The 243,137-nt window shown below is 41.6% G+C and overlaps 1 protein-coding gene across 14 annotated transcripts; it reads right to left on the reverse strand.

The window, feature by feature from the left end:
* Positions 1 to 32,224: 32,224 nt before the first annotated feature.
* ADD3 (adducin 3) lies at positions 32,225 to 201,538 on the reverse strand. Of its 14 annotated transcripts, none has more exons than XM_054033705.1 (18): positions 201,408 to 201,538; positions 156,799 to 156,857; positions 134,172 to 134,217; positions 102,293 to 102,394; positions 79,710 to 79,933; positions 67,961 to 68,099; positions 64,510 to 64,661; positions 64,278 to 64,358; positions 62,556 to 62,705; positions 61,122 to 61,265; positions 60,934 to 61,032; positions 59,260 to 59,442; positions 52,786 to 53,043; positions 51,397 to 51,516; positions 49,995 to 50,084; positions 43,026 to 43,149; positions 35,455 to 35,550; positions 32,225 to 34,570 (listed from the first exon to the last, which is right to left on the reverse strand). In XM_054033705.1, exons 5-18 carry the CDS (start codon positions 79,902 to 79,904, stop codon positions 34,272 to 34,274), a joined length of 2,130 nt encoding a protein of 709 aa, XP_053889680.1. In that variant the 5' UTR covers positions 79,905 to 79,933; positions 102,293 to 102,394; positions 134,172 to 134,217; positions 156,799 to 156,857; positions 201,408 to 201,538; the 3' UTR covers positions 32,225 to 34,271. The 14 variants fall into 14 exon arrangements, with proteins under 14 accessions (XP_053889680.1, XP_053889692.1, XP_053889679.1 ...); XM_054033717.1 differs by lacking the exons at positions 102,293 to 102,394; positions 201,408 to 201,538 and adding exons at positions 111,837 to 111,929; positions 197,017 to 197,209; XM_054033704.1 differs by lacking the exon at positions 201,408 to 201,538 and adding an exon at positions 197,017 to 197,208.
* Between the last annotated feature and the right edge of the window lie 41,599 nt (positions 201,539 to 243,137).

The following is a 243,137-nucleotide window of genomic DNA, read 5'->3' on the forward strand; positions in this document are numbered from 1 at the left end:
TACAAAAATCCTCATTTCTGATCTTGACCTGCCATTTAATATGAAGCAGCTGAGGAAGATGACAAAAACAATCTGGTGTCTTCACCTTCCTCCATGCCCACGTTTCATTGCTGTATGATAGCATTGATGCAACTGTGGTTCTATAGAGCCAGACCTTCGTAGCAGACTTGAGGTCTCCACTGAGGCCACCAAAGGGCCTGAAACATGGTGGTGGCTCATATTATGTTATTAGTAAAGAGCTCACGTTATTATTGAAATATAAATAAAAGATGTTTCAGTGACTTATAGCAACTTTTCTTCCAACGATCTCAAAACACTTTATAGTGCACTGAGTCTCACAGCATCCAGTGGAGTAGGCAAATATCATCCTCACATGACAGATGGAAGTACAGCATCCAGTGGTGCGCCACTTTGCATCAGCTTCGCTGGCATAAAGTGACCGCAGACTGGGAGTCAGACGTCTCGTGGGATATACCCTGGGTGTAGGGGCCTCTCCAGAAGATGCAGAGTTGGTTCTGTGGGAGATGTTCTGAAGTGGGATGTGGGTTTTGTATGAGAACTTGGTAGCAGAACTGGACAAGTACCTGAAAAATGTTTTCCATGCATATTGGAAATAAAAAAGCAGAATTCACTCTGGATACATTTGTGCCCCTTTTTTGTGTTCACTTTCTGTAATTCTCTTAGTGAATGAGTTTGCAGGCATGAAATGTACATGGAGGTGGTGAATTTTAAGTAACTATCCACAGAAAGTGAATTTTGAATATGTGAATTGGAGTCAGCACTAAGGAGCACATAGGTCAGGCTCAACCACCATGGCTTATAATTCAAACATTGGACTTTAACAACAATTTGCTCATGAACACTCTCTGGGCCAGGGACTAGTCACTCCCATTAACTAGCAATAACACATCAATTTGAAACAATCAGCAGCTGGTTATGGACAATTTGTAAACAGACAGAATTGGAATACGTTATTTGCTAAGAATTATTCACTATTTGATAGCGCATGTAACTTTCTATGCATATCTTGGGCACTTCCATTCAAGACTTGCGAAGTACTTCATAAACACTAATGCATTAAACCTCCCAAGACCTATGGTAGAGATGGATCCAAATGGTTCCCCGTTTTACAGATTGGTGAACTGAGATGCAGAGAAGTGACTTAGCCAAGGCCAGACAGAAAAATCAGTGGCAGAGAATAAGACTTAAGAATTCTGTTACCTCGTCCTTGCTTCAGCCACTAGAACACACTTTCTAGCCAAGCTCATTGTGATAGGGGGCTTAGAAGGCCGGGTAGCCTCGTGGTTAGCACACCCGACTTCTGGCCATGCACCCCTCTCTCAGGATGGTAGTGGTGCCTGTTCCTGACCTTAAGCCAGGAATCTTCAGTTTTCCACCAACATCTGGGCCTCGGCTCTTAAGTGGTGTGGTAGGGAGACCCAGGCCCTCCCTCTACACCCAGTTTCAGCCTAGGGACCTGTGGGAAGCAATACTGGCTGGCAGGGCCGGCTCCAGGGTTTTGGCCACCCCAAGCAGCCAAACAAACAAAACAAACAAAAAAGCCGCAATCACGATCGCGATCTGCAGCAGCAATTCGGTGGGAGGTCCTTTGCTCTGAGCGGGAGTGAGGGACCATCCGCCGAATAGCTGGACGTGCCGCCCCTCTCCGAAGTGGCCGCCCCAAGCACCTGCTTGGTAAGTTGGTGCCTGGAGCAGGCCCTGCTGGCTGGGTCTTCCATGCAGCAAGTCCAAGTTCACTTCTCTAGGTTACTTCCTACAATTAGGTCCCTTCAGTTTGGGGCATGGCCAAACAAGCAGTCTCTCAACAACCCACAAAAAAGCCTAAAGGAGCAGGGCTTCAAAAGGGGTGGTGGTGAGAGACGGAACTGCCTGTAGGCCTTATCTGCTCTGTAGTCCCCTCTCAGGCTCAATCTTCTGTCTGGCTTCCTGGAGGACTCCTCTTTCCTGCACCCTGTCCACTACCCTTTGCCTGGGCTTCTGAGATCCCTTTTAACCTGCTCTTCCAGTCAGAGCAGGCTTGGCAGGCCCGGAGAGCTGGGCCAATGGACCCAGCATTGCTTTTTATGCCCTCAGGCTCAGTGTGGGGTTTATATAACCCATCATGCTTGTCTATTTGTAAACATCACTTATACAGGTAACATGCCTAAATCAGCCTGGCTCATCAGCGCCCAGTCAAAACTACTTCGTTCAGAAGAGCTCCAATTCACCCTGTGCACAAGCCAGCCTCCAAGAGTACATGACTCCAATCCTTCGACATTTGTCAAGCACCAGTAAAATATTCAGCACTGTAGAGGACCCAGAGTGAGACAGTCCCTGCTCCAAAGAGTTCACAGTCTAAAAGATATGGAGAAGATGGGATTTACTGGGAAACTGAGAAGAAGAAAGAACTCACAGGAGGGTTTTGATGTCTTAAAATATTTGGCACAGTTCTCTTCTTATGGGTATTGTGGGAGACATGAAGTGAATCTTAAGGAGGGACTTGAATGTGACATAGGTTGGGGCTTGGTGAATAGGAGACTGCATTGCACGCATATGGAAATTATACTTGTGGAAATACTGGACACGCCTGCCTTCACATCCCTTTCTTGTGTGAAAGTTCAGCCTAATGATAAACCCTGGCTCCAATAGGAGGCGAACGATCACGGATGGTTTCAATTCATGATTAGTTTACAAGGCAACTAAATTCCTGATGCCCACAGAGTATTTGGGTCTGGAACCATAGAACTAATAATGTAGAGAACTCTCATGCAGGAAATGACTTTAGGTGTAGGATTTTCCAAAGGGCCTAAGTGAGTTTGGCACCCCGCTCCCAATGAAAATCAACTAAGGCTTAAGGGCCAGCATCTGTTGAAGTCAATGGAAACCTGTCAGGACCCTGGTCTCAAATCCAGGCCCACTGGATTTTTGGGAAGCAACAGTGGCCATTGGGACACCCGACACATCGGATTACCAGCAAACTCCTTGGTTAGGTCAGCATCCAGGGCTCTGCAACTCACTTCCTGATTGGCCACATAGTCTTGACGCTGATTGGCTAGTGGCTATATATAAACTTCCTTCTTCCTTTCTGGACTTGTCTGAGCAACAAGCAAATTCCCGCTAGTTGCTACTCAGACCCACCTGACCCTGCCTTGTCACCACTCCTGACCCTATGTTGCTGCCGCACCTAACCCTACCAGCCGCCTCGCCGCCCCATCCCCTTGGATTGGACCTCCTGGCAATCAAACCTCGTGTGTGGACTCTGATCACTGATAGGACGTGCCTTACAGAACCTTCCCATTGACTTCAGTAGGAGTGCAACTCTGCTTGTGCTCTTGCTCTGATCCAATGTCGCTGAAAACAGTCCCACTAACTTCAGTGGACACTGGATCAGGCCCTTTAGTCCTAGTTTGATCATTCCTTGGCACTCAGACTTCCTTAGTGGGATGGGATGAGGAGCCCAGTGGGGTTTTCATGCTAGAAATCAATCAAAGCCAGAGGACTTGTCTTGACTGTAAAATTAAGCGGCCACTAAATGTGATGTCATCCTTTGGTTTACATAAAATGGTCCTGAGTGCAGTCAGGCTTTGAGTGGGGATGAGGAAGGACCATGCTTAGAATTTGGGCTTCAGCACAATAGCCGAACACACAGTTTCTCTTTGTCTCTACCTGCGTCTTTAGCATGCTCAGTAGCAATTCAGCCAAATCAATTACCGACAGTTGTGCTTGGTAGGGGTTTAAGTTTTGCCATGCAGACAATGCTGGCAAGACAGGACAGACAGACAGAGATAAAATGGAGTTGAGAGACAAGGCATAAGTAAGAAGTTAATATTTTCTGCCTGTCTCTCCCAGCTGCCACGTGGATTATGGCTGTTTCTCCTCAGCCCTGTTGGCTGGGATACCAGTTTCATTGGTATTTAATTGTCTGCGCCTAACTATACATTACACAGAGTGTAATTTAACATTGCTGGCCAGATCGTAGAGATAAGCAAGGTTTACACAAACAGCTACCAGAGCAAAGAATCGTTTCTGTCCAATTCTAGAGTCCTTTGTAGTTAGTGGCTCCAGACAAGGGTGGGACACCACTGTATTGACATCACATCTTCAGATGTTTCTGAGAGTTGTAGGAAAATCTTGTAACACCGGAAGAAAAATGTTTAAACAAAAATTATGGTAAAGATCCTCAGCTGCTGTAAATTGGTGTAGCTCCATTTCAGTTGCCATAGTGATACTGGGGGGAGGGATAGCTCAGTGGTTTGAGCATTGGCCTACTAAACCTAGGGTTGTGAGTTCAATCTTTGAGGGGGCCATTTGGGGATTTAGCGAGGGATTGGACTAGATGACCTCCTGAGGTCCCTTCCAACCCTGAGATTCTATGATTCTATGATTTACACCAACTCAATATCTGGCCATACATTCGTATGATTCAGTTTATCCGCTTTAGCAATGATCCGCAAAAGGGAAGAAAAAAGGGGGTTGTGCCCCCTGTTTTATTTACATTATTTATGTATTGTTACTTTATCACATATGAAGGACTGAAAGACATCTGTAAAGGTCCCCCCCATACTTTTCACCTTAGCAATATAAGGAATGTCAAGCCTATTGTTCCCTGCTTTTGTTGTAGGACTTGGGAGGGAGTAGGGGTGGTCTCAAAGATGTGGATTAAAAGCTCCATTGGCTGAAGGGACCAAAGTGTTGATTCTTTAGCAAAAATATTTGTTTCAAGAGTTGTTTGGGCAACTGCGTTAAACAGGAGTGTACAAGCAGCAATCAAACCCCAAGAATTCTAAAGATCCTGACTAAAAATTACCTCCTCTCTCAATTAATCTGATTTCACACTTTAGTTCTGCGCTGTCATAATCCTAACAGTTCTCCGGTGGTCCACATAATATTTCAGGGTAAGCAAGCTCTGAATTTCTAATAAAAGAATCAAGAATGCTGGGAATCATTAAGAAAGGGATAGATAATAAGACAGACAATATCATATTGCCACTATATAAATCCACGGTACATCCACATCTTGAATACTGTGTGCAGATGTGGTCACCCCTTCTCAAAAAAAATATATTGGAATTGGAAAAGGTTCAGAAAAGGGCAACAAAAATGATTAGGGGCCTGGAACAGCTTCCATATGAGGAGAGATTAATAAGATTGGGACTTTTCAGCTTGGAAAAGAGACTACTAAGGGAGGATATGATAGAGATCTATAAAATCATGACTGGTGTGGAGAAGTAAATAACACTTCCTTATTTACTTCCTTCTCATAACACAAGAACTAGGGGGTCACCAAATGAAATTAATAGGTAGCAGGTTTAAAACAAACAAAAGGCTGTCAAACGATTAAAAAAAATTAATCACATGCTCTTAAACAATAATAGAATACCATTTATTTAAATATTTTTGGACGTTTTCTACATTTTCAAATATATTGATTTCAATTACAACACAGAATACAAAGTGTACAGTGCTCACTATATTTTTGATTACAAATATTTTCACAGTAAAAAAAAGAAATAGTATTTTTCAATTCATTTAATACAAGTACTGTCGTGGAATCTCTATCATGAAAGTTGAAATTACAAATGTAGATGTACAAAAAAATAACAGCATTCAAAAATAAAACAATGTAAAACTTTAGAGCCTACAAGTCCACTCAGTCCTACTTCAGCCAATCGCTCAGACAAACAAGTTTGGTTACAATTTGCAGGAGATAATGTTGCCTGCTTCTTGTTTATAACGTCACCTGAATGTGAGAACAGGCATTTGCATGGCACTGTTGTAGCCGGCATCACAAGATATTTACGTGCTAGATGCGCTAAAGATTCACATGTCCCTTCATGCTTCAACCACCATTCCAGAGGACATGAGTCTATGCTGATGACGGGTTTTGCTCGATAACAATCCAAAGCAGAGTGGACCGACGTATGTTCATTTTCATCATCTGAGTCAGATGCCACCAGCACAAGGTTGATTTTCTTTTTTTTTTTTTTTTTTTTTGGTGGTGGTTCAGGGTCTATAGTTTCCACAGCAGAGTGTTGCTCTTAAGACTTTTGAAAGCATGCTCCACACCCCGTCCCGATCAGATTTTGGAAGGCACTCCAGATTCTTAAACCTTGGATCGAATGTTGTAGCTATTTTTAGAAATCTCACATTGGTACCTTCTTTGCGTTTTGTCAGATCTGCTGTGAAAGTGTTCTTAAACAAACATGTGCTGAGTCATCATCCGAGACTGCTATAACATGAAATATATGGCAGAATGTGGGTAAACAAGAACAGGAGACATACAATTCTCCCCCAAGGAGTTCAGTCACAAATTTAATTAACACACTATTTATTTTAACAAGCATCAACAGCATGGAAGCATGTCCTCTGGAATGGTGGCTGAAGCATGAAGGGGTATACGAATGTTTAGCATATCTAGCACGCAAATACCTTGCAATGCCAGCTACAAAAGTGCCATGCGAACACCTGTTCTCACTTTCAGGTGACATTGTAAATAAGAAGCAGGCAGCAGTATCTCCCATAATATAAACAAACTTGTTTGTCTTAGAGATTGGCTGAACAAGAAGTAGGACTGAGTGGACTTGTAGGCTCTAAGGTTTTACATTGTTTTGTTTTTGAGTGCAGTTATGTAACAAAAAATTACATTTGTAAGTTACATTTTCACAATAAAGAGATTGCACTACACTACTTGTATGAGGTGAATTGAAAAATACTATTTCTTTTGTTTTTCATTTTTACAGTGCAAATATTTGTAATAAAAAAGAATATAAAGTGAGCACTGTACACTTTGTATCCTGTGTTGTAATAGAAATCAATATATTTGAAAATGTAGAAAAATATCCAAAATATTTAATAAATTTCAATTAGTATTCTATTGTTTAACAATGTGATTAATCATGATTCATTTTTTAAAGTTAATCACATGAGTTAACTGCAACTAATCGACAGCCCTAGAAATATTTCTTCACACAACGCACAGTTAACCTGTGGAACTCTTTGCCAGAGGATATTGTGAAGGTCAAGACTATAACATGATTCAAAAAAGAACTAGATAAATTCATGGAGGATAGGTCCATCAATGGCTGTTAGCCAGGATGGGCAAGGATGGTGTCCCTTTTCTCTCAGTTTGCCAGAAGCTGGGAATGGGCAACAGGGGATGGATCACTTGATGGTTACCTGCTCTGTTCATTCCCTCTGGGGCCCCTGGCACTGGCCACTGTTGAAAGACAGGATACTGGGCTACACGGACCTTTGGTCTGACCCAGAATGGCCGTTCTTATGTTCTAAGCAGGAAAAAAACCTCAAAACAATCCGGGTTAAAAATAGAACATACAAACAAAAATCTTCCCTGGTCCTTCTTTATGGACCATAAAGAGGCACATAAAAGAGACCCAGCCCAATCTTTGTTTGATTTTGCAGGTGACCTTTCAGTCAGGTTGAGTGTGATTAATTAACTTGGCTTGTCAAAATGCAACTAAGTGCCAGTATGATAAGCATATCAGGACCAAGACTCTGTAATTCAACCAATTCCATGCATCTAATCCAGACAGGTAAATTCCAATGTGTAAAGTATATTTTTCACCCTCACTAAAATGTATTTGCTTTTTATAAAGATTAATCGTTAAGCTAATATCCTGGAGAAAAGGAAAGCCATGTCACTTGCAGAGAGCATGAAGGACACGTGCCGTGGCTTCTATTAGTCACATACAGAACATTCACTGGGTGTTCCATATGTATCAATCATTTTATTAATCATTTCGTTTGCGAGACACTCAGCTCTTTAAAAGGCAAAGAAGGGCTGCTTAACAAGTGGGGTAAGGGCTCAGCTGGCCAGCTAGCTAAACTCAAACTAAATTCATAAAAGCAAAATTGCAAGAAGGTAGTGGGAATAATCAGGTCGTTAGAAACCCAGTGGTTGATTAGTGGACTGGGCAGCAGCACAAGGTGGCTTATGGAAGCTAAGGCAAGGGCGGTTTCGTTATATATGGAGATTACAACACAGTCAAAGTAAGTTGGGTTCCTCTGTCTAATCACTGGCCTTGCTGGAGGGTTGGCTGGCTTTGCATCACTTGCCCTGAAGTTTGCCATCATGCACAAACACCTGCTGCTCCCTCTGGTTTTAAGTCTTTACACTCCCTCTTTGATTCTTATGCATAAGGGGCATACTCTGTCTTCAGCAAATCCTTCCACTTCTTCTGAATTACAGACACGCAGCAAAGCAGACTGAGCTAAACAGCATTCATGATTCTTTGCTTTGTGGGTCAGTTCTCCAGAGGGAAGGGTCCTGAAGGTCACTAGGCGCTAAAGTGTTGGAGTCCGTCCTGGCAGAATGGAAGGGGAGAAGAGTGTGTTAAACTGAATAAGGTCACATGAGAGGCAGGCAATCCCTTGTGAACAGTTGAACTGGTGTACAACTTCAGGGGAACCTTGGGAAGGTTTCCTGGGATGCAGAGTAGCTAGAGATAATCACGGGAGGTCCTCTTCCCGCTTATAACCCATGTTTGACCTCTCCAGAGATGGGGACAGAGGAGTAACTGTGCCTGTGTCTCGGGGTGTGTGTATGTGTGTGGGGGGGGGGAACTCTACCTTCTGGGATCTTTGGGGCAGGTTCTGGGATGGTGACATTGGGGTGGGTGGATATGGAATCCAGTGGCTCTAACATCACATGCAACTGGCTCAGGCTGGAGAGGATGGGGGGCTCTGTGAGGAGGGGCTGTGACCATAGGATAAAATAGCACTCACTCCCTGTCGCCCCACTCCCTGTCATAGGCTGTAGGGCGAATTTCACCTTCCCAGACTTGGCTCCCAGCACACGATTAGCTGGGCTGTAGGCAGGTGAAGTCAGTTTCACCCAAGATGTTATAAATAAGGGCCAAGTAGTTAAAAATTAATCCCTCCTTGCAACGTGAAATGCCCTACAGTATAAAAAGCTGCATGTGCCTATGCCCTTCCCTTTTCAGTGAACATGTTTTTACATCCTAACTTTATATAATGCCACCATGAGTAACAAGGTAAAAGCCACACATCCAGTACTGATATAGAGTTAAACGTGGTTGCACAGATTACTGTATGGATTTTAATATTCCTTAAATATTGACACATTCTAAGCGGTTAGTCAGTGTCACTTTAAATAACTTTAGATATCAACATCAAAATAAGCCTTAAAACAAATCAGACGCAAGGGGTTTTGCTGCTGAAATTCATTGACAAGTCATCTGGTTTAAAACAACTGTCTGTGTATATTTTAAGGTTCATTTAGAAAGGGACATAATTCAATCTACAGAATAATTGCAAAGATTTAGTTCTTACATAGATCACTGGGATGGAAAGTGCTAAGTGGTTTATAAATGAAGCGCAAGTATAGTTTATCCCCATTGTACAGAGAGGGAAACAGATGCATAAAGAGGGGAGCTGACTTGCCCAAGGTCTCACAGCTGGTCAGTGGCAGAGCCAGGAATAGAACTCAGATCTCTTAGGATACAGCTCTACAGCTGTAAAAGACCCACAACACTGATCCTCAAGGGATGTCTATGCTGGAATAAAAGATCTGTGGCAGGGCCGTGGCTGGCCCAGGTCAGCTGACTGGGGCTCCCGAGGCTCGGCCTGAGGGGCTAAAAATTGCAGTGAAGGTTCATTTATGTAGGCCCCTAATGAAATGAAAATAATGTTATGCTCTTGTGTGCCCTCTGCTAGTGCTTATTAAACCCTGTTCCCATAGGTGAGGTGATGTTACCAAATGATGTTTGAACACAGGGAGGAAGTAAATAAAGAAAAAGGGTCGCTTTAGTCTCAGGCTGTTCTAGGAGGGCAGGATATCAAGGCTTGCCAAAATGGAAAAGAACAAAGCCAGTGGGGAAATAGCGTTTATTTTTAAGCCTCCCTGAGTCATTGCAAACAATGGGGAGTAGGAAAAAAAATTCTAACAAACCATAAACGATGAAAAATGTGATAAGAATCTCTGTCCTGGGCTCTGGCTTCCGTTCATGGGTTTGCTTAAAAGAGTTCTTACAATGCATGGCTTACATTAAAAAACAGTCTAGTCTTGTACTTGAGTTCCCTGCACTTAGGGTCTCGTCCTATCTGTCTAGGTACCCACATGTCCTCCTTTACTATGGTATTGAAGCCTCATCTAATTATTAGTAGATTTTGTCTTCAGACTCCCTGTGAGGTAGGGCAGGGCCATTATCTTCACTGTACACACGCAGAACTGAGGCACAGAGAGACTAAATGACTTGCTCAAGGTCACAAGAAGTCTGTGACTGTGCAGGAAACTGAACTCAGGTCTCCTGAGTGCCAGTCCAGTGCCTTAGCCACAAAACCATCCTCCCTACCCTAACACAAACTGATAAAGACTCCTATGCACTTAGTGGTGCCGGATTTTCACCCACACACAACACAATCGAGCATCTGAAAGGCAAGTGTCTTAGAGGAACAGGCAGCAGGTAACTCAGAGAAAGGAAAATTCTCTCTTCAACAGACTGACATGAGATATTCCAGCTGTAACAAAAGTGGTGAGGACACAGAAAAAGTTACTTGACTGAAACATAAAAAGGTGCTAACAGACAAGTACAGATTGCCCAAGACCAGAACCAAGCCGAGCTGGAATAATTAGATCTGAAATATATTATGATGAACTGGATGAAACCATGTTATGGGTTGAGTTAAAATTGAGATTGATGGGTGTTTACTCACCCTTCAGTTAACATAACTGTAAGCATAAACCCCAACCTCAGCCAAAAGGTGTGTGTGAACCCACCCAGGAGCTTTTGGCTGGGTATTGTTATGGGTAGGCAGGTGTGGGAAGAGAGATCACACACCACGGGGGGGGGAGGGGGGGAAATTAATTAAGAAATGGTCTCTAAATCAAAGGGACTTAAGCACATGCTTAATTTTAAGTAGTTTTTTAAGTATTCTGCTGAATAGCAATGGACTTATGTATTTGGTTAAATGCTTTTTGAATCAGGACTCGAGGCCTCAGTCTAGCAAAGTACTTAAGTACATATTTAACGTTAAACATGCGAGTAGTGCCATTGACTTCAGTCAGGTCAACAAGCAGTTTAAAGTTGAGCACATGCTTAAACGTGTTGCTAATTGGAGCATAAGTGAGGAAAGGTTGTAATACCAGGCCCTAATCACCCAGGGCATTAATTTTATTTTCTTAAATGCAGCATGGAAAATAGAGGTTTTTTTTTTTTAATCTTGTGCAAAAAACTAATTTTTTTTAAACAATAGTAACAGCTGATGGAGATGAGAAACCTGATGGAAATAATATGAAGTGGGAGCTGCAAGGATGCTCTTAACCAAGAATTCTAGAAGCTGAATTTTTTTTCCTAATTTTACTATTCTTTTTAAATAATTGCTCCAGCAATTGTAACCAAGTGAATGCAAATAGTTCACAGAATTAACTAGGCTATCAAGGTAATTCATAGACAGAAAATAGATACAACACAACGGAGGAGTAATGGGATAAAAGGAGATGTCAAGAAACTGACATTATCTCTGTCTGCCCAGAAAATGTGTGGGATTGTTATATCCAAACTCCTAAATCTATGCAGCTGGCTGGCCAGTAGAAATGTCCTTTTACGTTGCTGAAGACAGATAGCAGGAATAAAGGGCTAAACTAGCTACAACTTTGACAGCCTTTTGGTTAACAAAGAGAGTTAAGGAGTATTGTAATTCCCTTTAGGCCAGAAAAGTAACGATGGCTAATCCTAAAATCAATCCCTTAATCACATCTATCAAATTAGAGGCAGCTGTCAAAAAATAACACACTCAAATGCCTCAGTGAGAGCATGGCTGAGTCCACACAACACAAGGGTCTTTAATCAGATACTGGACACAGACTAACATGGAAGAATGCTCCCTGCATACCAGAATTTCTTCTCTCTTCTTATGGGATGCTGCCACGTTTAATTTAAATTTTCCGGATATTAAGCCATTTGTGTGTTTCAGAAATTTGTGAGTTAAGGCAGGGAGAATCGCCTTTGTGGGCCCGGCTGTCAAATGAAAAGCTGGTCAGACTCAAACCAGGGATCTGATGAATTTGCCCTTTTAAAATCCAGCCTAAAAATTAGTTTGGTGGCTGCATTCTGAGGCCACCGAAAAAATTGTTGTGAGAACCCCTGATCTAGACATTTTCCAAGTGTAGAGAGGCACAGTGGTCTCCCTCCAATCTTGATGGGGAGGAACCACCCCCCGGTGGGTGGAGCCAAGGTAGTCCCGCCCACTGCAACAGAAGCAAAGGGGCAGGACAGGAAGTATAAGAGGCAGGCCCTCCAGCTCAGTTGGGCTGGAGCCAGGGAAGGAGGCAGACATCTCTGCCTCGCTGCGGAACTCTGGACCAGGGACCGAGCTGTGCAGCACCCTGCCCCAGGAGGAGACCTAGTGTGGAATGGAGTTGCTGGGACTTCCGTCTACCGTTTACTCCAAGAAGTCTGAGGACCCAAAAATTATGGAGCCACGCCAAGAAAGGGGGGTAGGAAGTGGCCCAGTCATTAGTCCAGAGGTATTGCTGGGAAGCGAGTCAACGTGTTTCAATGACTTCCCCGCTGACCCAGTGGTGGGAGCACCCACCACTGTAAGGGGCCCTGGACTGGGACCGGTAGACTAGGGTGGGCTCGGGTCCCCCTACCGCTAACCCCATCCCTGAGTTGGCGGTCTGGTCACCCTAGGCTGGAAGGCCTGTGCCTTTTTTGTGGCTTGTTGCTCTGTCCCACCCAGAGGGTCAAAGCCCCAGACTGTGTTTGTTGTCTGATCCAGCACGAAGTCTGCAGCTAAAGATTGCTCATTGCTTTGCCCCACCCAGAGGGCCACTGCCCCTAGACTGTCAATTGCTGTTTACCCAAGCCAGAGGCTGGACAATAGACTGTGTGCTACTCCGCCTGTCCTGCGGGCCAGCGCCCAGGCCTGCTAATTGACTGCTTGCTATTTAACGTAGTGAGGCGGAGTGGCCTCCCTGTGAGCCCGACGGAGAGGGATGACCACTGAACCACTACACCAAACAGAAGTCGAACGATTTTCAAAAATAATTCCCCACCCATTAACCCCATGTGAATGTGACTGCAGGACCAGGATATAAAGTATTATTCACCATCTCCAGGTAGCAAAATGCGCACACAGATTCCAAGCCCAGTCCCGGTCCTAGTGGAGGCAATGCCATGAGGGACTTGCCCAAATCCTCATACAGTTAATGGCACAGGAAAGTTAGAACCGGAGTCCCAGCTCTGTGTTCAAGTCACTAGACCATGCTATTATTCCTACTTATTACTTGTACTGCAGTAGGGCCTAGGGCCTCAGCCATGGACCAGGACCCTGTACAAACACAACAAAAAGATGGTCCCTCTCCCAGACAGCTACACTGAGAGCTCTTTACAATCTATGAAGATGAATCCTAGTTGTTTTAGGACACAGACATTTAGGATGGACTTTGGACAACGTCAGAAAAAGTGGCATTAATATGGTTAGCTATGAAGATTATACAAGCCTGTTCTAAGACTAAGCTTTGAGCAGAGAGTGAATTGACCAAGAGGATTTACCATAACAGAAAGATGGCCCAAAACTATACAGAAGTGACAGACCTTTTCCATGTTGTACGCAGTGCTTTTGTAGCCGAGGCAGTCCCTGGATACTAGAGACCAGGTGGGTGAGGTAATATCTTTTATTGGACCAACTTCTGCTGATGAGAGGCGCAAGCTTTGGAGCGTACTCTGACCTGCAGAAGAGTTCTGTGTAAGCTCGAAAGCTTGTCTTTCTCACCAAGAGAAGTAGGTACAATAAAAAGATATTCCCTCTCCCACTTTGTCTCTCTAGACATTTTCAAAACTAATTGCCCACTCATTAACCCCAAAACAGCATCTCCATGTCTCTTGTTAAACAAAAAAAATTCTGATCCTCCACTGTGATTTATCTTACTGTTTCTTGCCCATTCCTAAACAGGTTCCATCTAAAAGCGATATATTTCTGTCGGGCTGTCAGCTCGATTCACCAGCTGTAAAGAAAATTTCATTTTAAAAAGGTGCTCATTCAAAAGGGCCATTTGTACTGTCGTCCTCTGAAAAGCCAACACATGTGATTTAGCACAAAGTGGGAACTCGTTAGCTTAGCCATGCATGCGCGGTGAGGTCGCAGAGCAGACAATGAGTGCAGATGGTAGGGGGCTGCAGATGTATTGGGATCCACAGCTGAAATGCACTGCCCTGTGTCCGCAAGTGCTTGGGATACTCTCACAAACGCAGCAGGGTCAAGGGAGAGCTCAGACAAGATTATTGTCATGCAGATTAAAGGTGCTGATCCCCTTTGTAAAACAGACTGGTTCCTCGGGCCAAAATTTTATATCTTTTATTAGCCTGATTTGCTTGCTGTCTCTTGCCAACATCCAATTTCCCATTTAGCAAGAAGTTATCATACACACACACACACACGCACACAAACATGTGCACAACCCCTGTGCTCCATCCATATACATGTTTGTGGGTGGAGGGCATATAATATGTGGTATGTAATGTAATTATTATGGCATGGGAAACATTTTAAAAATTATATATAATAGAGTATTCATTTACACACTATTTATAATATAAATAATCAAATTAACATTTCCACTTCACCACTCTGAGACAATAACTAGGATTTTGGCAGAATTTAAGAGCCACTGTCTCTCCAGTTTAAGTTATATGGTGGGGGGAAAGACGGAAAGGAAAGGACAAGAACAATCAGACTTTGTTACTAGCTGTGAATTGAATTTAAATCTAAAAAAGGCTGATGTAGGACAACTGACAGGTACATTTCCCTCCTTCCCACACACTGTTTCTTTTCTGTTATGTTTTTAAAAAAGAAACTGCATTGTGGTAGTTGTTGAAATTTTCAATAAAGATTCAGTGAAAACAAACATATAGCTGCTCTTTCAGTACTAAATGATGTGCATGGTGCTGTGTTGTCCTGATGGCACAGAAATAGTCAGCATGCAAAGCTCTTCATGGTTTCCATCCTCATACTGGACAGACAGTCAGGATCTCTCAATCAAAGGAACCTGCAACCTCGGAATTAATGCACATTCAGTACAGCTTAAGTAAGCCCCAAGTAGCATCTGGCTATCAGAAGCCACTTGAGTAAACATAGGTTAGCGTCTCAAATTACCCGAACGCATGCAGAACAAAGTCTCCCAAGTTGCTCCTTTCAGGTAATGTCAGGATGTAACCAGATTCATCAAATCCAGGAAGGATCAACTAGTCTAGATGAAGGAGAAAGAAATTATTTTGAGAATATACCAGAAGAGAGAAGATTAGAGGGCTAGAAATGAATGGTTATTACTCTTACATATTCAGTAGCTTTACAATTTCAGATAGTGATTCATACTTCTGCTGAAGATTCAAAATCAGACTGGAAATAAGGCCTACATTTTTAGCAGTGAGAGTAATTAACCATTGGAACAATTTACCAAGGGTCATGGTGGATTCTTCATCACTGTCAATTTTTAAATCAAGACTGGAGGTTTTTGGGGAAGTTCTATGGCCTGTGTTATACAGGAGGTCAGACCAGATGATCACAATGGTCCCTTCTGGCCTTGGAATCTATGAATCTATTTATCTATGAATTTCATCCGTAAGTATTTGCACAATATCATCCTACAGTGCTTGAACAAAAAAAATGATTTGTGTGCCCCGACTCTAATTTTATTTTACAGCTGAAAAATAAAAAGCAGTCATGGGAAAGAAGGCTTTCAGTGTCAGTGGCTTACAATTAAATGTGTAAGACAATTGTCTATGTGAGAAATTGTTGTATACCCACATACAGAAGAGTAGTTAAGATTTAACATACAAAATATTTTATCGTACAACAGAAAAGCAGCGTAATTTACTGGCGTTAGAGCTCGGAATTGGGATTTAAAGTTTCTGGGGTTTTTATTCCGAACTTCCCTGTCTTGTTGCTTGAATTTGGGCAAGTCACTTCATTTCTCCATCGCTCAGTTTTCTCCATCCATAAAATGGAGATAATACATGTATCAACTTTTACAAAAGTATTGAGATCCTTGGACAAAAGGCTATTGCACATACTGCCAACATTTACATATATACACCATGTTATGTGAAAGGATTCTCACATGAGAAAGAGCAGAGCCATGTGATAAGGGACATCTATTATTTTCCTGGGGTGTCACTTGTACTCTATGCATGCCCCTGCCCTTGCATGGATTGCTTCCAACAATCCAAACAGCTACCACTACTGAAGAAAAGTCAACCTGCCACAAACACGTATCTTTATTTTCATCCAAATTACACTACTTGGTGGTACTGGGTGGGCAACAGTCCCTGATGATTAAGTGCCACACTAAAAACTCTGTGATCCATTTTAGCTACAAACAGATATCACGGACAAGGAAGTAGGAATCTTTCTGTATTCCTAGCCCTGGCAGATCATGAGATACTGAACATTAAAATCCCAATAATGTGGTTGACACAAAAGCTGGTTTAGATCCTTTCTAGAGTTTTTTAAAATGTATTAGCTGTAATTTCTCCCCCTCTAAGGTCCATATGGTTGGGTTCGTGGTACTAAGGATGCCTAATTTTACAGGTGGAGGAAATACTCATGTAAGGCACCCAAACACCTTTAAATCTACCCTGCAGTGACATCAGGAGGGAAATAAGGAAAAAACCCACCCTGATCTATCTTCAAAAGTCAGTTTAATCTAATATGGGCTTGCAGACAATAAAATGCTTAATCATAATAATATGACTATTGCATAGTATCACTACAGGGCAGAGTTAAGGTTGTTTAGGTGCCTTAATTTTTTTCCTCATTGACAATTTAATTAATTTTTAATACATAATTAAATGGAAGCAGGGGAACAAAGGGGAGATACCTGCAGGGGTGGGTGTGGGTGTCTCATATCCCCCAACTGATGCTCCCCCCTTACTCCTGAGGGAGGTATTCACCTTGCTCAGTTGGAGTCCTGCTCCAATGAACCTGATCTGGCCCTGTGGAATGGAACTCCCTTCTGAGCTTTGTCACAAGGAAAAGCTGCAACCGTAGCACGTGGCAGTGGAACTTTTAAAGAGCAGTGACAGTTAGGCGCCAGGTCATCTTGACACACATACAGTACTGTCACCCTCTTGATACTTAGTCACTTCAGCCAATAGAACAAGTAATATGAAAATTGGCTGGAGAGGAAGGGCAGTGGTTGGTTGAGTGACCTCTCCTGTCACAATGGCCCCACATTAGAGTGACCTCAGCTATTGTCCCAGCCCTTCTAAAGAACTATATAAGAAATTTGGTATTTATTATTATTATAGTTTAGGGGTGGGATTTTTAAAAATACTTAAGGAAATTAGGAGGACAAGTCCTGTTCATTGTCAATGGGGTCTGTGGTCCTAAATCCCTTAGAGCTTTTTGAAATCTCTCCTAGACTAGTAACAGATTCAGCAGCCATGGGAGTTGGCATGGGAATTAAAAGCCCCCTGGCTCTCCTCGACACCTCATTGTGCTAAACATGAACATGCATGATGTTCACGAGCTAGGCCTGGTACTGTCATTAGAGCTTTAGCCTTTCTTAGGGGGACAGCAGGGAGAAAATAAAGAGCACTATAAACGTAGGCCTGAAAAAAATCCAGTAGCCCTCATGAGAAAAGAAGAGCAGAGATGAGATGCCAGATTCATATCCGAGCCAAAGTATGCTCCCCCAAGAGACAGACCCAGCATGCAACCTGCAGGATTTTCTTTTGGGCCAGAATGAGTTTAAAAAAGGAATTTTTGCTCATTGCTTGCTAATGACCACCACGTACATGTGCCTTCGCCTGCATCTGGCTGCCACAAAGCTCCTCCCACCTCTCTCCCCTTCATATGCAGTCTTTGTTTGAACGTAAAGGCTGCAAGGTTAATGTAGACAGCTAGACGACAAGCCACAGAGCCACTCATACAGAACATGGCAGAGTGCCATCTGCTTCTTTAGCGATACCCCCCACATCCACACACGGGGCCCAAGGTTCTTTGGACATGGTTACTAACTGTCAATTAGCTGGTCTTAATACATTGGAAATAGAAAATCAGTCATCCACAATGATCACCCTTTCCCTATCCCCAAGTGGAGCTCAATCACCAGAACTTTAGCTGTGAAACCTGATCCTCATGAGACCTTCAAACCGTAAATGCAACCCAAACGGTTTGTGTTTTGCTTAGTCTCTTTCAAGGACTTCCTATATTTTGTGAAAGGGCCCATTGTGAGCCTCTTATGCAGCAAAGGGGTTGTGATCTCTTATGCTAGAAGGACTGGGTGAAAGGCAGTGATCTGCTGTTACAATGATCTCATTTGTTTGGGAGGCTTAAGGAGCCTATCCTGAGCGTGTGGGATATTGCGAAGTGCAGGGATGCAACAGCAGTGGGCTGGCGAGTGCTGGGAGCATCTGCTTTCGTTTGGCCCTTATTACGGCAACCATTTCAGTGCATTCTGCATTTTCCACTTTTGAGAGACTCCAGAGGGATATGCAAAAATCAGGCATTTAAAGGGAGGTTGTATTCAGCAAGGTGACTATGTAGAAAAGGCACTTTCTTGGCTCACCTTGGGTCAGGTGACACAAACTAGTTCTTATTCCTCTTGCCCTGCAGCTACAGAAGAGTGAAATAGGCTTACCCCACTCACTAGCCTGTCTATTTTAGATTGTCATCAACTCTTTGTGGCAGAGACGGTCTCTTACAGAGCGTTCATACAGCTCCTAGAAAAATAGGGAAATCTTGGTAGGGCCTCTAGATGTGATTATAACACAAATATTAATTATTATTCCCATTTTACAGATCGGGAGTTCGGGCACAGAGATTAAGTTACACTGGTAGCCTACGGCAGACCTGAGAATTACACCTCAGAGCAGTTGATCCATCTCCCTTGCATCCCTTTGCTACCTAGATCCCTTTGACATATAACATGCACTTAAAAACTAGGAAGACAATGAAACAATAAAGAGGGTGGGGGTAAATCTCTTCTCACACCCAATCAGTGCCAGCTGTGCTCCAATACACAGCAATAGTTCAAGAGCGGAATATCACGTGCCTCACACGCACACAGTTTAGGCCAACCAATCCACTTAAGGCCCTTAAGACTTTCAAACAAGAACTCCTGCTGGAGTTTAGCAAAATACTAGCTCAGCAGAGTCCAAGGGCATTTTCACGCAATAATGTTGGTACAGCAGGAGTTTGAGATCTAGGTTAGAGTCTGAGGCTTCAAACATGAGTCCAAAGTGAAAGAACTAATCAAGAAAGAGCCAATGAACCGGGAGCTCAATGCCGCTCTCAGTTCCATTGGTGTACAGACAGAGTAACTCCACTGGCTTTAGCAGGGTTACTCTGGATTTACACCAGACTGGAGTAAATGAGGGTCAGAATCCAGCCTTAACTATTTAGCCATTGAGTGCACCCAGTATTGGAATCACAAAAACCTGCTCAGAAACTCTGGCAGCATTTTAACGATGAAAAAAAATGTAGAGTTGGTTTGAAGAGACACTCACACGTCAACTGTGAAAACTGTCGGGCCTAGAAGCCACTGGAGTGAAAAGCTTTTGTTTGCCTGCCTGCAGCTAACTCAGCCCCTAATTTCTCTCTCTTTGTTTGTTTGTATTGACACACACAGTTCTCACACAATTAAACAGAAAAATGTATTTTTCTCTTCACTTTTTCAGTCTGAGGAGAAGCAAAAGAATAAAAATAAAGAACGAGAAGTCCCGAGGCAGCAGCTTTTGCAAAGCCAGCTTCCTGAAGTGCCTTGGCAGACACTGCGTGTGCCTGGTTTGCACAGGGAAGGAATATCTGACACACAATGACACTGAATTACAGTGATGTCATCAGCGCTGACAACACATTTTCTAGAGTGTAGGCAGGCCTGTGTAGTCTGCCTGCCCTGGTGTAACGATATGGGAGGTGGGGATGAGATACAGAGGGCGTGTATCCAGACAGCTTCACCTGTACTGGATCCAACCTGCTAAAGTGTTTATCCTCCTCCTCCTCTTGCAACTATCCTGAAAAAACACAAAAAAATTAAACTTTAGCTCAAATGGTTGAGGTTCTGACATTCTGGGGTGCAATCCAGACCAGTGAGGGGCTGTGTCACCACTTGCCCTGCAACCTGGGGTGCCTCCCAATGCTTTGCTGCGGTAGCTCCCAACCCAGCCTCCTCACAAGCAGCCAAACAGCATGCAGGTCCCACCCTGAGTGTCTGTACAGCCACAGTCCTGGTCCAGCAGCTCTGACCCCAGCAGCCTGGTCAAACACCAGCCACCCTCTGGCTTCCGGCAGCCGTGGTTACTACTTGCAGGGTGACCCCAACACATTCCCAGTCCCAGATTTCCCCCACAAAACACATTTTCGGCACTGTTCAGCTCTCTCCTGGGCAGTCCAAATTTATTAGGTCCATTGCCCCTCTCAGGGGCTCAACATACAACAGTATGCTGCCCTAAAGGGAGTTACCCAACTAAGCCACAACACTCAATTAGTTTTATTAAAGAATAAAAACAAATTTATTAAGCTAAAAAGAGAGAGATTTTAAGTGAGTACTAGTAATGAGGCTTTAAAGTCAGAAATAGTTACAAGAGAAATCATAGAATCATAGGACCAGAAGGGACCTCAAGAGGTCTTCTAGTCCAGTGGTTTTCAAACCGTGGGTTGCAACCCAGAATTGGGTCACCTGCACCCCTCATCCCCGGCCCCACCCCAGAACCTGCACCCCCAACCCAGAGCCCCCTTCCACACTCTGAACCCCTCATTCCTGGCCCCACCGCGCAGCTCTCACTACTACACCCCAACCCTCTGCCCCAGCCCTGAGCCCCTCCCACACCCCAAACCCCTCATCCCCAGTTCCGTTGCATCACGGGCATCAACAATTTTCTTCAACTGGGTCGCCAGAAAAAAAAAAAAAAGTTTGAAAAACCACTGATCTAGTCCAGTCCCCTGCTGCCACAGCAGGACTAAGTATTATCTAGACCACCCTTAACAGCATTGTCTAACCTGCTCTTAAAAATCCCCAATGATGGAGATTCCCCAACGTCCCTAGGCAAATTTATTCCAGTGCTCAACTACCCTGACAGGAAGTTTTTCCTAAAGTCCAACCTAAACATCCCTTGGTGCAATTTAAGCCCATTGCTTCTGTCCTATCCTCTGATGTTAAGGAGAATACTTTTTCTCCCTCCTCCTTGTAACCTTGGTCCCCCTCAGTCTTCTTTTCTCCAGACTAAACAAACCAATTTTTTCAATCTTCCCTCCTAGGTCATGTTTTCTAGATCTTTAATCATTTTTGTTGCTCTTCTCTGGACGTTCTCCAATTTATCCACATCTTTCCTGAAACGTGACTCCCAGAACTGGACACAATACTCCAGTTGAGGCCTAATCAGCGCAGAGTAGGGCGGAAGAATTACTTCTCGTGTCTTGCTTACAACACTCCTGCTAATACATCCCAGACGGATGTTCCATTTTTTCTGCAACACTGTGACACTGATGACTCATATTTAGCTTGTGATCCACTATAACCCCCAGATCCCTTTCCGCAGTACTACTTCCTAGGCAGTCATTGCCCATTTTGTACGTGTGCAACTGATTGTTCTTTCCCAAGTGGAGTACTTTGCATTTGTCCTTATTGAATTTCATCCTATTTACTTCAAATCATTTCTCCTGTTTGTCCAGATCAGTTTGAATTTTACTCCTATCCTCCAAATCACTCCCATCTTGGTATTGTCCGCAAACTTTAGAAGTGTACTCTGTATGCCATTATCTATAAATAAAGATAAAACGTTTCCTAAACTTAACCTAGATTTGGTTCAAGATGAAACCCCTTACCACATGTTTTCAGTACACTGCTGACCAAACTCTGAGGCCAGGATCTGCTTCCAAAGTCCAACAGCTGTTTCTTTTTTCTTCTTAGGTGAAAAGAGAGAGAGATGGGTAGGGAAAGATAACTTGGCATGTTTTTGCCCCTCACTTTTATAGTTCAGTCACCCTTTGAAATGCATTTTCCTGAGAGTGACCCCTAGATAAAGTTCTTTCCAGATGAGCAAGGAGACAGGGAGTCTGGTGGGGCAGAGGTTTATGCTGTTGTTTTCTAAGATGCAGATCTGTTTGTTCCTGCCCCGCTTCCTTGCCAAATAATGGCCACTTTATAGGTGATGGCCCATCAGCTTTGGTAACACCTGGCTGGGGCATCAACTTTTTTTTTTTTTTGAGCAACAGATTTACTCATTCCCCAAACTTATCTGGTAAACACATGTGACGTTGCAGTCTATATAATTTTATAAAAATATGCTAATGAGTGAATATAATGTAACTGGAATATGCTTGATGTAAAAGGTCTCTTGTAAGGTATCATTACAAAGCTTATAATCTACTGAGTGTGATCATCCTATTTGTATAAATGTACCACTCTTGTATCTAAAACTAGAAATATGAAATATATCTCTGAGGGCCTACTGTAATTATGCGAAGTGTGGGCCCTTAATGGTGGTTTGGAATCTTGATGACTCCCATTAATCAGGACAATTGTCTGCAGATGGGTGTGTTTTACTTGTAAGTCTTCCTGTATAGGTGTGTGCTGGCAAGTGGGCAATGAAGTCTTGCAGTGACATGTGATCATGTCACCTGAACTGGAATCCATCTTTAACCTGGTGTCTTTCCATTGAGAGGGAGGGGGTGGGAACCCAGAGAGGGACAGGGGTTCCCACTTTATGCAAGAGATGTATAAAGGGGTGGAACAGAACAAAGGGGAAAGAAGCCATCATGAAGAATCCCCTAGCTACCACCTGAGCTGGAACAAGAGCTGAACCAGGGGAAAGAATTGTGCCCAGGCCTGGAAGGGGTCCAGTCTGAGGAAAAAACTTACTGAAGCAACTCTGAGGGTGAGATTATCTGTATTCAGTTTGATTAGACAGATTTGCCCGTTTTATTTTATTTTGCTTGGTGACTTACTTTGTTCTGTCTGTTACTACTTGGAACCACTTAAATCCTACTTTCTGTAGTTAATAAAATCACTTTTTACTTATTAATTAACTCAGAGTATGTATTAATACCCGGGGGAAGCAAACAACTGTGCATCTCTATCAGTGTTATAGAGGGCGAACAATTTATGAGTTTACCCTGTATAAGCTTTATACAGGGTAAAACGGATTTATTTGGGTTTAGACCCCATTGGGAGTAGGGCATCTGAGTGTTAAAGACAGGAACACTTCTGCGAGCTGCTTTCAGGTAAACCTGCAGCGTTGGGGCAAGTAATTCAGACCCTGGATCTTTGTTGGAACAGACGGGAGTGTCTGGCTCAGCAAGACAGGGTGCTGGGGTCCTGAGCTGGCCGGGAAAGCAGGGGTAGAAGTAGTCTGGGCACATCGGGTGGCAGCTCCCAAGAGGGTTTCTGTGATCCAACCGGTCAACACACTTCAGTCACGATTTCAGCTTATGTTCAATAATAAACATTATATGTAAAGTTATGACCAGCAAGTTATAAGTTTTCCAATTATACCTTACAAGGCATATTTTGTACAAAGATTATTACAATAGCAGTACTTGTGGCACCTTAGAGACTAACAAATTTATTAGAGCATAAGCTTTCGTGGACTACAGCCCACTTCTTCGGATGCATGCATCCGAAGAAGTGGGCTGTAGTCCACGAAAGCTTATGCTCTAATAAATTTGTTAGTCTCTAAGGTGCCACAAGTACTCCTGTTCTTCTTTTTGCGGATACAGACTAACACGGCTGTTACTCTGAAACTTATTACAATAGCGTGTAGGGTATGAATACAGGGGTGTATTCTGCCACAGAGGCACAAAGGAGTGTTTACTCCATCAGGCTGAAACTCATGAGTTCTCTTCCTCAAGCAGCAAGCGTGCAGTTGAGCCAATGACTGTGGTGTCTGCATGCAATCATGAATTAGATGCATGAATGCGCACTGGCTTTTCTCCAGCTGATGCTTCCGCTACCACTGACAGCAGGTATTGTGTCCAGCTGGGCAGATTCAGTACTGGGCAACTGATGGCTCACTGCATGAAACGGCAACAAATAACGGAGATGTGGCAGGGTGAGGGGAGGAAATCTAGGGTCTCAAAATCTCTTATAAGCTATCTCCTCCAGGACATGATTTCACCTTTCTACTGAGGTGAACCACTGGCTAAAATGGGGACTGTGTAATGCCCTTGTCCTTGGGGCTAGAGCATTAAGGTAAAGCTCTGAAGAACAGCCACATCGGAAATCTGAGCTCTCTCACCAGAAGTTTAAGCAGTGTCACTTCTCCCCTCCATTTGAGAAGTTGCGAAGTCAACAGCACTACAGCTTTGAGGCTTTAATCTAGTCACAATACAGCTACGGGAGTGGGTAGCTTCTCCATACTGCCCCAATGCTTCTCTATGCCACATTGCTGACCTGGAATCCTTGGTCCATTCATTCCTCGGCATTTCTGCTGAAACTGGCAACCAAGTAGCCATCAAAGACAAAGGAGCTGGTTTTTTGATGTGGGTAGATTATCCACTAGGAACTGAAGCCGTCAGCTCATTTAACGTAGTTCACAGTGCCACATATTTCAATCACTACTAAACTGAGCTGGATTCAAAACTGGCAATGGGGAAACGAAAGACTCCATATTGTGTTATCTACCCTTTGGGTCCATCTAGTCCCCTAACAGGAACCAAGTAGTTCAGAAGGGAAGATCAGAGAGCCTCAGTGGTCTGGGTGTTTACATGGATTAAAATACATTTTTGCTTTTGTTAGAGTAAATATTTGGTCAGCTTGGTTAAAATCAACCCATCCACTTTGTTGCTATTTTCGCCCATTGGCTTGTGGAAGTCTCTCTCCTTGAGTAATGTTCGACAAGGACGAGGACTCAGAAAGCTTTGCTCTGAGAAGTTTATTGTCTCTCATACGGTCAGTCGTCTCTGACCTTTGCTTTCACTTCACGAGCAAATAACGTTTGGAGAAACTGTTGGTTTTGACAACAGATCAGGTGGTATCTGGCAGGTAGGGGGAGAAAAATCTATATTTGGAGCAGTGAGGAAGAATGGATGCATTTTTCCATGGTGTTATCTTGCTGGGACAGACTACTTGCGATTACGACTGACAGTTGAGCACCAGGGTAAACAGCACCTTATCTCTATGGTGCCTGCCTCTGCTGATTTCAGCAACTGTACACTCACTCCTGAGTCATATAGCTTTGCAAGCTGTTACAGTGACCTCATTTATTTAACATGTTGTACTATCAAACCTATATTAAATAAAACCTAGGATTGTGCCAAGGAAATGTACTGTAGCCTGAAAGGAAAAACTGTAAGCAAAAGCTTGCGTGCACCAATAGATTTGGGCATCACGTGGTTCGATTTAAAAAAGCACTTGCATACTACAGAAAGTGATGTAGTTCATGTATAAGCATAAAATCCAAAAGCCAAAAAAAAAAAGAACGTCTCTCTCTCTCGCTCTCTCGTGGTTTTGATTTTTCTTCTCCAGTTTTGATACAGGTTTGAAGCCTACTGGGGAAAAGAAGAACAAGAAAATTCAGAGTAAGACTGGCCAAGAAGAAAGTTCTGCTAAACATCTGTTCGGACACTTCCAGCCATTGTTCTCCTCTAAAACTAGAAATATGAAAGATTTCATTTTTAATTAAATCCCAAGTGAAAAAGGTCTCTGACTGATCCACTTTGACTTGCTTTGAAAGGTTATTGACAGGTTGTCAAAATGTACAATTTCCCCACTTCTTGAGGATATCTGGAGCAGCCATTGCCTTGTCCATCATCTTTCTCCCATAAGGACTTTCACCAGCTAGACACACAGACATGGGAATCATATTTATTATTTGCTTGAGACAATGCCCGCAACATGCTTGGTACTTTCCAGATCCCAAGGAATACCCCTCACCCTAAGGAGCTCAAAAATCTTAGGACAGAGACAAGCAAGCAGAAGTCAGGGCAGGGGAACAATAAAAGGTATTTTATATACAGATCAACAAGATTCAGTATAGGCACCACAGCAGAAGTGAGTCTAAGTGGGACTTAAACGTGGAGAGGGCGGATGCCTTGTGATTAATTCAGGAAAGTCACTTGCATACTATGGTGATAGGTTCTTTAGAAATATTAATACAAGTGATTAAGGTCATTCCCCTCACTTTGACTAGTAGAGTGACTGGATTTCTCCAGTCATACCTGCACTATAACTACTACCATACTGAGGCCCCTGGTTACAACAGAATAGCGGCTTGACATGTTTAAACTGTGATTTGATCTTTGGGCTGTGAGAAGGGGGACCTTCTCACTGAATTATGCTACAGCCTTGCTAAAATTCAAGGTGCAGCACCTGATTCAGAAACATGGGTAGGTCCCATCCCAGAAAAGAAAGACAAATCTGAACCCTGTGGTGGCACTACTGTGACGTAGCAGGATTGCCCAGCACATTAGCTCTTGTAGTGTAGACATAATCTGAAGTAGAACAAGGTAGCATGAAAATGAGACATGTAGGAGGAAATACATAAATTAATGAATGGCCTCTGAAGGCTAGTTGTGAATTTCCATTTATACTGTCCCAGGAAATAAGCATAAAGGCATACTTGGAATTCAAAAGCAACCAGTTAAAAAAAAAAAGAGATGGAAGGAATATTTTTTTTACACAAACAAACAAACCTTGAAGGTACACCATACACCTTCCAACTAACACCCAATAGGGTTCTTGTCATGCTAAAAATCTTAGTAATCGTATGTGGAGACATTTTGTGCCTGTGCTCAGACCTCATGGTCATTTTGCCGCGCTGGTTTAACATCACATCTGAAGGATGGAGTCTGTACCAGCATTGGTAGTGCACTGCAGTGCACGTATTAGGATTTGGAGCTCATAAACCAGTGAGCCAAGACACTCTGACACACTGGATTGCAATCCAAGAGGATCATCAGAATCATAAAAGCTCACAAGTCATTGCAAAACAGAAGCATTTCATGTACTGGTTTGGTTTTGGTGATATGGACATGTTTTGGTTTTTTGATGGGAGGAAAGTTCATGGAAGGCAGGAAGTTGAATATGAGACTTGTATAATCCTCTGTTCCAGAGGGTACAATTTTAAGAATATTCATACCTACATTTTTGCACCTGTTGCTGGTTGGAAAAGTTAGGAAATGGTCTGAAAAACTTTGAATAAAATGGATGGAGCTCACTTCCCAGAGTCCAAATTCCATTTCAGGGTTTTTAACTGAACTGATAATGAAATCAGTTCTGTAGCCAGATGTCTGCTTTCATCTCTCTGCCACACAGCTGGAATCATGCCCACACAATCTCCACCAAAATACTTTCTTTGAAGGCTGTTTGCTAATGGCTTTGAAATAATGTAGAACAAATGTCTCAAAAGTGAAAGTCGACAGATGCCACCTAATGGCCATTTGCATGTTCAGCTACAGAACACTGTGCTATAGTTTGGTCTCTTGGTAGAAGTTCCGAAGAAACATGCCTGAATTTTATTTGAAAAGGGGCCATCTTTCCATAGGAAGAGACTTCGATTACAAGTGCTTAGTTTAGAGAGACTTCTAAGGAAGGACATGACAGAAGTATATGAAATAATTATAGTTACAGAAAAGTAAATTGGACAGTCTCATTAATCTTTTTTCATAACGTAAGGAAAAAGGAACAGTCAAACTATAGGCAACACATTTAAAACTGAAAAGAAAACATTTTACACAACATAATTGACCTGTGGAACTCACTGACAAGATATTATTGAGGTCAAGAGTATAGAAGGATTTTTTTTTAAAAGGATTAGACATTCTATGGATAAGAACAAACCACCAAAGTTACCTTAGACAGGATAATTACAGGCACTGCCTATACAGGTTGCCTATACATCATGATAGTCTTTAATTACATGATCCCATACAATTTTTTCCACAGGATCCATGCCTCATTCAGTGCAGAGGATGGATGGTGCTGACTTAATGAGCAACTATTCAATATTTTTTATCCTCTTTGTTCAATGGGTTGCCCCAGACCTTATTTACAACACACTTTTCAAACCCTGCTCTGAAAACAGAATTATATTAAGTTTCCTTAGGGGCTTTTCTGTCATGCTCATTGTTTACAGTACATGAGTGCTTCACAAATATGAACTTATCTTTCCAACATCCCTGGAAAATTAGGTGATGTTGTTATCCCCTTTTTACAGAAGGGAAGAAGAGAGACAGCAAGAGTAAGGTCAAAAGTTTCCACTAATTTTGGGTGCCCAATTTGAAACACCATGGGCCTGATTTTTCAGAGTACTTAACATTACATAGCACTTAGTCTATTCAAAGCACAGCTCCCGTTGACTTCAGTTGCAGCAGAAGTGTAGAGCGCACACAGCAAACCTGACCCCTGCATATAGATTCAGGCATCCAGTGACTTGCCCAACATCAAGTGCCCAGGGACTGAATGCTGGCAACGGCAGGGACAGAACAGTTTTCCAAGGCAGCATTCAACTACCTTAACTATGAGATCACCTTCTCTCTTCCTGCAGTCCCCTGTCTCAATCACTACACACCTTCCAGCTTCTGCAGCAAACAAGGCAGGGGACAGAAAACAACCTTTTTCACCACATAACCCTAATTCATCCCCAGTGCAGGTCCCTCCTGTGTACTGAATGAAGCAGGGGTCCTGTGAAAAAAATTAATGTCATCATGTAATTAAAGACTGTCATAATGTGCATGCACAAGGGTGTGTGTGTGTGTGAGTGAGAATGAAGCTTGCAAAGGCATTCCTAACTTTTGAGTACTTGATTTTGCAATCTTATTAGTGTTCTTATAAGTGTGTGTGTGTGTGTGTGTAAGTAAGTAAGTAAAATAGTCTACATAGGTTCTTATACCAACTCTTATGATAGTATCAGAGTGCTTTCCAGTAGTACATTAAGTAGTATGACTAACATCAATCACACCTGGTTTGTACTGCTCAAGAAATTGAGGGGCTGAGAAGAGTTTTCTAGGGAGGCTGGCACAGGGCAGACTTCTCTGCACAACCCTTAGGCAGAGACGGTCCATTCTGCCAAAGCCTGTGGTAGATATGAAATATGGAGACAAAGATGAGACCTTTCACTTACAATTTAAGACAGGATTTAAAGTCTCCAGTGGTGAAAGGCTCTAATCTACTGCAACAGCAGCCACACTGATGCACACTCATCTAAAGTAACTTCTCTGTCTGGGCTTGATTTCACTGCCACTGAAATCAATGGGAAAATTTTGGTATTGCAAATCATTGGATATGCAGTACTCTATTTAAATTCTTAATTGCACATAAGTTAATATATTTTGAACATCATGAGACAGAACGCACAAAACTCTTGTACATGTGACAAGTTGAGTAAGACCCATAACATTTTAAATGGAAATGATTTAAGGAATTATGGAATGAAACTTAAACTGAATTACATACCTTATCAAGGTGAAAGAGCAAACAAAGCCACTTCAGAGACCAATTACTATAGGCTTTATTCATTCAAGTTTCCTGGTTCAAAGGGCACAGGCCACAGATCCTTCATGACTGGTCTTCTGACTTTGATTTCTGGCTCCATACAATTTGTGGAAGACCATTCACGAGCTTCAGCCTTTTCCCTTCTGTACAGGCCAAAATCCCATCTGATGAACACACATGAAACATGATTATGGTTTACAATTTTATAGCTGCAGTGATGCCTGCTGAGTGATACTTACACAGTCAAACCGCTGAAGTCCTCATGAGGAAGGGGGTATTTCCAGGTTGATTGACATTGACCATTCCAGGTTGATCATTCCAATTTTTTTTTAATATCTCCTCAAAATGAGCACCCACATTTTAAGAAAAAATACAAATGTAAGGTCAAAGACGCATACTAGTTTAAGATAAAGTATAAACCAAACATCTGGGGTAAGAAATGGATGGAAATGAAGTTTGATTGCGCAGGCCTGGGAATCTGCAGCAGTGCAAAAAGGCATCTAGCTGCACTTACATTCTGAGAGAGTAGCAGGTGATGGGAAGCCAGCCTTAAAGAGGGCAGGGAAGGGGAAGATTCTACTAATGCAATCCTGCCACGGTATCAAAAAGAATTTAATAGGAGGATATAAAACAGTTCAATATAGTTTGAGCACTTTACATGTAAGGTTACAAAATAGATTTTCAGTATTAACAATATTCATTTAATAGTACTCGATACGTTAAAAACATGTTCCATTGCACATATTAGGCCCTACAGTGATGCTGCACTGTCTGTGTGATCCTCTGTAGGGTTCCTGCATATGGTGATTTGAACAGCTGGCAAGGTTACTTTTTTCTCTTATTGCTTTGGTTCCATCACAATTACTGTGTGCTGAGCCAACAAACAGCTTTCCTATCAGTCTGTCCAACCTGGGTTTTTCAGCATTCCTAGCTTCCTACCAACACTGTTGTGGACTGCACATCCTCTGTGCCTGACTTACACATGCCTTATTTTTTATGTTCAGGGTCACAGAATTGCACCCTTTTGTAACTCCGTGGAAAAATTTGGCTCTAGATAACAAGATAGATAGGGACCATAGTTCATGGACACCCTGAAACAAAGGGAGATTCCTAGTAACCAACAAAAGCATTTAGAGAATAAGCTATTTGGGGCAGATTTCATGCCTTCTTTTGTCTTTATACATGACCGAGAACAAGAGATAAATAGTAAGATGAAAGGTATGGATACCCACTCTAAGATCTGTGACTCTGAAGCAATTTATCTGCTAGACCGAGATTGATATAGTTCATGGAACGATCACTGGAACTATGAAGGGCTTGCAGGGCCGGCTCTAGGAATTTGGCCACCGCAAGCAGCCAAACAAAACAAACAAACGAACAAAAAAAAGCCGCGATCACGATCTGCGGCGACAATTCGGCGGAAGGTCCTTCGCTCCGAGCAGGAGTGAAGTACCGTCTGCCGAATTACCGCCGAACAGCTGGACGTGCCGCCCCTCTCTGGAGTGGCCCCCCCAAGCACCTGCTTGGTAAGCTGGTGCCTGGGGCCGGCCCTGAGAGCTTGTATTTGGCCTTTATGGAAAGAAACTGTCAAAGGCAGATTTGTGGAAGACCGTCTGCTACAGGAAGTTTCAACACCATTCATCAGCTCTCTGCAGTGGCCCAGGCCATAAAAAACGCAACACTTGAACTCTGGCAACTTGGCAGAGATTTTGAGGTAAGCTGTAGGTTGCTGGAACATGACACAGATCACTTTGTATGAAGGACTTTAGGCAATGGCCTTCTTTGTTACTTTTCATAAAAAAAGGGAAGCTAATTTATCTAAGATATTTCTATATAACCTAATAAACAGGAATATTGTACACTTATAGATCACTTTCCATTCAAGGACTTCACACCACAGTTGTGAAGTCAGTATTATTAAGCTCGTTTTGTAGAGAAGGAAATGAGGACACAGGGATGGAGTGACTTGCCCGAGAAAGAAAGGAAGTTTGTGGCCCAGCTGGAAAGACAGAACTCTGTCGACCAGTCCTGTGTCTTGGTGGCAAAACTGTACTTTTTTCCCCAATGTGGCCTACAAATCAATGACAGAAACATTAACCAAATCTCTAAAGTCCAAGTTATTTCCTTGCAGGTTTCAGAGGCAGGCTGGGAGAAGAGCTGAAGTCATAATAAGGCAGTTTTTCCTTATAATTATGTCAGTGGTTTTCAAACTTTTTTCTGGCGACCCAGTTGAAGAAAATTGTTGATGCCCAACCGAGTTGGGGATGAGGGGTTTGGGGTATGGGAGGGGCTCAGCACTGGGGCAGAGGGTTGGGGTGCAGAGGTGAGGGCTGCAGGGTGGGACTGGAATAAAGGATTCAGGGTGTGGGAGGGGGCTCTGGGCTGGGGCAGAGGGTTGGGGTGCGGCAGGGGATCAGGGCTCTAGGGTGGGGCCAGAGATGAGCAATTTGGGGTATAGGAAGGGGCTCTGGGTTTGGGGGAGGCTCAGGGCTAGGGTAGGGGCACATAGCCCCCAGGCCTAGGAGCTGTACCTGCTGCTGGTTGCTTCCAGGGCGCAGCGCGGTGTCAGAACAGGTAGGGACTAGCCTGCCTTAGTCGGGCAGCACCGCCGATGGGACTTTTAATGGCCGGGTCGGCAGTGCTGACCAGAGCCACTATGACCCAGTGCCTTACATTCTGTGATCCAGTACTGGGTCACGACCCGCAGTTTGAAAACCACTGCCTTATGTAATCTTTATAGTAACATACAAAAATAAAATGACATTTGACAGGCAAATGAACACATAATGAAAGACTGCAGTGCAAAATCCATCTATTTAAAATACTGTTTATTTGTGATTTAACATTAATTAGCATTACATCTATGAGCAATTTCAGATAACATTTATATATTTTCCACAGGACACAGAGTTGGCTGGCTCATTCTTTATGCCAAAGCAAGTAAATAGAGGCATTAGCAAAAGGTGCAAATAGTTCACGGTTGCATTTTAAAAAATATTTATGCACATTGCATTCATTTAGATATATTTTTTAAAAAAAAGTTATGAAAAGCATAGTTCACAGGTTACTGTTTCTACATATGTTGTAATACAACACAAATAATGTAGAACGTAAAAAAACAAAACAAAAAAACCCCCAAGTTAAGCAACTGGAAGTTTCCACTAAGATTAAAAACACTGTTTCCAGTATTTAGTGATAACTAGAATATCATTTCCAGGATCCATTCCAACATTGCATTGTCACACTTACACAGTCAAAGCTAACCAGCCCCAGAACATGCTATAATCAACATTTTTGCATGCCAAACCACTCTCCAGCCATATTTAATCTATATATTGTATATATTTCAACTGGCAATCTGGGAATCACACTGATCTTTTAAATTTATTTGCTATTGCAATAACTGATGTACTATGACAATTTTGAGAAGAAAAAACCTTATGTTAATGTCTATGTTTAGTTTGTTTTTACAATACAGTAAAAAGCAAAAATGAAAATATCAGCAAAAACGAGTAAGCGGCACTATTGCCACTACCCATGGCACTAAGATCTACTTTGTTCTGGGTTTGTCTAAAGGACACAACACAGAGTAAGAAAACCCTTTTAAAATTCAAATGAAAATGAGAAAAAAGTGTAGATCTCCATGTGAAACCATGTAAGTTATTTTAACTTCTAATATGGAAATGTGATTTTGCTGATTTAATAAAAATACCTCACAATCCACATCATATATTTAATAAAAAATAATCACCAAACTTATACTTTCTTTGCATCATTCTATTTTCTTACTATTTCACTTTCCCTTTTAACAGTTTTGTTTCCTTCATTTGGTTTTGTTAAGAGATTATTTTTCTTCATTCATTAGCAATGCCATGAGGGAAAAAACACAGTAAGATTTAAACATGAATCCAGTTTAATTTTATATGCTTTAATCCTTTGATAGCTGAGTCCCTGGATTCCTGAATTATATTTAAGTATACTCTAAACCAAGCATTCTTAAGTACACTCTACGGTTAGACGCTTGGTTTACATGCGTATAATACTTTTATACTAAATGGTATACAAACATTTCAACATATAAAATCTTATTTTGTTTTGCCATAGTTTAACTAAGTTATCAATGTTAAGTGTATAAAATCCCCTTTATTGAAAAATAAGGGTTTTTCTTCCAAATGATAGAATAAAAAAGAAGTATTCAAAAATTATATTTCACTAAAATGAAATATTTGGCAAAAAAGTTTTGATGAATGGACTTTACACATTTTGTATAATTCCAAATAAAATTTCTCTTACAGTTTTTCTTCTAATATGTGCCAGTGTATAGTATTCTATATAATCTAACCTTAAAAGATTTAAAGGTGTGGTGTTAATATGCACCCACTGAAGCAGGGTACAGAAACAAAATATATGGTCTGAATCACAATACAAAAAAGTATTATATGATTACCAAGTGAGGCAGCAGTTTAAAAATGAAAATTCATATAATCACTCAACAGTAACTCTATTAGAGACTTCAACTGTGCTGAAGATTTTAAGGTCTGCAAAATACTCCAAGTGTAACTTGCCACAACAATGTACTACAATGGTATCTGATCTCACTATGATAGTATTAAATCACCTGCCAGTGTAGCTCTATGTGAAACTATTGAATGTTTCAAACCCTCAGTAATTTTGGACACTAAGTGAGAGATGAATTAATTTCTTATTTAACAGAAGATTGTTTTTAGTAAAACCTTTTCCAGTTCTGTTCATAGGTTACGGTCCAGTTTACTGCACACCCCTAACACTACTTTGTTAATGTTAGACTTAAATGTGGTTTTAAAATGTGCAATGCCGTCTCTTAGCAACAGAGCTGCACTTATGCTTCCACCTTTTCCTTCTTTTTGTTCTTTTTCAGAAAAGATGGAGTGCGGAATTTCTTCTTCTTCTTCGATGGAGATTTGGAAGGGGAGCCCTCAGGGGACAGGGTCTCTTCAATCTTTTCAGAGGTTTTAATTGTAATCTCTACGCTCTCCACAGTACTAGTGGTTAACTGACTGACCCGCTGGGTGAGATCTTCTTCCACATCATGCATATCTTCCTTGCCATTCACCACCACAACAGGTACCTCTGTGGAGATGAGGTTAGCATTCTGGGCATACATATCTTCATGATTTTCTATGAAAATGGAGAGTTCCACTATTATTATTATTATTATTAGTGAGCAATGTCTACGCAAAAAATCAGAAATGGGCCTGGAATACGAAGTTTGGATTCGGATTCAGATATGAAACTGCTGCAAAATTTAAGGTCCTCAGATGTGGGTTTTCCCCATCTTTTGTGATCTTTATTTTGTTTTTGTCAAATGATACAAAAGTAATAGTGTGCAAATTTCATTAAAGGATACAGGGTCAATTTCTCACCCCATTCGTATCCAAGGGTAAGTCAAGTACTTAGAAGACCAAACAGCCTAATGTGCAGTTAGAATTATTTGTGCCTGCACTAGGCCAACATATGAAGATGTACCCACTATGCAGGGTAACTTTCAGAATACAAACCTTTAAAAATATGCTGTATTGGTTCTGTTGGTTATATATTAACAGAGGTTCTCTTCTGGAAGATTATTATACAAAAAATAGAATAGCTACATTACAGGGAGCAACAGACAACATACATGCCTCCCATTTTATTAACGTGTGATTTTATTGTGTGGATTTCACAACAGGAAAAATGTTAATTGGGAAAAATAATTCAGTGATAGACTAAGACCGACTCACACATGACACTATAGTTAACAAGGTCAGTTTTTGACCAGCTGACTTTAAGAATGTGTCTTATCAATTCCAGTTTTTCATTTAAAATGGAGTAAAATCTGGAAAGATGCAGGCTTCATAAACTCACTGGTTGTAAGAAGCAAGAATCTCGTACTGAAATACTTAAATTCCAGTTTCTAAAATACTGAAAGCAGACTATATTGCACCTTACTTAAAGGATAGAATGAAACAATCAGTGACCCAGGTTATTAGAGCTCCTTGCGTTTTATAGGAAGTTATATTTAATACCTTCTAATTTTTCAGGGACATTTTGCGGGGACTGTGTTTGTGACTGAATTTGTGACACAGATGAACCATCATCTGAGACTAATTCCTGTTCAGCATCTGCAGGACAAGATTTGAATTAGTAGCCATGCAAAAATAAAAATGAGCAAGATTATCAGTGTTAGTACATACAATATTTACAGCTCTACTAGCATTGAACTGTTCATGCTAATGTCGTTAAGAAGTTAACACAATAGCTTAAACACATTATTAGGAAGTTATTACAGTCATCATCCATTAACAGTTATCAGATGTTAGTTCTTCTATATAAATAATTAAAAACAAGGCTGAACACAAGGGAGCAGGCAGCCCATGCATATGTGGCTTCATCTCACCATTAACTATGTGACATACAAGAAATCATGATAGTATTCATACCCTTAAAAAGTCTAAACTATGAAAGTCAATCACACAGTATTAGTGCAGGAGAATGCATTAAAAATGCTATTGTTAAGCAATACTGAATTAGTAATTCTGATAAGGAGTAGCAATATAAAAAAAGTTATAAAATGCTTCTAACTGAAGTGGATGAAAATCTTGGGGATATAGGAAAGATTACTGAAAATGTTTTTACCTTTGAATCTTTAAGCTTTTGAAAATAAGAAATTACAAAGGTGTGCTTTAAAATACTGGCATTTCAGAGTGAAGACATTGCCAATGATATTGCCAAGTTTATAGTAAACAGAAAGCTATACCATTTAAGAACATTATTTTTGAAAAATGAGGGTTCAAAGGCTTTCACTTTCTATTCCTATCATCTGTATTGATGGGAAAAATCTACCTGTAAATGTTTAAAATTTTATTTCTTGGTACGTGTTTCCCAATTTATGGTGACATACCTCCCCTTTCAATGGATCAACTATTCCTATCTGCAATACACAGTATCAGAAGACAGTACAAAATGAACATGTTAATGTATTTATTCGACTTCCATTGTTGTGTAAGTCTTCTGGTGTTTAGTTCCTATACAAAGTAAAATCAACTAAGATAAAATTCTACAGTTCTCAAAGAGCAATCATTTTTAAGTTTTCCCAGGATGGTTGCAACTTGCTGTTATCATGTGAGAGTAAGAACTATAGCATAGCAAGGTTTCAAGATGTGCTATCCTGCCCCAACATAACAATGGCAGTATGACCATAATGCAATAAATCAAAGTTCAATAAGGTCATCCGCTCACTGTTTTCCAGGTTGTCAACCCAATTAACTCCACATTGGTTTTTTATTATTATTATTATTTACATTGCAGTAGTGCCTTGGGGCCCCAATTGTGGGTGAAGGTTCCATTGTGCTAGGAGCTGTACAAACACATTACAAAAGACAGTTCCTGCCCCACAGAACTTATTAAAGGTTTGTAGTGTGGTGAATACCAACCGTCCATATAGATCCTGCTACCGTGCACTAAAGGTTCCCTAGTGCACACTGACCTAGTCACGTTTCAAAGCAGAGTAGATCAAAGCACACTAGAGAAGTTTTAGTGTGTGGTGATAGGGTCCATCCAGATGGACTGTTAGTGACTGGCACACTAACATGTGGTAGATTTACACCCCATCCTACCTTGAACTTAATGTTCATCTAGATAAGCCCTCAGTATAAGCAGAGACGAGAGACTGGGAGAGCGCAAGGAAACACTGGTTAGCATGAAAAACAGAGGTCTCATTACACTAGCTAACCAACAGAGTCAGGATTGGATTGTTTTTTTTGGTAGGGATCATGGCAAAAGAGTTTTAAGGAGGGATTTAAAAGTGGGCAATGAGGATATTTACAAGGACCTCCCATGCATGAGGGTACCAAGGGAGAAAACACAAAGGTGCTTGTTTGAAAGTTTAACAAAATGGGTGCTGAAGGCTGTGATGTCTTCAGCTCAACCATCTCTCTGGATCAACACCTAGGTTATAGGCCTGTGTGACAGAGATAAGGAGGTTTTCCACAGTGACAGAGAGGAGGGGAGACAATGGGAGGAAGATTAAGAGCTCTGTTTTGGTCACCTGTAGCTTAAGATGATATCTGGACTTCCACAAGGAGACATCTGAAAGACTGACAATGATTTTAGTGTATACAGAAAAGACTGGACAGGACTGGAGAGGTATACATGAGTTGTCAGCTGAGAGTTGATAGTTAATATCCTTTACAAATGAGATTGCCCAGAGACAAGTTGCAGAGGAAGGGGCCAAGAATAGAGCCCTGTGGAACAACCACGGAAGGTTGGTAGGGAATGAAGACAATCCTCCTAATGAAATGCAGAAGAAGCAATTAAAGGTAGGAGAACCAGGAGAGGACAGTCATGAAAGCTGAGGGAGGATACAATTTAAAGAATGGTTAACTTGGTTGAAGGCAGTGGACAGACTGAGTAGAGTGAAGATAAGAGTATTGTGTCTGCTTTGGCCAGGAAAAGGTCATTAGAGGCTTAGTGAGAGCCACTGAATTGGAGTGCAAGATAGAAGCTGGATTGGCGAAGAACTTCAGATAGTGATTGTACATGACATGGTCAGTTTAGAGATAAAAGGGAGAAGCCAGATGGGGTGGTAGTTGTATAGTATAGGCAAGTGGAGATAAGGATGGAAGAGACTAAGGCATGCTTGCATTGCAATGGGATGGATGCTGAGGAGAAGGGTAAAGGAGAGAATGGGAGCGGAGGTAAGATTCGGAGATGGGATGAGATCACTGAGGCCCATGGAAGGGTTAGAAGAGGAGAACAGATGAGAAACTTGTGTGTCACTGAAAGAGGAGGTGGAAGAGAACGTGTTATAGGATGGAATGGAAGGGTGGTAAGCGGGGATGCAGGAGGTAATGCTGGAACCTGTCAATTTCCTCTTTGAAGAAGTTAACAAGGTATTTTGCAGAGAAAAAGTGCAGGGTGGGAAGTGGGGAGATGGAGTCAAAGGTGGAGAACAGGTGGCTAGGACTGTGGCCATGGGAGTCAATCAGGGCGGAGAAGTAGAAATGATTAGCTAGGGAAATAGCAAAATTTGAGGAGAGAACAAGTTTTTAATTTTAATTCCTCTTCACTGTTAAAACTCTCCTTTAATGTTAAATCTAGCAACAGCTGCCACTACTCTACCACTGCCACACTGTACTGAAATGTGCTCTACCAGAGGTGACTTTTCCTGTTGTAGAAAGGTCCTCCCCAAGGGCAAATTCAGTAGGGCTGAACTAGTGGAGCTCTAGTACAGACTGATGACAATGGTTTTACAATCAACCAGCTACTTCAACTAAGGGAGGTTGTCCCATATTTAAAACAAAAGCAAAAATTCATACTGTACAGGTACTTATTTTTTAAGTGAAAAACATTTCCACTATTTTAGATTAAAGGGAAAATGTGCAAAAATACAAAAGCCTCATAATGAAAGATTTAAAATGCTTGGAAAAGGTACCAAAAATGATGCAAGCAATTAATGGTTCTCTTGAGCATCTAGTACTGAACCACACAATTGTCTTGAAATAATTTACTGGCCGGACAGTATCTGAACCGAAGAACTGCAGTTCAAAATTGAAATCTGGTTTTGTGGTAAATTTATAACAGCGTTGTCATTCATTTCAATGGGCTTTTATAAAGCTACACTTAACTATATGCAGTACACAGCAAAATAAATGGAGATGGATAATTATGTTATTAAACCAGGGTTTCTGCGTGTACCACAAACTGTAAGAGGAAGTAGAATGAGTTGCAATGACAATGGAATATTAGATTAAGTAGTAACTAGGCAGCCTCTCTGTCTGCAAGAATAATTATAATCTAGAAAAACGTATATACTTTCTCAACTGTCAATAGATTTAGATGTTGATGGTCCTTCTACACCAGTATAGGCACCTTATAAATAGCATAAATATAGCCTATGTAACTTGGGTATCAAAGCACCAAACAAAGATAGGGGTGTGTGTGTGTGTGGAGGGGAGATCACAATAGTCCTGGGCAACTGGTGTACCATTGCTATTAACAAGGGTTAATTTCTTCTTATGTCAAGCAGCCAAAGGTGGCCAGTGAATCAGCCATTTCTATAAAAGACACAAGGTGAGTGAGATAATATCTTTTACTGGACCAACTTCTGTTGGTGAGAGAGACAAGCTTGTCTCTCTCACCAACAGAAGTTGGTCCAGTAAAAGATATTACCTCACCCACCTTGCCTCTCTAACATTCTGGAACCCACAAGGCTACAACACTGCATACAGTCATTCCTTTGTAATGCCTTATGACCTCCCACGGGCCTCTCTCCATAGGACTTCAATGTTTGATCAGGATCTTAATCTCTGAAACTGAATTCCACAATTTAGCTAATTAATAAGAACTACTTACTCTTCTCAAACTACTTTGAAGAGAACAGTTAAACAATAATGATCATGAATACTGGACATGCACTAAGAATCTGACTAGAGAAAGGAACTCTGCTACTTTGAATTGCATCTGTCCTGTTGCAGTCAGATAACAATGAATAATTAGCACATAGTTTGTTGCTCTAAGATTTGGCTGCCATCAGTACAGACCAGGGGTCGGCAACCGTTCAGAAGTGGTGTGCTGAGTTTTCATTTATTCAATCTAATTTAAGGTTTTGCGTGCCATTAATACATTTTAACATTTTTAGAAGGTCTCTTTCTAGAAGTCTATATTTTTGATGCAGCAGTGTCTATTATTGGTCTTTTAGGTCATTTGAATTTGATTTTTCAGATGAATTTTTATGCATTACAGAAAGAATGTCTAAGCACATGCAAAGAGCTTGCATTTGCAGGGAGACAGAATCTAGTTGGCCTTTTCCATCTTTTATTTTGATGACTACAGTTAAAGTGGACAAAAACCCACAACTTTATATTTCAAAAGTCACTAGGAGTTAGTCAATCCCAACGTCATAGCCGGTAACAAATGAAATAAATAGGTACAGCCAAACTCCACACATAGAATGTTCTATTTATACCAGACCACATCATATTTGCTTTTAAATTGTGTTTTAGTTTAATTGTCCTTTTATTGTCAGATTAATACAAGAGAATTGTTCAGATAAAAATTAGCAATTAACTGACCTGCTATATTAAATTATTATCAGTTTTTCCTTTCTAAACTTAACTTCAAATTTCAAGTCTCAATATTACAATTTTAGGGGCTGCTCCTGCTCCCACTGAAGCTGAGAGTTTTGACACTGACTTCAGTGGAAGCAGAACTGGGTCCGTGTTCACAAGAATTAATACACCTGCTTTGACCCACCACACCCCACCATCAGCTGTCAGTTTGAGTCTAGCACAGAGGCTTTGAGAGGCCATGTTAAAGCTTCTTTGCTAATGGCAGGGACTGACCTTTTGGAAACCTACAATAATCCAAATGAACTTGATTGCTGAGCTTTTAAAATAAAAGTACGATTTTAAATTTTCTATTGTTGAGACGTATCAATTAACAACAATATTGATAAATTAGTTTCCAGAGTGAAATGAAGCTTTCAAGTATATTATAGAATTTTTTTTTCTTATTATGTTGAGTGTCTAACATACCACTGGAAAGCCTTAGCTATCCCCCTTGGAAATTCATTCAGACAGACACGCCTTATTCGCCTTATGATGCACAAAGCTTTCAATGCAGACTGTAAGATCTGAGATTTTTCATATTTTTTCCTGATACAAGATGTATGTATGTTTGTTCCTCTCCTCCAATTCCTCCCTAGACCTTCTCCAATCTGTCCACCATCCCTTGCACTCCACTGAAACTGTTCTCACCAAGTCTCTAATGACCACTCCCTAGCCAAATCTTCACAACCAGTACTCCATCCTCATTGACCTGTCAAGCTGCCATTGACACTAATCTTGTCTTCCCCTGGGCTTCTGTGACTCTCTCCTCTCTTGGTTCTCCTCCTACCTCCCTAATTTCTCATCCCCACTCCCACTTTCCATGGGGGTTTCACAGGGCTCTGTCCTTGGTCCCTGTAAACGATTGAGGCCTATTTTATAGTGCTCCCCTCTTACCAGATAAAGGTTTGTTCTTGCTGAGCCAGCTCACTCCCTGGGGTAATTCTGTCTGAGCTCTCACAGAATCCAGGGAAGCAGTTTCCAGCAGGGTTACTTGACAAAACCACCACCATTCATATCCATTCAGACTGGTGCTGCAGAGATCATTTCCCTAGCTTGTGGCTTTAAACATATCATTGCCTCTCTTTGCATTCCTCCTCTGGGTCCCCCTTCTCTACTCAGTCAAACATAAGCTACTTGTACTCACCTTCAAGGCTCTTTCGACACTATGCCACCCGACTGATCGCCTCTCATTCACTAATTGAGGGGGTCAACTCCTGCCTCCAGTCAGTCTCCATTGCCCATGCGTTAAAATTTCAAACAAGCACCTCTGTGCTTTCTGCCATGCAGCCCCTCACAAATGGGAGAAGCTCTCCATAAATACCCACTAACCCGCAGTAACCTCAAATCCCTCCTCTGCTGTGATGTCTTCCAAAAAAACCAAAAAACCAAACCCCCCAAACTTGATAATGATTAGGCTGGTGGTGTACTGAAACAGTGGCCTATCACGCTGACCAATAAGGACTCATCGTTTACTTGTACTCCCAGTTTGTCTGTATCCATCGGTTGTCTCTTGTCTTAGATTGTAAGCTCTTTGCAACAGGACTGTCTTTTTTGTTCTGTGTTTGTACAGCACCTAGCACAATGGGGTTCTGGTCCATGATTAGAGCTCCTTGGTGAGACCACAATACAAATAATAAACCAATAGTAATAATAATACTCAGAATATTTAAATATGAGTGTTGTTTAGATTAATTCCGGTCGATGTAGTGCCCTTTCATTATCGTTTGTAATAGCACTTCAGTTAATGACAGCCATATTTAGTTTACCTTGTGGTTTGTTTGGCTGGGGAATCTTTAAACATACTCTGACTGTTAGCTGCCCTAATTAAATAGGACAGAATGACTATTACAAATAAATCTGTCAAAGAAATAGGACACCAATAGAGTGTAATATTTCAGCTGCTTTGGAATTATTCTATGAAATGTTTCTTCTCTTTTGGATAAGTTTACTACACTATAATTCCCTAGCAACTCTCTTCTTTAGAATAGTAAAGAATATCACATTTTAATATCACCAGCTTCCTCAGTTCAATAAAGAAAATGCTTCCAATACAACACATCCAAGAGACCCGACATTAGAAAGGGAGTAATGGGATCCAGTACATATGCAATAAGATGAATATGCTTCTCATTTCTGATTCTGTATATGATATGATAGGGTTAATCTACTGATTATAGTAGATTTTTTTAAACAAACAACCATGATTTAATTTTGCCAGAAGCTGGGAATGGGCGACAGGGCATGGATTAATTGATGATTACCTGTTCTGTTCATTCCCTCTGGGACACCTGGCATTGACCACTGTCGGAAGACTGGATACTGGGCAAGATGGACCTTTGGTTTGACCCAGTATGGCTGTTCTTATGTTCTCATGTTCTAATTACAATTAAAAATCTCAACCACCTCACATGTAGTTAATTATTTCAAAATAAGTTCAAAGAAGCATCCACCTCAAACTTAACCCCCGTTTGGCAGTTTAGACCACTGACCTTCTACTCCTTGTTGCTTGCGCTCAATTGTCTTCTTGTACTCGTCCAGTTCCTTTTCTGTAAGATCGCTGAATGGATTGGGAGGGGCTGGTGGTGCATGCTCATCTTCCTCAAACTGCATGGGCTGGAAAAAGAGAAAATCCGACACAATAAGTAACAGAAAATATTTACAATATCAGTTCCTTCCTTTCCCCAAGGTTTGGGGACAACGGACCTACAAGAAAGAGAGCTTTATGGATGGAAGGAATACAAAAACAAATAATCAAATTGGAATTGCCTCAATTAATAAGCATTTGCTTCCAAGCATATTATAAACATTTGCTTATTTAAATACTGTGGGTTTGGGTATTAAATTCAAATAATCAGAAAGTTTACTTGTGGTGACTTACTTCAAGAAACTACTAGGTGAGACTTCCAGTGACTGATCTATTGTTGTTGATATAAAGTGGCAACAGGCATTAATTGATTGCTTATTGCAGAGGTTCTCAAACTGGGGTTCGGGACCCCTCAAGGGATCGCGAGCTGTCAGCCTCCACCGCAAACCCCACTTTGCCTCCAGCATTTATAATGGTGTTATATTAAAAAGTGTTTTTAATTTATAAGGGGGAGGGTTGCACTCAGAGACTTGCTATGTGAAAGGGGTCACCAGTACAAAAGTTTGAGCACCAGTGGCTTATTGTATAAGATCTCAGATTAGCCACCGAGGTGCCAATTTATTAAAGCACTTAAGCACATACATAAATGCTTTGGTGAACTGTGGTCCAAATACCTAATCTCTTTTGAAAATGCCATTTTGTCCATTTCAATCAATGGATTTACCTCATAATTCATTTTTACAAAAGTGAATTTTAATGCTTGAGAAAAATGTCTGATTGGTAGCCACTGGATGCTAAGGGTGGGATTTTCAAAAATGCTAAGTGACTCAAGACTATAAGTTGCACCGACTTTCAGGAACTTGTACTCCTCAATCATGTATGCACGTTTGAAAATCTCACGCAAAATTCTAATCTACAGAACACCTATAGATCAGGGGTAGGCAACCTATGGCACATGTGCTGAAGGCGGCACACGAGCTGATTTTCAGTGGCACTCACATTGCCCAGGTCCTGGCCAGCGGTCCGGGGGCTCTACATTTTAAATTTAATTTTAAACGAAGCTTCTTAAACATTTTAAAAACCTTATTTACTTTACATACAACAATACTTTAGTTATATATTATAGACTTATAGAAAGAGATCTCCTAAAAACATTAAAATGGTCCTGCTAGTGAAGGCACAGGGCTGGACTCTATGACCTTTCGAGGTCCCTTCCAGTTCTATGAGATATACCTATCTCCATATATTATATATTATATTATATTAAAATGTATGACTGGCACGCGAAACCTTAAATTACTGTGAATAAATGAAGACTTGGCACACCACTTCTGAAAGGTTGCCGACTCCTGTCTATAGACAATGAAGCTTTGGGAGCTTTCTTCCTTTCTCACCACGGTGCCCAAACTCTCTTCTGTAGGGTCCACCTCTAAGAGCGATAACTCTTTATTTAGATAATATTTGCTCATTCTGCTGAGAATTCTAACAAAAGCACCACTGAAATGGGGACCTCTCTCTACACAGAGAGTTTAATCAAGACTAACTTATTTTACACTGGCCACTTGACAGCGATCAAAATAGCAGGACTTCACTATCAACCCAGGCTAGATTTACATCAGTAATTTACAGTAATAGGGAGTCTGAGTTATTCAGTCCTCGCTTATTACAATTCCTACAATAAGAAGTGTATAATTCCTCCATCTACACTTCAATATAATTTTATTCTTTCAGTTTATGATTGTTCTACAGCAAGCAAACTGCTCTCAAGTTCCATTTTATGAAATAAGAGATGGAGAAATTGAGTGGTTGTTTTGTTCTGAAAACAGTGTTCAAGTCAATAAGAGGACATTCACTTAACTACATAACAAAAGAAAAAAAATGGAGTACCATTTCAAGAGTATAGGGAACAAAAGTGAGGAAATAGGCATAACCCCAAACATTGTGGGACAGCTGCACTCTCAAAAAATAATGGACACGAGATCATTGTCAGAATAAGAGGATTTTCTAGGTTTATCTACCAAGGCATGGAAAATTATGCATAATTAGGGCCATCTGTATAATTCAGAAATAAATACAATTGTGCTAAAGAAAAATTAGAGGTATGCGTGCAAGGAGGTAACAAATTATCACCACAGAACTGGAAGTCCTTCTTGCTCCTAAACATGGTCAATCGATGCATGGTTCTAAGTTAATTATCTAATGCATTACTAGAGATAGTGGACAAAAGTAGTACTTGATTTTATTGACAAAGTTCACCTAATTGGTGAAAGAACTGGTTAAGGACTATTTAGAAAAGCTGGAAATGCACAAGTCCATAGGTCTGGATCTAATGCATCTGAGGGTGTTGGCTGATGTGATTGCAGAGCCATTGGCCATTATCTTTGAAAACTCGTGGTGATCGGGGGAGGTTCCGGACGATTGAAAAAAGGCAAATATAGTGCCCATCTTTAAAAAAAAGGGAAGAAGGAGAATCTGGGAAACTACAGACCGGTCAGCTTCACCTCAGTCCCTGGAAAAATCATGGAGCAGGTCCTCAAGGAATCCATTTTGAAGCACTTGGAGGAGAGAAAGGTGATCAGAACAGTCAACATGGATTCACCAAGGGAAAATCATGCCTGACCAACCTGATTGCCTTCTATGATGAGATAACTGGGTCTGTGGATATGGGGAAAGCGGTGGATGTGATATATCTTGACTTTAGCAAAGCTTTTGATATGGTCTCCCACAGTATTCTTGCTAGCAAGTTAAAAAAGTACGGATTGGATGAATGGACTACAAGATGGATAGAAAGCTGGCTAGATCATCGGGCTCAACAGGTAGTGATCAATGGCTCAATGTCTAGTTGGCAGCCGGTATCAAGTGGAGTGCCCCCAGGGGTCAGTCCAGGGACCGGTTTTGTTCAACATCTTCATTAATGACCTGGATGATGGGATGGATTGCACCCTCAGCAAGTTCGCGGATGACACTAAGCTGGGGGGAGAGGTAGATACGCTGGAGGGTAGGGATAGGTCCAGAGTGACCTAGACAAATTGGAGGATTGGGCCAAAAGAAATCTGATGAGGTTCAACAAGGACAAGTGCAGAGTCCTGCAGTTAGGAAGGAAGAATCCCAGGCAGTGCTACAGGCTGGGGACTGACTGGCTAAGCAGCAGTTCTGCAGAAAAGGAACTGAGGATTACAGTGAATGAGAAGCTGGATATGAGTCAACAGTGTGCCCTTGTTGTCAAGAAGGCTAATAGCATATTGGGCTGCATTAATAGGAGCATTGCCAGCAGACCAAGGGAAATGATTATTCCCCTCTATTCGACACTGGTGAGGCCACATCTGGAGTATTGAGTCCAGTTTTGGGCCCCACACTACAGAAAGGATGTGGACAAATTGGAGAGAGTCCAGCGTAGGGCAATGAAAATGATTAGGGGGCTGGGGCACATGACTTACGGGGAGAGGCTGAGGGAACTAGGCTTATTTAGTCTGCAGAAGAGAAGAGTGAGGGGGGGGGGATTTGACAGTAGCCTTCAACTACCTGAAGGGGGGTTCCAAAGAGGATGGAGCTAGGCTGTTCTCAGTGGTGGCAGATGACAGAACAAGAAGCAATGGTCTCAAGTTGCAGTGTGGGAGGTCTAGGTTGGATATTAGGAAAAACTATTTCATTAGGAGGGTGGTGAAGATCTGAAATGGGTTACCTAAGGAGGTGGTGGAATCTCCAACCTTAAAGGTTTTTAAGGCCTGGCTTCACAAAGCCCTGGCTGGGATAATTTAGTGAGGGTTGGTTCTGCTTTGAGCAGGGGATTGGACTAGATGACCTCCTGAGGTCTCTTCCAACCCTAATCTTCTACGATTCATGACATTTCTTTACTACAGTTGTATACGATTATGTGAGTCTTACTCATTTTAATCTCACGCTCTTTTTGCTATCACAGAAGTTACAGGTGGAAAACAATGATTAAGACCATCTTGTCCACCCTCATGGCAATACAGCACTATTCCCTACAGTATTTGTAAACATTTGGTCCTTTTTTGCAATTAATTTTTATTAACAATTTTCAGAGAGAATAAAATATAAATATACAATACATATACATATACAAAAATAAGTAGCAGCAAGAGCTAGACATCACACATTTACAAATCCTTAATCATATACATTGTTGCAAATAGAATCATAGAACAGAATCACAGAACTAGAAGGGACCTCGAGAGGTCATCTAGTCCAGTCCACTGCACTCATGGCAGGACTAAGTATTATCTAGACCATCCCTGACAGGTGTTTGTCCAACCTGCTCTTAAAAATCCCTAATGATGGAGATTCCATAAATAGTTTGTATTGTAACCGTATTTATTATATATATTTTGGGAACAACTGAAACAAAATTGTGAGATGACTTCTAGTGTGGCTAATTTTATATGAATTAGGCCAATGTTGTAATTTATCACATTGCTAATAGCTACAGATATGGTTACCAGGATACTAAATTACTAATATGTACTACAGCTTTCTATTTCTGGGTCTGATTGGTTTATAAATTTAGTTATAAAAAGTGAAAAGAAAACTACCACCCACGAAACAAAATCATCACACCCAGACTAATGAAGAGAGCTACGCATCTCTGCTGTTTTGATTAAGTGAAAAGTGACCATGCAAAAAAATAAATAAATAAATAGCTGCTCACACTACCTATGCACTTGGTTATAGTACAAGTGTATCTAATGTTAGTTGTCCATCTCACTGTTTATGTAGATCATGAGAGCTCTTACAAGTAGCATCAGTAAAAATTATTCACTCACTGAGGAGGAGATTTGGACCTATTTCTGCAAAGGAGTCCTCCAGTCTGGATCCTGGCCTGCTGCACTTCACTGCCACATTGCTGTCAGGTAGCCCCTCCATCTAGACTGGTTACTAGTGTTGAGCTTCTGACAGGTATGTATGAGTAGAAAGAATATGAGGGGGTCACCATGTCCAAAGAGAAGGCAGTAAGAAGTTGAACACCAAATGGATACTGCTGCAGAAGGGGCATGTGTTCCCCACAGATTTCTTTGCTTCCCCATTTTTCTGCAGGCAGCCAAGCAATCTGTGGAAGAATTCCCCCAGGAGTAAAGGGGGTTATTCTTTGTCATCATGAGTAAACTGATTAGCCCTGTGAAGTAAATGAATTGAGAGAGGAAAAAGAACAAGATGGCGAAGCTTTCTGTCATTCAGAACCTCCCCGTGAAATTAGTTTGAGTTCATAAGGACATAGGAATTGCCATACATTCCATATGGTCCAATATTCTCTCTCTGACAGGGTCCAACACCAGATGCTTCAGAGGAAGGTTGAAGAAACCCTAAAGTAGGCCAACGTGAGGCAATATGTCTATGATGGGGTGCCCAGAGTGAAACTTGGACTGTGGGACCGCTGAGCTCTCTGTCCCCACAACCTGGAGTATCCCTCTCATTCTGTGATGTTGTTGCCAAGCTACAAACCTCTGACAGGCTCTGCATTTACACCGACATCCACAGGCAGTGACACGCCCAACTGAGTTACATGAACACTTTGCCAACCACTCATGAACCAACAATAGAGGCTCCAGCCAATTCCCCCACAGATCTCCAGCCTTGCACTGGTCAGAAGCCTGGCCAGTGTAAGTTCATTACCCAGTCCGCCCCTCCCTCCATGTGGAGAGGACACACATTAGCCTTTGTAAACTGACCTGAGATTTCCCAAGCACTTCAACCAAAACACACTGTTTTAGGTAAAATATAGAACAGATTTATTAACTACAGAAAGACAGATTTTAAGTGATTATAAGTAGCAAGCACAGAGATCAAAGTTGGTTACCTAAGAAATAAAATAAATTCGCAGTCTGAGTTCTATAAACTAAGCAGGATTTGAATCAAGCAGTGCTGCTCCCTGACAAATGGTACCAATGGGTCACAGATCTTCAATACACAGGCTGGAACTGCCTTCCAGCCTGGGACCACTCTCCCCAATTCAAAGTCTTTATTCTCCAGATGTGTTTCCAGGTGGTGAGTTGTGGGGGGGGAGTGAGGCTGGGGAGAATTGGCTTGAGCCTCTCTATTGGTTGGTTCATGAGTGGCTGGGAGAAGCATTCATGTAACTCAGTTGGATGGGTCCCTGCCTGTGGATATCAGTGAGTGCAGTGCCTGCCAGAGGTTTGTAGCTTACCAACATCACAGGGTGAGAGGGATACCCCAGGTTGGTGGGACAGAGGGCTCAACAGTCCCACAGTCCCAGTTGTATGCTGGGGACCCCCACACTGTCCCCCCATGAAGGATTCATCCTAATCACTAGTAGTTAGGGACAGTCTTAAATCCTGAATCATCAGTTTTTAATCTCTTCCAAAACTCTCCTTGTTAGCATTAGCTAGAACGACATTGCATACTCTTTTTAGCTATACAAGTGTGCAATCCCTATCTGAATCTTGCTAAATTCTTGGCCTGAATGATGTCTTATGGCAGTGACTTTCATAGTCCTATTAGGAGCTATGAGTAGTTCTCCATTGACTTAGCTACCACCTCTCGGGGAAGAGGATTAACCTCTCCTGTTGCTGTGGAGAGAGTCTACACTGAAGCACCTCAGCGGCATAGCTGCAGTGCTGCTGCTGTGTTGCTGTAGTGTTTTAGGTGTAGACAAACCCTGAGTAACTAGAAGCCTCACAGATGGTTTTTTTTTTTTGTTTTTTTTTTTTTAAACATTGTAGATAAAAACTTGTATTGTGAATGACTAAAATATCTCCCAGGTTAGATATAGTATTTTCAGGTCACATTTAACAAAAAAACATTTAAAAAGAAAAGACCAAACCTCCAAGTCTGAAAGAAAGATTGATAGAACCCATTTAAGGCAGTGAATTAAACCCAAGTCATGATGTACACTTACTGGACTAGGTTTTTTATCCACAACAATCCCAGCAAGTAATTGAGATTGTGGTCCTGCTGTCTTTAAGTCATATCGGTTTTGCTCACGAATCTATATGGAAAAAGACAAATGTTATTTGAAGCATCTATTGTCCCTATATAGCAAACCCTTTCCCACCATCAACTTTGTATGGCCAACATATTGGGCAACGGAGCACAACTGTAGCACTGGACTTTGTACTGCTCTACTCTGGGATAAGGTGCCCCCTGCCTCTGACTGCACAGTACCTGCTGATCCTATGACCCCACTTCAGCACCGCTAAAGATTCACCCTGGTCCTAACCCCAGCCACCTGCACCCGTTGTGAGCCACCATGTATGGGACCCCAGTGGAGGTGAGCTCTGTAGAGTGACTGCACACTATCTGAATCTGCCTTCCTCCCTTGTGAGGTAGAATCACACAGGCTCAGATCTCAATGGGTCAATAACATGTGTGGTCACAGAAGTATTGGTAGAATTTGCCCCACTTGAATAATTTGCTACTTTCCTCAACCAGCAGCCCCATCTACATGGCAATGATGCACACTGTCAATATTTAATGAAAAAAACAAACAAAAAACCACCCCAGGACTCTAGCCCCCCTCTCTCTTTGAGACAGTAAGGCTTGTGACTCTGCCTGGGAAGAGAAAGCTTAGTGTCTGGGACCGATAACAGTAGTCCAAATCAATGTCTGGGTGATTACAGGGCATTGTTCTATTTATCCTTTTTGAGGAAGGGAGTTGCTCCTTCTCAATCATATTCAGTCCTCAGGGATGGTAATATGGCCATTTAACCCCTAAAAGACTCCAAGTAAGTAAATCCCACAATTTCACAGAAACAGCATTACATGTCTAGCAAAATAATCATGCCTGGGGTGGAGTTTGGGTCAGCTTTCTGAAAATGGCTGCTTTTCACATTCATGATATTTATTAGTTATGTACATTTAAAATAAATATTAATTCCCAGAAACTACCTATGCAACATTTTAATGAGTATTTCTGCAGTTTTTTGAGAAAGGGCACCTACAACATAAGAGAAATGGCTCAGAGCTGTTCAGTTCAGATCTAGATTCAAACTTCCACTAAGTTTTGTGCTTAGCCAAGTGTTACAGTTTGGGGCCATCTCTGATCTGTCATTCCCAGAGTAACTGCTGATCATCTAGCTAAGTATTATAATCAAGGTGCTACCAGTTTTATTATTCAATTCCAATAGCATGTGGAACTTAAAAAAAACCCCAAAAAACATTTTGGTAAAGCGAGGATATTTTCAGTAAACCATTTTATTACTGTTTCTAATGACCACTTGACTGCCGACTTAGAATATATATCTGGTACCTGTAAATAATTCAAGGTATTGTTACAGATTTTTTCATTAATCATTTCCTACCTTATTCCTCTTTTCTAACACGTCACTTGGGTTTGTATTTAGAGGCACAAATTGGTTAGGATCTTCAATTTTGATTGGAGTTCCTCCACTAATCTTGGAGGAGTCTTCAGCTTTCATCCACTTAAAGAAAAATGTTTAGATGTTAGGCGAAAAAAGGGGAAGAATGTGGCCATTGGAAAGAGCATGGTTTAGTGGTTAGGAGGAGGAACAAGGACTCCTAGGTTCTATTTGCAGCTCTGCTAGTCACTCACTAAGAGATCATTGCCAATTTATTAAACCGTTCTGTGTCCCAGCTTACAAACTTGTAAGTGGATGTAATACTTACCTCACGATATTCACACAAAAGGCAAGTTTAACTAAATGACTGTAAAAAATTGAAAAGCTCACTTGAAAAATGATACAGAATTACAAAATGATATTAACATGATTACGTTTAGAAAGGATCGCTTTTACCAAAAATCCTGTATAAAAGGGATAAAGACCACTGAACTTTTTATTCCATTAATGCAGCATCTAAGGGCTCCAGAATTGGTTCTCTCTCCCTCTTACTCTATTTGTACTGTAATCTCCTACCTCTGCTAATTGCAGGTTTCACATTGGGATTTTTTCTTTTTAAGCAAAGTTTAACATAAGCCTGCCATTGATGGTATATCTACCAAACTAAAGGAACAGAGAAATTGGTTAACTACCACCAGGTGGTGCTGCTGCTTTTAATGTATGTTTTATGCAACTGGGATACCTCTACTAGGCACTGCTTTGCAAGAGGCCTGAGCTCTCCACTAGCTGGTTGGGAATGTGGTGGAGGCAACATACTTAGTCCTGGGAGAAGGAAGTCTTGCACATCATTCAGAGACATATGTTAACAGGTGGTGTTAATGGGCTCTAAAGAAAGTCCTGATCAGTTGTCTTTGACCAGAGATAGTGACAGTGACTTAGACACAACAAACATGGAAGGATTGATTTAGCTTGGAAAAAGATAGCGCTCCTGTTGGGATGGAGAGGCCCCAACATAGAGGGGGGAAAATGAGAGACACTACAGTGGATACATGGGTAATTCTTAGCATGCTATATGCAGTACAACAACAACAAAAAAGCTCCTATTACAAGAACCAATACGGAAGAGGAAATCAATCAAAGACTGAATAATAAAGCTATCCTTTTTTCTATCACCAAAATTCCCCCAAACAGAAAGGGCATATCAGTGCAGCAGCTATTCTCACGTTCAATCTCAGACAAGCCTATTTTCTTGTTTGCTAGCTTTTAACTAATTAGATAATCCAGCTAAAAAGGATTTTGGAAGTGGGCCAGATTTAGTGATATAAACTCGGTATAATTCACTTTCTCTCAGGTACAGGAAGAACAAGACAACTACCAAAAATAGCTTCCTACCGTTATCTTAGTTCTGGGACTGGTCTCTCCATTCCAAGACTCTTCAGGCACATTCACTTTCAAGTATGTATTTGGAGAGTTCAGCCATCTTGTCTTTTCTCGCTGTTGTCTTTGTGCTAGGAATTTGAGGGGGGAAAGTGGAACTGTATCATCTTCGAAAGAAAAGGCAGTCACAGTGGCTGGGATCTCAACGTCACTCTTGTGCCTGGGTTTTTCTCTGACTAGAGGTTGCCTATAAGCATAGCCAGTTCTGTATCCCTGAGGAGTTAAGGAGGGAAAAAAAAAAAAAAAAGATCAACCAAAAATCCCCAAACAATAAAAAATTATGGCAAGTTTTTACCACTGCGTATGTATTAAATGAACTATCTGCACTCATCCAAGTAAGAGGTTTGGGGTATCTGTCTTCAAAATATTTTTATGGATTTATAAAAAACCCTTTACAGTCAGCATCATAGCAGACAATCAAAATTTCACATAACTGTAGTTTTTCACATATTTGACAGTCTTTCCACTTCCCTTATGAACAGTGCAATCCGGAAGGATTAAGAATAATCTGTGGAAGTTTATAATGGTCAATTCCCTCCTCCATTCAAGAGCCAACAAAGGTAACTTTTCCCTTCTGATGGAAAAAAAGTTACCTTTTCCTAACTGGCGTTCTTCGAGATGTGTTGCTCATGTCTATTCCACAATAGGTGTGGGTGCTCACCACGTGCACCGGTGCCGGAAGTTTTTCCCCTAGCAGTACCCGTAGGGGGGAGCGCCTGGAGTGGCACCTGCCTGGTGCGATACAAGGGGAGCTGCGCGCTCCCCCCACCCTCAGTTCCTTCTTGCCAGACAACTCCAACAGAGGGGAAGGAGGGTGGGACGTGGAATAGACATGAGCAACACATCTCGAAGAACACCAGTTACGGAAAAGGTAACTGTTTTTTCTTCTTCGAGTGATTGCTCATGTGTCTTCCACAATAGGTGATTCCAAGCTATATCTGTTGGAGGTGGGTAGGAGTTCAAAAGTTCCCAGGATGGAGGACAGCCCTGCCAAACCTGGTGTCATCCCTGGTTTGGGAGACAATCGCATAGTGCGAGGTGAACGTGTGAACTGACGACCACATGGTGGCCCTACAAATGTCCTGGATGGGGACGTGGGCCACAAAGGCAGCTGATGAGGCCTGTGCCCAGGTCGAGTGTGCCCTCACAATGGGTAGCTGGGGAACGCCCGCCAGCTCATAACAGGAACGAATGCACAAAGTGATCCAATTGGAAAGCTGCTGAGTGGAAATCGGCTGGTCCCTCGTGCGCTCAGCCCAGGCCATAAACAGTTGCGAGGACTTTCTGAACGGCTTAGTCCGCTCGAGGTAGAAAGCCAGAGCCTGCTGCATGTGAAGCATGTGGAGGCGGCGTTCCTCACTGGATGTGTGAGGCTTGGGGCAGAGGACCAGTAGAAAAATGTCCTGACCCAGGTGGTAGGTGGAGACCACCTTTGGGAGGAATGCGGGGTGTGGGCGGACCTGGACCGTGTCCTTATGAAAGACAGCGTGTGGTGGTTCGGAGGTCAGGGCCCTGAGCTCTGAGACTCGCCTGGCCGACGTGATAGCAACCAGGAAGGCTACCTTCCACGAGAGGTGACACCAGGAACAAGTGGCCAGTGGTTCAAACGGGGGCCCCTTGAAACAAGCCAACACCAGGTTCAGGTCCCACTGTGAAACCGGGGGTCTAGAATATGGGAAAAGATGGTCTAGACCCTTAAGGAACCAGCCAGTCATAGCATGGGAAAACACCGTGTGTCCTTGCACCGGCGAATAGAAGGCCGATATGGTCGCCAGGTGCACCTTGACAGACGAGGGCGCCAGGCCCTGGGCCCTCAGGTGGAGGAGGTAATCAAGGATAAGCTGGATCGGGGTGGTCACCGGGGAGACACCTTGGTCCGCCACCCACCTAGAAAATCGGGACCACTTCACCAAATAAGTGCGGCGAGTGGAGGGCTGTCTACTTTTGAGGAGGACGACGTGCTGAACTTCCTCTGAGCATGTCCTTTCCTCCCCACCTAACCATTGAGCAACCACGCCGTGAGGTGAAGAGCCGCTAGGTTGGGATAGAAGAGGCGGTCCTGGTCTTGTGAAAGCAGGTCCGGGCAGAGTGGCAGGCCCATGAGGGTCCCGTACCAATACTGCCTGGGCCACACCGGGGCAATCAGGAGGACCCGGGCCTTGTCCGACTTTATCTTCTCCAGAACCCTGCAGATTAGAGGGGATGGGGGGAAGGCATAGAGAAGCTGACCCGACTAGGACAAGAGAAAGGCAACAGGAGATAACGCCCCTCCCTAGGCCCCCTCTGGAGCAGAACCGGGGGCATCGCTGGTTCTGCCAAGTCGTGAATAGGTCCACCTGGGAGTTCCCCACCTTTGGAAGAGCTGGTGGGCCACTTCCAGGTGGAGGGACCACTCATGTTGTGAGGAGAAGTCCCTGCTCAGGCAATCCGCCCTCTCATTTCGGGCGCCCGGTAAGTGGAAGGCCTTCAGGTGGATGTCATGGGCTATACAGAAGTCCCACAGCCTGAGGGCTTCGAGGCAGAAAGCGGAGGAGCGGGCCCCGCCTTGCCTGTTGATATAGAACATCAAGGCCATGTTCTCCGTGAGGACCCTGCCTACCTTGCCCTCCAACTGCGAGCGGAAGGCCATACACGCCAGTCGCACCGCTCTGAGCTCCTTGACGTTTATGTGTAGGGTCAGGTCCTGAGTCAAACACAGGCCTTGGGTCTGAAAGCTCCCCACATGGGCCCCCCAACCCAGGTCCGACGCATCGGACACCAGCTCCAGCGACAGGGCCCTGTCCCTGAATGGGACCCGTTGGAGCATGTTGTCTGGGGTGGACCACCATTGCAGGGAGGTAACCACAGCGTCCAGCACAGTGAGGACCTTGTCCATCCTGTCCATGTCCTGGGAGAAATTCAAGGCCAACCAGAGCTGGAGGGGCCTCATCCTGAGTCTGGCGTGACAGACCACGTACATGCACGCCAACATATGACTCAAGAGCTGCAGGCAAACCCTGGCTGTTCCACCGGGAACCTTGTGACCGAGTCGATGAGACCTTTCAGGGTCTCGAACCTATCTGGCGGGAGAGAGGCCTGGCCGATACTGCGTCCAGGAGCGCCCCGATATACGTTACGTGTTAGACCGGGACTAACGTGGACTTGGTGTTGTTTACCAGTAGGCACGAGGTGGTGCACGTGGACAGGAGGAGCGCCACGTGACCCCTCACCTGCGACCGGGAGGTGTCCTTGACAAGCCAATTGTCCAGATAGGGAAATATCTGTACCCCTCGCCGTCTGGGGTAGGCCGCTACCACCAACATGCATTTTGTAAACACCCTGGGGGCAGCAGACAGCCCGAACGGGAGGACCATAAATTGGTAATGATTCTGTCCCACCACAAAACAGAGGAAGCACCTGTGCCCCTCGAATATGTGGATGTGGAAGTACGCGTCCTGTAGATCGAGGGCAGCGTACCAGTCCCCAAGATCCAGGGAGGGGGATGATGGAGGCCAGGGAGACCATGCGGAACTTGAGCTTCACCATGGGCTTGTTCAGACTCCATAGGTCCAGTATGGGCCTGAGACCCCCTTTGGCCTTTGGGATAAGGAAATACGGGAGTAGTACCCCTTGCCCATGAACTCCTCGGGCACCGTCTCTATCGCTCCTAGTCCTAGGAGTCGCTCCATCTTCTGCTTGAGCCGAGCTTCGTGCGAGGGGTCCCCCAGGAGGGATGGGGGCGGTTGGGTGGGGAGGAGGTAAACTGGAGGGTGTAACCCTGGGAGATGGCGTTGAGGACCCATCAGTCTGAAGTGAGTTGAGACCATTCCGGAAGAAAAGCACACAACCGGTTGGAGAAGGGAAGCTTTACTGAGGTTGACTCCCTAATGAGGGCTGGTGGGTTGCCTCCAAGCGTCCCGTCAAAATTGTCTTTTCCCTGCCTGCTTGCCCTTGGAGGGTACAGGCTGGGGGGCAGGCCGAGGCTGCCTGTGAGGGTGTCTCTTATAGTCCCGTTGCTTCTTATAGGCGGCCTCGTACTTCGGGAGGGTGGCCCGGGTCGGTAGGAGTCTGCTGTGGCTTGAACTTAGGTTTTGCCAGAGCCGGGACATAGAGACCCAGGGTCTGGAGGGTCATGCGGGAGTCCTTCATGCTATGCAGCCTTGTTTTATCTTTTTCTGCAGAGATCCCAGTGGAGGCTTGCCTCTGGAGCATGGGGCCGACATTGGCGGCGCTCCAGGCACCAGCATGGACAAGATGTCCCGGGCCACCTAGAGGGCTTTGGGCGTGGAAGGCATCCGGACATCTGGAGAGGCCTGTTCCGAAGGGGCCGGGCTACTCTGCTCTACGTGAGTCAGAGGCCTAGGGCCCGGTGGGGATCGAGGACTGCCCGACATGGGCCTAGCCTCTGTCCCAGACTTCCCTCGGTGCCACTGTGAGGAGGGAGTCTTCTTGGCCCTCTTGGTGTGCCCCATGGACGGGGAGCGATGCCGATGGTCAATGGCACCGGCGGATCGCCGTGTACCGACACCACGGTGCCCAGTACCGGCTTGGAGTGGCGTGCTGGGGTTGGGGTCAGCGCCGACACCATCAGAATGGCTCGGAGCCTAATGTCCCTTTTTCTTTTGGTCCAAGGCTTAAGCGATTTGCAAATCTTGCACCTGTCGCTGATATGGATTTCTCCCAAGCAGCGCAAACAGTCTGTGTGCGGGTCGCTTCTTGGCATAGAACGCCGACAAGAAACGCACGACTTAAATCCCGGGACTCGGGGCATGCCCCGGCCCGGGCTCACTAACTAACTACGCTAACTAACTACAGGTACTAAACAAACAGTTCTGGGGCAGCAGAGCAGTTCCGCGCACCTTCACTGGTGGCAAGAAGGAACTGAGGGTGGGGGGAAGCGTGCAGCTCCCCTTATACTGCGCCAGGCAGGCGCCACTTTAGAGGTCACAGGGGATGCTCCCCGCTACGGGTACTGCTAGGGGAAAAAATCATGGCGAGCACGCACACCTATTGTGGAATACACATGAGCAATCACTCAAAGAAGTAGTAAGGATATAGTTTGAGCTAAATTGGCCTGTGGAATTCAGCCCTGAGTAAGGGGCAGCACAGAAGCAGAGCAGGGACTAAATGGTGACCTACAGTCATATTTGATTTTTGCTTAGCCCTTGCTCCATTGAGGGGGTGGGGATGGGGAAAGAGGGGGAGGAGAGGAGCATGGAGAGAAAGAAGTAAGTTCTACCAGTCCTTTTTCTGCCCCATAGGGTGACCAGACGTCCCGATAAAATCGGGACTGTCCTGATTTTGAGGTGTTTGTCCCGCATCCCGACCAAAGTATGGTCGGGACGCCATTTGTCCTGATATTTTGTTTCGGGCATTTGTTTCCCCCCCTCCCGCCCCCCACTCACCCGTCCTGGCCTTCAGCGTCATTTTGGCGGCGGGTGCTTCTGTCTTTGGCATCACGGTTTATTACCTGCTGCTGAAATGCCGCCAAAGACCGTCAGCGACTGAAGGATACTCCGCCGAATTGCCACCAAAGACCCGGACGGGTGAGTGTAACAATTAAAAAGGCGCCCCCCCCCCCGCGGCGGTCCCAATATTTTCCACTTAGCATCTGGTCACCTTACTGCCCCTCCATGCCAGCTGAGCTGTGTTGGCCAGCACGTCCAGTGGAGCTCCAGCTCCACCCACATCCCACTCCCTGCCCACCCATGCGAAAGGGGGAGCAGTTGCCTGCGGGGGAGATACCCTGGTTGCTGTGTTGTGACCTGTAATATAGGTAGTCCACACAGGAAAGCAAAGGGTCATCTATCCTCCCTGCTTGACCACATAGCGTAATTCATGTCTGAGTCCTATACATTGCACTAATATGCAAGTGGTACCCTCTTTTGCTTTGCTTTTACTTTATCAGTAAATCACTTACTTTTAAATTAATATTTCGTTACATTTTGAACAACAATTAGTATTGAACTTCTTTTTTCAAGTCCATAAAAATTAAAGAGATAAAACCTGATAGAAGTTAGAAACACACACTACAATTCATAACAAAATAAAAATGAAAGTTTCCAAGTATATTTACTAAGGTGATGATTGGAAAATGTATGTTGTAGAAATACAGCTTTATACAGAGAAATGATTAACCTTTGTGACAGTCTCCTGACAGAAATTTTAGCTTAACCAGCTCTCACTATTCTGCTGTGTTAGGCTTCAGATATGGAAAGATTTAAAAAAATATATATATATATATTCTGTACTAGGTCAAATGTTCAGATACAGGAGATATTAAATATTCAATAAAAACTACTTTTCATTTACACATTTCATTTTCAAGTTTATAAAGAAAATCAAACAGACAATTCCTTTACTTAGGGCCTAATCCCACAAAGAGTTGAGGAGTAAAAGGCACTCAAACTGTCCAGGGTTGCATTTGTATTGTTATAATTGTGTACCTACCAGGTTGTCTAGCATTCTCATGAGAGCTTCAAACTCTAGCTCCCCAACTTTCCATTTTTGTTGGGAGCCCATATTAACTCCAACTCCTCCAGCTGCTACCACAGCGTGTGTGAAAGGCTTGTACTTCTGCAGGTCTAGTATAAGAAGATTGTCTATTCCACCTGCACCAGCTAATGCATGAACCTGCAACAATATACACACAGTAATCGGTTTCTTTATAGATAATTTTTTGGGTGTGGAATTCTCAGCTTGTCTGAATTTAAGGGAAAAACTATAAACATAAAATTGGCTGCAATTATGTTTCCAGGTTCCTTTTCTTCTTACTACAATGATGACAACTACATTAAGACATGCAGAGATTGATTCCTATTGTATGAATATCAGTTAATAATTATGGCTCTAAAAGGAGTAATTGCAATAAACTTCAATTATTTATTACATGCGCAACAATGTACTTTTAGCCTTAGAAGACAGAGAAATATCTTTAATCTTGATACAGATGTACCCTACCATTGGAGAGAAAGGCAACTGTATGTCTGATTAATTACTTAATAAGAACTAACAAGTGATTTCTGAATTCTGCTTAATTTATTGTGTAATACACCATTCTCCTCCACTTTGTGCTCCTAGTGGAAAATCCTTTTTTTCCTCATCTCAACACTGAGCTTGAATAATTGAGTTGGGCGCTTTGAATCTCCACAAGGACAGAGGGTGGAGGGGGGAATGAATTCTTCAATCAGACCACAGACTGTGTGTCCCATTTCTATGCAGAGTAAGGAGCGATGGATCGGTTTCCTTCCTGCTCCTCTAACAGTCACGGTGTTCAGCCCTGCAGGGAACTTTCATGGAGCTATGCTTTGTGGGGTGCTGAAGTATGCACCCCTGGACACAGGCTCCTGAAGTTTACTCTGTCCACCGTGTAAAGCACTGTTACAGTTTCACATGGATGATCTGCATTTAGAGAAGAGGGACTCCAGATTTGCCCTGTAATATTACAGATCCATCTACATTTCCCCCCAGATTGCCTGGCTTTCAACAGATTAGTTGGCAAAACATTAATGGCTCCCAAAATAACTTTCATTAAATAGTATCATGTTGCAATGCTGCACTGCAATAGGACGGCTTTCTAATAAATGATACTATCCCATGGGACAAACTCATTCAAGCGAACACAATGTGCTCTACAGCAAAGCCAACACATGATGCCTAAACTAATGCTCATAGCAATATCAAAACCACTCTGGGTAACTGCGCAGATACAAAGAAGTAAACAGAAACATGCTTTTAATTTCATTCTATAATAGAAACAAGTCTCCTCTTTAGCCCACAGAACTTCTACACCAGGGTAGTCTATTTTTTGTCAAGGTCCAAATTTCTTGGTCAAGGTATTGCAAAGCCAAGATTCCAAACAAGAAAATTAAAAAAAAAAAAAGATAAGTAAATAAAAAGATTTTGGGGTCCATTTAAAAGCATCTGGCGGTACAGATTTGGCCGATGATCCACCTATTGACTACTCCTGTTCCACACAAATATTGCGTCTAATAGCAGAGATTCTGTTGAATACTTTGCAATAATGGAGCTTCCTCCCTATGGAGTCAGGTCTATCCATTGCAATAACTTGTTATAGCATAAGTCTTTCCTTCAGAAATTAAATAATGACAAAGCATCTCTCACCTGTGTTTCACAGGCAAGCTGCACATTGAAAATATAGTGAAAGGCCTCCTCTAATGTCTCTCCTAAGGCTACCACACCATGATTTCTCAAGACCAGAACCTAGTGAATGAAAACACTAATGTTAAATGGTAGAAACTGGTACAGTACATGCAAATGATTAATGAAAAACATGAATAAAGGTGGACTACCTTGCAACTGGGCCCAAGAACCTTCTGAAGCTGAATTCTCTCTTCCTGTTCATCAAGAGATCCTTGGTAATTGTAATAAGCAATATCTCCCAGAATCAGAGCCTCCTGAGAGATTGGAAGGATACCACACTTCATAGATGAAACCTGTTTCAAGAAAATTGATCACTTTAAGATTCTGAAAACAAACATTTAAACCAGAGTTTTGTACAAAAGTGCCCTGTTCCATAAGTTTCCTGGTTAATCTTCCAAAGTTATAACTGAACTATTAGGTCATCCAGAAATTCACCATATTAGTGGTAGATTATTCCCTATAGTATTTTTCCAGTACATGGGATCTCTACCTGTGGATCACGACCACTCTGTCCCACCTATCTTCTTAAATGAAAGTGAAATCTTGGCTATATGCTGGCTAGATAAGAGGAGTCTCAATATGGAGTAGACACTGTTCTAGTGCTTTATCCAGTCTAGTTTAAAATATGGTGAGAGCACTGCTACCACTTCACTTGGGGGACTATGCCATATAATAGATGGCACCATAAGCAAGTTTTCCCTGGTAGTTGATATTAATGCATCTTTTCCTCACTTCATTCCCATCACTCTAAATCAACCCTCAACAATTTTTCATCCTTCCTGATGTTTACACTCTTCAAATATTGGTACACAGTCACGTCTTCCTTTTCTCATCTCTAGCCATGCTATACATATGTATCTCCTTGTTTCTCTTAGTCAGTTCAGTCCAGCCTCTTATTCATTTTTGCCCTTTTTTGAACTTCTAGTTTAGCTATAACTTTTTGAGAGATGCCCAGAACAGTGTTATAATATAACCTCTTAAAAATGCAATTAGTATCATCTACATCATGACTTAGAACACATTATGTAGTACTGAGGTGATTTAAAATAAGCGTTGGCCTAAATTGTACATACAGGTCTGTCGCATCTTACGCGTATTTAACAGGCGCAATTTCAACTTTACGCGGTCGGCAAAAACAAAACAAAAAAGAGAAAAACAACAGTTTTAATACTATACCTGTAATGTGGGCGATTTCGCCCGCCACTGAACTCAATGGAGTTTTGGCTATACGCGGTTTTCGCTTTATGCGCTAACCGCGGAATGGAACCCCCGCGTAAGATGAGGCAGACCTGTATTCCTCCTTCACTAGGACTGAGGTGGTCCAATCCTCATTTTATGCATGACTCATTCCAGCAAAGTGCTCAGCACCCTCGGATCACTCAGGATCTTGAAGAATAAGCCCCTTACACTGGTGGAAGTCAAGAGTAACTGAACTGAAGTCAATGGAGTTACACAAGTATAAAACTGGAGAGGCGAGTTTGAACCATACACACTAGATCTACATTCATAATATACATCTTAATATATTTCATATTTTGAAACGGTTTCTTCTTTAGGCCACGTTAGGAGCTGTACAGACTTACAGCTGCAGTTGCAGGGGTGTGTATGTGTATCACACATCTGACATCAGGGCGCGTGGAGTAGATGGCAGCATGTGGACTGAATCCTGCATTGTCGATGCTCAGATTGGTACTCCCCTGGTCAACTACATCTCCTAAGATATTTAATTTAACCTGGAAAATCAAACAAAGGAAACTTGTGGAACTACTGTAAGTTGGCCATGACTAATTGGCCATGAACCAACTGGAAAAAAAAACAAACAAAAAAAACCCCCAACAAAAAAACCCCAAAACCAAACCAAAAAATGTATAGCTCAGTAGGTACCATCATGGGAGGGAAGGGAAGAGGAAACAGAATCAATTTAGCAGCTATCATATTTGATCTTAAACTTGTGCTTGTTTGATCTTTCCTAAACAAGCTAAGATTTTCTTTTTACCACATTCATCGGTAAAATAACGGTTAGAAGTATTAGGGCGGCCAGGACTAAGTATATAAATCCTCCTGCTGCTAAAGATCTTGCCAGATGGTGGAAATAGCCATGAAAAAGGCCAGATCCTGATAAACAAAGAAATTCCTCTTTGATCTGGCTGCCCCTTAGCTAAAGGAAGAGATGGTAGTATAGCACATCAAGCAGACTCAACTGGAGTAGAAAGCCTGCGTGAGAGCCTTAAAGAACAAGCTTCTGTTCAAAGCACAACCTGTATAGATATATTTAGCATTCAGATACCTATAAATAAATTCTCAAACTAAAATGGTTAAGAGCAATAGATGCTAAAACTGAACATTTCAGATAAACGTTTCAGACGAACTACATATTTTTACAAACTATTAAATGTACTGTGTGTTATATTATAAATTATATCTCCTAATTTCTCAAATTTGAACTTGAAAATTTAATACAATTTAATGTGAAAACAAAGATTCAATCTCAGAACAACTGCCATTAAAGCATTTTAAATAAAAGTCGTGGAAATAAAAAAAAAACAAAAAAAAAAAACAAAAAACCCCAAACTGTTGGGGGAGAGGGGAAAGAGAAAAGAGTAACAGAGGCAATAAAAGAAGCATACAAGATCCAGTTCTTATGGGTATAATTTTTCGTTCTGCTTTTGGAAGTTGACCATATTATGCCACCTACCTTCTGTTCCCTTCCAATAATTGTCAGCAAGACTCACCAGTAGATATGACGATTTGAGTAACAAACTTTTCAGTTCTTTCATACCATGAGATGCCTAATTTGGTAGTCTAGTCACTGAATTAAGAGCCCTTATACCAATTAACTTTGCTGTTTCCCCATTTTCCAATTGTGAAATAGGGATAATATATGCCTCACTCCTGACAAGGGTGTCACGTGGATTGATGCATGCAAAGTGCTTTGAAGATTAAAGCACTATTTATTACTCATACGAGGTTGCTGTTATACTAATAAAGTAGCTGACAAATTCTATTTGACTTGCTTTTGTGGATCAGGTGGGAGCCCAGCTAAAATACAAAAAGCTTGCCGGACAACATTAAAGCTGTAGTGGAACCAAAGCAGTGAAAGTGGATCGGAAATCTGGACAGAAGTGTTCAGGAGCAGAGGATTGTGTAATCCCAAAAATTAATCTGCTGCTCACTAGATGATTTTATATGAATTTCAGAACGGGTAAACAAAAACCTGATGCCACTATCCTACTTCATTAGCTGCAAAACTGTAAGAAAACAATCTAAACCTCAGTGATTATTATTAATGTAAGTGAAGCACATACCAAATTGGAGGCTGAAGCTTCAGAAAAAGACAGACCTCTTGGAATGATCAGAATGTGGTCCTGTTCTTTGCTTACTCTTACCTGCAAAGGAGGAAAAATGATTTCAGATTTATTATTGAATTTACTTGAATAACATTTGGAAAATTAGTTTTAATTTTGTATGGTTTAATTTTAAACATACAGGTGAAAACACAAAGATGCAAGTAATCATTTTACTCTTAAAAATACTCACTGTGATGTAGGAATTTGCTAAGTGTGCCCATCCAAACAAGTCAGCCAACCTGTACAGGCTGGCTAACTTACAACGAGTAAGTTTTTCTCCCTTAACAAATGAGGTGGTGTCTATTCCAGGTAGGTCATTGATGGGTGTAACCATTCCAACGCCTGAAAGAAAAAAAAAATAGGTGGCAAATAGGACAATTAAATTCTCTGTGATTCTCCAAAAGCAGTATACTAAATTAGTAGTATAGCATCTCAGTTCTGGGCAAAAGATAATAGCATTAGACTAGGCTTGCAGCAGAGGTGTAATGCTTTCTAGGACTGCCTTAGCAACCTTTATAATATAAAGCCCTAGATGCCGTACCCTAAAATAATATGAAAGTCTCCAAATTTTGAGAGAAGAAAGGAAGGATGAATTAGTGACAGAGGACTACTTTAAAGCACCACTCGGATGTGAACTATCCCTGTGTGTCAAGATAATGTGCTTCTGGACAGATTCCAATGTTTTAAGACCTTCTGTACTGGTGAGCTAAGCTACATTTACAAGCTGTTTGAAAACACTCCTACTGGGCTTTGCAGACTTGAATAGCCATTTGAACAGATTTCTTATTCTGAGTCACTGTAGTTAGTTCTAGGGATGTCATGAGGGAGGATATAAGAACCACTGCAAAAGTTCTCAAACTGTTTAATAGCACAGAACACATTTTAATAGAGAAATTGTATCATGGAGAACCTCCTAGCTCATTTATGACTGTGAAGACCACTCCTTCTCCCCTTCACAAATACATAATATGCCTATGGCAACTACAACATCTGAATACATAGAAAGTTACTATTAGGAAAGTTAAAAATACATTAAATACTATGTTTTAATAGGATTTAACAGATAGAAACAAGAAGAGTTAGTACCTTATGACCAGCCACCTTTCCAGAATCCACTAACAAATGGTTCAAGGACAACAGTTTGAGAACATCTAGTTTAGTGGATAGTTCACAGGACTGGGAGTCAGGAGATTTAGGTTCTATTTTCCTTTCTGCCACTCACTTTGTAAATTGGACCTTAAGTGACTTGTCCAAAGTCACACAATAGAAGTGTTGATTATTATCAGCTCCCATTGGATTTCAGTGGGAGATGCAACTGCTCACAATGCTGAAAATCAGGCCCCTAAGAACACAACACATAAGAACGGCCACACATGGTCAGGCTGATGGTCCATTTAGTCCAGTATCCGGTCTCTGACAGCGGCCAGTACCAAAGCTTCAGGGGGAGTGTACAGAACATGGCAATTGGAGTGATCCACCCGTCTTCTACTCCCTGCTTCTGGAAGTCAGATATTTAGGGTCACCTGAGCATAGGGTTCCATCTCTGATCATCTTGGCTAAGAGCCACCGATGGACCTATCCTCCATGAACTTATCCAGTTATTTTTTTTAACTCAACCATATTTTTGGCCATCACAAAGTTTCATGGCAATGAGTTTTCACAGGTTAATTGTGCACTGTGTGAAAAAGTACTTCCTCTTCTTTGTATTAAACCTGCTGCCTATTAATGTCATAGGGTAACCCCTGCTTTTCGTATTGTGGGAGAGGGTAAAAAACACTTCTGTATTCACTTATTCCATACCATTCCTGGTTTTATAGACCTCAATTATATTCCCCCCCCCCCATCATCTCTTTTCGAAGTTGAACAACCCTAGTCTTTTTAGTTTCTTCTCATATGGAAGCTGTTCCATACTGGTGGTCATCTTTGTTGACTCTCTGAACCTTTCCCAGTTCCACTATATCCTTTTTGAGATGGGGGACTGGAACGAGACAGTATTCAAGGTGTGGGTGCACCCTGGATTTATGTAGTGGCATTATACTTTCTATCCCTTTTCTTATAATTCCTAAAATACTGTTAACCTTTTTAACCACTGCTGCGCATTGAGCAGAAATTTTCAGAGAACTATCCATGATGACTCCAAGATCTTTCTTGAGTGGTGGCAGCTAATGTAGAACCCATTATATACATGTAGTTGGAATTATTTTTGCCTATGTGCATTACTTCGCATTTATCAATGTGCTATTCTGTTGCCCCCAGTCACCCAGTTTTGTGAGATCCCCCTGTAACTCTTGCCCATATGCCCAGGGTCTAAATGGTCACCATATTTGGGGTTGGCAAGGAATTTCCCCCTGCGTCAGATTGGCAGAGGCCCTGGAGGTTTTTTTGCAATTGTCTGCAGCTTCTCTACTGACACTTCAATGTGAGACAATACTTCAGATTTGTCACCCAAAAAGGATAGGTCTGATTAAGTATCTCCCCCACATCCTCTGCAGTGAAGACACAAAATTCATTTAGTTTTTCTGCAATGGTCTTGTCTTCCTTCAATGAACCTTTAACATTTTAGTTGTCTAGTGCTCCCACTGCCTGTTTGGCAGGCTTCCTGCTTCTAATGTACTTTAAAATATTCTTACTAATAGTTATTGTGTCTTTAGCAAGTTGCTTCTCAAATTCTTTTTCACTTAACATCCCAGAGTTTGTGGACCTTCTTGTTATACTTACTAGGCTCTGACTTTAAGTTTTAAAGGATCCCTTTTTGCCTGTAACAGCCTCCATTCTGTTTAGCCATAGTGGCATTCTTTTGGCCATCTTACTGTCTCTTTGGATTTGGGGTACACATTTAGTCCGAGCCTCTATTAAGGTGTTTTTAAGTAGTCCTCATGCTGCTTGCAGGCATTTATCTCCTTTTAATTTCTGTCTAACAAGCATCCTCATTCTTATGTTCTCGACCAAACATCTTAAATCACTTCATGAAGGTGGCTATCCCATTTACACCTTTAAGTCTGCAGGCAATGCAGAGAACAGTCTAGAAAGACAGAATTGTCTATTAAACATTCATAAGCGTGTCTGAGTGTAACACTAACATGACTTTTTAATAAGGTTTCAATGATTAAAGTCCTTGGAAATTAGCCATAGGACTTTTTCTGTGAAGGCTGTAATTGGACTGCATGATCTTTTAAAAAAATTTTTTTTTTAATATATCTACACTTTGCTATTTACTAAACACACAGCTGCCAGGAGCATGAAAGTAACATCTAATCATGCATTTGAACAGATTCCTCCTTCCTATCAAAATTTAAAGGCAAGTGTACTACAGTAAATTGCTGCCAAGTTATTAGGTTACTTGTCATGCTACTATTTATGTGAATCATAGTAAAATGATAATGAGGTTGGATATTCGTTTTGCTGCAATAAGTTGCAAATTTATTGAGTGTTAGCAATTTCCAGAAATTATAATTTTTCTGATACCAAATATTAGAGGGAGAAAATTTAAGAGTAAAATTATTTAAGACCACAATCTGCATTGCTTTACAGATTAAAAAAACATGGCAAAAATTCTGTTGAAAGGATGAGGTCCCAGCACCTGGTAAAACAGAGAGAGAATTTTAGAAAAATATTGGCAATTACACACATTGTTCACTTACTCAGTGGAGATGAAGAGAAACCTGCAAAAGAGCTTGCCATGATGTAATCGGCAATCTGTTGCAACGCAAGCAGTCCAGTTGGGTTACGGCCCTTCTTCATCTGTTCTTGAATAAGACATTCCAGGTCTTCTCGGAAGGCCTGCAGAAACATTTGAGAATCACTCTGATAAACTTTCCTCGATAGTAGTGAGATCATTATTATAGGCAGGGTATAGGTATCACTACCTATGAAGGTTAACCAACACTTCCCAGTATAAGACCCTATTTTAGTTGCTCATCACTTTGAAAAACTTAAACAGTCACAGAGGTAGAGCTGAAAAAGGAACCTAGATCTCTTATCTTCCAGTTCTTTGCTTTCTCCACAAGATCATCCCTATGCAGGAATATGCTATTCACCAGAGAGACGGCTTAAAAGTTCAGAACTATGAGCCTATTCAGAAGTTCATGAACTCAAGAATGGCAATCTATTAAAATATAGTTACTTTAGGGACAGGAGGCAATTTTAATATAACTGATTTATTTGAAAAGCTTAAAAAACAATGGAAGAAAACCAACCAAAACCTACCAATACTAACTTGACTAGAGCAATCATAATAATTTCAGTACAGTAGGGACTATTAAGTAGATATCTTAAAATATGTAATATTCTGGTAAACCCATAGCACTTATATTGAAATTCATTTTAAAAACCATCAGCGATGTTCCAACCCCTCTTCCACGCTTAAATTTACTGTATCTTCATTTTGTTCCTCATTAAACTGCTGCAGATATAGAATGGTCAGATTAATGGCTTGTCTACACATAAAGCATTGCAAAGGCACAGCTGCAGTGATGCAGCTGAGCTGCTGTAGTACTTAGTGAAGATGCTACCTATGCGGATGGGAGAGCTTCTCCTGTCAGCATAGATACGCCACCTCCCTGAGAGGTGGCAGCTATGTCTACACCAGGAATTCGGTCAGTATAACTGCTTTGCTCTGGAGTTTGGAGTTTCCACGCTCCTGGGAAACACAGTTATACTGACATAAGTCTGTTTTATATCTCATCAGTGAAGTTTCCATTCTATTTTGAAGTACAGAGGGGTTATTTTCACTTTGGTGTTGTCTGTCTAAAATTTGCTGTCTGGTGCTGGAGACAGATAGTATATTTCACACTTACTACTGCTTATCCTTGTGGCAACTGATTTTAGTGATAATTTAATTCATTTCTTGTTTTATTATTCAATGGAAGTGTCCTTGAAAAACTATCACTGTTAATTTCAAGAAATCTCAGAATAGGTAAAAGCCAGAGTGGGCAACTGAAGAAAGTACATCTTCATTACAACTTGTGAAATAGAGGTGATTGTGTGCATGTGATTTTCACAGTCAAGTACATAATGCACAATATCAAAGCACGTCTTTTTTAGTAAACTAGAAGTTGCTGTGTGTCATGCACATTCAAGCTCGTAATGATTCATTCAATTAAGTTTTTCCATACATATTTATGGATATCTTCATTACCTTCAGACTCCTACAAAAAGTGGGGACTCATACATGATTCTCATATGATCCCACCACTGTTGTGAATTTACAGTATTTTTTAATTGGTGGTGGTGTGCCATATATTTTAAGATAAAGATTCTATAAATTCAAAAAAACTGTTTTTGTGCTATTTCTGATCATTCTTGACTCTGTCTAAAATGAAAGTCATAATTTTATCTCAGAGAACACAAAAACGGTTACCTACCTTTCATAACTGTTGTTCTTCGAGATGTGTTGCTCATGTCCATTTCATTCTAGGTGTGTGCACACACATGCACAGTTGTCGGAAACTTTTGCCGTAGCGGTATCTGTAGGGCTGGCTGTGGCACCCTCATGCCGTGGTAGATCAGGTGCTGCCGGCCCTATGCTCTCTCAGTTCCTTCTTGCCGACAACTCCAACAGAAGGGCAGGAAATGGAATGGACGTGAGCAACACATCTCAAAGAACAACAGTTACGATAGGTAGGTAACTGTTTTTTTCTTCTTCGAGTGCATGCTTCTTATGAGACCCTGATAACATTTTTGTCTTTTTATTGGACAAATTCCCATAAGACCTAGCCCAATATTATTGACTGGGGCATCTTGCAATTGGATCCCTGCAGGTGCAAATGTTCACCTATGCAGGACTGGAGCCCAAGTGGCTTTTTTTTTGCCTGTTTCAGTTACCTATTATAATGTTTTAATTCATGAGTACATTATAGACCATTCCTGATCTATTTTGAAATATCATGTTCAAAGTTTACATTTTAAAAGAGATATAAACACTCCGCATACAGCACAAAGCAGACATTTTTCAAGTGGAAAGGGCACGAGTCATTTCAGATCCAGTACTTGACAATAGAATACTTAATCAGGAAAACAAACAGTAGCAATGGTCAGAGGAATGAAAAATGATGTTATTCAAGTTGTGTGCACCCAACACTCTGTCTTATGAAGAAAATGTTTTAAGTGTGGGATTTAAAAGTTGTTTCGGCCTACATGAAAATTCTTTATTAGGATTCCCTACAGCAGAGGTTCTCAAACTGGGGTTCGGGACCCCTCAGGGTCATTATATGGGGGGGTCGTGAGCTGTCAACCTCCACCCCAAACCCCACTTGCCTCCAGCATTTATAATGGTGTTAAATATATTAAACAGTGTGTTTAATTTATTAGGGGGTCACACTCAGAAGCTTGCAATCTGAAAGGGGTCACCAGTAAAAAAGTTTGAGACCCACTGCCCTGCAGGCTTCAAAATTTATAAAAGTACTTCAGGCTGAAACAGATATATTGGACTAATGTTTCAGAGGATCTTTTAACTAGTCTATTTGTATATACACCTCTTTTAAAAAAAAGGTGTGATCACCAGTGCAGTCAAATTATAGATTTAATCACTGTACATGGAATAGTGTTAAAAATGTGCAGGCAAGTATTTCCATATAAAATGGGAGCCATGATTTGAAAATGTGGCCCGCCCATAACAGCTACTCGAGGAGGAGGAGGAGGTAAAACAAGCTTAAGAGACTTGCACAAAAGCAGGATGAACAAACCTCTGAAAACCATCCCATCACAGCAGAGGCGAAGACCGACTCTGCAGCTTTCATTCAAAAACCCACAAAATACCCACCTGTTATGCGATGAGTTCTGAACTCAACTTCTATTAATGCTCACCAGATTTGTACCTGGAAATCTCCAGACAGGAGAATATATTGGTACATTGGTTACAATAATGAATCTGATTTTCATGGGAGCAAAATGAAATCTAGCAGGATGAAATGCTTTGGAGCTATTGGGTCAGATCAGCTGGAGTATGTCAGCATAACTCCACTGAAGTAAAAGGAGCTACATTAATTTACACCAGATGAGAATTTGAGCCCTTAACCTTAGCACTAATGCAAAATGTAACATATATCATAAAATCTTGGAACCAAAGGGTTAACACATTTTATAGAGTGACCGTTTCTGTATGTCTTTTTCTTCATCACAGTTCTTTTTGAAAGAAATATAAAATTCCTACCTTTAAAAATAGATAATCTAATACTTACTGGTTATACATCTTCACTGCAGAGTTAATTCAAGTTATCTACACTCAAGTTACTTCTGTTAAGTTAGCCTAGCTTGAGTGAGAGTGGCCATGCTACGAAATAACACTCAAGCCGCCGCTTCCACACTGGTGCTGTGGCACTACGACCTCCGGGAGATATCCTATGGCTCTTTGTGCTGCAGGAAGCTCAGCTGCTCTATTAACTCTTTCCCAGTGAATTATGAGAGAACTTGGTCTGTACTTTCAGGGCACAATAGTGGAATTATGGGAAGGAATTGGAGGACTAGTGGCACTGAGTGCAGCTAACCTGCATCCACACTGTACAGTGGTCATGTTAACAGCTGATGAGTTTTGCCACCCTGAACTTTAGCCTATACCTCCTGACAGGCCAGCCAACTTGAATTAAAAGCACCACAACACTCAAATTAAGGGTTTTAGCATATGGCTGGGACTCAAGCTAAGAGCAACATTCAAGGAATAACTCCAGTTTACTTTGCATTGAAGACAAACCTACAAAATTATAGAAAAGTGAGACATGGGACAAGGAAAAGACCATATAATATACAATAAGAGGAGAATTTGTTAATGAAATTGATAGATTATACTACATTTGGAGGAGGAGTTGCAGACACCTGTGAGGACAGAGAAATACAGAAGTATGTAGAGACGTCAGAAATGTGGATGGGTAGACTCAGCACAGAAAAAAACATCAAGCTAGTATAGCTGGTGAAAAATAAATGTAAAACTACAATTCACTATTGAAAGAGGCATAAGAGCTAATGGTGGACAACAAATTCAATATGTTTGTAACATAACATGGCAGCAAAAAAAGGCCAGTGCAATTTTGGGTTGCATGTGCATGTGCAGAGGCATTACGTGGCAGGACAGGAATATGAGCATTTCCCTCTTTACCACCTTGGTGTAAATGCCGCTAGAAAAGGTAGCTGGGTACCTGTAGTTCTTGTTTCTGCAAGACATACATGTCTGTGTATTACTACCCTTAGGTTCATGCAGCACCAGTCCAGGTGATTACTTCCTTAGATTTAAATTTTGAGCTTCTGAGGCATCCGTAGGAGTGTCTCTGCAGTCCTCAACAGCGGACTATCACATAGTAAGTCACCCCTTGCAAGGGGACTGGGGCCCAACATTACCTGTGCCAAATTTAGTCTGCCTCCCCAGGTGAAAGGAATGACACCGAGAGCTATGTGATGGGAGCATGTGACTAAAAGCCAGGTCATCTGCCCGGTCTTCTTTTCAGCAGACAATTCTTCAGAGCTCCCAGGCAAAAGGTTTGGGAGAGAGACCTAAGAATGGGAGCCTGTTGTGGGTCCCAGCTGAGGGACCTACAGAAAGCAGGAGCCTCCTGGACGAGAAGCCCCAGCTAGAAGAGTTATGAAGGACTGTGAGCCCAATGGGAGGGCTGTAAGCATAGGGAACCCCTGATAAAGGACTTGAAAGACCTTTGAGCCTAGAAGTAGGGCTGTTTGGATGCTGAAGCCCATTATCAACTGAGAGGTCTAACTGAGCCCAGGGAAGAGGGCTGGAAGGCTTTGACTACTAAACCAAATCCGCAAGGTGAATAATATTGTGAAAAACACCAGGTGTGGTGGTTTGATTCAAGACAGAAAGTAAACTGAGGCAGCGGCAGGACCCAAAGGCAGACTGGGTAATCCTTGCTACAGGATTACCAAGGCTTTCCTGATCAGTTACTTTAAAAAGCTAGACATTGTTCTTTATGAAATAAAATCGCTTGTCCTGCATTTTGGGACTGACTGGCTGGTGGATGGGACTGCCGTTTCTGCCTCCATTCCTTGGCCACAATGCTGGCAAGGAGGGGAGAGGGATAAAAGCACACAACAACAGAGAAAAAACAGGTTTTTCACTTTTACACATCTGAGAAAGAAAGGCCGTTGCAGAACAGATGGGCTAAAATTGGATTAGTTATATAACAGTAGCACAGGACCAGAATCAGGCTGCAAGCCCTTCAGATCTGGAAAGTTTTGATAACTGCTCTTTGTATCCAATATAAAATTATAGCAAAATCCCACAAACAAACTTCTTGTGCTGGTTTAAAACAGCAACAACAAAAAAATCCCGTGTCTAAGAGAAAAGCAAACAGATCAGCAAAATCTTCACTGACTACAAGAATAGTTTTTGGCTACTCCTAAACACAAAACCCCTTAACTTATTAAATTGCATACAGTCCTACAATGTTATGCTTACATACAATACTACTACTAGACTCATCACCTCACCTGGAAATCCACTCATTTCATTTATTCCTCACAACCTTTGTATAATACTAATTTTAAAATATCCTCTAGTTCTGGACTCTGCAATGATCTCAACTAGATCATCGGGGTAACATTTTATAATAAGCCTTAAGTATTTTAAATACTTCATGTATCAGAGGGGTAGCCGTGTTAGTCTGAATTTGTAAAAAGCAACAGAGGGTCCTGTGGCACCTTTAAGACTAACAGAGTCTTAAAGGTGCCACAGGACCCTCTGTTGCTAAATACTTCATGTCATCTCAACACAAGACCAAATCTCTCCAAATACAAACACATACATTCCACCTGTCTTAGCTCCCGTAGACAGTACTTTCTTCAAATTTTCAGCTTTTCTTCAAACACAGTGATGTAAAATACACAGTATACTCCATTATACAACAAAGATGTTATATATGCTGAAAACCCTAGGTGTTTCAAGTTGGGGTCCCAAAATTTTAGCCTTACTCTGTGTCTCACTTTCTCAATTGTAAAATGCAGACATTAATACCGCCTACTCTTACAGGTGTGTTGTGAAGATGAATTCATTATTGTTTGTGAAGCACTCAAAATATTATGAGAGCGCCACAGAAACGCCCAAAAGAAAATGAATACATTTTGTATTCAGTGCAGAAACTGGATGGTGTGCATTAAATAAAGCTTGAGGCAACAGACTGAATGAAAAAAAATTGAATGAAGCAGGTGTGTTATGGGAAAAATAGTACGCAATCCTGTAATTATAATGCATGTGCACAAGGGGATCAAATTAATCTTCTACAGGCAACCTTGATTCTGGATTTCCCTAATTTATGAGTACTTGACTCTTCAGCTTCAAAAGATTTTTTTCCCCAACTTTTTTTCTTTTTTTAATGTAATATAGAAGAGAGCGTTTGCACATACAACACAAAGAAATAAAATCTGTTTAGGTATAAAGATGCAGTTTCAAACAAGCACAGTGTCCTGGCAGTTTTATAATTAATGACACATATTTTTTGAACCTTCCAATGGTAAATTTGTAGGTACTGTTGGAATACGTTCAAACAGTTTTAGAATAAGAGTTTGTCAGCAGTACAGTGAGGTGCTAGTAGGGTACGGAGACCTAGCTGATCGTAACTTTCTTATGCCTTTCAAATAGGTAGCAGTGGATAACATTCAAGGCCTTAAATATTCTTGTGGAGTGCAGATGGCTTATACTGTCACCACTTGTACCCCAAAACCTCCGAGTTGTAGACCATAATTAAACAGTTACCAAGTAGTTTGAAATGTCTCCTAAGGATACTATGATCCTATTTCCTGGTCTACAACTTTGCAGATGTTCTCTATTTTAAAGCAATGTAAAGTAGTAGAAGCTTGTTGAGGAGCTTCCATTTTTTCTGGGGGTTCTAGATGACCACCTAGCTTAAAGTTCTTCCTTCCAATTTCAACCTTCCAACTTTCCAAACATTCTTCCATGTAGCATCAATAAGTGTCAATCTTTAGCAAATATGGATTAATAATTTTGATCTGAGAATGCCAACTGCAGCATGCTAGCCTTCTTACATAGTTGCGTATATGTTTATTTCATGATTGTCACAAAATAATCTTAGAATTTTACAAAACTCCACAAAGCTACAATTTTCTGAACTCCCCTACTTTAAGAATGGGAAGAAAATTTTAAACTGTTTATTAGTGGAAAAGCTGGGGCAAAGAACTGTGTTTTGCATTTTTTTCTGAAGGTGGCCACTTTTCTGATCGTTTCTAATTCTTGTGGCAGGGAGGTCCACAGCTGTGTGTTAGAAGACTCTGAATTCAGCTCTCACTAGTATCAACCTGGCCATTGAGAATTCTATTGTTTCTCAGGATTGCAGCTACCCTGGAGGGAGAAGTGGTTTCTGAGATATCCTGGGTCCAGTCTATTTGAGAGTTCTCAAAATCAAATACCAAGACTTTACACCCAATCCAATATGTAACGGCTAGCCAAGGCAGTAGTTGGAACAACATACTTACAGCACCCTTGTGAGTCAGTATGTTCTACACCACTTAGTTTCTTTAGTCTGTGGGGAACAGTGTTGACATCTGACACTTTGCTGTGTGTCAACTGCATATTTAAGCCATTGGTGTCCCAGTCTCCGTTAGAGGTTTGACATATCTGTTGACTAGAATGGGGGAAGAGAATGGAAGAGAGCTATAGACGCTGAGGTGCAGAAGAACTCTCTCAGCAAACTGCTGTTCACTCCTGCCAGTCCAGAAATAAAACAGCATCACCTGCTGCGAAGATCCTGCAGAATAAGGAAGGATGTTTCTTCATTGTCTATGGCCAAGTAGAGATCATTCAGAAGCCTAATCAGTTTCTGTGCTATCTCCTGATCTAAAACTGGATCAGGATGGGTGCAGGACATTGAGAAAAGGCAGGTGTAATAAAGATGGCTTTTCAGTAGCTTCTCAGTTGTTTTACTTAGGAACTGGAAATTGAATATCAGATTGCAGCTAGTGAGGCTGGCTGCATCCAATGTTAGTGTTGTTAATACGACTCAGGCAATAATGCATCAAGAACACAGACACAGTGCTTTAAAGGAAATGCTGAATATCTGGTGTGTCTTTCACCAGGCAGGAATGGCATAGGTTAACATGTCAAGTAATGTCATAACAGACCTCTTCGACCACCCATCAGCTCGCCTGACTACTAGAAGTCCTTGGTGGCATAAATGACCATAACAGGACATGACCCTGGAATCTACTTGGCGCAATGAATGGTCAATGACAGTCATTAATCACTCTCTCATCACTGGCCCAACTATCTGTCCACCAGGTTTTGATCGGCCAAGGCACCTGTAGTCATCTCTGAACCGGTTTTGAACAGGACAGGGCAACTGTGTGGCCAGTCTCTTTAAATGGGGTTTTTCTAATGACCCACGATGCAGCTGTGGTCAACTTCAGACTACATTGCATATCACTGTCGAGTGCCCACTGACTTATTTTCAATGGTGGGCTACCGGTTCTCCACCTGGCTGATGACGACACCATTAAATGGTTGGGCACATTGCACCTACGCCAATGAATGTCATGAGTTACTCTTTTCTACAGGTTTCTAGCCTCTGTCAAACACTGGCATAAACCTGTAGTTTTAAATGATTATCTTTGTCTGAGAATTAATGGTATGCAAGAAGAAAGCCTCAGAGACGATGTCAACTGGATAGGCCCCTTTTATTAATACTTCCACTGCAATGGCATCCAAAGACTCCTATTAAAATTTGAGTCCCTATATATCAGGTATTGTACAAAACATTGTGGCGGTGACTACATCATTCCCAAAAAACTTACATCCTTGGCAGATTCGGAAATATTTTCTAAATTTGTTTTCTTACTAAATTAATTGGATTCTCCAATTAGAAGCAATAAGACATTTCTTGGTTCTGAAGATAAAATCTGAATAACTGAGCTCCCTAGTACTTTGTAGTGTTTTGCATAGAAGATTCTACCAGCACAACCTAGATTATCATCTTGTCACCTTTAGTTAGTGTTTCAATCCAAAATTACTCCCTCACAAAGAGCGGGGATATCGGGACAACCCAATCCTACGCACGTAAGCTTTATATTTTAAAGAAAAGGAAGATTTTCTCACTACATGCACGTCATAGTTAAAGACTATATTTCTCTAACCTGAATATATTTTAATTGCTTGACATGCTAGAATTGGCGTAAAACGTTACCAGCAAAGAAGCCTTTTTAAAAAAAAAATATTTTTCTCATTTTTCTAACTTCCTAAAAAGAATTTAGTACTCACAAAAAGGAATAACCAGAGACACCAGACAGACAAAATACAGGCATACTCTTGCAAGCTTCTTGCATAAGGTAACTTCCTTATCTCAAAAACATCACCTGCAATACCCAGGTCATTCCAACTTTGGACCTATACTGAGCAGACTGGCAATAGGACCGAAACTTTCTGGTATTTTTGTGACTATGCATTCAGAAGGGGCCAAGTCGTTTTCATTTCTGACCCAAAAGAAACAGAAGCTAAATCTCAAGTAATCCACTTGATATAGCCATGGAGAAACTTAATTCCGTCACTGTCCCTAAATCTGTGAAGAGATTTGCTTTAAGGATATTCTCTCATCTGGACACTATATTAAAAACTGTTTATTCCATCAGAGAAGGAATTGTAGCAGAGATATCTAAATATTCCCCATTTCAACAATGAAACAGGGAAAGGGGATTCAGGTCTGACAGATTATCTGTACATCAAGCAGAGCTTCTCATTTTTGACTAGATTGTCAGACACTGATCACACACAGCTATAGTTTTCTTCTTCAGCATCTCAAGGCCTAGCAGCCTCCAGTGCCTAGCTTATTTGGCCAACTTTTAAAATACTGGCATCTATAAATGGTTCCTGGCTCCAGCTATGAGTTCAGTTTCTCCCACAGCAGGAGGCAGATAGTAAGCTCTAGGTTCTTGTGTCTTCCAATTTTCTATTAAACAAGTCAGCTAAACTTGGGAGTACTATCTCCCGAACCCTCCCTAAATCCTCAGGCTGACCTTGCATATCAAAAGTAGTGTGATCACAACAAACAGGAGTTGATTACATTTGGAAAATTGGGCAAACAATCTTTCATCCAATAAGGCTAAGGTTAGTGCCTGAGATTCAGCACTTTTTCTGCATTTAAATTAATACAAGAACACTGTAAGAAACCATATTGTCCCAGTGTAATTTACTGTATCTCATTTTATCCCTCTCAACCAGCTGAAAATTTGGTGAGTTTGTTCTGATTGTTTAAGAATTTGGGATATCTACTTCTCCTTGTTTGTGAATAGTTTAGTAGTATAGGTCAGAGTCCAATCATTATCTTCGAGAACTGAATTATTTTTCTAACAACTTAGTATGATTATGCATTACTCCCTTAGTAATAGTGAATAGCGAATAGTTTGGTTGCAAAACCCAAGTTGCACAAAGTTTACTTGAACATAATAAATTCTTGAGTCATGGGGTTTGCACACGTAGATTCAAATCTATATGCAGAATCTGAAAGGCACTCCAAGGTAACATTTTAGTGAACAATCCTATTATTCATGAGTGTCTATAATATGGTGATTACTAACAGCTCTTTGCAATCTCATTATGCATGGAAAAGTGTCTAGAAATTAAATCCTCCCCCCTCCCCCAAATTATAGAAAAACAGATGAGAAAAGAAAACAATTTGAAAACAAAACTGATTCAAAAGAGAAAAATTGCTTCAGAATATTTTTGGCACCTCTGCTAATTTCAGACATGCCATGGATTTTCAAGAGTACTCAACAGGTTAATGCCAAATAGTACATAAATTAAGACCAACTCCATCAAGAGGTTATGGAGACATTTGTTTTCACTAGGACTTCTGATGGAATTAACAGACCTATATGCCCAGTTGTACAAGTACTGAATTTACATGAGGTGCACATGAATGCAGGTGTTGTAAAGTATGCACATTACTCCTTCCAAGTACCCAAAGAACAATTTAGCTTTTAAACACACCTCAAAAGCACAATTAAAAAAAATGTTATTTATTTAAGGTAAGAGTGTTGCTGATGCAACTGGTAAGTCAAATATTCAAAATAAAATTGTAATGCAGATGTGCGTGTAAATGTCTTAGTTTGTTCACATTTGGCTAGTGACTGTCACTCTCTTCCCTGCTTCTAAGTTTTAATCAAGTGTCTTGTCGCCAGCTAGCTACTTTTGTACTTCTTTAATGAAGCATTACACCATGAAAACATCATTTGAAAACCAATAATGGGCAGTTTGTTCATACACTAAAACTATGCAAACAAAAAGTGTTTATTGATTGTTCTTAAGAAAAATTTCATGGCCTGAGATATTTCCTCAGACTGCATCACAGCTAGAAGTTTTGTTTTGTGCTGTTTTGTTTTTTTGTTTGTTTTTGAGTTAATCTCTGGAAAGGGGGGAGGAAATCTTGTTTCCTTAATCCTACTCACAGGGCTCTGCAGTATCTGAGTGACCCTCTTCCTTTGCTCCATCATGTTGAAGTCTTGTCTCAGATCAGGAGACATGTTTCTCTCACGGATGTACTCTGGGTCATTTTCATTGATGCGGTCAAAATACCTCTCTTTGTGAGGCATGCTGGGAGGGGGAGGGGTGGTGATCACCCCCTGACTGGCATCAGCACTCATGCTTCAATACTGCAGATTATGCTTGTCACCTGGAACAATAAGAGGGCAGGAGAGAATTAATGCCATTTAAAAACAAGACATCAAATAGTCCTTACAAAACTGGACAAATACAATCCTCTCTCCTCCCCAGCAGGAAGACAAATGACAATTGCTTAAAATGCAGCAACTTCAAAATCAGCAATTCGGGAGCCAGGGGTGGGAGGAGCTGTGTACCAAAAAAATTAACACAAAACAGAAGTTACATAACACAACCATTTATTTAAAAGCCCTTTAAAGTCGTCAGTTATGACTTTATAATCAATCATTCCGATTCAAATTTTTAAAAAGCACCAGTCATTTCAACAAAACAAGTGTTAATGTTGGGAATGTACATAATGCACTTTATGACAGATCTCCCCCTCAACATTTTATAAAAATTCATTTCAATCTCTGGCCCCCAGTCCACCAGCCTGTGTAATTCCACTTTGACATACTGAACCTCTGCTAACTCTTATTACAATATCGGACCCTTTGTATGCAACATAACTACACGCTCATAACTCACTGCCTTAACTTTAACTAAGGAAGTAAGGGCATTTCTCAATTACAACGTTTCCAAGCCATCCTGTAACTTTAAGCTCTGGTTGCATTAAAGATTCCCAGCAGATGTCTACAGCCCTCCAGATGGTGCCTGAACCCTGAGAAGACTATAATCAAAAACTGTTAAGAAACTGGGGGGGAGGGGAGGGGGGGTGTAGATCATGTGATCAATTCCCCAGGACTGCAGCTTTAATATTCACTAAAAATAAATACAGTGCTAATTTTCTTCCGCTTGCGTGTGTTTTTATAAGATCCTTTCTTGCCCAAGCTAAAATTTGATAAATTGTATTGGGAAAAAACCTCATGTAAGCTCGATTTTAAAATATGATTTTAAAAGCCTCAAAGAGTATCTGTGAAAATGTTGTAGAACTGGTTTTAAGCAGAAATCTGAATCACCCGCTCATGGAGATCCAGATTCAGACACAAACTCAGGAATCTTATTCTTCAAGCTGGAGAGGACTCAGTGATGTTTTTTCAGTTCTGTGTTATTTCTGAAGAAATAATCTCAACCATGAAATCTGGAGTTATTGAAATAGAGGGATGTTGGGACTTGTGACAAGTGTAAGGGCACAAATTGGCTTACAATGAACTAGGTATTCATCCCATTTCAGCTTCCCTGTCCTCTTGTTCAGGAAAAGAAACTAATATTTCTAAAAATCCTTATGTATTATATTTGTGCTAGATAAATAGAGGATTAAAAAAACCACACAGTAGGATCCTTCTCAAAATATGAGTTTAATCCCTTCCACAACACAAAGTTAACTACACCAGATTTACATCAGACTCTCTATACACACACTGGGGCAGATCCTCAGCTGAGGATCTGCTCCCTTGTATTTTTTCTTTTTACTACAGATCCAAAATTGCTGAACTCATCCTTTGGCCAACCAACTAGCCTCAGAGATCACCTCCAAAGCTCTTCTGTAAACTGGCTCGCAACAGCCCATCTTGAAAGAGTGGCAAACTATAAATCTCACTCTGTCCTTGCTTTTTTCTTCCCATGCTATGCAGCCCAAGTTGGGTGGGTAAATGGGATACATCAGCTTACCTAGATATTTGCCTCGTTTTACAACAGGCTACATAAAAAGCCTAGTGAAGTCAGCCCAAACTAAAATTTCATACAGACAATGATTTGTTTATCCTGCTCTCTATATACTATACACTGAAATGTAAGAACAATGAGGAGTACTTGTGGCACCTTAGAGACTAACAAAGGTATTTGGGCATAAGCTTTCGTGGGCTAAAACCCACTTAATCAGATGCATGGAGTGGAAAATACACAGTAGGAAGATTATTCACACACACACACACACACACACACACACACACACACACACACTACATGAAAAGATGGGGGTTGCCATACAAATTCTAACAAGACAATTCAATTCAATTAAAGTGGGCTATTATCAGCAGAAGGGGGAAAAATTGTGGTGATAATCAAGGTGGCCCACTTCAAACAGTTGACAAGAAGGTGTGAGTAACAGTAGGGGGGGGGAAATAAGTTTTTAGTTTTTTAAAATGATCCATCCACTCCCAGTCTTTATTCAGGTCTAATTTGATGGTGTCTAGTTTGCAAATTAATTCCAGTTCTGCAGTTTTTTGCTGGAGTCTGTTTTTGAAGTTTTTTTGTTGAAGAATTGCCACTTTTAGGTCTGTAATTGAGTGTCCAGCGAGGTTGAAGTGTTCTCCCACTGGTTTTTGAAGGTTATAATTCTTGACGTCTGATTTGTGTCCATTTATTCTTTTGCGTAGAGACTGTCCGGTTTGGCCAATGTACATGGCAGAGGGGCATTGCTGGCACATGATGGCATATATCACATTGGTAGCAGTGCAGGTGAACGAGCCCCTGACCACTATACTTACCTATATGCCTCCAGCTTTCATCCAGACCACATCACACAATCCATTGTCTACAGTCAAGTTCTAAGATACAACTGCATTTGCTCCAATCCCTCAGACAAAGACCAACACCTACAGGATCTCTGTCAAGATTTCTTAAAAGTACAAAACCCACCTGCTGAAGTGAAGAAACAAAGAGATTGACAGAGCCAGAAGAGTACCCAGAAGTCACCTACTACAGGACAGGCCCAACAAAGAAAATGAGAGAACGCTACTAGCCATCACCTTCAGCCCCCAACTAAAACCTCTCCAGCGCATCATCAAGGATCTACAATTTATCCTGAAGGACAATCCCTCACTCTCAGACTTTGGGAGACAGGCCAGTCCTTGCTTACAGACAGCCCCCCAACCTGAAGCCAATACTCACCAGCAACTACACACCACACAACAAAAACACTAACCCAGGAACCTATCCTTGCAACAAACTCCATTGCCAACTCTGTCCACATATCTATTCAAGGGACACCATCATAGGACCTAATCGCATCAGCCACACCATCAGGGCTCGTTCATCTGCACATCTACTAATAGCCCACTTTAATTGAACAGTCTTGTTAGAATTGGTAATGCAACCCCCATCTTTTCATGTAGTGTGTGTGTGTATATATATATATATATATATATATATATATAAAAATATAAAAAGTAATCCTCCTCCTGTATTTTCCACTCCATTCATCTGATGAAGTGGATTTAAGCCCACAAAAGCTTATGCCCAAATAAATTTGTTAGTCTCTAAGGTGCCACAAGGACTCCTCGTTGTTTTTGCTGATACAGACTAACACTGCTACCACTCTGAAACCTGTTTTCCTTTTAAGACACTTCTAGAACAAATTCCTGAATCAAACTGTTCATTACCATTAGGCACCTTCACTTCCTCGATGCAGCACAAACCCTCTCTGAAATTTTTCAGTACCCCAAATTAACCACTATTACTGAAACTTTTGGATTTCTTTTGAAAGTGTTTTGAGATTAACATCCAATCTTACTGATTAACCATAATGATGATTTATGCCTTATAATTAGCTTTGTTCCAGAGCATAACAAAAATCTAATTAAGCAAAGGTACAGAATTCAGTAAGTCTTTGATTTCCTGACTAAGAGAAAAAAAATTAACTGAGAACTAAATCTCTCTCCAACAGTCAGGTGATGTGATTTCTCTCATGTTACAGCAGGTCTGTTCTGCCATCACCAAATCTCTTGTAGTTTATTCATCTTGTTGATGTACATGTCCAAGCATCATCTCTTTACCAAATCATTTGTGGAATTGGAAAGATCTATGAAATATTAGAGGGAGGTTATCATTTGTTCAAAAGTAGATCATCTGGTTTAGCCAATATATAGTCAATACAGACTAACATAATTCCACAAATATTTTGCAGAAAATGTATGCCTAAATCTGGTTTTATAAAGGTAAATAGAAGCAAACTAATGCCTGAGGCTTACCAACAGAATAGCTTAATATAGCGCTACACATTTAATCCATCTCCTATAGTTCTTTTCCACTTAGAATAACTGAGCTGATGGAATAATTTTCTTCGCCTTTGAGACTCCACTTTAAAACAGACCAGACACTATATGACAGTTTACACGTTTGTTTTTTTTTTAAAGTAATGAGAGCATTAATAAAAATTGGGCCTGGAGAACTATATTTTTCTGTTAAGTATTTGTTCTTTACTGTAAAGTAACAATGGTTCAATCAAATTATCTGTCTTCATTATAACTAGCAGGACAACCTACCCTGAAAACAAGAACAGTAACTTAAGTAAATTTACTTTAGAGGCTAGACTGAATGACTTACTCAGTGTCTGGCTGAAACTGAGGCACAGACAAAGACTAGCTAGTTATGGTTCAAGCCAGATAACATTGAACTGACTTTAGGGGATATGAGGAGGATATCTGCCCCTTTAATTGAGGGTGTGAAATTCTTAGTCTTCTGAGGGAGACACTCTATGGTGGATCCAGTGCCTGTCACTTTACCTCAGCAATAGCAACAATCGATTGCAGATGCAGCTATTGCTACGCCACATTTTCAGAGCAGAACATGGGGATGTAGCAGCACAACGCCCACTGAACTGAAAAACAGCTAACATACTGGCTTGTACAATATGCTCAGCAAGCTAGCCATAAATGACAGGAACATTTCAAATTAAAAGAGGGGAGGTGACCACGCACAGTAGACTACATATGCCCAGACTATTACATGGAAGTTGTGGTCATCCTTTCATGTGACAAAGAATAAAATTGCAGTGCTGTATGAAAGCGTATACCAATCGTGACAACTCTTATTGAATGGGTTCTTAAGAGGAAGACTAAGGTAAAAAACAAAAATAAATAGTCTTCTGTGAAGGCAAAATCCATGACATAGTTCATGAAACAATGTTTTCTTGTTTTTTCTAGCACATTGCTAAGGTTCTGTAGATGACCATAACTTTCTGATTTGAAAATATTATCTATTTTGATTATTAACTCAAAAAAATTAACTGTGATTAATCGCACTGTTAATAGAATACCAATTGAAATGTATTACATATTTTTGGACGTTCTTCTACATTTTCAAATATGTTGATTTCTATTACAACGTAGAATACAAAGTGTACAGTGCTCACTTTATATTATTTTTTATTACAAATATTTGCACTGTAAAAATAACAAAAGAAATAGTATTTTTCAAGTCACCTCATACAAGTAGAGTAGTGCAATCTCTTTATTGTGAAAAAGTAACTTACAAATGTTTTTTTGTGTTACATAACTGCACTCAAAAACAAAACAATGTAAAACTTTAGAGCCTACAAGTCCACTCAGTCCTACTTCTTGTTCAGCCAATCTCTAAGACAAACAAGTTTGTTTACATTAACGGGAGATACTGCTGCCTGCTTCTTATTTACAATGTTACCTGAAAGTGAGAACAGGCGTTCACATGGCACTTTTGTAGCTGGCGTTACAAGCTATTTATGTGCCAGATATGCTAAACATTCGTATGCTCCTTCATGCTTCGGCCACCATTCCAGAGTACGTGCTTCCATGCTGATGATGCTCGTTAAAAAAAAAGTGCATTAATTAAATTTGTGACTGAACTCCTTGGGGAAGAATTATATGTCTCCTCTTCTGTTTTACCCGCATTCTGCCATATATTTCATGTTACAGCAGTCTCGGATGATGTCCCAGCACATGTTCATTTTAAGAACACTTTCACAGCAGATTTGAGAAAACGCAAAGAAGGTACCAATGTGAGATTTCTTAAAATAGCTACAGCACTCGACCCAAGGTTTAAGAATCTGAAGTGCCTTCCAAAATCTGATTGGGACGGGATGTGAAGCATACTTTCAGAAGTCTTAAAAGAGTAACACTCCGATGCAGAAACTATAGAACCTGAACACCAAAAAAGAAAATCAACCTGCTGGTGGCATCTGACCCAGATGATGAAAATGACCACACATCGGTCTGCTCTGCTTTGGATCCTTATCAAGCAAAACCCGTCATCAGCATGAACACATGTCCTCTGGAATGGTGGTCGAAGCATGAAGGGACATATGACTTGTTAGCACATTTGACACGTAAGTATCTTGTGACGCCGGCTACAACAGTGCCATGCAAACTCCTGCATATATTTCTAATAAAAATAATATAAAGTGAGTATTGTACATTTTGTATTGTGTTATAATTGAAATCAATATATTTGAAAATGTAGAAAAACATCCAAAATGTTTAATAAATTTCAATTTGTATTCTACTGCTTAACAATGCAATTAAAACTGCAATTGCAATTAATTCTTTTGAGATAATCGCATGAGTTAACTGCAATTAATCGACAGCCCTAATCATAATGCCATTATATAAATTGGTGATGCGCCCACACCTTGAGTATTGCATGCAGTTTTGGGGAATTCATCTAAAAAAATACAAACTAGAATTGGAAAAGGTACTGTACAGAGAAGGGCAACAAAAATGATTAGAGGTATATAAACTGGGACTGGTCAGCTTGGAAAAGAAACTACTAAGGGGGGAATATGATAAGAGGTCTACAATATCATGAATAGTGTGGAGAAAGTGTTATTTACTCCTTCACATAACATAAGAACCCGGGTCACCCAATGAAATTAATAGGCAACAGATTTAAAACAAAGGGAAGTACTTCACACAATACACAGTCAATCTGTGGAACTCGAGAATACTGTGGAAGCCAAAAGTATAACTGGGTTCAAAAAGAATTAGGTAAGTTCATGGAGGATAGCTCCAACAAATGGCATTACCCAAGATGATCAGGGATGCAGGTCCATGCTCTGGATATCCTAAACCTGCAACTGCCAGAAGCTGGAGTGGATGACAGGGAATGGATCACTTGATAATTGCCCTGTTCTGTTCATTCCCTCTCAAACACCTGGTATTGGTCACTGTCAGAAGACAGGATACTGGGCTAGATGTATGATTGATCTGACCCAGCATGGCCATTCTTATGTTCTTATATAAAACACTTAGGAGATTAGAACAGTCAGTCATATAGGCAAAATTACTGCAGAGATGAAGAAGAGTAAGAGGAAGGAAAGCGGAAATGCATAAGCATACTGAAGTAAAACAGGTATTCGTTCAGTGAAAAGACAAGCGGAAAAATGTAGACTTGTGGTGAGAAATGGGTGAGCGTGGATAATATCAGAGGAGGGGAAGGGGAAGGGGAAGTTCAAAGATTCAAGCCACAACAGATCATCTGACCACTCCAACAAACATCTCTATGCCTTCTTTGTTACTACTGAACACCTCCCTCTATCACAATGACCCTTTCACCATGCTATTGTAATTCAAGGATGACCTATTAAACACAAAAGAAATTGGGTTGTTAAAACTGTATGTTAACAGGAAGTGGCCAGTCACCACATGGCTACTCACTAGTTTGTTGTTTCCCAATTTTCTCTTAAAAAAAGTAAAATAAAAAAAATTCTCTTTTTGGCAGGGACCCTGCCTTCTTTTATTTTTGGAAAGCACCCGGCACCCAGTGGATACTACAAGAAAAAAAAAAAAAAAACCAACAATTTGAAGATAATTTGCATATGGCGACTGCACTCTAAGCTGCATGTCTGATTATTAATGTCAGTGCTTAGATGCTAAGGTGATTGTTGCTATGTAATATCTTTATATACCACAGTGTTGTTTTGAATGCACATTTTCAAATGCATCTCTCTAAAAGCTTAAAAGCATCTGAAAAGGTAAACAGATTAATTTTTCTAAATTACAAACTTTATTTAGAACTGTAATTCGCAATAATGCATACAACATTGCTACTATTCTATTGTACCGTTTTCTGCTGCTGTTCTTGCTGCCCACTTTCAAGTTCACAGTATAACAGTTTTTAGTACACTTTTATTGAGTGCCAATTTCTCTTTTTTGTGACTGTTACATAATTTTTAAACATTTTTCTCTTACTAAACTCGTCTTTTCTTCCCTACTGTAGGTAATTGTGCAGTGAAATCCTAATACTAGATTTCTATCATTCATTTCTATAGAACAACACTGATGTCAGCACAAGATCATTATTTTAATTGCAGAATAAAGCATGGAGATGACTTTGGTCTAGCTTGGGAAAAGAAGTGGTCACACTATGGCGGCGTGAAGAGAAATCTGCTCAGGCACAAATACTGAACAGCTAAACTCCCAAGTTTGCTCTGCTAAGCAAACAAAAGCATTCAAAAGAATCTGACATTAACACTGTGGCATGAATTGTTACAAAATGTCCATTAATCAAATGGTAAGTCTTCTGATACTAGTTTCCAGCACCATTTTTAGGAGTGCTGCAGTCTACTCCCTCTGCTTTATAAAACTGTTGACAGGTTAAGCAAAGAAGTGATGTGTCAGCAGTGCCATTTGTTTTCATGCAGGATTCTCTTGCACCATTTCCAGCCGGCATTTAGATAACCTAACTACTTGATTTTGTACAGAATGGAATCAAAATCTCACTATTTATAAATAGTTTCTATCATTAAAACCCAATAAATACTAAAGAAGATCATTTTACTAACACTATGTTAAGTCCTAGGTTTTATATTTTACAGAATAAAAATAAATCCAATATGATTGAAGAAATATTTTATTACAATAAGCGAATGTATGGTACATTACCATTTTAAGGCAGCATGGAAGAGCAGACAGGCTCTGCGCAAGGAAGATACTTAAGCATGGGAATAACTTCAAGCACGTGAGTAATCCCATTTGTTTCAATAGGATTATTCACATGCTTAAAATTACACATGATTAAGTACCTTCCTGAATAGGGGCCTGATTCACAAGAGCCGGGATCTACTCTGGTTGTGGTGGATTTTCTGGATGACAATCTATTTAGCCTCCCAATGCCGGGGGGGGGGGGGGGGGGGTCTCATCTGTAAATGGGGATAATAATACTTACCCATCCCTGTAAATGCACTGAGATCCCTACAACGGAAGTACTATGATTCAATATTTCACATACAGAATTTGTCAATGATCTAGGTAAATATTTACTGAATATTAACAATGTCCAAGTTTCCTTAATTTTTTTCCCCAAAATGGCTTATTGCTATTTTGATGGATTGTCACTGGTTTAATAATAGATATATTTAAATCTGCAAAGGAGGAATTGGGTTTCTTATGTACCCTCTTTATTATAGCCCATGCAACTTTTGTGATTTTTATTTTATGTAAGTCAAAGCTGAAGAAGTCTCAGAACGTCAGGTAGTTCTAGCCCCAAATGTACATTTTAGAAAAACTTTTTAAAACAAACCAATAGAAAAATCTTCTCAAACATTTTTAAAAACTCACGTTTTAATAAAAAGCTGTTTTTCTTTGTTTGGATTTAAGGACTCTGATGCAGTCTTGGCAACACAAACATTGCAGCATTGTAAAAGTTTCCATTTTTGGTTCTCATGACCTAACTTACTTTCATTGTCCAAACTGAGTGAAATAGGAAAGCGAGCATCAGAAAAAAGGGAAAGCGGGAGAGAGAGGCCTACATAAGATCCAGACCAAGATTTTGAACTTGATTTAGTTTGAGAGGGTTCTTGGACCCAACTCTAGTAAAAGAATAAGTTAACTCAATTTCATTCTGCACTTATAAAATATTTAAAAGATAAGTCTTTAAAAAAAGTACTATTTTTAACCCGACAATGCTGCATTATATAATTGAATGTAGCTAAAATTACCTTGATAGACAACAGTTATGTACTTTAATTCAACCTTTAACAGAACATAATTCATTGTTATCTGTCTTTGCAGTTCTATCTGTAAACGGTCACAGAACAGTTTCCCTTACTCTTATGGGCAGTGAAATGTATCTAAGATTGCACCGAGATATAACTATGACAAGCGCAAGAAACAAGTTTTACCATACATTTGGTTTTAATTATGAAGATCATTCTTAGAAGCCAAGAATTCTGTTTTACAAATATATCCTCTCTAGTACCTTCTGGCCTCTTAACATCCTCTTGCAATATCTAGTTTTTCAGGCTCACCCCAAAGTCTACTCTGTAGCAGAAGAGAGGGTTTTAATATTCATGTGAATGTGCACAGTTGGTATGCTGAAAAGATTGCATTTATTATAGTAGTTAATCAAATATCCTACAGATTTTCATATGTCCCCTAAAAAGGCACCATTTTGAACTGGGAAGGATACAACAGACAATCTATAAAAGTTTTTCTATTTCATTACTTGGATGTATTCCTTCCAGTTTTAGGGAAGCTTCTATTTGATTCCACATCACATCAGAAGTCTTTTTGATTTTATGGTGGTCTTGATTATCATTAGAAATATGGCAGAAACAGCTGCTCCTTTGGTTTAATGAAGGGTCAAAAGTTGTGACGGGTGGGCAATCCAAATGACAGACATGAAACAACTGGTACATTTTACAAATGTTTACATGAACAACTGATCTTGCACACTGCAATATGCGCCCAATTCTTTTTATAGCCCAAACCTCTGGAACGTCTCCGCTTCATAACATAGTAGCAATACTGACCTTTAACAGTTACCAGTTTAGCAACCTCATGCCCCAACTAAAGGTAACACGAATGCTTTTTTAAACACTGCCACCTATTGAAAGTTTAGAGATAGAACTCAACTGTTTAAATGTTCCCGAAGAAGGGATTTGGAAACCCAACCAGCAGTGTATTCTACAAGGGTCATTTGTAACTGGAGATCTGTGGCAAAGATAAACTGCAACAAGTCATAGATAATAAATTCTTCAGGAAAGGGATTGTGTCTTCATGTGTATTTATACAGCACTCCACACAATGGGTCCCCAGTCTTGAGGGGGACCTCTGAATACTGCTGTATTATAAATTTTAAATAAGATGAATAAAATTCATGAAAAAAATCTAAATTTAAGCTGGTAAAATGTCACACTTTTGCAAACAGGTATTGGAGCATGTTTCTGCAAATATAAATATATTTTTGAGAATCTTGTGAAGCTGAATTACATATGAAATACAAAATAATTGTATATTTAAACAACATTAAATTTGTGACAGAACTAGCTAAAAGCTAAGACATTTTAAGGTAAAATGATTAATTATATGCCCTTAACTCATACTAATAAGAAAAGGAAAGGTGACAACAAGAGTGTTAAGGATGACTTAAGGTTTGTAATTGTAGTTTAAAACATTACTTTTGGGCTATTGGATCCAAACCCTATAGCTTCCCTTATGGGCACAACTATTTCATGGTGATTGAATGCTACTTCCAGTGCTGGCACCACCACCTATCCCCATACACAAGCCAATGGTTAGTTTGGAGTGGTGCAGGTGAAGTTGAACTTGTCCTCTATCTTGGAGTGAAGCATTTTATTCTACATATTTTTTAACATTACCGACTACTGTATTTGTAAATACATATTTTAACACAAATACTAATTTAAAATACCAACTGAAAGACCATAATCATGTTAATACATAAATATTTTGTAAAAATGGATATTTGCCCTAATGAAACTTACATCTATTTATGGAGTGTTTCAAGAATTTAGCAGACGAGGTGGTGAAGAATTTTCCAGGAGGGCAATGAACAACCCTCACTGAACCCAAAGAGATTTGGTGATGTGTTGTAGAACCTTTCTAATCAATATGCTCTCCATTGCTTCCATAGAGATGCAGTTTACTCCTCCAAGCACAAAGTCAGAAAAAAAAGGTTTTGGAGGAAGGAACACAGTGAGGGTTGAGTGGGACTGAATCCATGCCCCACCTGAGTGCAGGATGTAGAGATGAAGTGTTGAGTCCTTTTGTGCTCCTACATGTAGGTTCCCTGAAAGCAGATTTTTACAAAGCAGATCCAGTGACCTTTGCCCACGCCCACACATCCCTTAAGGGTAGATCATTTGGAACTCTCTGCCTCATAGCATTTACATTAGCCTTCTGCTGGGCTGAGGAATGTTCCTTCCAGAGACAGCAGAAAGGAGGAAACAAAAACTTAAAAACCAGTTTTTTTGCATATATACTTTTTATATTGACCAATGTGCCAAAAGAAAGCATAGGCTCTGTACTTAGTGGGGAAGGACAACATCAGGAAAGTAAGGGGCTTAACCTGCATCAAGGGATATTAGGAAAATCTTTCTAACTATAAGGGTAGTTAAGATCTGGTATAGGCTTCCAAGAGAGGTTGTAAACTGGAGGTTTTTAAAAAATGGTTCGACAAACACTGGTAAGGGATGGTCTAGGTTTTATCTGGTCCTACGTCAGAGCAGGATGCTGAACTTGATGACTTCTCAAGGTTCCTTCCAGACCTACATTTCTATGATCTTTAGAAGATGCTTTTGAAACTGAGATGCATTTTTAGACACAGAATGGGATTTTGATAGGCAAGTTGCAAACTGTAGTAGACAAGGTTTACAGTGGACATGCTGACATTTAATAACTGCTCAAAAACCACTGACATAACTTCATAGTTCAAAGGATCTTGCTTCACTACGTAAACAGAGGCATCCTGTTTAAAAGACAAAAAGTCAAACACATACGACATTAAAATATAAAATTCCTAAGCCTGTGCCAGCTGAATTCGGTGAACAACATTGTGCTACCTTCTCAATAAAACAGAACAAAAACGTTGGATAAGTAGGAGTAACAACATTCTGGTGCGCAATGTATTTCTCTTGACTCAGCAAGTGGTTGGCTTGCTTCTCCCAGGGCAACATGGGTTCTAGCCCATGAAAGCTTATGCCCAAATAAATTTGTTAGTCTTTAAGGTACCACAAGGACTCCTCGTTGTTTTTGCTGATACATACTAACATGGCTACCACTCTGAAACCTGCCACTCAGAGGGTTTTGTAGTTGCTCAAAGTACTTACAAGTGCTCTTCTGCACTGCTGTACAGGGAAGAGCTATCTTTCACCAGTCAGACTCCTAGCCTTCTATTGCAAATTAAATTTGTCTTCCTTAATGGAATCCCTGAAGGTTGATGGTAGTGCACACACTACCTCTTCTGTGGTCGATTTACACCTCGTAAGATTTCCTCGAATCATTTAAAAGCAAAAAAACAAAACAAAAAATCCTTTAACTAGTAAGTTCAGAAGCAACACAGGATGCCTTAAAGTCCCAACCTTTCTTGTTCTGGATCAAGTTCTAATTACATAAATGTGCATACGAATCCCAAAGTTTTGAGCTACTGATTCATTGTACTAGAGGGCCTGACCTGGTTTCTTCCCTTGCGCAACACCTTCCACTGAAGTGATTACAAATGTAAATACTACTAGGAGTTGAATGGGGGTTCTGGAATCTCATAAGCCTCAATAATAGAAGATCATTTAACCTAGTTCTTAAGGAAGGCAATTTAAAGTCAAATGATCAGTTTAGAGGCAGCCAGTGTAGTGAATGGAGAATACAGAATGATCAGTAGCCCAAACCAATGAGCACACGTACCTCTGAATTCTGAACAAGTGCTAAAGGCTTACTGTCAGAAGCCTTGCTAGAACACAAACAATGAGTGATACAGTCAATCAGCTATAAGGAGGAAAAGTAATAATATTGTCCTCCCCACACATTTTAAACACTACAGGTTAAAGTTACTATTGCTTTCCAGCGAGATTCATTAATTATCTCGTTTTCTCTTGTCATTCTCCCTCGTGTCTGGGCAAAACAAAAGATGCTCTGAAATGAGCCACACAAATAGCATGCCACGTGAGCTACATGCCTGACACGCTGAGCAACACACTCTGGACACTGCAGGGATTTCAAACATTTTTCAGGACGCAAAACTAGCTTGACTTCACAAACCTTTTTCCTGTGATTTAAACTGTCTTCTCTCTCACCTGGACTTACTCAATTTAAAGGAAAAACAAAACAAAACAACCAGAAGCATGTCTACACAGCTGAAGGGAAGCCTGTACCATGTGTTAGGGATATAATCCTCCTCCTAAAAGCCAGGATGGCACAAATGGGTAGCCTTTACTACATGCAGTGTACAAACTGCATTTATATTCCACTAGGGGGCCAAGATGGGAGGAGAGAAAGGATCTCTTTCACAGTCTCTCCTCAAGGAAACGCAAATCAAGCACATTAAAAGTTTGAGTTAAACTGTAAACCATTGATGTTGGATTGGTTTTGAACAAATTCATTATTTCTAACCAAATACAACCGATGGCCCGTGCTCATTTTCAAACCCACAGAGAGTCACAGTCACTGTGGCTGAAGAGTTCTTCCCTAAACAATTCTTCCAGGTTATTTAGTTTTCTAATTTCCAACAGAACAGAAAAATATGTAGAAATGTTTCCATATTTATTCTATTATGTGAAAAAGTCACTGCTACTCTTACTTTTATTTTGATTATAAACAACATATGCTCATGCTAAGCCTGGAAACGAGTCACTTCAGCCTCCTTGTTAGCCTATCAGCACTAACCATTACTGGTGCATTTTAAATTGAAAGTAGTCATAAGAGATGGGAAATATTGGTTTGAGGAGTTCAGGGTCGGTCTACTTAGACATGGGGACAAATGATGCCTTCAATAACACCATTATAAATTCAAAGTAACTCCACTGACAAACTGATTTACAATCGCTGTAGGATGTAAATACTTTATGTCCAGTATAAGGGGACAACAAAATCTTGTCTTTGATGATTGATGTTGCTGAGTATCAGAGTAACCCAAGTAGCCGATCCCAGATAAACATGACATTTCTAGCTACAGCAGAGGTGGGCAAACTACAGTGGCCCGCGGGACCGTCCTGCCCGGCCCTGAGCTCCTGGCCAGGGAGGCTAGCCCACAGCCCCTCCCCTACTGTCCTCCCCTCCCCCACTGCCGCGTGGGCAGCACTCTGGGCCACGGGGCTGTGCGTTCATGCAGGGCAGCACGGTAGCATGTCTGGCTCCAGCTGGGAGGTGCAGCTCCAGACATGCTGCACTGAGCGGCATGGTAAGGGGGTTGGATATGGGGCAGGGGATCCTGGGGGGCAGTCAGGGGACAGGGAACGGTTGGATGGGGCAGAGGTTTGTGGGGGGGAACAGGGGGATTGGATGCGGGTGGGGTCCCGGGGGGCCTGTCAGGGGGCGGGGGTGTGGATAGGGGTCGGGGCAGTCAGGGGACAGGGAGCAGGGGGTGTTGAATAGAGGGTGGGGACCCTGGGTGTGTGGTTAGGGAACAAGGAGCGGGGGCGGGAGGTTGGGTCAGATAGGGGCGGGGGCCAAGCTGTTTGGGGGGGCACAGCCTTCCCTACCCAGCCCTCCATACAGTTTTGCACCCCAATATGGCCCTCGGGCCAAAAAGTTTGCCCACCCCTGAGCTATAGCATAAAGGAGGAAAACATTGCTCTGTCATCAGAGCTCGAGGGCACATACCACTGTCTGCTTTATAGAAGAAGAAAGCATGCTTGATCTTTTATATGTTACTCTATTATTCTATTCATGCATCTGTTTTTTGTACTTCTGGAAAAATCTAACATTGCTTTTGCTTTTTTCACAGAATTAGAGATGTCCACCTTAGCCTAAGAACACGCAAAAAAATATTAGACCATTTACAGTATGTAGAATAGATGGTGACAGATGCCTGCCAAAGATATTAGTTGTCTTTTTATTAGGGGGAAAAACACCCCAAATTAGAAGCCACATTTATAACAGGCCCCAAAAGCATTTGGGGAGACTGTGTAGTCACATAAAATCAAGGAAGCCGTAGGCTTTTCTTTCATAATAATGAGGGTGCATTGTATGCTTTTAGAAAGTACTGTCTACTCCAAAGAACAACCTGTAAAGAGAATCTGATTTACGGGTTAAGCTAAAGACTGTTGGAAGGAGTATGGTTGTTGGTCCATTGGTGGTCTTAGTATATTTGAAACTGTATGTCCCTAGCTTGGCAGTTCATTGTGTTTGTATTTTTGGAAGGGATGGGAATGGGAGTTTACAATTGTTGGTTTTGATCATTGGGCGGTACTTTGAGTTTGGATACAAATGAATGTAGATTAGAAAGAAATAGCTAACATGTTATCAGGTTTTTGTTTTTTTTAAATTGTAGTAGTTGCACCATCCAGATTTCTACCTGTCTCATCAGTTTTATTCTCCTTCTTTGCTAGAAGTTACTTAAAACTGATCAGGATTGGGATTACAAAGGAGCCACACAGAGATGAGGAGAAGCTTGTTAAATTCCACTCTACGTGGATTGATCGATATTTTCCCATGCATTTTCGATTTAACCTCAAAAGCCAGAAATTACAAATATAAAACACTCCAAACATGGTACACAAAACACTTCCCGCGCAAGTGTAGGCATACCATTAAGTTACATGGCACTTGCTGATAAGTTTGCAGTGTATTTGAGTCATTCATTTTTGTATTAATTCAAATTAATAGACTCAGAATAGATCTTTATCCCCCAAAAGCCTGATGAAACATAAGGTATTTGGAATGTGAAAAAGGCTTTTATTGCTTCGCAGGTTCATGAAGTGACTTATATTCGTTACACTGGTGAGGATAATGTATATAACCTCAAAATATTTGTACATAGAGAGCATTCAAAACAATTTTCAGTCTAGCCTATTTTCATGAGGAAGAGGTAGAATTACAGGGTATATACACATTATATTCTCGAGCTCCAACTTTTTGCTCATTAATATATAAAAAGAAACAGTTTTATGTGCAGCTAGACTTAATTTTGTTGGCAGGAGAGAAGGGTTGCTCTGGGATACACATAACATTGTGTCTGGTCTAGACTGTTTGTGCAAACTGCATACATACGGTCTGCAAATTGTCATAACCTTCCACGAGGCAGACAATTGGTCATAGAGAACACATTCAGGTGTGATTCCTGAAGCCACTATGTAGAGCTGCTGACCAATACTAGAGCCATATGAAAGTTTATTAGGCTAAGGTGCAGCATCCCTCATCTTAAACAATCATCCAAAGGACTGGAAGAAGAGACAGAAAGGGAATGCATTAAAAATAACTAGAGATGAGGGCAAAGACACCCTTTCTCCCTAACTCCATCAGAGAGAATACCAAGGGCTATTGGGTAGTCTTTTGGCCTTCTGATGGCCCAACAGAATATCAGCTAATAGCTATGTTAAGTTAGAAGTTCTTAATAAAAGGGTGAGACATATTTTCTGATATCAGCTATAGATAATATATTTCAGGTATTTCTAAGGCATCTGTCACTGTGGTATTTCTATTTATGTAACCGATTACACAAAATCTTGGTGGACCTTTTGTAAAACATAATAGCACAACTGCAAATATGTTGCAAGCTTTAAGGAAGTTATTTATCTATAGATCACAAAGAACCTTCTTCATATACAGAAGAGGTTTGAGACAACCAGGAAAAATAGCCTCAAAACACTAACATTTCCAAATTGAAATGCAGTCATAGAATCACAGAATATCAGGGTTGGAAGGAACTTCAGGAGGTCATCTTGTCCAGCCCCCGGCTCAAAGCAGGACCAATCCCCAGACAGATTTTTGCCTCAAATTGCCCCCTCAAGGATTGAACTCACAACCCTGGGTTTAGCAGGCCTATGCTCAAACCACTGAGCTATCTCTTCCAGTTAATTTAAATCCATTTAAAAACTAGAAATAGTTTAAGTTGTCCATGTCTTGGAGATTGATTAAAAAATTGGATACATACCTGGGCAATTTACAACAAAAAAGCAATTTTGCAAGTCTGATCAAGAAATTTAATGAGTAAAGCAATGGAATTTCTCTTCAGAGTTCAGCCCAAGTTTCCAAAATCGATCCATCCAAAAGGCATTGAGAATACTACTTTCCACAATATTTTTCTACTATTGTGGGAGGAGAAAAAAAAACAACAACAAAAAACCCTGCCTAAGACAACTAGTTTCTTATTGAGCCCCTATGCAATACATTAAATTTTAACATATGATCCAACAAGCCAGGCACAGCTCTCTAGTAAAAATGGATAATAAGCTTCTTTTATTCCTGAATCTCTAATATTCCTTTTCAACAATCTGTACCACAGAGTACTTGCTGGATACTTTTTGTTTAAAATAAGGACCATTTGTGAAATAATTTTTTTATAGACTGATCCTAAACAAAAAAAAAAATATTTTTCAGTGGAAATAAAGTAGTACATGTTTTTACAAGGCTCTTCAAGAAACTGTATTAAAGTCTGACATACGACAAAGGATGCTGGGCTAAATTTTCAAACATGGACAGCTGCCAAACATGTCTCAGATACCAAAATATCTCATTAAAATGGCTAAGAGGTTGTATCATTGTTATGACAAAGATTATCTAATAGATTTTGTGCTTGTGCAGGGAAAGTTTCATAAATTTAATGAAAGAAGGTGTTTTATAGGAATATATGAAGGAATTAAAATCTGTAAAACAAATTTAAGGCTGGTAGGGACAATCTTAGAGAATGAAAAGTAGTTGTACGACTGATATTTGTAGTAAACAGCATAGCTGCTCAATTTTCTAAGGGCCTAAGACGGAAGGATGACAAGCATCCAAAACTCCCAACAATTGCCATTGGGCATTGATCTAGAAGAGTTAATCCTACCTGGACTGACTGTAGCGTTAAACAAAATAGGGAGTATACAACAAGTGGGAGTGTAACAGGCAATTACTAGAAATGGTTACTTACCTGTAACTGGAGGTTCTTCAAGATGTGTGGTCCCTATCTGTATTCCACATATGGGTACACATGCACTCCATGCACCCGAGTGAGATTTGTAGCAAGCACATCTGCAGTTGCTTCTCTTATGCTCCAAACCAAGGAAATAAAGGGAGGCATGGACTAATGTCTCTCCAGTTCCTTCTTTTACAGCAAATCAGATAACATCCAAAGCAGAGGGGAAGAAAGGTGGATAGCAAGACACAGATAGGGACGACACATCTTGAAAAACCTCCAATTGCAGGTAAGTAACCTCCATTTCTTCTTTGAGTGGTGGCCCCTATGTGTAATTCCCCATGTTGGTGATTGGTAAGTAGTATTCAAATAGGAGGAGGGTGCGAGAATGTAGTTGGTATGAATGTCTAACACTGCTGTTCCCACAGCAGTATCTGCCGAGGAAGCCTGGTCCAGAGAGTAATTCTTCATAAAGATGTGGATGGAACTCCAGGTAACCACCTTACAAAGGTCCAGTATTGGAACTTCTCAAACAGCTACCGGTGAAGTTGCTTGTGCTCTCGTAGAGTGGGCCCTCATACTGTCCAGGGGATGAATATGTTCGGATCATAGAATAGAATCATAGGACTGGAAAGGACCTCAAGAGTTATCTAGACCATCCCAACAGATGTTCGTCTAACCTTCCCTTAAAAATCTCCAGCACCCAGTGATCCGAGGTGACCCGCAACCAGGCCAAACGGTAGGGACGAAGAAAGTTGAGGAAAGAACAGGGTGGATCCTGGGAGATGACTGGGGCGTCACTCTCGATCACACCCTCAAAATGAGAGCTTCTGGCCCCCGGGTGCATTGCTGGGCTGCACAATTGAGCGGGAGGAGGAAGGGCAGCAGCAGCTGCAACTAACATTCCTGACCCTTCTCCTTGCAGACCCTGGACAAGACTGCCAAGGCCTAGGCGGCAGCCGGAACTGCTTTCTTACAGACTGTGGCGTATACATGCCCAACATGCGAAGGGTGGCCCTAATGTCTTTTTTCAGAGCAGATGGATGCAAGGGTTAAAAGACCCATCCCATTGAATGGGAGGTCTTGGATTGAGGTCTGCATATCTTGGGAGAGGACGGTGGTCTGAAGTCAGGAGCTGCACCTCATAACCAGTGCCGACACAACCACCCTAGCCACTGAGTCAGCTGTGTCCCAGGCCATTTGGAGGGAACACCGAGCCTCCGTGATGCCCTCTTCCACCAGCACGCTGAATTCCTGGGGCAATCCCTGTGGGAGGGACTCTTGAACTTATGGAGGGAGTATCATACGTCGAAATTTATCTCCCTAGGAGATGAAAAGAAACAGATCCAATTTTTTGGCCTTTATTTTTGGGAGTTGAGTTGGTATGCCCTTGTTTATCTTTTTCATTGGCTGCAGAGACCACTGGTGAGCCCAGGGGAGGGTGGGTGTAAAGGTACTCAAACCCTTTGGTTGGGTCAAACTATTTCTTTCTGGCCCTTTTAAAGGTGGGAGGGATGGATGAAGGAGTTTGCCAGAGGGCCTTGGCAATTTTGAGGATACTGTCATGCACTGGTAATGCGACACAGGCCAGGGTAGAAGCTGACAGGACATTAAACAAGGTGTCCACCTGCTCAGCCATTTCCTCCAACTGTGTTTAAACTGAAGTGTCTGGGAAACTCCATTTGGGGTGGCAAGTTGTGTGCATATTATTTCTATTAAGGAAATAAATGGACCTAATATAGCTTCTATTGTCCAGGAGAGGGCTAGGTGGTATAAGACATACATTTCTGGGGGGGAAAACTTAAGACTGGGAGTGTGTTGAGGGTCCAACCCAGGCTGGTAAGAGCCAGAGTGTACCTCAGGTGTGGCTGGCAGGCTGCAGTTACACACAGGATATGGCTTGCATGCTGAACAGCACAGGTGGAAGCTCCTTCAGCAAGGCATTGTAAAGAACCCCAGGTTTCAGGGCAGAGGTGACACAGCTGCTCTTTAGTCTGGATTGTACGCTGTGTGGCAAATGGCCGACACTACTGTGGGGGGGTCCCGTGCTTTTCGTTAGTGTGGTGGGTTGGGGTGCCACCCCTTGCCCCAGGTGGGGGGAGGGAGAGGAGTGGGGAAGGGCCCAGGGTCCACTCTCTACTCTGGGTCCCAGCCCCTTCAGCATTACGGACTGCGTATCCTCTTTCTGCTTGGGGAAGGTTTCCCTTCTCCTGGTACTCCAGTTAACAACAGTACTCCTCCAACTCTAGTCAACTCTCCTTCCCCTCCCCATCTGACTGAAACGGGGGTTTTATTAGGTCTCAGGAGGGGCCTTAAGTGACTCTAGGTGCTCCAATTACCCTGTAGTAATCTCTCATTAGTCCACAGGGAATAAGGCTCTGATCATGCTAGGGCTTATATACCTCCCATCTATCACTCTCCTGCTGCCCTCTGGCCCTGCTGTATCACACCTGGTATGTTATAGAGGAACAGCAAATGCAATATGAACCTCCTCAAGGCAATAAAGGCAGCACTGGTGTTAGTTACTGACAGAGAAAGAGCAGGGGCAGGAGACAGTTCTTAAACCCCAGGAATCTTGGCATAGTCCTCCTTCATTGGGAGGAACTTCCTGAGGCAAGACGAAGAAGCTATGTTAACTATAACGACACTAAAACACAAAGTCTACACTTACTAAAAACTACTTACAATATGTATTTACAAGTATAGAAGTAGAGGACGATCATAGTGGATGCAGCAAATTCCAGCTCAGGCCATGCGGTGGTAAGAAGGAACTGGAGAGGCATTGGTCCGTGCAACCCTTTATGCTCTTGTTTTGAAGCATGAGGAGAGCAACTGCTTATGAATGGGCCAACAGACACTACTTGCTAGAAATCTCCAGTGTCAGGTGCATGGAGCACATACATATCCATTTGTGGAATGTATATAGGGACCAGTCCTCAAACAAGATCAGATACCTACTGAACTAAAAATATTTCTAAGGTTTCTGACCATACCTTGCTAAATTATCGCTTCTAAACATGAAGGTAACCCATTCAAAGCTTGAGATTCTATGATACTTTATGTATTATACCCAAGAGAGGTCTTAAGCAAGAAACTAAAAGTTAGTCCTTATTTTGCAATAATGACAATAAATCCCATCATCCATGCATTCAAAAAGCATGTTAGTGCCCTTTCTCTAAAGAAAATAATAAAAAAAAGTCTTAGGATTATGCAGAATCAGAATAGCACAACAGAAAATTACTATGAAAGATGTACAGAAAATATAGAAGGGCTCCCACAATAGTAAAGCCTTTGCTTCTGTCTGTTAACATCAGTTTACAAAGTTTCCATGGGAACCTGCTGCTAACATATGAATGTACTTGTTACATTATATTTTGAACAGAAATTCCTTTGTGAAAAAGGCCTGTAACCAGTGCCAACCACCTAATGAAATAAGAATGACCATCACGATGCCCAATAGAGCAGAGGCATGACACATTGTATCTCATAGTACAGCTACCGCTATAGATTTGTTTTATATGCCCATACTGAATTGAAGATGATGAAAACAGTGACTTTCAAATACTTTTTCCTGCATCAAGAGCCTGATTTTGCTCCCCATGAAGTCAATCGGGAAAGTCCACCGGGAAAGTCCCAGGATTTCAGAACTGATCTCTAACAGCCTGATCCAGTGCCCATAGAAGTCAGTGAAACACCTCCCACTTATTTCAATGGACTTTGGATTAGGGCCTAAATGAGCAACCTAGTATTAGTGTGTGGATAGTAACCCAAATTACATCTAGCGATCCCACAATATTAAATATTTGCAAAAAAAATTAAACAGACATTTTCTTTTTATGATGTGTATGCCAAACAAACACAATGTAAGACAGAAAACTAGTCTCCTTACCTTAATTTTTATTTCTCATAATGGAAGGCATCCACTGGTCTGGACATTACTCATGGATTAGATCTGTTCATTCCACCACAATGCAGGCAGAAAAATTCTACCCTGGAAGGAGATGTGGTATGAAATTTCAGGAGGATTGGTTTTGTTTTTGTTAGTTAAGGGTATGTGTCTCTGTGCAAACTGAGATTGTAATGTGAAACAAGCTTCAACTTTCTTTAAAGAGCAGTTCTACCCTGAAGAAAGCATCTATATAAAAATGACACCTTTTTATTCAAGAGATCCATTTCACATGGGTATAAAGTGGAGTCCCTGTCTCTTTATTGTATTGACTAAAATGTGCTTTCACTACATTTTACTCCTTGTGAGGCTGCACGGGCAGAGCAAACTGAATTCTTCCCTTTTGGTGCATCATCAGCGTTGTTTACTAAATTCCACTCATTTGTGTCTGTGCAAAGTCATTAAAGATTATGTGACTTCTTCAGGGTAAAAAGTGTAAGAGTAATTAGCCTTCTAGACTTCATTGCTAGTAATGGTGCATGAGACGGAAAGAATTCAGTTTGACTTTCTGATCCCAGGTGGAATTTGAGGGGCTGGTAATTAGAAGAGATTCTGATTTCTGTATCAAATGTGCTCAATTACACATCGATACATACACCAAAAATGAAATCTCATTACACCATTTATGTAGTCAGAGTCATTCTTCAAAATGCAATGAGAATTCCATAAAATAGTTATTGTGTTTTATTTTCAAAAATAATGAATTTAGATGGTCAAAAAGGAAAAAATATAACTTTTCTTTGCCAATACTCTTGAATTACTAAGTTTATTTTTATCATTTTTACTACAGGAAACTATGACAGGAAGCTCTCAAAGTTCAACATAAAACTAAGTTTTTGCTTAATATTTGAAAAACAATAGTTAAGGCTGTTACACACTATTGCTACTGATTACTGAATTAATTCTGAAGACTAGCCAATACTTTCTTTTGGGATAATACTCAGAACAAAGTACATATTGGGTTAGTTATGACACTTGTTGTTCTAATACTTTAATAGCCTATTGTTCACTCTTGGTTGCCTCAGCAAGATAAAACATTGAAAAAAAGAGCATTTCCTGGCAGGAAGTGAATTCCCACTGTGTATCACAGGACTCCAGCCAAGATCTCTGCTTCACAGAAGGAGTGGCAGCCCTCTTCTGTGATTGCAGAATGACAAAGAAATCATGTTTTTTGTTTATTAAACAAAATATGTAGTCGGTGGATACTGCAGTTCAAGATGCAAATTGCATTGTATTCTGCATGACTTACCATTCAACTACAGTTATGCTACCAATCCTGTCGATTAATCACAGTTAACTCCCACGATTAACTCAAAAAATTAATAGTGATTAAAAATTAATTGCAATTAATCGCAGTTGTAATCGCACTGTTAAACAATAGAATACCAACTGAAATTTATTAAAATATTTTTGGATGTTTTCCTACATTTTCAAATATATTAATTTCAATTACAAAGTGTACAGTGCTCACTTTATATTTTTATTACAAATATTTACACTGTAAAAATGATAAAAGAAATAGTATTTTTCAATTGACCTCATACAAGTACTGTAATGCAATCTCTATTGTGAAAGTGCAACTTACAAATGTAGATATTTTTTTGTTACATAACTGCACTCAAAAAACAAAATAATGTAAAACTTTAGAGCTTACAAGTTCACTCAGTCCTACTTCTTGTTCAGTCAATCACTAAGACAATCAAGTTTGTTTACATTTTACAAGAGATTACACTGCCAGCGTCTTATTTACAATGTCACCTGAAAGTGAGAACAGGAGTTCACATGGCACTTTTGTAGCAGGCATTCCAAGTTATTTACATGCCAGATTGCATACGAATGTTCAGCATCTTTCATGATTCAGCCACCATTCCAGAGGACATGCTTCCATGCTGATGACGCTTGTTAAAAAAAAAAAAAAGTGTTAAATTCTGACTGAACTTCTTGAGGGAGAATTGTATGTTTCATGCTCTGTGTTTTACCCACATTCTGCCATATATTTCATATTACAGCAGTCTCAGATGATGACCGGGCACATGTTGTTCATTTTAAGAACATTTTCATTGCAAATTTGACAAAATGCAAAGAAAAGACGAATGTGAAATTGCTAAAGATAGCTACAGCGCTTAATCCAAGGTTTAAGAATCTGAAGTGCCTTCCAAAATCTGAGAGGGACGAGGGAGCATGCTTTTGGAAGTCTTAGCAACACTCCGATGCGGAAACTACAGAACCCAAAAGAAAAAAAAATGAATATCAACCTTCTGCTGATGGCAATGTGACTCAGATGATAAAAGTGAACATGTGTCAGTCTGCACTGCTTTGGATCGTTATCGAGCAGAACCCGTCATCAGCATGGACGCATGTCCCCTGGAATGGTGATCGAAGCATGAAGGGACATATACATCTTTAGCGCATCAGGCACGTAAATATCTTGCCATGCCGGTTACAACAGTGCCATGCGAACGCCTGTTCTCACTTTCAGGTGACAATGTAAACAAGAAGCGGGCAGCATTATATCGCCGGCAAATGTAAACAAACTTGTCTGTTTGAGTGACTGGCTGAACAAGAAGTAGGAATAAGTGAACTTGTAGGCTCTAAAGTTTTACGTTGTTTTGTTTTTGAGTGCAGTTATTTTTTGTACATGATTCTACATTTATAAGTTCAACTTTCATGATAAGGAGATTGCATTACAGTACCTGTACGAGGTGAATTGAAAAATATTATTTTGTTTTTTTCAGCACAAATATTTGTAATCAGAAATAAATATAAAGCGAGCACTGTACTCTTTGTTCTGTGTTGAAACGGAAATCAATATATTTGAAAATGTAGAAAACATCCAAAAATACTTAAATAAATGCTATTCTATTGTTTAACAGTGTGATTAATTGTGATCAATTTTTTTAGTCGCTTGACAGCCCTAATTAATATATCAAAATGCATCCCCAATTATAGTTATCCTCTGTACATTACATTTCAGGATTAAGCTCAGACCTGACTATTTCTAGAATTTACTGACAATCATTCTCAGACTAAAATTATTTCTATACGATAGTCTGCAATTCTTTCTAGAATGCTAAAATATTAGATGGTATCAAAGTTACAGTGAAATTATTGGTACTAAATAGCATTTATTTATTCATTCATGGTGTGCCTTTTTAGTAGGTAACATTGCTTCTGTAATAAATTATAATTTAACCTATGCTGTACATAAGTGCTCAGACATGACGCAGGGCATGGAATAAATACCTAAACAGACAAATTAATCCAACAGTATAGTAACTATGATAAGATCAAAAAAGTTGCTTTTTACAAATTTTCATCATACACTCTCTTCCAATTAACAAGAACTTTAAAGATAATTAACATCCTGCTAACAAGACATCTGACTCTCTGCCATAATATAGTAATAATGAAAATGTGCTCTGTCTCCATCAAATTTACCAGAAAATTTTTTAAGGGTTTGTCCTCCAATTGATATGCACACATGACTCATTAGTTTTAATGAGTACGAGGCAAATGCAATTAATGGCAGAATAAACTCCAGGAGATTGCGTAACTAAATTGCACCATGCCTGAGATGTAGCATGGACTTCTAAAGAAAGCAAACTTTCTGCAAGATAATACTCTTGCTGGAATTCTGCACCACTGCACAGTGCAGAATTTGCACAGAATTAGTGTTCCCTACAGATTCCTTCGCCCCTTCCCTCCCCCCAAGAATTTATTATTTCCACCAAAATTCTTCCTTTTTCTGTTTTTTCCACCCGGGGTTGACAGCAGGAGCCCCAACCACACATGATTATATTGTGTTTTTTGACAAAACAAAATATGCAGCATTTTAAAATGTCGTGAGGAGAATTTGTAATCTTTTGGCACAGAATTTCCCCAGGAGTAAAGGTAACTATAACAGAGAAAATTCTTTCACAGAAGATTCCCAATCAGTGTCCTCTACCTACACTGCAGTTTAGAACCTCCGACCTTTGTGTAACGAAGACACTCCTATGCAGCTTTTGTTTCATGATGAAATTATGGCCAGTCAAACCAAATGGTGAAACTCTGGGCTTTCAGGCAATCCTACAAGTTACAATTACAAATGCACACACACTGTATATTTTAAAAAATTGATTCATCCCACTGCAAACATCATGACATGTAAATTCCTGCTTCTGTAACCATGTAAATGTATTGGCAGGATGGTAGGGTAAAGTTCACCTCTCAGGCAGCTTCCTCAGCACCAATCAGCAAAGTCTAGTTATGTCAATTTATGTCACTTTCGGTGCTCAATGAGGCAAGGAAATGGATTAGAGTGCTAGACTGTGGAAACAATGCTAAACAACTATGCCGAAACTGAGTATCAAACTCCCAGGCTCAGCTTTATATGCCAGATTTCATAAAAGTTAATGGAATAAATGAAGTTTAAAAAACGCAATATAAAAAGTAAAACCTATTTCCAGATGGTGAAACAAGATTTGCCTGTAGGAAATACTTTTTAAATAGAATATATTTTTGCAAAGAGAAATATGTAATTTTAAATGCAGTTTTACTAGAAAAATCTAGTTTAAAAGACATTTAAAAAAGTTTTTAGAATCTGCTCACGACACAAGAACTAAGGAAATATAAATACATGATATTACTTACAACACTCAAGGCTATTAAAAAACCCTCCTTACATACAACTTTCTCTTATGGTTTTAAATCAAAACATACTCCCCTGATAAGTCCCTATTTATAGTGCCATATATTATATAATTTTGATTTAGTTCATGATATATTCTGGTTTTACTCAGTTTTAAACACATCCATTGATTTATAAGCAATCGTTCAACTGTAAATCTTAAAGGTAGCTTCAATAACTCATCACTGTATCATATCACAACTAAACCCTTTTCTGAACATATAGTGTGGAAATACACATCTTAATACACCCCAAAACAAGAGCCCCATCTAGCTCCTACTGAAGTAAAAGCTTCCATTGATTGAAATGGAAGCACAAGCAGGCGCCATGTTCCCAACCCCCCCCCCCCCCACAATGAACAGTAACAATAGAGAAAAAAAATCTTAGCAGAAGAGATCAACATAGATTAACTGAATACTGATTGCATGGGGAAAATAATTCAGATACAAAAATTCAACTCACCATTCACCTAACTACATCGGAGGATGAAAACAAAAAGGTTTGAAATAGAAGAGAATCAAAATATGCTTCAAACAACTTTCTGCTGCATCCCTCCCCAACTGCTCTGTGAAATACACAGCAGCAACAGCACAAAAGCATCTTTATGGAAGGAATAAAAGGGTCTTAAATGCTCCTTTTATTTTTTATTGAATGAACCCACTCTTACACAAAGTTCATGACACAATGTCTCAAGCTTCAGTATTGCCAGATCATGGAGTTATCAGTCTGCTAATTCTGGTAAATTACAAACAGAGCAATCTGAAGTATGTACAAAATTTCTATATTGGATCAAGTAATTAAATTGTAATCAAGTGGTTGATTGAAAAGATACCAACATTTTATGATACTTAGCAGTCAGTAAAATGTTTACAATGTTCTTCTGATTTCCCCCCCCCCCAAACAACAAGATCTTCACCGCTACTAACTGAAAACACTTCTCTCTTTCAGAGCCACTTTCTTGCATGGAGAAACTAAGGAGTTTACTGAGATACAAAGCCACAGACTCCTCCCAACTACCGTATTAATCATTTGTGTGGTTTTACAGTTGCCATAGAATTAACAAATGTATACTACCTATGTTTGTTTATACAGAAGCACATTGCAACAGACATCCCATTGCTTAAAAAAAAAAATACAAAAAAAATAAGAGCTGCAGTTTAAACTGATACCATGTAGTGTGGCAATTCTGAAGAAACCTTGCCCTAAAGATGACCTTTATGATGATTTTTCAAGCTATCAAAAGTATATGCAAAAAAGCAAGGGTGGAGCACTTTCAGGAGAAGAACCCACTACTACAAGACTCTCAGAATGCAAATTCATTTGCAAGCTTGGCGGGCAAACAACACTACCAAGTATTGATGCGATCTACAAGAACGTCCAGCCGCAAGCACACCAGGACACTGGAAAATTTCCCATCTAAAAATGGGGGCTTTTGCTCATAACCTCCATCAATTCTTAGGAGAAGTGCATTTTCCCACCCTTAAACCTTTAAGTTAGGCAGATAGGGCATTAGAAGAAAACTGTCTGGGAAAGGATTGACAAGAAGGTTGCACAGAAATTGGTCCATTTCTAAGTTAAGCCTTTCCAGGTTTCACATGCCCTTCGCTGCAATGAAAATTTCATCTTGTCTGCAAAATTTTGTAGTGCCTTCAAGTCAACAGGAACACAAACATGTTACCAGCAACTAAAATAAATACAGTAGTTCTTTTATATGTTAATACTTACCAGTAAAGCAATATACAGTATTTGTATTTATCAGACAAAATATACATAATAAATCAAACTATTCTTTATTTTCAGGATTCTCTGATAGGAGTTTATAAAAACAGAACACATAAAACGAGACAAAAAAAGGCAAAGCTTAATGGTGAAAACTCCCCAGATACGTATCATTCCAAAGCAAACAATTTTTGTTTTAAAGCAAAGAACTGTTCTTTATTTCCCAAACACCACCCACTCTTCCAAATAAACAAGTGATCCAATGTTGCGTAAGAATTTTAATTGTTTCCATAACTCTTATTACCTGCCAAAAAAGTACTTAACATGAGATATCCACTACAGCGGGCTCAAAAATATAGGCATGTTTAAAATAAAATAATTCTGTATCTGTACATAAGCTTGTTTTACATAAGGACTTTAACTCTGCACAGATATTCACTTTGTTGTGACTTTTAAAAAAAGCTTTATTCTATCTATTTACTGTTACTAACCTGGACATTCTTAATCCTACTGTGGTTTTCCACAATCTTAAAAACATTTTGGTCCAAATTCTGCCACCCCTACTCACAGTAAGCAGCACCTCACACTGCAAGCAGTCCCACTGGGACCTCCTGTGGTACAAGGCGCTACTCAACACAAGCAGATGGGGACATATTCTAACGTGAAATGCTTATAAAGTTTAAAGTTATTCAGATTCATAAGACCAGGTCTACACTAGAAACTATTTTCTGAACAGAAATGTCAGTTGGGGGAGGGGGTGATTTAAAAAAAAAAAATTACATTTCATACCAGCACTACATTGCATCTACACTAGATATTCTATTTTCTAGCAATTTTACCAGGAAAAATGTTTTTGCCAGTATAGCTTATTTCATTTGGGAAACAAGAATAAGCCATACTGGCAAGCCTTTTGTAATGTAGACTAAGCCTAAAAATCCCTCTGTTGCAAGATTAATTTAAACAATTTTATAGACAGTGGGGAAAATGACTTTGGGAGCTACAGGGTAGAAACTAGCAAAATATTGTCTTTACAATACATATCAGATTTTTCCACTGAATTTTAACACTAAATCAGCACGTCACAGATTCTCACACCTTCAGTGTTTGGAAGCTGCTCTTGAATCCACTTTTTGATTTGTGATCTGTTGAGAGAGGGTTGACAAGCCTTTGGTTTGGCATGCAATGTTGTTGATAATGTGCGGCTTTCCGATCCCATGATAATATTAAAATCCCCTGACTACTCTGAGTACAGAGCATTCCTGACTTTAAACAATTAAACCTGTGTGACTATCATATCTAAATGTAGTAGGGTCATCCCGTTGCTATTACTGCTTCAAAGCTACAAATGTAAGGGCATGATTTTCAAAACTAACTACTAATTTTGGATGCCCAACTCAAGACACCCTAAAGCTGTCTTATTTTAATAAAGCGTTGAGTGCTCACCCTCCGCAAGTCAAACCTCTAAGGTTTTTCAAGATGGGCACCCAAAAGTCACTAGGTACCTTTGTAATATAAATCTCTAGCCAAGATTTTCAGTTTTTATTTAATAGCACGGGTTCTTAGAGTTCAGAAGAGATGTTTGTATGTTGTATTTCTAGCCAAATAAATATATAAATTTCAGTAATCTTGAATTATTACTGCTGAAAAAGTCTATGCTGTTTTCAAAGTCTAAAAAACTTGCCTTTCACAGCTGCAAAGGAAATGACAAGAGAAGAAGGAAAAAACCACACAGTCGGTATATATCAGCAATTAATTCCATCCACAACCGCCCAGCTGTTTGCACATAGAACCATCAGCCTATTTCCTTTAGGGACTTTTGCCACTGAAAACTGATATTGCACTTTCAGAGACACAAGCTGTTTGTAACATGTTAGGAATGTGCACTAGATCACACAAAGTTGAAGTAGAAATGAAATCCAGATCTGGTTTTCTTTACAGCTTGCCAACATATTGCATATCTACATTAAGATAAAGTTATCCCATCCCTTTCCTTCCATTCCCCCAGATAAGAATGGAAAATTGCCAGCAAAGTCAGATTAAGTGTCTAGAATGGACACTATTGTGATTTACTGGCAAAGACAAGGTGCAACATTCTCAGGAATCCACATGTCCATGGCATGTTAAATTCAGCCAAGACATTAGTATTTTATAGCTCATTGCCAAAGTGGTCGATTCCAGGACATTTCATTACAGTACAGAAGTTTATGTGGAACCAGTACTTTTACCATAAAAATGCAGGTTCTCTCTGGTTAGCATACACAGCCATGTTATACACAGTAAACAATGCTTTGTCCCATTGGAACAAATTCACTATGCTCTAAATGTAGTGTACCTTTTTATTTAATAACATAGAATCATAGACTTTAAGGTGAGAAGGGACCATTATGATCATCTAATCTGACCTCCTGCACAACGCAGGCTACAGAATTTCACCCACCCACTCCTGTATCAAACCTGTATTTGAGCCACTGAAGTCCTCAAATCATAGTTTAAAGACTTCAAGGTGCAGAGAATCTTCCAGCAAGTGACCCGTGCCCCACGTTGCAGAGGAAGGCGAAAAACCCCCAGGGCCTCTGCCAATCTGCCCTGGAGAAAAATTCCTTCCCGACCCCAAATATGGCGATCAGCTAAACCCTGAACATGTGGGCAAGACTCACCAGCCAGACACCCAGGAAAGAATTCTCTGTAGTACTCAGATCCCACCCCATCTAAAATCCCATCAAAAGCCATAGGGCATGGATTTTATCTCCACAAGCATGGGTTCTTAGAGTTCAGGAGAGGTACACACTGCGCTATTACTCATGAGAAGGCGGCCTAGAACAAACTGTTGGCAGTAAGGAAACATTTCATTTTCACAATTTCAAGGGGCAATGCCAAGCAGTAAGAAGTAATTGTCAAAATGCGCTCTCTCAATTTGAGAGAAGTGTCTTTTAATTTTAAAATATCAATAGGTACTAGCTTCTATGTTTTACTGGATTCATAGTTAGGTGAACTACATCTGTGTGTGCCAATGGGTTTGAGAATATGTTTTGCAGAAATGGGACAGGGAATAACCTAAAAATAAGGTTACAAGCAGTTTCAAGTGACCTTAGGACTCACCTTGAGGAAAGTACTTTACATGATATCAGTCCAGCCAAATACAAATGACAAAGATGTCCATTGTTAGAAATTGTATAGCCTGTATCATTGTGTCTGTGCCAGAGGAAACAAAGAATGTAACATAAAAATACACTTTCACTTTAATTAATATAAAATTTATTCTATGTTAAAATAGTACATTTTTATATGGAGTTTTTGTACAATTCAGACATGTGCTTCCAGAAGACTGACACTGTCTCACTCAATAGTGGAGGGCTACCTTAGCTTGGGAAACTTCAAAATCATTTAAACTTTCAATTGTTTACAGTCTCTCATGGGATCTAATCAGTCTCCATAACTGACTTGGGATGGGGTGGGGCACAGAAAAAAGGATGAATTGTTTATATCACCTTCCCTTCTCATCCCCTTAAAGCCAAATCAGTAAAAAAGTACTAAGATGAAATGCTGCTCTCATTCACCATCTTTAAATTATTCAATATGTGTAATCACAAATGATCTCACTATATTACAGCATGAGTGGCCCCACAGTTAATGGGTAGTAACATCCATTGCATGCCACTGGTCCCATCTCCACTGTTTTAATTTGCTCATAATCTTCTTAAATAAATTCCTTTGGAGAGGATTTTTTTCCATGCTTCGTGTCAGTCCCGCCAGAGAATTTGTTGGAAAGGTTAAAAAGCATGGCCATTTTTGAGTTTTGTGTATGTAAAAATAAATTTTAAGACCCTTGTTTCCCATATGTTCCATGTGCCTAACTTAACAACAGTGGTACTAATTGCGTTCAGACTGGTTTGACAGATCACAATGAAATCTAAAGCACAAACTGGGTCTGAAAGAAACTGGGTTACTAGTTCTGTGCACTGGAAGTTTTGTAATGCAAACAAATGCTGATCAGAAATACCAAAATATGAAGTCAAAAGTAGCTATGCAAACACTGAGGGAACTCTGAAGTCGTCGTCATCATCATGTTACTATTACATCTCTGGTGTTTAGGGCAGAAACGAAGCTCCTCCACTCCTGTCTGTTTCTGGCAAGTCTTTCAATGGTTCCCCAACTGTGCCCAGGTTAAGCATTATCAAAAGTTAAGATTTCCAAAAAGGCTTAACCAAAGTTTTAAATTCCTGTAGAGTAACTCCTCGCTTTACATTGTAGTTTGGTTCCTGAAAAATACTACTTTAAGCAAAACAATGTTAAGCGAATCCAATTTCCCCATAAGAATTAATGTAAATTGGGGGGGGGAGGGGGAGGAGGCGGAGGGCTTGGTTCCAGGGAAATTGTTTTTTGCCAGACAAAAGATATTATATACATATACTGTATAAAGTTTTAAATAATTTTAAACAACAATTTAATACTGGACTCCCCAACCAGAATTGTGAAGCTTGATTGAGGCAGGGGTGTAGTGGGGTCGGGGTGCGGGGGCTTGCCCCGCTCTGCCCACCTGACGCTCCTGCCAGGGAGTGGGGTCATGACACAGGGGCTTGCCCTGCTCCACTGGCCTGGCGTTCCAGCCGGGGAGCAGGGTTGGGGCATGGGAGCTTGCCCCGTTCCACCCGCCCGGTGCTCCTGCCGGGGAGCGGGGTCGGGAACTTGCCCACTCCCTGGCTGGAATGCCGGGTGGGTGAAGTTGGGTAAGCCCCTGCACCTCAACCCCGCTCCCCAGCAGAAGTGCCGGGTGGGCGGAATGGGGTAAGCCAAACAACCTTGTAACGGAACATTGCACGACTTTAAACGAGTATGTTCTCTAATGGATCAGCAACCTAATAATGAAACAGTGTGACTGGGACGACTTTAAGTGAGGAATTACTGTAATTACTTACAAGGTGGTGGCGTTGCCTTAGGTGTGAGTTCTTTATTTCTCAACCTCAATCTTGCACTAATGCTTTTTTTTTTTTTTGAAAATAGCATGCAGTATAATATGAAAACATAGTTATATTATGTATTTCACTGCAAGAGTTAAAACCTGCAAAGAAGTGGCAAAAATTCAGTGGCACCATCAAGATGTGTGTGTCTTACTGAGTAATCATGTAATATCATCACTAGGGCCCTACCAAATTCACAGCAATGACAAACGCATCATGAACCGTGAAATCTGGTCTCCCTTCATGAAATCTGTTCTTTTTGTGCGCTTTTACCCTATAACATACAGATTTGACAGGGGAGACCAGCATTTCTCAAATTGGGGGTCCTGATGCAAAAGGGAGTTGCAGGGGTAACAAGATTACTTTAGGGGGGTGGTGACTCATAGTATTGCCACACTCACTTCTGCGCTGCCTTCAGAGCTGGGCGGCCGGCAGCTGTTAGCTGGGCACCTAGTTCTAAAGGCAGCACCCCGCCAGCAGCAGTGCAGAAGTAAGGGTGACAATACCATACCATGCCATCTTTGCTTCTGTGCTGTTGCTGGCAGCAAATGAAGTTTAGACATTGACTGAAACTATGTTTAAGAACAGCTCCTTTTAACGGATTACATCATAGTTAGTCATGAGGTCACAGAAGTCACGGATTCCGGGACCTTCATGACTTCTGCAGCGGCTGGCCTGGGGGCCACCTGAGCAGCTCAGGCAGCCCCTGGGCCAGCCACACCAGCTGCTGCTGGGGCAGTCTCAGGCCACTCTGCTCCCCTCCCCCAGTTGCAGCAGGAGTTTGGGTGTGGGTTGGGGGCTCTGGGTGGCACTTATACGGGGGGGCTTCCTGGAAGCAGTGACATGTCTCTCCCTCTACTCCTAGCAGATGGCTCCACGTGCAGGCACCACCCCTGCAGCTCCCATTGGCTGCGGTTTCTGGCCAATGGGGGCTGTGGACCTGGTGCTCAGAGCACAGACAGCGTGCGGAGCCATCTGGCCATGCCTCTGCCGGGGGTGGGGGGCACGAGGAGCACCTGCGGCACCCCCCAAGCCACCCCCACCCCGAGCACCTGCAGCACCTCCACGCCCCCCACCCAAGATTTAGTCAGGGGTATATAGTACAAGGCATGGACTTGTCATGGGCCATGAATTTTTGTTTACTGCCCGTGACCTGTCCCTGACTTTTACTAAAAATACCTATGACTAAAACGTAGCCTTAATCATAGCTAGATCTTTTTGGTTCTAGCTCCAGGATTCATGAAAAATACTCAATCAGCCCCCATATTTATGCATACATACATTACAGAATGCCTTGCGCATTCAATGAATTATTTAGAAAGTATGCCAATCTATAATATCCATCTACAAATATCTCCTTGCTTCAAAGTAGCAAATTCTGTAGTTACAAGTGTGCATATCTTGTATTGTATACAGTAAGAGAATGGGCTAAGTTGATCCAGAGTAACTTCACTGAAGCCTAGTGGATGATTTTGGTCAAACATGTCTTGTCAATGAAAAACCTGACACCTTAAAACAGTCCTCCTCTTCTATGTAGTCTTTCCTCACTGTTATGTCTTTGTATGCTATTGGTATATCATGCTTTACATACATTAACGAAATACAATTTCCAGCGGCTTAGTAAGATAACTTTAAAAAAAAAAAAACTCCTAGCAAATAGCCTTATTGATCTTTTGAGGAAAGATGCTATTTAAATAAAGTACATGGGATTGGATATAGGGCTAGCTCTTACTTTCATCAGCTGTTCTTTTCTTCATTGCTGATATCTTGTATTTCACATAAACACACATCTTCTTTCATTCCATAATTATAATCTCTCAAGTAGAGAAACAAATTACAACATCCTAATCCAAATGTTTTATTTAACCTAGACACAGTCTTGAAGTAGTATGTTGAATTTATTAGGAAGCCACCTTGCAAAGACCCTTTAAACTATGACCACATTGGATAAAGTTAGGCTCAGTTTACTTTTGGATCATCTTTGTTCTGAGAATTTTTACAGTGGGAAGAGAGATTCATGCTTTATTCATTTTATTTGGAATACTATTGGTCTAAAACTGCTGTTGAACATTTATCTGGCAGCCTCACTCAGAGCCCAAAAGAAGTCATACTCCAGGGTGAAGCACCTAGAAAGTTCAAACTTGGCAGAAAGGTTAATTATTTGTGTCTATGTACTAACCATGTCACACGCTTCACTAATACTGACCAAGTGTGATATGGTGAATTACTAGCTAAAATCTCCTGCATCAAAGCTGTAGCAATACTGAAGGAGCCTTCACCCATGTCAGTTTGGAGCTTATGGAAGAATTGATCCATTACCCAAATAGAGTAATACAATTCATTTCAGGCAACTATTTCTTATAGTCTATTTTAATTACGGACATTCCATCTTAATAAAATACAAAATTGTTTATGGACCATAGCCTGGCTAATTAGTGAATAACTACATTCAACATTAAGGGTAGGTCTACACTACCCGGTAGTTCGGCGGCAAGCAAATCGAACTTCTGGGTTCGACTTATCGCGTCTTGTCTGGACGAGATAAGTCGAACCCGGAAGTGCTCGCCGTCGACTGTGGTACTCCAGCTTGGCGAGAGGAGTACGCGAAGCCGACGGGGGAGCCTGCCTGCTGCGTCTGGACCGAGGTAGGTTCGAACTAAGGTACTTCGAACTTCAGCTACGTTATTCATGTAGCTGAAGTTGCGTACCTTAGTTCGAATTGCGGGGTTAGTGTAGATCTGCCCTAAGTATATCCCCTAAGTTTAAGAGAATAAACCTGAAATGTCAGATACACCTTGTCATATGAATTTTAGAATATAATTTTAAATAAGACAAAGACTCCCAGCTAACTACAGGACATTATTATAATACATAGTCTCTGAATATATGACAGCACAATGGCACACTAACTGCTCCAAAGTAACCATTATGGTCTTGCATATCTATGTGATGAAACTCCCCATGTAGTAAATGATTAGAGCTGTTGTGCCCAGGCAACCATTATCGTCTACAATAGGAAGTATCAAACATTTTCATAGGATGGACTATATCTTGGAGAGAAGGTCTAGAAGACTTCTTTTTACTTTCTAAAACTATTTTTCTGCCATAAGCAACTGAACACCCAGCCTCCAGTAACTACATCAACCACTTATATAGAAAATACATCATCATGTAACCATCAAGCTGTCTACTAACAAGTGTTTTGTGGACCACATTTGGGGAACTGCTGATCTACAGCGTTAAACAATCCCCTTTTAGAAAAAATATCTTTTTAAAAAAAACCCAAAAGACTGATGGCTTCTTCAGCGCAATTATCAGCTACCTGCCAAATGTGGTGCACTCCTGAAGACTGTAAATACACACTTTAATGACAGTTTGTATTTGCTTCTAAATAAGCACTTTACATTACATTGCTTCTAGGGCACATAGACGCCGAGAAGCAATTGCTACTTATCCAATTTGACCCTAAGTTACAAATAATCAAGTCAAATGGAAACTCTGCGCACATGGAAAGATGAAACGGGGAGGGGAACAAAAATAGAAGTTTGCTTTGTAGTTTGTTTTAAAGCCTATGAAAGAGTAGTTCAGTTTCTGTTCACATTATAAACCCCCAAAAGATATTCGAAGAACTATAATAAAATAATACTAAGGGGCTGAAAAACTGGAAAAAAAACTAGAGAATTCAGGGTTAAGCATGCAATTACAATTGCCTCAGTGAGAGCAGATATTGTAACTGATCTTTTCCCACATCAGGGGACCTGAGAACAGGTCAGATTGTTCAGCATCTTAACGACAATATTGGCTGTGAACAAAACAACAAAAGCAGAGAAACAGCTTCAGCGCTTATTCTGAATTTCTATCAGTTTAAGACAAATGCAATATTATTTTAACAGTTATTGTACATGTACTTAAGAAATGATCAAAGAGACCCTAATATAGAACATAATTTTAAACCATTAAAAGCTACTGGAAAATATACTCTGGGTTTTAAGTGTCAATCCACAACTCTGTTGCAGAGAATTTTTAAACCATCACCACGAATTTATAGCCTCCATTTATGTACAGCCTTATAGAGCTCTTCTCCTGCGGAGTCAGCAAGACTAAAAGTTAAAAGGCAGTGATGAACTATAACATTTGCATATGTATCATACATAACTTTCTCAAACTTTCTCAAAGTGTTTGCAGCTGCGGTTTTCATCTACAGAACAGAGATATGAAACACTTAACATTTTATAAATTGTGCAAGAGCCAAGATCAATGAGACACACAAAGCCTTAAATGCATAAACATTTACAACCAAGTATTTGAAAATCAGTTCCATCTACTTGGCCAAACCTGAAGGGATTCAGGGATTCATGCTCCCTCTGAAAGAGCTGATAGTGTCATTAACACCTGAAGCATAATACAGAATGCTAATCCCGGCTTTAATGTAGTGAGGTCATTAGTAGCTGCAGGAAAAACAAATTTTGTTTGGGATGGTAAAAGGCCTTTAAATTCCTTTAAAATTATTTTTGTAATTTTAAAGCTTGTACATATGTAAATGGATTTGGGACCTCAAACAGTCTATTTTATTTATTTTGTAAACATCACCATAGCAGTGAGGCACTTGTTTACAGAGTCAAAGAAAGAACATTAAATTCAATAAAACAAGGACAACCAAACAAAACACTAAAATGTTATAAGAAATAAATTTGTCTTGCACTGCACCCTGAAGACTGTTAGACCTCAGATCCAGTGAGCCAAAGGGAACATGAGATAATTGGACCATGAGAGGAGAAATTAATCTGTTAACGAACTGGGAATGCGGTCTGCCCTGGAGCTAAACATCTTGCATTTGTTGTTCAGGTTGGTAGCAAAGTCTATTTCTGATTGCTCCGCTGATAGAAGATCTGGAGGAGGAAGTCCTGATTGACCACTCATGGTGGTCTATAAAATTCCTGCTGAGGGAATCTGCAATGGTGTCCCCCTCACTTCTGGAAAATGGAAAGTTCTCAGAGCAACTTTGTTTCTTATGCATAGGTTCCACAGAGGGATAGCCTCCCGATACAGCTGAGTTGATCTTGCATTCCCCTGGTTGTGGAGATAAAACTTGGCAATGGTATTGTCTGTAAGGACTTGCACAACCTGGTTCTTGATGGGAGACAAACAGCTCACAGGCCTGATGAATTGCATGGAACTCAAACATGTTTATGCGCAGTGAGACATCCTGGGGTGACCACAGAGCTTGCGCAGGAAGTCAGCCGAGGTGGACTATCCAGACTTTGGTAGACACATCTGTAACCAGAGTCATAGTTTGGCTCTGGAGATAGAAAAGGGACACTATGCACATGTTGTGAGGGTTCAGCCACCAGTTCAGAGGCTGAAGCACTCATGCAGGTACACAAACCAGCATACCCAGAGGATGCCTGGTCAGACACTAGACCAAACAAAGTCAGCCCTATAAACACCGAAGGTGAAGATTGGCATGTGGAATTATGTACCCACACGAGGCCATGTGGCCCGACAGCTATGTACAGGAACACACTGTTGTCACTGGGTTGGACCTCAGGCCTTCGGATAGAGTGACTACGAACTGAAACCTGTCCATCAGAAAATAAGCCATTGTGGTTATGGTGTCGAGGTTTGCTCCTATGAATGTTATATGCTGCATCTGCTGTAACTTTGTTTTGTCTAAATTCAGTTTCAGGCCTAGATGAGAGAACAGCCGTCTGATAATGAAGATACTGCTGTAAACTTCATAGATTCCATAAGGCCAGAAGAGACTATAATGATCATCTAGTCTGATCGCTGATATAGCAGAAGCCATAGAACTTCCCCAAAATAATTCCTAGAGCAGATCTTTTAGAAAAACATCCAACCTCCATTTAAAAGTTGTCAGTGATGGAGAATTCACCAAAGCCTTTGCTAAGGCTAAGTTGTTTCAATAGTTTCTCTCTGACGGTTACACATTTACCCCTTATTTCCAGTGTAAATTTGTCTAGCCTGAACTTCCAGCCACTGGACATTGCTATACCTTTCTCTGCTAGACCAAAGAGCCTATCATTAAATATTTGTTCTTCATGTAGGTACTTATAGACTGTAATTGATTCACCCCTTAGTCGTCTCTTTGTCAAGCAAAATAGATTGAGCTCCTTGAGTCTATCATTGTAAAGCATGTTTTGTAATCCTTTAATTATTCTTGTGGCTCTTCACTTTATCAACATCCTTCTTAAATTGTTGATACCAGAACTGGCCACAGTATTTCAGCAGCATCACACCAGTGCCAAATACAGAGAAAAATAACCTCTACACTCCTGCTTAAGATTCCCCTGCTTATGCATCCAAGAATTTCATTTGCCCTTTTGGCCACAGCATCGGCCTGGGAGCTCATTTTCAGTGATTATCCACCACAACCCCCAAATCTATTTCAGAGTCACTGCTTCCCAAGATTGAGTCCATCACAAGTATGGCCTATATTCTTTGTTCCTAGAAGTATACATTTATGAGTTTTAATATGGCTACTGTTTACTTGAACTCCACTCACCAAGTTTGCTATGAATCAGTGACCTGTCCTCTTCATTACTTAAACACTCCTCCAGTTTGTGTGTCTGCAAACTTTCAGTGATGATTTTATGTTTTCTTCCAAGTTATTAATAAGCATGTTAAATAGGAGAGGGCCAAGAACCAATCCCTGCAGGACCACACTAGAAACACCCACCACCCAATGATGATTCCCTATTTACAGTTACATCATGAGCCCTGTCAGATAGCCAACTATTAATCCATTTAACGAGTGTCACGTTAATTTAATAATTGTTCTACTTTTTAAATCAAAATGCCATGTGGTAGTAAGTCAAACGCCTTACAGAAGTTTAAGTATATTACATCAACACTATCACCTTTATCAACCAAACATATAAACTCATCAAAAAAAGATTGGGTTCCCACATTAGCCAATCATCCAGGCAAGGAAAAATTTGGACACGTGGGCAGCGCAGGTAGGCCACTACTACCGCCAAGCATTTTGTAAAGACCTTTGGGGCTGACAACAGGCCAAAGGGGAGCACGGTGTATGGTTAGTAGATATCTCCTGCCACAAAGCAACAGTACTTCTTGTGGCAAGGATGTATTGTCATGTGGAAACATGCATCTTGCAAATCAAGGGCAGCATACCAATCTTTGCTCTTCAGGGAAGGGATAATGGAAACGAGGGTAACCATCTTGAACTGCTAGATCAAGTTCAACTTCCTGAGGTCTAAAAATTGGACACAGGCCACCAGACTTTTTGGAAATTTGGAAGTAACAGAAGTAGAATCCTTTCCCTCTGTGATGCCAGGAACCTCTTCTATCACTCCCAATTCCAGAAAATATTGTACTTCTATAAGCAACATGGTCTCGTGAGGTGGGTCCCCAAAGAGGGACAGGTAAGGTGGGTTGGAGAAGGAAGAGAGGTGTATTAGATAACATGACCCCTCCTTTATAGTGCTGAGCACCCACTTGTCTGATATTATTTCATTCCAAAACACTGTAAAAGAGCAATAGGGGGTCTTCCAAAAGCTGAGATAAGGAGTGAGATTAGTATGCTGATCTCAAGGAGGCATTCAAAATGACTACTCAGAGGCTGTCAATGTTTGGTGAGAAGGGCCTGATTTAAGATTAAGCTATCTTGCAATGTCAAGAAGGCCTATATTGTCTTAGTAGAGTCCTGGAATTTCTGATGAACATGTGATCTGTAGGATGGCTGAGGTCTAAAAGGTGATAGTGTTGATGTAATATACTTAAACTTCTGTAAGGCGTTTGACTTACTACCACATGGCATTTTGATTTAAAAAGTAGAACAATTATTAAATTAATGTGACACTCGTTAAATGGATTAATAGTTGGCTGAGGTCTAAAATGCTTCCCCTCTTTGAGCTTAGGATGTAAACCCCAAGAGCTCTCAAAGTTGCCCAGGAGTCTTTCAGGGCTTAGACTCCTCAAGCGGCAAGTCCTTGATTGTATTTTGCGAATGCCTGCAGCCAAGAAGAATGTCTCATGGCAATGACAGTGGCCATGGACCATGAAGCCAAATCAGTTGTGTTTGACAAAAGGTGCCTTTTGAAGACAAGAGTAATAAGCTGTTCCTTATTCGCCTCTGACAGTTTGTCTGCAAACTTTGCTGTAAAATTAGCAACCCTGTATATGGAAAGGAAAGCTTGATAGTTAGCCACATTCATTTGCAGAGTATCTATGAGGTAAGCTTTCCTGCCATACATATCCAGTCTCTTCAGCTCTGTCTCTTTAGGAGTCGCTCTGGGATGCGATAGGTGGGAGCGGTCATTGGCAGCCATGGCCACCAATGAGTTGAGGACATGTGAAAAAATAACCTAAGTTCTACTGAGCAACTTGGTAGCATCTATGTGATCTCTTAGCTGTATATGGTATAGAGGATGGAGTCTGCCAACAGGGTTCTTGCCAGCTCCAGCAGGGCATTATTAATAGGAAGGGCAACCCTTCCTAGCATGGAGGTTTGTAAAATATTGAGGCAGTTGTGCAGATTTTCTTATATGAGCTCCACCTGTATTCCTAAAGAAGTGGCAACTCCTCTCACTATATCTTCCGCAGGTGGACTCAGACAACAGCCTCATGTGGAGAGGAAGAATTATGTGGACAGACATCCAGGGGTTCCTCCAGTATCTCACCATCCTCAATAGGATCCAAACCCATGGGAAAGAAAACATTCAGCGGAGCTTGATAAGAGGTTTCTTGGCCGGGAGATTGGGGACCTTCCTTCTGATATGAGATTCTGATGGAGGTCTCAACTCTTTTGGAATGGGACAAGACCAGTATGGCAAGAGGGATACTCTCCAGTTGAGTCCCCCACAATGTAGAGTACCATCTTGTGGCTTCTTTGTAGGAAGATCATTCAAAGTCCTTACAACCGGTATCCCTGTCATGTCTATAAGTCGATCTGAAAAATCAGGATGGTGACATGTTCCCCTCAAGTTCCAAGTCTGAAGAGGAAAGTTAGAATGCCTCAGGAAACAGAGGGGCTGTTCCTGTATGTGAGGGTTTTGATGGGGACCCACCCTCGGGTATGTATATAGTATAGGACAAGGAGATCTGAAGGCCAGTGAGGTAATCACTACTCTCAGCGTTGAAGCCAACTGCACTGACAACACTGAAGACTTCAGTGGTGCTGATCACACTAGCAGAGCGGACCATGCCTGATGAGTCAGGTATGGGGAAAACACTGGCAGTGCCAGAAGTGTCTGCATCGAGGGTGTTGGGTGCGTCAACTGTACTGACAACACCAGCGTCAACTGTACTGACTACATCGAGGATGTTGATGGTGCCAGAGACTTTCTACCAGTCAATATTGGAGCTGGTTGCAGCTGTAATGGAGAACCTGGTAAATGGAGACACAAGATCCCTTGCGGACAAGAAGGCTCAAGGAGATGAAGGCACTGAGACATGCACGTGCTGTACTATCAGTGCATGCAGCTCCAGCGGAGCTAGTGGTGCTGACAATGCCAAGATGATCTGGATTGGCTGTACAGATGAAGAAGAGCCTGGTAAAGATAAAGGCACCAGACTCAACAGCCTCCAAGGAGCCAGAGTCAACAGTGCTGCCTCTGACACAGCCAGTACATGTTTGTGTTTACAATGCTTTGAACTGGTACCAGAGGAATTACTGGAAGGCTGGCTTGGTGGAAACAGAGATTTTGAATGTTTATCAGCATTGGAAAGCTTTAAGGTGTTTTAAGGAGGTCAACTGTGAGGAGGAAGAGCAATGCTTTTCTTCTGGCTTGCACTTCGAGTTGTAGGCAGCTGGAGGGGTATTTTTTGTTGGTTTGGAATCAGTCACCTTCTGTCACCTCATGTTCAGGATCCAGTTCTGATGCGGGATACAAGGTTTCCTTTATTAGGTGAACTTTTAGGTGGCAGGCCCTCTGCTTTTTTGTTCTAGTAGGAAAGGATGTACAAATTGTATATTTGTCCCTCTCGTGTCCCTAGGTAGTTTAAGTAGCTGTTTTGTCCATGACAACGGTAACCACCCTGAACATAGCACATTGCTTGAAACTTTTTTTTTTTTATTTTTTAAATAGTAAATCCCTAGATATTTACACAGATCACTAAACTAATTAACACTAAACAACTATCTAAACTAGATATAAAGTTTTTCAGAAAACATTGGCTAACTGAAGCAAATAGCTATGGGAAGTTCTGACTCTCACCGCAGGTGGTGAGAAGGAAGAGAGGGAGGTGGTGGAGATGCCCACTTTATGACACTGGCTCAATGCACTAAGAGAGCAGAGGCACACGTGCCACCTGGTAACACTGCTGGCAGAAGTCTCCTAGTCAATTGTACTTGGCACTCATACACCTGAAGTGGAGTGTATACATGCACAATCACTCGTAGGAGAACTTGGGATTGGGAATAGACTTGATTAAGCACTAACTAGCCAGCAATTTGTTAGCTGCACCAGTGTTAACGCTGAAGTATAAACAAGGGCAAGATGAGATTTACACCAATTGAGCCAATCAGAGTTTACTTCAAATACAGTGCAACTAGGCTGATCAGCACAACCCCTGCACATTCTTTTCTATATTGAGTGTCAGCACTGATGCAGCAACAACGATTACTGGCCACTAATTGTGGAAATGAGGCTATTCTGGAATGTAGACAAGGCATAAATGATCATACTCAAGTGTTTCTGAAATACGTAATAGGTTAGTGTCTTTTTTCCTTTAAAAAAAAAAAAAAGTTATGTCAGCCTTAAGATCATACGTTGCAACAACACCAGAGCCTCCATATCACCCCACACGATTGATATATTATTCTACTGCAAAAAGTGAATGAATACACCACTGGAATACTGAAACAAAGCTAGAGAAAGAATCTGTAAACCAATGCTGCAGAAAACCAAGAACTGAGAGGCATCCAGCTGTAAGTGACTTAATCTACTGAACAATGCTTACAAAAATGACATCATTTTAGGCTCACAGGCCAAGATATTTAACTAAAACAAATATTTAAGCTAATTCCACTTTTAGTAAAGTTAAACACAAACTTTTCTCCACACACAGCTATTGGCCAGTAGTGAAAACACAAATCCTCATTTTATGAAAATTGCCTAACTGTTACTGATAAACCTGTTTTGACAAAAGGAAACACAAAAAGCTGTATGTTTGTAAAACTGCCTTTCTAAATATCAACATTTGCTAAGGAGGTCATCGCTAGTAGCGACATGTCAATAGGTATGGAGGAAAAAAAGCCTAAGAATACAGACTAACAGCCTATTTAATGGAAAGCTGTAAGGCTTATGACAATACCTTGGAAAAAAGTCATTTTTTAAACCATTATTTTTCATTCACCACATTCTGTCAATTATAAAGACTGAATAAACCAGACTGGGTTATAGGTTGAAAAAACAATCCCCAGTCCAATATCATAGCACTGTGCTATTGCATATTAAGCTGCAGTTTCTTTTCTACTGATACAGATTTGTTTTGTAAGTACTGTAATCAAACATAAAATAATTGCTTCCCAGACAGTAAAACCACTAAGCAATTTTTAAATCAAAATACAGTGTGGTGGTAATACACGTGGGTCCATTTTTCATCCAATTTAGATAATTATCATAATGTTAGTTAAACATGATACACATTTAAAATGTAAATATTTTTTCCAAAGGGCAAAATTAAGCAATCAGCCATGTTAACAAGTTAACGTGTTCCAGCCTAGAGCTCTGAATCAGCATTTTCTACATACATTGTACTGTTATTTAGAAATGGTTGGAAACAACGTTCAGTATGTAAACAAGGAATTGCTGCAACTAAGTTATCCTTTATATTTGCTTATTAACAGTTTCTCTTCATGGTTTCATAATTACATGAATAAGAGAACACACATCTGTGTTACTAACCTTGAACAAGCCACTAGTATTTACCTGAAAAAGCATCAACAATTTTCTGTTTGGTGAAAATTCAGAACTTTCCTCCACTATAACAAGCACAGCTCACGTCTGCATAATTCCATCTTGAAATAACAGCCTAGTTTTTCTGACCCCCAAGTCAATGAGAAGCTTTACATTAATGTCATCCTCCTCCTTTTGCCTAGCATGAAACTGCTTTATCTCATAGACCAGGAATCTGACAGTGAACGTGATATGGAAGTTTATCTGCTGCCAGAAAACTGCTTCCACGATAGGGTTTTGGAAAGAGGAGGGGGAAAACACTCTTCAACACTCTCCAGATGCTAGAAAGAAGAGTAATATCAATGCTTGATTAATTTAAAACCATGAGACATGCCTCCAAAAGGTAAGGGAGAAAAGTCAGAACACCCTTACAGTTTAGTGAGAAAGCACCGACAGACACAAATTCATCTTCTATATTATAATCCCTACAACCACAAAGAGAACATACTGGAAATGAATGGGGATGTATAAATCTGATAGTTCTTTGCCTAAAAGGTAGCCTGCCTTTGGAGAAGCCCTCCCTCATTTCCAAGAATTTAAAGGAAGGCACCCCATTCTTCTATCACTCTTCTGGTTCAAGTATCAGAGGGGTAGCTGTGTTAGTCTGAATCTGTAAAAAGCAACAGAGGGTCCTGTGGCACCTTTAAGACTAACAGAAGTATTGGGAGCATAAGCTTTCATGGGTAAGAATCTCACTTCTTCAGATGCAAGAAGCCAAAGCCTCTGTTCAAATGCTACTTGCATCTGAAGAAGTGAGGTTCTTACCCACGAAAGCTTATGCTCCCAGTACTTCGGTTAGTCTTAAAGGTGCCACAGGACCCTCTGTTGCTTTTTACAGATTCAGACTAACACAGCTACCCCTCCAATACTTGACACCATGTAAGGAACTGCATTTAGCCGTATGGAATGGAAATCTTCAGGTTCAGTAAGTCCCAACATGAAGCAGCTCATAGAAGATTCCAGGACAATACATTTGGACCATTTCATTTTAGCAATCTCCTCCTCCTCCCCCTTCCTGTTTTCTCAGAGGGGATACATCTTGTTTTTGAACAGAGGCTTTGGCTATAATGAGGAACAAGTGGACACTGGCCATATTAAAAATGGAATACCCTATTGAGTTCTCAAACTGGACCTGTTGTTCCCTGAACCTTTCAGTCTGACATTCCTTGAAGCAAGGACAATTGCTAGAAGAGTCCCACTCTCTCTTGTAGTAGAAATTTGGAATCAGGGTGGGAATCAAACTGGTGGGTTCTTTAAAAAGTGACCCATCCTGCCTCTAAAGTGGTTCCTTCAATTAATAATAAAAACATTCAAGAGTTTCCTCTGAAGCTTTTCTGATGTGTTGTCTAATTAAAGGCTTCCTCCTTGCTACATAAAATTGGGGAATTGAGGATGCAAAATATACATTTTCCAATTTTTCACATTCCTAATAGAGTAAAATCAGTTTACACATTAGTCAGTGTTGTATTTGAAAAAAAGGGGGCATTTCTTATTTATTGCACATAATGGAGAAATGATGAAATGCATTTTTAACAATGCCTATACTGCTTTTGTTTTTTTGTTTCTACAGTGTATGTGAATGTCATTCTTGCACATATACCCCAAATTATATTTCAGTTGTGTCTGCAACCCAATATTTAACTACTATTTACATTTACATCTGGGCAGAGCTCCAATCCTTTGACATAGTTTGTTATAGTAAATAGTACAGTTCAACACATTAGCACAATCAGCACAGAAAACTGGGTGGATGGACGAGAGATATAAAATCATTTCCATACACACCACAGGAAACGGCTGTGATCGTTCTAGCAAATATGGGCTAAGTTACAGAATAATTTCTTCAGCTGAACAGGAAACTAATATAATAAGTGAAAATACTGGTCTCTCCTTTTCCATAGAAGATCTCACCACAAAAACAGTTTGTCCTTACAGCATTGTAACAATTCCATCTTTTCACACTACAAAGAAGAAATTGTATGAACACAGGATGTAACGATGGTGAGAAAAGAATTATTATCTGTAATGGCATTTCAGAGTAACAACCCAGAACGGAAGATTTATACTCTATCCTCTTGACCAAAAGGTAGCAGTACAAAAAGGGTTTTGTCTTTCTCTGAATCCATCTTCCTGCTCACCACCTAAGTTCCTAAGATGAGTCTTTTATTACATCAACATATTTAAAAAAATTCCTCCTCTCTTTTAAAAGGGCCAAATCATTATCAGACTAAGTCACACAGTCTCCCACACTGCCAGTTTTACTGGTGGAAAAGACTCCCAAATAACCAGTGTGGACAACATGGGAGATTTCTGCAACATTACCTAGATCTGGAACTCTCTTGCCCTATCTACATTAAAGAGCAATTTGTATCAGGTTTTTTTTTTTTTTTAAAGTCTGTGCCTGTTTGCTTCAACAATCACATGTCCCTCAAGAGGTCAATTGGAAATTGAAGTGCCCATACGGTTAGAGCTTTGGGATAGGGTATGCTGAAATGACTGGGGATTCTGGGGAAGTCGACACTAGTTACAGGGCCTAGGTAGTCGAACCATGGCGCCTCAGCTCTCATAAGAGGGTGTTTGAAAGAAAATCTGCACCCTGAGACTGTGCATTAAAAACCCAAAACCAGAGGCAGTGCCTGGACTCTGCACAGATGTAAAGCACAGGGTCCAGTGTGTTGGGATCCAAACAGAGTGGCCTGGTATGTGTCCAAAAGGAGGAGCTCCACTGAAGCTATGACAGCCATCTTTGGAAGGAAGGCATGTCCATGGTCTCAATGCCAATACCACAACTACTTTTCTGTTATGATCTTCAAGGTGGAGAAAAATACTAACGGCAGGGTACCACCAAAAAAACATCAGAAACTCATGAGTACACCAATTTATTAGCACATATAGAAAGTATTCAGCCTAGAGGAACTTTCTGGCATTGGTGAACTGTGAAAATACTTAGGCAATTGTTCTTGCCAACTCCATTTTCATCTTTTCCTTCACAAGAGATTCATGTAGCAATTTTAAATCTATAATTGGGAGCATTTATTAAGCTCCAAGGTGTGCTTGATTATATACAAGGTACATTATGAGACTCACCACTCTAAAAGTTTATAATCTAATAAAAGTAATCACTTTGACATAACTGGGATAATAAACTAGAGTAGACTCCTGAGACTTTTGGACAAAGGGCCCACTGACACTGCTTCAAAGGTAGTTTAAAGTTGTTGAATTCTCCTTTCTATGGACTGTAGAAAAAAAAAAATCAGGAAAGAAAGCGTGTAGGAAAGATATTGCAGTTTGTGGGATGTGAATAGTCAGACACTGAATTCTATTGAATTGGGTTGAGAAACTATGGACAATACTCTGTTTAGTCCCAATTCTTGACAATTCCTTCTGAAATCATGTAGTAAATCTGGACAACACAGGCCCAAATGATCTTCCAGGTTATCACTCTGCTATGCAATTTGCCCACTGCCTGTTCCAAACAGAACAGAACAAAAGGTTGACTCAATCTGCTCTCCCACCACATTTGAAATTAGAGGAGATATTCTGGACTGGGCTTATTGAATGAACTGGAGAAATCCCCTTGCCTTTTTTTTTGGGGGGGGGGGGGTGTGGATTGCCAGTTTTGCTCCCCAAGTGAACTCCGCTCTTACATTTTATGGTACAGGACCATCTGGTCCATGCCTTCAGAGACCCTCAGTGGGTTTAGATTCCAGACTCGCTTTTATTAAGTTTCCTCAGATGCTGAAACATCATTTACTTCTTGTGAGGCACTGAATGAATACCCTGAAAAGTCTATGAGCCTGTAGCATTAAAGAAAATAAATATTAGAAAAAAAGTTAAACAAAATGAGATGGCACAAATATGCATATAGTTCTTGGGCTCCCTAACCTATCATACCAGAATAAATAAAGAAAATACAATGTTCACTTTTCACCCTCAGGCTATCAGAGACCTTGTCTATCCTCTATCACTGCAGCATGTCAAAGGTTTCCCTCTAGTATCAAGTGATCTGCCATGTGTCTACCTCTGGCTATCCCAGAAAGGGTACCCTTTCTCCTCTAATGTCAAGTTTAAACACCTTGTATGAACCTACTAGTTGTGGAGTTGCAGATCGTATTCCCCAAGAGAATACTGAGGTTTGCCCATCTAATTTGTTTTAGAAAGTAGATTAATCTCTACCCTGTTCCATTACAATACCTGCAGAACAGTTCTCATTTCATTTACCATTGTATGGAACACAGTTTCCCTACATTAATAAGTTGGGTGCCTGTAAGTTTTAAGAGCTCTTTTCAAACTTGCTTGAATATCAAACATTATAGCCTATCTTTGCTCATATTGTAATGGTCACCTTTCCTCCCAGAAGGTTACTATTAGTTTTTCCCCTTAAACTGTTAGAAGATATTCTTATCCGCTTTTCATTTACAGCCCCAAAGATATAATAAACTGAAAATATAAAGAATAAATGGTTCTCAGCAATTCTAAGCAATGTAAAGTATGTAGTCTCTCACAGGCATTCCACAATGTAGGTTTGTGAAATTTCCCAAAAGAAACAGTCTCTACACTACAGAAAAGAGAAACTGACTTAAATTTTCTAACCATGTCCATGAACCAGGGAGAAAGCCACAGTGAACTCCTTCACTTGATTACGGATACTGTCTCTACAGCAGACAGAAAAGAATTACTAATATTGAGCTATATTATGCAAAAAACAATTGCTTAATCACACAGGAGAGAGATTAACCCTACATTTTCTCCTTTTCAAACTTTTCAGCTGGACAGTGTTTTTTTAAATGGCTGGAAAAAGGGAAAAGCTTGTAGTTTGGAGCCAGACACGTTACTTATCAATGCTTCAATTGCAGGGCAAGTAGGAAAGGCCATGTCTGGTCTTCCTCTACAATATGGGAAATCTCTTTAGAAGTCTTTTTGAGGGACTAGCATGGGAGGCAAAAAAGTGTCAGGAAAATAATCTGACAGGGTTTTGCACCGTTAGGGACAGTCTCCTGGGGCAAAAAGCCTCTGGAGCAATACCTTTCCTCCACATTAGGCAAGGACACAGAAACCTCTCCACCAGCAACGGAAAAATTCCGATGAAGGGGTTGAGGTTCACTTGAATCTTTCTTTTCAGTGATGTAATAATTCCTTTATATGATCTCCTGCCAGCTTCTTATCTTACCGGGAGGCTGTGCAAGAGGTAATTTCCAGAGTGAATTGAAAGGTGTTAGTGCTGGGAATCAGAGGCCCTTAAATTCTAAGGAAAAGGACTTGCATTTCAGACAACTTCAGGCATCTCAGAAGGTTTGAATTTATCAAGAAAAGTGGAAAAGACAGCAGGAATTACTTCAAAACAGAGTCAATATACTTCTATTGCTTCCAGAAGTGGGAATGCATATTATTGATAGTGGGCTTGACGCTTTCCCCACCTCTGGGAAAGATTTTCTCCTCTGACTTCTTAAGTCTACACAAGTGACTTACAAGGAAATCTTTGCGAAACCTCTAGCCTCGGTGAACACACCCACCAAGAAATCAGGAGTCTGGGCATAGTCCATACATATAAGCCCCATAAGATTGTCTGCCTTTTCTTGTGGATTTCCTGTACGCTGGAGAAACTGTTCCAGAGAGAAACACCTTTTGATGGGGGGGGGGGGAGGGGGGGAGAAAAATCAAAAGGCAGGAACAAAGTATTAATACTACTTCTCTCCACACTGTAGCAAGAACTGAGATCTAAGAGGTGGAAAGCAGGAAAATGGGGAAATTAGGCGGTCAAATCCTGTTTTAGCAATGGTATAGAAGCTTGTTAATTAAGGAGACTCTAAGATCAAGATTACTAAATAATGAAGAGAAATAGTGGGGATTGGGAGTTCCCTACCACCCCCATCCCTACCCCAAACATATGGGAAAAAAAAAATTTGGTTTGATGTCACTTTAGCAGGCAAGAAACATACATCCTAAAACATAACTAATCCAAATAACCAACTCACTTCAGATATACCAGTTGTACTGGAGTTGAAGGCTGGTCACCAAAATAAATCTCATGGAAACCAATTACTCATGCTAGACAAAATTATTTATATGTAAATAAGGTTCTTTTACATACATACATGATGCTGTTGTTGTATGATCTGCATCAACAATCTGTATAACTGAGATCTAGATACTTATCCAAAACTATTACATACAGCATGAAGCTCAACAATCATGCCTCTCTTATCATTACTAAGTCACAATTTCAGGTATTCTTAGTGAAGGAGTTAAAAAAAAAAGCTTTCATCACTATTTGATTTCATTAAAAAGTACCAATAGTCATCCATCATCCAAGAACATTTTTTAATAATTAAAATTATGAGTTTTACAATCTCTCCATGAACTGGCATGGTACTCCCATAGGAGACAAAGCTTGGGAAGGACAGGTAAGTCATTGCATACAGATTTGCATTCTATGCACAGAAGCATATGATAAGCTGCCCAGAGGAGCTTACATTCTAAATTAAACAGAACATAGCAAGTGACGGCAGGAAAGAGTTGGGGATGGGGAGGACAAATCACAGCAAATTAAAAATGTTGTGTCACATGAGTTTCTTTTGGTTTAAGGAAGATGAATAAAATCAGGCCCAAGAGCACTGGAGCTGAGGTTAGCAAAAGAATGGTAACTAAAAGCAGAGAGTTTGGGAAAGTAGGGGGAAGTCTGAGAACGAAGACATGTGGCAACAAAAAGCGGGCTGTTCAAGGCACAAGTGATTGAGTAACAAAGCAAGAGTAGTGGGCCAAGAGTATGGCTGTAGATAGGCCCTACAGCAAGATATATTCTAAAGTAGTTGGTTTACCAGCACATTAGGCATCAGGATAGTGAAGTGTTTTGGCTTATTTCATCTATGACAGTGATATCCAACCTTTTTACACCCAAGATCACTTTTTGAATCTAAGGGCAACCCAGGATCTACCCTGCCCCTTCCCCAAAGCCCTGCCCCACTCACCCTTCCTCCCTCCCCCCCAAATCTCAGTCACTCGCTCTCCCTCACTCACTTTCACCAGGCTGGGGCAGAGGGTTGGGGTTCAGGAGGGGGTGCAGGCTCTAGGTTGGGGTCGAGGGGTTCACACTGTGGGAGGTGGCTTGGGGTGAAAGCTCTAGGAGGGAGTTTGGGTGCAAGAGGGGGTCAGGGCTGGGGCAGCGGGTTGGAGTGCAGGAGGGGGTACAGTGTGCTGGGTCTGTAAGGGGATTCAGGGCTGGGGGTTCTGGAGAGGTACAGGGTGCTGGCTCCAAGAGAGGGCTCAGGGATGGGGATGGGGGTTAGGGTGTGGCCTCCCACCGGGCAGCACTTACCTCTAGCAGCTCCTGGTCGGCAGCGGGCGCAGTGAGGCTAAGGCAGGCTTCCTGCCTACCCCAGCCCCGCACCGCTCCTGGAAGGGGCCAATGCGTCCCAGCAGTCCCTGGTGGGGAGGAGGGGGGGGGGGGGGGCGCGGAGGTACGTGGCTCCGCGTGCCGCCCCTCTCTACAAGCACCATCCCCGTAGCTCTCCCAGCCAAAGGGAGCTGTGGGGGCAGTGCTTGAAGGCAGGAACAGTGTGCGGAGGGAGACACCCCCCCCCACCCCGGGGCCACGCTGGCCGCTTCTGGGAGCGGCATGGGACTGGGGTAGGCAGGGAGTCTGCCATAGCAGCAACCACACTGTGCCGCCGGAGAGCCCGATCGACTGGGAGATCCTCTAGGATCAACCAGTCGATCACGATTGACCGGTTGGTGACCACTGATCTAGGGCATCTAAAATTAGAAGCACCTTCAGTGGAACCAAGGTTTTAGGGAAAGGAAGAGTCACTATCCACTACACTGCTAGAGTATTTGCTGCCTACTGGCCTGAAGATGAAAACCCATGACATACCACCTCCCTAGATGTACCCACAGGGCAACTTTCCAGGAGGCAGCAAATCAGACTGTGAGGGGATGAAGGTATGAATGACAACAGCCACCTTGTATCTAAAACACAGGCAACCGCTCAGGTTCCACTGCCTAAAGACTCTCTTGGAAAAGAACGTAAGATGAATACAATGGATAGCAGAATTTAACACATTGTAAAGCTGACTATAGTAATTTCAATTTAGCAAAATGACACATCATGGTCAAAACACTTGCTAAGTGTTCTCTGGCACTTGCGCTCTATGACTTATCCTATTTTTATAAATGGGTAACATAATACTTTTCTATTAAGTGTGGTGTTGAGGTTTAATTATTGTTTATATAGCACTGAGATCCTCAAATATAGAAAGGTACCATAAGATATTATATGGTATGTTTAGATCATCTAGTCCATCCTCAGACAATGCAAGATTGCTTCCTACCATAGTATTTTATTATATAACAAGAGAATATGAGTGCATTCGATAGGCAGAGGCATAAAATGTATCACATTGTCACTTTAAAGCAATTTTAATAATGTTTCAGGTGTTTAAAATAAATCTCCATCATTTTTAGCCAATACTGTCAAGACCATCATTATATTAAACTGCCTCCAAGAATACATTACTATAGAATTTAAAACATTTAATTACCTGGGATGTTTTTCACAATTCTCCTTGCTCTATTAATGTAGTTAACCTGTAAAGTGAAACAAAAAGATCATCATCTCCTGAGAGGGTTTCTGTAAGGTTGGAACTGTGTTGTGTTATCTTTCAGCATACTTACTTCTAAACATGTATCTAAAAACAGCAAGACTATCAAAAAGGTTTCTTGAACTCTTCAAAATATTTACATAAAAACTCACTATGAAATTTGAGAAGATGTATGTAGATTTAGAAGAATGAATGAACAATACATTATACATAGAACCCTGCACGGATACAAAATCCGTATCCGCATCCAATCCGCAATCTATAAACATGGTCGTGGATATCTGCATCCGCAGATACAGATATCCGCAGATTTGCAAGGCTCTAATTATACCGCATCAGTCATGGAAAAGGGGAATCCTTAAAATGGGAGAAAGTTGATAAATATCCAGTCAGGAATGTGTTAGTACATGAATCCTGCCATTTTGCCAAATACTCACAATTCTGAATCCAAAATTCAATAAAAATATTAGACACTTAAAAGTGTCACTACCATTTTAAGGAAGTATGATCCATACTCTTCTTTCAGCACAACAAAAAAGAAGTAGCCCTGCTGCCTCTGAGATGTAGCTGAGTGAGCAAACCATAATTTGGGTGGGGAGCAAGAGAAAGAGGAACATTTCTCTTTGAAATCTGTCCACTTCGTAAGTACTGTACTAGTGTCAAAGTTCATAAAGAAACTTCTGCCTCTTTTCAACCCAGCCCTTCAAGGCAGCCAGGATGCTATTAAGTTCCCCTTTGCCTCCAATTAACCTTTTCATGTGAAAGTGAAATGCCTAAATAAAATGTATGAAAAAAAGTACCCAAAAAAATCCCTGTTTCTCATCATCTTTGTTCTCTTTGGCATGAACTATTTTCCACAGTAAAAATCTCTTCTTCTGTATGCAACACATAGGGGGCAAAAAAAAAAAACAAAAAAAAAAACCAAAGAGTACTTCTACCATTTTCCCAACAAATCAAAACCATTCTTCACATTCTGAAGTCATGCCATATATAACAGATTGCAACGGAGAAGGGGGTGCAGAGGGTGGGTGTGGAGAGGAGAGGAGAGGAGGGGGAAGGAAAAGAAAAACAAACCAAAAGCCCCACAAGACAGCAAGAGCACATCTATAGGATTCAAACTTAGCAATAAAGTCATAGATTCATAACATGAATATAAGAGTTTACCATTATGAAACCAGTATGCTCTGTTTGTACAAAGCAATCCAGGCATATACATTTCTCATTAACCATGGAATTTTTATTTATAAGGCTGACAGCCTATTCCAGCCATCACCAGTTTTTCCTTCTTACTGTTTCACAAATTGGCTCGAGTACTCTCAGAATATTTTTTTTTAATCTCTACAATGGTATGCTACACATATTTATTGTGTCACTGTTTTTCAACTGTATTAGACAGCCCTAACCCCACCATTAGCTACTTCTTGATCAGACCAGTGTTCTCTAATAATTTTAGTTGTATTAAGAGTTGGTCTTCCAGGAAAGCAAAATTTAAATATATAAAAAACCCATGTACACAGAGTCAGGTAAAGCTTACGATTAACATGTTATTCCAAGGACATAATATTTATTTTTAAAAAAGGACATGTGATTAAATAATTATGAAATTCAATTATTCCGTGTGTAATCAAATTTGTTTTCCCCCAATTATTCAGTTGGATAAAACCAATTCGTTACTCTCAGTCACCTGCATACTTAATGACATGGCAAGCTTCTGAATAAATAAATGTGAAGGTTTTTTTGTAACATGTTTATATATTCGGACTGCCAGCATATCTCATAGCAATAGTCATTTTAAAACTTCATCTGTTCTCTTTCTACTTGTAAGACTGACAAGTGAGAGAAATTTAATGCTAAAATGAGCAGTCTATATTATAGGAAATTGTCTGAAAACTATCAGGTCGCCGTCTATCCTAGGAGTGAGTATAATTCACTCTTCTCTAATCCCTTCACATTGCCAAAGACATAACAGAGTGCTACTTCAATGTATAGTTACTCACCTGCTTCTAAATTCAGACCTCATTTACAGTGGGGGGAGTTCATCAATTGTTGGCCAGCCATTGGTGTGGCTGCATCAGGGCAAACCCCCAGAGCAGACAGGCAAAGCCACTAGAAGATGCAGTTTCTATTGATACAGCTTACTGCGGTTTCTATGTTCGTTCAATAAACATGTTTGGTATTTGGAATGAGGCAGAATGATGTACTCCTCTCATGTTAGTCCATTAGTAACTGAGGATATAAAATACCTACTAGTGATAAACTTTTAAAAACATTTTTTAAAATCAGGCCTGGATAACTTGTACCCAAGAGTCCTAAAAGAGTTTGAAGAGGAGATCTCTGGCCTATTGATGTTAAATTTTAATAAGTTTTAGAATACTAAGAAAATTCTAGAAGACTGGAAGACTCCTAATGTGGCAATCTTCATAAAAGGGCAAGCAGCATGATCTAAGTAACTATAGACCAGTTAGCCTAGCATCAATCATGGACAAAATAATAGGAAAACTGATGTGATTCAACTAATAAAGAATATAATTAATGCCAGTCAACTTGGTTTTACAGAAAATAGGTCTCGTCAAATAAGCCTGATTTCATTCTTTGATGAGATTATAAATTTGGTGGAAAAAGGTAACTGAGTAGATGCAGTAGACTTAAGACTTTGGTAAGGTATTTGATTTAGGACTACACAACATTCATATTTAAAAATTAGTATTATGCTAGCTCATAAGGCACATGTTAAAACAAATAAGAACTGGCTAACTGACAGATCTCAAAAAGTAGTAGTCAATAGGGAACCATCAGCATCAGCAAGTGGGTGTTTCTATTGGGATTCTACAGAGATCGGTACTAGGCTCAGTCCTATTCAACATTTTAATCAGTGATCTGGAAGTAAATATAAAAATCACTGCTGGTGTGTGCACGTGACACAAAGTTTGACATAGTTGTAAATAATTACGAAGCCAGGACAGTCACCTAGAAATCAGGTTCACTTGGTAAGTGGAGTCCATTCCAACAAAATGTATTTTAATATAGTCAAATAAAAAATTACACATCAAACTAAGAATGCAGGCCCTTCCTGCAGAATGGGGAGACTGTCTTGGAGAACAGTGACTCTGAAAAGAATTTAAGGATCACAGCAGACAAGCAACTGAATATGAGCTCTCAGTGCAACACTGTGGCAAAAAGGCTAATATGAGCTTTGGATACATAGACAAGGGACTAGTGAGTAAGAGTAGAGAGATTTGGAAAAGGATTTTGAAAAAACTGGAGAGGGTACAGGAAAGAGCCATAAAAAGGATTCAAGGTCTGAAGACATTGTGAGATAAGACCTAAGTTTAAGCAAATATCTTTAAACATTTTCATTTTCTCTTAAGAAAGCCACTGACTTTTGGCAGAATTATGATATTTTCTGCACATTCACTGGATCACCAGTGGACTTAACACCTAAACTTGGATGCACATTTAAATGTCAGCTGATTTGTGAAAGACACCATCCACATCAAAGTTGGGCAAGAAATGTCAGACTCATTCAAAACTCATACAGATCATTCTAATAGAAGTGGATTTAAGAATTCATTATTGAAAATTAGCACGGTGTGGAAACGAAAATAAGCCTGTAAGTGAAATTTTTTATGAAGTACTTCACTCAATGGCAAGAAAGGATTTGTTGGTCAAAGAGCCTGTTCCTCCCGATGAATAATATTTTATGCAACAGAGGTTGCTATTCTAGTGACCTCTCCCATAAAAACTGGGCAAAGCAACACTGACTAGTTCTCTAGAGTTTCATCTCGCAACCATGATGAGTTGTCATGATGCCAGATATTCAGGGGCACAAGAGAAACATTCAGGGAGATGAGAAATCCTACAGCCACTGGTATTTAATGGCTGATGAGTATAAAGAGACATTACCTCTGGTTTGATTCCTGACATTGGGTTACAAAATCAAAGAGAAAACCTGTAGATATTACAGAATTCTGAGTTTCAAAGTAATGAGCTAAAAACTAATTTCTTCTTTTTTTACAAACAAAAACATCAAAGGATTGTGCAATTGAGAAGAACCCTTGAGGAAATAATTGGAAATTTTTACAACATAGTATTTCCTTATACCACTGACCACAGAAATGCAAACAACTGCACCAAGGAGAGATTTCTTCATTGGAAACAACTGACAACAACCCAACAAGGTTCCATCCTCTTCCACTCCTAGCCGCTCAACATACAGAATGTATTATAGAATAGGATATAGAAGTGTTGTACCATCAAGGCCACAAGATTTCCTTAATCAAATCAGCAGCTGATAGACTTACAAACTCACAAAAACACCCCATCACCATAACCTGGGCTTTAAGGAGGAGGAAAGTAGCTAGAACTTGCCTATGTTTAATTACTAGAGAAGTTAATCTAATAGTTTGGCAACATTTATTTTTGCATTACAATTTCTCCTTGGTTGTTGGTTTATCCTCAAGATGGGAAATTCTGTAATAGAATCACTGAATGAAAAATAGATTGTTACTGAAATAAGTATAAAAAGTGGTACCCACCATTAGTACAGTCTCATTTGCATTATTTTTAACATTAATTTTATTTATTTAGGCTCTCCTAATTATTTTTTTTTTAAGTTTGCAGCAAATTTTGTGGACAATGCACAACATTATAGAAGCCATCAGGAAAAAGCTGAAGATTTTGGCAACTTGGTAGGGGCAAAGGGGGCTTTTGGCCCCCCAAGAGGTAAATTAGGTTTATGATATAGATGAGAAGATGGGTTTCTCCTTTCCTTCTAGCTTGTGGATAGGGTGAGAGGTTTTTGGTTTGTTTTTTGGGGTGGGGAAGAGGGGGGACTTGAATTCCTGGTTTTCTATTCCAGCAGAACTCAACAGCAGCTAGCTGCTCCAGCACTCCCATACAAATCTCTCCAATGCATCCTACAATGGATAAGACCATTATCTTGATGACTGACAGTAAAAGAGTAAAAAGAAGAACAGGAGTACTTGTGGCACCTTAGAGACTAACAAATTTATTAGAGCATAAGCTTTCGTGGACTACAGCCCACTTCTTCGGATGCATCCGAAGAAGTGGGCTGTAGTCCACGAAAGCTTATGCTCTAATAAATTTGTTAGTCTCTAAGGTGCCACAAGTACTCCTGTTCTTCTTTTTGCGGATACAGACTAACACGGCTGTTACTCTGAAACTAGTAAAAGAGTAGTATTGTTGCTACTGAACTTGTCATTAGGTTTCAGAATTCAAAGAGCTATAGTCTCAGGCTATCTGCAGACTCACCACATTAGCAAACACTACCTCCTGGGCACGAAGAAAACCACACATATGTATATAGTTTTTGAGGGCTGGGTGATAGCTGAATGTTTGTTCTTTGTTTAATGACTGGAAGATAGCTAATGTAACACCACTATTTAAAAAGGGCTCTAGAGGTGATCCCGGCAATTACAGACCGCAAGTCTAACGTTAGTACTGGGCAAATTAGTTGAAACAATAGTAAAGAATAAAATTGTCAAACACATAGAAGAACATAAATTGTTGGGCAAAAGTCAACATGGTTTCTGTAAAGGGAAATCATGTCTTACTAGAGTTCTTTGAAGGGGTCAACAAACGTGGACAAGGGGGAATCCAGTGGACATAGTGTACTTAGATTTCCAGAAAGCCTTTGACAAGGTCCCTCACCAAAGGCCCTTACATAAATTAAGTTGTCATGGGATAAGAGGGAAGATCCTTTCATGGATTGAGAACTGGTTAAAAGGGAACAAAGGATAGGAATAAATGGTAAATTTTCAGAATGGAGAAGGGTAACTAGTGGTGTTCCCCAAGGGTCAGTCCTAGGACCAATCCTATTCAACTTATTCATAAATGATCTGGAGAAAGGGGAAACAGTGAGGTGGCAAAGTTTGCAGATGATACTAAACTGCTCAAGATAGTTAAGACCAAAGCAGACTGTGAAGAACTTCAAAAAGATCTGACAAAACTAAGGGTATGTCTACACTACCCGCCGGACTGGCGGGTAGTGATTGATCTATCGGGGATCGATTTATCGCATGTAGTGTAGACGTGATAAATCGATCCCCGATCGCTCTGCCGTCAACTTCTGTACTCAACCGCTGCGAGAGGCGGAAGCAGAGTCGACGGGGGAGCGGTGGCAGTCCACCCCACGCCGTGAGGACGCAAGGTAAGTCGACCTAAGATACACAACTTCAGCTACGAGAATAGCGTAGCTGAAGTCGATGTATCTTAGGTCGAGCCCCGCCCCCCCAGTGTAGACCAGGCCTAAGTGATTGGGCAACAAAATGGCAAATGAAATTTAATGTGGATAAATGTAAAGCAATGCACATTGGAAAAAATAACCCCAACTATACATACAATATGATGGGGGCTAATTTAGCTACAACTAATCAGGAAAGAGATCTTGGAGTCATCGTGGATAGTTCTCTGAAGAGGTGCACGCAGTGTGCAGCGGCAGTCAAAAAAGCAAACAGGATGTTAGGAATCATTCAAAAAGGGATAGAAAAATAAGACGGAAAAGATCTTATTGTCCTTATATAAGCCCATGGTACGGTACGCCCACATCTTGAATACTGCGTAGAGATGTAGTTTCCTCATCTCAAAAAAGCTATATTGGCATTAGAAAAAGTTCAGAAAAGGGCAACTAAAATGATTAGGGGTTTGGAACAGGTCTCATATGAGGAGAGATTGAAGAGGCTAGGACTTTTCAGCTTGGAAAAGAGGAGACTAAAGGGGAGATATGATAGAGGTATATAAAATCATGAGTGGTGTGGAGAAAGTGAATAAGGAAAACCTAGTGAGGAGGGCTTTAAACTAGGTTCGACGGGGACAGGTGAGCAAAGCCCACAGGTAAGTGGGGAACATGGAGACCGGGGAGATGGGTCGGAAACGAGAGGGAGTGTGGGCTATATTGGCAGAGAGAAAGGAGAGTCAGGACAAAACTGGGAGGAAAGATCAAACCAGTATCTTAGATGCCTATATACAAATGCGAGAAGTATGGGGAATAAGCAGGAAGAACTGGAAGTGCTAATAAATAAATACAACTATGACATTGTTGGCATCACTGAAACTTGGTGGGATAATACACATGATTGGAATGTTGGTGTGGATGGGTACAGCTTGCTAAGGAAGGATAGACAGGGGAAAAAGGGAGGAGGTGTTGCCTTATATATTAAAAATGTACACACTTGGACTGAGGTAGAGATGGACATAGGAGACGGAAGTGTTGAGCGTCTCTGGGTTAGGCTTAAAGGGGCAAAAAACAAGGGAGATGTCATGCTAGGAGTCTACTACAGGCCACCTAACCAGGTGGAAGAGGTGGATGAGGCTTTTTTCAAGCAACTAACAAAATCATCCAAAGCCCAAGATTTGGTGGTGATGGGGGGACTTCAACTATCCGGATATATGTTGGGAAAAATAACACAGCGGGGCACAGACTATCCAACAAATTCTTGGACTGCATTGGAGACAACTTTTTATTTCAGAAGGTTGAAAAAGCTACTAGGGGGGAAGCTGTTCTAGACTTGATTTTAACAAATAGGGAGGAACTCATTGAGAATGTGAAAGTAGAAGGCAGCCTGGGTGAAAGTGATCATGAAATCAGAGTTTGCAATTCTAAGGAAGGGTAGAAGGGAGAACAGCAAAATAGAGACAATGGATTTCAGGAAGGCAGATTTTGGGAAGCTCAGAGAGCTGATAGGTAAGGTCCCATGGGAATCAAGACTGAGGGGAAAAACAACTGAGGAGAGTTGGCAGTTTTTCAAAGGGACACTATTAAGGGCCCAAAAGCAAGCTATTCCGCTGGTTAGGAAAGATAGAAAATGTGGCAAAAGATCACCTTGGCTTAACCACTAGATCTTGCACGATCTAAAAAATAAAAAGGAGTCATATAAAAAATGGAAACTAGGACAGATTACAAAGGATGAATATAGGCAAACAACACAGGAATGCAGGGGCAAGATTAGAAAGGCAAAGGCACAAAATGAGCTCAAACTAGCTACGGGAATAAAAGGAAACAAGAAGACTTTTTATCAATACATTAGAAGCAAGAGGAAGACCAAAGACAGGGTAGGCCCACTGCTTAGTGAAGAGGGAGAAACAGTAACAGGAAACTTGGAAATGGCAGAGATGCTTAATGACTTCTTTGTTTCGGTCTTCACCGAGAAGTCTGAAGGAATGCCTAACATAGTGAATGCTAATGGGAAGGGGGTAGGTTTAGCAGATAAAATAAAAAAAGAACAAGTTAAAAATCACTTAGAAAAGTTAGATGCCTGCAAGTCACCTGGGCCTGATGAAATGCATCCTAGAATACTCAAGGAGCTAATAGAGGAGGTATCTGAGCCTCTAGCTATTATCTTTGGAAAGTCATGGGAGACGGGAGAGATTCCAGAAGACTGGAAAAGGGCAAATATAGTGCCCATCTATAAAAAGGGAAATAAAAACAACCCAGGTAACTACAGACCAGTTAGTTTAACTTCTGTGCCAGGGAAGATAATGGAGCAAGTAATTAAGGAAATCATCTGCAAACACTTGGAAGGTGGTAAGGTGATAGGGAACAGCCAGCATGGATTTGTGAAGAACAAATCATGTCAAACCAATCTGATAGCTTTCTTTGATAGGATAACGAGCCTTGTGGATAAGGGTGAAGCGGTGGATGTGGTATACCTAGACTTTAGTAAGGCATTTGATACGGTCTCGCATGATATTCTTATCGATAAACTAGGCAAATACAAATTAGATGGGGCTACTATAAGGTGGGTGCATAACTGGCTGGATAACCGTACTCAGAGAGTTGTTATTAATGGTTCCCAATCCTGCTGGAAAGGCGTAACGAGTGGGGTTCCGCAGGGGTCTGTTTTGGGACCGGCTCTGTTCAATATCTTCATCAACGACTTAGATATTGGCATAGAAAGTACGCTTATTAAGTTTGCGGATGATACCCAACTGGGATGGATTGCAACTACTTTGGAGGACAGGGTCATAATTCAAAATGATCTGGACAAATTGGAGAAATGGTCTGAGTTAAACAGGATGAAGTTTAACAAAGACAAATGCAAAGTGCTCCACTTAGGAAGGAAAAATCAATTTCACACATACAGAATGGGAAAAGACTGTCTAGGAAGGAGTACGGCAGAAAGGGATCTAGGGGTTATAGTGGACCAAAAGCTAAATATGAGTCAACAGTGTGATGCGGTTGCAAAAAAAGCAAACATGATTCTGGGATGCATTAACAGGTGTGTTGTGAGCAAGACACGAGAAGTCATTCTTCCGCTCTACTCTGCTCTGGTTAGGCCTCAGCTGGAGTATTGTGTCCAGTTCTGGGCACTGCATTTTAAAAAAGATGTGGAGAAATTGGAAAGGGTCCAAAGAAGAGCAACAAGAATGATTAAAGGTCTTGAGAACATGACCTATGAAGGAAGGCTGAAAGAACTGGGTTTGTTTAGTTTGGAAAAGAGAAGACTGAGAGGGGACATGATAGCAGTTTTCAGGTATCTAAAAGGGTGTCATAAGGAGGAGGGAGAGAACTTGTTCACCTTAGCCTCTAAGGATAGAACCAGAAACAATGGGTTTAAACTGCAGCAAGGGAGGTCTAGGTTGGACATTAGGAAAAAGTTCCTAACTGTCAGGGTGGTTAAACACTGGAACAAATTGCCTAGGGAGGTTGTGGAATCTCCATCTCTGGAGATATTTAAGAGTAGGTTAGATAAATGTCTATCAGGGATGGTCTAGACAGTATTTGGTCCTGCCATGCGGGCAGGGGACTGGACTCGATGACCTCTCGAGGTCCCTTCCAGTCCTATAATCTATGAATCTATGAATCTATGAAAAGTTATTTACTTGTTCCCATAATATAAGAACTAGGGGCCACCAAATGAAATTAATGGGCAGCAGCTTTAAAACAAATAAAAGGAAGAAGTTCTTCACACAGCGCAGTCAACTTCTTGCCTGAGGAGGTTGTGAAGGCTAGGACTATAACAGGGTTTAAAAGAGAACTGGATTAGCCAGGCTGGGTAAGGAATTGTGTCCCTAGCCTCTATTTGTCAGAGGGTGGAGATGGATGGCAATAACGGTAATATTATCATATCAACCAACAAAGAACTCAGAGTGTTCAACCATCTGTGTCGCGTTGATGTGGCTCTCACATTGAAGATTTTTTGCCAAAGTGGCCCCCACTTCAAAAACAGTAAAGAGCACTGGTATAGGGAGTGCCTTACACTGTTCAACAGGCGTCTTTTTAGAAGCTAATTAATACATGTCACTGAAATAATAAAGGGAGTTTCAACCAGCTGTCATCCAGGGGTGGCCAAACTTATTGCCCTCTGAGCCACATAGGACAATCTTTAGAAGTTCGAGAGCCGGTCCACACCTGCCAGGGCCCTGGGCTTCAGCCTCACTCCAACTGAAGCCCCAGTAGGCATGCCCCCCAGGGCTGAAGCCATGAGACCCCCCTCACCACTGGGCAGAAGCCCTACCCCACCACAAGGCAGAGGTCCCAAGCTCCCCTCCCACCCCCAGAGTCTCATAGTGGAGAATCTGGGGGGGGTCCACAAGCTGCATTTTAACTATGAAAGAGCCACAGTTTGGCCACCCCTACATTAGAAGGATGACACTCAGTGCTGGTTATGACATGGGGAGAAAGTGTGGGAATGTAAATAGGGGTCAAATGGGAGCATCATCAGGATTCAGACAGGGAACAGCTGGAGTAAAGATGTATTGTTGGTATTTTAACATACATTTGTTGTTACAGATTTGCAGTGCTTCTTTGTGCCAAAGCTGGACACAGGACTGCAAATATACAATATTCACTCCCCCACACCTGCAGTACAAGAGAGGGCACAGAGTTACAGAATGGAAAACAGATGGAAACAGAATGATGGAAACAGAATAAGAGGAGAGAAGTTGCCAGGAAGAGACCCAAACAATTCTCAGAAGGAAAGAGGCTGGAGGTGAAGGTGTGCATGCGTGCAATTATATAGCTATTATTTGCCAGAAAAGGACGAAAAAAAAAATACTAATTCTACCTAAAAGTAAGTTGTATGAAAGTGTTTTGGCTCCCAATCTAATTAAAGAGTGCGAGTTTAATTGATAGCCAAAGGAAATGTTAAAACCTCCTATATGAAATTTTTATATTCCACATTTGACTGTGTTCAGGGATAGATAGGGAAGAATTGTTCCTGACTCTCTCCAAAAATCAAGTGAAACTGCAGCTCTGATGTTCTGTAAATGGACAAGCTTCCACATAGAGTTTAAATATGACTAGGGAGAAACTTATGCTCTGACGATGCCTTGGGAAGAAAAGATTAACATTACAAATGAAAAGATGCATTATATACTAATTTGCTGGATAACAGGAAAAGCACTCATTCCATATATGCAATAATGGTGAAATAGGAGACGCAGTTTGCTAGAGGTTATTAAAAGGAAAACTGAACATTCAGAAATTTGTTTAAACTTCTGGATTTCTTGCTCTTTACCTCTGTCAAAAGAACATGTATTGTATTCTAACAGCACAGACTTAAAAAAAAGTATATTCACCCTATTTAAAATTTACTAATTTTTATCAGCATGTAATATTCTGGTTTAAGATTCCAATTGTCAGACTTCAAAACCTTTCTGTAGTGTGTTTTCTCCTAGATCTTTTGATATTACAACAGGTAGAGCTATTATGTTTCACACCAGAGGGCAGGGGCCTGATGGGATTCCTTCAGATATAGGGTTACATTGTGGTTTTCAAACTACTGCTTAACTAAGGTGGTGCAGGGGGGCACCATACCAGCACAACAATTGCGGGGCATTCTGTTAGCAGAGGAGAGAGACAGGCAGAAAGCATCTGTGGGTGCAGAGAGAGAAGTCACAAGCACAGATTGACAACACTTCACCCTGTAAAGGAGTACAGCATGCCAGAGGTCAGCATTTGACTCCCAGCCTTCTCAAGCAGCTGTGTCATTAAAAAATGTTAAAAGAAGCAAAAAGCCCAAACCTGGATCTCCAGAGTAAGAGGAGAACACACATCACGTCTGATAGAGCCCCTGAAGATTACAATTTCCTGGGAGAAGACTCCTTGTTTTTTTCTGTCCACTTTTACCTTTCGTTTTCTATTTACTGTCCCCTGATATTTTACTATTTTCCCAGGCACTTGACAGCTTTGCTAGGGTTAGATGGGGAAATTTACTAAGGAAAGTGAAGAAGATCCCTGTTCTGCAGCCCTAGGAATTATGGGGCAGTAGTTGTTCTGTGTTACCCAGATAGCTGGTAAACTTTAGAAGGTTTGGAAGCCTTTTTATTAAAATATGGAACATCAAGACACACTAGTGGAGTGGTCCCTAAACTGTGGGACCACTGAGCGGGGACAGAGTAAAGTTCAGGGGAGGAGAGGGTGCCACATAGCTCCGCCCCCAGCCACAGCTCTGACCCCCTCTCTGCCCCCAGGCCAGCTACGCCTCTAGCCTCAGCTCCTCCCCCTTACCCAGTTCTGCCTCCAGCTCCACTTTCGGTCAAACCTCCTCTACTGAGCCAACTATGCAATAACGGAGGAGAGGCATGGACTGATTCCATTACTAGTGGGGGGGGAGGGGCGGGCGGGGAAGAACCCACAACAAGTGTCTGTCCTGCAGACCACAGGTCCCAAGCCAGTAATAAATGCAAGAGACAAATATACACTTTAACAGAATATAGCTATTAAGCTATCTAATGACAAATCAAAGTATCATCAGTACTTTTCTGGTTATTTTCCTATATATTTAAGGTAACAAAGCACCACCTAATCTACAAAAGCACTGTACAGGGATACACTGTATATAACTCACTGATTATAACCAGACATGCCAAACTCGCGGGAAAAAACGCAGAAATTGTGCTTGTTTTTGGTTTAATTGGCTTGTGAGTTGCTTGTTGGCTAGTTTTTGGCTTGTAGCTTGTTACTTTTTTATTTTTTTAAATCGGCTCCTGGCAAGCAGGAGCAAGGGGGGGGGGTGTCAAGTAGGGGGAGAGTCAGGGGTACACAGTGGACTCACCACAGTCCCAGACTGCACGCTGGAGGGATCTAGACAGAGTGTTGGGGTTCTTAGGGATTGGCTTGTTTTGGCTTTGTTTTGAAATGGGATGATCTTGATTTTTGGCTTATTGTGAAAGTCGTGGTGCTTATTTACTGTGTGAAAGTTGGCAACTGTGATTATAACCTCTCTTCTTAACAGTCTTACGATTAATACCAATATCTTAGGAAAAGCATCTACTAAAGCTTTTCAATCTCATTTTGTTGACAATGCCATACAGAGGATTACTCAGTTTTAGATTACCCAAAATATGCAGGCTTTAAAGCAAGGCAGTATTTAGAATACACCACATATTTCTGTAATGAGGGCTGGATAATGGAAAACTATGCAAAAATGACTTGCTGGTTTCATTTCAATTCATCCCCCACTATTTTCTCTACTGAGCCACCGCACCAGGTTATAGTTTCTTGCCATTTTGAACATATACTTAAGCAAAATCTTGTAATTCTTACTCAGGCCAAGCTTCCATTGCAATCAATGGAAGTTTTTCCTAATTACAGACCACACAATTTCACCCTTAGAGAGATAATTGCTTGAAATTATAGAAGGATACTGAACAGTTTTTAAAACTTGCTAGAGATTATTTTTTCTGTCTCAGTTTAAAAACTTGTTAAAAATAGTTAATTTTTTATCATAAACATTAACAGATTATCTCATTTTGAACAGAATACTTGAAGATTTACCTCATCAAACATTTACTAAAGCTGTCACATCCTAAGGGTTTGGTCAAAAAATGAACTGAATCTAAGTTGTTCAAATGCATACGATTTCACTGAAAAAGGTTCTATGGATTCAGAAAACAGTCATTTCTAGGGATACACAGTACAATCATGAACTGAGGCAGAATCTAACATACACTGTGCCTGTCATACAAGTTGACTATTTTCTCTAATACAACTGAATCTTTCCCATGTAATGGGCTACAGAAAGATGATAAAGTTGTAGAATAAGTCTGAATTAAACACACATTAGAAAATGGAAACTAGATAGTGGGTGTATTTTGATAAGTTATCTTGAAGTAAAAGAATAAAAGGTTTCATCTTAAATTAGGCAATTCCACACTTTATAAAAAAGACAATTGTAATGAAACATCACTATGATGACAAAAAGTGTGCAGTAAGTGGCTGATGCAAAAAAAGTTTCCAAAATATATGAAATTTTGAGGGAGGGTCTTGCAAGAAACCATATACCTTCCTGGAGATAGTTTGCATCAAAATGAATCTTTTACAGTGTTGTAATGAAATATTACTGATATAAGTTGTCAAGCTTATAATCAGACTCTAAATATTGAAAATGTTTCAAGTTGCTACATTTCTAAAATAGCCAAATTTACTGATATGTGTTCTGAGCTCAATAATTCTCACTATTCATTATTAGGCATGAAAGTGAAGACTGAATAATCTATAAGTCTAGGATAATAAAATGACACTTTGTAAATGTTCTGAAGTAAGATTCTGTAATAATGCATTATTACACCAAACTAATACAGTTCTTCAGTATGAATTCAGTAAAGGGAATGAGTGAAAAGGCCTGTGTGTGAAGAGGACAGCACCGGAACTTAAGAAAATGGATACTAGTTGCACCCCTCAAACCTTCTATGTGACCCTGGCCAAATCATTTGAATATCACATGCCTTGGTTTCCCCATGTGTAAAATGAGATTAATACGGATTTCAAGGCGGAAGGGGGTTGGTCAGGCTTAATTCATTAATATTTGTCAAGTGGTTTGAGATCCCTAGATGACAAGTGTTAGATATGCAATATACAAACGTCTATTAGTGTATTTTTGTAACGATTGTCAGTGGCTCCCAGAGCATTGGTTGAGTGTCCTTTTATTCTAGTTTAGGGGGGAATAATCAATATAAATACATTAAGCTTAAACAAATACCATCAAATATTTATCCATATTTAAATAAGTAAAATTGGGAGCACAGAGACCACCTCTTATATAGTATTTTACATCTTCTAAATGCTATACAAATATTAACCAATCCTTTTGGCTCTCAAGTTTACTTTAAAATTCCAAACAAATTTGGAAGCATCCCAGTACTAATTTTTTTTAACTCCCTTTACGCAATGCTGCCAGATTTTCAGGATCCAACAATTTTCTGGTTTTAATTTCTGCTGAAAAATGGTCAAAACAGCCCCGTCACTAATACAGAGACTTCCTGACTTCTCTCCTCCTCTGACTGCATATCTCCTCCCATCTCCTAGCCTTCCGTACCCATACTCTCACCCCATCTCACTTTTCTATTGAGCCTCTCACTCACAACCGGTTCTTTCCTCTCCCAGTACAAGCATTCTGTATTCACCCCACATCTAAAAACCACCATCCCCCATGCCCCGCCCCCACACAATCCTTCAACGCCTCAGCCTCAAACTACCATACAATCTCTCCTCTACCCTTTTTATTTCCAAATTCCATTCTCAACCTGAGACCACTTGGCAGCTTTTGAAATTGTCAATGATAATTGATATCCTGTCCTGTTGGCTTTCATGACTTCATCCTCTTATTCCTTCAGTGTTTTATCTGGTAAATCATAATCCTAACTCCCTGTTTCTGTAGATGTCGCCAGCAGCTCTGTCCTTGGCTCCCCTCTTATCTCTTGGTACTTTTATCCACAAGTATGGCTTTGACTACCATCTTTAAGCCAACGACTTCCCTAGTGATAAGCTGCCTCATTCATCTAATCCAGTACTTTGACCTCTCTCTGCCATCCTTAAAAGGGGGAGAGGGGGGGAGAGATAGTTCAGTGGTTTGAGCATTGGCCTGCTAAACCCAGGGTTGTGAGTTCAATCCTTGAGGGGGCCACTTGGGGATCTGGGGCAAAATCAGTACTTGTTCCTGGTAGTGAAGGCAGGGGCCTGGACTCTATGACCTTTCAAGGTCCCTTCCAGTTCTAGGAGATAAAATATCTCCATAAATTATTATTATTAAATTATTATAGTTATCTCAAACTCAACATGGCCAAAATTTAATTCTCAGTCTCCATTCCCCAAGCTTCCATTCCCCAATCCTCCTTTTCGCCATCACTGTGGATAACACAGCCATCTTCCCAAACACTCAAGCCTTTAACTTAGACACATTTGACTCAGCCCTCTCTAGACTCAGAATACAGACTATGTGTAAATCTTTCCACTTCTTCCTACACAGCATAACTGAAATCTGACCTTTCATCTGTACACACAGCTAAAACTCAAAATCCTCATTTCACATCTTGAGGAGCACAACCTCCTCCTTCCGAGCTTTTATTACTGCAACTTTGTTCCCCTCCAGTCCATTCAAAATGTTGCTGCCAATATCTTGCTTCCCGTCTTGTCTTGACAACACCAAGCACTTTGATGTTTCTTCTTGCTCCCCTTTCACCACTACATCAAACACAAGGTCCTTAAGGTTCTTCATAAATTAGCCTCACACTCTAGCTGATCTAATAGCTTATCTATTTGGTCCAGTTGCAAAGTCAAAGCCTGCTTCACTCTGCCAACTGTGCCAGCATTTACAGAGCACTAGTCAACTTCTCTCTTAAATACCTTCATGCTTACACTGGTGTTAGGCATGAAGAAAAATGTTCACCTCTGCTATGTTTACAAAACCTGCCTGCACGTGGCTAGGCAGGGGATGAGCTGGGACTATCCCTCTTTCTATTCTCTCACCCTACTAACTCTTTCACCTACTCCCTCCATCCTTCTCCCAACCTCTATGACCAATTAAAAACATTAAAACTAAAATAAAAATACAAAACATACAATGAGATCAGTCCAGCAGTACATATTAATGTCTTCTGTGTGTGGTCTCTATTTCATTGCTGCGAAATGACTGTAAAACATTTTACAAGTTAAATTTTAAATGGAAATACCAATGTCTTATAGTAATAATTTCTGGGTAAAGTAGCTTTGATGAAGCTACATAAGTACACTAACAGTATACATACTGACAAAATGACTAATACTTAGCACTTATAGTACAGTACTTAGTTTTTTCAAAGCTCTTGAGAATCAGTGTGTGTATAGGTTTAAAAAAAAAATTCAATGATGAAGTGCTCCAAGAAAACAAGTGTTTCAACAGCATATATTTGAGATGCTAAAAGGCTTAAGATGATTTGTTTATTGTTCACCAACAACCTAGCTAATGGGAAAAAAAAAAACAAACACAGATTTGTATTACTTCTTTCTTTTGAGTCCAATTTGAATACAGAAACAAACCTGGTCTAATCCAAAATTACTGAATTATACACTTGGATTTACTTTGAAGATTATCCTAAAGGCTCAAATCTGTTCCTGGGCTGGAAGAGGGGCAGGGAAGAACAATAGTACTTTTCACATTTTAACTTTAAACCTATATTTTCCACAAGTTTCTTAGCAATTCACTGCTATCTGTTAAGTTTAATTCTGCAACCGTCTCTCCCTCCCCACCCCACCCCTTCAGCTAGGACTCTGTGTTCTCCAACCATCTGGACTGCATTTATTTTAATATGAAGGAAGTTAAAATTTGCTCATCAACAATGAAAAAAAAGTAAAGTCCTCTTGTCATGTTTGCACAGTTATCTACATTAGTTCTTATTTTCCTAGTAGAATTATTATGCCCTATAGGCTACCCTCTTAGAGCCTTCATTATTATCTCAACTGAGGTAAAACATGACTTCTTCCATCAGATTCTCCTGTTTTCTACTGCAACATAAGAAACTCTCTAGCTTCTGTCCTTTTAGTCTAACTGATTTTACAAACACTAAATATCATCCAGAGTAGTCTGGAACTGAAATAATCAATCAGAAAGTGTTTATTCAGCAAGTTAAAATGATGAAGGGTTGCACTTGGAATTATCCTTTAGTCAGAAAGGCTCGGACAGAATTAAGGTGCACATGCACAACTGATTATTAATTTCAGAGGTTGCACCTATTTTCACAGTAGTTTCTAGCTAGTAACTTTGCCAGCTGCTAGAACAGAATTTCCACATATGCTTCTGTGAGAGCAGCACTGCAGCTTCTGCCAGGTTGACCATGCTTCCACCAACATACCAACCGTATGCATGCAGGAGACTCAGTAAAGACTATACAGCTGTGTGGAAGACAGAAAACTAAATTTCCAAGTATTTTCTGAAATTGGCTTTCATTTTATCCTTTATATGTTCTAGAACCGAGCTTGATTTTTGCCTGACGTTATCTATGCTGGGATTTAACTTTTCTCTCTGATATATTTGGTAAATGAGCTTTGTATTTAATATTTCGGACAGCGTTGGATCATGCTGTCTCTTTCTGTCGGGGTAACTGGTTATTTCTCTTATATCAACTACTTTCATGGCCTGATCCTATTCCTACTAACATGAATGAGAGATTTGCATTAAATTTGAGTGGGAGCAGTATTGGGTCCTGTTGTTGACTTAGTATCGCTAAATGGACCTAATCCTGTGCGTTTACACAATTAAACGTAGATAGGAACTGAGGGCACGAGACACTTTGCAGGATCTGGCCAAGTGTTTGATCTATTTTCACATTTTCAAGTTTAATATGTTAATTTTATGCCTATAGTTAAGAGAAAACTTCAAATAAAAAATGCAGTGACATCTACAACATTGTTAGTTTGTTCCACATTTTAGCCACTGGAAAAAAAATAGCATCTCTTCTAAAAACTGGTTATTTTCCATTGCTTCTTCCATTAATTGTTACAATATAGCTGGTAATTTTCTAATAATGAAGTTTAAAGAAACTGATTCTCATTCCCCAATTTAATTCCCTGAGTTAATTAAAAGTACACCGGACCCTCGCTAGAATGCAGGATTTGTGATCCATGCGCGGTACTGCATTAACGTGGGGACCACGTTATAGTAGGGACCACGTAAAAATGAATGGCAATTAAAGTAATTAAATTTGGGATCCACGGTCACGACCGCGTTATATGCGTATTTGTGCTATATAGACGCACGTTCTAGCGAGGGTCCAGTGTATTCTATGTGCCAAAAGTGTGTATTTGAGTTACCACCCAAAAATGTTTTGCTATTCATTTCGAGTTCTTTTTAGAATTTGGAAGATTGGAAATGTGCAGTCCTTCAAATGCAGAAGGGTGCTCTCTAGAAAGTGATTTATTTCCAAGAAAAGAAGAAATGAAGTAGTACAAAGATCTCAATGAACTTAAAAATGGGATAAAATTTGTCCATATAAGGAATTACCACCCACACAAAAAATCAGTTTTCTGTTAGCAATTCTTTAAAAAAGATTTATTGATGTGAACAGAATATCTAAATGGCGAGGATATCAAACGAGGAAGAGAACAAAACCTAGGCAGGCTGCCATAGATAGACTAAAGTGAAGAGTAAGTTCCTCAAAAATGTTACAAAAAACAGATAGCTAAATGTATAGTTTAGTGAGGGTTGTAAAGGTATCCAAAGCACTATATCCTGAAGTGAGACTGGAAGAGTAAGAGTAAAGCAACAATAAAAGCAGTGTCATTCACCTGAGTTGTAAGTTTCCAGTTCCTCAGCTTGTTTTATCAACTTTCACCCCCCACCCCAGGAAGTAGCACCTGGGTGAACAAAACATGTGTTAACATACTAAGTGTCCTGTAGCACAGGGAAGATATACTTCTCTGCTTAAGGAACTCTGTAGGGCCTCAATACTTCACACATTATTCTTCATGAGCAAATCCAACAGATCAAAAATAATATTTCCCAGGAACTCCATTCACTAGTTGAGGAATTTCACTACTATCAAAAGAAAAGAAGGGCTATGAGTTGAAGAAAAAACATGAACAGAACTTCTAATCCTTTTTTGCTAACAATTGGCATGAACAATAAAATTGTGTAAAAGAATTTCCTTTTCTTGGGACACCAACCATCTAGTTCAGATGTTCATGCAAGCTATTCAACTGGGGAATAAAATTTCATTTCAAGCTATGGCAAGTTCTTACAGCTCATCAAAATGAATACGTAATCACAGCTTAATCAGCTCCATCTTCCAGATGTTGATGCATTTGTCCCAATACAGACTAAACGAAGCTTTATTTTCCAGAACTCAATGAAGCATGGAGGATCAATATACACTGCAAACACACACACACACGCACACTCTAAGTGATGCACACCACAGTGGGAAAAGAAAGTAAAGCAAGTATGCCACTCCTATAATTACCACTTCCAGAAGAGTATCAGTGTGGGGTGGAGAAGGAAAAAGGATAGTTCCTATGGAAATCTCACAGGACATTTCCACTTTGCCAATGCTTCTACCATGACACAGCCTATGTATGTGACTTTGGGGGGGGAGGGGAAAAAATCAGTAAGACATGTGATCATTGGTTGTGGTTTTATTTTTTAGACCGTGGCTCAGGCAAGCACTCTGTCCAAATTGCTTCTGTTCCCAACTTCATGAGCTTGGCTACAGGATCACCACATGAGTAAATGAAACGTAGAAGGAGGGGGGACTCATTGTAGAATGAACTCTAATGGAAGGCTGAAGCACAAGCAAAGCATTTTCTCCCCTTCCTTTTATTGAAGATTCTTCGGGCTTTTCTACAGAAACTTTGGAGATAAGGCCTGCAGACAAAGACAGCGCTCCAGGAGAAAAATGTGCCAGCTGCAGCTGCTCCACTGAGGTCTTGTCTTCATTACAAAACTTTGTTTGTGTTAGCATTCAAATACTGAAGAGTCAAGGTAACCAGCATGATGCAGATCATGATTTTACAGTCAAAGACAAGGGCAAAGATAGCAACATGCCACCTACTCATAGTTAAACTCAAGTTTAAGCCCAAGTTTTAAAAACTGCAAAAATAGCTAGAAGATTGCCTGCCTACTGGGAGAAGAGGGGTTGGATGTAGAAATCCTGCTTTTAGCCGGCTGCCATCTGATTGTTGAGAGGAGACACTCACAGCATACATATTACTGTGGTTATTTCCAAGCTATAGCATTATATAGTTAATGTTAAAAAAAGTTTTGGAAGGGAAAGAAAACCTCATGTTTCAGGGTGTAAGGCAATTTCTAACTATTAGGAATTAGGACGAGACCTTCCTGGGAAGCAGATTATTGCAGATCTTCCTACTGGTGGTGGGTGTGGCGTATGTTCTTGCACCTTCCTCTAAGCATCTGGTACTGGCCACTGCCAGAGCCAGGCTACTGGACTATATGGACCACAAGTCTGATCTGGTATATAGTCTTACGTTTATTACGGATTGCCATTGGAGAACAATAATGCCATTGGAAGCCACTTTTTCAGGAATAGGATACAACATTTTTTAAAAAAAAATTGATAAGGAACAAATCTTAGTCTACCACAAAGAACAAAAGGAACTTCTATACTGAATTACCATTAACGTTAAATGACAAATGGCAAAGAAATTCAGACTCAGCACCACTAAGAATAACTAAATAGCAACTTTGTACTTACGCAGGAACAGACTGAAATACATGAACATTTTTGGACAGCTTTTTCTAGTTCTGAAGTGAAAGAGAGGAATAAATGCAATGTCGATGTTCTAGTGCAGGGGTCGGCAACCTACGGCACGCGTGCCAAACACGGCACGTGAGCCGATTTTGAATGGCACGCGGCGACCCCCAGCCGCACTCAGTCCCCCCGCCCACCACTCTCCCCTGCTGGGGCAGGAGGCAGAAGCTTTGTCTTGCAGCAGGCAAGCTCCTCCCCTCCCCCAGCAATGGTGCAGCCTGCTTTCCTACGCCTCCTCCTCCCCTTCCCTGCGCCGGCCCTTGCAAAGGGAGGGGGGAGGAGTGGCAGCATGCTCACTGCTCCGCAAAAGCCCCGCTCTCCCGGCGCGGCAGCCCCGCCAGCCCCTTGCTAAAGCCGGCCCTGGGTAAAGGAGGCAGAGAAGAGGTAGGGATGGGCCTTGGGGAAGGGGGGTAGAACAGGACATATCCCTTCCAGCCCCCTGTCATGAGCCGCTCAGGGCAGGGGGTTGGGAGCACCCCCACGAGCTGAGCAGCCCAGCCCTCTGCCCTGAACCCCCCCAGACACCCAGCCTTCTGCCCTGCACTTCCACACACACCCCAGCCCTCCCCCCCCCCCCAACACCCAGCCCTCTGCCCTGAACCCCCCCCAATACCCCAGCCCTCTGCCCTGACCTCTGAAGCCCCCCACACCCCCAGCCTTCTGCCCTGCACCCCCCACACCTCTCCAGCCCTCTGCCCTGACCTCTGAAGTCCCCCCCCTTCTGGGGGTGTGGGGGGCTTCAGAGGTCAGGCCCCACTCAGCCCGCTGCTGACCTAGGTGAACAGAATGCCAGGCTGGCAGCGAGCTGAGCAGGCTGGTGTCCTAAGATCAGCATTTTAATTTAATTTTAAATGAAGCTTCTTAAATATTTTGAAAACCTTGTTTACTTTACATACAACAATAGTTTAGCTATCTAATATATAGACTTACAGAGAGAGACCTTCTAAAAAACGTTAAAATGCATTACCAGCACGCGAAACCTTAAATTAAAGTAAATAAATGAAGACTCGGCACACCACTTCTGAAAGGTTGCCAACCCCTGTTCTAGTGCATATTTAGTTAAGAATGACTTCGAAATACTACTTACCCTGACAAAACAGAAACCCTGGTCCTCCAGGTTCAGGGCTAGGCACAGGGCGAACAACCCTGTCTCGTAAAAAACAAAAATGTGTTACAGAAACAGCGGCGGAGAAATTGACCATTACTGTGTGTGATGGCCTTCAGGAGTCAATGCCCCGTATGATTGCCAGTGGTGAAAACCAAAAGGAAGCCACTTAGGGTTACCAACTCGTTAACTGCAGAAAACCCGAACACCCTTGCCCCACCCGAGCCCCTTCTCCAAGGCCCTGTCCCCATTTACTCCACCCCCCTCCTTCCGTCGCTCGCTCTTTCCCACCCTCGCTCACTCATTTTCACCGGGCTGGAGCAGAGTGTTGGGATTTGGGAGGAGGTGAGGGCTCCAGCTAGGAGTGTGGGCTCCGGGGTGGGGCCAAAAATGATGGGCTCCAGCAGAGGGTGTGAGCTCTGGTGTGGAGGCAAGGATGAGGGGTTTGGGGTGCAAGATGGGGCTCTGGGCTGGCGCTGAGGAGTTCAGAAGGGGGCTCTGAGCTGGGGTAGGGGTGCGAGCGCCGGGCAGCACTCATCTCAGGCGACTCCCAGGAAGCGGCGACATGTCCCTCTGGCTCCGGGGCGGAGGGGGGGGGGGGGGGGAGGGGAGAGGGGTGGTGCAGCTGGGGGCTCCGCGCGCTGCCGGTCTGCAGGTGCTACCCCCTCTGCAGCTCCCACTGGCTCCATTAGACCTTTTTCAACCAATCTTCCGCTACCTCACTTCCCCGATCCTTGGTTTGAAGGAGCTTTAAGACTTTAGGAACAGGTGCAGCAGTTTGCCAGGTGATGATGCCCTATAGACTGGCTATGCCCCTTCAAAGTCAGTGCCTCAAACATATAGTATCATAGATATGATACTGCATCAACACATTTATTTATTTAGGCCTTTGTTTTTAGTTGGCTTGTCACTACTCTCAGGCAGCCACACAGTGGGGAGTAGGTGATGCCACCTAGTGGTCAGAACAGGAGTCTGGCCTAGTGATCGGAGCAGAACCAGAGACATGATTAGGAGACAAGCCAGTGGTCAGAGTCAGGAGTTGTGAGGAAGATAGGGACTAGGGCTGGAGATGAAGCAAGCATGGGTTGGAGCAAGGGTCAGTGCAGGAAGCACGTCTGGAACACATCAGCAGGGATGAATGCATTGAGCAGCCACAGTTCTGCTGTTGCTATAAGGCTTAAATAGTGACCCATTGGCCCCTTTGTCAAGTCAGGGAGCACAGTCATGGAGTGAGCATTTATTGGGCCCAGACAAGCTCATTGGGTTGCTAAGTGACTGTGCCCAGAGCCAACCGAGTTCCTGACAGTTTCTTAGGGGATGATTGGATTGCATAATAGGGCTCGGGCCCAATCTTTTTCCAGTGAGGGGCTGAAAGCTTCTAGGACAAGAGGATGCTATGTATGCTAAACTATCCTACAGTACTCCACACTATTTCTAAGAAAAAATAAGCTATACAAAGGAAAAATCTAGCCTGAGGCCACGGAAGTGAGTTCTGTTCTCTCTGTGGTGGCAGAAAAAGATGAGGTGCTTGGGGGTTGCACGCTCTTAAATGAAGTAGGGCAATGATATCACCCTTGCACAGAATCTCAGATGCACCTCTTAGAGGACAAAGCTTTTCAAGGAAGTTCCACAGCTCAATACAAAGGGCAACATAGCTCATAAATGGGAATACACAGGCCACTGAAGAACAACTAGATATGAAGTAATGATTATTTGTAATTGGGTGTTGTGTTTATCGTTAGTCTTGTTATTGACTTGTATACCTGAGTTTGCCTATTTTTCTCTGAAAATTAAGAAATAAGTTATAAAAACAGTTAAAGAAACTCAATTCTAAAATTATTCACATAATTACAGACACTATTCTAGGTATAGTGGAGCCAGTATGTATATCTTTTTCTTTATTGTAACAAAATCTCAATAATCAATTCCTGAGAATGGAAAATATTAATATGGGGAGCAGAGAGATAATGAATTCAATCCTGAGTCAGATTAAATACAAAGGGAAAAAAGGCCATAAACAATTAGCACAAGAGCAGAAGTGCACAACTTCCTAACTGGTTATGAAAACAGGTTTAGAGCCCTGTTCAGTGCAAACACAATGACTTTGCAGAGTTTCATCTAGATGATGTGGCAACATTGAGGCAAAAGGACAGATCCAAATAGCTTCATCTATAATTATTACAACAAAACTCGCTATAGATGGTGAAGCCTACTGTTGTAATTCCTATTTGCAAATTATCAGAGGGATTAAAATTCTCCCAAAACTTTAAGAAGCTATGGAATCACTACAAATGATATACATAAAGCGGTGGTTTCACAGCCTGCCTCGATTATAGATAGGGCCCTACCAATTTCACGGCAGTGAAAAATGCGTCATGGACCGTGAAATAAGCCCTTCCCTGTAAAATCCGATTTCCCCATGCTGCTAGGAGTGCCCCAGCTAGAGGGCTCCTAGCTCCACATGGGCTGGGGAGGGACTGGACTTACCCATCCCTTGCACAGCCACTCTTGGGGGGAGATCAGACCCACCTCCGGGTGCCTCCCCCTGCTGCAAGATGCTCTGGGACTGTGCAGCAGCCCCAGAAGTTCCTGCAGCTGGAAGAGTCTTGTGGTGGTGAGTCAGATCTCCTCCTGCTGCTAGGAGCGCCCCAGCCAAGGGGGCTCCTAGCTCCGGCTGGGCTGGGGAAGGACCTCAGACCCACCTCCAGGAACCTCCTGGGGCTGCAGGAAGCGCCGCGGTTGCTGCGTTCAGAGTCCAGCTCTGAAGACAGCAAAGAAGTGAGGGTGGCAATCCCAGTGACCCCCTAAAACAGGTTTGCAACCGCCCTCTCCCCCCCCCCCCCCCACACACACACACTATCCCCTTTTGGGTCGGAACCCCCAGTTACAACACTGTTAAATTTCAGATTTAAACATCTGAAAGCATGAAAATTACCAATTTTTAAATCCCGTGGCTGGGAAATTGACCATAATGGACTGTGAATTTGATAGGGCCCTAATTATATAAAATGTAAACAAAAGGCTATCAAATTTACTTCTTCTAGTAATAAGCTAAAGTCCTGCTTTGCTGAATACGTCTAACACTCAAAAAAAATACTTTCAGTAGTGAAATATGCTAAATCAAGTATCAGGAGAAATGAGTATTTAACAAGATCACATCCTTGTGATTTCCTGTGGTGAAACAAAGCCTCATAATAGTACTAGGGATCTGTAGGGGTGCCTATGTTCCTTTTCTAAGAAAAGTGGACTGATGCCTAATTTGTAGGGAAAGAGGGCTGAAGTACATCTTCCTGACCTTTGCAGGTTAAGAAGAATCAACCCATGCAAAGTCTCTCCGTCTGCCCCTGATAGCAATCCCTCTAAAGAGATTTTGAACTTCTGAGACCAGGATCTACTGCTTAAAGTTGTGATCCCCTTTGAAACACATAATATTTGAAGAAATCAAGAAACCCTGCACTGATTAAGCAGACAGTACTGCACAAAGTGACCACAAGTCCATAGGAAATCTGTTCCAGAAGCCTGTGTAAAGGATAGTTGCCTGTTCCGTAACTGGCGTTCTTCGAGATGTGTTGCTCAGGTGTATTCCACAGTAGGAGTGCGGGATTTCCAGAATGGCCTGGTCCGGTCTAGGTAAAAAGCCAGCGCTCTACGCACATCTAGCATGTGTAGGCGTCGTTCCTCATTGGAGGAATGGGGCTTAGGACAGAGAACCGGTAGGAAGATGTCCTGATCCATGTGAAAAGCTGAGACTACCTTCGGCAGAAAGGCCGGGTGCGGGCAGAGCTGTACCTTGTCCCTATGGAAGACCGTATACGGGGAATCAGAGGTCAGGGCCCTAAGCTCCGAGACCCGGCAGGCCGAGGTGGTAACCACCAGGAATGCCACTTTCCATGGTAAGTGGGACCAAGGGTTCAAAGGGGGAGCCCGTGAGGCGGGAGAGGACTAGCTTCAGGTCCCAGAGCGGGACCGGGGGTCTGGTGTAAGGGAATGCCCAATCCAGACCTTTCAAAAACTGGGAAGTCATGTGGTGGGAGAATACCAACTGACCAGACACCGGAGGGTGGAAAGCCGAAATTGCTGCCAAGTGTACTCTGACCGAGGCAGGCACCAGCCCTTAGGTCCTAAGGGACAGTAGGTAATCGAGGATGAGCTGGGGGCCGTAGAGAGGCCGAAGGGAAGGACCGTAAACTGGTAGTGGTCCTGCCCCACCAGGAAACTGAGGAAGCGCCTGTGACCCTCGAAAATATGGATGTGAAAATACTCATCCTGTAGGTCCAGCGCCGCAAACCAATCCCCCTGGTCTAGGGACGGAATAATAGAGGACAGGGACACCATAGGGAACTTGCAACGGACCAGAAACTGATTGAGATACCGCAGGTTGAGGATGGGCTTGAGCCCGTCTTTCGCCTTCGGGATCAGGAAATACCGGGAGTAAAACCCCTTGCCCTGGAATTCCTGAGGTACCCTCCCCACCACGCCCAGGGTGAGGAGGCGCACCACCTCCTGGTTTAGAAGGAGGGTGTGCTCCGGGTCTCCGGGGACCAACCTGGATGGAGGATGGTGGGGAGGGGTAAGGTGAATTGCAACATGTACCCCTTGGAGATGGTATTGAGGACCCACTGGTCCGACGTTATACGGGACCATTGCACTCTGAAAGCAGGTAAACGGTTGCCAAACACCAACTTTATTAATTGGGGGGCTTCCCAGGCAACAGGCCCGGTGGTCCCCCGCAAAGAATCAAAAACGCCTCTTCCCCTTCGAGGGGTCCGGTCGTGGGGCCGAACAGGACTGGTGCTGGGATCAACACCTCTGCTCCCTCGGCCTCTTAGGCGGGGGCTCATATCTGCCCCTAACTGGGGGAGCCGAGGTCTGAGGCCTGGGTTTGTCCTTGGGTGGCGGGACAGAGGCCTAGTGTCTGCAGGGTGGTGCGGGAGTCTTTCATCCCATGCAGACGAGTGTCTGTTTGGTCTGCAAACAGGGCTTTCCTGTCAAAGAGCAGGTCCTGCATGAGGGACTGGGATTCCGCGGACAGTGAGAGCCATGACACCCTTCGCATGGAAATAGCCGAGGCCATCGAACGAGCCACTATGTCCGCCGCATCCGAAGCCACTTGAAGAGCTGCTTTCACCGCCGCTGCACCCACATCAACCAAGGCTTTAAATTCCCTCTTGTCCCTGTCTTGGAGAAGAGGCTCGAATTTCAGCAGAGACCCCCCTCAACTTGAAATCATACCAGCTCAGCAGTGCTTGGTGGTTCCCCACCCTGAGCTGGAAGCTTGCCGATGAATAAACCTTTTTCCCCCAAAAGTGTTTAGTCTCCTGGTGTCTTTATCCTTGGGGGTAGGTGCAGGCTGGCCATGTCTCTCATGGTGGTTAACGGATTCCACCACCAGCGAATTTGGGGGTGGGTGAGCATACAAGTACTTGTGCTCTTTTGTTGGCACGAAGTACTTCCGCTCCGCCTTCTTAGAAATGGGCACCAGGGAAGCCGGGGTTTGCCAAAGTCCAGTAGAAATATTGGCTACCCCCTGGCGAAGAGGCAAGGCCACACGGCCCAGTGTTGAGGAGGACAAGACATTAAACAAAGTGTCCAATGGCTCCTCCATCTCCTCAGCCTGGAGCTGTAGATTCAAGACACCCATCTAAGAAGCTCTTGATGAACCTTAAAGTCCTCCTGAGAGACAGAGGGCGGAGCCGCTATAGACTCATCCAGTGCCGATGAGGCGACCGGTGCTGCCTCCAGGGCGTCAGGCATACCATCGGCTCAAAACCCGCATCCAGGCCCGGGTGCGGTGCCAGCGGCTTGGTGCCCGAGGACTGATCTCTGTGCCGAGACGGGGATACCGAGTGGACCTGGGATGCCCCTGCTACAGAATGGGGTCTTGCTGGTGCAGGTGCTTGGCACCACTGTCCTTGCAAGGGCGCCCCTTTGCCACTGGCCCATATGGGGTCCTAGCAAAGCCACTTGTTTTTGAGGGGCAATGCGGCCCAGGGAGGGACGGCTGGGAGCTGAGGCCACTGATGAACGCACCGTGCCGTATGAGCGGCTGGACCAGTCCCGGCCATGTCGGCACCGACCTCAGGATTTGGACCTCGATGACGACATGTATACATCGGAGGTACGGTCTCTGGAATCCCTCCAGCGACCGTGGCTACGACGCCTCGGTGCCGGTCAGGATGCGCTCCGAGTATGGCATCTGTCTCAGCGAACACTCGAATATGAATGGCGGTGCAGACAGTGTCGAGAGCTACTCCTATCACTGCGACTGGAAGAGGAGCGTCAACGCCTTCTATTACAGTGCCTGCGGCCCCTCCGGGCAGTGGAGGCGTCTGGAGACTTGCTCTCAGGCGACCCGGCCGATTGAGTAGAGGTCTGTCGCGGGCTACAGGAAGGCCCCTCGGAACGGGCAGGCATCTCCGCCTCGGATCTGGCTGAAGATGGTTGGTGAGCGCCCAGTGGCGGTTCCCCTCGGGACCGGGTGCCCAACTCAGGCGGCGCACCCGGCACCGGAAGGACGAGGATGTCACACGCTGCCTGTGCTGCCTCCAGAGTCGAGGGAATCCTTACCAGAGGAGAGGCACGCGCAGACGGGACTGTACTACTCCGCTCCGCGTGAGTCGGAGGTCTGGGGATCGTGGGCTGCCCAACTCAGGTCCTGCCTCACCCCTATCTTTGTCTCGGCACCACTGGGTCTTCCCTTGCTTCTTAGCGGGGGAGTGGTGCCGACTGGTTGATGAGCCCTCGCTCTGCAACGAGGACGCGATGCCGACTCCATGAGTAGAGTCCGGAGACGGATATCTCGTTCACGCTTCATCCGAGGCTTGAACGATTTGCAGATTTTGCAACGCTCACTTACATGAGTCTCGACCAGACAGCAAAGACACAGAGTGTGGATCGCTGCTGGGCACGGAATTGCGACAGGAGTCGCACGACTTGAAGCCCGGGGCACAGGGCATGCCCTGAGCCAGGCCACTAACTAGAGAAACTACTACGGTTGAAGAATCGTACCACTAAGGCTAGAGGTGCTACAGCTAAGCTGGAGCACAAAGTTCCCACTACCTTCACTGGCGGCAAGAAGGAACAGAGGGTGGGGGGAGCGCGCAGCGCCCCTTATAGTGCAATATAGAGGCGCCACTCCAGGGGTCGCAGCGGGGCTCCCCTACTACGGGTACTGCTAAGGGAAAAAATTTCCTACTGTGGAATACACATGAGCAGTCACTCGAAGAAAAACTTGGAAGTCCCTGGATAGCTATGTCATTAACTTCAAATTCCTTGGGTACCTGCACCACAAAATCCACACAAATGCTTCAATCCAGCTGATCTAGGCAAACAATTAACTACCATTGCAATACCAGCAGTGAAAAAACAGGAGCTCCCACATACAACATTTGTATAATCATATTTGTACTGTATTTAATAGAAAATAAAAATAAACCACTCATACGTCTGGCATGTACGCCCATGTTCAATATTTAGTGGTTTTGTACCTTTCTGGGATGTTACTTTAAAATACAGGTTCTTTAAATGCATTATACTATCACATCAGGCAATTTGTGCATCAAACCAGGCACGTGAAAGTGTGCACACACAGGTGTTTTGAAATTTGGGACAGAACTAATTCACCACTTCCAAAATGTATTCAGCTACAGACAAGTAAATAATCAACAATTCATTCTAACCTTGAATATCTTTTTCTAATCTAAAAATAACTGCAGTTTATTTTTAGCAGTATTTGGCTTTTCAGTGCAGTTTCAGAGATGTAACCAAAGATACTACTACATGTTCATTGGTACACTAGATTTGTGCTGTGTCATGATGCATTAACTCATAGACTCATAGACTTTAAGGTCAGAGGGGACCATTATGATCATCTGGTCTGACCCCATTAACTGATTGGTCAATCACTTTCCTGAGAAGCAGTCAGATGCATTGTCTTTTGGTTCTTGTACAGCGTTTACAGGTTCATGATAGGACAAGTCTTCTTGCAGTACTGTGGCTCTTGTATTTATTTGGAAGATTTTATCCTCAAACTGAAACATTTATTCAAACAAAGCACCTTCCTCACACGAGAGGCATTATTAGATTTAATAAAAATAATGCTACTTGAGAAATCCTGACAAATATTATCAAGACCTAAATAGTAGGTCTCCTGCAGTAAAACTCAAAGAGGAAGCAAAAGGTATGAAGAAAGTCTGAGGTTCAACCTCAGCCACTGGGAGCAGCGGGGCGAGGGTGGGGCGTGGGGAGGAGGCGGGGTGTGCCTGCGGATGGTCAACGTCAGCAAAATGTCTCATGGCCTGCAATCAGATTACCCTGATGGCTGCAGGTTGCCCACCACTGCTGTAATCCCTTCCTAGGCATCGAGCTACCTATGCTCCTCACACAGCAAGGACTGCCGCTCATCCAGTAGCCTTTTTAGCTGCAACTGCACTCACAAGACATAAGTCAACATCATCTTCAGTCACAAGGGATAACACTACCACCACCAGGAAAAAACTGGCAACTGTGATTTGAGTCTAGAGCTCACTAATCTTTTAAATTATTATTATACATGCTTCCCCATCAAAAATATTTGGTTCTAGAGGGGATAAAACTGCAGCTGTTGTGTGTACTATTGAAACGTAATGTCAATAAGCCCAAAATGTCACTTACTTTTTTAGTACCATCATTTTCCAAAATAAAAATCCTGTCCTCTCAGCAATGACGACCTGTTCAGTCACCTGAGGCAGTGTGTTTCTTGGCAATTGTGGGCATTTTTATAAAGCCTGACCATCCCTCCACCCTATTTGCTTCATTCTTGTGAACAAGGAGTGCACTGAATTATGCAACACACCTGGTCTCCAAAGTGCTTGGAGAGCATGATTTTTGTACATTTCAATGCCACGTGAACCTGTAAGAATGGAACACAAAACCAAGAGACAGCACAATGGGCACATAGCCTTTCCAGTTTTTACTTGGTTTGTGGGTAATATTAGGCCTAACAGCCCTGCCAAGTGTCTCTTAAAAACAAACAACAATTAACTTGAAATGCTCTAACAAACATCACTTTTATAAGATATTTACATTTGTTCCCCTTATTTGGATTCACAGATCTCTATACATTTCAAGAATTCACAAGGTGAGCAGTAGAGTTCAGCTGTCCAGAGACTAGCCACATTTACTCAGTAATGTGGACTTGCTAGTTGGATGGAGTCTCAAAGGATTTTAAAGGGTGGCCATTCCCCAAAAAAGCTGGTACTTGGCTGAAAGTCTCTGGCTAGCCATCTTACAAAATGTGTATAATGAGTATGTATTCAAAAGAATTACATTGTTCAGTTATCAGTCAGATGGAAACAATCTATTAAAGTTATTTTCTGGATACCAAATTTTACTGGGTCTAACACATACATGGTAGTGACTGAAATATATGGACTAAAACCATGCAAACATTGTACATAAACCCCCCATACAAACAGATACGTCTGTTCTCCAACACTGGATCAAAAGAAGTTGCCACATGGTATTCTTTTTAAGCAGTTGACCCAGTTAGCTAAAATTGAACTGCTCCACACTCCTTTGTGCAGCATTACAGATTATCAGCATCCTTGATTAGATATTAACATATACAAAAAACTAGAATTGGAAAGAAGGACGCTCAATCGTAAGAAAATACAACATCTAGAAGTGAAGTTACAGATTGCCCATTCTGGGCACATATGATGGGAAACTTCTACATGAGGATTGTGACTTCCTGGGGGAACGCAAGTGCCAGCTCCATTGTACAGTCCTCCTGCCCCATACATAGCCCTTCAGCACACCACAAAAGGCCCTCTGTAGGAGCTCCATGGAGTTCCAGGGTACATCTACACAGCATCTGAACACCCACAGCTGGCCCTGGTCAGCTAGCTTGGGATCGCGGGGCTCAAGCTGCAGGGCTGTAAAACTACTGTTCAGACATTCTGGTTCATGCTGGAGTCCGAGCTCTGGGACCCCACAAGGGTGGGGGGGGGCGCCCAGGGGAAAGAAAGAGTCTCCTAGAGCCCCAGCTCCAGCCCGAGCTTCTAAACTGCAGTTCCCCCCCTCCCATAGCCTGAGCCCCACAATCCCAAGTCAGCTGACCTGAGTCCACTGTGGGCATGCCACAGGGTCTTTTATTCCAGTGTAGATGTGCCTTTAGAGGCCAGGCTTGAACAAGACTGGCTATTTTTGAAGGGAGTTTTCTCTGTAATGCCTGCATGACAATCTAGTCAAGAACAACATAACTTGGAGCTGTATTAATTCCTCATGTTTTCCCTCCAATATCAATAGCAGGATAACTCTTTCTTGCCAAAAGCAAGGAGGCGGCACGTAGAACCTCACACAAGAGCAATTCCAGCCTCTGTGGATCTAAAAGTGTTTTTTTCTTTGGATCCCCACAAACTATATATTTGGAAAAGTTTCACTGCTCTTCCTAATGCCACAGCCCACCCGCCTCAACCCCTCTCCTAGTAGAGAGACTGATGTAGAAAAAAAAATAGAAGTCAAATCTTGTATATTCCCTGACTTTTTACTCCACTCACAGGTTTCTTCTCTAATGTATATGATCTACTCTCAAGTTGGAAAAGATTTGGCTCCAACCCATACCACACAATGACCTGCTCATGTTTTGTATGCTAAGAAGGTAGAGATGGTCAATCTTGCAGAAGTGCAGTGCTGACAAACATGGTTTTCCCTAGTTCCATCACAGTCATGTGCACTTTTGCCACAGGAATCCTTCCCTTGATGTATACGAGTTACTTTCTCCCTTCTCCCCCTGCTGCTGCCACCTGCTTCAGTCTCAAAGGGTAAAGGAGCTCTGGGTCTCCTCACAAACTTCGTTTGTGTTGCTCCAGTATCTGTGGATAAGGAGAAATCTCTCACTGTCTAGAGTGCTGTCAAACTGCAAACTACGCAGAATAAAAATGGGAAAAACTAAGATTAAATATTTAACCTGGATTTAACATCAATCCACTTGAGGTACTGTTCTGCAACCTACATCTCTTTAAAAAACAGATTACAGCCTCTGAAACTGCCCCCAACTCTAATGAGTAATAAACCAGGGGTTTATTGTAAATCCTAAAAAGTTATCACAAATATTTGCAAAATTTGCCATTGGAAAGATTACTGTTTGAGGCCACATGACACTTGGTGCATCTTCTTAGCACTGCACTAGCTACTTCAGAACTTGTTTCACTTGGTCTAGTTGTTGGGGCATCTGGGTTCTACTTCCAAATCTGCCACTAACTCAGGGGTTCTCAAACTGGGGGTTGGGACCCCTCAGGGGGTCGCAAGCTGTCAGCCTCCACCCCAAGCCCCACTTTGCCTCCAGCATTTATAATGGTGTTAAATATATTTTTAAAGTGCGCAAAGGCTTGCTATGGGAAAAGGCATCACCAGTACAAAAGTTTGAGAACCACTGAACTAACTGAATGTCGCTTTGCAAAGGCATAATCTCTGTGCCTCAGATTGCCCATCTACAAAATGGATATACTACTTGCTCACCTATGTAAAGCACTTTGAGATGTTCAGATGATAACCTATTTCATCTTGTGGTGCCACATAAATAAATGCAGAAGTATTATTGTAAACTTCAGTCAGATAAAAATGATTGTGTCATATGGTTTGCTTTTTTTCCACAAAACAAAAAACACTTTTATATAAAGTACGACCAGATGCTGTTGGCAGAGAATTTGATTTAAAATAGGACTGAGTTCTAAGAACATTACTACAAATGTGGTCTACATCTTATATCCAGTGTTTACAAAGCATTCACTCAATATAATTCCTTCACTCTTCCCCATCTTCTTTAATTCTTTCTTAAACATAAAAATATAGTGAATTTCCTGCAACTAAAGGCAAGTCAAAGAAACAGCCATTTCATATATCAGTCCAAAGAGCATGTAAATGGTGAAGTAAACACCATTCTATGAAAAGCTAAGCATGCCACTTCTGAAATACATTCTATTGCAGTTCAGATCATCAACTACGACAAGGAGATGTTTCAGTCTATATGGAAGTCAAAGGTCAAAATGGACTTTTTAAAATAAATATTTATTTAATCTCCATACCATTTAATGGAATATTTAAAATATTTTTTCTTAAAATAAGTCTATGTTTTTATTTAAAAAAAAAAAAGTTAAGGATTTGAAACCTTCAAGTAACAGTCTGGAAATTCCCTTCCTACAGAAATCTTTCTAATTAAACATAGAAAGTAAGAAATCTTGTAACCCTTAAAAACTTATGTCCAGTTATCAGTGATCATGAAAAAAGCCAACAGTAAATCTTAAGCACATGATGAAACTTCATTTGCTAGCTGTAGATAAGAAAATTATTATAAAAGTTGATTAACACTAACTGAAAAAATTTGATTAATTGATTAAATAACTCAAAATATTATTTTGAGTTACTTTCTGCTTCTGAATTCTGGATTATGAAATAACATTAAAAAACCTGACCAATCCTAAAAATGGTAAACCTGTCCCTATTAATCTTTCTTACGGGAAACTATTACATAAACATTCTTTCTGAAATTTGATTTTAAACCATGTTCTAATATTATATGGTAATTATCAAACATTCACAGACCAATCAACAATTTTTGTAGCAATTATTTTCAAACAACATTAATAAAGTTTTATGCCTTGACAACATGCTAGTCAGCAGAGTAAGATTGTATATAGGATTTAACAGCTAAAAATAGAAGGTTTTCACTATATTTGATATTCAGGTACTTAATACTTAAGATTGTTATCCTTATCTGAAACCAGGGCACTTCCAAATTGGATTAGACAGTTTTAAATGCTTAATAAAAAATAAAAATAAAGAGAAGGTTGTTGTATTCCTGAGGTTACTGCCTTGGCCCAATATTTATTCTATTAACTTGATTAAGATAATTGCAGCTAAGTCAGTAAATTGCCACAACTACATCACTTAATTTAGCAGTTAAAACAAGAGCAATTATATTTTATTTGAGCCTTTAAAGAAGAAAATGAAGTAACCTTTTTAAAGTGAATCACTAAGAGCATGCTGTAAAGGATCGGCTTTTTATTTTTAAGGATCAAAGCAAATGTTTTAAATAATTTAATTACATAAAAACTACTTTTATGAGCACCAGGAAGAAAAGGCCAATATTAAAATAATTAGAAGAAAAATTAGTTGGAAGAATAAGGTCAGTCTTACATTTGAAAGGCTAACAATGTCACCACACACATTTTTTTTTTTAAACTAATCTAACTTGGACCCTGTATTGTTGAATATTATCATTACCAGAGAATTTTCTTCTGTTTGTGTATGGACTTCTTTTCCCTACTGGGTATCCTCTTTTCTAAGATTCCCACTGCTGTGGTCCTAAAAAGACCTCTTCATCCCACAAGAAACTTTCCAGGTGAATAGAAAGTTCAAGACGGGACTTTAAACAGCCTAGTTTTGAGAATACTTCAGAATTAGAGCCAGTAGATGTATAACTATTTTTAGTTGTGAAAAAAGTCAGACAATAACTTTCTTCCATTGTTCTTTAAACATCCAACATCTATTTTTAACAGGCAACTAAAATTTCTTTCACATTTGTGCTATCACCATTAGATTTTGAAGGTTAAAGAATTCTTTGTTTTAGTGGTGGAATCAAATTAATCTTAATCAGGACTAGGAGAACTAATGTTAGATGTGCTTTCAGAAGCAAAATTTACACTAGAACAAACAAAAACAAACAAACCAGAAAAATCTCTCTGAGGAGCTGAGGGAAGCATGTGTCTCAGGTCTATAAAACAAGAGTTACTTAAACTGGAGGCAGACTGTTCAGGCAGTATAATGCCAATCCTTAACAATGCAGTTATTTAAGCCTTAAGTTTTTCAAAACAAAAATCAAAAACCATAGGGCAGCCAGGACATATGATACAGGCTAGTGACTTTGCCCAGATACTGGCTCTATAATGATTAAAAATTAATTCTGGTTCAATTCAATGATGATACATCTTCATTCAGAGATTAGAGCCCAACAAGAAATGGGCATTAGCAATTATTGTTTGTTTATAGTAGTACCCCCAATTTGCTGGATGCTTTCCAGATACGCAAGAAGGGCTGATACTGTCACTCTTCAGCGCAGGTAAGTCTAGCTCAAACTTTGATTTGCTTGCCTACTTCTAGTTTAATCAAAGGAATGGATCAGATTGACACAGGTCACATATTTGAAATTTAGGGGTGAAACCCAACTATATAACCCCCAACTATACATACAATATGATGGGGGCTAATTTAGCTACAACAAATCAGGAAAAAGATCTTGGAGTCATCGTGGATAATTCTCTGAAGATGTCCACGCAGTGTGCAGAGGCGGTCAAAAAAGCAAACAGGATGTTAGGAATCATTAAAAAGGGGATAGAGAATAAGACGGAGAATATTTTAGTGCCCTTATATAAATCAACAGTATGCCCACATCTTGAATGCTGCATACAGATATGGTCTCCTCATCTCAAAAGAGATATACTGGCACTAGAAAAGGTTCAGAGAAGAGCAACTAAAATGATTAGGGGTTTGGAGAGGGTCCCATATGAGGAGAGATTAAAGAGGCTAGGACTTTTCAGCTTGGAAAAGAAGAGACTAAGGGAGGATACGATAGAGGTATATAAAATTATGAGTGATGTGGAGAAAGTAGCTAAGGAAAAGTTATTTACTTATTCCCATAATACAGGAACTAGGGGTCACCAAATGAAATTAATAGGCAGCAGGTTTAAAACAAATAAAAGGAAGTAGTTCTTCACACAGCGCACAGTCAACTTGTGGAACTCCTTACCTGAGGAGATTGTGAAGGCTAGGATTATAACAGCGTTTAAAAGAGAACTGGATAAATTCATGGAGGTTAAGTCCATTAATGGCTATTAGCCATGATGGGTAAGGAATGGTGTCCCTAGACTCTGTTTGTCAGAGGGTGGAGATGGATGGCAGGAGAGAGATCACTTGATCATTACCTGTTAAGTTCACTCCCTCTGGGGCACCTGGCATTGGCCACTGTCGGTAGACAGGATACTGGGCTAGATGGACCTTTGGTCTGACCCAGTATGTTCTAAACCGTGGTCACAACACCAACGGCATTGCTCCTATTGTACTTTGGGCACCTAGGGTGAAATCCCTGGCCCCAGTAAAGTTAGACATGGAACTAAGGGTATTCTGATGTGCAAAGGTACAGAGCACTGGCAGATTCTATTTAAATCATTGCAGCTTTTTCTTTTGAGAAAGCAAATATAACTCAGCATTTAAATAATGCTAATCTTCCACACCCAAAAAAAATAAAAAAATGCATGTTAATCAATCAACAACCTTGCATAGATGTGGAGAAGTATTATACTGATCTGAATTATACTAAACAAGGATATAGACACAGGATTTTAGTAACTTATTACTTTTCTGATGGTAGGGGCTAGGACTCCAAATCAAGGATGAGGGCACCACTGTGCCAGCTGCTGCACAGAGACCTAAGAAAAAGACTTGGCCAAAGAAAGACATTATCATGCTCAGGAATTCTGGATCCCAGCCCAATGAACACACCTCATCATCTTTCTACAAGTGAAAGACTGAGAAGTTACTGCTCCATTTTTACAAACCAATTTAATCAAGATGTGTAGTGTATACAGCACCACTTTAACTAAGTTAATTAAAAGCTAAATAAAAGCCGAATCTTGTTTGCATCAATACAATATTAATTTAATTTATGCCCAGAGAACATATTCACATCAACTGTTAGCAGAGGACAAGATCCTGCAAACATTTAAGAGTATCTGTTAATTTGAATCAATGAGACTACTCAAGTGAGTTAATTTACTCATGTTTTCAGGATCACACCATAATTTAAGAGGCAAACTACAAATTTAAAAAGAACTAAAAAGTTAAAAAGCTATAAATTCTGTGTAACCATCAGCACAGGCACTATCGTAAGTGACCCACATGTTGTCTTCATACTGACCCTCCCCTCCCTACCTATCCCCATATACTGCCTTCTCTTAATTCAGACCCACATCCTACAGTGATTTCCATGTAGGCAGAACCACACACTTGCACAGTGCTCATTGCAGGATTGAGTCCTTTCATGTTTCAACTTTTTAAGGCAGGCAGTTATGAGTTTGACACGGACCAAAAAAAAAAAAAAAAAAAAAGGATCAGGAAAGCCACTGGATAGACTTTTCAGTGGTGGAAACCACTGAGGCATCTGTGCAGAGGCTGGATCTGAGATCTGAATGTATACATTTTACAAGGAAGATACTACACTTGTTTTTATTGAAACATGCAAACAAAAGCCTCTTTTGGATTAAGACTAAACATGAGAAATGTTGTACCCAAAAGGAAATTCTGGATGGTATTTAAAGGACATTAGAAAGACATGAAGAGAAAAGCACCAGAGATTTCAACTATAACAGCCTTACTGTGCTTCTAAAATTCATACATCCTCTACTCAAATCTAGCTGAAGTCCATCCCAGTTCATAGCTGCTTAGGCCCATAAAATCTTTGTCTCAAAAGTTCTCTTGGGAATTGACTTTTCCCCACCACAGAGGCTGAAGACACACACTGTTCACTTTAGCAAGTCAAGTTTTCCTGCAATGCCACAAGAACATTTCAACAAAGACAACTGATCCAGCCTCCTTCATCCACCAGTCGCCAATCCCATGCTTCAGAGGAAGGTGGGAAGGGAAGGGAAGGGATTGCACTTAGCCTACTGTGGAATGCAGTGCTTTTACATCAGGGAAAAGCAAACCAAAAAAAACCCCCAACACCACTTTACTGATCCCTTCCATACACCCTGAAGTATGATTTATATGTTTCTACCCTTATCTTACAACATGCACTGGAATATGATAGTGTGTTACTACAGTGGAAGAGATGATTTAATGGCTTATTGACATCTACAACAAATGAGAGATAAAGCAGGAATCTATTGCAACTGAACTCCTAGACAATGCTATTCTAGAATATTGTATTTCTTCTTGTCCAGTGCAAATGGAATGCTGGGAGTAAGTTTATGAAGACTCCAGACATAGCCATATCCTGTAGGCTGGTTTCAATTATATGCAATCATTGTGACAACAAGAGAATCTCAGAGTTATGAACACCAGAGTTACGAACTGACCAGTCAACCACACACCTCATTTGGAACAGGAAGCACACAATCAAGCAGCAGCAGAGACAAAATAAAAAAGCAAAATACAGTACAGTACTGTCTTAAATGTAAACTACTAAAATAAAAAGGGAAAGTTTAAAAAAAGATTTGACAAGGTAAGGAAACTTTCTGTGCTTGTTTCATTTAAATAAAGATGGTTAAAAGGCAGCATTTTTCTTCTGCATAGTAAAGTTTCAAATATGTATTAAATCAATGTTCAGCTGTAAACTTTTGAAAGAACAACCATAAAGTTTTGTTCAGAGTTATGAACATTTCAGAGTTTCGAACAACCTACATTTTGAAAGTGTTTGAAAGTAATGGAGGTATTACTGTAGTTTGAATGCCCTCTGTTGAATTTACTGCTCCTTGGGCATCTACATGATAGAGACTTCCCAAGTAAGATGGAAATTAGAGTATAATGAACAAGCATTGCAGACATGATACAATGATGCCACATAAACTGACGGGAGTAATGCTACTGCTAGTTTGGCTGCCACTGGACTTCCCCCAGTAACTTACTGCAGGCACTCGCACTGCTTTCGGTTTTAATCTACACTTAAAACAAAGTCAATGAATGTCTAAAAATAAACTACCGGAAAGTCCAACAGTAGCCAATCATTCTATTTGCATTGGGCAAGAAGAAAAACTACTTTTGATAATAAAAAGCTACTCCATAGTAGTGACCTTAATACACTACTGCTTGATAAAAAAAATGTGAAATGTAAGCCCAAAATTTCAGGAACAAAGCAAGAAGATCATAAATAAATACCAGTTAAGTATGGCAATTTGAAAAAACAAGTCCAGATTACAATATGGGTAAGGAGGGACGTGACATCAAAAGTTTGGGGACCGCTGCCCTATGGCACCAACACCTTCCCTCTTTCAGAGCCTTTTCTCTAGAAACACCTTCTCCCTGAAAGTACCTTAGAGTCGGTTAAGGTAGGTAATCTTCTTAAGTCCAGGGTACTTGTTTACCAATTAACCATTGAGTAGCCACCTGGGCTGTCAGTTACCCCCAGGTGGGCCTTGAGAAGACAGATTGGGCCCTGATTCTCCTTAAAAGGGCCAGTCACCCCTTTAACAGTACTATTACACAGCTATCAAAATGTAATTTGAAAAGCAAATAATTTTCAGGCAGAAGAGTTATTTATAAATATTTAAAATAAAATATTTTAAACCGTGCACTAAGTGTGTCTAGAGAAAATTCGTTATCTACTGTTACCCTCCCCCTCTACCACCACCCACACCCTAGTAGAAAGATAAACATATGGCCATAAGAAAAACAGCAGCTCAGGCAGCATCACTACCTACATTAGGTCTATACTATAGCCACTGTCAAGAAGAGAAGTAGGGTGGGGGAAAAACCTTGGAAAGCAACAAAGAATAAAAGAAGAGAAAAATACTAAACAAACCACACAAGATCAAATCAATGTGAATCCACTTACCGAGTGGCAAAGAAGCCAGATAATCGTAAGTGCGTGGCATATATTAGAGTTGTGAAGTTCAACATTTCTTGGTTACTTACATTGAAAGTGGTTTGTATTTATGTTGAACATGGAGAATATTAGTCAGTTTTGGGTTTCCCACCAACCATGTTGTATTACAAATAAGTAGCATTCAGATCCCTTGGGGACCCTGCTATTTACCTCTCTCTATTGTCAAAACTAACCATTCATTCCTACCCTGTGTTTCCCATCTTTTAATTAGTTACTGATCCATGAGAGGACCTTCCCTCTTAATCTTAGGACTCCTTATTTTGCTTAAGAACCTTTGGTGAAGGACCTTGTCAAAGGCTCTCTGAAAGCCCACGTATACTCCCTCAAAGAATTCTAATAAATTGGGGAGGTATGATTTCCCTTTACAAAAACCATGTTGACTCTTCCAACATATTTTGTTCATCTATCTGTCTGATAATTCTATTTTTACTATAGTTTCTACCAATTTGCCTGAAACTCAAGTTAGGCTTGCTATCCTGTAATTACCAGGATTGCTTCTGGAGCCTTTTTTAAAAATTGGCATTATGTTAGCTATCCTCTAGTCATCTGGTACAGAGACTGATTTAAATTATAGATTACATAACAGTTGTGCAATTTCATATTAGAGTTCCTTCAGAACTCATGGGTGAACACCAGCTGATCCTTGTGACTTATTTTTAATCAATTTGTTCCAGAACCTACACTATTGGCACCTCAGTCTGGAACAGTTGTTCAGCTGTGACACGTAAAAAGCATGGCTCAGGTGTGGGGATCTCCCCCATACCCTCTACAGTAAAAACGGATCAAAAAAATTATTATTTAGTTTCCCGCAATGGTCTTGTCTTCCTTGAGCACTCCTTTAGTGCCTCAATCATCCACTGGACCCACTGACTGTTTGGCAGGCTCTCTGCTGCTAATGCTGGCCTCTTGTTTCACACAACTTTTTATCAATATATTTTACTGATTTGATACAAAGTATGTGTTTCTCTCATATTTATTGGAGAGTATTGTACTGTTTGATTGGGTGGGGAGGGATAGCTCAGTGGTTTGAGCATTGGCCTGCTAAACCCAGGGTTGTGAGTTCAATCCTTGAGGGGGCCACTTGGGAATCTGGGGCAAAATCAGTACTTGGTCCTGCTAGTGAAGGCAGGGGGCTGGACTTGATGACCTTTCAAGGTCCCTTCCAGTTCTAGGAGATGGGATATGAGACCTTCCATTGCAAATGGAACTTCCACCCTAAAACTTGGCTCTATCAATATTCCCAGGGCTACATTCAGTCTAGAAACCAAAGCAAAAAATTGCTCTTAGTAGAGTGTCCAGACTTCTTTAAAAATGCAATTTTAGTTGAAAACAATGGCAGTGACTTCCATCTAAAAAGGTTATAGCTTGTTACCATCCAGTTATATACAAATAAGAGTATTTTATCAAAGAAAACAGATCTCAAAAAGGAAAATAGTCTTCTTTGTGTAAAATGATAAATACTCCTCTAGTTGTCTTCCTCTGGCTTATGAACTACTAGTCAAACACCTTCAAAAACTGAAATCCTCTAGCATGCAAGATGAATAAAATATTGTCAATTGTATTTTAAAGGTATTTTATGGTTATAGATCTACAGTATCTTTGTACAAAGCAACACTCCACTAAGAATTGTTGACCTTTTAAGCAATTGGGTTTTAGAAAGGTATTTCAGCTTATCAACTGTGGCTCACTGTGTTAAAGTTAATTAGCTAGTTAACATGTAATAAATTTGCTTTTTAACTTGTATTTTATTATGCTCTCTTCCTCTCAGTATTATGCTTTCAAGAATGCAAGTAATTCTTATACCTAAACCATAAAGAAAATGACTATTAAATCAACTTTCTTAATTTAATGTAAAAAAAGGCAACATGTAAAAAAGTGTATTAAGTCACTGTACTAAGTTTATAATTTGGCATTTCCTTGTTTTCTTTTAGGCCACATCTATATCAATCTAGTCAAGTTCTTGGCATATTTCAGCTACTGTGGGTCAACAATGTCTGAATTTTCAAAATCTGCCCTTTTGATTCAACTAGTGCCAAACGCTTACCAACAGAAAACAAGTTCATGTTTACTGTAGGTAATACACGTGACAGAACATTAAACAATTTTCAGAAGCTCTTGCCTTTAGAGGTCAATAGCAGATTGTCCAAAGCTGTAAAATGTGCTGACAGACAGAGCTGTTATTTTTAAAGACACAGCAATAGTCTATTTAACTAAAGCATTGTTTGTTTGACTGAACCAGTATTATTTGGACATATTCCGTAAGTAACTACACTGAAGACTGTACGATCTAACTAAATAATTGACTGCCTTGGTAAATTTTCTTCCTGAAATAGCCCATTCTTTGCTTTCTTAGTTTACTATATCTGTCTTTACCAGTGTACGTAATTTATTTTTCCTTTTGTAGATTTGTTTTTATTCTTTATTGAGCAATACATATCATGTCCTCTTTCCTCTCTGTTGCATACATTCATTTGTGAGAAGCACAGGCTAACTATTGCTGTAGCGAAACTTTGTTGCATCTTGGTAGCTCTGTGAGTCTTTGTCCACTATAATGAAGGCAGGGGACTGGACTCGATGACCTTTCCAGGTCCCTTCCAGTTCTATGACATAGGTATATCTCCATAGATTTTATTTAATCTTCACTTCCTCACGTACCCAAAAGCTACATGCTGCTCAAGAGGGGCATCCATTGGTGCCTCCACAGAGCTGGGAAACACTTGTAAGAAAGCTGAGTTCTGTGGAAAAAAAGATGTTTGGCCCAGTATGTAGTCTATGGCCCTGTGCACATGAACTGCTATCACTGCTGGCCACAACAGAAGGACAGAATACAGAACCACCTGCTATCTTACCCTCATCTATGAGATTACATTTCCAGTAGTGAGGAGTACACATATACTTGTGATGCAGCTTTCTCAGTCCCCCTCCCTCATCCCACCCCACCCCCAATCCACTCTTCTACAGAAAACTCACCAGCCTCCAGGTTGGGCAGGACCATTGTACTTAGACCAAATGTCTCAATAAGTTAAAGCTATTTTGCTATAACAGTAAATTGACCTCAAAGAGTTGACAGATTTCTGTACATTAAAAGAGTTATCAGAGGGGTAGCCGTGTTAGTCTGAATCTGTAAAAAGCAACAGAGGGTCCTGTGGCACCTTTAAGACTAACAGAAGTATTGGGAGCATAAGCTTTCGTGGGTAAGAACCTCACTTCTTCAGATGCAAGTAATGGAAATTTCCAGAGGCAGGTATAAATCAGTATGGAGATAACGAGGTTAGTTCAATCAGGGAGGGTGAGGTGCTCTGCTAGCAGTTGAGGTGTGAACACCAAGGGAGGAGAAACTGCTTCTGTAGTTGGATAGCCATTCACAGCTTCCACCCCGGACACACCACATGAGCCATCGTCTACAGCCAAGCGCTGAGGTACAACCGCATCTGCTCCAACCCCTCAGACAGAGACCAACACCTACAAGATCTTCACCAAGCATTCTCAAAACTACGATACCCACACAAGGAAATAAAGAAACAAATCAACAGAGCCAGACGTGTACCCAGAAACCTCCTGCTACAAGACAAGCCCAAAAAAGAAACCAACAGAACTCCACTGGCCATCACCTACAGTCCTCAGCTTAAACCTCTCCAACGCATCATCAGCGATCTACAACCCATCCTGGACAATGATCCCTCACTTTCACAGACCTTGGGAGGCAGGCCAGTCCTCGCCCACAGACAACCTGCCAACCTTAAGCATATTCTCACCAGCAACCACACACCGCACCATAACAACTCTAACTCAGGAACCAACCCATGCAACAAACCTCGATGCCAACTCTGCCCACATATCTACACCAGCAACACCATCACAGGACCTAACTAGATCAGCTGCAACATCACCGGCTCATTCACCTGCACATCCACCAATGTTATATATGCCATCATATGCCAGCAATGCCCCTCTGCTATGTACATTGGCCAAACTGGACAGTCACTACGCAAGAGGATAAATGGACACAAGTCAGATATCAGGAATGGCAATATACAAAAACCTGTAGGAGAACACTTCAACCTCCCAGGCCACACAATAGCAGATGTAAAGGTAGCCATCTTACAGCAAAAAAACTTCAGGACCAGACTCCAAAGAGAAACTGCTGAGCTCCAGTTCATTTGCAAAAATTTGACACCATCAGATCAGGATTAAACAAAGACTGTGAATGGCTATCCAACTACAGAAACAGTTTCTCCTCCCTTGGTGTTCACACCTCAACTGCTAGCAGAGCACCTCACCCTCCCTGATTGAACTAACCTCGTTATCTCCATATCTCTGATTTATACCTGCCTCTGGAGATTTCCATTACTTGCATCTGAAGAAGTGAGGTTCTTACCCATGAAAGCTTATGCTCCCAATACTTCTGTTAGTCTTAAAGGTGCCACAGGACCCTCTGTTGCTTATTAAAAGAAGTGTTCTTCATGTTGTGCCCCTTATTCCTGCATGTATGTACACTCAAACCTGCCATCTCCCCTATGATAAATGGGGCAAGAGTGAAGGAAGAGAGAGACAGTCACATGTGCACGTGCGCGTATGTACACCCCCCCCCCCAACAAGATAGTTACATGCCTTATTGAGCAACTATGCGATAGTCATTGTGCTACTCGCCCAATTGGTTTTTTATGACCCTAATTTATCATGTTTAATTTAGTTGGTACATTCTTTGGGGTAGAGACAAATAGTGTATATCTGCTTGCTTTGCTAGGCACTTAAGTTTTGGTGTGTTCAAAAGACTATAAATATTGAGTACACGTGAAGTACTCTGCCTATCAGGTGTCCTAGCTGCCTACTTTCTGAAAAGTATCAGAGGGGTAACCGTGTTTGTTGCTTTTTACAGATCCAGACTAAGAGTCCTGTGGCACCTTATAGGCTAACAGATGTATTGGAGCATAAGCTTTCGTGGGTGATTATTTTGCTCCCACTGGCATTGTTGCCTATTACTCTCTGTTGCATGCAGAGTGGATTTAAAAAGCCATTGGTTTTCAAAAAAATTCTTTTAACTTTAAACTTGTTTATAACTTATTTGAAGTTAAAACTTTCTGTCTCAAGGACTATGCTTATATAGATTCAAACTGAAAAAGTTATTTCAATGTGAGATCTGTCTCATGCGCTGCATATGCAACTATCATGAAACTTGTACTTTTTATATTTTATTAAACAGCATATAAAAGACTGGCTAGAGAAGATAGACTATAACAGTACTGCTAATATTTGCCAAATCTCCATTTGATGGCACTAGGAGAACTTCACAGTCCTTTGCACTCCAGTGGAGGTTTAATAGGTTTTCTAATACATGAATATCTAGATCTTCCACCTGCCTTTTGTCCATTGTCTAGAACAGGAAGTCTAGCTTTCCTATTTGCAACCCCCAATCACGGTCTCAGATATTTGAATGAACTAGATCAGAAGATGAAACTAATTATCCATGCTTACTGAGGACAAAACTCAATCACCACTTCAAAGAACTACTTCTAGGTAGTTGGCTTGTGATTTCCATGAGATCAGTGGTCCAACACAAGATTTAAATTCCAGCCCCAAAACTTACATTTCTGGGAATGGCTCAGTTACTGCTCTGAAATGGGTTTTGTCCAGTATGATTGAGGAATGAGTTATGCCCATTTCAAAAGAGCAGCTGCTACCTTAGTCGCAGAACGTTTTGCAAGAGCCAACATGTTAACCCTGGTGTCCTGAACTAATTCCAATTTGTGTAATTATATTGTCTGCCTCGGGTAATAGTTAACATTTTTATGGCTCTAAATTATAACAGATCCTTGATGTTTAAATAATGAATAATAGTCTTATCCATACTCTGTTAAGAGTTGCATCCAACTGCTGGAGACAGGAAACAATTGAACTACATGGAATAGTGACATGACCAGTCCACAACTTTGAATGCTCCCACCTTTGACTGCTAGCATTTAGCAGACATTTTTTTTCCTGTTTTCCCACAGCAACTACTCAAATTGAAATTTAAAATGGCCTGATGGCAGTTAGGAAACTTAGGTGCTATTCGTGGCTCTGCCACAGATTCTGGGCAAGTGACTTCACCTCTTTATTAAAAATGTTTTGAGATCCTCTTGCAGGACGCACACATTTGGTAACTGCACCTTTTCTATAAAAAGGGAAGGAATGTGCTCATCATCATTACTGTATTTGGCTGCTCTACATAAATGCTTAGGATTTGAACCCATCCTAAAAGTCAACCTGCAGTTCACTGTGTAACAATGAAATATTGTTTAACTCAGACAAATGTTATAATAAAATAACTAAATATTGAACAGACTCTGCACTTAAAAAGTAAAGGCTCTCTAAAGAAACACCCTAAGGTTATAAAACTATCTAAATTATATATTTAATTTCATTCCACAGCAATCAGGGCAAATGGTGAAAGCCTGGATGAGAAAATAGAGGCCAGCAAATATTTTTTCCCCTTAAGATCTTTCATTTTCCAAGGTACGAGTCAGCAAGTAATATATTTTAGGAGTAAACCCACATTTGTTAATAGGGCAATCCAATTACTAACAGTAGTATAAACCCCAGAACTTTAATATTAAATTAAGAGAGACTATCAACTTGAAAAAAAAATCACATCTGTCTAAAAATTTTGTGCTTATTAGTTACAAGTATCATAAAAGGTTAGTATAATTGAAAGGAGTTAAGAAATTTTTCCTTCTATTTTTCAAGTTCTACTTTGCACACTTGACACAGACAGTGTCACCTGTGAAGTCTTTCTCCCTTTGTGAAAAGATCCTTATGAACATCAGGAGGTGCAGAATACCTCTACAAATAAAAGAAAATACTATTTAAAGGGCACAATCATACTTAAAAAAAAAAAAAAAAAAATCATGAGGTCAGTATCCTTTAAACAAACACAAATTTGACAACTTTTAAAAACCTTGAGGGATACGGTCACCTTAAAATTGGCCCTACCTTTAACTTAGGTAAGAACAAGCTACTATTAAATGCAAGAATGATAGAAATGTTTCCACAACTTAAAAAAAATCCAATGTAAACAATTCTTAAAACATTCTGCTGCAGTATTTGCAACCAAAAAATTGCACGAAGAACCTGATAGTTAAATCAAATTATAAATGGTGTAAAACCAGCTTTATTAATTTTCATTGTCCAAGCTGGAGAGAAGATGGAAAGGAGGCAGATCATTCTTACCATCTTTTTTTACACTGGATTTCCAGTCTCCAAAACGGTTTATATTTTCTTGTTGTACATACTTTAAAATGAGCAATAAAGATGATAACCCTGATCCTGCCAAGATGCGGGTTCAACGGGACTACTCACTTCCTTAAAAGGTAAATACATGCATAAATCTTTGCAGGAGCTTAAGTTTCTTTATAGCAAGGTTTGACTCAATGATCTGGACGATGGCGTGGACTGCACTCTCAGCAAGTTTGCAGATGACACTAAACTGGGAGGAGTGGTAGATACACTGGAGGGTAGGGATAGGATACAGAGGGACCTAAACAAATTAGAGGATTGGGCCAAAAGAAACCTGATGAGGTTCAACAAGGACAAGTGCAGAGTCCCGCACTTAGGACGGAAGAATCCCATTCACTGTTACAGACTAGGGAACAGAGTGGCTACAGGGGTTACAGTGGACGAGAAGCTGGATATGAGTCAACAGTGTGCCCTTGTTGCCAAGAAGGCAAACGGCATTTTGGGCTGTATAAGTAGGGGCGTTGCCAACAGATCGAGGGACGTGATCGTTCTCCTCTATTCGACATTGGTGAGGCCTCATCTGGAGTACTGTGTCCAGTTTTGGGCCCCACACTACAAGAAGGATGTGGAAAAATTGGAAAGAGTCCAGCGGAGGGCAACAAAAATGACTAAGGGGCTGGGGTACATGACTTATGAGGAGAGGCTGATGGAACTGGGATTGTTTAGTCTGCAGAAGAGAAGAATGAGGGGGGATTTGATAGCTGCTTTCAACTACCTGAAAGGGGGTTCCAAAGAGGATGGATCTAGACTGTTCTCAGTGGTAGCAGATGACAGAACAAGGAGTAATGGTCTCAAGTTGCAGTGGGGGAGGTTTAGGTTGGATATTAGGAAAAACTTTCACTAGGAGGATGGTGAAGCACTGGAATCGGTTATCTAGGGAGGTGGTGGAATCTCCTTCCTTAGAGGTTTTTAAGGTCAGGCTTGACAAAGCCCTGGCTGGGAGGATTTAGTTGGGATTAGGTCCTGCTTTGAGCAGGGGGTTGGACTAGATGACCTCCTGAGGTCCCTTCAATCCTGATATTCTATGATTCTATGTTCTATTAACCTACTACTTGACTGGAATTACACCTACTTATGAAAAAGGCAAATTTCAACACCAGTGATAATAGTCAAAAACTTTAAATCCTAACTTCTCACAATTGCATCATCCAGAACTGTAAAAGGCTTTGACAATGACCATCCCCACTGCAAACCACAACTTCTGGTATCCAGGCTCTTCACTAGAATTAGGCAATCTGTTAGGAAAGGAATCTGAAAATGTATATTTATAATTTCACGTCAGTTTAACTCCTGTGCAGTTTGAAGTGTCTAATGGAGTTCTAATGCAAGCTATTAAGCTGCTCATCTACATGCGATAGCTCAATATCTCTCCGCATCATCTTCCAAACACAAATATATTCTAAAGTGTCATTGCAGAAAATGTCAGCAGGCTATAACCAGACACAAAATTTCAAGACAAACACATAAACGAAGACATTAAGCAGTCAAAGTAACAGTCAGATGAGGGTCTGAGTCTGCCATCTACTCCAGCAGAATTTTCAAGAAATGCAGGATCACTAACAAGTTTTACAGTTTTATGATAGTAATAAACACACTTCAATTCTACAGTATTTCATAGTAAGAAAGGACCGATTTTTTTACTGCCACTTTCTGGTGCTATTACCTGCCCTCATACTAACCAGGATGAAGGGAGATCCTGTATAGACAGATTTGAATGAATGGTACAGTTACAAAAATTCTGATGGATTTCTCCACTGAGGATGGTGTTCTGACCCTGGAGAAAGTTTACTGTAGCTCATTTTCTATAGAAAGACGTCACTCTCTTTCCAATTCGGGGAAAGAAAAAAAAAAAAAAAAAAGCCAAACATTTTCCAAACAAAATATATTTCAGATCCTATTCCTGGTTCAAGTCCTTTAGAAATACAGAAAACTTCAAAACAAAAAGACAATCATTAAAAGATACAACTGCTAAAGAACTGTAATAAAGCCAGTGCACATGTTCTCACTTACTGCTATAGATATGGTAGCTTTATCACTCCTTATCTTCTGCCCACATTGGTGCTAATATATAGGTTCTTCAGTCCCTGAATCTTCTTTTGCCTAGTCGGTCCTGGTACTTGGCAGGAGAACCAAAACTTCTCACACTTTCCTCCTAAATTCCCAGTGCTCCAAGGGAATGGACTCTCCAAGCCCTGACAAACTCAGACAGCAAAATTGGCTTTTCAAACTCTGCAAGAGAGTGCCATCTCTCTTTCAGCCTTCTGAAAGCTGCCATGCGTCTCCTTGTGAATTTTCCTCTAGTAATCTCAAACCTTCATAGATTCACCGGTGTCACATTTGTCCCAAAGTAACTAATCTGATAAACCTGTCAGCATGCTGCATTTTCAAGCTATGGAGAAATCAATTAAACCACCTCTGGGGGGGGGGGGGTGTCTTATCCACCAAAAAGTGCTTTTACCGCCACCAAAACAGCCTGTCAGCGTCCTGTACCAAGAACAACTTTAACCAAACAGCTGCCATATTACATCTCAAAGCCTCATGTAAGTGGCCAGGCCTTTCCATTACTGGAAGCCCTTCTTATTTGAAAATCTACCAAACTACATGCAGCAATGACTGTTTCCTTATTATGGCGGGGTTTCACACAAAGGACTCAATCTTTATTACAATTAAGAAACTGATCTCTTTACATTCTTATATTCACAAACTATGATCCCAGTCCTATAATCTTATCTATGCAGGCAGATCCTTGTGCCTGTGTGTATCTGATTTCAGGATGGGGACATAGGGTAGCAATTTTAGAGGTATAATCTAAAGATTGGTAGAACGAATATTTTTTAAAATAAACCTTTCCGGGCTCCAATGATGATACAAAAACCTTTAACAGCCCTTTCAGCGAAGGGCTTTAGCACTGCTGAAATTCCAGCATTAAAATGGGCAACTTAAAAAAAAAAAAAAATCTGGGTTATTGACATTGTGAATCTGATTTTCAAGTTTCTCTTTGCCCATTCTGTTCCTGAGAGCAAATAAGTTTCTGGAACAAAAATTAATAGGATTAATTTTGTTTCACTTCTTTTACTGAGGGGAAAGGAAAGGGAGTTAGAGATGGGAATCGAAGTGTTGCATTTTGTGCTACGTCACCCTTGACAGTTTTTCATTTAAAATACAGGCATCATACACATTGCCCCATGTTAATCAATAAGCAGATCAGTCTAAAAAGAAGATAGATATACAAATATTGCACCTGATAGTTCTGTACTTTGAACTCATGTATTTTCTGTAATTATAAACCTGGTCAGGTATATTTCATGTTATAACCATTAGCATCAATGGGAGCTGCGTGTATATTATAGGGAGAATAAACTCCTAACAAATGACCTCTACATAACCTTAATAGGCAAATAAAACATATTTTACTTTCTTCTTCAAACGAGTTTTGACAGCTAACCACTGGCATGGTATAGTTAAGTGGGGGCTGTAACTAAAATCTTTACAACATATTCCAGTGATATCTGAAGCCAAAATATATCAAAGGTCACCTTGTATAAAAGAGCCTTATTGTTTGCGTGTATACTTAAACAAAACCTTTGTTGGCACAGGTAGAAATGGGAGTCAGTGAAATTCAATTTAACTCCTGGGAATGGCAACAACATTACAAAGGTGGATTATTGCGTAAGTAGTACTACAGACTTACGGCAACCAGTATTGTCAGTTTGGAAAATGAATGGGGTCATAACATATATATGTAAAGCTGCGGGCTATATTTTCTCTTATGAACTAGATCAGATATTACCTGACTCAATGAATTTAACTTCCCCTAGTGATTAAGTTACTTTAATTAGTAGCAGACCAATATTTATAGTAGTACCATAGCTTTAAGCAAAGCACAACAAAAATGTCAATATTAAGAGAGAAGAACAGAATCAAATATTTCAGTTTTTCCAAGTATGTTGGCTCAGAAGATAACGGATGTAAAAATGGAATCCACGTTCCCACTATGCCACCTGTTTAAGGATACAGGAAGATTCTTAGATCTGAATAGTGCAACACCAAAACCTTAGACTTTTAAAAACTGAATTTACTTTATGCTGTTTATCATTTGCACTTCATTCTGCTTGGATAAGAAAGCCAGGCTGTTTAGTTTCAAATATTATTTCTAGTCCGTTTTGATTCATGGTTCTCATGCTAGCACTATATTGCTGTGTTCATGTACACAACATCATAGAACACTATTTAAATACACAACAAAAACCCCACATACTGCAAAACCTCACCAGGAAGCTTTTATTTGGGATCTAAACAGCATGCCTTTTCTTTCAAAAGGTATCCCTTCACCATGTTATCTGGAGTCCAGCAACATAAATGCATTGAAGATAATATAAATGAAGTTACGATTTTCAAAAACAAAATAAAAAAACTGATATACTTGATGAGTCCTCCCTGCTCCCCTCCCTCAAATGTTTAGTTTATTATTTGATGTTTGATTATGTTGATAAGAAAACTCATAAAACATGTTTTGCTGGCTATAGGAGTACTTTGGCCTGTCTCTTACCAATTGTCTCTTACCACTGCCGATTACTGCAGAAGAAAATATATGACATCTGGATATAGTTTTTCGTAATCAGTTGCTCGAGTTAACTATCCTTTTTTATTATAAAAAAAATAATGAAAATTTTACTAGAATGGTGTACTTTGCACATTTGGTCTTCAGTCTTACAAACTGAATTTTCTTTGTTCCAAATATGTGCTTAGTTGGAGAGATCTGCAAAGCATTTTAACTGTGCTCTCTCAGTCTTTTAAAGATATTTAACATAGAATATGAATACCTTCTTTGAATGCCAAGCCAGCCATGCATCGAGTATAAAAGACTAACAACAAATTTTAAATATTCAATCCATACCATCAGCAGGCCAGTAAGAATTCTAACTTGTATTCACCATAATATCCATCAAATGCAAAAGATATACTTTTCATACACTAAAAATCATTTTAAATTTTTGATGGGGGCAGAGATTACATAATGGAGAATAGAAGACAGTATGAATTTCTGCATGATAATTTTATTTTAGAAGCACCTTTGGAGAGTGTATCTTCTGCAGTTAGATGGGCAAATATTGTAGACAGTGAACTTTCTCAATTGCATCCTGCAGGATTTAGGAAAATAACAGATTTTAAATCACTAGAAGAACATTGTCTCTATGTGTGTGTATAAACTCAAGTCAAAAGATGCATTTGAGGATTCTTGTTATATGAAATCCCAAAGAATCACATCTGCTTCTAGAACTGTGCAGCATGGTTTTGATTGACTGTAAGCTCTTTGGGGACAATAACTATCTTTTAGTATGTGTTTGTATAGCACCTAACACAATGGAGCCTTCAGTCTTGACTGGACCCTCTGGGCACCACTATAATACCCATTAAACCTGAAATTTCAGTCTACTTTATTAAAAACATGTGCATCCAACAGAATCCCAAGTGTGATGGGGTATATAGATCCCACTGGACACAAAAGGTGCCAGAGAGGCCCTGGTGGTAGAGCTCACCCTGCCTCCCGGCCCTGTCAATCTTGTATGATAGGGAGGAGACCTTTAAATGGGAGGAAGCAGTAGTCGAGGGAAAGAGAGCAAAACTGTCTTAAGCAGCAGAACGCAGGAGAGACTCCTGAAGCTGTGGAGGGAACTCCTACCCACGAGATCTTCAGCCAGACCCTGAGGACAATACAACAGACAACAGGATAAGATGGACACTGACCCTGACTCGGAGACCCAGCCAGAGCAACTTCCACAACCTGCCCCATCTCCCCCCATGTTGTAGATGAATCGTAGGCAGCAGTGTAGACTCACTGTCCCCCCTCTTTGCTGGAGCCACAGGGAGGGAGTATCCCTGAATACATTAGTGTTTGTGACTTTCATTTTGATCACCTATCTGGAGAAGCTTAAGAAGGCCCATCAAGGGCAGAGCCACCCCTGCCTCCGCCCGCTTTTGGTAACTTGGGCTTATGCTAGGATCACCCACTGTAGATAACTGGACATGGTCAGGTCCTCCCTGTGGGAAGAACCATCGAAGACCTCGTTATACCAAAACATCTATTCAACAGAATTTTTTTTCCTGTTATGGCAGTACCAACACGTCACCTTATTTACACTTATGTTCAGTTTTGCATTTAAAGCAGAAGTTCAAGATCTTTGTTTGAGAGGAAAAAAAAAAACCCAGAATATCTGCCCCCCAATTTCCACCATCTCGGAGTAAAGCTTGCATTTTCTCCAGTTTTTTTTTTTTAATTGGTTAGTTAGTTTGCATTCTAATCAATTAAAAACTGGCCTCCTAGAAGTTCACATACTGAGTCTCAAAATTTTTGAACCCCACTAATTTAAAAAAATCGCAAACTGTAAAGCGTTAAAAAAATGTACATTGTGAGAATTTGGTGGATTCTCTGGGGTAATGTAATAAATTAACAAAATAATTAGGTTTTTACATCACAACTTGGTTTGTGTCACGCTTAGCTGAGGGAGATTATGATTTACGACAACCTAGATCTTCTATGAAGCAGCTGCCATTGGCTCATCATTGTCTAGGAGCCCAGTGAAACTGTTCAGCGAGTTCAGTAGTGCTCCTGAACCATTTGAATAGTTTCAGTCCAGGAGACCTTCTTCAACACAGCAGCTGTTTTGCTGAAGACCAGGATCTACGGGAAACCATTCAACTGAATTAGAAGATGTGCTACTGAATGGGTTAAACAACTTCACCAAGATCCTCTGCTGGCTCCTGAGCCCACTGAACAGTTTCAAAGTGACCCTGGTCCCCTCTGAAATAACGGTTGGTTTGTCAGAGACCAGGAGCTCCACGAGAGCAGTCACCACTAGAACATACCTGAACTCTGGCCGAGCAAGAATGCCAGCTTTCCATCCCCTCCCCAAAGATGTGTAAGTGTGATTTTCCAGAAGAGTGCAAAACAGGGGAGAAGGCTTAGAGAAATCTGGCTGTTTATGGTGGTAGGCAGTTTGGGATACAGGATTCTGAAAGGCTGGCATCCCTACTATAACAGAGTTACAGCTGCAGTTTATTGTTGATGTTGCATGGTTATTCTAGTGTTAAAGTGAGAGTCTGGCTGAAGGAGTAAATTATGTCATGTTAGATGCCTTAAAACTTTTTATTATTTCTTTGCTTTGGTGGTTGTGTGTTAGGCATGTTATGCCTAGAGCAGTGGTTCCCAAACTGGGGTTCACAGAACATTACAGGGGGTTCACCAGAAAAATTTCACTAAAGGTGGACAGAGGACCCCGGGCATTGGAGACAGCAGGCGTGACCTGGTTGCAGGGCAGACACCCCGAGCCCCAGGGAGAGCGGGGCCAGGCAGTTGGGGCTGGCAGCCCGAGTCCCGGTGCTCAGCAGGGGAGCCGGCAGCCCAAACCACAGCGCTCCCCACCCAAAGCTGGCAGCCCGAGCCCCAGGGAAAGTGGGGCCGGGCAGTTGGGGCTGGCAGCCCGAGTCCTGGTGGTCAGCGGGGGAGCCGGCAGCCCGAACCCCAGCCCGAGCCCCAGGAAGAGCGGGGCCGGGCAGCTGGGGCATCCATCACACTGAAGAAATTTAAACTTTAATCCCTGAAAATATTCATTTTTAGGAGGGGGTTCACGAGATTTCACAATTTAGTGAAAGGGGTTCACGGGCTGTTAAAGTTTGGGAACCACTGGCCTAGAGCAACCTTACACTTGGGGGTGAGGGATAGCTCAGTGATTTGAGCATTGGCCTGCTAAACCCAGGGCTGTGAGTTCAATCCTTGAGGGGGCCACTTAGGGATCTGGGGCAAAAATCAGTACTTGGTTCTGCTTGTGAAGGCAGGGGGCTGGACTCTATGACCTTTCAGGGTCCCTTCTAGTTCTAGGAGATAAATATATGGAGATATCCTAAAAAAACTACACATCATATTTTGTGCATTAATATACATATGTATACACACTGCCAAGAAACTTTGGGAGACTGAATTATGTCAAATATTAAGAGTAACAATGAATATACATTAAGTAACATTTATATGCCTTTATAATCTGGCAAAATCATCCCCAGACCAACAAAAGGCAAATCTACATCCTAGGGATTATATCACTACCAAATGTCATGTTTATGAACTTTCACTGATATGGTAGGGCAGTTAAATTCCAAAGTATTTTTCTGCAAAGAAAATAAGCATTTTCTGGACTATCTTATATTGAAAAAGGGCTTGACTGTTTTTGATTAAACTTAAAAGAAACCCCTTCCTGCTAAAGAGCAAGCATACCAAATTTGAACCAAAAGAGTACAACTTTGAGGGTTATAAGGCAGTGACCGTACCATTTATAAGAAAAATACACATGCAACCACATTTAGATTGTAAACTCTTTGGGGGCAGGGACAGTCATTTACCATAAATCTGTACAGCATTTAGCACAATGGGTCCCAGACCTGGTTGGCCGCTGACCTATATCACAAAGAGTATGTAATAAATAATAATATGCATCACTATGCACACGGTCTATATTGCCTTTACATTTGACTGATTAGAGTTAAAATGTACTTTTCCATGAAATAGAAAGACAAAACTAAAGCAAACCTTAGAAGTGATTCAATAGAATCCTCTTATTTGAGCCAGCACAACAGACAGTTTAAAACTGCTTTCCACAATTAAACCTGGACACCCTCTATGCTCAGGGCAGGATATTGAGAATCAAAGTGAAACAAAATGGGAGGAAATTTTTGACCCTCTGCATTCCATCTTGATTTCTTCTTCATTTGAATCATTATTTTGACAATCCTGCACTCACCCAAGTAAGCCACAAGAATCCCATTCATTTCAACGGGAGCAGGCTACAAGTCCTTACCTTCACTAGGAAGGCGGTGTGGCTAACGTGGTAAAATCCTAGTGGAGACAAGGCAAGTTATAGCTTTCACATGAGTTAGAAGGTTGAGGTAAACCCCAGGCTCCCCCACTAGTCTTTACCTTAACTTGCTGACACATATTAAGGCCATAACCCAACTTGTTGTCAGTTTGTAGGAGTGGGACCCTAATTTCCTTTGTAACTTCAAATGGATAGATTTCTCAATTTTCTGTTCTATGCTGCTATGTAGTGGTGCTGGAAAATGTTAAATAGCTGCAGTATTTTCCTCCAGAAGTGGTTATATTTCGTTGGTATCTGAAAAGATTCCTGTATATCTGTAATTTGTAGTGTACCTTGGGATATAAGGCACTATCTTAACCTATCATTTCCTGCTACACAAAACTGAACAGTTTTGTGATGGGGTGTACCAACCTCACACTAGGCTGGAAGAGGTTAATGGGAACCTGTGGCCACAATCAGCCTCACTCAGATACGCTCACGATTCTTTACACTGGTGGAAGGACATACAGGGAGCAGAAGACTCCTGCTGAGTAGGGGCTGTCTTGTGAAAGGAGTGGAGAAAACAGCCCTCCAGCAGAACCAGCTGGATAGCAGAAAATGCTAAGAAGCTCTGGAAGAGGCGTACAGAGAGCATACAGGGAGCCCACAAACAGGCTAAGGCAAAAATCCAAGAAAAAACAAGGTAGAAAGTAGGCAAGGGAGGCAGATGGGGTTGGTGTAGTCAGGCCTTCACTGTCTTCTTGTCCAGGGAACCTCGGATAGGCAGTCGAGAGGGAAGCCTTGGGTTCCCCTACCAAGAAAGGTTTAGCAAAAACCACCCCCACCCCAGTACCATGGAGGTAAGGACTAGCGAGCCCGGACTCAGACTGAAGGGCCAATGTGAAGCTGACAGACTACTATTTGTCGGACAATTGGTACGCTAGGAGGGATGGAACTCTGACATCCAGAGAGAAGGCCAACTTGCAAGAAGCAGCATACCACTGGAAGGGCTGTCAGCAGGGTGTGCTAAAGGAGGAGAGCATGCTACACCATGCCTAGCCAACAGAGGGTGCACCAGCAGGTGAGTCACACGTACATTTAAAGGCTGGATTCAATGGAAATGAGTCACGGTTGGGTAGGGTAAGATAAAAAATTTCATTTTGTTTAAAAAGCTTTTAGGGGGGAAAAAATCTACTAATGAAATTTTTTTTTTTTTTAAATCAGTGACTACATCTGGATTTAAAAAAGTTTCCCCTGCATCATTTGCAATTCAAGGCTAGAATCATTGTGCTAGTTCATGACTATTGAATAGTATCGGGCTGCTCAGCCTATCACTGACTCAGAAAAGAAAAGAATCACTGCATTCATCTTCTCTGCAAACATCCAAAAGAGGTGCCTCAGGTAAGACAAGTTCATTCAAATGTATCCATTTAACAACAGAAACAGAACCATAGCTAAGATTGGTGTTCTGTAAATGAGCACAAAAAGACTAAGGTGTTCACAAAGGGGCTCCCTGATTCATGTCCATAGCTGACAAGGTAATATCCCAGGCTTGTCATCCTAGGAGATTTCAACGTTCACACCAATACTGCAGATGCAAAAACCCAACAACTCACTGACTCAGCTGCCTCCCTATAACTTTCATGGGTTACCTCTGCTCCAGCCAACACAGCCAGTACAGTCTGGACTTGGTTTTTGGATTAAATGTCAACAGTGCACGCTGTCTTGGACTCACCTCATTAAAAACAGTAGTCAGAGCTCTCTGAGCAAACAGGCAACAAGACCAATGACTCGGATTAGACCATGAAGGCTCTTAGCCACTCATCAAATTCCAAAGCATGCTAAAGGACAGGAAGAACGCTCCCTGTAGGACAAAGAATCAAGGATCTAGTGAATCATTTATCACTTACACTAGCCTCAACCATCAATACACTGGCCCCCCAAAACAGCCCCTCCCTCACCATTTCCCACATAGATCTCCTTGGTTTTCTGACACCCTGCACCAGGTGAAGAGAGAGGGTCAGAAACTCAAGGACTGAAATCAAAGGCTGAAACAGGTTGAAATATACATTTCTCGAAGCCTATGCTGAGGTTGTATTACAGCAGCCAACATAACCTTCCTATCACTCCACTGAAGCTGCCAAATCCCACCTAAGGAGCTATCCTAGGATGATAAACCGGTTCACGAAACCTGAGTGCCTACAGCTCACAACAGAATCTATCATGCTACTTCACTGAACAGATCACACACACAGGAAGGCTTTTCAAACAGCATGGCTCCACTCCGCCTACTAGCCAGCAACCAACTTGTCTGCATTCTCATATTCCTCGTGAAATACTGGACACACTAAAGGAGTCTCAACCCAAGACCTGAGAATACCCTAAAAGGTGAAAGTCATGAGCAATCAATGGCACTTGTGGCTGAAATAGCCAATGCCTCATTTAGGGAAACAATCTTCCCTTCCTCCTTCAAACATGCAATAGCATGACAGACACTGAAGAAACCCACACGGACACATCAGTTCTAGCTAGCTACTGCCCGGGATCAAACTAATTTCTGAGCAAGCTCAGAGGACCAAGCCAAAGGCCAACTACAAGCTCAGTTAGTTGAAGTCAATATCCTAGAACTGGCACAAATCTGGATTCAGGCTAGGACATGGGAGAGAAACAGCTTTAGTGGCACTGAAGGATGATCTCCTGCTGTTAACGGATGATGGGCAGCCATCCATTTTCATCCTCCTGGACCTTTCTATAGCACTCAACACTGTTGACCATAAGAAACTTCTGTTCTACTTAAGAGAGGTGGCAGAGGTCCAGCAGAATACACTAAAATAATTTAAATCCAAGAATCATAATGGGTCACTATGCCTCTGCCACTAGACCCTTCACTTGTCAAGTCCCACATGGATCAATTCTCTCTCCAGTCCTATTCAACATTTATCTCCAGCCACTAGGAGAACAGGTAAAATGCCATAAACTACGGTACCGGCACTAAGTGGATTACACACAGCTCTACCTTTCTTTCACCCCCACACAACTGTAGCACTACCACCAAGATAGTTCAATGCTTGGACAAGATCAGATCACAGATGAAGAAAGAGCTGGTAGAAGCTAGAGCTGAGTATGACAACATGAACTAGTAGGCAGAGGAAAGCATTTTGCACCATAATTGTAAACTATTCAGTCTCCTTTGGTTGAAGACACACACCCATAGCCGGCCAATTCAGTTCCTACTTTAGGAGTGCTCTAGAGTAGCTTCCCATAGAATCTCTGGTCAAGTTCAAGTCTCTGTACTTATATTCAAAGGTACTCAATGGGCTAGTGGTCCCAATATATTTAAAAGATTGCCTAGAGCTCTGCAATGAAGACCAGGGCTGACATATCCACTCCTCAGGCACAGTGAAACTTCTGGCCTGGAGGAGCCAGAGCTTTCTTGGGGTCCAAGCTGAGACTGTGGAACAAACCCCTACAGGAACCAAGGACCATCATAAACCTCATGACCTTGCACTCCAAATGTCAGGCATACTTTGACCTTTCCTTCTCTGTTTAAAAATAAATGAGATTCCAAACCCTACCAAAACACTGCTCTACACACACAGTTCTCCCCCTGGGGAGGGGATGAGAGAAAATGAACCACACATGACAGATATTAGTCACACTTAATGCACTACTGGAAGGCATTCAGATACTATGGTGATGAGTATAAGAACCTATACATAATATAATAGAATTTTTAAGATCTCTGTATCCATGCCAATGAAAAAGTTGCTGCTAAGTTTAAGTAATAAGAACTACTACTCACATAGGTTTAGAAAAGTTTCTCCTAGATACAGACCTAGAAGCTCTCCAAAGTTACCCATCACTATAGATATTTTCAAGATAATATTTTATAGTTTAAAGCCTCTCAACATATTGATATAGCATTTTTCCCAAACACAGATTATATTTTATCTAAATCCTAAACTTTTTTTTAGATCAGCATTGCAGTAAAGAGAGAAAGACACTTCTATCGGCAGCTCCTGTCCGGGAAAACTCCCTCAGTGAGGGAAAGTTCCACATTAGCCCTGTAACACTCATATCTATGAAAGTAACAATTTCATTCCAACCTCTAGCATATTACTCAGCCTAACAAGAATGGGGGAGGGACCACATGAATACCACTTCTTTTTCTGAATATGGATGGGAAATGATTCATTCACACCTGTGAAAGTGGTGGCTATGGCCCATGGGCAACTACTAAGTTCTTATACTTACAAGGTGCCTCAATGGAAGCAATAGAGCGAGCAAAGGTTTTACAATTACAGAGGGTACAAGGGAACCTAGATCAGCCAATTCACAGTGATATGCTCTTTTCCCCTAAATACTGTTGGCATCAAGTAATCCTTTCAGTCCACTTATTTACATAGCCCAACAGGGTGCACATATACACGTAAACACAACATGCTTGCATAAGATCTATCCCGACATAACACTCAATTGGGAAGAAACAGGAGGGAAAGAGACTTTAGATTATTTTATAAAGGAACGCGAAGGAAGCTGGTTCGGTATGTTTCAGACATTTAGATACCTCCTTTTTATTTAGGATTTCCTCATTCAAATTGCAACAGCCCCAGAAACAATTCCACCCACCCCAAGATGAATACCCACAAACCAACCATCCTCATTCACATTCATTTGAACCAACTGGGGTTGTGAGCCAATGTTTTGAACTACATTTTGATGAGCCATAAAGCCCCACTTCTCTCCTCTCCCCCCTCCAAAAGACATCCTTCTCACCCAAGCATCCACCCCAACACAACACAAAACACACCCAGGACACACAGCCCGGCTGGATTTTAGGGTAACCAGCTCCCAGGACCGAATGAGGGAAAAGCCACAGGAAGAGTTTGACTCACACCCTCGTTAAGGGGGATCTCCACATGCGATGCCCAATAACTCACACCCCACCCGTCCACACTATGAAACCCTCACCCCAGCCCTGCTGACTTCCCAGGCAAACACCCCACAGAGCTAATGGGGGGAAGCATCTGCCCCGTGGTGGGATAGACCAGTGTGAAGTGCCTCTCTAGGCGCCCCCCTTGAAACGCTCCCCCCCCCCAGCCCCACAGGCTTCCCAGGCACCCCCCTCCCCACAGAGCAGGGCACAGCGCCTCCCACGCGGGGCGTGTAACCATGTGAACGCCCCCCGCAGATGGGGGAGGGATAAGCACGGGGCGGTGATAGTGATGCAGCAGCCGCCGCCCTCCCCCCCGCTGCTACCCCGCTGCCGCCCTCCCAACGGCGCCCCACACGCACCCCAGCTGCGGGAGCATCCCCCAGGGACAGAACAGTCTATGCGCGGGGGGGGGTCACATGGCGCCCCGGCCGGCCAGCCCAGCGGCGGGAGCGGGTGTTGAATCGCCCCCCAGGACCGGGACCAGGAGCGAGACGTTTGTTTACCTCAGGAGCGAGCGCGCCTTTGTGCGTGCCCCGCCGCTGCTCGGCTACCGCGCACCTCGGGGGCGGGGCGGCTCCGCTCCGGATGTGGCAGGAAGGGACACCTGGGCTCCGCCTCCCGCAGCCCGCGCTGGCGGCTCCCTATCTGGCAGCGGCCCCACCCCCATTGGCTCGCTCGCGCCCGCCCCGCCCCGCCCCGCCGCGGCCGCCGCCAACGTTCGGCCGCGTTTGAATCTCTCCCGGCTCAGCGCCCCGGGCCGGGCTGAGGAGCCGAGCTGGGGGGAGGGGCGCAGGGGCTGTCTGTTATTGTCGGCCGGCGGCGGGGGAGCAGGGAGGCGGGGCTCTGCCATGACGGAGCCGGTGGGGCGGGGCTGCTCCGCCCCTCGCTCCCGCCTCTTCCCGCCCCCCTCGCTGGCCCCTACCCAGCCCGTTAATTGTGACCTCTCACAGCCTTCCCCACACATACACACAGCGCAGATCGCTGGGGCCTTCGCCCCTCCACCCCCGGCTGGCGAGCGGCTGCCTGGGGGCCGCACGTCCTCCCCTGAGCCAGCTGCATTACCCCTGCCCCTCATTAATCCTGCTCCTCCATCCCCGAGTGCTCCCCGCATTGCCCCTCCAGCCCCCGTGCATTGCCCCAACCCCTCCGCCGCAGTTAATTCTTTCCTCTCCATTGCCCCACCACCTCCAGCCCCTGCATTGCCCTTCCTCTTACCACCAGTTAATTCCTGCTCCTCCATCGCCCCACCAGTCTCTCCAGCCCCTGCATTGCCCCTCCAGCCCCCGTGCATTGCCCCAAACCCTTCACCGCAGTTAATTCTTTCCTCTCCATTGCCCCACCACCTCCAGTCCCTGCCTTGCCCTTACCACCCGTTAATTCCTGCTCCTCTATTGCCCCACCGCCCCCCACCAGGCTCTCCAGCCCCCGTGCATTGCCCCAACCCCTCCACCACAGTTAATTCTTTCCTCTCCATTGCCCCACCACCTTCAGCCCCATGCATTGTCCTTACCCAGGGCCGGCTTTAGGCCAATTCAACCAATTCCCCTGAATCGGGCCCCGCGCCTAAGAGGGCCCCGCACCCAAGCCCCGGCACAGCATACCGGCAAGAGCCAGTGCGCCGTACCGGGGTGGCCCGGCTTCCCCAGGGGGCAATTTAAAGGGCCTGGGGCTCCCAGCATGGGCTGGAGCCCCAGGACCTTTAAACTGCACCAGAGCCCCACTGCTGGAGCCCTGGGGTAGGGCTGCGGGGCTCTGGGGGCTATTTAAAAAGTCCAGGGCTCCCATTGCTTCTACTGCCTCAGCCCTTTAAATAGCCGCTGGAGCCCCGCCGCTTCCCCAGGGTTCCCGCAGCTATTGAAAGGGCTGGGGCGGTGGAAGCAGGGGAGCCCCAGGCCCTTTAAATAGCCCCCAAAGCCCTGGTATAGCGGGGGCTCCGGGGGCTATTTAAAGGGCCGGGGCTCCAGATGCCTCTGCTGCACCCCCTGCCCGCACCGGCCCCGCACCCCCTGCCCTGCCCGCAGCCAGCCCCTGTCTCCAGCCAGCCCTGCCTGCATCAGCCCTGCACCCCCTGCCCTGCCCGCACCAGCCCCGCCCCCCCACCCTGCCTGCAGCCAGCCCTGCACCCCCGCCCACAGTCAGCCCCTGCCTCACCCCCTGCCCTGCCTCCAGCCAACCCCTGCCGCACCCCCCTGCAGTCCTGCCCGAAGCCAGCCAGCCCCACACCCATCCCTGCCCACACCAGCCCCGCACCCCCTTCCCTGCCCGCAGCCAGCCTGTCTGCAGCCAGCCCCACACCCCCTGGGTGCAGCCAGCCAGTCTCTAGCCAGCCCCGCACCCCCTGCCCTGCCCGCAGCCAGTCCCTGTCTCCAGCCAGCCCCACACCCTCTGCCCTGCCTGCAGCCAACCCCTGCCACACCCCCCTTCCTGAAGCCAGCCAGTCCCTCTGTCTCCAGCCCTGCCAACCCATGCCGCACCCCCCTGCGGCCCTGCCTGAAGCCAGCCAGCCCACCCCACACACCCCTGTCTCCAGCCAGCCCCGCACTCCTTGCCCTGCCTGCAGCCAGACCCTACCTCCAATCAGCCCCTGCCCTGCCTCCAGCCAGCCCCATGTCCACTGGTGCCCTGCAGTTCCCAGGGCAGTAACCCTGCACACCTGCTTCAATGAGGGGGGCAGGGAGCAGCTGGGATCCACACATGTGCACACCGGGTGACCAGACAGCAAGTGTGAAAAATCGGGACAGGGGGTGGGGGGTAATAGGAGCCTATAAAAGAAAAAGACCCCAAAATCGGGACTGTCCCTATAAAATCGGGACATCTGGTCACCCTAGCACACGCCCAGGAGTGAAGGGGACCCACACATGTGAAACGGAGCTCATTAATAACCGATCAACAGCATATATGATGCAATGTACATAATATATAATTTTATTATTTATATAGTTATGGAAAGTAAATAATACATGGAAGAAATGAAAGGCTTTTTTTTACATGTTTTTTTTTGGGGCCCCGCCAAAAATGTTCGAATTGGGCCCCGCACTTCCTAAAGCCGGCCCTGTCCTTACCACCAGTTAATTCCTGCTCCTCTATTGCCCCACCATCCCCCAGGCCATTCACCCCTTGCATTGCTCCTCCAGACCATCCCCCAGCACCAGCACTGCCCTAATCCCTCCACCCCCTATATTGCTCCTCCAGACTCCCCCTCAGCCCCTGCATTGCCCCTATCATCCAGTTAATTCCTACTCCTCCATTGCCCCACCCTTCCAGGCCCTCCACCCCCTGCTTTGCTCCTCCAGTCCCCCCCCCAGCACCTGCATTGCCCCAATCCCTCCACCACCTACACTGCTCTTCCTGCCCCCAGCTCCTGCATTGCCTGAACCCCTCCACCCCTGCATGCCCCCCAGCTCCTGCATTGCCTGAACCCCTTCACCCCTGCATTGCCCCCCAGCTCCTGCATTGCCTGAACCCCTCCACCCCTGCATTGCCCCCCAGCTCCTGCATTGCCTGAACCCCTCCACCCCTGCATGCCCCCCCCCAGCCCCTGCATTGCCCCTCCAGGCCCTCTCCACCCCTGCAGTGCCCCTATGCCCCAATTAATTCTTGCCTCTTCATTGCCCTACCACCAATTAATTCCTACTCTTCTATTGCCCCTCAATCCCCTGCATTACCCACACCCCTCACTTAATTCCTATGCATCCATTGCCCATTACCCCTATGTCAGTTCCTACCCCTCCATTCCCCCTGGCCCTGCAACTACCCCCACCCAGTTAATTCCTACTCCTCATTGCACACCACCTTCAATTACCCCAACCCATTTTATTCCTACCGCTTACTCCATGCCCCCTAAAAACTCCACTGTTACCCCATTTCCCCCACACACAACTCAGTTCCTCAATCCAGCTTTCACCCTGCCGTCAATTCGCTTAATTTCTCTCCCATTTCTCCGATTCACACTCTATCCCCATATATTGAATCAATCCCTCCACCCTATCTAATTTCATTTCCCCCATACAAACTTCATTTCCCCACTCCAAATTCAACCCATTTGACCCCGGCACCGTCCAGGCCCTGCCCACAATTCGAATGATTTCCCCAGGCACCTTTCTGCCTTCCCCCAAATTCAATCCATTTCTCGCAATTTTATTCCTCCACACACAGCTCACACCCAGCATACACACACTGCACTCCATTTCCTCCATGTACAACTCTTTCCATCTCCCGCATGCACAGATACCACTCACACAGACACCAGCACACCCACACTTCCTTCCCCCAGCACTCAGTACTCGCTCCATCCTCCCTCACAGGATGGTGCAAACTCCCCCAACCCTCTTGTATTTTGGGGGGTGGAGTAAAGCATAAGGCTTGTCCTGGCATACCGATCTTCCCCCAGTTTCTCTTTCTCCCCCCCCCCCGCCCCTCCGATTGCTGACCCAAAGATCTGGGTGTGTAGAGCTCAACTCCCCTTTATTCTCTCCTTCACCCCCAGATTATTTCAGATAATTGAAAAAAAAAATCAGCACATCCTTTTGATGCTTTAGGACATGGGGATTTTGCCAGCCACATGATGGCATTATGTCGTTTGAGTTGACTTGCCATGTTTGGCTCTGCGATCGGAAGAAAAAACTGGATATTTCTCTCTTTAAAAAAAATCTCCCTCTTCCCAAATTCCTTGTTGCATGGAAGTTTACGCTGATTAACACTGCAAAAAGTGCTTTGAGGGCAGACAAGGGGGAGTTGTCTCTCCAGCAGTTGAGAGACACAGGGAGAGCGGCAGAAAACAGCATGCAGCATAATCTATTTCAAATGTGTGTGAACAACCTTTCCCATCCCCCCTCCGCCCCACCTTTTACATATTTGTTTAAGAAATGGATACAAGATTTGCTAGTTTACTTACCAAACGGCCGTCCAGGGCTTCCTGTTTGACCAATGTCTGTGTGTGTGTGTTTTTTCCTTCTGTAGGTGGGGATTCTGCAGTGCTGCACAGACACACTGCAGCAACTCCAAAGCTGGAGGATAGTAAAGTGTGTTACTTACTAGAGAGGCTCTATATTACCACTAGGCGCTGGCAGGAGCAAAGAAGCATTTTTCTTAAAGAGACATGATTCTCCTCCGCTCCTCCCGCCCCTGTTGCCTCTTCCCAAAATACGGGAAACAGTAGGAGGTTGGACTGGGAAAATGGCATAAACAGAGGAGGTCAAGGTTAATATTAAGTGAGTAATTGAGTAAAAGCTTGACCATGACTCAGTGAAAAGCTGGAATTGCCCACTTTCGAAAGAATCTTTGCTACTCTTCAGATAAACGTTATAAACTGCCATATATTCTGCCTGAATATTTTCCTTGCCATCTTTACTTGTTAAATACTGTGCATGGGGAAAGAATAGTGACAGTGCAATGAAGTTCCAGGGAATAACAATAAACAATAATATGTAGCATCTTCCATGTGAATGAATTGCCTTATGGATAGGGCCCTACCACATTCACAGTCCCATTTTGATAAATGTCACAGTCATAGGACTTTAAAAATCTTAAATTTCACGATTTCAGATATTTAAATCTGAAATATCACGATGTGATAACAGAAGGGGTCCTGACCCAAAAGCAGGTTGTGTGGGGGTTGCAAGGCTACAGTATTGCCACCCTTACTTCTGCGCTGCTGCTGATGGTGGTGCTGCCTTCAGAGCTGGGCGGCCAGAGAATAGCGGCAGCTGGCCGGGAGCCCAGTTCTGAAGGCAGTGCAGCTGCCAGCAGCACAGAAGTAAGGGTGGCATGATATGATATTGTCACTCGCACTTCTGCATTGTTGCTTGTGGTGGTGCTACCTTCAGAGCTGGGCTCCCAGTCAGCAGCCGCAGCTTCCTGCAGCTGGGAGGAGTTCCCGGATGTGGGTGTAACCTGTTCAGGGGAAGAGGAAGTCTTGTCCCTTCCCAGTCCAGTCAGGACTAGCAGCTGGAGCCCAGTGCATGGACAGAGGCCACGGCCAGGGTGCCCGCAGCCCTGCCCCTCCCTGGCTCCAGGCACAGTGCTCAGGGGTTAAAGGACGGATCCTTAGCTGTGTGGGGGGGGGATGACTATGGTGCCCCCCCACCAAGGCATCCTGGGCGGTTGCCCACATCACACACTCATAAGGCTGGTCCAGGGCTCCCCAAAAGTGATGACCCCCCCATACTATGCCATCCCCACTTCAGAGCTGGGCACCTGGCTGGCAGCTGCCACTTTCTGGCTGCCTAGCTCTGAAGGCAGCACAGAAATAAGGGTGGCAATACTGCCCCCCCCCCCCCAATAGCTAGATTTCATGGTCTGTGACTCGTTTTTCACAGTCGTGAATTTGGTAAGCCCCTACTTATGGACATAAGCAATTATAGATTTAATAATAAAAATAGTTACCTACGTAATATACGTGTGATCTGCAATATGCTACAGTGTTTCTCAACCTTTTGATACCAGAGTCTCACTTGCTGCCTTCCTAAACTGTGTCAGGGAAATCTCTGGGACCAGTAAGGAAGCTAGCATGGACCAGCACCGGTCCACGGACCGGTCTTTGAGAAACAGTGTGTTACACAATAGTAAAGAGAGAAAGACATTAAGAGGCATAGGGAGAAAAGTTTTGAGATTAAATTTGAAACGAGATAGAGAGTTGATGAAGCTGAAAGACAGCCGAAGGCTGTTCCAGATGGAACGAGCTGCAGAGGAGAAGGCTCTGGTACCAAAAGTGGTGACATTATGGGGAGGCACACAAAAAAGACAGAGTGGTGAAATGTATAAGGAATGTGCATGATATGTGAATATTCTCGTTATAGAAAAGGCTCTGTAGTTGAAATGATAATGTAGCCTTTACTATAACCCCATTTTCAGTTGCTTATAACTTTCTCAAATTTCTAGTTTGGGGCTGAAATTGTCTATGATGTCTCTCAAACTAAATTTTTGTTTTGTTTTATTTTGTTTTTTGAAAGTTTGAGCAATATCCACCAGCCATTTTGAGTGGTGGAAAATATATACTCTTCATGCTTTTAAAAAAATGAGACTTTTTATACATGGGACATAAAAATAGCTGCTCTTAAAGGTCTCATTCTTGCAAACATGCACAAGTGCCCATTAAAATCAATGGGACAGCTCATGTGTAAAATTACTCACATACAAAACTGTAGGATGAAGGACAAAAACTTCTAATTTCCCATGTGGCTAGATCCCAATGGGATGCTAAGATACTGCATTAATGAGGCATATAAGTACAATGAATATATAGAGAGAAGTTTGAAACATGTTTAAAATAACTTTATATATTTAAAAATTAATATAAAACATTTACATATTTTAAAGTTACAAGCAATTAAAATCAACTTTTGGCATGGACAGTAAATATATATACGTATACAATATAGAGCTCACCTGCTGTTCTGTACGGTTTTGAAGTAGTGAGGGTTTTTGCATACTCATCGAGTAATGCAGTGTACAATTTATGGAATTGTGCAAAATAATATCTTCGCATCTTGCACATTTATTTCCTCCCTTTTTATTTTGTCCTTAAAAATAAAATAAATCAACTGCAAATTCCTATGTTTATAAAATATTAAAATTCCAACTTTGACCATGAAAAACTTGAGAAATGCAAAAGTTCAATCATGGTTATGAGTATAAGGATGGTTTTGTGATTAAAGCAGTAGGCTGGGAATCAGATTATATTACAGGCTGAGACACAGACTTCCTGTGTGACCTTGATCAAGTCCCCTAAAACTGATTTTCAGAGGCATCCCTCTCACATGTAGGCAGCCCCACAGTGGGGCTTAAGTATTGTGGAGGTCCTTGCTTGGGTTTTTACTGTAGGACGAAATTGCATCTCTTGTGCATAAGATAGCTTCTGCAGCTATATTAGCTGGGGAACAAAGTTACAGGGATGACCAATGCTAATTATTCAGGACATAGGCTGATTATAAGCAGAGCCCAAGAAGAAACTTTCCCTGCATGGTATAGAATTTCACAGTTAGTTATATTATGGAGGTTTTGCTCCTTCCATATAAGGATTTGTCATAGGGCAACACAGATTAGCTAAACTTGACCCATTCTAGTTTAGCAAGTTCCATGTTATGCAATGAATCCTTTGGGTGATGCAGTAAATAGAGATCTTTTATAGCTATCTCTGTCCAGTTGGAGGATAGAAGGAATGTATTATACCAGGAAAAATAATTGTTTCGGCTTTGTGTGGGAAATGCAACAGCTTGATCCAGAATAAAAGGAACTGGTAATAGAGTCTTCCAGCCAGAAGTGATCTTCTTTGAGGTTCAGACTCAAAGTTCAAAAACCTTGACAAGTGAAACAAATCAAAACCATTGTAGACTGAGATAGCAGCATATCATCACAGAGTCCAGTAATAATCTAGTCAGAATAAATACAGCTGTAAGACTTCCTTGGGAGTTAACTCCCATTTCTCCTTTTTTTTTTTTTTTGCTGTCAGTGACATTCTTTCCTGGCACATTTTCTGTATTCAGCAAAATGTATTTAAAAAAATCCAAAAGGCAATTACAGTATTCACCTTTCTTAGGAATGCTCTGCCACTTTATGTGGTGCTGAAACCCTTTTACGCTGTACAACCCGTGTGTCTAATCAGTGGACGGAGCTGAGCTATTCATTAGAAACTTGGCCAGGTCACATACATTTGCTTCTCTGCTTTATGCCAAGCCAGTCTGGAGAGTGCTCCAGGAAAGGAGGAGGGAGTGGCATGGATCTCATGTTGAGTTCTTCATTCCCCAGGGAGAGATAATCAGAGCATTGCTCAGAGATTCATCAAAAAAAAAAAAAAATTAGCACTTTAATGACCTACATGGATTTTTGTAAAGAGTTACTTCAGCAAAGAGCTGGATAATTCCTCACACAGCTGTGGTTTAGGAGGCAGCTCAGGGGACATTCTTGCAGAATTACTCTAGTACAATGAAAAAGAAATTACTATCAGGTTTCTTGGGTGCCTTTTTTTTCCCCCAATCAAGGGCATTGTGTCCTCAATCCATCTCTTCTGTTTTCTGGTTTCTTTTGAAGTCATTACAGCTTCAACAGCCGTATGGCAAACTGCCAAACAGTAATGGTGCTGTGTGTTCTCCCTGCACAAATGACCTCAAAAGCTCCCCAAGCACGATCCCTCTCCTGACGTCATTACTAATGGTCATATAAAGGCAGCCATCGTCAGGGGGATCTGAGAGGTGTCTCTCGGGTGAACACTGAGCTTCTACAAACCAGTGCATATTGTTTTAGCCAAATCAGAATGACGTTTCCTGGATGCGGAGTACTAGACACCCAAGCACCAGCAATAGCGATAGCTGAGAAGTATACAACCACTATTTTCCAGCATGAGATCTTGCCAGAGGGATCCATGCCTTTGTCACCTGGAGACCAGATTGCTGTAATGCTCTATGGATGGGCGCTGTGTGGAAGCCATTCAGAAATCACAGCTTTGCTGCATTTGGTAGATCACTTATTAAATGAAGTTTCGCCCTCAGAGCATATTACACACTGCTCTGGTTTCCAATGGGCTTCAAGGTGGAATTCATGGTGCTGGGTTTAATTTATAAAATTAAATGGTTAGGGGCTTGGTTACTTGAGGGGTTGCCTCTCTCCCCATCGTACATTGCCACAGCTGAGATCTATGGCGTCTCCTTTATCTGGAGTCTTCTTGGTTTAAAAGGAAGATAGCGGCTAGCAGGATATTTCTGGTGAAGGCCCTTTGCCTCTGGAATTTGCTGCTTGGGCTCTCCCTTTCCCCGCTCCTGCAGAGCCCAGATTTCTTCCTGGGCTTTTGGGGAGACGTAGGTGTGATGAAGATAAATACACTAAGGACTGTGAGGGGTTCAGATACTACATTAATGGGGTCTATGTAAGTACCATAGAGAGCTGATTTACTTTTTCCCAGATCAAGTCCTAAGTGTTTCCTGTCAAACTTTAGTATAACAGACCACAAATGTACAAATCATTACTTTCACATTTCCTCCAAACCACAGACCCCTTCCTATGGATAAAGAGGACAGGAAGGATGCCCCCTTGCTTCCACTGTTGCCTATCAATTGCATTTTATAAATTTGAAACAGCTATTCTGTAATCTCTTCAAGCAAGGATCTAGCATGCTGCCTCTACAGTGCTTCCAACGCCTCCTGTCTTAATTGGATCTGATTTACAGTGGGGTAAATGAGGAGCAATCCTTCTGAAGTCAAAAAGAGTTATACTGGTGTAACATCAGTATGAGCAGAATCAGAAACAGACCTGTAGGGAGTAAAATACCAAGATTGGAAAAAAAAAAAATCAAGCCCGTGTCTTTCTCAAAGCAGTACCACTAGTTCACAGCACTGGCCCAGAAGAATAGTATCTCAGATCATGTAAGAAAAACATAGTTCTCATTTCCTCTTTGTCCCTTCAGGGCAGGACAGAACATCCTGTTGTTCTAATAATGCGGGCAAAATAGTAGTTATTTTTGGCAAAAAAAAATTCATTTTTAAAGTACATTTTTTAAAGGCTACTCTAATCCAGGATTCAGATTATTCAATAAATGTATTAGGAGCACAATACTTCTTTTTGCATCCAGGAATCCACATTGATGAACACAGCACATGTAAACTCAGTCAAAAGTTCATATCAGTTCAACAGTAAACCATTTTAGCAGTTATCTATCGAAAGAGATCTATGATTCTGAACGAAGGCAACACCCATAATAAGGGTGTGCCATATTTAGTACTGCACCTGGGCAGCAGGGTGCCCATGGGAAGCCTATGGTGCAAAAAGTTATGAGCAGGGCATTGGAATGGATGTTGATTAAGTGGCTCTATGAGGAGGTTCATACCAGCATGCTTGTATTGGAGTTTGCTGTAAATTAATCCTGCCTTCTGTAGAAACTCAACATAGGAGACAGCTGAAATCACCATCAGTCCTCTATAGCAGTAAGTCTCCCCTCTAGGGAGACTTAGGACGGAAGAATCCCATGCACTACTATAGACGAGGGCAGGGCCGGCTCCAGGATTTTTGCCGCCCCAAGCAGCAAAAATTAAAAAAAAAGAAGAAAAAAAAACAAAAAAAACCCGCGATCGCGATCCCCTCTACCGCTGCTGCTTCAGTTTTCGGCAGCAATTTGGCGGCTGGTCCTTCGCTCCGAGAGGGAGTGAGGGACCCGCCGCCGAATTGCCGTTGAAGAGCTGGACATGCCACCCCTCTCCGCTGGCCGCCCCAAGCACCTGCTTGCTGGGTTGGTGCCTGGAGCCAGTCCTGGACGAGGGACTGAATGGCTAGGCAGCAGTTCTGCAGAGAAGGACCTGGGGTTACAGGATATGAGTTGACAGAAGCTGGATATGAGTCGACAGTGTGCCCTTGTTGCCAAGAAGGCTAACAGCATTTTGGGCTGTGTAAGTAGGGGCATTGCCAGCAGATCGAGGGACGTGATCATTCCCTTCTATTCGATATTGGTGAGGCCTCATCTGGAGTACTGTGTCCAGTTTTGGGCCCCACACTACAAGAAGGATGTGGAAAAATTGGAAAGAGTCCAGCATAGGACAACAAAAATGACTAAGGGGCTGGGGCACATGACTTATGAGGAGAGGCTGATGGAACTGGGATTGTTTAGTCTGCAGAAGAGAAGAATGAGGGGGGATTTGATAGCTGCTTTCAGCTACCTGAAAGGGGGTTCCAAAGAGGATGGATCTAGACTGTTCTCAGTTGTAGCAGATGACAGAACAAGGAGTAATGGTTTCAAGTTGCAGTGGGGGAGGTTTAGGTTGGATATTAGGAAAAACTTTTTCACTAGGAGGTTGGTGAAGCACTGGAATGGCTTACCTAGGGAGATGGTAGAATCTCCATCCTTAGAGGTTTTTAAGGTCAGGCTTGACAAAGCCCTAGCTAGGATGATTTAGTTGGGGATTGGTCCTGCTTTGAGCAGGGGGTTGGACTAGATGACCTCCTGAGGTCCCTTCCAACCCAGATATTTTATGATTCTATGATTCTGGTGCAGTCAGGTTTGCTAACTCTGGAATAGGGCTGTCAAGCAATTGAAAAAAATAATCGTGATTAATCGAGTGATTAAAAAAATTAACCATGATTAATTGCACTCTTAATAATAGAATACCATTTATTTAAATATTTTTTGATGTTTTCTACACTTTCAAATATATTGATTTCAATTGCAGCACAGAATACAAACTGTACAGTGCTCACTTTATATTTATTTTTTATTACAAATATTTTCACAGTAAAAAACTAGAGAAATAGTATTTTTCAATTCACCTAATACAAGTACTGTAGTGCAATCTCTTTATCATGAAAGTTGAACTTCCAAATGTAGAATCATGTACAAAAAATAACAGCATTCAAAAATAAAATGATGTAAAACTGTAGAGCCTTCAAGTCCACTCAGTCCTACTTCAGCCAATCGCTCAGACAAACAAGTTTGGTTCAATTTGCAGGAGATAATGCTGCCTGCTTCTTATTAACAATGTCACCTGAAAATGAGAACAGGCGTTCACATGGCACTGTTACAGCCGGCATCACAAGATATTTATGTGCCAGATGCGCTAAAGATTCATATGTTCTTCATGCTTCAACCAGCATTCCAGAGGACATGTGTCCATGCTGATGATGGGTTTTGCTCGATAATGATCCAAAACAGAGTGGACTGATGTATGTTCATTTTCATCATCTGAGTCAGATGCCACCAGCAGGTTGATTTTCTTTCTTTCTTTCTTTTTTTTTTTTTTTGTGATTTGGGTTCTGTAGTTTCTGCATCGGAGTGTTGTTCTTTTAAGACTTCTGAAAGCATGCTCCACACTCCATCCCGATCAGATTTTGAAAGGCACTTCAGATTCTTAAACCTGGGGTTGAGTGTTATAGCTATTTTTAGAAATCATACATTGGTACCTTCTTTGCGTTTTGTCAAATCTGCTGTGAAAGTGTTCTTACAATGAACATGTGCTGAGTCATCATCCGAGACTGCTATAACATGACATATATGGCAGAATGTGGGTAAAACAGAGCAGGGGACATACAATTCTCCCCCAAGGAGTTCAGTCACAAATTTAATTAATGCACTTTTTTTTTAACAAGCATCATCAGCATGGAAGCATGTCTTCTGGAATGTTGGCTGAAGCATGAAGGAGCATAGGAATGTTTAGCATATCTGAGATGTAAATATCTTGCAATGCCGGCTACAAAAGTGCCATGTGAACGCATGTTCTCACTTTCAGGTGACATTGTAAATAAGAAGCAGGCAGCAGTATCTCCCGTAAATGTAAACAAACTTGTTTGTCTTAGCAATTGGCTGAACAAGAAGTAGGACTGAGTGGACTTGTAGGCGCTAAAGTTTTACATTGTTTTGTTTTTGAGTGCAGTTATGTAACAAAAAAACCTCTACATTTGTAAGTTACACTTTCACGATAAAGAGATTGCATTACAGTACTTGTATGAGGTGAATTGAAAAATATTATTTCTTTTGTTTATCATTTTTCAGTGCAAATATTTGTAGTAAAAAATAATATAAAGTGAGCACTGTACACTCTGTATTCTGTGTTGTAATAGAAATCAATATATTTCAAAATGTAGAAAAACATCCAAAAATATGTAATAAAGTTCAATTGGTATTCTATTGTTTAACAGTGCAATTAATCACAATTAATTTTTTTAATCGCGATTAATTTTTTTGAGTTAACTGCGTGAGTTAACTGTGGCTAATCGACAGCCCTACTCTGGATACATCAGGGACCTGGATGTTACACCTCACTGCACAAAACTTTGCTGAGCTTAGAGCATACATTTAAGCACAATGCCCTATGGGTAAGCTAATTCTTATTATCTTTGATGTATCACTTGATGAAAATAAGTATATGCGAAATGCTTTTAAAAATAGATGTATTGCCTAAAATGTTATTTTCATAGTGAAGAAAAGTTTTGCTTCTTTTTATCATTAAGACAACGTATAGCAGTGTTTTGCTCCAATGAGAAGTAATGCTTGACTTCAGATTCTGCACATATAACTCAAATGCTACTCCTAGAGTCCATTTGAAGTAAGTAAAATTCAAGCCTATATTTTAGCGTGATTTCCAATGACAAGAGTGAACACTTTTTAGAGATTTTAAATCCTTTATTCTTTGGAGGCTAACAAACTGGTAATGTACCATAGAAAGAGCTGCAGTTTCCTTTACAATCTACTAATCACAACCTAAGACCTTTAGCTCATCACAGTTTCAAGGGCCCTATATCTCCAAACAAACTTCTGATGGGTTTAACTGAGTATGTGCCCAGTGACTGTCAATGTCAGGGGTGAATTCCTTCTCAGCCGGTTAGAGTTCAAACCTATACCGCCAAAGTCAGATTTGTCATTAAAATTCTATGAGGTGCAGGATCAGACCAATAGGTCTCAGTCTTGTTAGGTGCTGAGCGTCACAGCAAACATTTAAGCATGTGATCAGTTTAATATAGCTCTAGATGCTAGGAGTCACTGAGCACATACTCAGATAACCATCCAAAGTCATTCTCAAGAAGTCAATGGGAGTGCTCATGTACTTGCACTTAACTTTTTTACTGAATTAGAGCCAGAGAGTTCAGCATTTTGAAGGATCAAGCCTACAGCGAATAACTTTTCAGTGATGCTGGGATCTCCTGGAGTGACGTCTTCATTTTGCTCTCAGGCAGTAGGAAGAGGAGGGTAATGTGGCCACAAACAGGCGATTTAAGGGGCTGGGAGAGGGAAACTCCAACGGAGCAGATCAGTGGCTAAGGTGTATGTGTGCAGTGAGGGAGTTAAAATGCTTTGCTCTGCTTTGTCCAACAAGTCCAGGTAATTTTTTAAAATGTGTTTTAACCACTCTCAGACTTAGTCCTTTCCCTCGTTGGGAGTAGAACAGTGATCCTAATCCAGCTCCAAAGATGTCATAACTCAAATGAGCTGCTCCCATTGGAGGAGACACACAAATCTACCCACCAGACATAACCGATGCAGCCATTTAACTCAGTAGAATACATAAGACATGGGCGAGGGGGGGGGAATTAAATACCTTCCATAACAATAATGACAGTATTAAACTGAATAATTTGTATGCTACAAAATATGTAATCTGACAAAAGTTAAAAAAAACCCATAATTTCAGCGTAGCAGGGGAGGTGGCAAAAATGTACAGAGAAACAAACACTGATTTTTGCAGGAAAATCCAGAATTTCCTGATGTTTATCTAAAGAAGGGAGGTGAAGAGATAGTAAATATCGGCATTGATTTCAAGGGAACTACACTGATTGACATCAGCTGAGCATCTGGCCCATTATAGTTTTGTAACCTATCTAGAAAGATGTTAAATAGAACATAGAATAGATTAAACTAGAAAATGCATATATTTACAGTTGATTTGATTAGTGATAAAGGTCGAGCTAGTGGATAATTAGCAGGCTTCATAAGAAGCTTGTCTTTGATAATCTCTGAGGGGGAATCTTGGTTCCACTAAAGCCAATAGCAAAACTCTCATTCATTTCACTGTGGCCTGGGTTTCACCCTCAGTTTCCACACACAAGAATGGACTGGCATGAACATATGCAACATGTCACATGAAAACATGTGTATTGTGTATATATATTTATATACACATATATATATTTATATACACACCATTTTTTTTGTTTGCTTGCTTACTTTACAGAGATTCTTTGATCATGAATACTTGTTTCCCAAGAGGTGGTGACCCTATTTTTCTCAGCAGGAAAGTGAATTTTATTGTGGCTTTGTTGCATGTATCCACAGGATTATCAATCAGCCAGTTAGAACCTGTCTATTTGTGTACCCTTGTTTAAATTGGTTCTCCTTCCTTCTACACTTGCACTTATCAATATTTAAACATTTAAGTCTGGATTCAGTGTTACTTAAGCAGGTGCCTAACTTAAAGTATGTGAGTAGTCCCAATGGGATTTCAGTACCTTGCTGAACTGGGACCTGGGTATAGATCCCAGTGCCAAAAGTGTGAAGTAGGGTGACACCAAATGGTACTGTACAAGACTGCAGTTTATGCTGCCACTCCTTAGAACAGAAATTAGATAGCGACGTGAAGAGACATTAGGCTTCAGTAGCTACACAAATACAACTAAGAACGTACAGCAGGACACAAATGTGAAGTGACATAAGAAACATGCAGTGGATTTTCAGTAGGGACAGGAAAATTGGAGCAAGTTTGGATTTTTGCAGCTGGTCCCTTATCTATAATGAGCCAGCCCAGAACCCCAGATCCAAACTCCTTCCGGAACTTTCAGAAAGGCTAGATCTGATTCCAGATCCAGACTTTGCAGCTCAGCTCCATCTTTGCATTTTAGGGACTTTGCACACTTCTGGTGTAAGGAGGGGTCACGCTCACGTCAATGGGAAGTTCTGGTTGGTTTCCTCCCCCTTGACAACAACAGAATAGTGTAAAGGGGCCAGGGTGCAGGCCAGCAAAGGGGCTCTTAGTCCGCTGGGAATTTTTGAATGTCTGCCTGATACTCTTATCTAGAACTGGTTTTTCCAGCCACACCTGGTGTCTGAAGAAGTATTGCTGCAGCTCCCAACAAATTGCATTTCCGGGTAGAAAAACTGCTTAGTCTCTCCCAGCTGCACTTCAGTCTGTACCAAGTTACGAGGTTCAAAGAGATTGTCCAGGTGTCCTGGAACGCTAGCTTGGATTGTGTGCCGTAGAATAATATTGCTATGGTAGAATAATGGGAAAGGGGGAATTCACCCCAGTACTGCAAAGATGGTGCAAAGTGACCAGAAACGGACTGCATTCCCCCCCCCCGCCCACACACACCCTCCCTAGTAAATTCTTTGTGTAACAGGGCCCCTGATCCCATCAGGCTCGCAGCCAGTTCTAGTGGTTCTACTCCATCTCTGCGGAGGCCCTTCCAATTAGTGCAGTGACCATTCTAAGGGACGGGAGGGCAGGCTGAAGGAGGGAGAGGCAGATGGGGGACAGGAGTAGGCCTGGGTGGGGAGGTCCTGTGTCCTAGTGATTCTGTATCCCTGCAGTGTCCCAAAAGAACCATTAGGACATGGGCATAAGTTTGGGCAACTCTCAAGGCTACCCTCACCTGCACAGCTTGCCCCAATAGCCCTCTTTTCCCCTAGGGGAACTGCTCTTTTTTCTTTCACCAGCACAGTGATGAATCTGCTTCATGGTCTGCCGCCTATGGACATGATTCTCCTCTCACTTTCACCAGTGCAACTCCTTTGACATTTTAATAGAGCAACTCCTGATTTATACCCATGTGAATGGAGAATCAGGACCTATGTACACAAAGGTGGCAGCTGTGATTACTCCTATTTCAGCACATGGACACTTCACCTATGACATTGTTATCAATGGTTCAAAACATGCTAGCAAAAGTATTTCCATGCTATGCAACCAGCTGCCTAGCAAACAAATCCAGCCGCAGATCTGATGCCCACTCTCAAATTTACAATGGTACTGGAATGATAGTTTTGAACTGAAAAACTGGAATAGATGTGGGAAACTTGGATTCTATTTCTACCTCTGCCACAGACTTCCTATGTGACCATAGGCAAGTCATTTAGCTAAATCTTGTCCACTGACTTGAGTGCACATTCTGAGACACCTATGTGCTGCTTTTCAGAGGTACTGAGCACCTGATGCCCACACTGATATAATATAAAGAAAAACTTTCAAGTCATAATGCAGTACCTGATACTCTTGTCTGACACTTCTTGTACTCTTCTGTCCCATTATCCTGCACTAGATTTGGATGTTATGATTGATTTGTCATTGATTTTTCTAAATATTTGTGATGCCTCAGTTTTCTTTAAAAGCTCCCTAGCAGTCAATCCTAAAAACTGTATTCTCATAGCTGTTTTTCTTTGTATGTAGCTTTCATTTGTGTCAGTCAAAGAGGTTCTGTTGACACAGGCCTGAAAAGCTACCATACATGCCGTCAGGTGTCAGAGAAAATAGCTTGAAATTGATGTCTTGGTCCCTAACAAGTCTTTGCTAATATGTTAACAAGTCTTGCCAAGATCTAGTAATTCCCCTATAACCATTTGCTACATTCCACAGAGGCCATAAAGAAAAACAGGTAAGGTGGACCTTATGGAGGAATTAAAGTATGAATCCACTGCTGCACAGAAACACTTTGGACTTGTTAAACTTTAAAACACATGTCCTAATGGGCATCCAAATTTTAGTGCATTGGGCATTGGTGCATTTATCTTTCAAAATGTCTCCAATCAGAAGAGGAAAATTTTTTTAAATAAATTGTAACACAATTTTGCTAACTGAAAAAACAGCCTCCATGACTAATTACACAACCATTTTTGTAGAAGAGAGTATTGTGTAGTCACTATACTGTTCTTTTCACTATCATCACAGCCTGAGGGTATTTACATGTGAGAAGAAAGAGCATCAAAATTAAACTCTCAGGAAAAAAAATATTATAAATACTAACTACATTTCCAATCTTTCAACTATAATACTATCCAGCTGAGGGACTGCCTACACTAGGATGAATTTTTAAAACAGTAGATTTACATGCTTTAACTAACACATTTCAGAATTCTAGTGTAGACAGGGCAGTTGTATTTAAACAGATATTCCCTGCTCAAGGTGAACCTTTTAAAAAATGCACCTTTTATGCTAGAGTGATAAGGCCTTCAGGATGGGATGTTCAAAAGCACTCAGATTTGGCATAACTCTGCTCCCATTGAAGTCAATGGGAGTTTGACCATTAACTTCAGTGTGAGCAGAAAGTTAGGTCAATGTTTGCTGAGTGCTTTTGAATATCCTATCCTCAGTCAAGTAAACATCTTCAGTAATACTTTGAAACCTTCTTCTGGAGAAATAAGAAAAAGGGATGCCATTAGTGACACCACCAGTACAGAAATTCAACAGAGACTAAAAATATAGTTTCATTTCTGCTTTAATAATCAAAGAAAATGTTAATAATACAGGGGTTCTCAAATTTCATTATAGAGTGGACCACATCCTAATAAAGGCATTCTCTTGAACCACCTTCTCTCCCATTTACAATCACATAACATTCCTCTGGCAACTACAGCCATCACTTACGTAGAAATGTAGTAGTAGGAAAGAGCAGAATGTGTTGTATCAGAATGTCATTCCTTGCCGTAAAGAAAGCTGGGGAAAGGCGGGGCTTGGTGGAACTTCCATTAAGTGGATACATGATTGGTTAAACCACTGCAAACAAAAAGTAACTATGAATGGAATGATGTCAGACTGGAGGGAGGTCTCAAGTGGGCTTCCACAGAGATCCGTTCTGGGCCTGGTGTTAACATCTTTATTAATGACCTGGATGTAGGAATAGAGAGCATACTGATCAAATTTGCAGATGACAAAGCCGGGGGAGTTGCCAACACTTTGGAGGATAGAGCTAAAATTCAGAGGGATCTTGATAATTTTGGAGAACTGGACTATAGTCAACAAAATGAAATTCAGCAAAGACAAATGTAAGTTGCTACACTTAAGGAAGAAAAAACAAATGCACAAATACAGAATGCCTTGGCAGCAGCACTGCTGAGAAGGATCTGGGAGTTGTGGTGGATTACAACCTCAACAGGAGTCAGATATGTGATGTGATGCTCTTGCCACAGAGGGCAGGACAAGAGGCAATGGGTTCAAACTACAGCAGAGCAGATTTAAATTAAATCTCAGGAAAAACTTCCTAACTGTAAGAACCGTAGGACAATGGCACAGACTGCCTAGGGAGGTTGTGGAAACTCCTTCACTGGAGCTTTTCAAAAGGAGGCTGGATAGCCATCTGTCTTGGATAGTTCAGACACAACAAATCCTGCATCTTGGCAGCGGGTTCGACTAAATGGCCCTTGCGGTCCCTTCTAACCCTATGATTCTAAGTTAACAGCTGGAAAAGGGAGAGCCAGTAGCATGTGACCAGTCAGCTGTTTGCAGTTCACCAGCAAATGCTTCATGGAACACAGTTTAGGAACCTCTGGTTCATAGATAAGGTTTCAATATTTAAATATTAGTGATAGCTTTATGAAGGGCCTCTTTAAAATGAACAACTAGAGATGAACCGGTGTCAACTAAGTTCGTGATCTTACATAAAAACCTTCATTGTAATTGGCAAGTTTCTTCCCATTTCCTGTTTTCTCCAGCCAATTTTTAAAAAGCACAAAATGCTTGCAAACTTGACAAGTTGCCCACAACGCACAGCAAAATCCAGGAAAACAAATACCGAGAGTGGGCCAAATGCTGTCCTCAGATATCCCATTATAATTTCAATGCAAGATGTACACATGACTCTGATGTCAGAATTTAGCCGAAATGTTCCTGAGCAAAAAACTATGTAGTGTCACTTTGTTCCCTTGACTTGCCATGAAAATCTATGATACATGGGATGTAAGTCAGAGCCAAACAAACGCCTTCTATGTCACCCATATAAGTAACATTATGCTATACATCACAAATTTAAAAAATAAGACACCATGATAGATTGAGATGACTATTTATTTCAGGTATTTCTGAAACACCTATTTCTTGGTATCTTAGCTCTAAGTTTTATATAGTAAAGTCTCATACTAGTAGATGAGATTAATGTATATTGTTTCTGAGTTGTTGTTTATTGCTTATCTACTTTGCCTGGGACAGAACTCTTTTCTCCTACTCTGTACTAAGCACATTGTCAACATTTAATGAATTATGAGGATCTGACCAGCTTTCAAGCGTTCACATTTTCTAGCTGATATTTTGCCATTAAATACGGTGAAAAGACTGGAAATTAACTTGGAATTGAAAGTTAACTGAACTGTTCCATGGAGTGGACTAGTGCAGCCAAAACTACCCATGTCATGGGAGAACTAGACGAAGGATCATTTTTTTCCCCCTGTTAAAAATGCCATGAGACAAATCCTAATCCACCTACTCAGTTACAACTCTCATTCAAGTCAAGTAAAAAAAGAATAAAAATTGAGTAAGGATATCGGAATTTTTGCATCCTCACAGTGTACATTACAAGTTTTCATAAGTAGGACTGGCTGGAGCATTATAAACAGTAACATTTCCTCTAAAGCAAATGTTTCTCTTTACCTGTTTCTTGTCATTAACCCACCGTTTCTTTGGTTTCTTTTCCACATCTCCATGTCCCCCTTTTTCCTGTTCTACTGTTCATCTCTTTAGGTTACACCCTTTTCTTTTTTTAAAGAGTTCCCTTTTAATCAGTTAGATCCTGCTGGCATGAGCTGTCAATGGTATTCACTTCACTAGGCTCTAGCCTTATGTTGCATTGCCGTGGCAACAAGATTTAGCAGCAAGTCACCAGCCTTGAACTTGTCAGAGTCTGTAACAATGTGCGCCCAGCATGAATTACTCTCCAGCACATCAGGTTGCCACGACAACTACTAACAATAAAACTCATCTCTCTGCTTTAAATTCAGTAACTTTTACTGTTAGTTTCCTAGATGATCTGGGTCTGTATTATGTGAATCCCAGTTTTTTTTTATATACTAGCCTCAAATAATTAAATAATCAAAGAAATGGGAAGGAGCTAGATGGCCAATTTGGGTCATTAATTCAATGGATAGTAGAGTAAAGCAGTGCAGAGCATAACAATGGGAGTGCCAGTGCTGCAGATGCTGAATAGAGGGCAAACGAACAAAAGCCCAAGTGTCTGTGTGTACAATATATAGTACAGAGCTTCATCTGATAGCACAGCGTGTTCATGCAACCTAATCTGCATTCCCAAGAGCCTTCTAAACTTTGGGCTCCATTCTGCAGGATGCTGAGGATCTTCTGAGAGTGCTTCATCTCTCAGAGGATCAGACCCTTTGTGGCTGTCCTCTGATTTCTCCCCTGCCCTCGTCTGGACACAGAAAGCCTTAGCTTGTGGAAATATCTTATTTGACCAGATCAGTCAATACTATGAGTGCCTTGTGAAGGAGAACAAAAGAGGCAATTTATGGCTGTATGTGGCAGTCTGTCCCCCTATGTTCACCCCTGTTATAGGACTATGATAACTCTTGTACAAAGTATGCATTTGAAAACTCATAATTCACTGATCATTATTGTCCTGGTAAAATATGTCTGGCAACATTGTATGTAAAGTTATAAAATTCTACTGTATGATATTACTGAGACATATTCCAATTATAGAAAAGCAGCCACAAACCAGTTCCTCAGAGACAAAAGGCAAACTGACTCAGCCAGGTGTCAACGAAATCAAATGGACCATCACCTGGTTAGTGGCCATTCTTTGGCAGAAAAAAGGGTGTGAGCGAGAAATTGACATCTTGGCAAAGAAACAGCTGGAGGTTCCCATCCCCACAGACTTTGTGTCCTCAATCCCAGCTGAAGATGATTCTCAAAGAAGAGGAAAAAGTATCAGATGCCCCAAGTTATTCCTCCTTTCTCTCTACCCAAGGCATCCACAACACCTAAAGAACAACTTTGGACAGGGAGGCATCCTTGCTGAAAGGAATTCAGCCAGAAAGATTGCTAAAACATGTGGGAGAGAGACCTTTGCTTTGAATTCACTTAGAGCATGTCTACACTTGTCATTTAAAGTGGGAAAAGTCCCTTTTTTGCACAAAAACCATGGGAGCATCTACACTTGCCAATGCTTTTTGCGGTGAAACTCAGAAGTTTCACCGCAAAAAGAAAACCACCTCCATGAGAGGCGTACAGATCTTACCGGTGATGCTTTTGCGGTGATAGGCAAGTGAAGACATGTTCTTCCTGTTTACACAGCTTTTAGCCTCCTGAGGATATCCCACAGTGCCTAGGTGACCACTCCAGCCAGGCTCTGATGTCAGGTTAACAAACATCCACCCCTCTCCCTGTAAAGCCCTGGGAACTTTGAAACTCCCCTTCCTGTTTTCTTGGGAAGTGCTCACTTATCATCTGGCCAGGTGACAATGCCGGCTACATGAAGCAAACAATCCCCTGTTTGAAGCAATGCTGAGCTATTGGACCTGATCTGCATTTGGGGAGAGGAGCCTGTGCATGGACCCAGGATGCCCCGCAATCACCTGCCCCCTTCCCCCAAGACCTATTGTCAAAATGGAGAGAGTTGCACTGTGGGATAGCTGCCCTAGAGCTCTGCTCTCATCAGCCATGGAAGTGCTGCTAACGTAAACACTCTCTGATGGAATTGAGTACACAAACCAGCACTTTACTTTCACCAGTTCCCTATCACTGGTGAAACTTATAGCGCAAAAACTCTGCAAGTGTAGACATACCCTTAGTTTAAATCAGGTATTAGTTGCGTTATACTTTTTTATTTACTTGTAACCAATTCTGACTCTTATGCCTCATTATTTGTAGTCACTTAAAATCTGTTTTTCTGTAGTTAATAAACTTGTTTTATCTAAACCAGTGTGCTTGGACTGAAGTGTTTGGGAAACTCCATTTGGGATAACAGGATTTGTGCATATCATTTACTAGGTAATAAAATGACGGACTTCATATGTCCAGGAGAGGGCTGGGCAGTGTAAGACACACATTTCTGGGGGAAAGTCTGGGACTGGGAACTTGCTGGTGTTGCTCTGTAGTGTAATTCAAGGGTGGCTGGCCAGAACACTCTTGCAGGATAACTGGGAGTAATTTACATGCTGGAGGCTGTGTGTGAGCAGACCAGTAGTGGTAGCTCTTACAGCAGAGCAGTGTAAAAGGCACCCATGTTGGAGAACGGAGGGACACAGCTGTGCATGGTCCAGGTTGTACCCTGGGTAATATATGGAGATTCCTATCTCATAGAACTGGAAGGGACCCTGAAAGGTCATCAAGTCCAGCCCCCTGCCTTCACTAGCAGGATCAAGTACTGATTTTGCCCCAGATTCCCAAGTGGCCCCCTCAAGGATTGAACTCACAACCCTGGGTTTAGCAGGCCAATGCTCAAACCACTGAGCTATCCCTCCCCCCGTGTAATGCTACACTGTGTCTCCGCTAGCCTCTTTTCTGTGAAATTTCCCACGTCACTAATGCTCATGCAGCTCCCGCAGTGGTAGCAATGGTGGGAGCTCTAGTGTAGACAGAGATCCTGGTGACTGTTGGTGCTTTAAGCCCTGTGTTGTGTAACCCTGTTCAAATCAGGTCTGCATGACACAAATGTCAGTGGCCCCCATCACCTTCTCTACCTTAATTCTGCCATCATTGCTAATGCCAGTGGGACTGTGACAGAGTACAGGGTGCAAACAGGTGAGCCTGCACTCTGATCACTTCAATGTTAATTAGTACCCCACTAGGAAGCTGATGGGGGTAATCACTCAATCAGGCTGCCTGGCGGAGCCAATTATTGTATTTAACAGGCGGCACAGGAAGGAAGTGCAGAGGGGAAGAGAAAGGGAGGATCAGGGCTAGCTGAGCCTAGCCATACAGAGGCTCTGTTACCTTTGACCCCTGGTGAGAGGTCCAAAAGTGAGCTGAATATTCTAAATAGGCTATTTCACAAGGACTGTTATTAAATTAGTGGAGGGAACACCAAATAAATAGATGCAGTGAAAGCACAACCAAAGGGAGTTTGTGAAGTATTTGCAGACAGAAGGCAGTAGAGGGGCCACGTCCTATGACGGGGGCCAGAGGTGTAGCGACCGCCCTCCGTACCCTCCGACCGGAGGGGGCCCCGCAAGGAAGGGGACCCTTAAAGTGGCAAAATAAATACCGCATTCCAGTTTCTGCATTGTAAGGGGCCCCGCCAGGACATATGTTCGGAGGGGGCTACCGTTCGGAGGGGGCCACGTTCTTTGTTGCTACGGCCCTGACGGGGGCTGAACTACTGGTAACAAATATTAAGAAAAAATTCTAATGTAAAGATGTTTGAATGCGGTCACATGTTCTGAGCCATAGAAGTCCACTAGATTCCTTTTAGAAGTCATGACTGTCTTTAATAAAGGAACTGAAACAACTAAAAGTCAATTAAAAGTAGATCTGGGTGAACTATTTGCACCGACCAATTTATTAGTCGTGGTAAGCCCTTTTTCTGTTTGTTTGTTTATTTGTTTGACCGTAGAGAGATCATGATTTCCTTTATTGTCCAAAATTCCTCAGCACATTTGAGCCATTGGCCACTCACAAATTGTTCTCTGTTAATATTGCTCCAACAATTCAGCATTTGCATTTCAAAATGCAAACCGTTTTGACAGGACATGAACATCACAATGTTTTTGTTCCCTCTCTGGAAGAACATAATGTTTAAAGAAAGCAGGTTTCTAGCGCTAACCGTTGTGATTACAAAATTGAAAATGGCTTTCCATTAATGTTCTGCAATAATGACTTAAAATTCCGAGTCTGAAAACGTCCCTGGCGAGGATGAAGGCAGAAAGATGAAATTTGGCCCTTCACATGTAGATTTAGCCAAGCAACAATATTCTTGGCCTCAGCTCTGGTTGCTTTGTGCTGCACAAGCAGCACAAGGCAGCCACATAACACTGAATTAACTGGCAGGTGGAGGATTGCTGCAGTGTTGAGGCATTCCCAGGTGGCATAAAACCACTGTAGCAGCTCCTATGCCACTCCCCTCTGTGCCCCCGTGTAGGAGACATGTCGAGGTAAAAAGGGGTGTGGCTAGTCATCTACTCTTAGCTGCTGGGGTGGCCCCTTGGGGCAATGGATATAAGTTAGAGCAGCTCTAAAGTTGCTCAAACTTACGTTGGGACAATCATGGGGATATAAAGCCACGTTAGCCTTCAACCCCAAGTTATCCCAAGTATTGCTTTGACACAGTTCAGAACTGAAGCCAAGAAGTTCATTCATTGTTTAGATGAGCAGCTTTGTAATTTGCAACATAGGCATTTTAGCAAGTAAGGCTTTATGGATACTAAAGTACTGTAGGGTATCTTTGGTAATGGAGTGTACATTACATTTGTAAAAAGAAGAACAGGAGTACTTGTGGCACCTTAGAGACTAACAAATTTATTAGAGCATAAGCTTTCGTGGACTACAGCCCACTTCTTCGGATGCATCTTATGCTCTAATAAATTTGTTAGTCTCTAAGGTGCCACAAGTACTCCTGTTCTTCTTTTTGCGGATACAGACTAACACGGCTGTTACTCTGAAACTTGTCATTACATTTGTACTACATTAGAAATTGGGAGGGATTCCCAGAAATTTGTATCTTCTGTCCATTATATGGCCTGCCTGTAGTTTCATTCACTCTGATGTTATAAAGCACTCATCCTTTTACTGCCTTTCACAATGGATATCCGATGCAATCTCCGTGCCATTCTAATTTTTTCATAACAATGGCCACATTTCTTCAAAGGAGCATCATTCACAACTGAAGAGTCAAACAGTGGAAATTTTTGTTTAAAAATAAAAAGTCAGACGTAAAACAGGATATGGCATATTTCAAGTGTAGCTCCTAGATGCAAACAGGAACAGGAAAGAAACAGCAGTTTTTCCTTTTCTCTGAGTCAATCTCTCAGCTTCCCACATCAGGGGACACTGCTGACAAGAGGATAATTAATGAATATTTGTAAGAAAGCATATTCATGCAGACAAACACTACACACAAGTGGAGGTCTATCAGTTTACATGGATTTTAATTCATACTAGGGCTGTCGATTAATTGTAGTTAACTCATGCGATTAACTCAAAAAATTAATCATGATTAAAAAAATTAATCGTGATTAATTGCAGTTTTAATCACACTGTTAAACAATTGAAATTTATTAAATATTTTTGATGTTTTTCTACATTGGCATATATATTGTATTCTGTGTTGTATCTGAAATCAAAGTGTGTATTATTTTTTATTACAAATATTTGCACTGTAAAAATGATAAAAGGAATAGTATTTTTCAATTCACCTCATACAAGTACCATAGTGCAATCTCTTTGTTGTGAAAGTGCAACTTACAAATGTAGATTTTTTTTGTTACATAACTGCACTCAAAAACAAAACAATGTAAAACTTCAGAGCCTACAAGTCCACTCAGTCCTACTTCTTGTTCAGCCAATCGCTAAGACAAACAAGTTTGTTTACATTTACGGGAGATAATTCTGCCCTCTTCTTATTTACAATGTCACCTGAAAGTGGGAACAGGCATTTGCATGGCACTTTTGTAGCTGGCATTGCAAGGTATTTACGTGCCAGATATGCTAAACATTCCTATGCTTCTTCATGCTTCAGCCACCATTCCAGAGGACATGCTTCCGTACTGATGATGCTTGTTAAAAAAATAGTGTGTTAATTAAATTTGTGACTGAACTCCTTGGGGGTCCCCTGCTCTGTGTTACCCACATTCTGCCATATATTTTATGTTCTAGCAGTCTTGGATGATGACCCAGCACATGTTGTTCATTTTAAGAACACTTTCACAGCAGATTTGACAAAACGCAAAGAAGGTACCAATGTGAGATTTCTAAAAATAGCTACAGCACTCGACCCAAGGTTTAAGAATCTAAAGTGCCTTCCAAAATCTGAGAAGGACGAGGTATGGAGCATGCTTTCAGAAGTCTTAAAAGAGCAACACTCCGATGTGGAAACTACTGAAACTACAGATTCTGAACCACCAAAAAAAGAAAGAAAATTAACCTGCTGGTGGCATCTGACTCAGATGATGAAAATGAACCTACCTTGGTCCACTCTGCTTTGGATCGTTATCAAGCAAAACCCATCATCAGCACGGACGCATGTCCTCTGGAATGGTGGTTGAAGCATGAAAGACATATGAATCTTTAGCGCATCTGGCACGTAAATATCTTGCGATGCTGGTTACAACAGTGCCATGCAAATGCCTGTTCTCATTTTCAGGTGACACTGTAAATAAGAAGCAGGCAGCATTATCTCCTGCAAATTGTAACCAAACTTGATTGTCTGAGTGATTGGCTGAAGTAGGACTGAGTGGACTTGTAGGCTCTAAAATTTTACATTGTTTGATTTATGAATGCAGGTTTTTTTGTACATAATTCTACATTTGTAAGTTCAACTTTCTGATAAAGAGATTGCACTACAGTACTTGTATTAGGTGAATTGAAAAATACTATTTCTTTTGTGTTTTTTTACAGTGTAAATACCTGTAATAAAAAATAAATATAAAGTGAGCACTGTACACTTTGTATTCTGGGTTGTAAACAAAATCAGTATATTTGAAAATGTAGAAAACATCCAAGAATATTTAAATAAATGGTATTCTATTGTTGTTTAACAGCGCAATGACATTTTTTAAATCACGCAATTACATTTTTTAATTGCTTGACAGCCCGAATTGGTACATTATATGGAGCTTACTGGTTTTCTAAAATTATTTCTCAACCAAGGAAGAGAGCGGATTAATCTTTACAGTTTTCAAATGTGACAATACTTAGTGGGGGATCTTTTAAACTTTACACTGCTTTACAATTATTATTGTTTAATTATTTATACTACGGTAGAACCAAGAGGACCCAAGTGAGAATAGGACCCATTTGTGCTAGGCACGGTGCACATACATAGTTAGAGACACTCCTTGGCCAGATGAGTTTACAATCTATACGGGCAAAGGATGGGGGAGGAAACAGAGGGAAAGAGAAGCAAACGGAGTCACCTAGGGTCAGACAGCATGTCAGTCTCAGAGTTAGGTCTAGACCCCAGTTCCCCTGACTCCCAGTCCAGTGCTTCATCCACTACCCACACTATTACTATTATGTAACCCTCGCAGAGCCCCTGTGAATCCAGCCATTAAGTATTCCTGTCCCTATTTGATGATCTTAACCCAGGCTGGAGTGGGAATCAATGTCAGAATCAGGACTAGGAGTTAGGAGTTCTTGACTTCCCTCGTGGTTCCCTACTACTTCTTTGTCTAATTAGTTATCATATTTAGTTAATTTTTTTTTTTATTCTTTGTATTTTGGAAATGCCAAAGGACTCCTGTCAGGGATCAGGGCCCCCCTGTGCTAGGCATTATACTCACCTAACAAAAAGACCATCTTGGCCACAAAGAGTTTACAGTCTAAGTATTTGCCTTAAGCCACGGTTTGAAACATCTCTCTGAATTATTTTTGCTCTCATGTGACGTTCAAAATCCCTCACTGGCCAGGCGTTAGGGCCTGATCCAAGTCCTTCTGAGTCAAGGGAAAGACTCCGATTGGCTTGAATGGACTTTGGATCAGGCACTTAATCTGCCAGCATTTGAGGCTGCAAAATTCTGTTTTAAAAAATGATCCCAAATAAATGATGTAAAATGATTTTTCATTACTGTCCTAATAGAACAAACACACAACAGGGAAAGAGTGAGGCCCATGGATGCAGCTAAAGCCAAGAAGCAGCTCTGACAACATACCACATTTGCGGGGGCTGTTGCAGAACCATTTGAAGCGGTCACTTTCCCTTTCACATAGCCGGGAGTAAACACTCATCTTACTGAACTACAGACGATGAAACACCAAAGCCAAAACATTTCTTAGACAGACGTCCTAAAAGCTTAGGGCGGGGGATAGGTTTCCTTCTAAAAAAGAAAATCAATAAAACTTTGTTTTAGTCTAGGTTTTTGGTTGCCACATTTTTCAAAAATTCCTTTAAGGAAACAAAAGAGCTTATTTTAGGCGCCAATCCTGTACTCAGAATGTATTCTTATGATTGTGGCACCCAAGATGCCAATGTAGGATCAGGGCCCTATTGTGCCAGGCACTCTACACACATCTAATAAAGAGATGGTCCCTGCCCCAGAGAGATTGTAATCTAAGTATATGACAGGAGACAACAGGTGGATTCAGCAACGGATAGCAGAGAACAAGGTAATAGTGAGATGATTAGGATTAGCATAATATAAGTAGCGATCACAGCTTTGGGGCTGCAAGAGTCTGCCTACGTAGATACAAGTACAGGATGGGGGCCAAATTTTGTAGTCACGTATGGGTCTATTCTGTACTGAATATTCTTGCCCAGCTCCTATGTTCACTTGGAATTTTTTCCTGATGGTATGCAACACTGCGACTGTGTCTTAAAAAAGAAGTTTCATAGTTTCAAAGCTCAATTCACATATGTTGAAACTGTTGAGAAATAGGGGCTTAGATTTCTATTATCCTGAACTATTGACTTTGGTTCTAATATTTATCCATTCATTTCCCAGTCCTAAGGTTATTTGTTTTTCTTGGCCATCCCCTCCAGTCTGAGACTTCACCAAACCCACACATTGCCACCTGGCTCTCCTTACAGCTTATTTTGCACAATGGGGCCCTAGCTGGGAATATGAATCAAAGACAAGATGGTCAAAGGGCCAGAGTTTTCCCATGAGCCTTCACTCATAAGAATAATATAGTTGTGTGTGTGTGTGTGTATGTATAGTGTGTGTATTACAATAAACCTCTGTTTAAAATAAAGAGATTCATTCAAAATTCTATACAGAATGAAGTTATTTTGACAAATTTAGGTCCCAGTCAACTTTACTGGGGTGAACAGTCCTTATTCACACATGTAGGCCTGTGACTTCACTGGAATTACGCATGGGACCAAACACGTGAGCAGGGGTTCGCAGACTCTGTCCTTAGTTCCTGAAGTTAAATCAAATGATTGGGAATGTGAAAGGAGGCATGGTCCAGTGTATAGAACACTTGACTGGCACTCAGGAGGTCTGTTTTCATTCTCATCTCTGCCACTGAATGCGCGTGACCTTGGGCAAGTCACTCCACCTCTGTGTGACTTTGTTTCCTTTCCCATGCTTTTGCTGGTCTTGTCTACTTAGGGCCTAATCCAAAGGCCAGAGAAGTCAATGGAAAGACTTCCCATTGACTTCAGTGGGTTTTGGGTCCGGCCCTTAAACTACAACTATACTATGAGCTAGGGCTGTGATTCCCAGCTCCCATACATGTACTCGCGCTAGCTTGATGAGAGCGCCTATGAGTATAAATACTAGTGTCGTCACAGTAGCATGGGCAGCAGCGGCAGCATGGCTGAACCGTGCCAAGTACATATGCACTGGGTTCAAGTGGGTTTGTACTTGGCAGGGCTATGCTGTGCTGCTGCCACCTGTGCTACTGTGGCTATGCAGATATTTATGCTTGCGCTAAGTCTCACTGAGCTACTGAGAGTATGTGTGTGTAAATTGGGAATTATACTCTTAGCTCATAGTGTAGACACAGCCTTAGATTGTAAACTCTTTGGGACAGGGACTGTCTCTTACTATGTGTACATGCAATGCCTTGCACTATTCTATATAGGTTTTTATAGCGCTCCTCACTGTAGTATCTGAGGCTAAGGCCCTGACCTTAGTAGGAACCTCTAGTTCAGTGGTTCTCAAACTTTTATACTGGTGACCCCTTTCACATAGAAAGCCTCTGAGTGCGACCCCTCCTTATAAATTAAAAACACTTTTTATGTAATGAACACCATTATAAATGCTGGAGGCAAAGCGGGATTTGGGGTGGAGGATGACAGCTCGCGACCCCTCATGTAAGAATCTTGTGATCCCCTGAGGGGTCCCGACCCCCAGTTTGAGAACCCCTGCTCTAGTTGCTATTGAAATACAAGGATTAATAATAACTTCAAACAAAATCTGGGGCTGATGATTCTCTCTCACTGTAGGATGCAGTTAAGTCCCTGATCTTGCCCGCTCTTATATATGTGCACAGTTTTTTGGGGGGATTACTCATGTGTGAAAAGCTACTCATGTGCCTAAGTGTTTGTAGGAGCCTGGTTGGGCCATTACACTGCATCTACCTCCACTTTGTTATTCTCCTGTCTATTCCGATTATGTTTTCCATCCACAATAGGTAAGGAAACCTCATGCAATAAGAATGCTTTCCAGGTGTGCAGGACAAAACACAGGCATGCATGTCAATGAAGGCTATTTACATTTGTGCTAACAAACACTTAAGGAAAGGTGACGTGATTGGACCGAATAGAAGGTTTTGTTATATAATAAGCATAACTTAGTATTTAAATTCTAAAGACACAATATATCTAATCCAGAAGAATCTATGTCCCTAGGAGTTCTAAATGTTATGATAATTGAACAAATTATCCCCTACAGTGGCTCATTATAGAAGCAGTGACAACCTTGTTCTCTTTTTAAAAACATTTTACTTATTTTATATGTGGGCTTTTCCTATCCTTGCATTCCAGCTGGCAAACCTGCGAAAGCTAAAAGAGTCCTGGAAATTACCACCAAGCTCACATTTCAATTACAAAACACAGGTGAGCAGAGGTGCATTGTCATTGTTCGATATGAAATCAGAGCTGGGCAGAGCATTCAGTAAACTTCTAGTTTTAATCATTGCCATTATCTTTTTGGGAGCTAAATCCCCACATCCAGTAGTCAGTTGAAAAGAACCTACTCCTAACAAAAAATCTTCTAGAAACACTCCCCTAAATATACAAATACAGGCAGGGGAATCACATAAGAGCTTAGTTTCAGTTTTCAGGACTAGCCGGAATAGATTGTACTCTCAAGAAAAACTCTGGTGGCAAGATCTTTAGATACATTTGTTCTTCCTTAGCCTGGTACTCCCTCAGCTCCCCAAAAAACGTGATATATATATATATATATATATATATTTCTTTCTTCAAACATAAGATTATTATTAATCACTCAAAAATTTACTATTTTAAAATAAGTTTTTAAAGTTTCTGTTCCACTCAGCGTTGAACAACTTGAAACTATGGGCTAGTCTACACAAGGACACTCAGGAAAATGAATCTGAATTAGCTAAAGGTGTGAATTTAAAGTGGATTAGTTAAACTGCATTAAACCCCCATGTGGACACTCTCATTCAGAATTAAACACCTTCCTCAAAGAGCAGAGAGTCTAAGGCCCTGACCCTGCAATCTGAACCAGGCATTCAGAAATGTATGTCTGAATGGAATCTCATTAAAAGTCAATGGGGTTCTGCACGGGTGCAGGGGTCACCCATGAGGAGTAGATTGCGTGATCAAGATCTACATTTTAAATGTGATGATGTGACTAGTGAGGGTAAGGGAAATGGGAGTTACAGTGATAATAAAGGTGTGACATGCAGGTGTGTTGATAATAGGCTGTTTTTTATTCCCAGGCCCTGAACATCTGATATGGGTGAGGATTAATGAAAGGTTTATAACCCCATCACATGACAGGGATTAGTTTCTGCTGATTCCAGTGACTTCTGTTACACCTTCCCCTCCTTTAAAAAAAAAATCAGATACACTTATAAGAAGAATTAAAAAAGACAATTCAAACGAATACAGCTCAAACTAAAAAAGCAACACACTTTGGATTACATTCACGAAATATCTCTTTCAATGGTACTTTCCCCCAGCCACTTTAGTCAAGATCTAATAACTGCTTAAAAGTACAGTTTCATATTTTTAATAATTTAAGATGAAATATCATATAAAGCGCTGTTTGATAAATTAATTATTAAGTATTTTACATTATACGTACTGGATAGTTCATTAGGCCAGTTCAAGGATGAGCAAAGGCTCTAAATGCACAGGAACCAATATCAAACATTTCTAATTTAATTGAAGTTTAACCCCACTTTCTGTTATTTAATTTATCCATGTATTATTCAAATAAAATAAATAGCAATGCCATCTGCCAGTGTGTTCATTTGAGCAACAATCCTCCCCCTGGTCTCGTTCATCATTGTACAACTACCGATGTCCCTTTGCCTGATGCTTACGTGTGAGCTCTAAGTGAACCTCTGATTCTGCAAACACTTATCCACATGGTTAGCTTTATCTATGTGAGTAGATCCATTGATGGCAGTGGGATTGGTCACTTTGCTTAAAGTTTAAGCACATGCATAAGTGTTTTCTGCATGGCAAAAATGATGACTCCATCCAGTACTGGGATTGTCATCCGGTGCCTGGAATAGGGGATTAGGGATCAGGGCCTGCTGGATTTAGGTTATGTTGCCTGTTTGGTCTTGGGCAAAACACATTACTCCACATTGTTCTTCTGTTTCTCAATCTGTAAAAAGGGCATAATATTACCTACTTCAGATGGATGATTTTAGGCTTAATCTATTAATATTTGCAAAATATTTTCAGATTCTTATATAAATGTTCTTATTAAATACAGTTTGCTGTAGTTGAGTCCCCTGGAAATGACATACAAGATCCTAACCAAAGAACCACATCAATTTATCATTATTAATTTCACTGGGCAGGGAAGGAAATTGGCCTCATTACCACTCAATGCATCAGAAACACTTAAAACTCACTTTTAGACCTAGAAGCCTGCACAAGGCGTGGTATTTTAGGATGATAAGCTGGGACCTAATGGACCTAATGGTGGATGCAGCCCTGAATGGATTTAGAAACTTTGACAAACATTGATTTTTTTTATGTCTCCTGCTTCCTTGAGCTGCTTCGTGGGGCATGAAAGTCCAGACATTTTTCTTTTATTATATCAAGACCTTAAACAGGAAGACACAAGAATAATGCGAGCACATATTGGTCACCAAACAATGTATTAAGATGCTTTCCATGGTGGCTTAGTTTCTTTCATCTTAAATTGCAGAGATATCAATAAAATGATGATATTATATCTGCCGTGAGGCTCATTAATTACGATTTACGCAGCAAAAATCAACATAGAGCAAGTTAGTTAATTAAAATCTGATATTACTTATCGTTTTGCTCCACAGGATCTGCAGGTTGTATAAACAGCAATACCATCCAGACTAGACCAACTTAAATGCTGTGTTTACACCCTCAAAATGTTTCCTCCCGGTTTTTGTCATAGCTTCTTATACTTCTTAGTGACAGGCATGGTATTAAGGACTGGATCCATAAAGGGTCTTAGGAATTGCGAAGCTGAGTGTCACAGTGCCAAACTTTTAGGCGTCTGGAAAAATCTACAAAGCACAGGCACCCAGGTTCTCTGTACAGGCACCCAGGTTCTCTGTACAATGAATGGGGAGAGATATGCACCTAAGTATGAGATCCAAAAAAGCCAGCTTGCTAGGTGGGGAGTCACCTAAGCCAGCCAATGGGAGATACTCATGAGGAGGGTACGCCCTAAGTCCCACCTGTCTCCTGGAGTTAGGTGCCTAAGTCCTTTTGTGGATGTGGGTCTAAGTGTTTGCAAACTTGGAAGAATTAATGAGGTATCATTAGGTTTGATTTCTGCCTGCTTCCCTGTTATTTATAGTTTATCAGGTATTTGCTCTCTTTCCCTTCATTACATCCACATCCATGAGAACATGTACCTCAGATTCATTATTTCATTGTCTTGTATGTGATATCAGAGGAAACATAGAACTAAGTTGATTAATTTGATAACCGGGGCCCTGTCTATCCCAGAACTTGATGCAGAATCTACCCCATGCCTCAGAATTGTGCTCCAGAAACTAAACTTCCATTTATAATATACAATACATGATTCTAACCCTTATAGTTGCAGAACTGGAGATCAAAGCAGTGGTACAGAGCTCCAGGATTTTCAGCTGCCCATCAATTCTCAGTCCTTCTGCATAGCCCAGTACCCTTAACTCAGTGAGCAATCTGGTTACTTAATTCTATGGCTGCTCCCCTATCTGCTATTCCAGATGGAAAATAAATTTTCTTTTTTTCCCTTTATTTCTGTATTTGTTTTTTTTAAGCATTGTTAATTTTGATCCTATGTGCTGACACTGCTCACCAGTTACCCAAGAATGGCTAATTAACAGTGGTAGTGGGATCCATATTATATAGTATATTTATACATTTCATTAAATTTCCATGTCGGATACACAGCAAATATATTAATATTCTGTTGCTGTCATTGCTTTGAACAATCACCATACATCATTAGCATTCCATATGCTCTTAGAACAATAGAACATTTTTATTGTCTCCCCTCTGCCAAGCAATGATGTTAGGGCTTTGCACGTAACTTTTTGTAGGAGGAAAGCTGAGCGCTGCAGGGCCTGGTTATTTTATTGGTGCAATTTGTTTATTTACACTATAAACACCAGTCCCTGAACAGACATGGTCACAAACAGCATGCATGCAAAACCCTCTTTCAGAAATCTCTGCTCAAACACCAATACCTGCATCCCAAGAAGCACCTATGCCCCATGAATTGATTCCAGTTAGAGATAGAGAGGCAGAAAATAAACTCTGGATGTTTGCAACAGCTCCCCGTAAAAGAATCTGAATTACAAAACTAACACCAATTCAGCATTTCTTCAAAGTCTGGACACAGGTCAAATGCTCAGAAAAAGAACTCGTATGACCATGTGTAACAGAGCCATCCAGTGACTCCCACCAGAACAATATTTTTATGCCCAGTATGTTTTACATAATGTGGGCTAGATATGGGGCCATGCTATGCCTGGGGGAGGGAATAAGCAGCCTCACTCCACCTTATGCAGTCTGTGTAATGGTCAGTCAGAATCACAGCACAGAGCCTGCTACCAAAATACCCCTTCCCGGGGAACAACTCACCTGAAAGCAGATAGGGAGAAGGCAGAGTCAAGGCTCTGCTCCCTGCTGGACTTGTCAATTTGAGTGTCAGTTTGAGTATGACGAGCCCCTTAAAGAAGCGTTTCTGACTCTGTGTGTGCTTCCCCACAGTGCAACGACAGAGCTCCGGAAGGTGCAACTCTGAACAGCCCTTTACTGTGCGCTGTGGCTAAATGCCAAATCTAACCCGGCATTATTATGAGTGAAAGGAAAATGAAAGAGGCCATTTTACAATGCAGATCAGCTGATGCTTTCAGATGCGGATGGGATTCTGTTCCACAGTTCAACATCAGCAAATTATCTCCAGGGCTGTTAAGTGAATATTCCAGTGCATTTAAAATGTCATAACATGTGCTTTAAAAATGGCACCCTTGTCACTCAGTTTTGTCTTGTTTTCAATAAATTAGCCTTCTCAGCAAATAGTTTGCATGGTAGGTGTAATCCACTCTGTTATACGAACACATACATTAAGTATATACTACCCTGGCAGAGACATAGACCTGATGATCTAAGAGGTCTTGTTCAGCTCTGAGCACTACAATTACACGTATTCCTTCCGGGCAAAGACAGGAAACTGTGGAGAGACTAACTGGGGGAGAGCAATTAGCTTCAGCCAAGGAGCTCAATGAGAGAAGAAAGATCTTAGTCTTGCAATGCGGCTGGTATCAAGCATCTCACTCTTTTCTCTCTTTTTCACCTTTAATTGATGAGGCTACAGAGGAGCTGCGCTTTCCCATGGCAGGGTTTGGTGGAATGCAGAACAAATCTGCCCGCAGTCAGGATGTGGAATGGCTGCTCCAAAAGAGGAAAGGATAATTAGCAAGTGTGAACTCTGACGCTGCTGGCGCAGATCAGCATTGCCAGTTCATTGAAGGTGCCACAAGTACTCCTGTTCTTCTTTTTGCGGATACAGACTAACACGGCTGTTACTCTGAAACTTGTAAATAGCTAGTGGCATCTGCCCTGCCCCCACCGGGTTCATGCAAAAGAACCCACATCAAAAGAATTTTCTAGAGATGCAGGATCACTCCAGGAAACACGTTTTAATAACCCAAAGTTATTAGAATCACGGTGCTGCCCTAAATTATAGCCTCATAACTGGTTAGTTTGTGTAACACCTTATTCATTACAATACTTAAGAAGGAAGTGGTGTCTCTTAGCGCATACCACTGCCAGTCAAGAGTTTTGGGTTGTATTCCTGGCTCCTCCATCAACTTCCTGTGTGACGCTGGGCCCGACATGTCACCTCTCCATACTTCAGTCTGCCCTTGTGAAATCTGTAAACAATAACGCTGCTCAGTAAGTATATTTATTAGCTTAGGTCAGTGGTGGGCAATCTGCGGCCAGAGGGTCACACACGGCCCAGCAGGGTAACCTGCTGGCGGGCCGCGAGACAGTTTGTTTACATTGACCGTCCGCAGGCACGGCTGCCCGCAGCTCCCAGTGGCCGTGGTTTGCTATTGGGAGCTGCAGGAAGTGGCGCGGGAGCTGCGGACGGCTGTGCCTGCCGACAGTCAATGTAAACAAACTGTCTCGCGGCCCCCAAGTGGATTACCCTGACGGGCTGCATGCGGCCCGCAGGCCGCAGGTTGCCCACCACTGGCTTAGGTTGATCTTCACAGCGGTAAAGATTCAGTGTGCATGATCCTTTACACGGTCCTTGCCCGTTACAGTTTTATAATGTAATATAATCAATTGAACCTTATTTGCCTTTAAGTAAGAATACATCAAAGTTGCCCACATTCTGCAACAAAGAAGACCACATGAGCAACATTCCAAAAGCCTGAGGGTGGCACCCACTTTGTAGGCAAATGTATATACACGTCTACCCTGATATAACACTGTCCTCGGGAGCCAAAAAATCTTACCACGTTATAGGTGAAACCGCGTTATATCGAACTTGCTTTGATCTGCTGGAGTGCGCAGCCCCCCCGCCCACCCCGGAGCACTGCTTTACCGCGTTCTATCTGAATTCGTGCTATATTGGGTCGCATTATATCAGGGTAGAGGTTAATTTCTTTAATACAATTTAAAGGTTTGACCCAAAGCGGTCAGCAGAAAGACTCCTCTTCTCCCACTGACTTCAGAGGCTTGGGATCAGGCCCTATGTTCGCGCAACCGTAATATTCACTCGTATTTGTATCTTCCAGGGTCGATGAACAGAAATTACTCACAGGCTGAGTTCATTCTCAGTGAAAACATGCAGATCTATTGTGTCGTTCCCTGATAGTTAAAGTGCCACAGGCCACTTTATTATATTACCCTGTGTGAGCCACTTTGGGGAGTCCCCTGGAGAGACCCCGTCTACAGCAAACTTACTACAGACTGGAAGCAACTGAAAACCAGAACTTTTGCCTTAAATTGTAGTCTTGTTCTTCACAATTCTATAGCAGCCGTCGGCTCAGCATTTCTATAGCAAGCTCCTATATTTTCATTGGGGTTTAAGTTATAATGCACCTGTAAAAATTTGCTATTGGCAACGTAACTTGGCAGACAGAATTTCCACTCAGGAGCGATCGGGGGAAAGGGATTAGATTTCATAATAATTGATCCTGTCCTTTTTATGCTACACACATCCAGAAAAAATTGAAACTGAAAATTGATAATTTATCCAGAAAAGTGGACGGTGACTTTTCTGATGAGGCACTAAGTGAAGCAATGGAATGGTGACATATTTCGGTAGCTAGAGTCCAAAAATGAGGTCATTCTGCAGCTAAACTCCATGAGGGACCCTCATTACAGAGGGAATCAATTTAAGTCACCAGAACCTACGAAAATATCTGCCATCCATAGGGACAACATGGAGCTTCATTCTCCTCTCACTTGACACTGGTTTGAATTGGGAGCAACACCGCTGAAGTCAAATGAGCTATGCTGGGGTAAAACCAGAGCAAATGAAGGGAGACTCAGGCCCATTTGCTACAGTTTGACAGGCTGCTGTGAATCCTCATCAAGAGCTTCAGAATGCTCCTAGTGAAGTGAACCAAAGGAACCAGGGATAGAAGCCGAAGCAGAGGTCCTCAGGGTGTGGTCTGCAAAGCAGTGCCAGGTAATCTTTAGAACTGCCTGTCACCTTGGGGAAGCAGACATCATCCTTCAAGGAATTATGTTTCCTGCTAGTTGTAACATACTCAGGGATCTTCTAGGTTCACCAGAGGCTTTTTGGACCATCAGCAGTGAAAAACACATTGCACAGTCCTTTCATATCTTCACGAGATGTTCCTTTTGTGTAATTTTAGCCATGATCAAATTTGCAGGTGACATCATCACTAGAGGAGTTAGAAACATACAGGGGGACAGGACCAAATTGCAAGGTGACCTGGACTCCTAGAGACATAAGAACAAACAAAACGACAGGTAACAAAGAGATACTCAGTCCTAATGAATGAGGAGACTGAGAGGAAGGATACAGGAGAGATACAAAATGGCAGAGGAGGGAAGTGGGATTCAATCACTCCTGTTGCATGAAAGTGAGTTTATTTTCACCTTGTCTCCTTAATACTTTTTTCATGTAATAATCAAACACTGTATTTGCCTCAGGAAATTGTGAGATCGGGATTGAGAAGAATAGTGTGGAGTCAGGAGGAAAGGGACGTGTCCACAAGAGAACATGTGTCTTGATATACAGAAGAAGTTTAAGAAACACTAGACTAGAGTAATAAACCATAGGGCAGTGGTACTTAGCATCAGGTTTCCCTAGCTACAGTACTGACACCAAGCTGTCCATTTCAGTACAGTTGATCAATAGGCGAGAGTGTGTCACCTATTGAATCTCCAGCAACTATATGCTCCTTGGAGATTATCCACCCAACCCATCTTATGAAAGCAGATTGGTTTGCTGTGCAAGGTGGTATAGTATAGGGGAAGGCTTCATCAATGGACAGTGCTTGAAATGATGTATACGTCTGACATCCTGGCTCTTTTTCATGTACTTCAGATATAACATGGACTCTATCTAGGGGGGAGGGATAGCTCAGTGGTTAGAGCATTAGTTGTGAGTTCAATCCTTGAGGGGGCCATTTAGGGATCTGGGGCAAAATCAGTACTTGGTCCTGCTAGTGAAGCCAGGGGGCTGGACTTGATGATCTTTCAAAGGCCCTTCCAGTTCTATGAGATAGGATATCTCCATATATTTATACATTAGTTTGGGGCTCATCACCCTGCTATCTGCTGGACAATAGTGCATCTGCATGTTTTCATATCTGCTCCAAACAGAATTAGTCCCACCATCAATTTCCCTCCAAGTTGAGCTGTTTACTCTTCAGTCTACAAACTGTTCATCCCCACTCCCAGCTCTTTTCCTGCTCTGATAAGCGTCTCTTCCTTATTAAGTCAGATGCAAACACTAACATTTTAGAATGTTCTGCATCACTCCATGTGGCTAATGGCTGCATTTATAATTATTAACTATTGATGGATATTTGGCTCTAATTCATAGAATAGTCATATGCTATGAAGGGCCTGATGCTGGCCCCTGCTGAGGTAGCTTTGCACCGCTCACGCAGTACAAAGCAGGCACAACTGGCTACTTGGAGGTGTTACCCAGCATATGAATTCCCAGGTTGCTGAGGGTCAGTATAGGCAGCATGGCTAGGGAAAAGGGGGCAAGGTGAAGGAATCAGAACTTCTGGCCAGTCCTCTGCTACTGGAATGCCTCATATGGATAATAGGCAGCAGGACAAAAGAGTAGTGAGCTTGCTCTGTCTTGTGCCTGAGACCATCCTAGTGCCCAATTACCATGGGATCAGGGCAATATACAGGTGGCTTAGAGCCCCCTTTGTGCTCCCTGAGTTGTGCCAGAATCTGGCCTCGAAATAGTGATGTAAAATGTAACATCAATATTTTATACCATGAAAACCCTGTCTATCTGTATTCAGGTGTCTGTTTTCATCCTAGCATGGCACACAATGCTACTTCTACCATTGTGATCCAGCTTGGGCAAGCCAGGAAGGGGGTTTTCAAAGGTGTGTGTAGTTAGCAATATCTGGACCCAGACTATAGTTTGCATTATGTTTCTCCACACACAAGTTGCAAACAGATACTTTCAGACAGTGACCCTTATTTTAGAAAGAAAGAATGAAAGTAAAGCTCCCCCCCAACTAAACTGAATGCACCCATCTATATGTAGCTATGATTTCAAATGTTATACTGCAGTTCTGTCTTTTACATTTTTTTCCTCTCTCCCCTTCTCCACTGAAGCTTGGATCCCAGTTTAGCTATCTCTGGTAGGAAAATGAGGATTATTTAGAAGTAACAGTCTTGGCCAAGGTTAGAGGGGAGTAAGAGTAATACAGAGCATGTTGAGATGGGGCTAAAAGTTAGTAACCATTAAAGGCAGGCAGCCTAATGTTCACACAGCTCTAGTTAGAAGCCTGTGAAGTTGATCTTCTGCGGGTGTTCCCAAAGGCCCCATGGCAGTTGGGGTAATCAGGCAATAGGAATAAGACACCGTCAATGTGAGGACCAGAGAAGTTGCGACATGGCTGTGTAGTTTAAATGTCACAGCACATTTTTAGTTTGCTTAGCAACAACTAGATAAATCATTCCTGAAGATCATGTTATTATAGAATCATAGAAATGTAGGGCAGGAAGAGGGACCTCCACAGGTCATCAAGTCCAGCCCCTTGTGCTGAGGCAGTACCAAATAAACCTAGACCATCCCTGACAGGGGTCTGTCCAACCTGTTTTTAAAATCCTCCAATAGTGGGGAATCCACAACCTCCCTAGGAAGTCTTTTCCAGACCTTAATTATCCGTGCAGTTAGAAAGTTTTTTCCTAATATCTAAACTAGATCTCTCTTGCTGCAGGTTAGGTCTGTTACTTCTTGTTCTACATTCAGTGGGCACAGAGAACAATTGATCCCCATCCTCTTTATAACAGCCGTTAACATATTTGAAGACTTATCGGGTCCCCCCTTAGTCTGCTTTTCTCAAGGCTAAACATGCCTCTTTTTTTAACCATTCCTTGTAGGTCAGTTTTCTAAGCCTTTTATCATTTTTGTTGCTCTCCCCTGGACTCTTTCTTCAATTAATCCACATCTTTCCTAAAGTATGGCACCCAGATTGGACACAGTACTTCAGTTGAGGTCTCACCAGTGCTGAGTAGAGAGGGACAATTACATATGACTTTCCTGTTAGGGTGACCAGACGTCCCGATAAAATTGGGACTGTCCCGATTTTTAGGCGTTTGTCCCGTGTCCCGATCGATGTTTGGTCGGGACGCAATTTGTCCCAATATTTCGCACTCCTGGTTTTTTGTTTGTTTGTTTGTTTGTTTTGTTTTATTCCGCCGGCGGGACTCCGCTTTTTTTTTTTTTTCCCCTCTGCCAGCGGGACTCCAGGACTCCATTTTTTTTTTCTCTCTCTCTCTCTCTCTGCCGGCAGAACTCTGTTTTTTTCTTTCTTTCTTTCTTTTTTTTCCTTTCTGCCGGTGGGACTCCGCGCTTTTTTTTTTTGCTGTGCCGGCGGGACTCCGTTTTTTTTTTCCTTTTGCCGGCGGGACTGCCCCCCCCCCCACTTGTGTCCCGATATTTTCTTCATCCCATCTGGTCACCCTATTTTCTGTTACTACACCCCAGATAGTCTCAGTCCTTTTTCACAACTGCATCACATTGTTGACTCATATTCCACTATATGTAATCCACTATAACCCCCAATTCCTTTTCAGTACTATCACAGTGCCAGTTATTCACCATTTTGTAGCTGTGCATGTGATTTTTTCCTTCCAAAGTGTAGTACTTTGCACTTGTCTTTACTGAATTTTATCCTGTTGATTTCCGATGAATTCTCCATATCAAGGTTGTTTTGAATTCTAATCCTGTCCTCCAAAGTGCTAGCAACCCCTCCCAGCTTGGTATCATCTGCAAATTTTACACGCATAGTCTCCATTCCATTATCCAAATGATTAATGAAAGTGTTGAACAGGACTGGGCGTGGGACTGGCTCTGGCGGGATCCCACTAGATACGCTCTTCCAGTTTGACAGTGAACCATTGATAACTACTCTTTGAGCATGGTCTTTCAACCAGTTGTTCACCACCTCATAGTAATGAGGCTGGCTATTCCTTATAACCCTATTATCCTCTAGGTGCTTACAAATTGACTGAAATTTGTTCCAGTATCTTTCCTCGTATTGAAGTTACTGACTGATCTATAATTCCTGGGGTCCTCTTTGTTCTACTTTTTAAAGATAGGTACTTTGTTTGCCTTTCTTTAGCCCTCTGAGACCTCACTCATCCTCCATGAGTTCTCAAAAGATAATTGCTAATGGTTTGGAGATTGTTTTAGCTAGTTCCTTAAGTACCCTAGGATGAATTTCATCAGGCTGTGCCCAAGTGAATACATCCAACTTATTTACATATTCTTTAACCTGTTCTTTCCTTATTCTGGTTTGAGTTCCTTCCCCCTTATTGTTAATATTAATTGTGTTGAGTATCTGTTCGCCATTAATCTTTTTAGTGAAGACTGATGCAAAACAGGCATTAAACATCTCAGCCTCCTTGATGTCATCAGCTAGTAGCTCTCTTTGCTTCCTGAATAGAGGACCTACACATTCCCTCATCTTTCTTTGCTCTTAATGTATTTAAAGAATCTCTTCTAATTGTCATATCCCTTGGTAGGTGTAACTCATTTTGTGCCTTAATCTTTCTGATTTTGTCTTCCATGCTGTGTTGCTATTCTTCTGTACTTCTTCTTAGTAACTTGTCCATGTTTCGATTTTTTGTAGGATTTCTTTTTGATTTTCTGGTCATTAAAGAGCTCCTGATGGAGCCATATTGGCATCTTACTGTTTACCTCCTCTTTCCTTTGCACCAGGACAGCATGCAGGTGTGCCTTTAACATTGGCTCCTTGAGAAACTGCCAGCTCTCCTGAACTCCTTTTTCCCTTAGATTTTCTTCCCATGGTACCTTACTTACCATTTCTCTGAGTTTGCCAAAGTCCGCTTTTTTGAAGTCCACTGTCCTTATTCTACTGGTCTCACTCCCTTCCTGTCCTAGCTGCACTTGTTGGGTTGCCTGGAGACTGACTCTCCTGCAGGCCCCGATCTCTGACAAGCAGCCAACTGTCAAGGAAATCAACATCATACTAGCAGTGTTTCCAGAATATAGGCTGGGCTTGTCTGATAATTCTGGTTACTCCGCTAACGTGTGGCCCAGTGATATGATCCTGTAGGGTGGTGAAGGTGGATGCAGGTATTTCTGTGCCCTCCAGTTAAGGAGGATGGCTACAAGAGCGCACAGCATATGTCTCCTTTGCCCTGAGCTGAACACAAAAATTGGTACCTGACACTGCAAATGGCAACATTCCCTAGAGATTCCAGGATGCAGAACATAGAAAATCAGGGTTAGAAGGGACCTCAGGAGGTCATCTAGTCCAACCCCCTGCTTAAAGCAGGACCAATCCCCAGACAGATTTTTACCCCAGTTCCCTAAATGGCCCCCTCAAGGATTGAACTCATAATGCTGGATTTAGGAGACCAATGCTCAAACCACTGAGCTATCCCTCTCCTCTCCTTGCTTCTAATCTTTACATGCTTGTAAAGTAAAATATTTTTGAGTGTTCAGATGTTTGAACTAGGGCTGGTCAGTACCCGGAATTCCTGTTCTGCTGGAAATGCTGAAATGTCAAAAAAAAATGTCATTCTGTGTTGAAACGAAAACTCAAGATTTCAAAATGCCACACAGAATGGGAGTTCCAAAACCATGTTTAGGGAAACATCCCAAACAGATGAGACTCATCAGCCCGCCTGGAGACCCAACAGCCCTGCTTTGATCCCTGCTGCACTGCCAGGCGACTGGCTGTCATTGAAACCCTGAGAGCTCTGATTTGAGCTGGGACTCTCAGGGCTTCCAGAGCTGGACTATCAGAGCTCCCAGGTTCCCTGCCTGGGGAATCTGCGTGTCTCTGTTGAACTGGCATTTTCCGACAGAAAACAATTCAGCTGGAAATCTTCTGACCAGCTCTAGTCTGAGCCACTCAAAATGCAATTCTGCATATGAGCTAAGATGAGAGGAGGAGGGTGGATGGGAGGAAGGAGAGAATGTAGCAAAAGACCAGAGGGATAAATAACTGATTTGTCATGAATGCCGTCATTGCGCTGTTCACAGGCCCAGTAGGCAAAATAGCTGGGGACTCAGTGGTAGTGACCGTGAGTTAAAGTCCCTTAAAGGCTCTCATTAAGTGAGGGGACTGGAACAAAAGCCTTGGCCTAGCTCGTTAACCTGTGAGTCTTACCCCGTTTATAGAGGGGGGAGGAGATGAGAGGAAAGGCAGAGAGTGGACCCAGTAGCCTGTCATGGGCTGACAGAGTTTTAGAAGAGAGGGGTGAACAGCCATGTGGGCACCAATTTCATCAATCTATCTCCTCTGCTTCCCCCACACTAGGAGGTTCTTGCTACTCATCTCCCCTCCCAATGGCTCTTCGTTCTCACTCACCCCTTCCTTCTGCCCACCTAATAAAGTCAAACGAGCTGCATGGCCACTGCCAACGGCCCCAGCATGTCAGCGCAGTAGAGGCAGCATGGCCTAGTGAGTAGAGAGCTTGATGGGGTTTCTGGCGACCTGGGTTCTATTCCTGGTTCTGCCACTAGCCTACTGGGTGACCCTGGGCAAGTCACTTGCCTCTCTGTGCCTTAGCTTCCCTGATTGTAAAATGGGGAGAATCATACTGACCCCTTATTGGTTAAAGCTAGATGCTTTGCTGGATCTTGACCAGAATGCTCTCAGCAACTGGCAGGATCGAGCGCCTATTCAGAAAGCACTGGGGACACCTCCCATGAAATCAGTGGGGCTCGAGACTTATTGGTATTGACCTCAATGGAATTTCTTGCAGGTTTAAAGTGCTTCGAGAGCTACTGATGAAAGTGCTGTATGAGAGCTAGGTATTGTTATCTGGCTGCCAAAAAGATGCCACAGACAAGGTAGCAAGCACTGTTTCCTGCGACTCAGAAATGATGCAGTCAGCGGTGGCTGTTATGGGCCCATGCAGCCTGTGTATCAGCATTCTCCTGGCTCTCCAGGGTACGTGTGCAGTAAACAACAACACAGTCAGGGCCCGTTCTCCATCCCAAGTGTGCCTGCTCATTCCACCAGGCCGCTGCTGCAACGATGTACAGTTTATTGGTATGTAAACAAGAGGTTAAACCCTCAGGCGTAGCACAGAGATGCTTGCAGGTGTCTGGTTAAAAACATGCTGTGTGCAACTAAAGGGAAGCACAGAGGACGGGGATGAGGTGCTTCTGGTAAGAAGACAGGTTGTAAGTGTTGAACTCAAGTGAAAGGGAATGAAGAGACTCTGAACTGTTGTCTGTTTGTTGTGGCCGTTGTTAACAACA

The sequence above is a fragment of the Malaclemys terrapin genome, chromosome 7, assembly GCF_027887155.1.
Source record: "Malaclemys terrapin pileata isolate rMalTer1 chromosome 7, rMalTer1.hap1, whole genome shotgun sequence".
NCBI classification, from domain to species: domain Eukaryota; kingdom Metazoa; phylum Chordata; order Testudines; family Emydidae; genus Malaclemys; species Malaclemys terrapin.

Bases quoted from the DNA above. Each gene is read 5' to 3' on its own strand.
- ADD3 (XM_054033710.1), bottom strand. From the start codon at position 79,904: ATGAGTGCTGATGCCAGTCAGGGGGTGATCACCACCCCTCCCCCTCCC. The intron at 61,033-61,121 runs GTAGTCCACCTT...TTCATTCACTAG, and splicing joins TTCTTGGGCCCAGTTGCAAG to GTTCTGGTCTTGAGAAATCA. The intron at 53,044-59,259 runs GTAGGTACACAA...TTAACTCCTCAG, and splicing joins TGAGAATGCTAGACAACCTG to GGATACAGAACTGGCTATGC.